Raw genomic sequence first — 288358 nt, forward strand, 5'->3', positions numbered from 1 at the left:
TCAGTCAGTCGAAGGAGGGTGTCAGTGGAAGGGTACTGGTCGGTATGGCGGGAAAGAAAGAAGCGGAGGGCTTTGAGTCCTTCGTGATGGGGGATGGAGGTGTACAGGGACTGGATGTCCATGGTGAAAATAAGGCATTGGGGACCGGGGAAGCGAAAATCATGGAGCAGGTGGAGGGCATGGGTGGTGTCCCGAACGTAGGTGGGGAGTTCTTGGACTAAGGGGGACAGGACGGTGTCAAGGTATGCGGAGATGAGTTCGGTGGGGCAGGAGCAGGCGGAGACAATGGGTCGGCGGGGACAATCCCAATGCCTCAGGAAGCTTATGCCGTCTATCCTGCATAACCTCCCCATCCACACATTCAGCTGTTCTATCCTTCTATTCCTATACTCATACTGCATGGCACAGGGAATAATCCAGAGATTACTACCTTTAAAGTTCTACTTTTCAATTTTTGACCTAACTCCCTAATTTTTCTTTAATGCTATATCAATGGTCCTCTTGGTCCTTGTGTCCTCCTCTTCCCAATATCATGCATAATATATTTTCAATTTTTCCTACTGCTTGTCCGATTCTTTTTATTGATTTCCAGAGTTTAACCTGAATCCCCATGGCTTTGAACTTCACTAATACCCTTTTTTTTGGAAGGTGATATTTACCACTTCAAAGAATATGAAGAAGATGGCCATTTGTGATCTTCTCTGTGAAAGCCTTTATGTCATAAATTACAACATGGACCACAATCTCTGGCTGTTCACTTTCCCGTTCAGTGTGCCCTGCAGCCACTCTGCGACATCCTTGACGTTGGCACCCAAAAGGCAATATATCATCCTGGAATCACATCTACAGTCGAGAAGTACCTATTTACTCGCCTCACTAACAAATTTCCTACCACTAATCCCCTTCCACAGTTTTTCCATCCTGCTCTGAGCAGCTAGACCTACCAAGGTACCATTGCCTCACCTCCAGAGGGGAATTGTCACTCTCCCCACTTTATAATGCTGAAAAATAGTTTGCAAGTAGGATCCACTCAGGAGGTTCCCTCACTATGTGCCTGATTTTCTTTTATTGTTTTTCATTATTGCTATTCTGCTTTGATTTGTGTCAAATCAACTCAGACTCATGGAAATCTGTAAATTGTTACCTGTATTGCTATTTTGACATTCCAAGTGTTCTCTGCACTAAATTTCATCAGTCAGTGTTCAAGATATCTTCTAACCAACCTGCTCAGAGATTAAAAATCACACAACACCAGGTTATAGTCCAGCAGGTTTAATTTGAAGCACACTAGCTTTTGGAGCGTCGCTCCTTCATACAAATCATGCTCAGAGATAGTATAACAAATCTCTGAAGGAAATGGATCTTGAATCCAGGCCTCCTGGCTCAGAGGTAGGTATCCTACTGCTATGTCACAATTTTGTCAGTGGTCTATCATTTACAGATTTTATACAATTCATTCTACAATTTATTAGTTTTTTTTTCAATTTAACTCCATCTCCAAAATTGGAAAGAAAATAAACACATGACCACATTCCGATGAATGTATGAATTCAGGTAATTTGTGTAAATAAGAAATAGTAGTGGCCTCTGCACTCAGTCTTGCAGCATAGAATCCTTTCAATGTGGAAGTAGGCCATTCAGCCCATCAAGCCTGCATCTATCCTCTGAAGAGCATCCCATCTAGACAAACTCCATCCCTGTAATTCTGCATTTCCCATGGCAAACCCACCTACCGAGCACATCTCCGGGCACTATGGACAATTTAGCAATAATCCACCTAACCTGCACAGCTTTGGACTGTGGGAGGAAACTGGAGCACCCAAAGGAAACCCACACAGAGGATGTGCAAACTCCACACAGTCACCTGAGGATGGAATCAGACTCAGGTTTATAGCAGTGTAAGGCAGCAGTGCTAACCATTGAGCCACTGTGCTGCCCTCTGAAACAAACATTGAGAACACTGGAGAAACTCAGCAGATCTGACAGCATCTGTAGAGAAAGAAAAACAGAGTTAACATTTCGAGTCTGATGTGACAGTCCCATTCCTCATGCAAACTATATTTTCAGTTTTTCTTTCCGTTTACCCAATTGTTTTAATTCATTCACAAAGTTTATTCCAAACCCCAGAACTCTGAGTTTAATTAAGAGCTAAATTTATTTGGACAGTGAGGAACACAGCACCAAAGAATATGAGAAAGTTGGTCAGCTCTAATCTCCCCCTGCTTAAGCCTTGTCGATGGTTACTGTCATGCAAATAATCCAAATTTAACAACTGATTCCATTATAAACCGTTCTCTGTCACACTAGTTCCTCATTACTATATCTTTATAACATTAACTTCCTGCTTTTAATCTATTTCTATCTATTTTAATCTGTAAAACATAGTGAAAGTAGCAACAAGGCTGGGAGAGATGAACTCTAATGTTCAAACACCAAATGAAATGTCTTTTTAAAACCATTAAAGATTGCATCTTTCTTGCTTTAGAATACTTCATACAATTGAAAAACTGTTTCATGGGTTTGCCTCTGTAATTCAAATATATGGCTTCACACAGTACAGTGAATATTAGCATCACTACTTATAGATCAATGACACATAATCCCTATTCAGTAGTTTATGTATATTGGCAGATTGTGGAAACAGTATTGTATCTGTTGAGAAACTAACCTTTGTAAGTAACTTTGTTTGATCTGGCAAGTTTGTAGTCAAATAGCCCCTTTAAAAAAATCCAACCCACTCTGCTGTTAATAGGTTACTAGCCTTGATGATCCTGTAAAGTTAAACCCAGAGAGATGTTCAGAGGTTGCAAACCTAAGTCACTGCAGAAATTTTACGTGTTTTGCACCAAGTTTTCTTTGATCATTTACTATAGCTTATCTGTGAATGCAAATTTACTGAGGATAATAGCTCTGTTCTGAAATTACAGAGTCAGATGTGTAAATCTCTGCAATTGCTTAGTGGATTTCTTGAAATTGTGACCAGACTTTCAGTTGCACAGTCAGCCACAGTTCCCTGTTGCAGTATCAAATCATTGAAGCCTGTCATGATGCACTTATTGCAAGTAACACAGTTATCACATGGATGCGTGGAACAGTGATGGGAAGATGCCAGGTTGCAGAACAGTGGACCTGTGGTAGGTCATGTTGACAGTGATATGTTATTTTAGTAAGCAAACACTTGAATCCCCTCTGGATCCTTCTTCCCCTCCCCTTACCTCTGTTTCCATTCCTTCATCTCATCCCACTCTTGCCAAGTATTCACTATACCCTCTGACCTTTTGATGAAGAAATAAAGAATTTACAGTTGGATATTGATAGGCTGGAAGAATGGGTCAGAATCTGGCAGATGGGGCTGAATATGGATAAGGGCGAGGTTGTCCATTTTGGCTGGAAAAATAGAAGGGCAAATTATTATTTCAAATGGGAAGCAGATACAAAATGCATTAGTGCAGAGAGAGCTGAGTATCTCTGTGCATGAATTGCAGAAAATGGATATACAGGTGCAGCATATAATAAGAAAAGCAAATGGAATCTGGTATTTATTGCAAAAAGACTGGATCATAAAAGTAAAATATTGTTACAATTATATAACAACACAAGGTGTCGGTGAGATCACATCTGGAGTATTGTGTCCAGTTTTGGTGTCCTTACTTGAGGAAGGATGTGGTGACACTGGAGGGAGTTCAGAGGAGGTTCACCGGGTTGATTTCAGGAATGAGGAAGGTTGAATAGCTTGGGCTTGTACTCGCTGGAGTCCACAAGAATGAGGGGGGAATCTGATTGAGGTCTATAAAATGCTGAAGGGGGCTGACAAGGTGGATGTTGAACAGATGTTCCCCTTTGTTGGACAGTTTCGAACAAGAGGTCATAGATATAGAGTGAGAGGAGGAGGTTCAAATCTGAGATGAGGAGTAACTACTTCTCTCAGAGGGTTGTGATTCCATGAAACTCAATGACCCAAAGTGCAGTGGAGACAGGTTCAATTAGCAGATTCAGGAAAGAAATAGACATGTTTCTGATGAAAAGCATGATAAAGGGCTATGGGGACCAGTTAGGAAAGTACTATTGAGACCAGGATAAGATCAGCCATGATCATGTTAAATGTTGGAATGTGCTGGAAGGGCTGAATTGCCTACTCCTTCTCCAATTCCTATGTTCCTATGTCCCCCTCTCTGATACCAAACGATCTATGCTCAGCAAAGGACATACCCCCCTCAATGAATTTCAGGTACAGTATGATTCTGAACTCTTCTTCTGTTGTTTTCACCTCTATGTCCATGACCTTGGACAGGAATCATCTCCCAACCACAAAGACACTTTCACCCATCTCTGATGAACCCCTCCACCTGGACCCCTTCATTTGGCCCTTTGCGAGCACTTAATTTCTTCATTGAGAACTACTGGCTTACCACTGGCCACCTTAATTTCTGTGATCCGCTCACCCACTCTAGCCTGTCTACCTGTGAACTTGCTGAACTCCATTCCTTCAAGTCTTATTATCAAACCTATCAATAAGGGTTGTGTGGTTATCATCTGGCATGCTAACCATTACCTGGCAGAGGTTGATTGCCAACTTTCAGGCCTTCTCTGCATCTAAAGAAATCACCAATCCCTGCATTGACTGTTGTTGGCATGCTTGAATTACGTTAAGCAGCCTCCTAACGTTATTGGAGGATCTGCGACCCTTTATGAAGCCCGTCTGATCCTCTTTAATAATAGAAGGTAACACAGTCTCCAGCCTTAACGCAAGAGCCTTAGAAAGGATCTTAAAGTCCACATTTAAGAGCGAGATGGGCCTGTATGAAGCACATTCTTCCGGATCCTTCCCTTTTTTAAGGATAAGTGAAATATTGGCCTCTCTCAGAGATGGTGGGAGACAAACCTGACTGTATGAATCATTAAACCTATTCAGCATCGGTCCTGACAGTATACTTATAAATTCCTTATAGAATTCAATGGGAAGTCCATCAGGACAGGGTGCCTTTCCACTCTGAAGCTGCCTCACAGCTTCCTGCATTTCTTGCTCTGATAATGGGGCATTGAGAAAGGACTGTTGTTTGGGAGTCACACTCGGGAGCTTCAGATTTCTAAAAAAAGGATTCAATTTTGGCCTGCCCCTCCTCACAATTCTCAGACTGATATAATTTAGAGTAGTATCTCTAGAACGCCACATTAATCTTTTTAGAATCACGTGTTAGGTTCCCAGACCCTTCCCTTATCACTCTAATGGTTTGTGGGGCACTTCTCTTTCTGGCAAGGTATGCTAAGTATTTTCCTGGCTTGTCACCATGCTCTTATAACCTTTGCTTTGCAAAAGCCAGCTCCTTCTTTGCCATCTGCATGAGCACGGAATTTAGTGCAGACCGCAGTGCCGTAATCCTCTGTAGTTTGACCAACAAGGGTCTGTCAAAGTAGGCCTTCTCGGCTGCCTTCAACCGTGCTTCAAGGAGACATTGCTGCTCACCCTTCTGTCGCTTCCTACTTGTGGAATATGAAATAACTAACCCTCTGGCATAAGCTTTGGCAGTTTCCCAGAGAACAGATGAGCTATCAACCGAGCCTATGTTGATGTCTAGGAATGCCCGAAATTCCCTACAGAAATACTCCACAAACTTGCTGTCCATGAGAATAAAGGGGTCCATTCACCAGTACCTTGAATCCACTGTTACATCCTTAATTTTAACCATGAGGTACACTGGAGCATGATCAGAGATGGCAATATTACCAATCGTAAAGGAGGCCACCAGATCCAGGGTTACCGCAGGTGTCAGAAAAAAAAAAATCAATCCTCGTGTGACATCTATGCGGATTGGAGAAAAACGTGAAATCCCTACCTGTAGGGTGAAGACACCTCCAGACGTCCACCAATCCTAATTCCCCACACAAACCCAATAACTGTTTAGTTTGTGCAGAGGGTATCGAGGGACCTTTAGGCAACCTGTCTACTGTGGCATCCATGAGGCAGGTAAAATATCCCCCTATAATGATGTGCCGAGACTTGAGACTTATCAGTTTAGAAAAAGCATCTACCAAGAATTTAAGAGGATGAGCTGGGGGACAATAAACATTTAAAATGCCATATTCTTCCCCATTTATCAAGGCTTTAAGAATTACAAACCTCCCGTATGTGTCTTTAACACATTCCAACAATTTAAATGAAAGATTTTTCCTAACCAATATAGCCACTCCCCTACTTCTGATATTAAATGATGAAAAATAAACTTGGTCAAAGCCATTCTGCTGTAATTTCAGATGCTCCTTGTCATCCAAATGTGTCTCCTGTAACAAAGCAATATCCACCTTCTCCTTTCTAAGACTCAAGAGTACCTTCTTCCTCTTAATTGGTGAGTGACTTCCCTTGATATTCCAGGTACACTATTTAATCAAATCAGGTCTCCCTCCCACTCCACCAAGAACATGCAGGTCCTTGGACTCCTCCATCGCAAGACCATAGCAACACCACGGCTGGAGGAAGAGTACCTCATCTTCTGCCTAGGAACCCTCCAACCACAAGGGATGAACTCAGATTTCTCCAGTTTCCTCATTTCCCCTCACCTCACTTTGTCTCAGTCCCAACCATCGAACTCAGCACCACCTTCCTAACCTGCAATCTTCTTCCTGACCTCTCCGCTCCCACCCCCACTCCAGCCTATCACCCTCACCTTATCACCCTCACCTTAACTTCCTTCCACCTATCACATTTCCAACGCCCCTCCCCCAAGTCCCTCCTCCCTACCTTTTATCTCAGCCTGCTTGGCACACATTCCTCATTCCTGAAGAAGGGCTCATGCCCGAAACGTCGATTCTCCTGCTCCTTGGCTGCTGCCTGACCTGCTGCACTTTTCCAGCAACACATTTTCAGCTCTGATCTCCAGCATCTGCAGTCCTCATTTTCTCCTTGCAGTTTTGGTTGGCAGGCACAATCATCAGCCTGATAACTAGTATAATGGTATTAACTAGATTCTATAACACCTCAAAATCAGACTAGGGACAGGTCATAATCCACCAAATTTTGTAATCTAAGAGGGTCTTCAGAGCAATAACCTAGGCTTTCATCAAGGTAAAACGCTGGCAGTTTCCTCACTGCCTCCTATCGGAGGAACTATTCATTCCCTGCATTGAATGTCAGAGTTCTAATATTGATCATTGACAATGTGAAGTTTGAATGAAGCATTATAGCAGAATTGGAGACCATTCCCACAAAAATCTATAATCAAGCACTCTCATGATCCAAAGGCAGAGTTTCTACTTAAGGCTTTCAACCGTCACATCATCCTCCACCTCTTAAACTGTCTATGACATCTTTTACTACAGTCCCTTGGAGAAATATAATATTTTCCATCTGCTCAGAATTTCCTCACTTCTTAAATATGGAGCTTTCAGTTGATAATCACTTATCCAGTGGAATGTGTCTGCACTGATACTGAAAAGAGAAAAGGCAAACAACTCTGATTCTGTTTGGTCAAAGCCTGAAGCTGGAGAAGGAAGTTCTTCACCAGGAAAGACTTGAGTAGCAATGGCAGCAGCTTTCCCACTGAGTCTTCATCTGGACACTCAATGTGGTCAAGCTGGCAAGGAAGCCAGTTATATTCATCATCTTATTACTCATGGGATATGAACATTGCTGTCAAGGCCAGTATTTATGGCCATGCTGATTGCATGGGCATCAGAGTCTGTGTTGTCAGCATACCCACAGTACCAAAGTTCTCAAATCTTGTCCCAGATACAATGAAGGTAAAGTGGCATATTTCCTGGTGTGTGACTTGAAAGAAAAATGTTAGATGGTGATGTTCTGATATGCGCCTGTTATTTGTCATAGTGGGTCACAGATAGAGGTTTTGGTGAAAGGAACTTAGCAAGATGCAGTATACAGTACACTGTTGATGTAGAGGAGTCAGTGTTGGACTGGGGCGGAAAAAGTAAAAATCACACAACACTAGGATATAGTCCAATAGGTTTATTTGGAAGCACTAGCTTTTGGAATGCCGCTCCTTCATCAGATAGCTCATCGGGTTTACTGTTGATGGTGGAGTGACTGACTGTTGCAGGCGGTCAACAGATGTGGGTGAATGCTGCTTCCAGGAAGAATGCTGAGCTCAGTTTTGGAATCCAGCAAGTGTGGACTTGGAAGACCGATTTGGTCCTGAACGCCGCAAGAAGAGATAGATCTATATGGACTTCAGTAAGATGTTCGACAAGGTTCCCCATGGGAGACTGATTAGCAAGGTTAGATCTCATGGAATAGAGGCAGAACTAGCCATTTGGATACAGAACTGGCTCAAAAGTAGAAGACAGAGGGTGGTGGTGGAGGGTTGTTTTCCAGACTGGAGGCCTGTGACCAGTGGGGTGCCACAAGGATCAGTGCTGGGCCCTCTACTTTTTGTCATTTACATAAATGATTTGGATGCGAGCATAAGAGGTACAGTTATAATGTTTACAGATGACACCAAAATTGGAGGTGTAGTGGACAGCGAAGAGGGTTACCTCAGATTACAACAGGATCTGGACCAGATAGGCCAATGGGCTGAGAAGTGGCAGATGGAGTTTAATTCAGATAAATGCAAGGTGCTGCATTTTGGGAAAGCAAATCTTAGCAGGATTTATACACTTAATGGTAAGGTCCTAGGGAGTGTTGCTGAACAAAGAGACCTTGGAGTGCAGGTTCCTAGCTCCTTGAAAGTGGAGTCACAGGTAGATAGGATAGTGAAGAAGGCATTTGGTATGCTTTCCTTTATTGGTCAGAGTATTGAGTACAGGAGTTGGGAGGTCATGTTGCGGCTGTACAGGACATTGGTTAGGCCCCTGTTGGAATATTGTGTGCAATTCTGGTCTCCTTCCTATCGGAAAGATGTTGTGAAACTTGAAAGGGTTCAGAAAAGATTTACAAGGATGTTGCCAGGGTTGCCAGGCTGAGCTACAGGGAGAGGCTGAACAGGCTGGGGCTGTTTTCCCTGGAGCTTCAGAGTCTGAGGGGTGACCTTATAGAGGTTTACAAAATTTTGAGGGGCATAGATAGGATAAATAGATAAAGTATTTTCCCTGGCGTCGGGGAGTCCAGAACGAGAGGGCATAGGTTTAGGGTGAGAGGGGAAAGATATAAAAGAGACCTAAGGGGCAACTTTTTCACGCAGAGGGTGGTACGTGTATGGAGGCTGGTACAATTGCAACATTTAAGAGGCATTTGGATGGGTATATGAATAGGAAGGGTTTGGTGGGATATGGGCCGGGTGCTGGCAGGTGGGACTCGATTGGGTTGGGATATCTGGTCGGCATGGATCGGTTGGACCGAAGAGTCTGTTTCCATGCTGTACGTTGCTATGACTCCATGACTCTAAGTCTATTTCTGTGTCCATAGCTGGCTTACAGACCAAGAGATATTCCAAACAATTTATATATTTCAGGTTTACAGCACCTCCCATACTTTTCATATATCTCCATCAATGTTTAAAATACAGTTAAAAACAGAGAGACCTAAAAAAACTAAACTGATTTATTTACATTAAGAAAAAACCTTTCAGTTAGGGACATGGTGGCTCAGTGGTTAACGCTGCTGCCTCACAGCACCAAGGGTCCCAGGTTTGATTCCAGCCTTGGGCGACTGTCTGTGTGGAGTTTGCACATTTTCCCCATGTCTGTGTGGGTTTCCTCCGGATGCTCTGGTACCCTCCCATAGTCCGAAGATGTGCAGGTCATGTGAATTAGCCATGCTAAATTGCCCATAGTGTTAGGTGCATTAGTTAGAGTGAAGTGGGTCTGGATAAGTTCCTCTTCAGAGGGTCGGTGTGGACTGGTTGGACCAAAGGCCCTGTTTCCACACTGTAGGGAATCTAATCTAAACACTATATTGTATTGTGAAACACAAAAAAATACCTTGATTAAAGATGGCGGGAGAACAGTCAAATGCTCACACAGTACTGTTGCCAGTCTGCTGGGAGGCAAAGCAGGTCTGCCAGTATCCCGGCATACTGTGAGAAATCTGTCGTGGCCTGTTCGGCAGGCGTTTGAAATTATCTTGCTTGTGTTTGCTAGCAGTTAACTGTAATTTTGTTTGTACAAGGATGGCAGGAATTTTATTTGAGGATATCTTTGATGTGAAGGATATTGACCCGGAAGGTATAAAGTTTGACAGAGGTAAGGAAAAGAGATGCGTGAGAATGGGCTCAGGTAGCTCCGCTCGAACACAGGGAAAGGAGCAGAGCAGAGCCATCCAGCCTTCGTCGTCCACTTTTAACTCAAACTCTTCACAATCTTCCAGTGCATCGTTTAATACACAGTGTCTAGTTCATTGATTTGACCAGTTCCTGTAATGTTGTACATGTGTTTTCCTGAAGTTTGTAAAAGCCCCAGTTGGACCGAACAAACCCTATTGCGGCTTCCACGGCAGTCAGCAATAATTTAGACCACATTTACAGGCCCTGTTCCTACCCTTTCATTTAAATGTTTATTTTTTAAAAAAAGCAGTATCCTATTTTTCCAGTCAACCTGTTCAAACATATTGTGACACCTACACTTGTTCTTAATTGTACATTAAGTACTCAGTCGACCCACGCGTATTCCCCCCTTCCTTCGCCACGAATACTGGAAGTGAATTCCCACAGCTTTGTAACAATACAAAAATCTCCTGTCTTCTTTTGCATTTGAGATTTCAATGACATTCCTCCAAAGAGTGACCTTAATAATTAGGTTTAATTTTACTTAATTCACCTTCTGCTGTAGAAAACAGGCACAAACACACTTTCATTAAAGTAGTTAAAACAGCTGATATAGGAGAAAGTGAGGACTGCAGATGCTGGAGATCAGAGGTGAAAATGTGTTGCTGGAAAAGCGCAGCAGGTCAGACAGCATCCATCAGGCAACATTTCTGAAGAAGTGCTCATGCCCGAAACGTCGATTCTCCTGCTCCTTGGATGCTGCCTGACCTGCTGCGCTTTTCCAGCAACACATTTTCAGCAAACAGCTTATATATACCTGTATCATTCTTCAATAATTTTAAATTAACATTATGTTGCCTCAAATTTGTGTTCTTTCAACTCTGTATCCAATTTTTAAATCTATCCCTGTTTCCTCATAGGCATTAGTGTCTTATTATAGTTTGTATATAATAGTCATCAGCACCTATTGCTTTATTCATAATATATCTTTTATGGTAAAACCTGAATTTTCATTAACTTTTGTTTTTTTACTGGTTTTAATTGGCTATAAATCCATATCCTTAAATATTTCTGCTCTTCCTCCACAACAAAACTACTTCTGTTCTGAATTTAGTAACTTTTTTAACCTAAGGGCATCACCTCACACTTTGTAAACATTTGCCTCAATTTATCTGCTTTTAAAACTCTCATTCATAACTTTAATACTGCAGAATTTGATTACTTAGAAGGCTTCCAAGTTGACTTCCCATATTCTGTAAACTTGAAGTCATTTCTGTTGCTCATGTTCTAACTTGCACAAAATCCTTTTTTTCACATCACCCCTGTCCTCGCTTACCTATTGTGTTTGCTGTTTCAGCAATGCCTTGATTTTAAAATTCACATCCTTCTTTTCCAATCCTTCCATTGGCCTACCCCTCCTGAATATTTTAATTCCATCCTACGTCCCTTTATCACGTCTGGGTTGGGGAATCCAGAACTTGAGGGCATAGATTTAGGGTAAGATGGGAAAGGTTTAAAAGGGACCTAATGGGCAACTTTTTCATAAGAAGGGTGGTCCATGTATTGAATGAACTGTCAAAGGAAGTGCTGAAGGCTGGTACAATTATAACATTTACAGTTACAACATCTGATTGGGTAAATGAATAGGAAGGGTTTAGAGGGATATGGGCCAACTGCTGGCAACTGGGACAAGATTAATTTAGGATATCTGATTGGCATGGACAAGATGGACTGAAAGGTCTTGTTTCCATGCTGTACACCTCTGTGACTGTTATGCCTGGATTCGTTTATTTCTGGTCTCTTGAGCTTCTTTGACTATTTTTGTTGTTGCAAATTATGTTACATAGTCTCTGACTCTGTTCTGGAGTTCTCTTACTAAACCTCTCTCTACCTTCTACCTCTCATTTATCCCATAAGATGCTTCCAAAACATAACTCTGAGCAACCTTTTGATTGTCCAACTTACTGTTTCCTATATTAACAATGTTATCTAAATATAAGTTGTTGAATTCCACCTGCCAATTTTTAGTCCATTCCCCAATTCAACAACATCCTGTAATATGCTGTTGCCTAAATCTGTCATTTTCTGCTTGAATTAATTTGGTGCACTTTGGGTTGCCTTGTATTTTATGTATTTTTAATGAGGAGGATGCACTATAGTGCAAAAAAAATGAACTAACAAATGTGCAATCATAACAAAAATATTACTCTGACAAAAAGATAGTGTTTGATTGTGTAGCAGATAGTTCAGATAAACTAACGACTAAAAGTAACATTTAGATACCTTTGGGCAAATAATAGAACTTTTCTGCTGTTTTTACAGTTTCTCGCTTACACTGTGAAAGTGAATCCTTTAAAATGGATCTAATACTTGATGTAAACATTCAGATTTACCCTGTTGAACTAGGTAAGAATTTCAATTAACACATTTTTGTGGTTACTGTGTTTAAAAATTCCAGTTCAGTTCCAATCCAGCTCAAGCAATGTTGCTATTATGGAAGAATTGAAAGGTCTTTTCATTTGACACCTGCAGTGCTGCAAAAGTGGCAATTTCTCCTAGTATACTAAAAGTGGCAGGGGTGGACAACTTTCAGTTGTACCCCAAGGTAATATTACTTCTGGATACCAGGCTGTCATTACCAGTAGAAGTTTTAATGTGTTTCTAATCTTTTGTAACATATTTGTAGTAATTATAGTTATTGTGAAGACTATCTTATTTGAGATTACATTGGTGTTTACACATCCAGTGCAATTTGCTGAGCTGGTATCCGATTTGATAAAATCCAAACTGGTTCCTCCAAAATTGCTTTTTGATAATTGTGTCCTTCAGTTTCATGAATTGGGCTCAGGAACTGTAAACCCTGTGCCCACACCTCCTCCCTCACCTCTATCCAAGGCCCTAAAGGAGTCTTCCACATCCATCAAAGTTTTACTTGCACATCCACTAATATCATTTATTGTATCCGTTGCTCCCGATGCGGTTCCCTCTACATTGGGGAGACTGGGCGCCTCTTAGCAGAGTGCTTTAGGGAACAACCCGCACCAATCAACCACACCGCCCCGTGGCCCAACATTTCAACTCCCCCTCCTACTCTGCCGAGGACATGGAGGTCCTGGGCCTCCTTCACCGCCGCTCCCTCACCACCAGACGCCTGGAGGAAGAACGCCTCATCTTCCGTCTCGGAATACTTCAACCCCGGGGCATCAATGTGGACTTTAACAGTTTCCTCATTTCCCCTTTCCCCCACCTCACCCCAGTTCCAAACTTCCAGCTCAGCACTGTCCCCATGACTTGTCCTACCTGCCTCTCTTCTTTTCCACCTGTCCACTCCACCCTCTCCTCCCTGACCTATCACCTTCATCCCCTCCCCCACTCACCCATTGTATTCTATGCTACTTTCTCCCCACCCCCACCCTCCTCTAGCTTATCTCTCCACGCTTCAGGCTCACTGCCTTTATTCCTGATGAAAGGCTTTTGCCTGAAACGTCGATTTCGCTGCTCCTTGGATGCTGCCTGAACTGCTGTGCACTTCCAGCACCACTAATCCAGAATCAGTGGTATAAGTTATCACTAAGAGTTGCATGCTGGAATGTAGTGCAAATTTATCATATGAAATTTGTTTTTCATTATATTGGTCTGATGAAAATGTTTAGGTTTTTCAGGAGTTGAAAATCTTCGGTGTAATGATGTAAGGACATTTAGAAATGCTTTGCTTGGTTGTGTTTTGGTTTGATAACATTTATAGTATTCCTCAGATGTAAAAAAACAGTTTGTACTTTTTTGATGTACATACACGTCTTACATAGATTTTAAGCAGAGAATATTAGTAAACTCATTTATACAATTTAGGAGCAAGTGAGGACTGCAGATGCTGGAGATCAGAGCTGAAAACTGTGTTGCTGGAAAAGCGCAGCAGGCCAGGCAGCATCCAAGGAACAGGAGAATCGACGTTTTGGGCATAAGCCCTTCTTCAGGAATGAGGAAGGTGTGCCAAGCAGGCTAAGATAAAAGGTAGGGAGGAGGGACTTGGGGGAGGGGCGTTGGGAATGCGATAGGTGGAAGGAGGTTAAGGTGGGGGTTGGGGCGGAGAGGTCGGGAAGAAGATTGCAGGTCAAGAAGGCGGTGCTGAGTCCGAGGGTTGGGACTGCGATAAGGTGGGGGGAGGGGAAATGAGGAAGCTGGAGAAATCTGCATTCATCCCTTGTTGTTGGAGGGTTCCTAGGTGGACGATGAGGCGCTCTTCCTGCAGGCGTCGTGTTGTCATGGTCTGGCGATGGAGGAGACCAAGGCCCTGCATGTGGGGTTCTGTCCTGGTGGCGATTGGAGAACCCTACTGGTCGTCACCTACCACCCCACCAACCTCCAGATACATCGTATCATCCTTCATCATTTCCGCCACCAGACCCCACCACCAAGGATATATTTCCCTCCCCTCCCCTCCCCTATCAGCGTTCCAGAAAGACCACTCCTTCTGCGACTCCCTCGTCAGGTCCACACCCCCCACCAACCCAACCTGCACTCCCGGCACCTTCCCCTGCAACCGCAAGAAATGCAAAACTTGCGCCCACACCTCCCCCCTCACTTCCCTCCAAGGCCCTAAGGGATCCTTTCATATCCGTCACAAATTCACCTGCACCTCCACACACATCATTTACTGCATCCGCTGCACCCGATGTGGCCTCCTCTCCATTGGGGAGACAGGCCGCCTACTTGCGGAACGTTTCAGAGAACAACCAACCCAACCGCCCGTGGCTGAACACTTTAACTCCCCCTCCCACTCCGCCAAGGACATGCAAGTCCTTGGCCTCCTCCATCGCCAGACCATGGCAACACGACGCCTGGAGGAAGAGCGCCTCATCTTCCGCCTAGGAACCCTCCAACCACAAGGGATGAATGCAGATTTCTCCAGCTTTCTCATTTTCCCTCCCCCCACCTTATCTCAGTCCCAACCCTCGGACTCAGCACCGCCTTCTTGACCTGCAATCTTCTTCCCGACCTCTCCGCCCCCCACCCCCTCTCCGGCCTATCACCCTCACCTTAACCTCCTTCCACCTATCGCATTCCCGACGCCCCTCCCCCAAGTCCCTCCTCCCTACCTTTTATCTTGGCCTGCTTGGCACACCTTCCTCATTCCTGAAGAAGGGCTTATGCCCGAAACGTCGACTCTCCTGCTCCTTCGATGCTTTCTGACCTGCTGCGCTTTTCCAGCAACACATTTTTCAGCTCATTTTATACAGTTACACTATTCTTGAAAGGAAGTAAAATAGACTGTCGACAAAGAAAATATATTTGAATTTATTCAAGTTTTGGATTGTATGTAGAATAATCTGAGGAGTTTTTCAAGTTGTAAAGTTGTCCCCTGTCATGTTGAAAGTTTCTTTCTCTTCATGCTTTTCTTCAGGTGACAAGTTTCGTCTTGTGATAGCAAGTACTCTTTATGAAGATGGAACGCCAGATGATGGAGAGTATAATCCCACAGATGACCGGCCATCGAGGTACACATAGAATGATAAATCTTACTGTACAGATAGAGGCCATTGAGCCCATCTTGACAGTGCAAGTCCTACGAAACAGCCACCTAATAAGTTCCACTCTACTCTTTTCTCATGGCCTTGCTGTCTTTACAAACATTTATGCTTTTTATTGAAAGTTGCCATTGAATTTTTGTCTATCATTCTTTCAGAAAATGGATTCCACATCATTGTAACTCACTGATAGAAACAGTTTTGCTATTCTCATCTTTTTGGTTTGTGATGGTTTGAAATCTGTGTATCCTGGTTGCTGAACTACCAGCTATTGTGAATGGTTTCACCTTCATGATTTTGAACACCTTGATTATACTTCCTCTTAATCCTCATTGCTGCTAGGACAACAAGCACAGACAGTTGTCTATCCAGGCAACTGAAGGTGCCTTTCTTGCAAATCTCTCCAACCTCTCCAAGACCTTGAACTTCATCCTAGAGCTTATAAATGTTTGTAATAAGCCTGTTCAGACATGCTGTTACACTCTAGAGCAGGGCAGAATTGCACCTGGGACTCCTGGCCCAAAGGGATGGGCAGTACCGTTGATATCCCTAGAGTGTGATACTCCAAATTAGATGCCTTGCTCCAGCTGAGGCCTATCCATCAATTTAGAAAGGGTCAATAGCATTTCTTTGTCTTGTGCTTCACACAGCTACCAAAAGCTTTGTGAGGTCCAGCTAACAGAGATTTTATTTATGAACATCTGGTTGTGAGATATTCTTGGAAAATTTCATCTAGGTCTCTTCCTGATGTGGTCAGCTTGGAGGTTTATAGATTCAAATCTCCCAGTGAATTACATTGCTTTACTTCTCGTCAAAGATCACTTGTAAGTGAGAAAATAATCAATGACGTTACATATCCTGAATAAAAACAGGACCATTCATTCTTTGCAGATTGTTTTGTTTTCTCTTCAAAAGTACCAGGATGTTTGTTATCACTGTGAGCCTAACATGCCTCCCTGTCTGTTTTGCTTGCTGATTCAAGTTGTGAAAGTTGTTACATGTTTTTCAAATGGAAATTCTTATCTTGATTATCACAGGACTGGCTACATATCCTATTATGCTGACAGTATTGGCTACATTATCATCATGCTTAGAGAGCATGCATGCTACATTTGTCTGCTGTGAGGTTATTACTGCATATTTAAACATATAATTTTAATTATCTCAAATAGTCTGATTTCATTTGCTTTTGTACTCTGTGACTCTATTTGTAAAGCTGAAAACCCTGAATTGTTTTGTTAACAGCACATGAAAGTGGAAACAGACCCTTTGGCCGAACCCGTCAATGCCGACCAGGGGTCCTAAACTGAGCTAGTTCCATTTACCTACATTTGGCCATAGCCCTCTAAACATTTCCTATCCATGTACCTGTCCAAATGTCCTTTAATTGTCATAATTGTATCCACCTCTACCACTTCCTGTTCCATAGCTCGTTCCATATATGAATCACCCTCTGTGTGAAAAAGTTGTTTCTCGGGTCTCTTTTTTTTGAAAAACTTTTTCTCTCCTAAACTTAAACCTGTACCCTCTAGTTTTAGACTAGAGGGAAAAAGACGTTTGCTATTTACCTTATCCATGTTCCTCATGATTTTATAAACCTCTAGAAGGTCACCACTCTGCCTCCTACTCTCCAGGGGGAAAAAGTCCCAGGCTATCCAGCCTAGCTTTAGAACTCAAATTTCCAGTCTTGGTGACATCCTTGTAAATCTTTTTTGTACCCTTTTCAGTGTAATAACATCCTTCCTATAGCAGGGCAACTATCCACAAAGATTTCTGTATGCAAACTCTGTATCTCTATATTCTTGCATCCCCTTTAAAATTGCACAACACTGAACCACATAGGTCGATGATAAGAAAGCACTGGAGAACAGATATGTAACATTATGGTTTTATACAGTACATGGATTGTATCTGGTTCATTATCGCCTAAAAATGTTGCAAAAGCAGACATGTTGTTTTGATAGGTTGATTGCTAAACCTTATAATTGCCACCTACTTCAAATTATCACTTATGATTTTTATCATAAAAATAATCGAATCTTGGGTATAGTTAACTCATGATCAACTGAGTCCAAAAAAAAAAGTATGTTCTGTTTCTGGGGATTTATTGTCTCATGTTACTTAATGTTATTTCTTTTCTATATTCTAACAGGGCTGACCAATTTGAGTATGTCATGTATGGAAAGGTTTATAGAATAGAAGGCGATGAGAGTTCAACTGAAGCAGCCACCAGACTGTAAGTATCGAATGATGTGAACCAGAATGGAAACGTAGAATACAAAAGCAGAAGTTGGCCCTCCAAACTGACTTTCTCATTCAAAATGTTCGTAGCTGATAATCTAACATCGTACCCGGTTTCTACTTTGTTCCCCTGTTCTTTGATCCCTTTAGTCCTAAGAATTATATTTACATCGTTCTTCAGTGTTTTGGCCTCAACAGTTTGCGGTGGTAGAGCATTCCACAGGCTCACCGCTCCCTAGGTGAAGCAATTCCTAAAAGACCACTTTTGGAATATTGCATGCAATTCTGGTCTCCCTACTATCTGAAGGACGCTGTGAGATCTGAAAGGATTCAGAAAAGATTTATAAGAATGTTGCCAGGTTAGAGGGTTTAAGCAATAGGGAGAGGCTGAGGCCGGGTCTGTTGTCTCTAGAGCTGAGGGGTGACCTTACAGTGGTTTATAAAATCATGAGGGGCATGGATAGGATAAACAGACAAGGTCCTTTCCCTGGGGTGGGGGAGTCCAGAACTAGAGGGCATAGGTTTAGGGTGAGATGGTAAAGATATAAAAGAGACCTAAGGGGCAACATTTCCATGTAGAGGGTGTTGCGTGTATGGAATGAGCTGCCAGGGGAAGTGGTGGAGGCTGGTACAATTACAACATTTAATCGGCATCTGGATGGGTATATGAGTGAGAAAGGTTAAGAGGGATATGGGCCAAGTGTTGGCAAATGGGACTAGATTAGATTAGGATATCTGGTCGGCATGGATGAGTTGAACTGAAGCTGAACATCTCTGTGACTCTCTGACTTTACCCCTTATCCTTAGACTGTGACCCATGGTTCTGCAGTCCCCAGTCAGAGACAACATCCTCCTTGTATCTTCCCTGTCTAATTTTGTAGAATTTCATAGGTTCCAATGAGATCCTGTCTCACTTTTCGAACCGATCAGTCTATCCCTGTGTGTGAATCTTGCCATCCCAAGAATCAGTCAGATAAGCCTTCCTTAAACTCCCTCAATAGCCAAAATCATCATCATCAGATAAGGAGGCCAAACTGAACACAATACAGGCAATTTTATGTTTTACTGAAATTTTATGTTTCTTAAATGGTGAGTTTTATTACTTAAAAAATATATGCTACACATGGTCATTGAGATAATTTGGTAAAATCCTTTGATGCAATTATCATTCAAAATCTGGGTTCTTATCAAGACAGACTGTACTTTCTGAAATTAGTCATCGTGCACTGCTATTTGGAGCAAATCTTTTCATTCCTTAATCTTTGTTCAATTCTGATTAGAAAGAAGTCTGGGGATAAGTGCTTGCAGTTTGTGATGAATAGAAAGATGTTAGAATAAACTTTGGAAATTGACCCTTCATCCGTACATTACTGGCAAACCTAGTAATTCTTATCTGTTGAAAACTATTCATATGAAGATGGTGGTCATCCCTGTGTAGTCTACTACTGTTGGATAAGGAGCTTGAGGATTTTAGGTTCAGTGATGATGCAGCCCTAGTCTATGCAAGGTAATGGTGTAGTAATATTGTTACTGGATGAGTAATCCCAAAATCCAAGTAGTATTCTGGATACTTGGGTTGAAATCCCATCACAGCAGATTGTGGAGTTTGAATTCAATAAAATCTGGAATTAAAATTTGAATAATGAACTCAAAATTATTAAATCATTAAAAAGCCATCTGGTTCACTAATGTCTTTTGTGTGCTTAGCTGTTCTGGCACACATGTGACTCCAGACCTACAGCAATATGGTTGATGCTTAACTGGTTAAGTCTTCAAATGCCATTCATAAAAGTCAATTCAATTATATCAACTATTGAAAAAAAATCCCAAAAAAGGACTAAAACTGATGGACCATCTGATAGTGATCTTGGCACTGGAAACAACAATGATAATCTCAGCACTGTCAACCCTGCACAGTCCTCCTTATTACTATCTGAAGGCTAGTGATTAATTGGGAGAACTGTGTCGAACAGCTGAATGATGCAGATGCTTAACATCGTCATATTCACGCAACCATAACTTACACACCATGACCCAGACAATACCATCACCTTCATGGGTTTCAATAGCAGGACATGCTCAGCAGAGATAGCAGTACAAAGGGATACAGTTGGGAAGTCTTTCCCTGGGAGTTGTCAAAATTGTCTCCACATTTCCACGTCCCATGAAACGTGAAGGCATCGGGTTAAACATGGGCAAGGCGGGGGGGTGAAACTGTAAGGTTCGTCTGGCTGGAGTCCTACCTCACAGAAAGGTGGTTGTGGTTATTAGAGGTTACTTGCCTTAGGTTGGGAACATTGCTTCAGAGTTCCTCAGAGTAGTGCTCTCAGCCCAACCATCTTCAGCTGCTTCATCAATGACCTTTACTCCATCATAAGATCATTTACTGATAATTGTACAATGTTCAGCGCCATTCACAACTTCTTGGATGCTGAAGCAATCCATGTTCAAAAGCAGCAAACTCTGGATAATATCCAGATTTGGGTTGACAAGTAGCAAGTAACATTCTTTTTGCCATATAAGTGCTAGACAATGACAGTCTTTAATAAGAGAATATTTAACCAGTATTCCTTAATGTTAAGTGGCATTACTATTACAGAGGAATTTTGATTATCCGAAGGACACGGATGGCAGTATTTTGTTCGGTTAATCGAATGCTGGATAACTTAGCCAAGTGTCGGGATCTTGCAATCTTGTTTGGATAATCGAAATTTGGTTAATCGAATGCCGGACAATCAAGATTCCTCTGTAGTAAACTCCCCCAGTATCCATTGGCCATAAGCTGAAGTGGACTGGCGAACATAAATCCTGTGGCTACAATAACAGGTCAGAGGTGAGAAATTTTGCAGCAAGTAACTTGCTTCCTGACTCAATAAAGCTTGTCCGCCATCTACAAGGCACAAGACTGGAGTGTGATAAAGTATTCACCACTTGAGTGATAAGTGCAACTTCAACAACATTCGAGCTTGACACCATCCAAGACGAAGGAGCTTGACTGATAAGCACTATGTCCATGAGCACTCCACCACTGAAGCCCAGTAGCAACTGTATGTACCATATACAAGATTAACTGCAACAATTCACTGAGACTCCTTACACAGCAACATCCAAACCCACAACCATTGCCATGTAGAAGGATAAGGGCAGCAGATACATGGGAACACCACCACCTGCAAATTACTTTTCAAGCAACTCACCATGCAAATTTGTAAATAAATTGCCGTTCCTTCAGTGTTGCTGCTTAAAATCCCTGCCTAACAGTATTGTAGATGTACCCACACCAAATAGACTGCAGTAGTTTACGAAGTTGGCTGAACACTACCTTCTCAAAAGCGACTCGGGACAAAAAATAAATGCTGGCCAATCTAGCAATGCCCACATCCCATGATTGTTTTATTATTAAAGATAGCAGGGAACCCAGAGGCAATGGTTTGCTATTTATCTAGATTTCCCCTTCTAGGTTTGGGTATTGCATATTTTGCGGTTGTTGCTGATGAATCCTTGATGAATTCTGTCGTGAATACTATGAACAGGACATGCTACTGTCACAGTATTCTGGTACGAAGAATGGTGGTCATTTTGGCCAATAGATACAATGCTGATCAACTGGCAGTATGTTCAATAATACGTTTGATTAAATGACTTCTGATACTAGTATCTCAGCTTGTTGGTAAATATATCCTATATGCTTAGAGACTGTGAAAGCAGAAACATTGCTTTCTTGAAATTGATGCAGAAACACTCATTGTGGATTTTCCCTCTTTTCAGATCAGCCTATGTATCATATGGAGGTCTACTGATGAGGCTTCAAGGTGATGCAAATAACTTACACGGCTTTGAAGTAGATTCCAGAGTCTACCTGTTAATGAAGAAGCTTGCTTTTTAAGTTACATGGACAATAATGATGGCAATCCGAATGTTTCTTGCTTTATCATTGAAATCAAGTTTGTTTGTTGTTATATAATCAACAAGCATTTATTGCCTTACATTTCTAGTTTCCCCTGTTTTAAAGGAGATTATGTAGAAAAGTAACTGCCTAAGGAAAAGTATTTGCCTCACTATGTGAAACAAAAGAATATTTTATAAACTGGCTATTAAGTAAAAAGAAAGAACTTTTAATAATAGGTACAAAATGGGTGTACTGGTAATTGAACTTCTCATTGCAAATAAAAATATGCTTGTGTTCAATGGTAAAGGCTTATTTACAAAGAATTAGTGTACCACAACCAATATTATAACCAGTTTTACTTTTCAACAAATTTGATCTGAAAGAAGGATCAGTTGATTTGTAATATCTGTGGGTCGACAATGGGCAAACTAGGATCTCTTGAGAATGCAAGGGGCAAACTAAAACCTCTGGTATTTGGTCATTTCAGCAGCAGAAATATAAGTGGGATTTTCAATGTGGGCTTTAGGACAGTGCTGTAGCTTCAACTGAGGACAAGAAGCCACACTGCATGAGAAACAGTCACAGGAATTGTTCACTCAATTGCTTTTCAGAGGAAAGAGGTTACATTCTGAGAAAAATTGTCTTAAAGTCAGAGAGTAAGATAGGGAGGCAGAGATTTCAGCACATGCAACTGAAAGCACAATCACTGATGCTGAAGCGATTATAATTGGGGATTCTTAAGATGTCAGAGTTAGAGGAGTGCAGATGTTGTTGAGGGTTATGAGTTCAGAGGAGATTCCATAGATTCAGAGAGGTGAGGCCATGAATGAATTTGATACAAGAATATTTTAAAAGCAAGTTTTTGTTTGACAAGAAACCAGTGTAACTCAGTGAGTGCCCAAAACAGAAATTGCTGCAGTCACTCACTAGGTCTTGCAGCATCTGTGGAGAGAAATCAGAGTTAACGTTTCATATCGAATGACTGTTCCTCACAATGATCTGATTTTGTTTCTGACTTACAGCATCTGCAGTTCTTTTGGTTTTTAACTCAGTGAGTATACTTGGCTGATAAGTGAGCCAGCCTTAATGTAAGTTACGTCTCTGAAGCAGTATTTTGATGACCTGAATTATTTGGAAGGGCGAATGTTGAAGTGCAGCCAGGAGTGGTTTGGCATAGTCAACACTGGTGCAACCAATGATTTGAACAACACATGAGCCATGAACATATGAACAAGATTAGGTCAGCCTGCTTTGACACTAACATATGGCTGACCTGATATTGGCGAGACTAAGCAGATGCTATGACATTGGATGAATGGATACCGTGCAACAATTGCCTGACAGAGATGTGCCCTCCCAGTCGGGGAACACTTCAGCAGTCAAGGACATTCGGCTTTGGATCTTTGGATGACCGTCCTCCCAGGTGGACTTCAGGATACGCAACAATGCAGAGTCGCATAGCCAAGTTTAGTACCCATGAGGATGGCCTCAACTGGGTTCTGGGGTTCATGCCACACTACAAGTGACCCCACTACACTATACATCCTCAACACACACGCGCACACCCTTGCATATAGGCATATGCTTCATCACACTTGAGGACACACTCTACCAAGCACCTCTCTATCGCAGTCACTCACTCACTCACACACGCACGATTCTATGGGGTGAATTTGCATTTGCAGATACATTCGATTTTGTTCAAAAAGCACACAATCTGTAGGGAATTAGTCCATGAGACATTTTATAAATTCCTACTTTGACAATAGAACCGCTCTGACTCAACATTGGGATACAGACTAACCTCACACATTTAATGCATTGTCTGAGCTGAGATATCACCTTTTTAAATAAAATTTTAAGTTATTGTGGGACTGTGACTTGAAAGAAATTCTAGGATTTACATATTAATCAAACCCTGCATCCACATTCTAAGTGATTAAAAACTTCCCCAACAGGAAACCCTGGATGAATCATTTAAAAATCACACAACAGCAGGTTATAGTCCAACAGATTTATTTGGAAGCACTACCTTTCAGAGCGCTGCTCCTTCATCAGGTGGTTGTAGAGTATAAGATCATAAGATGCAGAATTTATAGCACAAGTTTACAGAATTACGTAACTGAAACTATATTTTGAAAAAGAGCTGGATTGTTTAAGTCTCTCTTAGAATAAACATGTTGGTTCTGAAGGATTTGTGTGATTTTTAATTTTGTACACCCCAGTCCAACACCGGCATCTCCAAATCATTGATGAATCAGGACATACAGAACCTGCTATAAACCAGGTGTAAGGCCTTCAGATCAGGAGATCCACTCAAATATAAGGAATCCAAGTATGACCTTCACAGAGCCATTAAGACAGCCAAGAACTAATACCAATCCAAACTGGAGACCAGACAGTCTCCCAGCGACAATGGTAAGGACTGAATGACATCACAGGTTCTAAAAAGAGAAAGTGCAAGATAGCAGACGATAAAACATCCCTCCCAGATCATCTCAACGCCTTCTATGCTCGTTTTAAGCAGAGTTTCGGCGGAGAGGTAACACCTAGTCCGACAAGTCCTGAAGTACCTATCCCAACAGTCACTGCATCAGAGGTCAGATCAGTTTTCCTTCATGTGAATCCAAGGAAAGGTGGGACCAGATGGATTGCCAGGCCGTGCATTCAGAGTATGCACAGATCAACTGGCAGAGGTCTTTTCGGACATCTTCAACCTCTCTCCGCAGCAGGCCACTGTCCCTGCCTCTTTCAAGAGGGCCAACCTCAACCCTATGCCTAAAAAGGCTCATGTAGCATGTCTCAATGACTACCGCCCAGTGGTCCTAACCCCAGCGGTCATGAAGTGCTTTGAAAGGCTGGTCATGGCATTAATCAACTCCAGCCTCCCCACTACACTTGACCCACTCCAATTTGCTTATCGGACCAACAGATACACGTCAGATGCCATTTCACTTGCCCTTCACTTCTTCCTAGAACATCTTGACATCAAGAACATATACGTAAGAATCCTACTCATTGACTACAGTTCAGCTTTCAACACTGTTATCCCTGCGAGACTGATTACTAAACTTAATGATCTTGGACTAAGCCCCACCCTCTGCAACTGGATCCACAGTTTCCAGACCCACAGGCCACAATCGGTGAAGATTGAGGATAATAGTTCATCCTCATTAACACTCAACACTAGAGCTCCCCAGGGGTCCATACTCAGCCCCTGACTGGACTCACTGTATACCCATGACTGCATTGCCAAATACCAGACTAATGCCATTTATAAGTTCGCTGATGATACCGCCATAGTTAGTCGAATCTCAGATTGCGATGAAACAGACTATAGATGGGAGGTGGAAGACCTGGAAAAATGGTGCAGTGAGAACAACCTGGCTCTCAATGCCGGCAAAACCAAGGAACTCATTGATTTTCAGCAAGATGTTACTCATGCCCCCCTACACATTAACAGCGCAGAGGTGGAAAGAGTGTCAAGCTCCTAGGGGTGGTCATCAACAACAAGCTTTCTTGGACTGTTCATGTGGACACACTGGTTACAAAGGCCCAACAAAATCTCTTTCTCAGGCAGCTGAGAAGATTTGCCAACTTTTATAGGTCCGTCATCGAGAGCACTCTGTCTTGATGTATCACTACCTGGTATATCAACTGTAACATTCAAGATCGGAGACGGTTACAGAGAGTGGTGAACTTGGCTCGGACAATCACATACACCAACCTCCCATTGAAAGAATCCATCTGCCAGGCCCGCTGTCAAGGAAAGGCTGCCAGCATTCTCAAAGATCGATCCCACCCTGGCAATGGTTTTCTACAATCTGTATCATTGGGGAGAAGATACAGAAGCCTGAACACACACACCAGCTGGTTTCGAAACATTTTCTACCCTACTGTTGTTAGAATACCGAATGGACTCACAAACGCTTAGCGTTCGCCTGTACCTATGTTTTGGTTTTTGCCGCTGTTTACCTATTATTTACTATCTATGCTATTTAACTCCGTGATCTGCCTGTATTGCTCGTAAAACAAAGCTTTTCACTGTGCCTAGGTACACGTGGCAATAAATTCAATTCAATTCAATATTTAACAGCAATCTAGGTTTGTTCAATACATTGCATCAGTTGTATGACACTTTGATCTTTTACTATAAATTCTGTGTACAATGATCCTGCCCCACTGGGTACCTGATGAAGGAACAGCGCTTAGCTTGTACTTGCAAATAAACATGTTGGACTATAACCTGGTGTTGTGTGATTTTTTTAACTTTGCGACAGTGAGTATTGCAGATCAGAGTCAAGATTAGAGTGGTGCTGGAAAACCACAGCAGGTCCGGCAACATCTGAAGAACAGGAAAATCGATGTTTCAGATAAAAGCCCTTCATCAGGAATGAGGCTGGGAGCCTCGGCGGTGGGGGAGAGATAACTAGGAGTGGGGTGGTGATGGGGGGATGGTAGCTGAGAGTGCAATAGGTGGATGGAGGTGGGGGTGAAGATGATAGGTCAGAGAGGAGGGTGTAGTGGATAGGTGGGAAGGAATATTGACAGAAGGATCAGGGTTGTAAAGGGAGTGGTGATGGAGGAGGCCCAGGTCCAGCATGTGCTCAGCAGAGTGGAAGGGGCACGGTGGCTCAGTGGTTAGCACTGCTGTCTCACAGCTCCAAGGTCCCAGGTTTTTGCACATTCTCCCCGTGTCTGCATGGGTTTTCTCTGGGTGTTTCGGTTTCCTCCTATAGTCCAAAGATGTGCAGGTCAGGTGAATTGGCCATGTTAAATTGCCCATAGTGCTAGGTGCATTAGTCAGAGGGAAATGGATCTGGGTGGGTTATTGTTTGGAGGGTCGGTGTGGACTGGTTGGGCCGAAGGGCCTGTTTCCACACTGTAAGGAATCTAATCTTATCGAAGTGTTCAGCCAGATTAGGTGGTAGTCCAACCTAATCCAACACGGTGCCTCCACAACAATGATTTTAACCTCAATTCTACATTCCACAAATTCCTGAAAATCCTTCAACCCCTGGGTGATTCTGCATCCATTGCTCCCTTGAGAAAGGGAATTCCAAAGATTGGCCAGTAACAAAGTTTAAAAAAAATCATACAACACCAGGTTGCATTCCAACTGTTGAATTGTGCTTCCAATTAAACCTGTTGGACTATAACCTGGTGTTGTGTGATTTTTAACGTTGAATTATAACCTAGTGTTGTGTGATTTTTAACTTTGTCCATCCCAGTCCAACACAGGCACCTCCACATCATCAGTAATAAATTAGGAAGGTCACGTGGCAGAGTTTCAATGTTCACTCGAAAAAGGTCTTGCTGTCGTCAGGTGGGAGTGGGGGACAGGTCGGGATGGGCAGGGCATTAAGGGGCGGAGCCAGGTCGTGATGGGAGGGAACTCTGGCTCCGGGTGAGAAAGGGGTAGCAAGGGCGTGGCATAGTTAGTAATGGGCGGAGCTAAGGTGATGGGCCGAGCCAAGGCGTGATGGGCGGGCACTCAGTGGGTCCTGGTGGGAAAGGGGCAGTAAGGGCGGGGCACAGGTGGGAATGGGCGGGGCTGAGGTGATGGGCGGAGACTCTGGATCCGTGTGTTGTAGGGTGGATGCAGGGGCGGGGCACATGTAGGAATGGGCGAACCTAAGAGTGAATGGGCGGGGCTTCAGCTGGTTTCGGCCGCCTGGACGGTTGGTCGTCTGCTCGCGATCCAATCGGGGCCGGGTCGAGGGTCGGTTCAGGGGTCGAGTGGCTAACTGCAGGCCGGTCGACTCATTCGTCCAGCGTCGAGAGGGGCGGGTGGGGGAGGAGGAGCTGCCGTGTCGTCCGTCGTTGCCCGGAGTGGCTGCTTCCTCCGGCTGGCCGCAGTAGAAGCAGCAAGAGCTGGCGATGGATCCGCGGACCAAACGCAGGCTCACCAACATCACCATCGGTCTCCTCTTCCTTTTTAGCGGCATCGAGTACGGTAAGCGAAGGGCACGTTCAGTCCCTCCATTACATTGTTTCACGCGGGAGAGCTGTGATGAATGAATGGGCAGGAATGGCTGAGAGTGTTCTGAGCGGTGCCTGCTGCTGTCTTCCAGGCTGCTCCGATGTTGTTTACATTCGGTTTGTGACCTGAACGGGGTTAGAGGATAAAGTGGGATCTCACTTTACCGATGATGTTTCATCCCGCCGCTCCTTCCATTTGCAATGATATCCCATGGATTCAGTAGCTGTGGTGTGACCATAATCATGTTTTATACTCTCACCGTTTACTGAAATGGACATCTTTTGGGGTTGGGGGCCGGCGGCTGACAACAGTGAGGATTAGAGCCCCCACGTCTTTGTGGACTGGGATACCATCTGGTCCCTTGGCCACCTATTTGCCAACTTATGTTTCAAAGAAAACATTTGGATGAGCTCTAAAGCATGAATACGCAAGTAAAATATGATGGCAGATGTGTCGAAATTGAATTTGTTAATCTGTTGTAACATGGTGTTCACTATATTTAAAAAAATGCCGTAAAAGCTCAGCACACCTGATGCCATCTGTAGAGAGAGGAGCAGAATTAATATTTCAATTCCAATCTGACTTAATTGGAACATCGTGTTGGATCCTGTTGTTAAACTTTAGAGATACATTTGTATTCAGTAGTTAGGTAGTGCAGCTGTCATTTGGATTTTTTGTGGAAAGGTTGTGAACAGGAAGCATAATGGGGTGTAACTGATTACGCTTCCAGCAAGAAAAAAAATGAAACACCTATTTTAAAAACAAACATACTGGGAGACTTGTTTACTCTTAAGAATTGCCTTTTGGGGATGTGTCATGAGGGAAAAGAGCTTTTACTATTCCCAAAATGAGCTGGACCACATAATTAATTTTAAGAAACTAAACTGTGCAGGCAGATCATGCATCATCTATGATTGAGTCAGAGAAAGGCTAGGGGAGGGAGATGAATGCGATATTGTTAAAATATAAACAGAAAATGTTGGAGAAATTCAGCAGGGCTGGCAGTGTTTGTGGAGAGACAGAGTTTCAAGTCCAAGAAGAAAAGTTGTATTGGACTTGCTTTATTGACTTTTTCTCTGTCTGCACAGATGCTGCCAACTCTACTGAGTTTCTCCAAGATTTTCTGTTTTTATTTGATTTCCAGAATCTATAGTATTTTACTTTAAATTTGTGTATGATATTGTTGAAACTCACTGCAGAGTTTTGAGCACAATCGAGAGGATGGCCATGAGCAGGTGCTGCCAATGACATGTAACATACATTAAATGACATCAGTTAAATTGCATCATTGTATTAAGCAAGAACATAACCTTCTAATTCAAGACAAGAATGTAGAACTGGGGAAAAAATAGAGAATTTAATCCAGGCTAACCACAGTGGGATTAGAAATCCCAAGCATCAGTAGCTGAATACCTCACCCTCCCCTCCCACAGCTTACTGAGGGGTTGCAATTTTTTTCAAACCTTGAAATGGAGTCACAGCAGGGAAAAAAAAATTGGAAAGCATTTATTTAGATATTCTCCAGATTTCATGTCCATCCCAAATGGTAAACCCCTTATGAAATACATTAATTTCATTTAGTAAAATGTTTCAAAATTGATACTTAGTTATAAAATGTAAAGGAATGTATTGAGATTCGTATGTTATTTTGTATTAAAAATGCACTGGATGATCCAATTGGACTAACAGTTACAGGTATCTCTTCTATAATGTAGATTCTTAGTAATGGTATATCGAGTTACCTGTGAGGAAAGGTGACCTCATTGTAGAGTCATACAGCATGGAAACAGACCCTTTGATCCAACCAGAACATGATAACCATAAGCCCAAATTCATCTTGTCCCACCTGCCTGTGCTTGGCCCACGTTCCCAACGTTCTCATATCACTTCAAAAATATGCCCTCTAGTCTTGAAATCCCTAACCCCAGGGAAAAGACATCTGTCACTCACCATATCTATACCTGTCATGATTTTATAAACCTCCATAAGTCACCCCTTAATCTCCTACTCTCCAGTGAAAAAGTCCCAGCCTATAAACTCTCCTCATAACTCAAACCCTCCATTAATGGCAATATTCTCATAAATCTCTTCTGAACCTTTTACTAGCTTAAGAATATCATTCCTATATCAGGGCAGCCAGACCTGGACAAAATACTCCAGAACAGGCCTAACCAATGTCTTGTAAAACCTCAACTTAATGTCCCAACTCCTACACTCAAAAATCTGAGCAATGAAGGCAAATGTGCTAAGCTCCTTCTTCACCACTCTATCTATTTGTGATGCAAACTTCAAAGAATTATGTACCGGAGCTCCTTGATCTCTCTGTTCTGTAACACTACCCAAGGCCCGACTTCTAATTGTCTAAGTCCTGCCCTTGTTTGTTTTTACCAAACTGCAATATCTTGCATTTATCCAAATTAAACTTCGACTGACACTCTTCAGTGTATTGACCCAATTGATTAAGGTCTCGTTCTATCTTGGATAACCTTCGTTGTCCACGATAGTACCAATCTTGGTGTCGTCCACAAACTTACCAATCATGCCTTATATATTCTCATCTAAATCAGTCATTGGCTTATTGCATTTTCTTGTGCTATCATCAAACTTACCTTATTACCTATGAACGAGCCTGTATGGTGCTTTGCTTCTTGTAATTTCCTACTTGGAGGATGCACTTGACTCTATTGGGACATCCTGGGATCCCTAGCACCAGTCTACGTTTGAAAACCAGCTGTACACCTGGTCAGTTGATGATAATCTAGAGTTGCCCTTTACTGGGTACGAGATTGGAGGGCAATCTCAAACTGATGCTTCTCTGAGCATAGAAGCGGCATGGCTGACATGTTATTGCACATTAGACAAGCAGGAGGCTGGAAGAACACAGCAAGCTGGGCAGTATTAGAAAGTGGAGAAGTCAACGTTGACTTCTCTGCCTCCTGATGTAGCCTGGCTTGCTGTGTTGCTGTGCTTGGCTAATTTGGATTTCAGCCCCTGCAGCTTTTTTTTGTCTCTAACTAATGTTATTGCACATACCAGTCTAACATCTCTCACCTATCACTATTTACGATCCAAGCCACACAGCTCACCTGCCCTTAGCTTCATCTCATTTGATAACAATGTCAAAGTCAGTGCTATGTTTTTACCAAATGTCAAGTGTGGCCCAAATTCTCCTTATTGTTCAACTTGGGAGCATTGTATCCAAGTCCCTGATCTGAGATCGACTGCTGCCCATGAATTGCTGTATCTGGACCCCCTGAATTGACTGTGAACCACTCCCCTTTGACTTTGAGACATGTTAGTTTGGTTCATGCATAGGCAGTGTCTTTGCTGTACAGGCTGTTGGCATGTCCTGTAGGTGTGTGATTAACAAAACTCGGTGCTATACTATGTGACCACTTCAGACAACCATGACAAGTTGCCTGGCTTAGTGTATGAGCTAAACCCTAAGACAAAACAAAATAATTCTGCCAAGTGTGTGACTACAGTTATGACATGCAGCTTCTGTTTGTAGACCACAAGGGTCTTCAAGTTTCCCTCAACAAGTTGCCTATCTTTTACCAGGACCAGATCAATGCCTGAAACACTGTTGACTCATGCTGGGTCTTCCCACTGTCAAGAGTAGCAGCTGTCATCAGAAACTCTATGCTCAGGCATCCACACCTCCATTATCGTGGGTTCAAGAGGCTGGCAGAGAGGGCTGTGGGGGTGACCAGAGTCTTCCATTAGGGACCTGCGGTGAAGGGTGTTGTGCACAGCTAAGCCTAATAACCATAGATTGCAGCGATTCATGGACACTCAGCCCAATTGTTGGTTTTTGTGGCATTATGGAATACATAGACCATGTGCATATTGTTTGCAGGAGATTGCACCCCCATTTTTAGTTATTTGTAAAAAGTTTTGTTATTTTTGTTGCAACTACACTTCTGATCTTCGGGTGCCAACTGTCTGCCCCTTTTCCTCTTTCATGCCTTAGTGTTGTTGGCAAAGGAGCACACACTGTCAATCAGTGCGCTTGGTGCCAATAGAGAGAAGTGGAAACTGTGGGGGGCATAGTACTTCACCTCCCCCTCCAACTCCATTTTGATTTAGCCCCTTCCCTCTCTCCTTACCTCCCCATCAATTTTAATGGTTTGCTCTGTTCATAATGGCCTCTGCTTGTAAATATTTGAAATGACTACCTAGCCTAATCCCACTTAACCAGGCCTGTACTCCTTCAGTGTATATTGTGATGGTACTGTGTTTTAAAAGAGAAGTGTTCTGTGCTATTTCTCTTGCAGAAGGGAATTGCCCACAGTGGTGTTGAAACGTCTGCACTTGATAAACAGTTGGTGAGCATGGTGGCTCAGTGGCCACTGTTGCCTCACGGCGCCAGGTGATGTACTGTTTCCTTATCACTGTATCAATCGAAGCAAACACTCAGAGATACAGTATGGCTTTACCTCCTTCATCTTTATTCCGGGCCCTAGAGGGAGCGAGAACAATCGCCCATGTGCACAGAAACATGAGTTCTTAGTCTTCTCTCAAACAGCATTTTCTTAATGAATTATATGGTCATGCAGGGAGGAGCATCCAGATAAGGCAACATACATATTGATCGGGTGACCGTTACACTCAGTGAATGTCAATACTAAAGATTAAGCCATCTGCTGTTACACAATGAAAGTTCTTAACCTTGTTAACTGGATTCACATAATGAATACTTTTCACCTTAGTTAACTGATTTTGCATACTGGGGTCGAGAGTGTGTTGCTGGAAAAGCACAGCAGGTCAGGCAGCATCCGAGGAGCAGAAGAATTGACTTTTTGGGCTTAAGCCCTTCAGGAATTCCTTGACTCTGACCTTCAGCATTTGCAGTTCTCACTTTCTCCTAGTTGATTTTTGATTTTACATACTGAATGCTTCTTTATCTTGTTAAATGGCTTTACATAATAAATATCTTTTCACCTCATCAACCCACTACCCTTGCTTCCAGCACCTCATTGTCTACTGCAAGTTCTTATCTGATCTGAATCATGCTAGCTGAAGCTTTTTGTTTCACTAAACTCAAAACTTAACTCTCCCTACCTGCTCATACCCAATACACATTCTCACAGGGACCTGGGTTCGATTCCCGCTTTGGGCGACTGTCTGTGTGGAGTTTACACATTCTCCCTGTGTGTGTGGGTTTCCTCTGGGTACTCCGGTTCCTCCCACAGTCCAAAGATGTACAGGTTAGGTGAATTTGCCACCTAAATTGCCCTTCGTGTTAGGTGCATTAGTCAGAGGTAGATACAGGGTTGGGGAATGGGTCTATGTGGGTTACTCTTCGGAGGGTCGGTGTGGACTTTTTGGGCCAATGGCCTGTTTCCACACTGTAGGTAATCTAATCAAATAAAGCTTTTGAGTTTTCCCTTGGTGATTTTTTTTTTAAAAAATAAGGCTAAAGTGTCATGAGTGGCCAGGGTCAGAGCTCACACAGACCCAGGAAGACTTTTGGTTTTGTTTTTCAGTTAATGAGAACGTTTCTGCTGGCTGGCTGTTGGAGCTAACTGCTAGAACTCTGTCTCTGCTGCTGCAGTAAAAAGACAGCATGTGAGAACAATGTCTGTTTTGCTGAATTGTATTTTTACCAAGCGTATGTTTATAGGGGTGCTGTCTATATTGGAACAGTTTATAATAATTGGTTAATTAATACATTATCTTGTTAAGTATTTCAATGTAGTTAAAGTTAGACCTTTTAAAAAAAACTCTATTATATGTTTTAATGTGTTTGATTATAGCCTAGTGGCGGACCAATTGAATCATATCTGGAACACAGCACAGCCTCAGTAAATACAAAAGTTAAGGGAATTGGCTGTCTCTTAGAATACTTTGGCAGTGGAGGGGTCTGGCCTGGTCTGTATCAATATCCTGAGTATTTTTAAAAGTGCCAGGGATTTTTGTCCCCTATAACCCTTTCACACAATGAGTTTAAGACCCCTGCTACCATCTTTGGGGTATGGTGAGGGAGGAAACCTTTTCCTCTAGTCCTTCTGTCTGTAATTTTTAGATTGCTGCCACAGTGTTATTAAGCTCTCTGCTAAAGGACATTACCTAATATCCACACTGTCGAACTACCTATCAACAATACAAGCAATTATCGCTTCATTACATAACCTCATAATCATACCCCAATACCGAATCGTTGATATGTCATGAGAAGTGTGACATGTCACAGTACTTAATCCTGAAAAATGTCATCGGAAACATCGTTTTGGTCACAAAAATACTCATTTACCATTATAGTTTATTTCCTACCGTCATGCTAATTTGTATTCAGCTTGCCATTTCCTTGATTTCCCAGAACATTTCAGTTTCTGAACTATCTGTCATGGGGGACTTTATTGAAAAACTCTGCTAAAACCCATATTGACGACTTCAACTGTGCCACCCTCAAAAACCCTCCTAATTATCTCCACAATCTATTCAACTGAGTTAGTCATGGGTGAGCTTCCACTGAAAAGTTAACGTTGACTTTCCTTGATTAAGTTATGGCTTTTTAAATAAAGATTTATAACCTCCTGTAGATTTTTCTTTCCTAGTAGTTTGTCCATCACACAAGTTAGGAAGACTTGATTTATAGACTTGATCTATCTTTTTTAAAAAATAATAATATAATTTGTTCTTAAGTGAGATTAATTTAATCTTATGTTTTCCACCCATTATTATAATTATCCAATAGTGTTCCTTGAAAGATTACACAAATGTGCTCTTAAATGTTATAGGATTTTATTCAGCTCTGCTATAATGGAAAATACTTTTATCTGTTTGGTAATGCGATGATACAGGCAATAAATCCCAGAAATATTTATTCTGTTGGGAATAAATGGCTTTTCTTAGATAAACATGTAGGTCTATTGTTGAGTAAGTATCTGTTCCATAACAGGGCTTTTTATGTTGTATTTGTAAGAATTCTGAGGTGCTGATTTACAGTGATTGAATAAGCCAAATTCTTTTTTTATTAAAGGCATTTTTGGGATTTTTACTCGTTCATTGAGACGGAAGTTTATAAACTATGACCCATACTTTGTAATAACTGGGAGATTGCCTTTATACAATATATTGAGTCATAGTGTCGTACAGTATGGAAACACCCTCCAGTCCAACTTCTTCGTGCCAGTCAGACATTCCAATTGGACCTAGTTCCATTTGCCAGCACTTGACCCATATTGGCATCAATGTGGATTTCACCAGTTTCCTCATTTTCGCTCCCTTCCTACTTTATCCCAGATCCAGCCTTGCAACTCTGCACTGCCCTCATGACCTTACCTACCTGTTCCACCTTCCTCTCTGACCTATCCCAATTACCCCACCTTCATCTACCTATCGCACACTCAGGTACCTTCTCCCCCTCAGCCCCACTCCCTCCCATTTATCTCTCCACCCCCTTGGATCACAAGCCTCATTCCTGATGAGGGGCTTATGCCCGAAAAGTCGATTCTCCTGCTCATCAGATGCTGCCCTGACCTGCCATGCTTTTCCAGCACCACACTCTCAACTTTGACCCATATCCCTGTAAACCCTTCCTATTCACATACCCATTCAGATGCTTTTTAATCGTTTTGATTGTACCCGCCTACTCCACTTCCTCTGGCATCTCATTCCTTAGGTGCATGACCCTCTGCACGAAAAAGTTACCCCAAGATCCCTTTTAAAATCTTTCCTCTGTTCCCTTCTAGTTTTGGACTCCCCTGAGAAAAAGACCTTAGGCTATTCATCTTCTCTGCCCCTCATGATTTTATAAACTTTTTTCAGGTCACTACTCAGCCTCTGACGTTCCAGGGGAAAAGAATCCCAGACTGTCAGGCTTTCCCTGTAACTAAAATCCTCCAGTCCTGGCAACATCTTTGTAAGTCTTTTCTGCACTCTTTCAAGTTTAACAAATCTTTCCTTCAGGTGAGCAACCAGAATTGTTTGCAGTATTCTAAAAGTGGCCTCACCGATGTCCTGTATATCCACGACATGACATCCCAACACTTATACTCAATTTCTAACCAATGAAAGCAAGATGCCAACCACCACCTTCACCACCCTGTCTACCTGCAACTCGACTTTGGAGGTACTAGGTACTTGTATCCTTGGGTCTCTTTGTTGGTAATGCTCTCCAGGGCCCTACCATTAATTGTATAAGTCCTGTCCTGGTTTGCCTGATCAAAATGCAACACCTTGCAGCTAGCTAAATTAAACTCTATCTACCAGTTCTCAGCACACTGACCCATCTGATCAATGTCCCATGGGGATGAGTCGAGTTGGGATGCTCTTCAGAGGATGGGCTGAATGGATTCTGTAATACTATGATAATCTTCTTCACTGTCCACTACATCATCTACTGCAAACTTACTAAGCATGCTTCCAATATTCACATCCAAATCATTTGAATAAGCGATGAAAAGCAGTGGATCTAGCACAGATCTTTGAGGCACATTGCTGGTCTCAGGCCACCAGTTTGAAAAGCAACCCTCTACCACCAGCCTCTATCCCTGACCTTCAAGCCAATTTTGTATCTAGTTGGCTAGCTCTCCCTGGATTCCATGTGATCTAATCTTACCAACCATGTCATGTCACTTGATGAAGGAGCAGTGCTGCAAAGGCTTGTGATTTCAGATAAACATGTTGGCCGATAACCTGATGGTGTGTGACTTCTGAACTTGTCCACCCTGCTCCAACATTGCACCTCCACACCTTACTAACCTTGTCAAATGCTTTGTTGAAGTCTTTTTGGACAACAGGTTCTCCTTAAGCTATGCATTTTTATTATTCCTTTTGGATGAAAGCTGAGAATGCATGATCAGATGAATACGTGATAAACTAATCAGATATCAGATATTTGATATTCGTACTTGTGAAGGGAAATAAGGTCTGGCTGCAAGTGATAAGAGTGTTATGATGTGAAAAAAGTTGTGTGATCTACTGTTTTTGTTCTGTGCTCTCATATGCGTCCTAAAACATTTAGCAAGTCTTTATTAGGGAAGCTTAGTAGAGCATTAAGTTATATTATTTACAAATGGAAGAAAAGTCACAATAATTGATTGCAGGTCAGAACACTGATTCAGGGTCACTGGGCTTAAAATATTAACTTTCCTTACCTCTGTACAGATGCTGCCAGACCTGCTGAGTTTCTCCAGCACCTTCTGTTTGTGTTTCTGGTAAAAGATTGTTTGGTAAATATGTGAACAGATGACCCATGCTGGATTATAGATGGCTTTGCTGTGTCTTGCCATATTGACCATATGAATCCCATTTGTTAAGTGTTGGTAGATTATTTGACTGCTGAAGCTGAACCTATTCTCTATTCTTGTCTCTGTGTGGGCAGTGAATTGGATCAATTGAACTATCATGAATGAAACTTGCCTTATTTTGCTTTTCTGTTGATGTCAGACAATTCAATGTAAGTCAGAAGTCAGAATAATTACCTATTACTGTATCACAGTATGACACATATCTAGCAACTGTACCAATGATGGAATCTCTGAATGGTATGTTCCATGTTCACTTTTCAGAGAGGAACGAAGGCTGTGGAATAAGGTCATATAATCACGTTAATTCAATAAATCTGTGGAAGACAACACCACCAGTGTAAATACTTCTGAAAGTAATCTGTTGAATATCAAGTGAAGGGGCTGCTGAAAACATTAACTTTTTTCAGTCCAAGTGTGAATTGAGAGCAGACATAGTTTAGCCCAGTTTTAAGCATCTGATCAACAGGAGAATATGAGTGTTCTTCCAACTAGAAAAGCAGTCACACATTGATTTCAAGAAGTGTTTCATTAAATTTGGGAATTAACCTTCAATTCTGGGTGAGGAATCCATGCCATACCTGTGTTACCCCTATGAGTCAGTCAACAAATATAAGTGCTCTGATTAGCTTGGAGGTGAGCTTACTGCCCAGTTCATGACAGCAAGTGTTGCCAGGAGGTAGGAGCAGCTTGTAAAAGATAAATAGCAAAGGTAGGCAGCAGCCATGATGGGGCCTGCTACTGTCTTGCTGAATACAGAAAAATGCATTTTAGATTGCTGGCATTCACATTCTGTGCAAAAATGGCCAACCGTAATTTACCATGCCCAATCTGGAGCAAGGTCTCCTAGTTGCAAATATTTTTAGTTTTGTGGTGGGGAAAAAAAAGTCATCAATTTCTGCCCAGGTTGAACTTAGCAACTATACACTGAAGTGCGCCTGACTGGTCGGCTTCTGCAAATTTGACAAATTAAAAATGCCCACTGGTCTACCCTTACTTGTTAATAAGATACTGAAGGAGCTTAGCTGATTGTTAATTAAAGGCTTTTGGATTCCTGACAACTACCTATTCCCACCTTTTACTTTCATTTCAGCATCCAAAAGGCATCAGGACACTCCCATTCTAATGGGAAACACTATTTTCAAAGCATGCTTGTTCTTGTTCTAGCCCCCTTGGGCATTTGAAAATCCTAGCCTTCAATTTTAAAAGCTTATTTATTTGAGTAGAAATAAAATGACATTAAGGCTTGAGTAAAGTGGAATGATGGATAATGCAGCCTCCTTAAGACTCCCAGAGTCTGAGGGATTCAACAGAGTGATTGGAGTTTCTGCTTTGCTCCTAAATAAACCCTTCCATATCAATTATTTTATACAACACCATCAACTCTGATCAGGGCTGTATGAAGTTGAAATCCAATGTGAAAACATCGTTGAGTGTCGAAGATATTGCTGTAATGATGGGAGAGGATGCATGCTTTAACTGAAGAATATTATTGCATAAAGTTGTTTTGAGCCTTCCTATTTTTTCATATGTATGTTCATATTTTGTTAGAGAAGTGAGAGTATTGTGTACACTTTGATTTGAATCACTCACGTCAGAAAATTAGATTTTAGAGATGTAATCATAACTTCCATGCATTTGAGTCTGTTCATTGCTTTCTTGCTGGTGGAGTTAGAAAATATTAATCACACAATTGGCTTATAAATTCCTTCAATTACATCACTGTTTAAATGTGGTAACTTAAATTTATTAATGATAGTATTGTGCAATGTTATTGAATTATGGAAGGGCGGCATGGTGGCTCAGTGGTTAACACTGCTGCCTCACAGCGCCAGGGACCCAGGTTCGATTACCGTCTCGGGCGACTCTGTGTGGAGTTTGCACATTCTCCCGTGTCTGCGTGGGTTTCCTCTGGGTGCTCCGGTTTCCTCCCACCATTCAAAGATGTGCAGGTTAGGTGAATTGGCCATGCTAAATTGCCCATAGTGTTCAGAGATGTGTAGGTTAGGTCCATTAGTCAGGGGGAAATGTAGAGTGATAGGGGAATGGGTCTGGGAGAGTTACTCTTCAGAGAGTTGGTGTGGACTTGCTGAGCCGAAGGGCCTGTTTCCACACTATAGGACTTCTAATTTTAATTCAACTGTTACTGCTGATGTCTGTCTCATTTTCAGTCCACAATGAACCGACCATGGTTTTCATAATAAATGGGTCAATCATTTTTAGCTTCAAAATCTCTAGCCTGGCACTGATTGCAAGTAATAAATTCCATTAATGTTGAGTTTTTCTGCACTTCTGGCTTTATAAAAGATACAAGACTTCCTAACAAATTATTTTTATTTAACAAAATTTGATGTGAATTGTTTTCTTCAACTTGATTTAGGGCCAACTAAAGAAGGGCTTATGCCCGAAACGTCGATTCTCCTGTTCCTTGGATGCTGCCTGACCTGCTGCGCTTTTCCAGCAACACATTTTCAGCTCTAAATTACTGAATAACATGCTACTGTAGATATTGAGGAAAAACATTATTTTGCAATAAAACTTAATATCATCCCTACCTTGAGAGAATCGTTGATACCTTTGTTTTTACTGGATTTTTCGAGGAACCTCATTGATAACTGAAATGTTAATGCAGTAGTGGAGTGTGTTTTGGTCTGACTTTTTTCATCAGATATTCACTAATATTTTCATATGAATACTCATTGAACTTATATGGTAAGCATGATTGCAACAAGCAATGAAAACATCTTTGTTTTCAAAAGATCAGTTATGTTGGTGAGCCAAGACTAATGTTTTATGGGTCTGCATTACAATGGCTCAATCAACTTGTAGGCATGCAACTACATATCAGCTTTTTGTGATATTGAAAATTAAAATAAATTTTGCATAGTTTTAATATATTGTGAAAGTTTTTTTCCAATAAATTTGATGTTATAATATTCTGAATCACTGCTTGCTTTTTAAATATGCTTTGAATTGGAGACAAAACCAAAGTACAATAAAAGCTCCGCAAAGCTAATGTTCGATTGGCACTGTGGTGCTTTGTATGGATGGTATAGCAGCAGGCTGGTTTTAAATATTCCCCAAAGTGGATAGAGAAAAAAACAAACTATTGAAAAATAGGAATGATTACCATGCGAGCAGCACAATAGTTCAGTGGTTATGACTATTGCCTCACAGCACAAGGGACCTGGGTTTGATTCCACCCTCTGGCGACCGTGTGAACATTGCATGTTTCCTTCGGGTGCTCTCCCATAGTCCACAGGTATGGTTTGCTGGATTGACCTGGCTAAGTTTCCCATAGTGGTCAGGCTGGGTGGATTAGACATAGGAAATACAGTGTTACAGAGATAGGACCCATACTGTGGGTCTGGATGGGAGGGTCGGTGTGGACTCAATCGGCTGAATGGCTTGCTTCCGAACTGTAGGGATTCTATATGACATTGAGCTTTAAATTATGCACCTTTGCACAGTACGTATTTATAAATGCTGCAATTTTTCCAGACTGACCATTGAATTTCCCAGTTAATGGCATTTGTTTTTTTTTTAAAGCACCCTAATAAACTTGCATTAGCAACATTACTGTTACGTGATAAAAATTAAGTAATACATAGCATTTTTAGCCAGAATAATAGTCATGTATCTTCTAAAGCTTCTGATTGTCCAAAATTGTATTAATCATTAACCACAACATTGGCGTAGTAAAGTAATACATTTGTGAATGTTGAATGGTTTACTCCAGTTAGGGTAAACATTAACAGCTGATACCAAAGTTGATTAGTTAAATTTTAAATGCAGATATTTTGGAAATCAAAAAATGAATTTAGTACACTAATTTTTTCATATCCCTGTATTTGAATGGTTCAGATATAAATGCTCGTCAATGAATATTGGCAATTCCGGATTGAACAGTTAACTTAAACTCACTGATGCATGCTTGTTTTAAAATAGAATGTTGCGTGGCAGGCACAGAGGAGTCGTTGCGACCTGTATGGAACTGTAGTAACAGCAGTGAGTGAGTTGGACTGTGAAAGTGGGTGGTCTCTCATGTCTGCTCCTAAAGTTGATACCAATTAGTAATAGAGTTTGGAGAAATCTTTGATACATTATTTTGATATTTTTATTTGGGTACTTTAATCAGTGCAATATCATATGAAAGTCTTTTTATAGCTATAATTTACAAGAGGTTTTGGTATGAAACCCCGAATAAATTATTGTATATGAAACTTCAATATTTCAAAAAAACTTCTAAAATATTTTAGCTATTTGTTATAATAAAGGGGCCATAGGTAATAGCTTTGTTATTATGTCTTGCATAGCTATTATGAGCAAAACATTGCTACCTGCCTCTGCCTCACTTTTTTTTTTGTTTCCAGTATGTTTTCTTTGCCTGTAATCTTTTCTATCCCTTTTGACCTGCTTGCCTTATTTTCAGCTATATCATGCCTGTCAATGTCTCTGCTCTTGCTCATGCACGCCTTCTCCCCCCCCCCCCACCCTTCTCCACCTTCCTCCCCTATCTATCCTCTCCACTTTCACTCTTGTTCATTTTCTCTCTCTCTCTCTCTCTCTCTCACTGGCCAGCTACTTCTTACTTTTCCATAGAACCTTTTCAGAGAACCCCGACAGTTTGGAAACAGGCCCTTCAGCCTAACAAGTCCATGCTGACCCTGCGAGGAGCAACCCACCCAGACCCATTCCCCTGCCCTCTTACTTTACATTTCCCCTGACTAATACACCAAACCTACACATCCCTGAACACTGGGCAACTTAGCATGGTCAATTCACCTAACCTGCACATCTTTGGATTGTGGGAAGAAACCAGAGCACCTGGAGGAAACCCATGCAGACACAGGGAAAATGCGCCAACTCCAAACAGACTGGCGCCTGGGTCCCTCGTGTATCCAAAGGATGTTAGTAATTTTTGAAATTTGCAGACTGTTCAGATGTTGCAGTATTTGAGATGATATTAAGCACTAGGATGTGACTATCCTCCCTTGGCTAATGGATCAGTGCAACTCCATGTTGGAGGAAGCAATGAGGGTGACAAGTGCACAGAATGGACTTTGGCTGGGGGATTTCAAGCCAGAGTGGCTTGACAACAGCAACGTTGAAGGAGTTCTTGAGTGTGTGTAAAAAAAAAAAAAATTAAAAAAAAAATGCTATGCTAGGTTTATGGCAGGTGGTAAAGGAAACAAGAGGAGGGAAAAAAAACATATTTGACCTCTTCCTCACCAATCTGCCTGCTGCAGATTTATCTATCCTTGACTGTATTGATAAGAGTGGTCACAACACAGACCTTGTGGTGATGAAATCCTGCCTTCACATTGATAATACCTTGTATCATGTTGTGTGGCGTTATCACCGTATTAAAAAGATTGAACTTTGAACAGATCAAGTCTGGATATGATGAGCAAAAGAATCCTGCTCCAGTGCAACCTGCAACTTCATGGCTGAGCAATACTCTCACTGTATCATTACCATCAAACCAAGGATCAACCTTGGTTCAATGAAGAGTGCAGGAAGATATGCAGGCCCAGCACCTGACATACCTAAAAATCATGTGCCAACCTGGTGAATCAGTAAAACAGGACTATTGCAATTCAGCCAGAAGTGCTAAGAGGTGACCCAACTCTGTCGCCTCCAATGGTTTCCAACAATTCAGATGCCAGTCTTCAGCTAATTTAAATCATTCCAAGTGATATCAAGAAATAGTTGGAGGCACTGGATAATGCTAGGGCTATGGGCCCTAACAAAATTCCAGTGATAGACTGGAGACTTGTGCTTCAGAAATTGCTGCATCCATAACCAATCTGTTCTAGTACAGCAACAACACTGTAGATGTACTATCTATCAATGACTATCTGATAATGTCCTTGGATTCTACCTGACAATGTGGAAGATTGCCCAAGTGTGTCCTGTACACACAAAAACAGGACAAATCCAACCTGGCCAATTCTGCCCACCAGGTTACTCTATACCATCAGTAAAGTGACACATGCTAGAAACCTTGCAGCAAGTAACTTAACCCCTGACTCCCGAAAGCCCATCTATCATCTACAAGGTATTTACCATGATTGTAAAAGACTAATTGCCACTTAACTGAATGAGTGCAGATCTAACAGCACTTGAGAAGTTTGGCACGATCCAGGACACAGCAGCCTGCTTGTTTGGCACCTCATCCACAAATATCTACTCTCTCCACCATCAATACTCAGTGGCAACAGTGTGTATCATGTATAAGATGCATGCAGAAATTCACCAAAGATCCTTAGATAGCACTTTTGTTGCCACTAACACTATCATGTGGAAGGATAAGAGCAAGCAGATACACCACCATCTACAAGTTTCCCTCCAAGCCACTCACCATCCTGACTTGGAAATTTACTGCCTTTCCTCCAATGTCACTAGGTGAAACCCTGGAAGTGTGAATAAAGAAAAGCGACATTTTGTTTAAACAGACAACAGATTACTCTGGAAGAGATGTATTAAGTTAATTGACTGAGAGGGGCACCTATACTAAATAACATGTCTGCAAGCTAGGATACAATGGGATGTAATATCAGTAAGATATCCATCACCTTTAAGTAAAACTGTTTGGTAAATGGGCACAGACTGCCTTGTCAGTCTTTAATTGACCATGTGCTGTTCATACATCATCAAGTCAGTTAGAGTTGAGGAAGCCTCTGATCATGAATGGTAGGGCTGGCAAGATTTAATAAGCTATGACCCTTGATAAGAAGAAAGAAGAACCACGACAGAAGACAAAAAGAGAACTTCAGGTAACAGAGCAGAAACAAGAGTGATGCCTTCCATCAGCAAGAGGTCACCAACCAGTATTCCATTGTGAATTAAGTATTTTTGTTAAGTATCATTGTTCTGTACTTTTAAACTTCAATTCTATAAAACTTGTGAAAATATACTTGCAAAGGTTTTGTTACTCATAAGGGCAAGTACATTTTTAGAATGGCTCTCCCAAACCTAACTGTGTATGATCATAATTTGTGTAAGTCTTGCAAGTAAGGTAAAGTGAACTCCAAAATATCTCTGTTACTTGCCAACCCATGAAAATTCATCCCAAGCAATAAATAATAACTTATTACTAAATCCCAGTTTCTACAGTTGATTTAAAGGTATGTATAAAAGAAGAAAGGATAACATGGGAAGAAACATTTTCACTAGGATATGGTATAGAATACACTGACTGAAAAATGTGGTGAAGGCAGGTTTAATTGAGGCATTTTAGAGGATGTTGGATGAGTATATAGATGGAAATAGTATGCAGAGAATGGGAAAAAGCAGATTACCAAATGCCAATGAAAATGATTTGAAGAGTCAATGCAATTCTTGATTCTGCAATACAAGAAACCTTGGAGCAGAATTACTGCATATCTTGTGATGAAAGTCATGAACAAAATATCATTATTCAAGGCTTGCAAAGTAGTCATATGTATGATCATGACACAGATGGTTGCTATTGCATCCAAAGGTCAATTTCCCCAGAGTGAAAATATAGTTGACATGATGCACATGGTTCAGGTGAATGGAGCAATGGGACATTTGAAGAGCAGGATAGATGTTGGCAAATTTAAATATCGGATGAATGTTTAAGATCATGACATACCTGTGAACTGGCACAAAGGGATGAGTAGAAAAAGTGTAGTACCAGGCTTGACAGTGAGTCCAGAACTACAACTTGCATCAGCCAATTATCTTGTATTGGTGTCAACTTGGTAGTATTGTTGCCTCTGAAATGCAGTCTTCTGGATTTTAGTCCCATTCCAGGGCTTGAGTACAAAAATCAAGACTAACATTCTAGTGCATTATTGGGGAAGGCATTGCAGTGTTGAAGGTACAGTTTTTTTGGATGAATGTTAAACAGATGATCGTCAGTCTTTTCTGACTGATGTAAAAATCCCATGCATTATTGTGAAAAAGAGAAGTGATTGTAATCTGTGGCAACCTGGCTAATATTTGGCCTTGCATCAACATCACAAATTAAAAAGCTGTTAGATCATTATCGCAGTGATTATTTTGCAGAGTTTGCCAAGTGCACATTGTTTGCTGCAATTCCTGCATTACACTGTTCAAGTACCTATTCGAGATGGCTTAGGGAATCCCTAATGGACTCGACCTGTAAGCCTCTCTTGGTTCGTCCCAGAGATAGTACTCTGTGATAATTTGGAATATAAAACTCTTACAGTTTGGTAAATAAAGGTAATAATTTAAACTAATGTTATATTATAACATAGATACCTATAAACCAGGCTTGGACTAAGGTTTTAAAACCATTAGCAGAGTAGCGGCACCAGCTCTTACCCCTAAGAGCTCTCTCAGGCCACTCCTCTTACTGCTGCAAACAAGCTGTCTTTATACAGGAATTGGTACTGAGATTATATAAAAAAAATACATGTCCTTAATCAGATAGGCAGCAATAAAATGGCAAACATTTGTAGAAGAAGATAAACTAATTGACAGGTCTGAGTATGCTTGACTAATTAAGCTACATGCACATCAAAGTGGCAAACCCTGATCAAGCCAGGCCAAATGCCTTCGCTCGATAACCATCCCTTTTAACAGTGCGTTATAACGAGAGACTAGTCTAAACTATTTGGAAAAGGTCATGAGGTAACCTCGCTCAGCTAACATGCCCAGTACCATTGTCCTATAAAATGGCTTTCTTAAAATCATCTTAGATTCTTAGATTTGGGCGGCACGGTGGCGCAGTGGTTAGCACTGCTGCCACACAGCGCCAGAGTCCCGGGTTCAATTCCCAACTCAGGCAACTGACTGTGTGGACAATAGACAACAGGTGCAGGAGTAGGCCATTCTGCCCTTCGAACCTGCACACCATTCAATATGATCATGGCTGATCATCCTTAATCAGTATCCTGTTCCTGCCTTATCTCCATAACCCTTGATTCCACTATCCTTGAGAGCTCTATCCAACTCTTTCTTAAATGAATCCAGAGAGTGGGCCTCAACTGCCCTCTGGGGCAGAGCATTCCATACAGCCACCACTCTCTGGGTGAAGAAGTTTCTCCTCATCTCTGTCCTAAATGGTCTACCCCGTATTTTTAAGCTGTGTCCTCTGGTTCGGCACTCACCCATCAGCGGAAACATGTTTCCTGCCTCCAGAGTGTCCAATCCTTTAATAATCTTATATGCCTCAGTCAGATCCCCTCTCAGTCTTCTAAACTCAAAGGTATGCAAGCCCAGTCGCTCCAGTCCTTCAGCGTAAGGTAGTCCCGCCATTCCAGGAATTGACCTCGTGAACCTACGCTGCACTTCCTCAATAGCCAGGATGTCTTTCCTCAAATTTGGAGACCAGAACTGCACACAATACTCCAGGTGTGGTCTCACCAGGACCCTGTACAGCTGCAGAAGAACCTCTTTGCTTCTATACTCAATCCCTCTTGTTATGAAGGCCAGCATGCTATTAACCTTCTTCACTACTTGCTGTACCTGCATGCTTACCTTCATTGACTGGTGTACAAGAACACCCAGATCTCTTTGTACTGCCCCTTTACCTAAATTGATTCCATTTAGGTAGTAATCTGCCTTCCTGTTCTTTTCACCAAAGTGGATAACCATCCATTTATCCACATTAAAGTGCACCTGTCATGCATCTGACCACTCACCTAACCTGTCCAGGTCACCCTGTAATCTCCTAACATCCTCACATTTCACCCTGCCACCCAGCTTAGTATCATCAGCAAATTTGCTAATGTTATTACTAATACCATCTTCTATATCATTATCCCTGCGGTACCCCACTGGTCACTGCCTGTCATTCTGAAATGGAGCTGTTTAGGAAACAAAGAGTAGTGATATCAGCCAACCAACTTTCAATCCCAGTTAATACCTTGCCCCCAATACCATGCGCCCTAATTTTGCTCACTAACCTCCTATGTGGGACTTTATCAAAAGCTTTCTGAAAGTCCAGGTACACTACATCTACTGGATCTCCCTCGTCCATCTTCAGAGTTACATCCTCAAAAAATTCCAGAAGATTAGTCAAGCATGATTTCCCCTTCATAAATCCATGCTGACTCTGACCTATCCTGCTACTACTATTCAGATGTGTCCTAATTTCATCCTTTATAATAGACTCCAGCTTCTTTCCCACTACTGAGGTCAGACTAACTGGTCTATAATTTCCTGCTTTCTCTCTCCCACCTTTCTTAAAAAGTGGTACAACATTAGCCACCCTCCAATCCGCAGGAACTGATCCCGAATCAATCGAACTCTGGAAAATTTTCACCAACGCATCCACGATTTCTCGAGCCACCTCCTTCAGTACCCTGGGATGTAGACCATCAGGCCCCGGGGACTTATCAACCTTCAGACCTAACAGTCTCTCCAACACCCAATTCCTGGCAAATATAAATTCCCTTCAGTTCAGGTCCTTCAAGCCACTGTTACCTCAGGGAGATTGCTTGTGTCTTCCCCAGTGAACACAGATCTGAAGTACCAATTCAATTCTTCTGCCATTTCTTTGTTCCCCGTAATATATTCCCCTGTTTGTCTTCACGGGACCAATTTTAGTCTTAACCATTGTTTTGCCTTTTACATACCTAAAAAAGCTTTTATTATCCTCCTTTATATTTTTGGCCAGTTTACCTTCGTACCTCATTTTTTCTCTGCGTATTTCCTTCTTAGTAATCCTCTGTTCTTTAAAAGCTTCCCAGTCCTCCGTTTTCCCACTTATCTTTGCTATGTTATATTTTTTCTCTTTTAACTTTATATGTTTCTTAACTTCCCTCGTCAGCCACGGCCACCCATGCCTCCTCCTAGGATCTTTCTTCCTTTTTGGAATGAACTGATCCTGCATCTTCTGCATTATACACAGAAATATCTGCCATTGTTCCTCCACTGTCATCCCTGCTAAGGTATTGCACCATTGAACTTTGGCCAGCTCTTCCCTCATAGCTCCATAGTTCCCTTATTCAACAGAAATATTGTCACTTCCGATTGTACCCTCTCCCTCTCAAATTGCAGATTGAAGCTTATTGTATTATGGTCACTACTTCCCAATGGCTCCTTCACTTCGAGGTCCCTGATCAATTCTTTGCACATTCTCCCCGTGTCTGCGTGGTTTTCCTCCGGGTGCTCTGGTTTCCTCCCACATTCCAAAGGATGTGCAGGTCAGGTGAATTGGCCATGCTAAATTGCCTGTAGTGTTAGGTGAAGGGGTAAATGTAAGGGAATGGGTTTGGTTGGTTGCGCTTCGGCGGGTTGGTGTGGACTTGTTGGGCCGAAGGGCCTGTTTCCACACTAAGTAATCTAATCTAATCTAATTCCCAAGATGCATTCCTGGATCTTGAGCCCCAGGGAACAACACCAACATTCAATCCATGACAAGCAAGTGTACACTGAAATCAGACCACAAAAAGTTAATCTTTCCACCAGCTTCCATCCTGTCTCTTGCCCCTATCTCTCAACTAGTGTCCCTTGAACCCTTCGGTCAGTGAATATAATTTACAGAAGAATTCTCTTGCTCTTGCTCACATTCTTGCTCTCGCTCAAACTCTCTTGTATGAACATCTTCCAACCTTCTTGAATCTTAAATAACTTAGACAATGAAAAAAAGGTTGCAGAATAGGCTTAGAACAAAACTAGAAGCACAAGATCTCATGATAAAATTTTGGTGGTTGCTGATAGATCTCGGGCTAGACTAAAAGAAGTGAAGCACAGGAATTAAATAATTGGAGAGAGTTGATAGTTTATTTTGAAGGACTAAATCTTTATGCATTTGGATTTGTATTGTAAAGTCCTTGCAGTTGGAACTTGAAAAGCGAGTTGCCAGGTGTTTTGAAGAGTGACTATTTATGCACGTTTAAGCATGAGCTCTAATACATTTGCAACAGTAATCTTGAGTTTTTTTAAGCCCTGTTGATCATATATTCGTGGTGTTTCGATCCAAGATAGTGGCAGAGTAGGTCTCCTCAGCCAGAGCTAGTCTGTTCAATCTTTTTCTTTGCTTCTCTTTTTTGTGTTTTATTTTTCTTCCTCCTTCTTGGTGATGCACTGAACTCCCAGCCTCAGTGCAGACCAATCGTGGCAATCTCTTGGTTCGGTGTTGTGATCTCTCAGTAGCCCAGCACGGCCTTAGCTTGGACTTCTGGCCTTGAAATGATTCCAGAATTGCCTCCTGGAGATGAAGCCCTGCACGTCTGTAGTCCAGACCCGGTGCGCACTGGAGGCTAGGAGCCAGCATGAACTGGATTGGAAGGATTGTTATTCCAAACTTTTTATTTCTTTACTTTTCTTTCCCCTAAGAATTTTGGATGTGCACCTAGGAGGTATGGTTAGTATGTTTGCAGATGACACCAAAATTGATGGTGTAGTGGACAGTGAAGAAGGTTACCTCAGAATGTATCCGGCACTTGTCAGTCTATCTGATCGAGTGGCAGATGGAGTTTAATTTAGATAAATGTGAGGTGCTGCATTTTGGAAAGGCAAATCAGCGCAGGGCATGTACACTTAATGGTAAGGGCCTGGGGAGCGTTGCTGAACAAACGGACCTTGGAATGCAGGTTGATAGTTCCTTAAAAGTGGAGTTGCAGGTGGATAGGGTAGTGAAGAAGGTATTTGGTGTGTTTTCTCTTATTGGTTAGTGCATTGAGTATAGGGGTTGGGAAGTCATGTTGTGGCTGTACAGAAGATTAGTTGGGCCACTATTGGAATACTGTATTCAATTCTGGTCTCCTTGCTATAGGAAAGATACTGTGAGACCTGAAAGGGCTCTGAAGACGTTTACAAGGATGTCGCCATGGTTGGAGGATTTGGGCTATCGGGAGAAGTTGACTAAGCTGGTCCTATTTTCCCTGGAGCATCAGAGGCTGAGGGATGACATTTTATAGAAGTTTATGAAATCATGAGGGGCATCAATAGGGTGAATAACCAAGGTTTCTTCTCCAGGGTAGGAGAGTCCAAAACTAGAAGGCATAGGTTTAGGGTAAAAGGGGAAAGACTTAAAAGGGACCAGTGGGCAACCTTTTCATGCAGAGGGTGGTACATAAATGGATTGAGCTGCCAGAGGAAGTGGTGGAGGCGGTACAGTTGCAACATTTAAAAGACATCTGGATGAGTATACGACTAGGATATGGGCCAAATGCTGTCAAATGGGACTAGGTTAATTTAGAATTTCTGGTTGGCATGGACGAGTTAGACTGAAGGTTCTGTTTCCATATTGTACAGCTCTGTAACTCAAATTTGTACTTAAGAATCTGTACCTGGGTACATTTGTACCTAAGATGGTATCATCAGTGGTGACATGTAAACTTTTCACTGCACACATTTGAGTACATGTGACAATAAGGCTAATTCTAATTCAAATTCAATAGATAAAAGGTTGTCTTTCTCCAAGACAGTACTTTTTAAAGAGCAGTTCTACTTTAAGCTGCCTGAAGAGGTAATAGCTGCAGTATGAAAACTAGATGTAAAAAATTGTATTTGTAACCTCAGCAACACCTTCCAGCGTGTGATTTATTTTTAGTAAAATTAGTTCTGCTAATAACAGCTTGTATTTAAATAAAAGCAAATCCGGCAACATCGTATGAGTACCAATAGGAAAGTTTTCAGGCACTTTCATGAAGCTAGCTGATGATTTCTTCAAGGGTGGTGCTGCAGAATTTGAAAAGTATTAATTAGATTAGGATGAAATTTAAACGGAAAACAAAAAATGCTGGAAATCACAGCGGATCAGGCCGCATCCACGGAGAGAGCAAGCGAACGTTTTGAGTCTAGATGACTCTTCATCAGAGCTGACATGAGGTGACATTTAAAACTGGGAGTCAGACATTGGTGGTATAACAACAGATTGGTTCTGTTAATTGTGACTTGGAGGTGCCGGTGTTGGACTGGGGTGGACAAAGTTAAAAATCACACAACACAAGGTAATAGTCTAACAGGTTTATTTGTGGAATCGTTTAGCTCTATCACTTGCTGTTTGGCACAAGAGTCGTCTTGTGTTGAACCTTCAACAGATTGACACCTCATTTTTAGGTTTACCTAATGCTGCTGCTGCTGCCCAGCTCTTCTGCATTCTTTATTGATCCAGAATTAATCTGCTGGCCTGATGGTAGTGGTAGAATGGGGAGTACGCTGAGCCATGACATCACTGATTGTGCTAGAGTACAATTCTGTTGCTGCTGATGGTCCATTTCACTACTTGGGTGTCCAGTCTTGAGATGTACTTGACCTGAAGCCATGAGACTTCATATGATCTGGAATTGTCCTTTAGCTTGTGATCCAAGATTATATGAACATTACTTCAGCAGAGCCAAATTTAATAATCAGCAGTTAATTGAGTCAGTGGCTATGGGATTCTGTGTTTCAAAAAAATAAAGTGATTACATATTTTTGAAGAGATCTATAACATATAGTTAAGTGTTCCTCCTCTATAATGTATAATCCTTACAAAAGTTAATACCTGTTATCCTTTATTGATTTGAAACAAATGCTGGTGTTAAAGGAAATTTCTAAAATTAATCTGGTGGATGGATATCAGTAACTCTTTTACAAAAGAAATGCCTGGTTGTGGAAATTTGGTATATTCTCCTTTTTTCCTGGAAAGTGGCGTTGAGTTGAAATTTTGCTGTTTGTGATGGGGAAGTTTTTGTTTTGTCTAGTTTTTCAAGCTATAGACTGGGCTCAAAGCTCTGAGAGAATTTTCAGTCTCAGATAGGGTTTGAAGCAGTTGTCCTTCTAAAGAAATTTACAGAATATCCTGCATAGCCTTTTTGCCATTTTGTGAAAGCCAATATTGTTTTTTTATTAAATATGTTCCAACCATTAACTTCTGAAGGAACTATCTTTCACCTCAATAAGATTGGGAGCTGTCTTTATCTCCGGAGGTGTGCCGTTATTTCTATTCAAGTTTTCGGAGACTTCATTTCCATAAGTTGAATGTGGCCTCGAAGGTGTAAATAAACAGTTACTTCAAGTCGGTGTCCTTTGTCTAATACAGGTGTCATTTTCAAAAAAGTTCTCTGCACGACTAATTATAAAGTTATAATAAAATAAAAAAGGCTGGAAATGAAATATTGCAAATCTTCATGACATGAAGTATAATTTAAGATGCAACTAAACTTCTTTTTTAACTATTGTTTCAGCCGTAATACTTCCAACAATCTGGGCGTATCTCCAGACTCTTCATGCTGAACCTTATTTTCTGGGTTTGGGACTATCTGCATTCAGTTTCAGTGGGCTGATTGCAAGTCCCATCTTTGGACGTGTATCAGACAGCACACGGAAGACAAAAGCTATCATATTATTTGCTAATTTATTTGAAATTGCAGGTAAGTTAATATTACCCACTCCTTTTGTACATTGGAGATAGTCGTTGTGGAGGAGACTTCAGGGGAGGGAAAAAAATGGGGTTTGGTGGGGCTGGGGGGTGGGGCCAGTGGAGAGAGTGCAAAGTGATATTGTTTACACTGAGTTCTTTGTGCAGTATTTCACCAGCTATTTTAAAAGAAAGTTTTGGTTCTATCTCTAAGTATAATCAAGAGACATATCTGCAAAAACATATAATCAAGAATGAACCCACTCTACTCACTACTGCGGAATTTCTGTAGGCCACACTTAAAACAAAATACACATCGGATACTGTGCTGTGAACTTCGCCCAACAGTACCTCCAAGATCAGTTGTGAATTTCACTTTGTTAATTTACCCAGACGCACTCCAATGTCCAGCAATTCATGAATTCAAACAGCAAAGGCACTGTCAGTTTCTTTCTCTCTCTTGAACTGACCTCACCATGTGCTTCCTTTGTCTGTTTTTCTCCCTTTTAAAACTGCTGTTGTTTTGACTTTGGGAAAAAAAAGTTCCAAAACAATGCAGCAGCATATAAAACAGTAATTGCTCCTGGAATTCAAGGAAATTATCTCCAGCACCTAAAGATGTGGGATTCCTGGGAAATAAGTTAAGTCAGATCCAGTGTGCTAAATTTTAACGCAGAAATGGGTGGGTTGTGTTCAGGTTAGATGCTAACAAGTTTTTGGTGGGGAGGTGGTGAGGCTTCGTTTCTTCATTTTAGTCCAAAACATCTATGTTTCATTGCTATACTAACGCCTCTGGCCATACTAGTCTAAAAACACTTGATCTCATCTGATTTCGGAAGCTAAGCAGATCCACATCTGGTTCGTAATTGTTTGGGAAAACCCACAAAACATACCTCCTGTTCTCTCCGGGACCCAATCTCATTCTCTCTCTATCCCCTCTCCCCAGCTTCTGACCTCTTATGGAAACATAGAAAATATGTGCAAGAGTAGGCCATTTGGCCCATTGCGCTTGCACCACATTCAATATCATGTGGCTGATCATACAATTTCAGAATCCCGCAGGAAGTAATCCTGAGATTGAACCCTGAGAGGTCCTGCTTTTCAACTGAAATAACTCAGAGTATGACTTATGATCAACTCCATTGACGTTTTTCTTTTGAACAGATGTCAATAAGGACTGGTCTTGTGATGAGAATACTGGAAAAAATTCACTCCAAACATTTCCCTGCCCTTTTCTCTTTCTAGAGCTAACTTAAAGTACATCTCTGATATTGTCTGCCTTTTTAATGAAAGTGATTTTGATTAATTATAATTGAGGAAAAGATATTAATTGTTTTGGATTTAAAATAAATAACTTTATTTTTAGGCAACTTTATGTACTTCATGGGATACTCAAAATGGTTACTACTTGGTAGTCGGCTTGTAGCAGGTAAGTTAAATTACCAACAGCTGTATTACTGTGAAAAGAATCTTTCCTTCATCTTTCTTTTCTTTACTTGCTTGGCATTAAGTTTGGTCATTTATTGTAAGAGGGTAAAATAATTGGTTCTGAAGGTATTTCCTGAATTTTCTTCTATTTTGGAGGCATTACCAACCCTTTGCTGTTGTGGAAGTTTGGGTTTCTGTTAACAGTGATAAAAATGGTCTTTTAGCCCTAAAGCTCTGCTGCACTTGATTCACTATAAATCATATTGGAAGAATCAAACTTAAATTATTTGTTTGAACAATGAGATATAACATTTAGAAAGAAGTATTGGAATTAACTTGCTGGAATACTGGAACCTCTGCAGGATAACAGGGACGTGTGTGGTGTGGTGCATTGGATTAAATATTGGATAGGAGGAAGCCTGATGGTTCTTATTGCATGAATCATAGGCTGATTAGGAGACTTTATAAACTGACAAATCTTCAGAAACATAAGTGTTGGCAAGAGCATCGTTAGCACACAGCCATAAAGAACTAATGTTCTGGAGATAGGTGTTCTTGGGGATGATAATGGACCTGAACCTAGCTCAGAGTTGAACAAAATGTAAATATAGTTCTGTTCAGCTGGAATAAGAAAACACAAATGATGGAATCAGTACATATAATTGAGTTTCCTGAGAATGGGGAACTTAATAAGTACTTAGTATGAAATAAGTCTTTGATATATTATCACAACTGGAAGAGTGTGTCAACAATCATGCCCCATTGTACCACGAGCTGTCAAAAAATTGATAAAACCCAATTATACCACCAAGATACTCCATTTTGCCTGTTGACTGAGTGCTCTTCAGGGGAAAATCAATTCAAACATAGCTTTATAACCAATAAAAAAAATTAACTTTATTTTAACATATTTAAAGTTTAAAAAAAAACTGCAGAGAAAACAAATGATTCCTAATCCACTCCTGTGCAAATTGAATTATCCCTCTGTAAAACCCCAAATACACACACACACACACACACACACACACACACACACACACACACACACGTTCACAATGAGGAGATGTTCTGCCATATTATAGGATGGGAAAAGAATAAAGATAGGTTAAGCAAAATTCCAAAGATCAAAAGTCTGAATCTTGAGGGTGGTTAAATGATCTCTTCAGCTTTTTTATTTCAGCGGTCTTGACACTTACCTCTGAAGTGAAGGTTGCTTTTGGTTTTCACTTTGATAATTGATCTGGTGCGACATGTTCTTTTGTCAGACTCCCTTTTTTTAAGCTTTCTTAGTTTTTGTGTTTTTCTCCATGGAGAGAGAATGGGAGAGATAGATGTTCATCTGGCAGGCTCTATGTCCCTGGGCTGCCCTTACACCTCCAGCTTTGTAACAAACTGTAACTCAACCAATTGGAGATTTGTGGTCAGGTAAAATGACTCTCAGTGCCACTCTGTCTCAAAGCATCCCTGTTATTTCTTCAAGTAATATTCTCTTGCACAATTGAAAATATGCACAACCTATACCATATTGCAAGACTCTCCTGGTGTTTCAGGTGTATAGCAGTCTAACTTCATTTTGGTTTATAGTCCCAAAAAATCAATTATGCATTGACTATATTACAAGAGGGACCTCATGAGACTGAAATAGACAAAAAAGGCTACTGATCTGATAATAGACATAAGACAGCTGAATTGTAAGAATACACAATGGAAACTGAGTTTGTCAGTATATGAAAGTAGAATGAATTGAAAACATCGAAGAAACTGTTTACCACAGTTTTGTGAACAGTAATGAAGGGTCAGTGGTTCAAGCTGAAGAGGCAAAATAACAAACAGATCACATTTAATTGATTTACAAAATGGTTGACAAATACATGGGATGAACTGCTCAATGAGGCAATTTGAAATCATCAATCTCACTAATTTTAAGAGGTTGTCGGACAAACTGCAAAAAATCAACTCGTGGATTTGGTAGTGAACTGTGCATTTTAATGTTGTACTCAGGCCACCTAGGTAGATTGAAAGGAGGTCTTTACTGACCTTGCACATGATCATGTTGATGATATAAAAAGGAGCAAACTATTTTGACGCAGTAATCAAGTTTAAATGTTGTTGTTCTTTAAAAAAGAAACCATGTTTATTCCCACAATTCTGTCTGCTTCGTGCCTTTTTAACATTTTTCTTCAACTATCCAATCATCTTTTCAAACAGTCCAACGTTCCACTTTGGTAATAGATGATGAAAAATAATTTTGAATTCATAACATTAATATGAACACAAGTTCATTTTATTTCTAGCCTTTGCTCTTAAAAATAATTTTAAAAATTTAATCAGTGGAATAAATCATGTCATTGCTATTTAGTTTATCATCTAAGTAATAGTCCATCAGGTTTTTAATCCCATTGAAAGAAAGCACTAATTTTACGAGCCAACTTAAAAGTAATCTTTGTGATATGCTGTTAAAGACAACCTGTTGTGCAAGGGACTAATTGTTGCAGACTGCCACATAGTTTTTGTTCTTTACATGGCATGATTATTGACTATTGAAGGTTGATGTTGTAATAAATGGTACTTAAAGTTCAAATTAGTTCCAAGTTGATTAATGAGATAAAAATCAAGGCACTTTGTTTTAATCAATCTGCTTGAATGTGTCATGACAACTCTGTGGCCATTGTATTCTAAGGTTGGACCTGAATGTGGACTCCCCACAAGACTCTTTAAGACTCCTTTCTTTGTGAATAGAGTTTATTAGGTATTCAGTGTTGCCATTCCTCTACACAACAGTCCCTTCTGCTCCCCTTTTATATCTCCTTAGCCAATTAGCTAATGAATTCAATCACCTTAACTACTTAACTTTTATCCAATTCTCCCCTTCTTTAAAGACGTGCAAACACACTTGAATGAAAACTAATGAAAATTAAACTTTTAAAAATTTTATACAGTCCTTTCTGCTATAATGCAATAGTTGCTTTCTTGTGTGACCTTATGCTATAGAAAATTGTACAATAAAAATAGCAGGGCTTATGGAAAAAATTAGGTTTGGGGTGGACCACCAAAAATATTACTCAAAATTGAAACAAATATAGTAGTTAGCCTAACACAAAGGTTAGCACTGTTTAAATGAATGTTACATTTCTATTTAATGATGAAATAATACCATAAATTTAACACATTACCTTGGAAAAAATTTGAATATTACCACCCTCCTCGTCCATCAAGCTTTGAGGTTGCTGAGTTACTAAGACAGGGGCTGAGGGTCATCATTATTATCACCTTCAAGTGCAGTTATGGTTGCAGGATTAGGATGAAAAATTGTTAATCCAAAAGTGGATATCTGTGGTTCATTGTCTTCCGACTGTTTATTGGGGGTTGGCATAAAAAAGACATCTAGTTTTTGCTGCTTTGCCGTTTTTCTTTCTTCATTAAGAAGATGTTCATAAATTGCCAAACAAGACCTGATTCCATGAATTGCCGACTCACTGCGTTCTGTATTGTAATCATTGTCTTCGAAGACCTGCAACTGCTTCTCAATTTGCCTCCGTTGAAGATAAAAAGGTGGAAAGCTCTTGTGGTGCAGCATCCTGGACTACTTCATCTTCATTTCCAACTTCCATTTCCCCCTCAGCAACAGGTTGTTGTAGATCACGTGTCGAGAGGTCTTCACAATGCGACTCCAGAAGCTCTTCAACTTCCTTTAGTTCTTGGGAGCTCCTCTGATGGTACAAAGTGTTTAAAATCCTGAATAAAATCTGGGAGAAGCCTCTGCACAAACTCCATGCAGGAGATGATACAGAGACCCTTTTGGCATAAACATTGTGTTCTTCCATGCACCGCAACATTGAAAGTGTTGGTTTGTCTGCTAAGATTTAATGAAGCATCTCATCTATTGTCCAGTGATTTCTTTGACAGTCAGTTACTAAAAAGACACTGCTGTCATGTTCATTGTCACAATGCTTGTATTTCCTTACACATCTTTAAATTAATAATTGGCATTTATTCTCCCCTGCCACTCTGTTGTCGGTTTGGAATTTAGTTGATGCCCTCCGTCTGAAACCTGTCCATTTATCCATTCTTCTCTCCACTGTTATTCTTTTCACAATATATTACTGTAAACTGACTATAACTATCGTCATGCCTGGGGTAGCAAGCTGGAAATAGAGTCCTGCTATACTCTGGGTGATCACAATAGTTTAAGGCATCTTAAAAACTACAAAATTCTTGAATTTATCAGACTTTTAGACCCACGTTGACTGAAAGCACACAGTAAGTTTCTTAACAATAATTACTTCTAGGTTTCCAAAATAATAGATTTCAGCTACAGGTCAATAACCATGAGCTGTCGATTATAAACTTCTCCTAGTTAAAATACTTGATCCCCTTATGAAATCCCCCTGCACATGTATTCAGATGCACAAAGCCAGTTTGGTGTAATAGATGGCAGGGGAAAACTGGGCAGGTAGTTTAATGGTCCCTGTCCGCACGGCTTGCTGAGATGATCCTTTCGGCACGTCAGGAGCTGCTACTCCTTGACCGCCTTTCTCCAGGTGCTTTCACTTGCAGGAGACACTAGTTAATTCTTCTAAAGTCTTTGCATTATTGGTCTGGATTGTGTAAATTGTAAATCTGCTGACTTCCCAAGAACCGTTGCATTGTCATATTCCATATCCAGTTTAATTTGAGCCTTTTTCATAGCCTGCACAACATTCAGGGTATTCACTTTGATGAATTGTACACCAGCTATTTTATAGACAATCACCACTATTTTAGTGATTTCAGCATGTTGTCATCCCCAAATTTGAATCCAATGGGGCGCTCAAATTTGTTAAACTTGCTTTCATTTTTATTATTTGACAGATCTATATAAAATTTGCACCAATGCATTCCACACAATGTGGATGTGCATCCATTATCCAATATAATGCAATTGAATGAGTCTGACGAAAACATTCATTAATGGACTGAGGCATTATGCGAGTCATATAATTCCTTCAACCTGAGCAATATTATTATATTCTCCTTCTGAACTATATGCTTCATGCATAATTATTTTTAAAACATTGTTAGTGTTTTAGGACAGTTAATCACATTATGGTATTTTGTGTTGCACCTAAGACTCCTGTTGACCCCACACTGGCATTCATGGAGTTCATTCTTCTGTTATATTTCCACAGTTCATGTTATCTATTACAGTTACAGAGATACCTCCATTGTCACTTTTAATTATAACTCTCCTTTTTGCTTTGACCCTTTCAGCCTATTTAAGTGGTCTTGCATTCTTGCTATCTCGAATCCTCCATTCTTTGTGTTTCTGCTGAATATCCTATTTGAACCATGAAGACGGCTGGAATATACTTTTATCTAGAACCTTTTTGAAGGATTATTGCAAAAGTTGTTTCACTTTAAACATTTAACTGCAGTCAATGCGAGGAGTCAATGTTTGATACATTAGAGTCCAGAAATTCAAAGGAAGGCCCTGAATGAGCAATTTACAAATATATATATATATTTTTGAATATACTTACTGTCTGAAACATTTTCTAATCAACCTGTTCAGAGACATTATTTGACATTTCTGGACCAGACTGGACTTGAACCTGGGTTTCCTGGTCTAGATGTAGGGACGCAGCCATTACACCAAGACAGTCTCACCTATGGAGTCTTGCAGCTCCTTCCTCACATCAACCTTCCCTATTCCCTCTTTATATCTGCCCAGCCAATTAATTAATTACCTAACTTTGAACACCTGCTTATCTACACGATGTATTAATATGAAGAATTTTACTTGTCATCTGAAAAGATATATGCTTTTCACTTTACAGGTATAGGTACAGGTGCAGGTGCATGCATTTTTGGATACCTTACCCGTTCAACCACAACAGAAGAACGAGCGACAGTATTTGCTGTTGTCATGGCTGCACGACAGGCTGGGCTTCTGATTGGTAAGTCAATTTTAGTTTATTGATCGTGGTAATGCCAAGATATTGAAAACCTATTGCCTTTACAACAAAGAAGTTGAGCTGTCTTAATCAGAACTGCAAAGTAAGTTTTCTTACTACGTAACTATTCAAATCTTGGATATAGACCCTCCTCCAATGGAATTTATTTGGATTGAATTCTGGGTATGACTCTTTTAATCATAGTTGATATGCGCTGTTGTCAAAATTGCTGAAAGTGGACTTGCAACAGTTACACTCTGAGTCCAACCACTCCATTATTTGTGTTTTCATGATTCATTGTTGTTTTTGATTAAACCTTTGGCCTAATATGGCAGAAACTAGTATTATTTGAATTATCTTAGTACTGAAAAGGTTTTAAATGAAAAATAAACACCCAACACTCAATGTATGGTGGGATTCTGATGGGGTAAGTGACTATTAAATAACCAATTAAAGTTATTTATTTGCCATTTCCGTGCCACCACTAATGGTGGCTGCTGCTATTTACTGGAGCATAGTCAAAGGACAAGAGATTCTTCCTAAAGGAAAAGAAAATGAAAGAACCCCTCACTTTTTAATGAATTGGTAGCAGTAATCTTTAAACTCCCTATTTGGATTACACTCTTGACAGAATTGGATCTGCCACTTGAGCTGAGCTGAAGTGAACCACAAAACATGATGGATTTTCAAAGCTTCAACACTTTTTCAGGTTACGGTTAACAAGTGTGTGGTGAAGTTTGAAATTGACTTGAAATGAACTTAACAGAGCCATAGAAACATTCACCAGATCCACCAATCATTGTCAGTAGATCAAGGTAGTCTACTCATAACTGACCTGAGAAATTGACAATATGACCCAATATAGCAATTTAGTGAACTGCCTGGTTTGTTTTGAGTTTGCAGCTGAGGAATTTATTCAAATTTCACTCTGCCTCCCTCAATAATGCAATGAATATTCACAATATTGTTTATCTTTTACATTTTCCTCCTTTCTCCCCTAACCTCCCATTCCCCATCTCCTCCTCCTCCTCCTCCTCCCCCCCCCCCCCCCCCCCCGCCCCCCAACCCCAACCCCAACCCCAACCCCCAGATCAAAGAAAAGCCCTGCTCAGTGTAATTCTTTCTCAACATCAAAACTTATGGAGTAGTACCGTCAATTCAAAGTCAAACTGAAGTCATTGAGCATCAATAGGATGAACCTCCAGCACCTAGTGTCAAGTGACACATACAATATTGATAATACTTGTTAGCTTCCAGTAATTGTTGTAAGATTTCACTAAAGAAGCATTATTTTGCTCAATCTTAACTGATTAATTGAAGACCTTCTTTCTATCATAATGCCAGGGTTGAAATTGTTCAGATTCCACATTGTTTCTTAGCTCTAGTCACAACTCTAACAATGAAGTTGGTCATGCAGCTTTTGGTAGGAATTGGATGACAGCCATATTTAGGCTGATGGGCAGCAAGTAGTACTCTTGTCTTTAGTGCCAGATAATGATCACTTTGAACAGGAGAAAGCCAGCCAGGGAATTGGACTCTAGAAGTAAATTGTTTTTATTTTTCAGTGCTTTGAAGTAATTCTTTTTTCAAACATTGGTCAGATCTTGCGATTTAAGCTAAACCACAAGCAAGCCAACTAGTGTGATAATTGCTGAAAGGTTTACAAGTTTACGATGCATAGAAACTAATGGAGGGGGCCACAAACAGGTTCATTCAGAGTGAACCAATCTATTGAATATTGAAACAATTTAAATACTAAAAACTATTATATTTATATCTAAAATTTTTTTCTGCCATTTTCTTTAGGACCAGGATTTAATCTCTTCCTGAGGCTTTGCAACTTCAAGTTGGGACCGTTTGAAGTGAATAAATACACTTCACCTGGGGTATGAGTTGTTCTGTTCATCTTTTCAACTTTTGTTTTTAAAATGTGTATGCTGTACAGTTTTAAAGTTATGGTAACAGTAGCGTATTCATAGGTTTCAGAGCTTACACATCATAGACAAATGGCAATAATGGTACTGAGTCCCTACAATAGCTTTGCAAATTCAAGATCTTCATGTGATTTTCTTTTCAGTACTGATATGGCTTTTCCAGTTTTTTTTTAGCTTACTGTTAATTTCAGGAGTTTTATGATGGGTCCACACCAGCACCCATGATGACTGTTCTGATGAAATCTTCTGTTTATCTTTTTGATTATGCATTTGGGCTCCTTGGCACTCTTGTTCAACTACGCAGCAGCTGAGGTAGAAGTACCCACTGCTGCCAGGACATTATGCTATTCATGCTGTGGACCCATATTTAAATCCCAGCTGCTTAACTTGGATAAATAAGAGGTATTGCGTTTTGGTAAAACAAACCAGGGCAGGACTTATACAGTTAATGGCAGGGCCCTAGGCTGAGCAGTGACCTAGGGGTTCAGGTAAATAATTCTTGTGAAGTTGCATCACAGGTAGACGGGGTGGTTAAGAAAGCATTTAGCATGCTTACCTTCATTGCACTAACCATTGAGTATAGGTGTTAGGATATCCTGTTGAGATTGTTCAGGACTTTGGTGAGGCCACTTTTGGAGTACTGTGTACAGTTCTAGTTGCTCTACAGTCGGAAGAATATTTTTAAATTTAACATAGGGTAGTTAATATGTGGAATGAACTGCCAGATGAAATGGTAGATGCAGGCACAATGCAAGCAAGTGGTACTAGTTTAGTTTGGGGAAACTTGGTTGTCATGAGCAAGTTGGACTGAAGGGTCTGCTATGATTCAATGACTTCAAATGCTGCATGCCAGAAACTGACCTTCTGCTCAAGCACTTTTGTGAACGAGATGTTGCAGAAAGGGAAACTGGAACCTCCATTGAATACATCCATCCTGGGACAGGCTAAACAAAGACACCCAAGGGAATTCCTCGAGGCCTGGCATTCAAACTGGAACTCCCTTAACCAACGCTAACAACCTCTCAGAAACAGAACCAGAAATGATATAACCTACCACAACAAACCGAGACAGGTAAATACCAAGCAGAGCAGAACACCAACACTTCACCAGAGATGCACTGATGATATCTAGCATGGTGATGACATGTCTGAGAACATGGAGTGGATGCAAGGAAATAAGTTGTTTTTAATGTTGAATTAGCTAGGTTATGCACTTCTCATGCTACTTAAGATTTTGAACTCAGTTGCTAAATGAGATTTGAAATGGATGACTAGTTTGGCTTGAGGGAGCTTTGGATTATCTAGGTCTGAGTATTCAAGAGATATTAACCTTTGGTCAGAGGATGAAGCAGCAAAGCATAACTGGGTTCTGTCAATATGTACAAAAACAAAACTTGTCGGTGCAACTCAGCAGGTCTGGCAGCATTTGTGTGAGGGTAAGCAGAGTTACATTTCGAGTAAGGTAGCATGTAGATGATTGAGTGCAGTATGTACCAAGAAAGGGACATTGAGTTATGTTGGATGTGACTGTGAAAGCAAGGAATGGACAACAAAGGATTGATTTTGGGTGATCACTCTACATGAGACTAAGGACAAGCAGGGTGATATATCCTGGTGAAGTGTACAGAATCAGAAGTCCCACGACACCAGGTTATAGACCAACAGGTTTGCTTGAAATATCAAGCTTTTAGAGCGCTACTCCTTTGTCAGATGAAGTAAAATGTACAGAGGATACTATTTGTGAACTTAGTTAAGTTATGAACTACAGATGTAAAGAAGACAAAATTTAAGATTTTCTAAACTCTTAACAATAAACAGTAATGTCTATAATTCTGAACATGTTGAAGCATTAATTTTCCCTGCAAATATATTGGGATGGTGTACTAATGATAAATTGCAAGAAAGCATTTGCAAAGGTATTTTCACACATTAAAATTTCACAAAATTTCAAGATATTCAGAGTTGGAAATGCACAGAAGTTTCTTGTACACCCTAATGTTCATTTTTGTTTCATTTTGTTACAGCTGTTCATGTGTTTTATGTGGATCATTCTTCAAGTGATAATAATTTTTATGTATTCTGATCTTCCATTGGTTACCAAAAATAATTCTCAAAGAACAGTCATTTCAGCTGAGGAGGAAGAACCTTTGGTTCATGATGATGTGAACTATAAAGCTGCTGAGAACAATCAGTATGGTAGCATTATTGCACATGAAAACTTAGTTCAACCAACTAATGAAATGGATGGTGAAAATAGCAGAGTGGATGAGTATCAATATATCCCTAATGGACACATTGATGAAGAATACAAAATGAATGATAATCCTTTCCATAATTTTAGTGCCACGAAAGGTGGGTATTCACAAATTGGTTCTTATGAACTACTTGTAAGGTTCTACACATTTTTGGTATTGTTTATCCTTTTTATTCATGGAAACTGGATTTATCACTATATTTAACAAAACCTAAACATCTTTTACTAATTGCGCACAATGTATTTCAAAATGGTTTGAACAATGGTCTGTGCATTCTGCTTATGGGCTGTCATTTTTCTTAAAAAAAGAAAATACATTAGTTTGAAACCTGATGAAAATCTAAGACAAACTTCTTCCAGCTCTTGGGTGGCAGGAAAATAATGGGGAGAATGGCTCACTATACATTTGTCACCATTGGGGTTCTGAAATTCCTGTGAAAATCCAGGACTAAATGTCTGACCTCATTCTAAATATTATGTCCTAACTGAAAAGTGCATAATTTCTGCTTATATTATTTTTTTCCCTCTCCTTTTCTCCCTTCCACTTATTATTTGTCCTCAATACCATGCAAATTCTGTGGTACCCAAATGATTTATTTTTGCAGTGCTGTAATGTCTCAGTTGAGAACACATTCTCATATTACTGTATAATGAGTGTCTGCTTAAAGTGAATGGAAAAAATGATCACATTTTTTGTTCTGTTGTTCTGGATGTGTTTACACTTGCAAAAGGGGTATGGTACTTTCCCAAATCTTGGTTTGCTGAAATTTCTGTTGCAGTAGAGACGTGTTTATTGGACCTAGGTTTAGAGTTTATGTTTAGCTTCTATCTTGTCTTGTGTAGCTCAGTACTACTGTTGTGGACCAGACCAGACCACCACAAAATACTTAAAGGTGGTAGTCTAGACCCTGACTTTTTCTTATTTTAAACGCAAATGTAATGTGGAGTGTTCCAGATGCAACGTGACTGGTGAAACTACTTGACGTCAAGCAAAACTCAATTTATTCAAACACTGCAGTTAAAATACAACAAAAGAAAGGATAATTTAGAGTAACTTAACTCTATTGGAAATCTTAACAGAATAATAGACATAGTAGATTAGATTAGATTCCTACAGTATGGAAACAGGTCCTTTGGCCCAACAAGTCCACACCGACCTTCCGAAGAGTAACCTGCCCAGACCCAACTCCCTCTGACTAATGCACCGAACACTATGGACAAGTTAGCACGGCCAATTCACCTAACCTGTACATCTTTGGATTGTGGGAGGAAACCGGAGCACCTGGAGGAATCCCACACAGACACTGCGAGAATATCCAAGCTCCACACAGACAGTTGCCCGAGACTGGAATTGAACCCTGGTCCCTGGAGCTGTGAGGCAGCAGTGCCAACCACTGAGTCACCGTGCCACCCCTAAGAAAGTGGTAGGAGCGAGCACAGCAATTTCACCCGTTCCTGGGTGGTAACTATTACAAATTTTGTAATATTCCATAAACACACCCCTTGGCAAAAAGGCAAATTCAGAAAATAGATTTTTTCATATGTAACACCCACAGTAGGAAGAGAAACCCAGCTTCTAGCTGTAACCAAGGTTGGGGGGTGGCGGGGGAACATCTACTTCAAGACTCCAGCAGCTGCAGCTGAGTCTAAAAGCTTAAAATCCGAAAAGTTCTGGTCTGAAAGCTGGCCACACCCATCCAAGCTGCTTCTATTGTTAAACTTTTTAAAATAAAATACAAGGCCTCACAAGCTGCTTACATTACCACAGATTAAATGAGAATGTCATGCAATCTCGAAAGAAACCAGGGCACAATACACCTCTTAAAGCCACAGCATTGTCATATTACTCTAAACACGTAATAGAATTTCTTTTATTTTCAAATAAAAGGTAAAGTAACCACAAGATGCTTGTTTCAAAGTTATGCAATTTCGAAAATATTGGGTTTTAATTGCAGAGAAGGTAAGAAGCATTTCAACCTTTGGTGCGGACGCAATACTTAACTGTGAGTAATGAATGAATATAAACAGTTCACTGAGAAATCTGAGACTTTTCGGAAAATTACAAAACACTTTAGCATTGTATTTTGGTTGTTTTAATTCAGATTCAGTTAGCATATCAGCACAATGATTTTCTCATTTGTTCACATTTGTGTCTTGGTTTTACTGTGATATTTTTGGTCTAACTTAATAAAGTGCATTATTCTGTTAATATCATCATGCCTTTTGTAATTTTAAAGACAGGAAATATAATTGAATTCATGTGCAGATGTCAATAAGGAAATTAAATGAAAAACAAAATTATCTTTATTAGTTGAATCAAAAGTCATTTTTCCAGGCAGTCAAATGACAAGTAAACATGGTATTTAGGACTTCTTTTCTATGTCATTTTTTGAGGGGAAAAAGAATTATAGGTTGCCACTTTAGAAGTAGGATTTTCATCAGCATAACCTTTTGCTCTGAAATTTCTAGTTTCAAAGGAAATAACAAAATACTTCAATACTTCTCTGGTGTGCAGAGAAAATATAGGCACTTCTTTTGTATTATAAGATTTATCTAGTACAGCTAATAAAACAACTTGCATATCAAGGAACTTTTGCCAAAGAGAACTCTTTGAAACTAAGCAAATGAGAGACAGAAAGCTTTTGTTATAATTTGAAGGCAAGATGAGGTTTTTGCATTTTAGAAGGCTTAATTTTCAAGTAAGTTGCCACAGTACACAGTATGCTATGAATGAATAAGAATACTATTTAGTGTAGTATACGTCATTTAAAGCTTCCTTTTTCACTCTTTTGCTTTCCAGTTTATTTAGGTCTGGTCTTTATTTCTTGGTCTTTTAGTATTGAGAAAGAGTTATATTTAAATTTTTTTGGTCGCCTAACTGAGCTAGGTATATTGAAAAATAATTAATTTGGTTCTCAACATTTGTAATTTGGTTATTAGATTATTGTTTTGGGAATTCTTTGCTGAATCTGCACATATGTCTATGAAAAACTAAACTTTTGTGAAGAGATTTCGGGGCAATAAAATGATGTCAATCCAATTAGTCTTAAAGGGATATAAATCAAAAATGTATTTTTATTTCCAGATAAACTACTTTAGCTGTTTGCAAATGTTTGCCTTCACTCTGATTAATATTAAAAATGAGAAATCTATTTTTATGTATTAAGCATCTCAGCTGGCTGTAGCCAGACTTTATTAAAGATAAAGATTTTCAGTTTCCCTAACATCCATTAAGAATATGGAAAAAGTTACGTTACTATCCTAGAATGTTATTGGATAAGCTAAAGCATGTTTTGGTGCGGGAAAGAAGTCTTCAGACTTAACGATGCTTAATTGCACTTGTTTTATTCTTTGTAGTCATTTGTTATATTCTGTTGTCCTTGGGATCCTGTTGGCAGTCTGTGTGCCACCTTGTGGCAAAACTTTTCTAACTGTGGTGAGAAATCTCCCCGTTTTGAATAAATAAATGATGGACATTAATAGCAAATTTATTTCAATTTTTAAAAATTTTCTACAAAATAAAGCTGGCATATTTTGGTTATCACATACCTTTTTCCTTTTTTTAAAAAATGTTATCATTTAAAGTCAATTCTTAGGATTTTTACTTTAAGATTTTCACCTTATCAAATTAATATAAAATTACTCAGTCATCTTATGCATATAAATGAACATTGCTGTCACCAGACCAGCCAGAGAAAATAACAGATGTGATTCAGTAATTGACTTTTTAATTCTGTCCTTATAAAATCAAGTCACATGACATTGTATTATGCAGCTTCAATGTTCTGAAATACTGCCTGAATAAAATAGAATATATTTAAAAATACATTTCTTTAGGAGAAAGCATTATTGACTCTTTTCTTGGCTACAAAATCATAGAGTGAAAGCTATATTTTTTAATTCACTTGAGACTGGGTGTCGCTGGCTGACTAGCCAGCACTTGTAGTCTATCTCCTTAGTTGCGCTTGATAAGGTGGTGGTAAGCTGCCGCCTTGAACTGCAGCAATCCATGTGCTGTAAGTAGAAGTCCATGTACTGTCGGCACTGCTTTTTATACTTTATTTGTTGGATTTGATAAAACTCTGAATTCAATTATAAAATGTATTTGAAAAACTAGTTGAAGATAATTCCCATCTTCACTGCCTGAGCAGTAATTTGGCAAAGTCCATTTTGTTATGGAACTCATTGAATCTTTCACTTATTTTCACCAATAAGTTCAAATTTTAAAAAAAACTCCATTATTTCTTGTAGTATATAATTTGTTTTAAACGTAATTTATAATTAGTTTGGTGTTTCCATTTCAGAGTACCTGCGAGAGGAAGTTGTGGTTGTTCTTACTGCACAATTCATTACACTATTCAATCAAACTGCTTTAGAGGTATGTAAGCAGATTTAACTCGCGCACCTTGAATTAGATACAACCAGTTTGGTAAGTTAAATGGCAAATGTCACATTAAAAGCTCTGCTTAGCATTGATGGATTATTCTAGACATTTCTATATTGGTTGCTTTCGAAAGTAGATGTAGCTCAATGATTGATAGTAAAGATGTTGCTGAATTGAATTTAATTCTCTGCACTTGTATTTATTAGCTACATGGTCAATTTTAATTCCATAAAGCAATTTGATATGCGAGTCAATAGCTTTTATTTTGTCTATTCCTATAGAGTTTTGTTTCTACTGGTATTACATTAGAGTATTCTTGCAAAAGGCAGTGTATACTTCTATTTGAAGACACTTGCCCTGTCCTGGAAATTAATTTCAAGCATTCTGCGTGCATTGCAAAAGTAAACCTAGCTTGTTTCGATAGAAGAAAACATGCATTTAGTACAGCTGTGAGATTTTTATCACTATATTTTAGATATGGTTTTGCAAGTGCTGTTCTAACCTTGCACCATATAAAAATCCATTTATGTCAGTTAAATAATGTACTGTGCTCCTTCTGGACATCAATATGATATTTTAAGCAGGAGACCTGTCTGTCTTGGGTAACAGATGAGAGAAATCATAACTTTTGTTGCTTTGAGATTATGTGTGAATGATCCCAAATTAATAATATAAAAATAGGTTTTAATTCCGGAAACAAAATTCTTCAAGCGGTTTATCCACCTTGGTAAACTCTGAGGTTATTATCTCACCACTTCAATTGGATTGTTGTTTCTTATTTTCCCATGTTGGTGTTTTTTTTGCTATGCTTTTGAGCTTTTGTGTTATCATTGGCTCACAATATACTTAGAGACTACCATTATATGATACTGAATGGCTAATTTACTGCAATGTTGCCCAAAACATTTTTAAGTACTACATTAACAATTATAATAAAATGCTTCCAATCCCTATATTGTAACGAAGGGTGTCATTTTATGTATTTGGGTGTAGGTCTAGTTTTTATGAAGGGCTTGAAAAGAGCAGCTTTTCCAGAACTATGATTTTGAAATAGTAGGTGCCTCAAGATGGGTTAATAGAAGTTTGTTTATATCGTGGATCTGTATGATGGAGAGAAATCCATTACATTTGCAGAGTTGAAGATGAGACTTTTTTTGTAGTTAGTACACAAGTTTTCAGCAGTTTCAAGGAGATCTGACTGCAGTCAGAAGCAAATATAGTTTCTCTTGCAACAAGATTAGATTTGATTCCCCACAATGTGGAAACAGGCCCTTTGGCCCAACAAGTCCACACCGATCCTCCGAAGAGTAACCCACCCAGACCCATTTTCCTCTGACTATGGGCAATTTTAGCATGGCCAATTCACCTGACCTGCATATCTTTGGATTGTGGGAGGAAACCAGAGCGCCCGGAGGAAACCCACGCAGACACTGGGAGAATGTGCAAACTCCACACAGACAGTCACCTGAGACTGGAATCGAACCCAGGTCTCTGGTGCTATGAGGCTACAGTACTAACCACTGAGCCACCATCCAGCCCTAATGATTGTTCAGAATAGGTCAAGAAATAACATTACTTCAGTTGAAAGTGTACAGTTTGTGAAGTTTCCAGACCAGAAGTATTTGGATAGAATTTTGCATATTATTAAAAGACTGAGAAAGTCTCAGTGCTCACAATCAGGCAGCTAAAGGAAACATGAGGACTGCAGATGCTGGAGATCAGAGCTTCAAAATGTGTTGCTGGAAAAGCACAGCAGGTCAGGCAGCATCCAAGGAGCAGGAGATTTGACATTTCGGGCATAAGCCCTTCAGGAATGAGGAAGGTGTGCCAAGCAAGCCAAGATAAAAGGTAGGAGGAGGGACTTGGGGAGGGGTGTTGGGAATGCAATAGGTGGAAGGAGGTTAAGGTGAGGGTGATAGGCTGGAGAGTGGGTGGGGGCGAAGAGGTCAGGAGGAAGATTGCAGGTCAAGAAGGTGGTGCTGTCAGAGGGTTGGCACTGAGACAAGGTGGGGGGAGGGGAAATGAGGAAGCTGGAGAAATCGAGTTCATCCCTTGTGGTTGGAGTGTTCCTAGGCGGAAGATGAGGCGCTCTTCCTCTAGGCGTCGTGTTGCCATGGTCTGGCGATGGAGGAGGCCAAGGACCTGCATGTCCTTGGCGGAGTGGGAGGGGGAGTTAGTGATCAGCCACGGGGCGGTTGGGTTGGTTGGTGCGGGTGTCCCAGAGGTGTTCTCTGAAACATTCCGCAAGTAGGCGGCCTGTCTCCCCAATGTAGAGGAGGCCACTTCGGGTGCAGCGGATGCAGTAAATGATGTGTGTGGAGGTGCAGGTGAATTTGTGATAGATATGGAAGGATCCCTTGGGGCCTTGGAGGGAAGTGAGGGGGGAGGTGTGGGTGCAAGTTTTGCATTTCTTGCCGGGAGTGGAGGTTGGGTTGGTGAGGGGTGTGGACCTGATGAGGGAGTCGTGGAGGGAGTGGTCTTTCCGGAATGCTGATAGGGGAGGGGAGGGATTCAGCATTACTACATCCGCTGCACCCAATGTGGCCTCCTCTACATTGGGGAGACAGGCCGCCTACTTGCGGAACGTTTCAGAGAACACCTCTGGGACACCCGCACCAACCAACCCAACTGCACCGTGGCGGAACACTTTAACTCCCCCTCCTACTCCGCCAAGGACATGCAGGTCCTTGGCCTCCTCCATCACCAGACCATGGCAACATGATGCCTGGAGGAAGAGTGCCTCATCTTCCGCCTAGGAACCCTCCAACCACAAGGGATGAATGCAGATTTCTCCAGCTTCCTCATTTTCCCCTCCCCCCACCTTATATCAGTCCCAACCCTCCGACTCAATACCGCTTTCTTGACCTGCAATCTTCTTCCCGACCTCTCCGCCCCCACCCCCTCTCCGGCCTATCACCCTCTCCTTACCTCCTTCCACCTATCGCATTCCCAATGCCCCTTCCTACCTTTTATCTTAGCCTGCTTGGCACACCTTCCTCATTCCTGAAACGTCGATTCTCCTGCTCCTTGGATGCTGCCTGACCTGCTGCGCTTTTCCAGCAACACATTTTTCAGCTAAAGGCCTGATAACTCTCAGGGCCGGAACTGAGAAGAATTGGTTAAGTCAAACTGATAGATTTAAAAGGAAAGGAAACTCTTTGGATTTTTGAAAATATGTAATATGATAGTGTTGCAAGTAGATGAGATTTTGTCTTGAGTTTCGAAATCTTTCAAGTGATGTTCTATGTAAATAGCTTAATTTTATTTATATTTCTGTTGTGTAATAAACTTCTATCTTAAGCACATAGTTTTAAAACTAAATTGACGGTCTATGTTTCAGTGAAAGACTGCCTGGTTAAATTAAAAGAAAATATGACCTATTAGGCCAAATTTAATTCTGGAGTCTGACGTAGTATCAGTTGGGATCCTAACAATAACACAATTCTTCAGAACTTTTCGGGACAACTGTTTTGAAGTTTTATGTATCTCTGCTTACTTGTGGAGCAAAACACGTTGAAGATGTTTAACCTAACATGCTGAATTTTAATTTCAGACAATGGTTACTCCTATTACACAGAAGTATTTCCAATTTGGTGAATTGGAGAACAGCTTGATGTACTGTATATGTGGAGTAGAAGTAAGTAATAATTCATGTCATGATGAAGTATGGTGCACTTTGCCTTTATTAATCAATCATTTATAGTAATTCTGACAGTATATTTTGGGTGGTCCGACTGTATCGAAGCATAAAATAATTCCTTGGAAAAGAAGGCCTGCTAGCATCGATAACTCTATCAAACAGAACATTTGTTAAATCTACTTGGAATTGATTTAAGTATGTAAATGAGAATGTTACCTTCTTAAATTGGAATTTGCACTCAATGCAATCTTTATTGTAATTAAATTCTTCATTACTTAGAACTTTATCTGACTCTCACATTCCAAACACTGGAATTAAACACATGAATTGAAAGACTGAAATACTTGTCATGAGTAATAATAATGTAATTTTTATTTTATAATTTTAATTTTTTAAGATTAAACATTATCCAGTAATTCATCATAACAGCAAACTGGAATTTAAAAAAAAATTGGATTATGACATCTGGATTAAACAACTTTGAGTTAAGATTATAATTCTATATAGTCATTGGTGGCAGTAGTTACATTCTTTGTGGATAGTGTCTGAACTTGAGCTAATTTACATTATCATACACTCATTGTATGGAATTCTACAAGCTGCTTTACTTAAATGTTGGTAAAAGAAACAAAACTCCAATCTAAGTACAGCTATTATCTAATTATGACATTTAATGTTAGACCAGATGAGCATTGTAGAATTATTTTCTGGCATTATATTCTAACTTTTGTATTTTACAGGTGATAGTTGGATTCTTTCTTGTGAGGTGGTTAAGCACGAAGTTTGCTGATCGAGTAATCCTGGCAGTGGGTCTTCTTATATGTAATATTTCTTGTGTTTGGTGTTTAATTTTCCTGGCAAATCCAAAAGGTAAGAGTTTTGTTGCATTTACTTCTTTTTCTTACTTTCCCTTAGGTTTAAAATAAAACATTCCTCATGCAAATTTAAGTTCTGGTATAGAAAGATTTAATTTCTCGAAGATGCCCGCTACTCCTCCAAGTTGTTTGTCAGTATACTTATTGGGTGATTGATATTTAGAATCAATAGTATTTACATATCAATTAATTAATTTTGCATAGCCCTTACAATTGAAGTGAATTCAAACAAGATGAAATGTGTGCTTCTGTTCTGCATGATGTTAAACAGGTAGGTCACAGAATAAACTTCAGTGATGAATCCAATGATTTTGCATGTACTGTACAATTTTTAAAATAATAAAAAAAGTCAAAACATTTTTACTTGTTTTGATTTTAAACATCCATGATGAGTCCATATAGGTGTTAAGTGTAATGGTAAACTTAAAACACAGTTATATATTATGACTGTGTCTTTAAATTCACATGATCTTGATGTGGATGTTGAGACTCTGCTCCACATTTTGAAGGGCTTTTGCCCAAAACATCAATTCTCCTGCTCCTCGGATGCTGCCTGACCTACTGTGCTTTTCCAGCACCATACTCTCGACTTCAGATTTCCAGTGCACTGCAACTCCATTGTAGAAACAAATTCTTCCTTGGAAGATGATCAGGGTCATCAAACATTGATTCCCACTTGCTGAATCTTTGGCGGTGCAGCTCCAGGACCATTGCTTTACTTTTTAAAAAACAAAATTGGCCATGGCATGTAGCTGTCACTGGCTGGATGAGTATTTGTTTCCAGTCCCTAATTGCCCCAATCTGAGTGCCATGCTTGAACATTTTAAGAGTCACCCACATTTCTGTGGGCCTGGAATCACAAAGGCACAATACATTTATTTCTCTAAAGAACATTGATGAACGGGAGAGAATTTTATGACAATCAACACTGGTTATATGGTTGACATTAAGCTCGATTTAAACTTGTTTTCATTGAATTCACATTTCTGCCATTGTTGGATTTGAAATCTTATCCCCAGAGCATTAGCTTATCCTCTGGGTTGTTAATCCAGTGATAGTACTAGTGCACCACTTCATAAAATTTCAGGATAAATAGCCACCATTCCAGCTGCTCCTATACTATTTATATGGTACCACTAATTCAAATAAATTGCACTTTATTGGAATCCATTATGTGTAAATGTTTTTTACTTGTTTTAGAAGTATGAACCTGTTGTCTTTTGTCTCTTTGCAGGGAGTTTTGCCATGTTGCTAACAGAGTTTGTGGTAGGTGTGTTTCTCCAAATTCTGGGGTTGCCATTTGTTGCAGTTTCTCAAGTGTCTTTGTTTTCAAAAGTTACAGCAGAGAAAACACAAGGTCAGTGGGTGTGGTTTCTCTTCCCCACTCCCAGTTTTTATGATGAGTGCTTATGTTGGCATTTGGTTTTATTGTATCCTAACACCCACAAAGCATGGCACACCATTTTTAGCATAACTAATTTGTTGTAGCTTGCAGGTTCGGGAATTATGTTTTGTGTCTTTTGATGAAAGTTCACTATTATTATCACCATTTCGAATGTTGAGTTCTAACATGGACAGATCTATGTATTGCTTTAAGTTTAATTTGTATTTTGATACGGTCTGCGTAAGGGGAATTATAGTGTGACTTTCATTTTTAAATTTGTGTTAACTGGTGCAGAGGTAGTTAAAGTTTGTTGATGCTCATATTTTCAATGATGTTATTCCTCATGCGGTGAAGTGCTGGAAATGAAGTTCCACTATTCCCTGAAAGGTCATAGTAGTTCAGGATTTTAATGAAGTGTGCAAAAGTCACCCAATTTACCTGCCTTGTTAGACCCAGCTTGACAGTAAAACAAAAGACCAGGTTTCTGTACTTAAGAAGTTCTATTTGATACAAGTAATTAGATTTTAGCTGCAGGTAAAGACCTAAGAATGGTTGATATATAACTCTTAGTTAGAACCCTAACTCCTATAAGATCATAAGATTTAGGAGTTGAGTGAGGCCATTTGGTCCATCAGGTCTGCTTCACCATTTGATCATGACTGACATGTTTCTCAACCCCATTCTCCTGCCTTCTCCCTGTAACTTTTGATCGTCTTACCAATCAAGAATCTATCTGTCTCTGCCTTAAGTATACTCAATGATGTGACCTCTGCAGCAATGAACTCCACAGATTCACCATCCTCTGGTTGAAGAAATTCCTCCTCATCCCAGTTCTAAAGTGTCGTCCCTTCATTGAGGCTGTGCTGTTGGGTCTCATACTAGTGGAAACATCTTATCCACATCCACACTATCCAGGCCGATCAGTATTCTGTAAGTTTCAATCAGATCACCCCTCGTCCTAAACTCCACCAAATATAGATCCAGAGTCCTGAACCACTCCACATCCTCAGGATCATCCTTGTAAATCTTCTCTGGAGCCACACCAAAGCCAGAACATCCATCTTTAGATATGGGGCCCAAAACTGCTCACACTATTCCAAATAAAGTTCCTCTAGCAGACAAAATGAATTATTATTGTGTTTGGAGTGAAAAATTGGAAAAGCAATTCAATGGTCCCTGTTTACAGGATTTAAAAGGATGATTTGTTCTGTTTACCGAGATTTGCAGATTTTCAACCTTGCTTCAGGTACTTTCACTTCCCTTGCAGGAGGTTTGGAGCAACTAGTTCACAAATTATGAAGTTTTTGACCTATTGGTTAAAAGCCCAGCAATGTTGGAGAGAAAATAAACTGGCTTGCTTTAGGTATGTTTCTGTGCGGCGATAGAGAGAAAGCATCTTCCCTTTCATGGCTTCAAGCCAGATTGTTCACGTCCATGGAACTGTTCAGCTGCTGAGGAGTCAATCACAAGGTTATTGATAGATAAAAGGCTATTGATTAGTCTTCAATAGATGGTCAGCACTCCACAGAGCTGTTAGCCACTTGTTGCTGGCCAAGTCTCACTTTATGGAGCAAGTGAGGACTGTAGATGCTAGAGATCAGAGTTGAGAGTGGGTGTTGGAAAAGCACAGCAGGTTAGGCAGCATCGGAGGAGCAGGAGAATCGATGTTTCGGGCAAGAGCCGAATGAGGCTTGTGAGCCGAGGGGGTGGAGAGATAAATGGGAAGGGGGGTGGGCTGGGGGGGTAAGGTAGTGCACACTCCTTGATGTCAGTTTGTTTGCAATTAACCTAACTTGACGAATTGACAAGGAGCAGTGTGAACAACACCTAAAATGTGTTAGTTACCTGATTTCGAGATGTGTAGCAAACCCTTTCATAATGTTTGGTTCTTAAAGCAATCCTTTTCCCGTTCAGTACACAACCAAAAATCCAGAAAGAAATGTAGAAAAATATGGTTTTTACAGTGAAGATTTACTGTGTTGGAGTAGAGTTTGAAGTAAGCAGTTCAGTGCATTAGAAACAAAGGTAAAAGAGAAAAAAGAACTGTTGCTACCTAGTGACATGAATCCAATTTAGTCATAGAGCTGTACAGTATGGAAACAGACCCTTTGGTCTAACGCGCCCATGCCGACCAGTCATTCTAAATTAATCTAGTCCCATTTGCTAGCATTTGGCCCATACATGCACCACCCTCTGTGTGAAGAAGTTGCCACTTAGGTGCCTTTTAAATCTTTCCCCTCTCACCTTAAACATATGCCCTCTAGATTTGGGCTTCCCTACCCTGGGGGAGAGACCTTGGCTGTTCACCCTATCCATGCCCCACATGATTTTATAAACTTCTGTAAGGTCACCCCTCAATCTCTGATGCTCCAGGGAAAATAGACCCAGCCTATTCAGTCTTTCCCTATAGCTCAAATCCTCCAGCCCTGGCAACATCCTTGTAAATCTTTTCTGAACTCTTAAGCTTCATAACATCCTTCCCTTAGGAGGGAGACCAGAATTGCACACAGTATTCCCAAACTGTCCTAAACAACTGCAACATGACCCCCTAACTCCAATACTCAATGCACTGACCAATAAAGGCAAATATAGCACACACCACCTTAACTATCCTATCTACCTGTGCCTCCACTTTCAAGGAGCTATGAACCTGCACTCCAAGGTCTCAGCAACACTTTTCAGGATCTTGCCATTAAGTGTATGTGCCCTGCCCTGACTGCCGTTCCAAAATGCAGCATTTCACAATTATCTAAATTAAACTCGCTCTGCCACTCCTTGCTTCATTGGCACATCTGATCAAGGTCCTTTTTTTACTCTAAGGTAACATTCTTTGCTGTCCACGACACCACCAATTTTGGTGTCATCTGCAAACTTACTAACCATACCTCCTGTGTTCACATCCAAATTATTTATATAAATGATGAAAAGCAGTGGACCTGCATCAATCCTTGCAGCACACCGCTGGTCACAGGCCTCCAGGCTGAAAAGCAACCCTCCATCACCACCCTCTGTCTCCTACTCTTGAGCCAGTTATGTATCCAAATGGCTAGTTCTCCCTTGAGTCTGTGATCTAACCTTGTGAACCATTCTACCATGAGGACCCTATCGAATGCCTTGTTGAAATCTATATTGACCATGTCCACCTCTCTACCTTCTTTAATCCTCTTCTTTATTTCCTCAAAAAACTCAATCATGTTTGTGCATGGGCAATCATGTCTCACTATCGTCGAAAGTCAGAACCAGCCAGAATGAAAAGTTGATGTTAATATACCAGTCTTCAAAACCAGGCTGGGAAAAATGTTTTGAGTAGCTTAAAAAAACTCCAGAAGCAGTAAACTGCTGGAAGCTAGGTATGGGAAACTCGTATGTTTTCCCTACAACTGTTTAGAAGATCCAAAAGAAGGATACTTCAGAAACCATCTAAAGCCGTAACAACTAATCAAGATATTTTAAAGTGGAGACATAGCAGTAGCCATTACTGAGATTTAAGTAAGAGAAATTTAAGGTTGTTCTTGAGGGTAAAGGAATTGTAGCTTTTCTTCTGGTATTTGTATTAAGGCCATTACAGATATTTCTTCTATGATGTAATTTAATTTTATCTTTTCTGTGTAGTGAACTTTGATTTTTTTTTTTGCTAAAAGTAAATAGAGAGCCTCTTAATACGTTCAATGACTGACAACTATTTTATGCAAGGCAACTCTCACTTCACGATCTGACTTTCCCAGTATTACCATCAGCTGGGATCATGATTTTATCACCAATTATTCCAAAAGTCCTTTTAACATTATTAGCACCACATTTTAAGAATTTGTGTTTAATAATGCAATTTTGAACTTGTAAACCGTGGTGTTGTTTCACTAATTAGACGAAGGAAAGCCACTTACATCATCCATGTGCAAAGTAATGTCATCAGCAGTAGGGCTTCTTGTGGCATCATTTCATTCCCAACTCTTATCTATAAATAAAGTAGCCCATGGTAGAGGATTGTAGGACCAGACTGATCATGCTTGGCTTGTTCTGACATAGCCACTAATATTTAAAACAGCTACAACGAAACAATTAGTTACATAGCTGACAAAATAGTTTTCTATCACAGGATTCTGGATGTTAACTGTCAATAGTTTGAGGAAGGGAAGTCTTTTTTTGTATCATTCTGTCATGCAGTCCTTTGATATTGATATTGTGCTTAAGTCTTCATTATCAAGGTGAACCAGAAGCAGGAGGAAGGGAAAATGATGAGGGGAAGATGGTGTTTCAGTCTTGACAACCCTCAGAAGAGTTCTGCTTAAGGAAGCAGCAGTTTAGTCAGGAAATGTGGAAGGATCTATTTATCTAGTTTGCATCTTCACAAATGCAAACTAGATATTTCTTGACATTAAACTTCAATAAAAGTAGTTTTGTTGCATGAAACAGCATGCCAGGTTGGATAATTTGTGCAAATTTATTTATTCCCACTGAGCTTATTCCTAGTGCTTGTAAACTGTTCTTAAACGGATCCTAGTAGTTGTAACAGGGGGATACCTGAGGTCTTCTGAAATTTGAATCTGCAGGCCCAGGGTAATTAATTTGCCAGTTGGTATTTCCCTATTATTACACTCCACTTTCATGCACACTTTCAACAGACTCCTATAGCATCTTAAGGGTAATAAACTAGGGATCTTCAGGGCCCAGGGAAATACGTAGATATTCTCACTGAGGTTGTTAAACTTCCACAGTACAAGAGTTTTAAGAGCTGTCTTTTTACATGCCTGCACTAAGCAGATACCTAATTGCAGCATGCAATCCAAACATGCTCCTTTTTTGTTACAACCACGTAGCAATTCAATATCCAATATGCCACTTTCTTTTTCAAATTGAGTACTATCTTTCTGGCCCATTTATTCCAGTATCTCTGTTGTCTGTTTTAAAGAGCATTCAGTTTTATATTTGAGTCCAGGTCCCCCTTATACCTGATTTGAGGTCTGACGTTTACCTCGTGGTAAGATGTTCCCCATATCTGAGCCGATCCAAGGCTTATAGGCTAGAGAGATATTGCTCGATTGGCTTTGCTAATATAAATTTATAGCAGTGCCAGAACCTGAATTGTTTTTTTTATTCATTCATAGGATGAGGGCGTCAATGGCTAGGCCAGCATTTATTGCCCATCCCTAGTTAAGAATCAACCACATTGCTGTAGGTCTGGAGTCACATGTAGGCCAGACCACATAAGGAAGGTAGTTTCCTTCCCTAAAGGACATGAGTGAACCAGATGGGTTTTTCCCCAACAATTGACCGTGGATTCATGGTCATCATCAGAAACTTAATTCTGGAAATTTATTGAATTTAAATTCCACCATCTGCCGTGGCAGGATTTGAACCTAGGTCCCAGGACATTACCTGGGTCTCTGGATCAACAGTCCTGTGATAATTCCACTTGGCCATTATCCTCTCGTGTTCTGTAGGGCCCATTGGCTTTAAATGTTCTGTCTTTTAGCGCTAACTTTTCTGTACTTTGTGTAAAAACTGGCCCTTGTCAGTAAATTGCAACTAGACCATGTTTTCCCAAACTCTTAAAATGCAGGTTGTAATTTTTAATTATGGTATTTCTAAAATAATGCAAACTTTGTTTGAGAAGGTAGTTTACATTCTTGGCGGAAGTGAGGACTGCAGATGCTGGAGATCAGAGCTTAAAAATTTTGTTGCTGGAAAAGCGCAGCAGGTCAGGCAGCATCACAGGAACAGGAGAATCGGCGCTATCTTGTGCTCCCACGAGAAGGTTGAACAGTTCATCCACTTTACTAACATCTTCCACCCCAACCTCAAATTTACCTGAACCATCTCAGACTCCTCCCTCGCCTTCCTAGACCTCTCCGTTTCTATCTCTGACAACCGACTCAACATGGACGTTTACTATAAACCGACTGACTCCCACAGCTATCTAGAATACACCTCCTCCCACCCTGCCCCCTGTAAAACGCCATCCCATATTCCCAATTCCTTCACCTTCGCCGCATCTGCTCCCAGGAGGACCAATTCCAATACCGAACAACCCAAATGGCCTCCTTCTTCAAAACCGCAATTTCCCCTCAGATGTGGTTGACTATGCTCTCCACCACATCTCCTCCACTTCCCGCCCCTCCAATCGCCACCAGCACAGAACCCCACTGGTCCTCACCTAGCACCCCACCAACCTCCAGATACATCGTATCATCCTTCATCATTTCTGCCATCTCCAAACAGACCCCACCACCAAGGATATATTTCCCTCCCCACCCCTATCAGCGTTCCGGAAAGACCACTCCCTCCGCGACTCCCTCGTCAGATCCACATACCCACCAACCCAACCTCTACTCCCGGCACCTTCCCCTCCAACCGCAAGAAATGCAAAACGTGCGCCCACACCTTCCCCCTCACTTCCCTCCAAGGCCCCAAGGGATCCTTCCATATCCATCAGAAATTCATCTGCACCTGCACACACATCATTTACTGCATCCGCTGCACCCGATGTGGCCTCCTCTACATTTGGGAGACAGGCCACCTACTTGCGGAACATTTCAGAGAACACTTCTGGGACACACGCACCAACCAACCCAATCGTCCCGTGGCTGAACACTTTAACTCCCCCTCTCACTCCGTCAAGGACATGCAGGTCCTTGGCCTCCTCCATCGCCAGACCATGGCAACACGACACCTGGAGGAAAAGCACCTCATCTTCTGCCCAAGAACCCTCCAACCACAAGGGATGAATGCAGATTTCTCCAGCTTTCTCATTTCCCCTCCCCCCACCTTTTCTCAGTCCCAACCCTCAGACTCAGCACCGCCTTCTTGACCTGCAATCTTCTTCCTGACTTCTCCACCCCCACTCCCTCTCCAGTCTATCACCCTCACCTTAACCTCCTTCCACCTATCGTATTCCCCACGCCCCTCCCCCAAGTCCCTCCTCCCTACCTTTTATCTTGGCCTGCTTGGCACACCCTCCTCATTCCTGAAGAAGGGCTTATACCCGAAACGTCGATTCTCCTGTTACTTTGATGCTGCCTGACCTGCTGCGCTTTTCCAACAACACATTTTAAGTTTACCTTCCTGTTCTCCATGAATGACTAAATCCCATTGCATCCTTTTCCTTTGCAGGATTCAGTCAAGGATTGCGCCGTTCAATTGGAGGACTTGCCACAATATTGGGGCCCATGTGGGCAGGCGGTTTAACTAATAACCTTTACATAATGTTGGGAGTCATGATGGGTCTTCTGACACTTCTGACTGTAAGTTAAATGGAATTAGGAATAGTTACTGTTTCTTGATGTAATTTCTGGTTTGTAAATTGGAAAATCAGCTGCTAATACAAATTTTCCTTTTACTTTACCAATCTCAATAGTTATGTCAATAAATACAGACCAAAAAAAATACAGCTTTCCACAGTGAAGTCAAATGCTTTGTACATTAAGACTTCACATCCTGCCTCAAATCCATTATATTGCTTTGCACTTTGAAGTGTCAGAGACATTTCAGTTCTGCTGTTGACCACAGAAAAACTGTGCAGTGGGTAGCAGCTGGGAACTTGAAGCCTCAGCTGATGTTTTGTAATTCCCACCTTTGGACGAGGATCACAAGTACAACTTTAGAATCTGTGCTAAACTTCTAAGTTTCAACTAATGAACTTTGGACTTTGCTGCTCTATTGTAGATCAACTGTTTGCTTAGTCATCAGAGAATCCTGTGGATTCATTTCTATCTGTGATATTGCAGACTAGTTAATTTTTTGATAAATAACGTGGGTCAGAGCATAAGTAAACTTTTCTGTTTTAATAATGGATTGAAGAGTGCATAAACTAACTTATTAACATCTGAAGGTTTGTGTTAAAATTTAGAAAGCAATATAACATAGAACAAAGAACATAGAAAAGTACAGCACAGAACAGGCCCTTTGGCCCACGATGTAGTGCAGTGGTTTAATCCTAATGTAAAATATAATAACTTAACCTACGCACCCCTCAACTCACTGCAATCCATGTGCCTGTCCAGCAGTCGCTTAAATGTCCCTAATGACTCTGCTTTCATCACCACCACTGGCAATGCATTCCATGTATTCACAACTCTCTGCATAAAGAACCTACCTCTGACATCTCCTCTATACCTTTCTCCTAATATTTTAAAACTATGACCCCATGTACCAGTCAATCCAGCCCTGGAGAAAAGTCTCTGGCTATTGACTCTATCTATTCCTCTCATTATCTTGTGTACCTCGATCAGGTCTCGTCTCTTCCTCCTCCTCTCCTCTCCAGAGAGAAAAGTCCATGTTTATTCAACCTTTCTTAATAAGCCAAGTCCTCTAGTCCAGGCAGTATCCTGGTAAACCTTCTTTGCATCCTCTCCAAAGCCTCTATATCTTTCCTATAGTATGGCGACCAGAGATGGACACAATATTCTAAGTGTGGTCTCACCAGGAATTTGTAGAGCTTTAGCAAAACTTCGCGGCTCTTAAACTCGATCCCCATGTTAATGAAAGCCAAAATACCATTAGCTTTCTTATAACCCTGTCCACTTGGGTGACAACTTTGAGGGATCTATGTACTTGCACACCCAGATCCCTCTGTTCCTCCACACTGCCAAGAATCCTGCCTTTAATCCTATATTCGGCATTCGAGTTCGACCTTCCAAAATGCATCACTTCGCATTTATCCAGGCTGAACTCCATCTACCATTTCTCAGCCAAGCTCTGCATCCTACCTATATTGTGCTGTAGCCTGCAATAGCCTTCGATACTATCGACAACACCTCCAACCTTTGTGTCCTCTGCAAATTTACTAACCAATCCCTCGACCTCCTCATCCAAGTCATTTATAAAAACTACAAAGAGCAAAGGCCCAGGAACAGAGCCCTCTGGGACCCCGCTCATCACTGACCTCCAGGCAGAATACTTTCCATCTACAACTACTCTCTGCTTTCTGTCAGACTATTCAAAAATAGCCTGATATTGTCGTGCTCACAAAAATTATATTTTCCAGCATATGATCAGGACTCCTTCATCAACTATTCCTGAGTATGTTCTGTTCTTTTGGAAGAACAGACTGACTGAAGTGGTGGCACAATATTGAACATTCACTGCCCCTCACTTTACACAGTTTCGTTACCTGCACGTCTACGTCCTCATGAGGTTGACCCCAGATTTCCCTTCACAGCCCCACTGAGTCATGTGGTCCTTCCAATAGGTGGAGAATTTCTATTATAGTGCAATTCATCTTTTTTTGTTGTTCTGTGTGGAATACAAGGTACTGTTAGGAGGGAGTGATCCTGAAAAATTCAAGATTGACTCAGGGCTCCATCAAGACTGGTAACATTAGATTAGACATAGGCAAGGGAACCATCTGTACCTCTAGCCCCTTCCAAAAATACCCTGAAAGCCTTCTCTGCATTTTTCTTGAACAGAACCAGACTGGACTTTGTTCTCACATAGAACATAGAACAATACAGCACAGAACAGGCCCTTCGGCCCACAATGTTGTGCCGAACATTTGTCCTAGCTTAAGCACCCATCCATGTACCTATCCAATTGCCGCTTAAAGGTCAAAGATTCTGACTCTACCACTCCCACAGGCAGCGCATTCCATGCCCCCACCACTCTCTGGGTAAAGAACCCACCCCTGACATCTCCCCTTGTAACACACTGTTGTACCCGGGGAAAAAGTTTCTGACTGTCTACTCTATCTATTCCTCTGATCATCTAATAAACCTCTATCATGTCACCACCTCATCCTTCGCCGTTCCAATGAGAAAAGGCCTAGCACTCTCAACCTATCCTCGTACGACCTATTCTCCATTCCAGGCAACATCCTGGTAAATCTTCTCTGCACCCTCTCCAGAGCTTCCACATCTTTCCTAAAGTGAGGCGACCAGAACTGCACACAGTACTCCAAATGTGGCCTAACCAAAGTCCTGTACAGTTGCAACATCACTTCACGACTCTTGAATTCAATCCCTCTGCTAATGAACGCTAATACACCATAGGCCGCCTTACAAGCTCTATCCACCTGAGTGGCAACTTTCAAAGACCTATGAACATAGACCCCAAGATCCCTTTGTTCCTCCACCTCACTAAGAACCCTACCGTTAACCCTGTATTCCGCATTCTTATTTGTCTTTCCAAAATGGACAACCTCACACTTGACAGGGTTGAACTCCATCTGCCACTCCTCAGCCCAGCTCTGCATTATATCCAAGTCCCTTTGCAGCTGACAAGAGCCCTCCTCACTATCCACAACTCCACCAATCTTCGTATCATCTGCAAATTTACTGACCCACCCTTCAACTCCCTCATCCAAGTCATTAATAAAAATTACGAACAGCAGAGGACCCAGAACTGATCCCTGCGGAACTCCACTTGTAACTGGGCTCCAGGCTGAATATTTACCATCTACCACCACTCTCTGACTTTGACCGGTTAGCCAGTTTTCTATCCAATTGGCCAAATTTCCCTCTATCCCATGCCTCCTGACTTTCCGCATAAGCCTACCATGGGGAACCTTATCAAATGCCTTACTAAAATCCATGTATACTACCATCCACTGCTCTACTCTCATCCACGTGCTTGGTCACCTCCTCAAAGAATTCAATCAGACTTGTAAGGCAAGACCTACCCTTCACAACTCCGTGCTGGCTGTCCCTAATCAAGCAGTGCCTTTCCAGATACTCATAAATCCTATCCCTCAGTACCCTTTCCATTACTTTACCTACCACCGAAGTAAGACTAACTGGCCTGTAATTCCCGGGGTTATCCCTATTCCCTTTTTTGAACAGGGGCACAACATTCGCCACTCTCCAGTCCCCTGGTACCACCCCCGTTGACAGTGAAGATGAAAAGATCATTGCCAACGGTACTGCAATTTCCTCTCTTGCTTCCCACATAATCCTAGGATATATCCCATCAGGCCCGGGGGACTTGTCTATCCTCAAGTTGTTCAAAATGTCCAACACATCTTCCTTCCTAACATGTATCTCCTCTAGCTTACCAGTCCGTTTCACACTCTCCTCTTCAACAATACGGTTCCTCTCATTCGTAAATACTGAAGAAAAGTACTCATTCAAGACCTCTCCTATCTCTTCCGACTCAATACACAGTCTCCCACTACTGTCCTTGATCGGACCTACCCTCGTTCTCGTCATTCTCATGTTTCTCACATATGCATAAAATGCCTTTGGGTTATCCTTGATCCTATCCGCCAGAGATTTTTCATGCCCTCTCTTGGTTCTCCTAATCCCTTTCTTCAGGTCCCTTCTGGCTATCCTGTATCCCTCCACTGCTCTGTCTGAACCCTGTTTCTTCAACCTTGTGTAAGCCTCCTTCTTCCTCTTTACAAGACATTCAACCTCCCTCGTCAACCAAGGTTCCCTCACACGACCATTTCTTTCCTGCCTGACCGGTACATACATATCAAGGACACGTCGTATCTGTTCCTTGAAAAAGTTCCACATTTCCACGACATCCTTCCCCGACAGCCTATGCTCCCAACTTATGCTCCTCAGATCCTGTCTTACAGCATCGTAATTACCCTTCCCCCAATTGTAAAACCTACCCTGTTGCACGCCCCTATCTCTCTCCATAACCAAGGTGAAAGTCACAGAATTGTGGTCACCATCACCAAAATGTTCACCCACTAACAAGCCCATCACTTGTCCCGGTTCATTACCGAGTACCAAATCCAAAATGGCGTCCCCTCTGGTCGGACAATCTACATACTGTGTTAGAAAAGCTTCCTGGACACACTGCACAAACACCGCCCCATCCAATCTACTTTATCTACTCACATTGCTCTTTTTGACTCTACTCACTTCATCCAATTAAAAGGTGTGTTATAGGAGCTCATTTGGGTCCCAGCTAGACTTGAGAATTTATTTTTAAGCTGCACGTGCCATTTTGTGAGATTAATGGAAAATGTTTTGCTCTAGTCTTACACCAATCTCCTTCATTGTCCCTATATCTAGCACCTTAATGACTGTTTCCTATTCTCATGTTCAACTGGAATATTGAATCAGCATTGTCATTAATTGCAATGCTTCCCTCATCTTCGCATCCATTGACTCAGTTGATACCTATAATAAGTGTGTTCAGACCTCTCTACAGCTATCTTTCTGTAAGGCCTCTTCCATTTCCTGTTTCTTCAGGTTTTTTTTGCATCTTTTCTAATGGTACTACTTTCCATGTTAGTGCTTTTGATATGTCTCCCTTTGTCCTCAAACAAGGGTTCTCCTGTTTGACAAGACTGTTGAACATGTCTGTTCTGTTTCCCAATGCTCTCCTTTCCTCCCAGAATCTAAATTGGGCTCCCATTGTTCTCACCTTCCAACTAACCAGACACCATATTCAATAGATCATCTTCCACCACTTGCAGTGCAGCAGCAGCCACTGTTTCCTTTGCCTTCTTTCCCTTTGTTCTCCTTTCAGCATTCTAAAGGAACCATTCCTTAATCCACTCCTAAATCAACCACAGTAGCTCGTCCCTTGCCCATATCATATTCACAAGCAGGTGTAGAAGTTACAAACTAACTTGCTTTGTCTCCTCCCTTCCTATATTTCAGGACTGCATCTACTCCAGGTGGAACAATGTTTTTCTTTTGTTTGCAATTTGATGTATTGTAGGCACTTTGCATGACAGGGACTCCATTATACTTTTCAGAACATCTCTATTCAGTCTGCAAACATGACCCTTTAAGCTTCCAGTTGCCTGTCATTTTAATTCTCCACGCCAGTCTGTTTCTGACCACTTTTGCTCTTGACCTCCTACACTGCTTCAATGAAGTTCAACGTTCACTTGAGGAACAGGAATTTGACAGCCAACATTTCACTCAACAGTTACAGGTCGGATTTCTGCCCTAGGTTTTTCAGATGGCAGATGTTGATGATTCTGTTGTTCTCAAGTAAACCTTGCCAAGAAGATTCCTCTTTGTTTTTTTTTGTCCTGCTTTTAAGTTTGCGCCACCTCCCTTTGTCATTTAATCATTCTTGTGTTTCATGCTATCATAGGCTTTTTGTTTTCTTTTTATTCCTTCTCCCATCCCTTTCCATTATCTCTGTATGCTTAAAGCCTATTATACTGCTAATTTTTTCCAGTCCAAGAATATTTCCCAGAAATATTAACTCAGCTAGTCACAAAGTAAAGAGAAACGCACTTAGTATTTTCTACTTTTATTTCTGGGAATTAAAATTATTTGATTACTGCTTCCTGCGCTCCCTTAGCTGATCAGGCACCGAATGTAATGTCCATCACAACAAATCATTCAGTCACATACTCCTGACCAAAATGACTGAGTCTTAAAGCCCATAGCTAACAAAGTACATGACAGCATTGGTAGGTGTTCTTAGCCTTTGTGGAGGTAAAAGAACCTTCTTTGTATTGAGAACACTCTCCGCAGTGGTGACTCTTTGCTAAATGCCATAGACTCAGAACAGAGATATCCATCAGTTACTTTGGACAATCAGAAGCAGAATTATATTCACCATAGTATGCAATCTCAGGGGAGAAAGTGAGGTCTGCAGATGCTGGAGATCAGAGCTGAAAATGTGTTGCTGGAAAAGCGCAGGTCAGGCAGCATCCAGGAACAGGAGAATCGACGTTTCGGGCATAAGCCCTTCTTCAGGGCTTATGCCCGAATTCCTGAAGAAGGACTCATGCCCGAAATGTCGATTCTCCTGTTCCCTGGATGCTGCCTGACCTGCTGCGCTTTTCCAGCAACACATTTTCAGCTCTGCAATCTCAAGCCTCGCATGTGGAAGAGTATTCCAAAAAAAGATTCATGTTGGTCTCTGTTTCTCTCTCCACGAGTGCTGCCAGACTTGCTGATTTTCTCATGTACTTAGTTTTTATTTCAGAACATCAACATCTGCTTTTATATTAGCGCAGAATACATTTTGGCTGCAGTACTAGGTGTACTTAAGAAGTTGCCAATCTAGTGAAATTAACATGCATGTTAAAACATGGAAACAGCAAAAGAGAACAAGCAATCCCACATCAAAATTCTACAGTTCTACCACATCCTGTTGTGAATAGTGGTTGCCAGTTAGACAATTAATGGAAAGAGGAGGCAATGTGAACATCCCCCAGCTTCAATAATGTGAGAATCCAGAACATGAATTTAAAAAAAAGGCTGAAGCATTTGCAGCTATCTTCAGCCAGAAATGTAAAGTAGTAATCGATCTTGGTGTCCTTCTGAAGTTTCTACCATCGCAGCTATTGTTCTTCAGCCTATTCATACAACATGATGTCAAGACAAACCTAAATACATTGGATACAATAAAGACTCTGAGCTGCACCAATATTAAAAGAGTAGTGCCAAAGGCTTGTGCTGCATGACTAGTGTGGTTCTAGCCAAACTGTACGGCACAGCTACTTCTGAAGAAGTCATACCAGATGCAAAGCGTTAATTCTGTTTGTCTCCATAAATGTTGCCAAACCTGACTTTCTCCAACATTCTTGAGGTTTTCTTTTAAATGCCAAGTTTGACTGAATTGTTAGCCAGCTTTGTGTGTATGGCACTCTTACAATTTACGTAACTATGAACTAAGTTCATCTAACCATATTTTCTATTTTAGATAATGATGGTATTATCATACAGTTATTTGGTTGAAACTCCCCCGACACTGACCTCACCTGTGACAGGGAGAAATGTGGAAGATGATTGCTGAAAGTGCAAAATAAATCCAGAAAAACTGCAAGGTATAGTGACATGAAGCAATTATTGATGATGCAGAAGAATAAAATAAATTAGCTGCAAAGGTAACTTGAGAAATGAGAAACTATAGGAGCAGAGATTATTTTGGCCCATTTGCTATGTCTGAGTTCGAAAACAATGTACAATTATTATCTATGCCTCAGTTATTTATTTCTCTCACCATATGCCTAACTATTTTCGAAGTTAGCCTAAATCATTCTGTGCAATCTATTTGTGTGAAGGTTATGCCTGATCTATCAAAATATCTCACCTCTTCTGAGCTTCATCCCTCATTCTGATTCCTGTAGTCTTTGACTCTTCATGTTTTTCTGATTCTCTGTACCACTAGAACTATGGTAATATCTGACTGACTGAATTAAAGGTGGGAGGTCAACTTATTTCTGAGATTTCACTAGGTGAATTATATATGCTCCAGCAGAACCATTTCTTAAAATGTGCAGATATTTCACCTCACAATCAAGAAACTTTCTAATGTTTTAATAATAACCAAAGTGGAGTTCTTCAATGAGTGATACCGCAAGTGGCTCAGCAATACCATAACAGTTCCAGCTGTTAGACTGAGTTTGTTGCAGTTGGTGAGAGAAAATCTCAGTTGACCTCAGGCTCCTATGACTCCTCATACATGTCTGTCCATGATCCTTGGCAGCATCAGTAGGGGTGAATATGACAGAATTATTGTGGAGACAAATTACTGTCCTCACATTGGTCGTACCCGCCACTGAGTTGTGTGGCACTGTCACAGTGTTAATTAGGAGAGACATCAAGACAGATCTAGCAACTCAAAATTGGGCATACATCAAGTACTGTAGGTCACAAGTAACAGTAGAATTGTATTCCACTATAATCTGCAATCATATGGCCCAGTGCAACCCCTGCACTCTAATATTACCATCAAGCCAGAACACTGAAGAGTGTAGCAGGGTATCCTAGAGCAAAAATGGGGTGTCAACCTGGTGAAACGACAACACTAGAGTACTTCCATACGAATAGTGGAACCATTAGTTAGGGCTAAGTGATCCCACAACTGCGGAATTGGATCTAAGCTCCGCTGTTCTGCTGCGTCCAGCTATGAATGGTAATGGACAATTAAACAAATAACAGGAAGTGCTTGCTGTACCTATATCTGCACCCTTAATGCCGGAGCCACCCATCAGTGAAAAAGACGAGCCTGAGGTATTTGTGTCCATCCTCAGCCATAATTGCTGAATTGATCATTTATCATGGCTTCTTCCTGAGGTTAGCTTATCTTGGAAGACATCCTTTAGTCAATTTGATTCACTCCATTTGATATCAAGAAACTGCACAGGGCACTAGATACTGCAAAGATTATTGATCCTGATAATGCTACTGGAAATTTTTACTTCAAGTCAAGCTCTTCCAGTACAGCTACAACAGTGCCATCTACATGACAGTGTGGATAATTGCTGAGGTATATTCAATCCACAACAAGCTGCCAACAATGCTATCAAAGGAATAGTCTACTCACCAATACTTAGCTTGGGTTCCACTAGGGCCACGAAACCCCTGATGTCATTATAATTATGGTTCAAACACTGACAAAAGAGTTGAACTGCAGGGACAAGGTGACAGTGACTGCCCTCAGTATCAATCATTTCAGCCCCACGGCTTCACTGAAGGAGTTCTCGGGGTATGACCTCGACCCAACCATTTTCAGTTGCTTATTAATGACCTTCACTCTATTATAACATCAGAAGTAGGGGTAATCTCAATGTTAGTCCCATTCGTGTCTCCTCAGATACTGAAGTAACAACATGTAGGCTGATAAATGGCAGCTAATGTTTATGCTATGCAAGTGCTAGTCACTAATCAGCTTCATCAAGGGATATTCTAACATTGTTCCTTGACATTCAATGTCCCCACTTTCAACATCCTGGAAGTTACCATTGACCACTGGATCAGCCTTATAAAATACTGTTGTAACAAGAGCACATCAGAGGCTAGGAATTCTGCAGCAAGTGAGTCAGCCCCCTCTGTCTCACCAATGCCTTTCCACTCTCAAAGCAAATCAGGTGTTCTCTTCACTTCCCTGATGTGTGCAGCTCCAACAACACTTAGGAAGCACAATACTGTGTCAGACAAAGTGGCAATTGTGACTGGCATCTCATCCAACACCTTAGACATTCACTTTCTTCACCATCGACACAGTGTTTGCCATCTATAAGAAGTATTGTAGTAACTTACTAAAGCTGCCACAACAACAATTCCAAATCTGTGACCTCTGCTACCTAGAGGACAAGGGAACTTGCTTGGAGGAGAGAATGGTGTTAGATTAGCTGGGAAGGGATTATCAGCTTGAATCAGGGGAATCAAAGAATGAATTGAATGGAAAAAGAGAAAAGCTGCATACACGACAGTGCTTGTGCCTCTGAAAGAATTGGCTTGTGGAGTGAGATGAATGGCTGAGTTGAGCGATAGGTGTGGCAAAGTAACAATTGAAGTCATTTCCAGGGAAGTAATAGTCTGATCAATGTTAGAAATCTAAACATTACTTTTGCTTTCTTATTTATAATTAAATATCTATATTATCTGCTGTCTCAATTTATTTGAAGTTAATTGCATACATCATTTTTAGTGGAAGATTTTTGTTTAACTAGGGTTGTAGTCCTGTTTTTCCATTAACACATATTTTGTGTAGTCACGTTTAGATTTCCTCCTGTTGATTTTCTTGTGGTTTTATTGTTTTATCATAGAGTCATAGAGATATACAGCACGGAAACAGACCCTTCGGTCCAACCTGTCTATGCCGACCAGATATCCCAACCCAACCTAGTCCCACCTGCCAGCACCCAGTCCCTATCCCTCCAAACCCTTCCTATTCATATACCCATCCAAATGCCTCTTAAATGTTGCAATTGTACCAGCCTCCACCACTTCCTCTGGCAGTTCATTCCATACACATACCACCCTCTGTGTGAAAAGGTTGCCCCGCAGGTCTCTTATATCTTTCCCCTCTCACTCTAAACCTATGCCCTCTAGTCCTGGACTCCCCAACCCCAGGGAAAAGACTTTGCCTATTTACCCTATCCATGCCCCTCATAATTTTGTAAACCTGTATAAGGTCACCCCTCAGCCTTCAACACTCCAGGGAAAACAGCCCCAGCCTGTTCAGCCTCTCCCTATAGCTCAAATCCTCCAACCCAGGCAACATCCTTATAAATCTTTTCTGAACCCTTTCAAGTTTCACAACATCTTTCCGATAGGAAGGAGACCAGAGTTGCACGCAATATTCCAACAGTGGCCTAACCAATGTCCTGTACAGCCACAACATGACCTCCCAATTCCTGTACTCAATACTCTGACCAATAAAAGAAAGCATACCAAATGCCACCTTCACTATCCTATCTACCTGCGACTCCACTTTCATGGAGCTATGAACCTGCACTCCAAGGTCTCTTTGTTCAGCAACACTCCCTAGGACCTTACCATTAAGTGTATAAGTCCTGCTAAGGTTTGCTTTCCCAAAATGCAGCACCTCGCATTTATCTGAATTAAACTCCATCTGCCACTTCTCAGCCCATTGGCCCATCTGGTCAAGATCCTGTTGTAATCTGAGGTAACTCTCTTCGCTTACACTACACCTCCAATTTTGGTGTCATCTGCAAACTGACTAACTGTACCTCTTATGCTCGCATCCAAAAAGTAGAGGACCCACCACCGATCCTTGTGGCACTCCACTGGTCACAGACCTCCAGTCTGAAAAACAACCCTCCACCAATACCCTCTGTCTTCTACCTTTGAGCCAGTTCTGTATCCAAATGGCTAGTTCTCCCTGTATTCCGTGAGATCTAACCTTGCTAATCAGTCTCACATGGGGAACCTTGTCGAATGCCTTACTGAAGTCCATCTAGATCACATCTACTGCTCTGCCCTCATCAATCCTCTTTGTTACTTCCTCAAAAAACTCAATCAAGTTTTTGACACATGATTTCCCACGCACAAAGCCATGTTGACTGTCTCTAATCAGTTCTTGCCTTTCCAAACACATGTACATCCTGTTCCTCAAGATTCCCTCCAATAACTTGCCCACCACTGACGTCAGGCTCACTGATCTATAGTTCCCTAGCTTGTCCTTACCACCTTTCTTAAACAGTGGCACCACGTTAGCCAACCTCCAGTCTTCCGGCACCTCACGGTGGGCGGCACGGTGGCACAGTGGTTAGCACTGCTGCCTCGCAGCGCCAGAGACCCGGGTTCAATTCCCGCCTCAGGCGACTGACTGTGTGGAGTTTGCACATTCTCCCCGTGTCTGCGTGGGTTTCCTCCGGATGCTCCGGTTTCCTCCCACAATCCAAAGATGTGCAGGTCAGGTGAATTGGCCATGCTAAATTGCCTGTAGTGTTATATAAGGGGCAAATGTAGGGGTATGAGGGGTTGCGCTTTGGCGGGTCGGTGTGGACTTGTTGGGCCGAAGGGCCTGTTTCCACACTGTAATGTAATCTAAAATCTAAAAAAAAAATCTAATCTCACCTGTGACTATCGATGATACAAATATTTCAGCAAGGGGCCCAACAATCACTTCTCTCGCTTCCTCCAGAGTTCTAGGGTACACCTCCAATATAAATGAAGGAATGTAACATTGTAACTCAATTTACAAAGCCCATGAAATTATAATAGTGACTGTCCAATTTCCAAACACCCAATTGATAAGGTATTTGGCAACTGAAAATGATAAGGAAACCTCAGACATTTTAGATTAGATTAGATTAGATTACCTACAGTGTGGAAACAGGTCCTTCAGACCAACAAGTCCACACCGACCCGCCAAAGCGCAACCCACCCAGACCCATTCCCCTACATTTACCCCTTCACCTAACACTATGGGCAATTTAGCATGGCCAATTCACCTAACCTGCACATCTTTGGACTGTGGGAGGAAACCAGAGCACCCAGAGGAAACCCACGCAGACACAGAATGTGCAAACTCTTCACAGAGGCTGGAATCGAACCTGGGTCCCTGGTACTGTGAGGCCACAGTGCTAACCATTGAGCCACCATGCCGCCCCTTTTCTCATTCCCCATGGCTGTTGCTTCCTCTTCCTCTTCCATCCACCTCTCCAAAACATAGACCATCACAACTCCAGCAATATGCAAAACCTATAGTTGAAATTCTAAAGTATGAATACATGATGTGTACACAATTTTCACCAAGGCTGCCAAAGGTCATCCAGAATTTTGAGAGTTTCACATCGCATGTATATAATCTAGAGAAAATATTTGAAGCCAGTTTAGACTAATGCAGAATACCCCTATAATTCAGTGAACGAACAGTCAACTCTTTTGTGTGCTGATAGCTAAGGGGTGAATGTCTCCTCTTTGTGTGTTCTTTGAATACTGTTACAAAATCTTACATGTCCATGTGAACCATCAGTACATTTCAACAGCTCCATCAACAAATGTAACCTTAAACAATGCATCAGTACTGCAATAGTATTGGCCTGGATATTTTAGTTTAGAAAATGAAACCTTATGTCAGTCTATGAATAGTATTGAAGATCAGAGTTTTTCACACATTATACATGACGTTACATAGCATTAGTCATTATAAAACCATTAATCTCTCCCTTTAATTAAGGACTACCTCAAATGTACATAGGTTTCCTAAAGTTATTCCAGTAAAATATCCAGGAGCAAATAAACTTGCAACAAAGCTTACAATTTCTCCAACAAAAACAGAAGTTGCTGAAAAAGCTCAGCAGGTCTGGCAGCCTCTGTGCAGAGAAATCAGGAATGGTCACTGGACCCGAAATTTATTTGCTCCTTGATATTTTATTGGAGTAACTTTAGGAAACCTAGGCTGAGCTTTTCCATCAACTTCTGTTTTTTGTTTGAGTTACAGTAACCACAGTTCTTTTCGGTTTTTACTTAATTTCTCCCACTGAAATGATGCATTGGAAGAGGCTTGATTTATTGCAATCCAATTCAATGGCATGAACAGGAATTGATTTTCCCTACAAAGGAAAGTGCAGAGTTTAGCCCATTGGAACTTTGGAAAAGAGTTATCTGCAGTCACTTGTGATTTATCAAATGCCTTCCTAACATGGTTATATTACCTCTCAATGCCAGCACCCCTTAGCAGTGAATCTTAATGGGAAATGTTGCTGGGCTTCCTCAGATAACTGGCAGCAGTACATTTCAAATACACTGCAAAATGTATATGCGTAACTGGAAAAAAAGTCTAATATTCAGAACAATAGAGATTGCGATAGATGCAGTAATAGTATCCTGGGATTCAGTTTTCAACCATTTGGGCTTTGTTTCTGTTTCATCATCTGAAACATTTCATTAAATTACTGCTTTGTAGTTTGTCTTTATCATTGTTTGTTGCCCATTCATGTTCTATTTTCAATGCAGTGTCGATTCTTCTTTGTAATGAAATTCCTTTTTAACAATTTATTTGCACAAAAGTAATCTGTTTGTTTTGATTCCAGATCTCAAGTCAATGTTGCTGTTGTGAGACTTCAAGCATCGTCTGATATGCACATTTATTGCCATATTTAATGTGAACACTTGAGTCTATTTTTTGTACATTTTGGCAACTGTGAAAATTAAATGATATTCTTTTGCTGTAATAAGATGTTAGGAAAACAATATTGAGATAATATAAAATGTGAACAAATGAATGCAGTGTATTCTTATTTGTTCCAATTCTGTATCAATATTTAGATAAGTGTACACATTGTAAAGATTATATTTTAAATTACAAACATTGTGTCTACATTTGCTAATAAATCATTGTTAAATAAACTGAATTTTGGAGATAAAACTTTTTTTGCATTGTCAGATATTAATGTTGTAAAAGTAAAAGCTATTGTGATGGATGTCACAATGTGTATCTATTTACTTTTCATAATTGTTTGGTGTTGAAGCCTAGCATTGCTGTGTTAAAACCACCAGCATTTGAGTTAATTTACAGTATTTGTTTACAGTATTTTTGAAAAGAAAATTGCTAAAATGAGCCTTTGGTGGAGTCTCTCAACCTCGGGTCTTACATCCATTAGACCTTGAAACTCCTGCCCTTTAAGTATCTGCAATTATTTCCTGCCACCCAACTGCCTGGAATTCTTGGGGTTGAATGAGAGTTGGCTTGTGATTATGGAATGAGGCAGAAGGAGATAAAATCTCACTGCACCTCGACATTCAGGTTTGTTGCTAAAATTAAGAGTTAATTGAAAATTTCAAAATAGTGGCCTAATGATAACCATGAAACTTTTTGTCAATTGCAGTGAGAACCCATGTGGTTCACTAATACCTTTTAAGGACGGAAATTGCCATCCTTAATGGGTCTGGCCTGCATGTTACTCCCACAGTAATGTAGTTGACTAGTAAGTACCCTTTGGTGTTCCATCTGGTTTCATTTCTTCAGATTTTGTAGTGGTCGGTACAACTGAGTGACATGATCAGTCATTTCAATGTCAGTTAAGAGTCATGTAGGCCCCTCCCCACAACCTCAACCACCACTGCTGCCTGGGGATTAATTTTGGGGCTGCCTGGGACTTGCCTTGGGGACCCTGAACCCCAAACCCGTACCTGATTCTGCTCCCACTGACCCCACATCCACCCCCCCAATAGAGAAACCCCTGGGGCTTCAACACCTGCCCCTGGTGCTGTAACACCTGGCGCGGGAGTCCCCGAGCCCAGCCACACCCTGGCACTAACCTGAGGGGAACTACCGCCACCCCACCTCCTGCAGCGACCGTGTCTCTGGGCCCCGGAGATGGAACTGGGCCCCTGCCCCGCTCACCCTCACCTGATAAACCAGGGGCAGGGCAGGAAGTGACACAGCTGACCTTCCACATCCTGGCCACACCACCTGTCTTCCCCCAGCCAATCGTATTCCAGGAAAGGCTGGGGGGGGGGACCTCGGGCCCCATGACCACCAAGGTGGGCGGGGAGGGGAAGGCCCATAAATTCCCCCCTGTCTCTTTGGGGAAGAGGCACCAGCCCTTGGAGGTGAGAGACATTGCAGCAGTGTGCTGATGGTGGTGCCACTCTCCAGGGGATGAGCCAACGGTGCCTCTTTACTGTCCTGCACCACGCCCCGACCTACCCAAACCCCCAGGGGCTACAGCAGGGCCTCCTACTGCCTCAACTCCTCTGGCCCCTGGGGAGGACTTTAACAACCACGAGGGCTGTGGTGCGGGTGACGACAGAGGACCCTCTGCTGGGTCATTGAGCGGTGGAGGGGAGGAAGGTGTTATCCTCGCTCCTCCCTCCCAGAATGTTTTTCTGGGGGCCTTGGCCCTGGGGGAGGACCTTTTCCCTGAGGAGCCGGGCATCCAGGTGTCGGGAGAGGAGCGGGGCCCCGAGCCTCTGCCGCCCGACGACCTGAACTCTGGGCATTCCGGGAAGGTGTGCGCTGAGGAAGGTACCGCCGGTGACCCTGGGGGTGGGGTCTTCGGGGGTTTGAGGCCAGTTGGCAGCGCCGGACCAGCCCCATCCTCTCGGTGGGGGAGGGGTCGGTGACCAAGGGCGACCTCCCAGAGGAGGGTTCGGGATCGGTGGCGGATACTGGGGACGACGCGGACTCTGTCTGCAGTGACATTTTTGAATCCCAGGAGCCCCCCACCGATCTCCCCCTCATCCCCCTCGAGGAACTCCGGGAATTTGTCGAGGAAACTCAGAGTCGCCGGGATAGAGCCCAACTGGCACTCAACCGCTGGAGCTCCATTGAAAGAGTTTACTGGTCGGCCCACGCTGCTAGCCAGGCGCCTGGGCTCGATGTCAATGAGCGACAGCGAGTCAGAAACTTCCTGGGGGCACCCCTGGTGAGGGCGAGGGACTTCTGTGCCCCTCCCTCGTCCTCCCTGTAAATACGTATATAGGTTTTTAACTGTACTGGTGGTTGCACAACGTGTCCGACATGGAGACAACAATCAACAGCAGCAGGGAGTCACAGCGCAGATTCCAGACCCCCTCGGTCCTCCGGGACGGAGGTATGCGGTGTGCTTCCTGCAAGAAACCCACACTACCCCGGGAGACGAAGCCACCTGGCTCCTGGAGTGGCGAGGGGAGGGTCTACATGAGTCACCTCACCCGCAGATCTGGCGGGGTGGCTATCCTGTTGGCCCTGCATTTTCAGCCCGAGATCTTGGGGGTCAGGGAGCCCGTGCCAGGCCGTTTGCTTCACCTGACGGTTCGGCTGGGGGGGGCGCGGTGCTTCACTTGGTGAATGTCTACGCTCCCCTGGCCGGGCCAAGGCAAGCGAGCTTCTTTGATGAAGTGTCCACTCATCTTGCTTCCATCGACGAGAACCAGTGCGTCGTCCTCGGGGGAGATTTTAACTGTGTCCTCGAGGGCAGGAACCATGGCGGTGCCTGCACTGGCTGGGCGTCAGGGAGGAGGTTGGGGGACTTGGTCAAGTCCTTCGACCTGGTGGACGTCTGGCGGAATCTCTATCCCGACTCCATCGCCTTCACCTTAGTGAGGCCTGGGGTCGGAGCGTCTAGAATCGACTGCCTGTACGTTTCGCGGGCGTTCGCCTCCTGTTTTCCGAAGGCCTCCATGCGGCAGGTGTTGTGCACGGACCATCATCTGGTGTGGGTGGAACTCCTTGCGTTCGGCGCCAGGCTTGGCTCCGCGTACTGGCACTTTAACAACCTGCTTCTGGAGGATTAGCGGTTCCGGGACTCGTTTCATCGTTTCTGGGCCGGCTGGAGAAGGAAGCGGGGAAGCTTCCCCTCCCTGAGGCTATGGTGGGACGTGGGCAAGGCTCACGTCCGCGTCTTCTGTCAGGAGTACGACGAAGAGGCGGAAATCTACGATCGGGGAGTTGGCGAGGGAGATGCTCGACCTGGAGTCACGCCTCGGTCAGCCCGACGCGGACCCGGCCCTGCGCGGGGTGTACGAAGAGAAGAAGGCCGCGCTCCGGGACCTGCAGCTCGTCGGGGCTCGGGGCGCGTACGTGAGGTCGCGGATCCAGCTCTTCCAGGACCTGGACCGTGGCCCCCCCTTCTACTCGCTGGAAAAAAGGCGTGGCACCCGTCAGCAGCTCCTTGTGCTGCTGGCTGACGACGCGTCCCTTGTCTCGGATCCGGAGGGCATCAGGGCCCACGTCCGAAACTATTACACGGCTCTGTTCTCTCCAGATCTGTCCAGCGAGGATGCTCGCAGAGTTCTGTGGGAGGACCTGCTGCAGCTCAGCCCGGAGGACGCCGGAAGGCTCGACGCTTCTGTCACTTTAAAGGAGCTGACCGGCGCCCTCGACCGGCTCTTGAGGGGCAAGTCCCAAGGGCTGGACGGGCTGACTGTGGAGTTCTTCTGGGACGTCCTGGGGAGCGATTACGCACAGGTCCTGGGGGAGTGTCTAAATGCCGGAGAGCTGCCCCTTTCTTGGCGCAGGGCGGTCATCGTCCTGCTGCCAAAGAAAGGGGACGTTCGTTCCTTCAGGAACTGGCGTCCGGTCTCCCTCCTCAGCACTGATTACAAAATCTTCGCCAGGGTGTTGTCTTCTCGCCTGGCTTCCGTGCTGGCCCACATGATTCACCCAGACCAGTCCTACACAATCCCGGGCCGGAGGATACACGGCAACGTCCATCTGGTCCGGGTCCTGATCCATTTCTGTTGGGCTGGTCTGCCGAGCGCCTTCCTGTCTCTCGACCAGGAGAAGGCGTTCGACAGGGTCGATCACGAGTACCTGCTCGGGACTCTGCAGGCATTCGGGTTCGGGACGCAGTTCGTCGCCTGGATCCGACTTTTGTACGCCGCCGCAGAGTGCCTGGTTAAAGTTAACGGGTCCCTGACGGCGCCCCTTCACTTCGGGAGAGGAGTGTGTCAAGGCTGCCCCCTGCCCAGCCAGCTGTATTCCCTGTGCGTGGAGCCTTTCCTGCACCTCTTGCGGAGGAGGTTGTCGGGGCTGGTTCTGCGCGGCGCGGGCACGGGGGTGGTCCTCTCGGCCTACGCCAACGACGTGCTCCTCACTTTCACCGACCTGGCTGACCTGGGGAGGATGTGCGAGTGCCAGGTCGTGTACTCGGCAGCGTCTTCTGCCAGGATCAAGTGGGCCAAATGTTCCGGACTACTGGTCGGTCCGTGGCGGGTGGACTCTCTGCCGGAGTAGTTACGAGGGTTCAGCTGGAGTACCACCCATCTCCTCTACCTGGGGGTCTACCTCAGCCCGGCTGAGGAATCCTGGCCAGCCAACTGGCTGGAGCTGGAGGCCAAAGTCTCGGCTCGCCTAGGCCGCTGGACAGGACTGCTCCGAGTGCTATCTTACAGGAGTCGAGTGCTGGTCATAAACCAGCAGGAGGCCGCCATGCTGTAGTACCGGCTGGTCACTTTGGTCCCTCCTCCTGGCTTTGTCGCTGACATCCAGAGAACGTTGGTCGACTTCTTCTGGGACAAAAAGATGCACTGGGTCGCTGCACAGGTTCTGAGTCTCCCTATTGAGGAGGGCGGTCAGTCGCTGGTGTGCATCCGCACCCAGGTCGCGACGTTCCGCCTTCAGACCTTGCGGCGATACCTTTACGTCGAGCCTCCTCCTAGGTGGTGCGCCCTGGCGACGTAATTTTTCCGCCAGGTGCGTAACCTCAATTACGACACACAGCTCCTGTTCGTCGACCGTGACGGTTTGGAGGTCGCCCTCAAGACGCTGCCTGTCTTTTACCAGGACCTGATCACTGTCTGGAACATGGTCGAATCGTGTTGCGCCTACCCTCCAGCTGGAGTAGTGGCTGTCGTCAGGGAGCCGTTGCTCAGGAAACCGCACCTCCGTACTCGCAGGCTCGAGTGGCTGTCAGAGGGGAGGGCCGTGGCGGCGAGAGTGACCAGGATCAGGGCCGTGCTGGGTGCCGGGGGCCTGGGCTGGACGCTGCTGCAGGACATAGCAGGCAGGGCAGCGGTAGATGCCCGGTACGTGGCCACCGCCATCCGACACCTTAAAATGGCGGTGCTCTGACCCGACGTAGTGTATCAGTTGGAGGACGCTCAGGTGTGCGGTGGGATCCCGTCTGCGCTCACCCCAGCCCGGACGGAATTTCACATTAGCCCCAAGGTCCCGTACTTCCCGCGGGAGCCTGTGCCCCACAACCTGAGCTGCCTCCAGAATTTTAATTTTGTTCCCTTTTCAGGGGGTTAAAAGGCGGGCCCTGTATAGACTGCTGCTGCACACCGTCCGCCTCTTCTCCCTCATCCACCGTCCGGACCGCCTTGGCGTGCCCATTTGCCACCGGGCGGTGGGGATCCCCAGTGGAGGGCTCTCTACCCGGGAGTCCTCCCCCTTTCTCTCGGGGATCTGGGGTGGAGGGTGCTGCACGCAGCAGTCCCCTGCAACTGCAGATTGCGGTGGTTCACGGACTCCCAGCCCAACTGCTTGTTCTGTGGTGCTGTGGAGTCCGTGGACCATGTGTATATTGGGTGTGGGCATTTGCACTCCCTCTTTGATTTTCTTAAAAACCTCCTCCTCTGCTTTTGGTTGCACTTCAGTCCCACGCTCCTGATCTTCAGGCACCCGGTACGGAGGAAGGAGGGCAGGTCTGAAGACCTCCTCGTGGGTCTGCTCCTGGGCTTGGCCAAACTGGCCATAAACAAGTCCAGGCAGCGGACCGTGGAGGGGGGTCGTTAGGGCCGACTGCCTGCCCCTCTTCTGCGGTTATGTTAGAGCCTGGGTGTCCTTGGAGAAGGAGCACGCGGTCTCCACCAACACCCTGGAGTTGTTCAGGGAGAGGTGGGTGCCGCAGGGAGTGGAGTGCATTATTTCCCCCTCCAACTCTATTTTGATTTAGTCCCTGCCCTCCCCTTCACTGTTTGATCACACAGCATTGCCCTTTGCTGTGAAGGGCACTGCTTGTCACAGGCCACTCAGGTGTTTCCTTTCTTCCTGGTGGTGGAAATTTGAATAAAGATTCATGCACCTTGTGTCTCTCACTGTGTCCTACACCTGCACACACACAACATGGGTGCTGGGAAAAAATAAGCACTACCGCAGTTAGATTAGATTAGATTACTTACAGTGTGGAAACAGGCCCTTCGGCCCAACAAGTCCATACCGACCCGCCGAAGCGCAACCCACCCATACCCCTACATTTACCCCTTACCTAACACTACGGACAATTTAGCATGGCCAATTCACCTGACCTGCACATCTTTGGACTGTGGGAGGAAACTGGAGCACCCGGAGGAAACCCATGCAGACACGGGGAGGATGTGCAAACTCCACACAGTCAGTCGCCTGAGGCGGGAATTGAACCCGGGTCTCTGGCGCTGTGAGGCAGCAGTGCTAACCACTGTGCCACCGTTAGGCGGTAGTGTGGGGGTTAATAAAAAGAAAAAAAAACAGGAGATCTTCACACCTGCACACACAAGAGAAAAAAAAACAAGAGGGTCAGGGGTTCTGTAAGAAGAGAGGAAAAAAAACAGTAAGAGATTCTGTTCATTCTAAGTGCAAGCTCTGAGGAAGCTGGACAAGTGTCAAGTAATACACACATGTAAATAAAGGGTGACTTGATGACAGGATTCCGGCCTCTCTCAAGTTATTTCAGTGGTGACGAGAAAAAAAAACGCTCCAAAAGAAACTCACTTGCAATAGTCATCTTTGAATTGATGTAAGCATTTCTGGCATCATGTCATTTTTTGGGAAGCTTGACTGATTTGATCCTGCCATCGAAGACTGAGCCCAGTATGTGAAAAGAATGCATTATTGTTTTGGACAAATGATATTAGGGCAGATGAAAAGCAACGAGTAACTCCCTGACAGTTTGTTTTTTCGCTGTTTTCTCTGTTAGGAGCCTAACTTCTCCTGAGGCAATAGACACTAAAGCCTTTCAAGAGCTGACAGATTTAGTTACGAAATATTATGACCCCAAGCGGCCTCTCGTTCTCTTATTCAGTAGTTCGAGATCGAGGGAAATCCTCTTGATGAGGTTAAGACAACAGGCAAAGACATATGACTTTAGTGTAGTTTTCCCTTGATGAGATACTGAGAGACAGTTTGTTTGGTATATGGGATTAATGATGTAAACAAGCACAAACACCTACCAGCCAAAGCCCAACTGGACTTCAAACGGGCATCGCATGGGTTCTTGTCATTAGAAAATGCAGCAAGTGGAGTATATGAGTTGCAGGGTATATTGATGGAAGTGGATACCCTTGCCAGGCTGACTGGGTTGGGAGACACCACTTGAGTGAAGGCAGTTACATAGCCTCACTCAGCACATATCCTGAGCAGAGGGGCATGACGTCAGCCCACAGCAAAACCCCAAAACAAAGTCAAGCCTTGGCCCTCCGGTTAACATTTTCTTCAGTCTCCAAACTAGGAAGCTGTTGCAGCTGTTGCTGGTCTGCAGACTCGAGACAGCAAAAGAGTCTCACAAGGTCAGAATTAAGTAAGAGAACTCATAACCTAGTATTTAGGGAAGCCCAACTACATCTGGATTGGAACAGTTATTTAGTAACATTAAAATCAGAATCAATCAAAATAAAATCTGGGTTTTATGGTCTCCTGGTTTTAATGGAAATTGATTCTGGTGTTGCAGAACCAGTCTTTAACAAAGTTTATTCTTCACTCCAACCCTTCAGTTTGTGGACGACCTCGGCTAGACTAAACCTATACTAGGGAACCCTTACAGGTTAGGGGTACAACATCAATTCCAGTCTGTTATGAGAAGCAGTTGGTTCAGTTATCACTGTCTGTAAGCCTGATGGGGCAGAATTAGTTGAGAAAGATTCACCTGGATTGGCTGAACATTTTTTTGATTAGAAAACAGATGACTGAGTGAAGTCCTAATTAAATACCTGGAGGTTTGTCAGGAAGGCCAATGGACTATCAAAGGAGCCAAGGACACTTTGTGTGTTGACCAGGAAGCTATTCCATGATACTGCAAGGACTGCCATTGCCATTTGCCTTAAGGGCAGATGTCAGAAGACTGGACGGCAAAGGAATCATTGAACTATTGTGGATGGGCAGCAGCGGTCATACCGATTGTGAAGCCTGATGAGTCGTTTCACCTTTGTGGGATTTTAAACAAAAGGTAAACAGCTTCTTGCAGCTGGATGAATACTCTATGGCTTACATAGAGGATTTATATGCAAAGCTGGCAGGGGAGGGGCAGGTGTGGCTGTCCATTACAAAACTGGACATGAGCCACAAGTACCTGCAATTGGGGTTAAATGAGGATTCCCAGAAGTATTCTACAATTAATACCCATGAGAGTTTGTAATGATGTATGAGACTGCCATTTCAGATATTATTAGCCTGTGCCATTTTTCAGCGGACAATGGAGAACATCTTATCAGGTCTACCCCAGGTCACCATTTATGTGGATGACATGCCAATAACAGAGAAGATCAATAAAGTGCACTTAGAGAACTTGGACATAGTCCTTGGACTTTCTGAAAGATGGCTGTTTGCCTTAGAAGAGAAAACTGTGTTCCAAGCACCCCAACGTACCTCTGTGGGCTACACAGTCGGAAGACCAGGTTACACCCGTTGGAAGATAAAGTGAGGGTGATGAAAGGTGTCCCGGCTCCCATATATTTACTGGATCTTAGGTCTTTCCTTGGATTGGTGAATTATTACTGAAATTATAATTGTAATTATAATCTGTCCTCCATCCTGGCACCTTACATCTGCCATTGAAAAAGGGTCAGCCTTGGAATTGGTCTTGGAGCTGAGTTGTAGACTTTAAGGAAGTGAAGAAGCAGCGATCATCATCAAAGGTTTTGCACACTATGATCCCAAGTGAAATTTGGTGCTGATGTGCGATGCCTCACCATATGGTGTCACAAAGCTAGTCTCTTTTTTTCCTAAAAGATATTCTTTGGCTCAAGGGTACTCTGTCATTACATTTCATTACATTACATTACATTACAGTGTGGAAACAGGCCCTTCGGCCCAACAAGTCCACACCGACCCGCCGAAGCGCAACCCACCCATACATTTACCCCTTACCTAACACTACGGACAATTTAGCATGGCCAATTCACCTGACCTGCACATCTTTGGACTGTGGGAGGAAACCGGAGCACCGGGAGGAAACCCACGCAGACACGGGGAGAACGTGCAAACTCCACACAGTCAGTCGCCTGAGGCGGGAATTGAACCCGGGTCTCTGGCGCTGTGAGGCAGCAGTGCTAACCACTGTGCCACCGTGCTGTCCACAGAGGGGTAATAAACCAGGCCGGGCTCCAGTCAGTCTGGTTTGGTACAGAGATTAAAGGATATTGAGAGACCTTTTTCTTTATACATAAACAGATGAGACTTCAGGCCAAAGTGGTCATGGTTTAGAAGTGATCTGTATAAAGAAAGGGCAGTGCTCAGTTCTGTAGCTGAGCTGAGCAGTTTAGTTCAGTCCAGAGCTGGTTGGGAGTTCTCCTATTTTTCTCCTAGCCCACCAATACTGTGATTTTGTGTGACTCACTTTACTACAATTAAAACACCGGAGTGTTTTAACTTCTTTGTCCCTCTTAAGGGTTTCTTTCCTTAACCTGTGCTAAATTATCCTTATGATCTTCACTGAGATCTACCTTTCCCCTTCTACATAAGGATTTCTCTTTGCCTCCAATTTCTATCCCTCATGGACTGCAATTGATTGTGGATGCCAAACCGTGTTTTATGGATCAGCTCATACTCTTCAGCTGCTAAACTTGCTGTTTTAACTCTCTGCTCTTCCACATGAGTTTGCACCACTTCAGTCAGTGAATTTTTGAATTCCTCCAAAATAATTACCTCTCTTAGGGCATCAGAGGTTTGCTCGATTTTTAAAGTTCTTATCCATCTATCGAAATTTCTCTGTTTGATCCTTTCAAACTCAATATCGATTTGATGAAGGTCCCTCCTTAGATTCCTTAAATGTTGTTTATAGGCTTCTGGTACAAGCTCATATGCACTTAAAATGGCTTAGTTTTACCTCCTCATATTCCCCAGATACCTCCTCTGATTCGGATGTGAATACCTCGCTCGCCCTACCTACAAGTTTTGTTTGGATCAACAAAGCCCACATTACCAATGGCCCCTGCATTTGTTCAGCCAACCTTTCAAATGAGATGAAAAAGGCATCCACATCCTTCTCATCAAATTTAGGCAATGTTTAAACATACTTAAACAGCTTCTGACTACCAAGGGCTTGGTCATCTTCTCTAAGCCGACACTCAGCCTTTATCTCCAGCCTTTTAAGCTGACTTTTCTTTGGTGTAGACTGAGTTCTGTAGAGGTTCTTTATTCTGTTCTTTGTGTTTCATTGAAGGTCAGAGCTCTCTCTTTTTCTTTCTCTGCTCTCTCTTTTTCCCTCTCTTCTTCTGCTCTCTCCTTTTCTCTCTGTTCTGCCACTTTCTCTTTTTCCCTCTCTTCTGCTTTTAATCGTAACTCAAACTGTTTCATTCTGCTGCCCTTTCCTTATCTCTCGCCTCTAACTCAAGCTGCTTCATTTGCAATTGAATTCTTGCCATCTCTATAGATTCTGATGGTTTCTCCAGCAGGTTTAAATGCTGAGCTGCTATAATTATCTCTCCTTTCCTCACAGAAGCAGGTAGCTCCAATTCTAGCTTCTCTGCTAATTCCTGCAGCTTGGTCTTATTCACCTTTTGTAAAATTTCCAAAGTCACCACATCCATTTCCAGAAAATGTTTGATGACTGAAAGAGCCATTCCTAGCCCAAGCTTTGTCTAAGCAACCAAACCAACACCAAAAACAAAGACACTAGCACCTACCACTCACTGTTTAAAAATCCCACAAAGAGCCCCCAATCTGTTATGGACGAGGCCAGACCACTCAAAACATTCTTAAGCAGGCAGCCCAGATCATAACTTTGTAATTTGTTTTGGTAAGTGTACAATGGAAGTCACCCGGAGTAAGTTAGATAGGTTGACTACCAGGTTTAAAACAAACAAAAAATTTATTCACAAAATTATGCTATGAAACATGAAGAACAGAATAAAGAACCTCTACAGAACTCAGTATATCCAAACTAGACTTACATATGCTGTTCCGAATATACGTAACAGTCCCAACAAGCAAATCCCCTTGAAACACTTAAAAAATGAAACATATGCTTATTGAAGTTGGAAGGGGAGAGAGAGAGAGAGAGAGAGAGGGTCCAGCATTTGAGGAACCTTTCACGAGAATCTTGATTGATTGTGTAGGTTCCCTACCTCAAACAAAAGGTGATAAGTATTTATTAACAATAATGGATGAGTCAACTAGATTTCCAGAGGCAATCCCATTATGCAACATCACAGCTAAAAGGGTTGTAGAAGAATAATTAATTTTTTTACTAGATATGGACTGCCAATAGAGATTCAGTGAGACAAAGGATCAAACTTCACATCCAAACTATTCAGGGAGGTTATGGATAACTTGGGAATAAAGCAATTCAGATCTACTGTGTACCATCCAGAATCGCAGGGAGCACGAGAGAGATGGCATCAAACACTAAAGACCGTGTTAAGGGCTTATGGTCAGGATTATCCAGATGATTGGGATAAGGGAGTTCCGTTTGTATTTTTTGCAATCAGAGATGGATCCAAATGAATTAACCTATTCAGTCCATTTTAATTAATTTTTGGGCATGAAGTAAGAGGACCATTAAAATTGATTAAGGAGAAATTAATCAGTCAGAATTTAGAGACCACCCATTTGGACTAGGCATCAAATTTTAGAGAACGATTAAATAGAGCTGGATAGCATTTAAAAGTATCACAGCATACAATGTAATGGGAAAAGAAATCACAAATTCACAATTTTGCAACTGGGGATAAGGTATTGGTGTTACTTCCAGTAACAGGTGAGCCTTTAAAAGCAAGGTTTAGTGAATCATATCAAATTGAGAAGAAATTGAGTGAGGTGAACTACTTGATAAGGACTCCAGACAGGAAGAAATCTCACAGAGTGTGTCATATGAATATGCTCAAAAGGTATTTTGATCGGGAAGGAAAGCAAGAGGAGAATGTGTTATTGATTACAGCACAGAAGGAAGAACCAAGTTCAGAGGATTCTGAACTGGACATTGTCCAATTTAATTTGAGTAATGAGGAAGTTGTCAAAAATTGGGATAAATTATTGAGTTACTTTCTACAAGAAAATCGAAATGACCTGAAACACTAATTCCTAACACATGAGGAGATATGCAGAAATAAATTGGGAAGTACTAACCTAATTGTGCATGATGTAGATATAGGAGATGCTATTCCAATTAAGCATCATCCTTATAGGCATAACCCTGCAATGTTGGCACAGGTTCAGAAGGAGATAGAGCGCATCCTCCAAGATGGCATAATGGAAGTGAGTTACAGTGACTGGAGCTCACCCATAGTCATGGTGCCAAAGCCAGTTGGTACCCAATGGTTACGTGTGGACTATCGTAAAGTCAATGCTGTTTCAAAGCCGTATCCAATTTCATAGTTGGAGCACTATGTCGAAAAAGCGGGACAAGCAACTTACATTTCTAAGTTGGATTTTCTCAGAGGCTACTGGCAAGTACCTCTGTCAGAGAGAGCAAAGGCAATTTCAGCTTTCATAACACCAAATGGACTATATCAGTTCAAAGTCATGCCGCTTGGTATGAAAAACGCTCCAGTCACAATTCAGGGACTGACTAATAAGGATTACCCAACTGTGTGGTGTACATCAATGACCTGGCGATTTTTAGTCACTCATGGAAGGAACATTTACAATATTTATCGGACTTAGTCAATCGACTTTGGAAGGCAGGCTTGGTGGTAAACCTAGCTAAAAGGGAATTTGCCAAAGCCCATGTCACCCTCCTGTGCCATATTATTGGATATGGACAAATGGTCCCACGGGATGCAAAAACGAAAGTTATTGGGGAATTTCCCAGACCATTGATGAAAAAAGCAGTACTACAGTTCCTGGGATTGAATGGATTTTACCGAACGTTTGTGCCGAACTTTAGCAGTGTGGCTGCTCAACTCACCCAATTGTTAAAAAAGGGCAAGAAGTTTCAGTGGACAGCGGACTGTCAACAGGCATTTCAAAGCCTAAAAACTGTGTTAACCACTGCCCCAGTGTTAGCCACACCAGATTACATAAAGCCTTTCAAGGTGGCTATCGGTGCCAGTGATGTGGGTGTTGGTGCGGTATTCCTGCAGGAGGATGACGAAGGGATAGGAAGACCCATCGGGTATTTTTCCAGGAAGTTGAATGTTCATCAACAGAAATATTCAATGGTGGAGAAAGAGGCTTTAAGCTTGGTGTTGGTATTACAACATTTCAGTGTTTATATTACCAGCAATGCATCTGAGACATTCGTATACTCTGATCATAAGTCATTGACATTTGTGGAAAGGTTTAAGGACAAAAATGCTCAAGGATACTAAGTCCTTGAATTTTTTCAGAAGGGTAATAACCCAGGCCAGGCTCCAATCAATCTGGTTTGGTACAGAGATTAAAGGGTATTGAGAGGCCTTTTGTTTTTATGTAAACAGATGAGACTTCAGGCCACAGTGGTCATGTTTTAGAAGTGACCTGTATAAAGAGAGTGGAGTGATCAGCGCTCTAGCTGACCTGAGCAGTTTGATTCAGTCCAGAACTGGTTAGGAGTTCAACAGTGAGCTATGTGGAAACAAACTCTCTCTGCCCCTCCAACTTCAACCTGTAAGCATATGTTCCATTTTTTAACTGTGTTTCAAGGGAGTTTGCTTGTTGGGAGTGTTGTGTATATTCAGAACAGCATATTTATGTCTAGTTTGGATAGACTGAGTTCTGTAGGGGTTCTTTATTCTGTTTTTCAAGTTTCATTGTGTAATTTTGTAAATAAATTTTTTGCCTGTTTTAAACCTGGTAGTCAACCTCGCTAACTTAATCCGGATAATTTTCACTGTACACTTAACAAAACAAATTACAAAGTTATGGTCTGGGCTAGTTTTGAGTGGTCTGGCCTCGTCCATAACAATAGTATTGAAGTAATATTGGCTTACAGATGACCTAATGGAGAGGAACACCCAATAACATATTCTTCCTGGAGTTTGGGTGATTAATGCAAATATGCCCAGATAAAGAAGAAAGGCTGAACTCCAGGGTCATTCAGGCGTGTCGAAAATGAAGATGTTGGCAAGGATTCTGGATAATCTAATATGGAGGTCAGGAAAAATCGAGGCTGTGAGCACTGCTCCTTTTTTTTTAGATATTTTCAGTGTTGGAGCTGATTTCCTCGAATTATAGAGCAGTAATTACTGTTACATTGTTTTGGAAGTTTGACGGGGATAATAATCAATGGCATTTTAAAAAGGAGGAAGACAACCAAAAGGCAGTGACCATGCAGGAAGTGAATCAAATGGAGAAATAATCCCATGCTGCTATCTGACCAAGCATTGAATCTGCGCAGCTGACTGTTCTGCGGTTTAGTTACAAGTATCTCTGGACATTGGAGTTCATCTAAGAAAAATCAACAAACAGTGAAATTCACAGCCTACCTTGGAGAAACCTACATATGAGAGCTCACAGCAGGGGAGCATCTTAGTGGCTTTTTAAAGTATAACCATACAGAAATTTTTTGTAAATCTACAATGAGTCAAGTGTTTTGTTTTATTGAGATCTGTCTCTTGATTAAACTTTAAAAGTATAAAACATTGATAATAAATTCGCCTAATGCAGCATTTTTTAGCTATTTTCTGCATCTGTAGATTGTTAAGGTGCAAAGATGGCTTTTAGTATAGTCAGGTCCTCTTCCTGTCGGATGTGGGAGATTGGGGAGAGTTTCCATGTTCTGATGATTATGACTACAGGAAGCAGCAGTTAGAGACAATGAGGAATTTATAGGAGCTAGAGGGTGTGATAGATGGCAGTTGCACAGAGGGTGATCAACTGAAGATATAGCCAGGTAAAATGGGTTGCCACTAGAAAAGGAAGGAGAATGAGGCAGGTTGTGCACGAGTCTCCTGTGGCTATCCCGATCTCAAACAAGTACGTTAGGGAAATGTAGTACTGACAGCCAGGTTTCTGGTACCAAGGCTGACTCTAATGTAACAAGGGGTGCGTCAGGTTCCAAGTGATCAATTGTAATAGAGGGTCTCTAGCCAGAGGGACAGACAGATGTTTATGCAGCTGATGGAAAGAAATCAGAATGGCTTGTTGCCTCCCTGGAGCCAGGATCAAGGGCATCTAGGAGAGGGTGCACATTGTACACATCAGAACTAAATACATAGGAAGGGAAAAGGATGAGATTATGAGGACAGAATAAAGAAAGTTAGGCAGGAATTTAAAAAGGAGGTCCTCGAGGGTAAAAATAGCTGGATTATTCTACATGTCATGAGGTAGTGAGGGTAGGAATAGGAGGATATGTCAGATGAATGTATGGCTGAGGAGCTAGCGCAGGAGAGAAGGATTCACATTTTGGATAATTGGAATCTGTTCTGGGGTAGAAGTGGCATGTATAAGAAGGACAGATTACACCTGAATTGGAAGGGGACTAATATACTGGCAGGGAAATTTGCTACAGTGCTACAATAGTGAGAAAAATTATCAGTCTGAAACTGGTACCATTAGATAAAGGAGTAAATCAAACAGTCAGGGCAGACAGGAACAAAGCAGAGAATGAGGTAGGATTGATAAGCTCATTTATTTCAAGGCATGTGGCCTAACAAGTAAGGCAGATGGACTCAGGACATAGTTGGAACATGTGGCCCAGGGATGGAAAGGACTGGCAGCTTAATGTTCCAATGTACTGATGCTATAGGAAGAATAGGAAGGGAGTTAAGAGAGGGTTGGGGGTGGGGAGTGGCGTTTTTGATTTGGCTGTACTTAAGAATATTTCTGGGAATACACCAGGTGAGTATTTGTGTGGAATTGAGCAATAAGAAAAGAATGATCATCTTATTGGAATTGTACTATAGACATCCCTCCCCCCCCCGCAACCACCACCATCACCAATAGTAAATGAGAAATTGAAAAACAAATTTGTAAGGAGATCTCAGTTATCTGTAACATTAATAGGGTGTTTATGGTAAGGGATTTTAATTTTCCAAACATAGACTGGGATTGCCATAGTGTTAAGGGCTTGGATGGAGAGGAATTTGTTAAGTGTGTACAAGAAAACGTTTTGCTTCAGTATGTGAATGTACCTACTAGAGAAGGTGCAAAACTTGACCTACTCTCGGGGAAATAAGGTAGGACTGGCGACAGAGGTGTCGGGGGTGGGGGAGCACTTTGGGGCCAATGACCATAATTCTATAAGTTGTAAAATAGTGATGGAAAAGGATAGACTGGCTCTAATAGTTAAAGTTTTGAATTGGTGGAAGGCTAATTTTGATGGTATTAGACAAAATATTTTAAAAATTGATTGAGGGTGGATGTTTGCAGGTAAAGGGATGGATGGAAAATGGGATGCCTTCAGAAATGAGATAATGCAAGTCCAGATACAGTATGTTCCTGTTAGGGTGAAGGGCAAGGCTGGTAGGTGTAGGGAATGCTGAATGACTAGAGGTTTTGATCAAACAAAAAAGACAGATATGTCAGAAATAGACAGAGATTGAGTGAATCCCCAGAAGATTATAAAGGCAGTAGGAGTATATTTAAGAGGGAGATCAGAAGGGCAAAAAGGGGACATGAGTTAGCTTTGGCAAATGGCTTAAGGAGAATCCAAAGGGATTCTACAAATACATTCAGGACAAAAGGGTAACTAGGAAGACATTATTCCCCATTAAAGATCAGTGCAAGGCCACCTTTGTGTGGGACCGCAGGAGATGGGGGAGATTCTAAATGAATATTTTGCATCAGCATTTACAGTGAAGAAGTATGTGAAGATAGACAATGAGGGGAAATAAATAGTGACATCTTGAACAGTGTCCATATGACAGAGGAGGAGGTGCTAGATGTTTTAAAAGACAAAGATGAATAAATCCCCAGGACCTGGTCAGGTGTAACCTTGAACTCCATGGGAAGCTAGAGAAGAGATTGCTGGGCCCCTTGCTGAAATACTTGTATCATCAAAAGCCATAGGCAAGGTGCCAGAAGAGTGGAGGTTGGCAAATGTAGTGCCACTATTTAAGAAAGGTGCTAAGGAAAAGCCAGGGAACTGTAGATTGGTGAGTTTGACATAGCTGGTGGACAAGTTGATGGTGGGAATCCTGAGGGACAGGATTTACATGTATTTGAAAAGGCAAGGACTGATTAGGGATAGTCAACATGGCTTTGTGCATAGAAAATTATGTCTCACAAACTTGATTGAGTTTTTTGAAGAAGCAATGAAGAGGATTGTTGAGGGTAGATGTGATCTATATGGACTTCAGTAAGGTGCTTTCAATAAGGTTTTTCATGGTAGATTTTTAGCAAGGCTAGATCACATGAAATAGAGAGAGAACTAGCCGTTTGGATATAGAACTGACTCAAAGGTGGAAGACAGAGAATGGTAGCGAGTTTTGAGAAGATATGTAACTCAGATTGAGGTTTTGGATGTAGGTTTGCTCACTGAACTGGCAGGTTCATTTTCAGACGTTTCATCACCAAAGTAGGTAATATCATAGTGAGCCTCTGGATGAAGCACTGGTGGTATGGCCTGCTTTATATTTGTGTTTATGTTTCATTGGGTTGGTGATATTATTTCCTGTGGTGATGTCATTTCCTGTTCTTTTTCTCAGGGGTGGTCAATGGGATCCAAGTCAATGTGTTTGTTACTAGAGTTCCGGTTGGAATGCCATGCTTCTAGGAATTTTTGCGCGTGTCTCTGTTTAGTTTTTCCTAGGATGGGTGCATTGTCCCAGTTGAAGTTGTGTCCTTCTTCATCTGTATGTAAATACAGTAAATACAACTGGGAAATTTTGCGCCAAAAACTTTACTTGCTAATGCCACAGACCATGAATGGACAGACACAGTACAACAAGCCATAGACATCAGACAGCGACAAACACAGAAAAGGAGAAAAACTAGACCTGAAGAAAAAACTAGACTAAACTTACATAAAATAACAACACAAACAACACAGAAGCATGGATACAAAACTTATCTGACCAACTCTTAACGGACACTGAAAAAGCCGTCTTAGTAAGAGGATTAAATTACAACTTCCAGGATGCAGACAAGAAAGATTTCTTAGCAGCATTAGAAACAACACTGAAAGACAACCAACTCACAGAAGAAACTCAGCAAATCATCAGACAGACAGTCACACCAGCATTAAGCAGGAAAAAGGAAGGAAACACACTTAGTACACAGCAAAGGAAAGCATCAGAAGCACTAAAAAAAGATAAAGGCATTGTTATCCCACCTACAGACAAAGGACGCTTGACAGTCATTTTAAATCAAAGAGACTACATTGAGAAAGCGAACACACTATTTGCAGATACCAACACTTACCAACAAGTAGCGATAGACCTGACCCCACAACTAGGAGATGGGGGAGATACTAAACGAGTACTTTGCATGTGTTTTCTGTGGAAAAGGACATAGAAGATATAGAATGTAGGAAAATAGATGGTGACAACTTGAAAAGAGTCCATATTACAGAGGAGGAATTGCTGGATGTCATGAAACACATAAAAGTGGATAAATCCCCAGGACCTGATCAGGTGTACCCTAGAATTCTGTGGGAAACTAGGGAAGTGATTGCTGGGCCCCTTGCTGAGATAATTGTATCATCGATAGTCACAGATGAGGTGCTGGAAAACTGGAGGTTGGCTAACGTGGTGCCACTGTTTAAGAAGGGTGGTAAGGACAAGCCAGGGGACTATAGACCAGTGAACCTGACATCGGTTATGGGAAATTGTTGGAGGGAATCCTAAGGGACAGGATGCACATGCATTTGGAAAGGCAAGGATAACATGGGTTTGTGTGTGGGAAATCATATCTCGCAAACTTGATTGAGTTTTTTGAAGAAGTAACAAAGAGGATTGATGAGGGCAGAGTGGTGGACGTGATCTACATGGACCTCAGTAAGGGGTTTGACAAGGTTCCCCAGGGGAGACTGATTAGCAAGGTTAGATCTCATGGAATACAGGGAGAACTAGTCATTTGGATACAGAACTGGCTCGAAGGTAGAAGACAGAGGATGTTGGTGGAGGGTTGTTTTTCAGACTGGAGGCCTGTGACCAGTGGAGTACCACAAGGATTGGTCTTGGATCCACTATTTTTTATCATTTATATAAATTATTTGGGTGCGAGTATCAGAGGTATAGTTAGTAAGTTTGCAGATGACACCAATATTGGAGATGTAGTGGATAGCGAAGAAGGTTACCTCAGATTACAACAGGATCTTGATCAAATTGGTCAGTGGGCTGAGAATTCGCAGATGGAGTTTAATTCAGATAAATGCAAGGTGCTGCATTTTGGGAAATCAAATCTTAGCAGGACTTATACACTTAATGGTAAGGTCCTATGGAGTGTTGCTGAACAAAGAGACCTTGGAGTGCAGGTTCATAGCTCCTTGAAAGTGGAGTTGCAAGTAGATAGGATAGTGAAGAAGGCATTTGGTATGCTTTCCTTTTTTGGTCAGTGTATTAAGTACAGGAATTGGGAGGTCATGTTGGGGCTGTAAAGGACATTGTTTAGGCCACTGTTGAAATTTTGCATGCAATTTCTGGTCTCCTATCGGAAGAGTATTGTGAACTTGAAAGGATTTAGAAATGATTTACAAGGATGTTGTCAGGGTTGGAGGATTTGAGCTATAAGCAGAGGTTAAACAGGCTAGGGCTGTTTTCCCTGGAGTGCTGCAGGCTGAGGGGTGACCTTATTGAGATTTATAAAATCATGAGGGGCATGGATAGGATAAATAGAAAAAGTATTTTCCCTGGAGTCGGAGAGTCCAGAACTAGAGGGCATAGGTTTAGGGTGAGAGGGGAAAGATATAAAAGAGACCTAAGGGGCAACATTTTCACACAGAGGGTGGTACGTGTGTATGGAGTGAGCTGTCAGAGGAAATGGTGGAGGCTAGTACAATTGCAATATTTAAAAAGCATCTGGATGGGTATATGAATAGGAAGGGTTTAGAGGGATATGGGCCGGGTGCTGGCAAGTGGGACTAGATTGGGTTGGGATATCTCGTCTGTATGGACATGTTAGACTGAAGGGTCTGTTTCCGTGCTGTACATCTCTATGACTCAATGACCTCATAAAATATGAGTTCCTTGAATGGGGCTTTTATCTCGTCCAATCAGGGAGCCCTGGTTGACAGAGATAAACAGGAGTGCCAGAGCTTCTGTTACTCTGAGAGCTGGCTCTGAGAAAGCTAAGCTGAACCACTGTGAAGTAATATGCACATGTAAATAAAGGGTGACTTGGTGACTTGGTGATGGGCTGCCACCCTCTGTGGAATTATTTCAATGATAGTTTTAGTGAAGATCAGCTTGAGCTTTAAATTACATTTCCATTTCATTCCAGGTGCTAACCAAAGACATGTTGTGTCTCTCAAGCATTGCATAAATGTCATGATTATCTTTAGCCAATCTTTATATTGCTGAGACAAAACGCCAGCTTGCAGACACCTCCTCCTACTGCCCCCTTGACCATGAACCCCACCTCCCACCACCAAACCATCATCTCCCAGACCATCCATAACCTCATCACCTCAGGGGATCTCCCATCCACCACCTCCAACCTCACAGTCCCGCAACCCAGCACTGCCCGTTTTTACCTCCTGCCCAAATTCCACAAACCTCCATCCCCCATCATGAAGGCCTCAAAGCCCTCCGCTTCTTCCTTTCCCGCCGAACCAACCAGTACCCTTCCACTGACACCCTCCTTTGACTGACTGAACAACTTCTCTTTCCAATCCTCTCACTTCCTCCAAACCAAAGGAGTAGTCATGGGCACCCGCATAGGCCCCAGCTATGCCTGCCTCTTCATTGGATATGTGGAACAGTCCATCTTCCGCAGCTACACTGGCACCACCCCCCACCTTTTTCTCCGCTACATCGATGACTGTATCGGCGCTACCTCGTGCTCCCACGAGGAGGTTGAACAGTTCATCCACTTTACTAACACTTTCCACCCCAACCTCAAATTTACCTGGACTGTCTCAGACTCCTCCCTCCCCCTCCTAGACCTCTCCATTTCTATCTCGGACGACCGACTCAACACAGACGTTTACTATAAACTGACTGACTGCCACAGCTACCTAGATTACACCTCCTCCCACCCTGCCCCCTGTAAAAACGCCATCCCATATACGCATCTGCTCCCAGGAGGACCAATTCCAATACCGAACAACCCAGATGGCCTCCTTCTTCAAAGAACGTAATTTCCCCTCAGACGTAGCTGACGATGCTCTCCACCGCATCTCCTCCACTTCCCACTCCTCCACCCTTGAACCCTGCCCCTCCAATCACCACCAGGACAGAACCCCACTGGTCCTCACCTACCACCCCACCAACCTCCAGATACATCGTATCATCCTTCATCATTTCTGCCACCTCCAAACAGACCCCACCACCAAGGATATATTTCCCTCCCCACCCCTATCAGCATTCTGGAAAGACCACTCCCTCTGCGTCTCCCTCGTCAGATCCACACCCCCCAACAACCTAACCTCCACTCCTGGCACCTTCCCCTGCAACCGCAAGAAATGCAAAACTTGCGCCCATACCTCCCGCCTCACTTCCCTCCAGCACCCCAAGGGATCCTTCCATATCCATCACAAATTCACCTGCACCTGCACACACATCATTTATTGCATCCGTTGCACCCGATGTGGCCTCCTCTACATTGGGGAGACAGGCCGCCTACTTGCGGAACATTTCAGAGAACACCTCTAGGACACCCGCACCAACCAACTCAACTGCCCCTTGGCTGAACACTTTAACTCCCCCTCCCACTCGGCCAAGGACATGTAGGTCCTTGGCCTCCTCCATCGCCAGACCATGGCAACATGACGCTTGGAGGAAGAGTGCCTCATCTTCCGCCTAGGAACCCTCCAACCACACGGGATGTATGCAGATTTCTCCAGCTTTCTCATTTCCACTCCCCCCACCTTTTCTCAGTCCCAACCCTCAGACTCAGCACCGCCTTCTTGACCTGCAATCTTCTTCCCGACCTCTCCACCCTCACCCCCACCCCCACCCTCTCGCCGGTCTATCACCCTCACCTTAACCTCCTTCCACCTATCGTATTCCCAGCATCCCTCCCCCAAGTCCCTCCTCACGACCTTTTATCTTAGCCTGTTTAGCACACCTTCCACATTCCTGAAGAAGGGCTTATGCCAGAAACGTCGATTCTCCTGCTCCTTGGATGCTGCCTGACCTGCTGCGCTTTTCCAGCAACACATTTTTAAGCTCTGATCGCCAGCATCTGCAGTCCTCACTTTCTTTTAGCAGGGCCAGCCAATCAAGTCAGCCAATCTGACATCCATCAACTTTGGAAGAACTGTTAGAATCCCCCAAAGTTATCGGCTGCACACTGACCATCAGGCTCTATCAGTCATTGAATGCCTTTCCTTCATTAATAGGAAGGAATGCCACTCTATTAATATATGTAACAGGTTGGCGCCCACCACCAATGGACCTTCTAAGAGAATGCTCAGTATGTTGGAAGCAATCACACCACCCACTTTTTGAGGCACTTCCAGGTTCCTCAGTTTTTCACTCCTACCATTTTAACTCCAACCTTCAGGTTAGATTCTTGGTATTTAGGACTGCCCAACAAAGAGGTGGCTCCTGACTCCAGTGAGGAACCTGATGATGAGAGTAAAGCAGAGATACAATACCAGTCACATGACAACTTGAGCCACCATTGAGCTGACCATAAGGTTCCTGAAAATTAAATTCTGCACCTGGATCATTCCATTGGGGCATTTTAATGTGCCCCAGCAAGGATTTCCTGGATTCAGTGGTCTACAGTGTACTGTGTAACTAGTTATGTCCAGAGGAGGGAGGCTTTAACTAATGAAGCTCTCACGGAGCATGGGAAGGAGAATAGAAGGAAGATGATGCTGAAACTAATGACAGTACCTTGGAAGATATGAGGGCAATGTGGAAGATGCAATGATATGGGTACTGCCCATATACACAGGTTCGGATGACTCTTCCCACATCATCCTTCCAGTCCACTCTCACTCTCCAGTCTTGGTTTTAATTGTTTGAGATCCGGATTCCTGTGCGCAGGGTCATCCAGGTTCCTTTCCAGCAAGCTGTGGTATTCCTGCACTTCCAGGGGGCTTCCAACAGTTGGTGGAAATGTTGACAAAATGAATAACACCTTTAGTATGGATATTGACACGCACAAGGCGGAAGTGGATACTGCAGATGCTGGAAGTTAGAGTCAAGATTAGAGTGGTGCTGGAAAAGCGCAGCAGGTCAGGTTGCATCTGAGGAGCAGGAAAATCAACGTTTCGGGCAAAAGCCCTTCTCATTGCTCATGCTGACTGACCGACTGCGCTTTCCCAGCACCACACTCTGGACTTTAATCTCTAGCGTCTGCAGTCGTCACTTTCGCCGAGTCCGGTTGTGAAGCTGACCCCATCGCTGCTGGCTGTCTCTGCATTCACCATCCGCATTTACTTGGTTGGGAAGAGGTGTCCTTGCAGATAAGGACCTCCCTCCTTTATTGAGTAGCTTTAAATTAAGCTATCTCCCTTTCCACTAGTGCTGCCTGATTGCAAGTCTCATTTTACTTATCCTTGAGGAGAGACAATGATTTACTGATCTTTGGCCTTCCCAGCAGAGTAGTAGTTGGTTAAATATTTGTGATTAATTACATGATTTGTCCAGTATCAGGTTTCAATGGCCCTTTTATTGTTCCAAAGTAGTTCTTCTCACTGTTATGAATAAGCCCCTCCTTTCAATGCATTCACAGTAAAATGCTTTCGTAAGTGTGCAATTAAAATAATTTAAAAGGTATTTCTGAATGTATAGAGGAAGTGGTATATTTCTTTTGCATAAGTTAATAGTATTAACACGTGCATACACTCTCAAACAGGTTGTGCGCCAGCCGATACCAGATCTAAACAAATCAACATTGCCCACAACTAACCATCCCAAATCAGGGAAATATAAGGCCCCTTTAATTTACAAAGCAATCCTAGATAATTTAAAACCCAGCAGAGGTCTCTCCAACGTCCACAGAGGCGCACCACAACTTTCACAAGTCTGACGGTTAGATGTAATGGTGCTGGGTGGAGTCTCAGTCGTACTGAGAGATACTGAGACCGCAATATTGATCGCATTCAGCCGCTCCATCTCCAAGGCCTCTAGGGGCAATGTCAGAAAATCTTGTAACCTGCTTTCTAACGTGTTGTGCCATTCCCAAAGTCAGTATCTGTTGCAGTTATTTTTGATTAATCTGTTCGAAGATGTTGTGATACACCCGGGTCTTGAACTCACCTCTTCTGTCTCAGTGAGGATACTATCTCTGCAGCCAAGACCCTAAAGACGTTCCTGTCCCGTTTACAATCACGTAACAGGTTGCAGTTACTTTAATCAACCTGTTTATGACATCCCGCTCGATCAGGTGGGACTCAAACCCAGGTGTCCTGGACTCAGAGGTATGGGCACTACCAGTGAGTCACAAGACCCCAGAATCAGTTGGAGAATGACTTTCAGCACCTGGTTCAGCGAGCGTAGCGTCCCATTTAAAAGATACAGGGCGATTCCTACAGTCACTTGGCTGCACGCTGCAGTCATTGAAATCGGCAGAATGCACATACACAGTGTGTATGTATAGCCCGCAGCTGAGAGAGAACCTGTACAGTGCGATCCCACATCGGCATTGCCGCTCCCGTTTCCAGCCAGCCGTGTGCAATGTTACAGCTCAAACCGTAACCACAGAGTTACAGCAGTGTTTAGCGATAACAACATCTTAATTTTTTTTTCAGGGGAGTGCTGGTTTGGGGTTGGTGGGGGGGGGGGGGTGGGAATGCTTTTCACAAAACCTCACAAGAATCGAGTTTCAAAACAACACACTTGGGACAAAACACATTTCAGCAGTTTTCCAGGTGCCCCGTGTCAAAAGTGTGTGTGGGGGTGGGGAGTTTTTATACAACGCTGTCACTTTGTTTATTGCACTGAGCTCGGTTAAAAGTCATTCACTTTCCACTTCACGGCGGCGGGGGGTTGACCTTTTTAAAAGTTGACAGCTCTCGAAACAGGTGCTTCGAGAAGGGAAGCTGGAAAGGCGTTCCCAGGAAATTGCTTAAACAAAAAAAAAAGCAGCCTGCCTCTCCGTTTGTGGTTTGACAGGTTCACCGCAGCAGGATCTCTTCATTCAGGCAAGAAAGCACCTCAGCTCTAAGATGGGCACCTTCATTGGCCACATCTCGCCGGGCCTGGCTTTCCTTTCCTTCGGGGTTCTCTACGCCTTCAAGTACTCTCTGATGGTGCTCCGGGGTGAGGAGATCCAACTTGTCTCCCGCTCCCGGCCACGTGGATTCCGGGGTTGTTTGAAGCGGATTCCAGCTGAAGGGGTGATGAAGATCGTATACGGTACCCTGGCAGTCATGGCAGAGTTTTTTTATCCACCCGGAGTGTACAAACTGGTTATTTATAACAAGGAGAAGCCTGACTACCCCTTTATCCACCCCAATGAGTGGCAGCATGTCACCATGTATTCCTATTTCGCCCTGAGTGGCTGGATGGACATTATTAGCCAGGCCTGTCTGCCCAGACGCCTGTTCCTGTTGGAAAGCATAGCCATCACCTTGGCGTTTTACATCGAAGCGCTACTGCTTTACTCTCACATGCACGGCAAGGAGAGGGTAGAGAACTCCGTGCACACCTTGCTGCTGCTCGCCTGCTTTCTGGTCTGTCTGATCCTGACTGCTGAGATCTGGAGACCGAATGACCACATCCTGTGGTTCACCAAGACCTGCCTGGTGATGACCCAGGGCACCTGGCTGCTGCACGCCGCCTTCATCCTCTACAGACCCTTCATGGGCAAAGCCTGGAAGAGCGACGACATGGCCAACCTCATGTTTGTTACCAACTTTTTCTGTTGGCACATCGCACTGAACATTATCCTGCTGGTGGTCATCTTCTCACTCACCGCCCTGTGGTACCGCCGCTGTGACCATGTTTTCCAGGAAGCCAAGAGGAAGGTCAGTCTCCACCTGAAGAGTGCGGATGGCACAGGCCTCCCATTGGAATATACCAAACTCCAGCCCGACGAGGAGGAGACGCAATTACTGCAAGAATGTGATTTTTAATGCCCCAGGTTCGGCGGGAGGGAAATGTGTCTGATCCACAGTGCGCCTCTCACTTCAATTTCATCAATACCTTGAGCCAAGACTCAGAAAAGGTTAATTAATCTCTGTATTTCTTTAAACTATGCAGGCCAGGCAGGTAAGAAAGCCACCAATATTGTGTCCCTTACAGCTCTTATGGACTGTATTTTTGAGTCAAGATTAGAGTGGCGCTGGCAAAGCTGCCCTGATATCATCGATTTTCCAGCTCCTCGGATGCTGCCTGACCTGCTGTGCTTTGCCAGCACCACTCTAATCTAGACTCTAATCTCCAGCATCTGCAGTATCCACTTTCACCTGGTATTTTTGAGTCGTTTGTCTTTGTTATAAATGTTTAGAGGTGTTTCTCAGCTGCTCTGGAAAAAAAAGTATTTGAGTATTTATACAGCGACCTGGTTTGCATTATGATGCTTTTCAGACTGAATGTTTAACAGCTACTATGGTGGCTAACTTCATTATTCATTAGCACATAATTCCCATTATTTGTGTTGACTATCCCTTCTCTATAAATAATTCAAATTTAGTAATTTATTTTTTCTCTCTTGGATAATTTTCCCCATACCCACTTGTCCCTTAAAGATACTGGCTATGTATTTTTGTGGATATTTAAACAGGTACCAGTGAAATAGCAGCCCGTTTTAATATCTACCTGATTTATTTCTTCATTCAAATCAATACAGCCAAAACAAGCTGCCAATTTTTATTTATTCATTCATAGAATCAGAGCATTGCTTGCAAGGCTAGCATTTGTGGCCCATCCCTAAATGCCCAGACATTCAATCACATAGGCCAGACCAGGTAAAAACAGCAAATGCCCTTCCCTCAAGGGCATTAGTGAACCAACTGGGTTTTTCCTGACAATTGGCAGCAATTTCATCGTCTTCATCAGTCTCCTCACTGAGGTATTTTTTTTAAATTGAATTCAAATTCCACCATCTGACATGATGAAACTTAAACCCTGGTCCCTGGAAATAAACCTGATTTTCTGGATTAACAGTCAAGCAATATTAGCAATAAACCATCACCTCCCCTGCTAATGCCTATTTTGCACAGTTATCCAGGATGAATTTGCAGTGCACAGCCTCTTTCCACAGGTAGCATTTACATCCTTTGCTCATAAGTAAGGTATCTGTCCATGCTGGTCTGGTCTGAGCTTTTCTAATTCACTTGGAGACAGAGTGGAATTCACAGTATTGACATTGCCAACATCATAAGATCACAACTGGGATGTTAAGAAATGGATACATCATGCAGCATTCACAAAGTTCCTTAAACGCTGAAGCAGTTTATGCCTGCATGTGGCAAGAGTACTTTTCAAGTATGTACTGAAAGGGGTGAGTAATTCAATCTTCATCAAGACAGAAAGTAAGCAATTTCTTTTGACATTTGAAAGCATTACCATCTCTGAATCCCCTACCACTCACATTCTCAACTTTATCGTTGATCAGAAATTTAACTGAGCCAATCATATGAATAAGGTGGCACTATACGAGCAGGTCACATACGAGGAATCCTGTGGCAGGTAACTCATTTCTTGTTTCCTGACTGCCTGTTACAAAGGCACAAGCTAAGAATGTGATGGAATACTCTCCAGTTGGTTGGATAGCAAGGCAATTGAAACCCCATCCACCACCTTCTAGCATTCACCCCCATCAACTCCCTATTTCACTACAGTGATAACAGTGTGTACCAATTTCATGATGCACTGCAGCAACCTTCCATGGCTCCTTTGATGGCATCTTCCAAACTTGTGACCTCTACCAGATGGAAGGACAAGGGCAGCTGAAACATGACAATACCACCACCACCAACAAGTTACCTCTAAGCTATATCACCATTCCTTCATTGTCACAAAGTCAAAATTATAAACTCTCCTCCACTAGCCCTATAGGTGCATCTATCCTTCCCCCATGGACTGCAACAGTTCAAGAATGTATCTCACTGCCACGTTCTTAAGAACACTCATGCAGATTGTCAATGATGCCCACATCCCAAGAACAATTTATTTAAAAAGGTTAAATATTCCCCTTCTAACACAGAGGAACACGCCTATCATTTTTTTGAAATCAGCAAGCTCAACAAAGATTAAGAATAGTACATGGGATTCCATTAGTCCTCATGGTTTATATTCTCATTGAAAAAAGTTTGTTGAACCATTTAGGGAAGTATGAATGCAATGTTAACTGTGTGATACCCAACACCTTTGTATCAGCAACAAGATATTGAATTGGGTTTATTATCACAAGCCAGGAGTCTGACAGATAACAACGCAGTTGCCTGGATGGTCCAACAACACTCAAGAATCTTTATACAATTTGGGTCAATACAAATTATTGATTTAATACCTCATCCACTGTCATAAACATCTGCTCCCTCTGCCATTATAGGGCCACAGCTGCACTGCTTACCATCTGTGCTGCAAACCCTCACCAAGGCACATTGGTAGTAATTCATAAACTGCACTACTTAAAAGGATGGGGCAATAGGCATGTTTGAATTGGGTCACCTTCAAGCTTCCTTCCAAGTCACAGACCATTCTGACATGAACAGATATCACCACTGTTTCATTATTGCTCTGTCAAAATCCTGGAATGTCCTACTAGGCAACCCCCTTTGACATTGCAAGGCATTACCATCACTGAATTCTTTACCATCAACATACTGGACATTGCCATTGGTAAGAAATGTTGCTGGATCAGCCACATAAATAAGGTATCTACAAGAACAAATCAGAGACTGGGAATTCTGTGGCAGGTAACTCACTTCCTATCTCACCACTGTTGATCCACTATCTACAAGGCATGACTCAGGAATACTCTAGGAACATTTTCACCATCCAGAGTGCAATGGCTTAAGAAGAAGGCCCATCATCACCTTCTCAAACATAACTTGGGATCAACAATAAATGCTGAATTTACCAATAATGCCTGCATATTGATGATTAGTTACACAAAATTTAAAAATGTATAACATACTCTGTTGTTGAAATTAATGTATAGTTTAGAGGAATTGAATAAAGAGATACGGAAAATTGGTCATTTCATTTTCTATCCTGAGCTTTTAAAATTGAATGGTTTACAATGTTGGCAAAGTCTTTTTTTACCTAAATTGAGCTGAAGTATGAATGAAAATCATTAATTGATAACATCAAATTGTTAAAATGACTTGAATGAAGATATAAATGTTTATATGTTTCAAATATGTGCAATGACTGTAATCCAGTTCTAACAATGCTTGTGTAATTGTTGCTATAATATTCATTTGAAAGTTAACATTATTGCTGTGAGAGATTTAAAACTCCAAGTCACATTAAAATGACAAGATTTTGTTTAGTTTTGCTTGCTTGAAGTCTTCGAATAAAAAATTTCCAGTATAAAATCAATGAATTGAAAGTGTAACCATCTGCATCAAATCCACTAAAGCCTGTCAGTGGTAATGCTGAAAAACATTGTTTCAATTCAAGACAAGCACATAAAGCAAAAATAATTACCTTAGTTTAAAATGTGCCTCACCTGCATATGTTAGTTTTCTCAAGTCAGTAGATTTTGTTTGGAATCAAATTTTATTCAAAATTCTTTGTTTATCTAAAATTTAATGCACTAATGTGCAGCTTTACTTCAGTGTGTGAATTATACTTCAGCAGATATGAACCCATTGTTCCAGAGAGAGGCAAATTACTCAATTACACCATTAGCTAAATATTAGAGCCTGTATCCAAAAGGCACCATTATACAGTGCAATGCACCCATACAATCAAGTTGTTAAGTACGTTAGGTACAAAGTGCTCTCCAAATCCGACAAATGAGATAGCCTTATGTGTTGAATGTTTTGATGGCTTACTCACCTGTACAAATAAAATGTAATCACATAACTGCTTCTTGGCCTTTAGAAAACATTGGACTTTCGTCAAAATATGTTCAGTGACCATGCACATGAATATATAATTTTAAAATTGACTGACATGGGAATTTAACTAGCTAATTTTCCTTTCCGAGTGTAGAAGCTTGATGATCTATCATGCTGGTGCATTGTGGAAATAGACAGATACATAAGTATGACATATTTGACCTTGTAATATTCTACATTTATGAATGGAAATAAGTGCAACACAAATAAAATAGTCTCTGCAATGAAGTAACATCATAGTGCAAACCTTTATTACTTGAATATTATAGTGTACAATCAGGAAGGCAGGAACTTAGAAAATATATATTTGTGGTTCCATATGTTTTATTTTCATGGCCTTCCATGTTTTCACATATCTTCTTTCATCTGACAAAATAGTACAGGTAAGACAATCTGATTGTGGAGAGATCATCATTGTATGGTGACGGCATGTCCCTTTGTCCCATCATCATAATATCCAAAAGCAGGCACAGGAGAGCTATCTTTTCCCTAGGAATCAACTTTATAATGAAAAGTCACAAGTTAATAAAGTCCTTGAGCTCCAATGGCATTTTAAGATATGTGAGAGGAAGGATTTCATATTGCCAATCCCAACAATGACTGAGATCTACGGACCTGCCACCGCCTGGCCCCCATTTTATTCCTGCTGAATTTGAATGGGCCAGTTGTGTGAAATGCTAATGAAACTCAGCAGTCAATACTCTAATGCCTTAAGCTCCATGAGGTTCAATGGATCATCAACCATTTTGATCACTCCTCTGAAAATTTCTGGCCAGAGTAATATATCAACTCCATTAACTTTATTTCTGCAGGGATTAAACATTAGAACACCAAAATCATGCATGAACATAAAGGCACTGTGTAAGCATGTTGAGAATTCTGAGGCTATAGCAGGATATGGTATTACATTTGTGGTTCTGCAATGGTTGATACATGTAACAGCAGCAATATAGGAAATTTTAAAAATGTAGGACTTTCTTTGAATTAAATATGCATTTCATTTTGTTTCATTTTTGAGTGAAACCATCTTTGCACCTCAGAAAAGTTTAATTTTTTTGTTCATTGTAAGTATTTCTTAAAAAGATTAATTGTACGAGTGTACTGTGTGATAAAACAATAGCAGTTTCATAAATCACTTGATACAAATATGATTTAAAGAATATTTGACATTACAATAAAATACTATAAGTTCAAAGTTTGTGAGAAGATTTGTAGCTCGGGTATTCGTTGTTGTGGTTCTGTTCGCCGAGCTGGGAATTTGTGTTGCAGACGTTTTGTCCCTTGTCTAGGTGACATCCTCAGTGCTTGAGAGCCTCCTGTGAAGCGCTTCTGTGATGTTTCCTCCAGCATTTATAGTATACCACTATAAATTCCGGAGGAAACATCACAGAAGCGCTTCACAAAGAGGCTCCCAAGCACTGAGGATGTCACCTAGACAGGGACGAAATGTCTGCAACACAAATTCCCAGCTCGGCGAACAGAACCACAACATACTATAAGTTATGATTTCAAAAATAAAATATTTGACAACCTTGAATCGTGTATGCTTGACGTTTATAAATACCTCAAGTTCTTAATGGCCAGCCATGGACAAAAGGATCAAGTCAATACTTTCATCAATCTGTTCAGATATGTTATGACACTCCTCTGGGGCAGGTGGGACTTGAATCCTGACCTTCTGGCCCAGAGGTAGAGATACTATCACTGTGTCATAAGACCCCACTTACAAGCAAACAGCATAATGGGGATAATTTTAATTTGATGATGGAAAACTAAGGAGATAATCACAATTTAACTGTAATAATATGCTCATTTTAGTTTGGGTTCCACCAAGGCCACTCAGTGCCTGTTATCATTATAGCTTTGCTTCCAACATAGACAAAAGAGCTGAATTCCAGTGGTGAGGTAAATATGGCATCAAGGATCCTGAACAAAACTGGAAACAATGGGAACCAGAAGAACACTCCTTTGGTTGGAGCCATACCTACCATAAAGTTAGGTGGGTATGGTTATTGAACACCAGTCATTTCAGTCCCAGGACATTATGCAGAGGTTCCACAGGATAGTGTTCATTGCCCAAACGGTTTTCAATTGGTTCATCACTGACCATTTCTGCATCCTCAGGTCAGAAGGGTGATATTAACTTATGACTGCACAATATTTCGTACCATTTGCAGCTCTTCAGATCCTGAATCCATGCCCAAATGCAACAAGACCTGGATGATATCTCAGGCTTGGATTGACATGTGGACAGTTACACTTGTGCCATACAAGTTTCAGGCAGTGGCCATTTCAAACAAGACAGAATCTAACCATTTCCCCTTGACATTCAATGGCAATGCTGTCACTGAATCCCTCACTAACATAATCCTGAGTGTCAACATTAAGCAGAAACTGAACTAGATCACCCTTATAAGTTCTGTGTCTACAACAGCAGGTCAGAGGTTTAGAATTCTATGACTTGTAACTCATCTCCTAACTCCTCAAAGACTGTCCATTGCCTATAATGCACAATTCAGAAGTGTTATGGAATACTCTTCGGGTCAACACAGCTCCAATAAAAGCAAAATATTGCAGGTGCTGGAAATCTGAAACAAGCACAGAGAATCTTGAGCACACTCAGCAGGACAGTCTGCATCTAAGGGCACAGGAACATTGAAATAGGAGCAACCCCTCAAGCTTGTTCCATCATTCAATGAAATAATGGCAAATCTGTTGCCTAAACTTTGGCTCATATCCCTTAATATGTTTCCTTAACAAAAAATTGTCAATCTCAGATTTAAAATTAACAACTGATCCTGTATCCACTGCCATTTATAGAACAGATTTCCAAACATCTCCCATCCTTTGTGTGTCAAAGTGCTTTCTAACATCTCTCTTGAACTGTATAGCATTAATTCACAGACTATGCCCCCTGGATAGCACAGATCCTTGATGCCATATTTACCTTACCACTGGAATTCAGCCCTTTTGTCAATGTTGGAAGCAAAGCTATAATGATATCAGGCACTGAGTGGCCTTGGTAGAAGACAAGCTAAAATGAGCATATTATTAGAGTTTACTTGCAATTATGACTAAGATAGGTTCTTGAGTATCAAGGATATCAAGCGTTGCGGGGAGAAAGCGGGAGAAGGGTGGTTGAGCAACTTATCGGCCATGATTGAATGGCAGAGCAGTTTCGATGGGCTGAATGGCCTGATTTCTACTCCTATTTCTTATGGTCTTGTGGTCTTATAGATCTTGAATCTCCACCCAGTGGTAATGTTTATCTTTATCTAACCTGTTTTCCGCTTTAATATTTTGAAGACTTCAGTCAGATCACCCTTTAACATGCTAAATTCTAGAGAAAAGAGGCTTAATTTGTATTACCTGTGGAAAGAGAAGCAAAGTTAATATTTCAAGTCCAGTATGTCTTCTTCAGAGCTAGGTACAGCTCCAACAACATTCAAGAATCTTTACACCTTCCAGGACAAAGCAACCCACTTAATTGACATCCCATCCACCAAATTCCACATTCATCTCTTCACCACCGATCTACAAGATGCACTGACAGCAACTTCCCAAACTCACAACCTCTATTACTGAGAACGTCAAGCAGGCACAAGGGAACACAAGGCAGCACAAGCTCCCTCTAAGAGGAACCTTGTAACACACCATCCTAAATTGGAATTATATTACCATTCCTTCACTGTTGTTGGGTCAAATTTCACTAACTCCTTTCCTAACAGTACTGTGAATGTACTGACACCTCAAGGACTGCAATAGTTCAAGAAGTTAACTCATCACTAACTTCTCGAGGACCCACATCACATAAATGAATTAAAACAATCTATATCTATCATTCAATGTAGAGTAAAATATAGTTCTGTAAATTCTGCTTGGTCTGGAATGAACTGTGCATCTTTAAGTTGATTTTAGTTTAAACTCTACTGGACAAACAGATCTTTTCAAGTAAAGACTGGAGTATGTTGAGCAGTAAAAATATATTTAATGTTTTGTTGGTTAATATGTCATTTTATTTTCTAGATATGTCTTACTATACTTCTTTCCAATGTGCACAGGTGAAAGAAAATCATTTCTTAACAGATTTTAAACACAGTTTTAATCCAGTAGGATGGTTGTTAGATGCAGGTGATCAGTTGACAGTGTGCAAGCATGATATAAAGGATTGGTTTCTGCGCTATTTGAGTTTTTTTATTTTGTACTACATTGCTGAGAATTAGTATCTGGCTTCCATTCATAATAACTATATTTATTTGTAAATTTTTATTCATATATAACCTATTAGTATCACAGCACAAGCTAGCATTTATTGTCCATCCCTAATTGCCCTATGAGAAGGTGGTGTTGAGCTGTCTTCTTTAATTACTAGAGTTCTTGTGGTGAGGAAATACTCACTGTGTAGATAGGAAGGGAATCCTAAGATTTTGACCAGCAACAGGCAACAAATGGCTCTATATTTTCAAGTCAGGATGGTGTGACTCTAATGGTTGGTGTTCTCATGAGCATGCTGCTCTAGTTCATTTAGACAGTAGGATTCACTGGTTTGGAAAGTGCTCTTGAAGGAGCCTTGGTGAATTGCACTTGTACTTCTTGTAACTCATACTGTATAATGATGGAGGGGATTAATGTTTAATGTGGAGGATGTGGTGTCAAAGAAATGTGCTGCTTTGTCCTGAATGGTATCATTTTCCTCCTGAGTGTTGTTGCAGCTGCACTCATTGATACCAGTGGGAAATATTCTATCACTTTCTTGTCTTACACCTTGGAGATAGAGGAGAAGCTTTGGGAATTTAGGAAGTAATTTACTCACTGCAGAATTCCCAGCTGCTCATGTAGAATCAGTGCTAAAGTATAGATCAATTAAGGAAAGCCAATATGGATTTGTTAAAGGCAAATTATGTTTAAGTAACTTGAGTGTAAGATGAATTTGACGATTGGATGCTACTAAAACCGCTGGTACTTTGATATATAATAGGTTTATCAAAAAAGTTCAAACTGATTGACAGAAAGGACAGTACTAGTAAGAGAATGAAATTTACAAAGTGTTAAGAAATAGAGAGAAATATAGAAGCATAGGAAATAGTTGCAGGAGTAGGCCATTCGGTCCTTCATGCCTACTCTGCCATTCAAAATGATCATGGCCGATCATCCAACTCAATGTCCTGTTCCCACTTTCTCCCATTTCTTTTGATCCTTTAGCCCTAAGAACTATATGTTATGCCTTGTTGAAAATATTCAATATTGGCCCCCACTGTTTTTGATTAGATTAGATTACTTACAGTGTGGAAACAGGCCCTTCGGCCCAACAAGTCCACACCGACCTGCCGAAGTGCAACCGACCCAGACCCAAAAAGGCCCAGATAGATAGATGGAATCGGCAAGCATATGAACTTTAGAATAGAGAAGGGTGAAGTGATACATTTTCATAAGAAGAATGAGAACATGCAGTGTTAAATAAGGGAAATAACTTGAAGAACAGTTGAGCACAAATTGTTGAAATTTGTGGCTAGATGAATAAGTGGTTAAAAATGGACATGGGATTCTTGTCTTTACAAATATTAAATATATATAGTAAGGTCAAGATTTTACTGATAGCAGCCAAATACTGATGCTGAGCTTGGAGGCAGGCAATAGAGCTGGAAGTGCAGACAGTGGTGTTATGGTTGTGATATTATCAGAGCCGGTCAATTAATGATCTGCAGATAAGGGAGACAGCCTGTTAGGTGATGCAAGTTGAAAGCTGTTTTGGCTTAGAGCATACTGACGTTATCTGTAGAAGGCAGCTAGCAGTACCTGTCCATGCAGTGAACAAGATGTGGCAAAAACAAAATTCACTGTAATGTCTGAAGGCAGATCAAGGTCCACTTCACAATTCATTGATCACTCCCGAGTGGTACTTCAGGTGTAGATTTTTGGGAGTTTAAGTGACTGAGAAGCAATCTCATTGAAACATGTGAAAGGCCATCTAATTGAAACACACAAGGTTCTGAATGTGCTTGACAGGGTAGGTTGTAAGAGTTTATTTATGTTGGCTGGGGAACAGGGCACATTCTCAGTATGACAATCAATTCTTTTCCGACTGGGATGAGGAGTAATTTATTCACTTGAAGGATTGTGAAACTTCAGAATTTTCTACTCCTGATGGTTGATGGACAGTTTTTTACCATTGGCATTCATGTTACATGACTGTGTGTGTTCAATTGGTGAGTCACAATGGGAATTTATGTACTTAGAACAGAAGAGTGGACACAATGGAACGAAATGACCAAGAATCAGAGACAATATACACTGCATAGTACAGAGAAATAGAGGCAGACAAGGCAATATGATATGAAGCCCTGAGGGAATGAGATGAAGAATAACGGATGCGACAGTTACAAAACCTAGTACCCATGTTTCCATCATTGGCCACATACATCCTCAGATGGTGAGTAGTCAGAAGGAAATGTTGGAAAGTACATTGCTCTCTCATTATTCTTCTCTCTCTTACAGACCATTAGCAAGATCAGCCAGCTGCTGAGCCTATGTGACAGCACTCCACCTCTGAGCAGGAGGACAAGGAGACTTCAAAGGCTGCCCCGTCACATAATTCCCCTATACTTCCCATTAGCAAGGATTCTATTATGCCACTGGGTAGTCATGCCTGCTTAGCAATGAGGTCGCAATCTGTTGAACACAGCACAGATGCAGCTGGTGGAGGCAGTGACAGATGAGGCCATCATACTTTGGTGATTGTGGGAGAGCCCAATGATACTCAGCTTCAGGCTGAGGACCAACCTCTGGAGTCATTAGGTGGCACATCTGGATTGCAGTGTGACGTGTTTAAACATTTGGTAGAAGTTTTGTAATGGAGGAGTCAATCCAAATCATATGTGTATCCACAACTCTGGTGTGCACACATTTGGTACCCTCCACTGAAAGAATGACAACCCTTAAGGCAAGATAGCCCAGTGGATGCCAGAGGTGCGCACAATTGCCACCTCTGTGGAACAATAACTGAATTACTTAACAATAATAGATGGGGGCAAGGTTCCTTGAGTCATTGCCTGGTTTTTGAAGACAGTTAAGCAGGAACACTACATAGTACAGAGGAGAAGCTAATTCCCAGGTCCATCAGCTCCTGCACCTCTCTAATGTTCTCTAATGTCTCTCCAAAAGTGAATCTCTTCCCACTTCTTTGCATTCAATTTAGTCCATGTCTTATCCACTTATACCACCAACCTATCTACGACCTCTTGAAGTTTATCCTGTCCTGCTGACAGTTAAGAACACTTCAAAGTTTTATGATCATCTGCAAATTTTCAAATTGAGCACAGCACTTCCAAGTCTAGGTAATTGAAATCTGGAAAAGCAAAGCTCCTAACACTGACCCAAGGGCAATCTATGTCTTCCTCCAGCCTGAATCACAAAAAATCTCTAAATGATCTCCTCAGATATAAAAAAAATCAATGCTATTATCTTCTTCAACATCTGAGGCAGTGGCTCTCTACTGTTTCCTATGCATTCAGATCCTCTGCCATCACAGCTCAATGAGATTGCCTCTGCTGCTCAACAAAGTAGCCAAAGTCTATACAGTATCATCTACTTGACCAAGCCACACAATTTACCACAATGGCTGTCACCTGCAACCGACACAAACCTCCCACAAAGCCTCCACACTGTTATAGCTGGTAAAGTCTCACTGTTCCCCTGCATCCCTTAAAACAACATTAAAAAGACTGGTGAAGTCACAATTAATTGGACCATTTAACAGGTGCAATTTCCTCTTGCCTTGTTCTAGCAAGAAGTCCACCCGCCAATCCAGCTGCGAGTCATACAGCATGAAAACAGACCCTTTAGCCCATCTCGTCAGCGCTGACCAGACATCCCAATCTGACCTATTCCCAGTTACCAGTATTTGGCCCATATCCCTCTAACCCTTTCTGTTCAAATACCCATCCAGATGGCTTTTAAATGTTATGATGCAGAGGGGCCACTGTTGGACTGGGATAGACTAAGTTAAAAAAATCACACAACAGTAGATTATAGTCCAACAAGTTTATTTGGAAGCACTTGCTTTCGGAGTGAGCAGCGCTCCGAAAGCTAATGCTTCCAAATAAACCTGTTGGAATATAACCTGGTATTTGTGTGATTTTTAACTTCTAAATGTTGTAATTGTACCTGCCTCACCAGTTTCTTTGGCAGCTCATGCATGCACCATGTGAAAATGTTACCCCTCAAATCCTTTTTAAATCTTTCCCCTCTCAATTTAAACCTACACCCTCGGTTTTAGACTCCACCAAACTATGTAAAAGTCCGTGGCTACTCACCCTATCCATGCCCGTCATGATTTTATAAACCTCTACGTGGTCACCTCTCATCCTCTGATGCTCCAGGGAAGATAACCCCAGCCTATTCAGCCTCTCCCAATAGCTCCAACCCTCCAATCCTGGCAACAACCTTATAAATCTTTCCTGTGCCCTCTCATGTTTAACAATATCCTTCCTATAGAAGGGCAATCAGAATTGTACGCGGTGTTCTAAATGTAGCCTCACCAATGAGCTATACAACTGCTATATAATGTTGTAACTCCTATACTCAATGTTCTGACCAATGAAAGCAGGTGTGCTAAACACCTTCTTCACTACGCTATCTACTTGTGACTCCACCTTCAAGGAATTATGCACCTGAACGCCTGGGTCTCTTTGTTCAGCAACACGTCCCAGGGCCCTATCATTAACTGTATAAATCCTGCCCTGATTTGCCTTACCAAAATACCAAAATGCAATGGCTCACAATTTAAAAATTAAACTCCATCTGCCAGTCATCGGCCCATTGGTCTATCTGATCAAATTTCTGTTGTACTCTCAGATACCTTTCTTCACTGTTCACTACACTACCAATGTTAGTGTTAGCTGCAAACTTACTAACCATGCCTCCTATATTCACCTCCAAATCGTTTGTATAAATGACAAAAAGCATTGGATCCATCACTGATCCTTGTGAGTGGCAGAATAACCAAATGCAACATGAAGGAAACTTCTTGACTCAGAGAATGGTTGCATTCTGGAATGTGCTCCCTTTAATTTAGGTGGGGGCAGTTTCAGTTATGGTTTTCCAAAGGGAATTTCCTTCAATGGCACAAAAAATAGTGTTCCATGGAAAGGGTGGGATAATAGAACTAACTAGATTGTTCTTGCTCAATGGACCAAATGATTTGCTTCTACGCAATAAAGATAAAGGTAAAGTCACTTTTATCCCGGAGGACCATAGGGTCATTACTGAGAGAGAGAGATGACTGGAGTAAGGTTAGCCTGAAGGTCACTACACCTCAGGCTAGGGCAGGGGTTGAGAAGGAGGGACCTTCATGGTAACCTCAGCCCCTGCATCAGGTGGATTTGTAAGGATGAAGTGAAGTCAGCTTTTCACTCTTGTTGGTTCTTCCACTACCTGCTGCAGTTAGGCAGCTGTACCCTTTAGGTCTTTGTCAAGCTCAGTCAATAACAAGATCACTGTGCCAGTCTTAGGGATAGGCTTTGAAATCCCCTCGCAAAGTGCATTCTGTGTCTGTTTAATAGAAATATTGGAAACATGTTCTAATTATCTTCAACTCTGAAGAATAAAATGATTTAAACTTGCAATATTCTTTTGAAGTGTAGGTTCAATTTTAACTTGCAATGAGAGCAGCGTATAGATGGGACAGAAATGGATGATACAACTGGAGGATCAGTATAGAGGGAGGCCAGCTACTTTTAATAAATACTATCTAATTATCGGGTCATAAATGTTATGACACAGAAGGAGCAACTTCTCTTATTGAGCTTGAGCTATCCAATTAGTCACATGTTCCTTTTTTTTCGCCATAACCCAGTAATTATTTTCTTTAAGAATGAATTCAATTTCCATTTGAGAGTAATTTTTGAATCAGCTTCGATCTCTCAATCAGGAAGTACATGCCAGATCAAAGCAGCATTTCATATTATGTAATGCCTCTGATGCAATAAAATGTCTCAAATAACTTCACAAGAGCTTTAGAAAATAACATATGAGATTGAGTCGTGTCAATAGACTTTGCAGCAGATGGTCAAAAGCTTGATTAAAGTGCAACGTTTTACAGAGTGTCTTAAAGGAAGAAACATTTGTCCAGGGCTTAATTACTTCAAGCCACAACTATTTCAATGACAGGAGAAGGAGGATCTACAAGTATCCCTTGCTCAATGCTGAGCAAGCTCAACACATCAGTACGAAAGAGATGGCTGAAGATTTGCTAACAACCTTCAGCTGGAAAAGTGCAGAGTGGATGAAACATCTCAGCCTCCTCCAGAAGTCTCCAAATTTCAGGAGCTAGCCGTCAGCTAATTTGATTCATTTCACATTATAGCATGAAATGGATGGCGGCAGGGGGTACTGCAAATGTTACAGGCTCCAATAATAATGTAGCAATAGTGTTGACTTGGGCGGCACAGTGGCACAGTGGTTAGCACTGCTGCCTCACAGCGTCAGAGATCCGAGTTCAATTCCTGCCTCGGGCAACTGTCCGTGTGGATTTTGCACATTCTTCCTGTGTCTGTATGGGTTTCCTCCGGTTTGCTCCCACAGTCCAAAGATGTGCAGGTTAGGTGAATTGACCATGCTAAATTGCCCACAGTGTTAGGTGTAGGGGAATGGGTCGAGGTGGGTTGCTCTTCGGAGGGTTGGTGTAGAATTGTTGGGCCGTAGGGCCTGTTTCCACACTGTAAGTAATAAATCATAAAGACTTGTGCTTCAGAACCTGCTGGCCCACCTGGCCAATTACTACCCTATTTATTTACTCTTGATCATCAGTAAAATGATGGAAGGTGTCATCAACAGTGCTATTAAGTCACACTTTCTTAGCAATAACCTGCTTACTGGCACTTTGATTTGGATTCCATTTTGGCACTCAACCCCTTACCTCATTACAGCCTTGGTTCAAATATGGACTAAAGACCTGAAATCTCGACGTGAGGTGAGAGTGACATCAAAGCTGCATTTGGACAAACATGGCATTAAGGTGGGAGAAAGTAGATGCTGGAGATCATAGTCAAAAGAATGGCATTGGGAAAACACAGCAGATTAGGCAGCATCTGAGGTGCAGGAGAGTCAATGTTTTGAGCATAATCTCTTCATCAGGAATGATGATGGCATTAAGGTCTCCTAGCAAAACTAGAACTAATGGGAATCAAGGGAACTGTCTTTGCTGGTTGGAGTAAGGTCAGCATAAAGGGAAATGGTTGTGGTGAATGGAGGTTATCACATTAGTTCCAGGACTTCCTGAAGTTCCTCATGCCCAATCATCTTTGATCTTCCATTGCTTTACCATAAAATTTGAAGTAGGGATCTTCGCTGATGATTGCACAATGTTCAGCACCATTTACATATCCTCAGCTACTGAAGCATTTCATCAACAAATATAACAAGACCCAGACAATATTCAAGCTTAGGCTGACAAATCACAAGTTATATTTAAATCACACAAGTGTAAGGCATTGGTCATCTCCACGAAATGAATCCAACGTTAATGACATTTACATTACCTAATCGTCACTCTCAATAGCCTGGGATTACCACTGACTGAAAACTGAACTGGACTAGCCTCTTTAATATTGTGGTGGCAAGAGCAAAAGCCTGTTAAACACCTATAAGGCACAGGAAGACTCACTATTTGTCTAGATAGGTTCAGGTCCAACAATACCCAGGAACCTTGATGCTATCAAGTACAAAGCAGTTCTCTTGATTGGGCACCACACTGAAAGTTGCACTCCTTCACAGCAACGTGTACCAAAACGCAATTCAGAAATTCACCAAGGCACTTTAGACATTACCTTCCAAACCCACTACAACTATTGGCACTACCCTGCATAGACCTATGTCTCCCTGTTAGTTGTAAAAACAGAAGGTGATGGTGTGCTGAATCCAAACTGCCAAACAAAAGTCATACTGACCTCAAAACATTAACTCCTTTTCTCTTTTCACAGATGCTGCCAGACCTTTCCAGCCCTTTCCAGTTTCTTGCCTCATATTTCCTTTATCTGCATTATTTTGCTTTTATTTTATGACAACTTCTGCAATTCAGAAGTACAGTGGAAACATCACCCTCCGCACATTCCTCTCCACGGTACTCACCATTTGACGTTCCTTCATTGCTAAAAAATTTTGAGATTTACACTCCTGCGTATATATCCAACTGAATCATGGGTGATGTTGAAGGTTAGGAACATAAGGTGTTGGATTGAGTCAATGCCATGTACATGCTTTGAAACCTTCTTCCCTTACAAAGTAACTGATGGCCATCCAAGACCACCAACTACTTTGTTCCTGCCCAGAGTGATGTCATAGGGCACAATATAGCATCTGGACACAACACAGACACAACCTCAGGAATAGTGAAAAACAAATGTTTATTATCAGAACATAACTGTCAGCTGTGGGCCCCATGTGCATTAGTGTGTCTACCCCTTCCACTCCCACCAGCTGCCCCTCACTGCTCTTCCCTGTTTTGTAGATGTTCGGGGGGAGGTGGGGGGAGGGGGGGGGTGTTGATGGTGTTGATGGTGATAACCTGTCCCCTATTGGACACCATTGACCCTGGAGGGAGGTTTGGTCAAGGGGACTAAGAGTCATTTGTGTCTGGCTGAGACAGACATGCCGGTGGCAATGTTACCCCTTATAGCCCAAAACTCCAAGATTTGGAAAAGAACAAGCAGCAAGGAGTTGGAAGGCCAAGCTATATCTGAATGGGCCTGCGTATGATTCCTCTTCGGGCCAGATCCTTTTGGCACTGCTCTATCTCCCAGGCCCACTCTCACCTTGCCTTCGGTCCTGTTGACCATAGCCTGTGGCAATGGAGTGCAGGTCTGCTTGACTCGCCATCTTCACCTGATGGTTCTGGGACTGTCTCTCCATGGCAGCCACCAAGGTCAGAAATTCACAGGACTGGCTACATTGCTGCACCTCCTGAGCAAAGATGGCCAGTGAGTCACAGGACTGGATGCATCACTCCATCTTTTCAGTCATGACAGCCATTATGACCTGTACCCATCTGCCACTCCTGGTCCTCCTTTTGCATTTCTATGATGTTCCTGATTGCCATGATTATGGGTATTCTCCTGTCTTGTGGTGAACCTGTTCTTGGTTTCCAACAGCCTTTTATCCTTTTCCTTTCTAAGCAGCAGGCAGTGTGAGGTCCCCAGCAGCCTCCTGTTCTACACTCACTTTGCGTCGACCTTATCACCATTTTGGGATCAGAGCTTCCAGCCTTGCTGATGCTTCCTCTGGGATCTGGAAACTATTGTTTGCAGAGGTCAATGACATGCCCGCTGGGGGGATGGCCAGCTCTCTACTAATGTACTCAGGACACTGACTGCACCTTTAAGGCACAAGAGGCAAGCTTGCAGTGCCTGATGAATGACACTGACTGCCTGATTAATGTGCAATGACAAGGGGTCCTCACTCACATTCCTGCAGGAATGGTGCCTCTCCTCTCCGGAGAGCGCAAGGGCCCTCTCCTCATACTAGGTGAGGACACTGATCTTGGGCACCACTCCACCGATACAACATAATTCTGCCCTGTTAGGGATGTTTTCTCCATAAAGGGGACGAATGAGTAAGGTGTAAATGGGTGACACGATGTGTAGTGTATGTGGAGGACAGGTATTGGGGTGTTCTGAGTGAGCAGGAAGGCAGTTCAGGGGGAGTGTGTAGTTAATGTTGTGGGAGGATGGGGCTAACAGGAGTGAGTGAAGCACGGTATTGTATGCAACATAGGGGATATCAGAGCATGAGCTCTGGTGAGAAGTGAGTGCTATGGCACAGACTAAGTGAGTTGATGTTGCAGAGAACAAATATGGCAATTAGCTTTGTGGAACTTAGAAGGTCATTCACCTTCTTGTGGCACTGCAGCCTGGACCTTCCTATCCTCAAGACAGCACTGGTCTGGGAGCGGAGCAGGCTGGCGAGGTGTGCTGATGCAGTTTCCACTGCCAGTCCTCCAGGAAGAGTACAATCCTCCTACACACCATTCCTTCATCCAGAGATTCTATATCCCTGTTGGAGAACCACAGTGCTAGCTTCCCCTTCTCAGCATCTGTCCAAAGTCCCTGATGGTGAACAGGGCAAATATAATGCTCCTCCAGGTGTTCAGTGGGCTTTTAGAGAAGGTGTAGAGAAGGGATGTTGATCTTAGAGCAGATGTCCAATGGGTGGAGGGTTAGTATGGACACAGTGCTTGGCAAGATGGGGCAGAAATTGGACATGATACTTGCCATTAGGCAGCAATGAACAATTAATGCAGCAAATTTGATGAGATACAGCAAGATAACTAGCTAAGCCTTACAGTGAGTATCACTCCACCAAATACGACATGACTTGCATGGAGTCAAAACCTATAAGATTCAGCCCAAAGTGAGTTCCACGGCTCACAGTCTAGCCAGATGAAAGCATAACCACCAAAGCAGAAACAATAAATATTAGGGTTGCTCAAGAATTCAGAATTATATCAATGTAAATGTTGGACATTTGAGGAACTGGAAGATATTACAAAGGTAATGAGGAGTGAAGGCTTGGAATGATTTTAAGGCAAACATGGGATTTCAAAACATTTTTTTTCTCTTGTCAATTTTACTTTATTTTAACCAATTACCATAAGCCCGAGTCCTTTTGTTAATTCTTTTGAGACTAGATATAGTTTTAATTCCTGATGAAGGGCTTTTGCCCGAAACGTCGATTTTGCGGCTCGTCGGATGCTGCCTGAATTGCTGTGCTCTTCCAGCACCACTGATCCAGAATCTGGTTTCCAGCATCTGCAGTCATTGTTTTTACCCCATAGTTTTATCATATTTATTCTATCATAATTCTTTATGAGTTTCAACATCGCTATCAAATTTTCCTATAAACTTTTCGTGTATAAAGACCAGTTTGCCTATCTGTTTCCCACCAGATGGTTGTTGGAGAGATGTTAATGCAGGGGATGGGGCTGGAATGGGTGGCCCAAGGGGCCCTATATAAGACATGCTACCATCAGAAAGCAAGTGAAGCTGAAAGATTCCTAAAGGGCTTGGACCTCTTGGTTCCCAAGAAAGTATTCCAAAAGTTAAGAAACTAACTGAACATTTTTCCACTGCTCTCTTGCCTTCCTCTGGGTATCTGGTAGATATTCAAATAGGCCTCAACTTGAGTTGTACTAAAGATTGCATGGTTGGAACCAATTACATAATTACTTCCTTTAAGCCCCACCCAGCTGCAGTGGAAGTCACTGTGTCTTCAAAGAAAAGGAAGATAAATTGTTGATGAGAAGAAATGGAAACAGCTTAAATCAGTTTTTGAAGTCAACTTACATAATTTTATCAACTCCCACACTATTCCCACCAACTGGGATGGGTTAAAATTGACCCATATCATTGTGTATTATAAACAATTGTACACTAGTCAAGACTATATAACAAATAACATTCAAACCTTCATGACTTATAAAACCAGTTTTACAACTTTGGGATGGGCAGGCCCGCATTCTCTGATTTAAAGCAGTACATCCATGCTTGTTTATTCTGTAGCTTTACTTGTTTCTCCTTCAAAAATGATTTGCCTCTGATTAAAAAAGAAAAATAAATGCTGGAAATACTCAAAAAAAAATACTCAGCAGTCTGACATAATTTACAGAGAAGGTAACAATTAACAACCACTTAATGGCATCCTGCTGCTGCTGGTACTACCTGTGTCACAGGCAGGGCTCTAACCATGCAGGCAATATGACAGCAAATGCTGGTGTGCTTGCTGACTGTTGCAGTGTCATTCAGTCAAAGGCACTCAGGGGCACCCTGCATGGGAAAGGGGTGGGATGGTCTCATTGAATGCCACCCGACAGAACGCCCCTGGTGCTCACCTTCCACCCTACAAACCTCCGCATAAACCAAATCATCCGCCGACATTTCCGCCACCTCCAAAAAGACCCCACCACCAGGGATATATTTCTCTCCCCACCCCTTTCCGCCTTCCGCAAAGACCGTTCCCTCCGTGACTACCTGGTCAGGTCCACGCCCCCCTACGACCCACCCTCCCATCCTGGCACTTTCCCCTGCCACCGCAGGAACTGTAAAACCTGTGCCCACACCTCCACCCTCACCTCTATCCAAGGCCCTAAAGGAGCCTTCCATATCCATCAAAATTTTACCTGCACATCCACTAATATCATTTATTGTATCCGTTGCTCCCGATGCGGTCTCCTCTACATTGGGGAGACTGGGCACCTCCTAGCAGAGCGCTTTAGGGAACATCTCCGAGACACCCGCACCAATCAACCAAACCGCCCCGTGGCCCAACATTTCAACCCCCCTTCCCACTCTGCCGAGGACATGGAGGTCCTGGGCCTCCTTCACCGCCGCTCCCTCACCACCAGACGCCTGGAGGAAGAACGCCTCATCTTCCGCCTCGGAACACTTCAACCCCAGGGCATCAATGTGGACTTCAACAGCTTCCTCATTTCCCCTTCCCCCACCTCATCCTAGTTTCAAACTTCCAGCTCAGCACTGTCCCCTTGACTTGTCCGGACTTGTCCGACCTGCCTCGCTCCTTTTCCACCTATCCACTCCACCCTCTCCTCCCTGACCTGTCACCTTCATCTCCTCCCCCACTCACCCATTGTACTCTATGCTACTCTCTCCCCACCCCCACCCTCCCCTAGCTTATCTCTCCACGCTTCAGGCCTTTATTCCTGATGAAGGGCTTTTGCCCGAAACGTCGATTTTGCTGAAGCTCCTCGGATACTGCCTGAACTGCTGTGCTCTTCCAGCACCATTGATCCAGAATCTGGTTTCCAGCATCTGCAGTCATTGTTTTTACCTTGTTGATTTTAACCCTACTGCGAATCCTCTTGTAAGGATGCCTGCCTTGAAGAAGTTTTCCTCCTCTCTCTACAAGAATCTCAGGGAGTTCCTCTCCCACTGCAACTCCCAGGTCATTTCCTCTGCCCTGAAGCTCTTCAACCATGTCGTGAAACAAACTCGCTACCACAGCCACATCTGCTTCCTCAGTGCCTGCCTCCGTAACCAACTCATCCCACACGGACTCCGGACCGCCTTTAAACCGGCAGCATTCGGACCCGAACAGGACAAACAGTACAGACTTCAGATTCAAAAACACCAGCAACAGTTCTCCTTCAACATCCTCCGCTCCACGCTTGCAGCAATGCACCGGCACCTAACCTCTCTACAGTCTGCCCTGCCTCAGCTGAGGGCCACACTCTCTCAGAATTGCAAAGGACCCACTCTGTACTACATCCTCAGGAGAATCCATACTCTTAACAAACAGTATTTCAATTCCATCTCAAACATCAAAAACTGTAAGTACAACAAACTTTTATCCACCCACCTCCATAACCAGCGCTCCTCAAACATTCCAGAAGATTCCCCTGGCCTCGGAAACGCCATTAGCCATGTAGCTGATGCAGCTACCACCCCCACGCTGATTGATGATGTCACTTCCGCCCCCAAAATGGCCACTCCCACAGCCACTTCCGGCCCTCACATCATTGCCGATGCCACATGCTCAGTGACTTCCGCCACCCCTACTGCCGTGTCTGCCCCCACTTCCGCCCCCACCAACGCCACTCACCTGCATTCTGCTGACACGCCCCCCATAGACCCCACTGTCACTATCCCCACCCCCCAGAACCCCGAGGGGAGCACTACCCCTGCTCATGCCTCCACCCCCATTCCCCCCACCATCACACCCACTCCAGGTACTGGCTCCGACCCCACTCCCAGCTCCACACCCACACCAGATCCCAGCTCCCAGCCCTGCCGAGTTTTCACCATCCCCCCGGACCTCCCACTCACTGAGGACGAACGATCAGTCCTCAGCAAAGGACTCACATTCATCCCCCTCCGTCCACACATCAATGAATTTAATACACGGCGTGACATCGAACACTTCTTCCATCACCTCCGCCTCCGAGCTTACTTTCACAATCAGGACCCCCACCCACCTTCCGAGGACCCCTTCGCCCACCTCCAACACACTGCATCCACCTGGACACCCCGCGCTGGCCTATTACCTGCCCTTGACCTCTTCATTTCCAACTGCCGCCGGGACATTAACCGCCTCAACCTGTCTACCCCCCTCCCCCACTCCAACCTCTCACCCTCACAACCCTCTAATCCCTCTGCTCTAATCCCAACCTCACCATCAAGCCAGCGGATAAAGGGGGCGCAGTGGTAGTCTGGCGCACTGACCTCTACACCGCTGAAGCCAAACGCCAACTCGAGGACACCTCTTCCTACTGCCCACTCGACCATGACCCCACCCCCCATCACCAAACCATCATCTCCCAGACCATACAGAACCTCATCACCTCAGGAGGTCTCCCACCCACAGCTTCCAACCTTATAGTCCGGGAACCCCGCACTGCCCGGTTCTACCTCCTTCCCAAGATCCACAAGCCTGACCACCCTGGCCGACCCATTGTCTCAGCATGCTCCTGCCCCACTGAACATATCTCTACCTACCTCGACACTGTCCTATCCCCCCTAGTCCAGGAACACCCCACATATGTTCGAGACACCACCCACACCCTCCACCTCCTCCAAGACTTCGGTTTCCCCGGCCCCCAACGCCTCATCTTCACCATGGATATCCAATCCCTCTACACCTCCATCCGCCATGACCAGGGCCTCCAAGCCCTCCGTTCTTTTCCTCTCCAGACCTCCCCAACAGTACCCTTCCACTGACACTCTCATTCGTTTGGCCGAACTGGTCCTCACCCTTAACAATTTCTCCTTTGAATCCTCCCACTTCCTCCAGACCAAAGGGGTAGCCATGGGCATACGTATGGGCCCCAGCTATGCCTGTCTCTTTGTTGGCTACGTAGAACAGTTGATCTTCCATAATTACACCGGCACCACTCCCCACCTCTTCCTCCGCTACATTGATGACTGCATTGACGCCACCTCGTGCTCCCGCGAGGAGGTTGAGCAATTCATCAACTTCACCAACACATTCCACCCTGACCTTAAATTTACCTGGACCATCTCTGACACCTCCCTCCCCTTCCTAGACCTCTCCATCTCCATTAGTGACGACCGACTTGACACTGACATTTTTTACAAACCCACCGACTCCCACAGCTACCTGGATTACACCTCTTCCCACCCTATCTCTTGCAAAAATGCCATCCCGTATTCCCAATTCCTCCGCCTCCACCTTATCTGCTCCCAGAAGGACCAGTTCCACCACAGAACACACCAGATGGCCTCCATCTTTAGAGACCGCAATTTCCCTTCCCACGTGGTTAAAGATGCCCTCCAACGCATCTCGTCCACATCCCGCACCTCCGCCCTCAGACCCCACCCCTCCAACCGTAACAAGGACAGAACGCCCCTGGTGCTCACCTTCCACCCTACAAACCTCCGCATAAACCAAATCATCCGCTGACATTTCCGCCACCTCCAAAAAGACCCCACCACCAGGGATATATTTCCCTCCCCACCCCTTTCCACCTTCCGCAAAGACCGTTCCCTCCATGACTACCTGGTCAGGTCCACGCCCCCCTACGACCCACCCTCCCATCCTGGCACTTTCCCCTGCCACCGCAGGAACTGTAAAACCTGTGCCCACACCTCCTCCCTCACCTCTATCCAAGGCCCTAAAGGAGCCTTCCATATCCATCAAAATTTTACCTGCACATCCACTAATATCATTTATTGTATCCGTTGCTCCCGATGCGGTCTCCTCTACATTGGGGAGACTGGGCGCCTCCTAGCAGAGCGCTTTAGGGAACATCTCCGAGACACCCGCACCAATCAACCAAACCGCCCCGTGGCCCAACATTTCAACTCCCCTTCCCTCTCTGCCGAGAACGTGGAGGTCCTGGGCGTCCTTCACCACCGGTCCCTCACCACCAGACGCCTGGAGGAAGAACGCCTCATTTTCCGCCTCGGAACACTTCAACCCCAGGGCATCAATGTGGACTTCAACAGCTTCCTCATTTCCCCTTCCCCCACCTCATCCTAGTTTCAAACTTCCAGTCCCCTTGACTTGTCCGGACTTGTCTGACCTGCCTCGCTCCTTTTCCACCTATCCACTCCACCCTCTCCTCCCTGACCTATCACCTTCATCTCCTCCCCCACTCACTCATTGTACTCTATGCTACTTTCTCCCCACCCCCACCCTCCTCTAGCTTATCTCTCCACGCTTCAGGCTCTCTGCCTACATTCCTGATGAAGGGTTTTTGCCCGAAACGTCGATTTTGCTGAAGCTCCTCGGATGCTGCCTGAACTGCTGTGCTCTTCCAGCACCATTGATCCAGCATCTGCAGTCATTGTTTTTACCCTCCCACCCTTGCTGACGACTCCCATGCCCTCCCCAGCCTCGGAGCCCCTCGGCTCCATCAATCATCTGTACCTAGGCTTCAGTCTTGTTCTAAGAATTCAGGTGTGTGTCGTACTGGCAGTAGCCACAACCCCTCTCATGCTGCTAGGTACAGAATAGTTGTCAGCCTTTGATTTCTCAGCAGCTCTCCGCATGTGAGATGCCCACATTCCAGTCTGTAAACATGGGAGAAAGCCTGTCACTGATCTGAAATCTACAAGTCGGGGGTGGGCTATCTCTAAAAGAGGCAGTATCCGCTTCTCTCTGGTTCTCTAACCAATGGCTGATATCGCAATGCCTCAGCAAACTCCCAATGCCACATTACCTCTGACCTGCACTTATTTATCAGCATCTGCTTTTACTTCAGATTTCCAGTATTTGCTGTATTTTGGTTTTTGCATCACTTCAGATGATTTATGATGAGATTACTTTAAATTATAAAATTTTTTCTCGAGCATGCCTGATTTTAGTTGTTCCAACATTTGGGGGGGGGCAGGGTCATGCCTAACAGGAATCAAAATTTTGCCTCGTAACATTTTAATATTTATTTCTTTTTCTATGATGCTCCTAAAAATATACTTCTTTGATTACACTGTTGGCTATTTAACCTAATCTTATTTTGTGGAGGTCACATCACATTTTATTTCCTAGACATTTGCAAGAAGAACATTGGAGAGACTTTTTCATTCATACATGGAATGTAGGCATCACTGGCTGAGCCAGTGTTTATTGCCTATCACTAGATACCCTTGATAAGATGGCGGTGAGCTACCTTCTTGAACCACTGCAGTCCTGGTTGTACAGGTACTCCCGTGGTGCTATAACGAAGGGAGTTACAGCATTTTGTAACAATTGTGAAGAAATGGTGATTTGATACAAAATCAATATGGTGCGTATCCTCACTTAGCAAGGAACATGAAAGTAGTGGTGTTTCCATTCATCTGCTGCCCTTGACCTTTTAGGTGGTAGTGTTGGTTGGTTTGAGAAGGTGTTGTCAGAAGAAGCTACTCTGGTGCATCTTGCAGATAATATATACTGTTCTCACTGTGCATTGTGGATGTTGAACATGCCAATCAAGTGGACTGCTTTCTCCTGGATGGTATCTTCTTGACTGTGTTAGAGCTGTATCCAGTTGGACAAATGGAGATTATTCTTTTGCAAATGGTGTTAATGCCATACAATCATCATGGAACATCCCCACTTCTGACTTTATGATAGAGGGATGACGCTTGAGGAACAGTTATAGTGATATCCTGGGGCTGACGTGATTAGCGCTTACAATCACAACATTTTTACTCAGTGCTAGGTATGATTCTCACCAGCAGAATATTTTCTCCCAGATTTCCATTGACTGTGAGTTTTCTAGGGATCCTTGATGCCATAATCAGTCAATGTGTCACTTTCATCTTACCTCTGCAATTTAGGTCTTTTATCCATGTTTGAATCATGGCTGTAATGAGGTCAGGAACTGAGTGGTCCTGGTGGAACACAAACTGGGCATCACTGAGCAGGTTATTGCAGAGCAGGTGCCCCTTGAACATAACTCTTTCATGACTCTTTCATTCCCTTTGCCAACAATCGAGAATAAACTGATGCAAATGTAATTGGCTCAGTTGGATTTGTCCTAGTTTTTGTGGACCACAGAAGGCTGGCAGTTTTCCACGTTGATGGGTAGATGCCAGTATTCTAGCTGCACTGAAACAGATTGGCTAAGGGCACAGCTGGGTCAGGTGCAGATGTACACAGGCCACAATGGTTTTATGGCCTATATCCTTTTACAGGGTTCCGTGCATTCAGCCATTTCTTGGTATAAGGAGCAGTGAATAAAATTGATTGAAGATAGGCGTTCATGATGCTGGGGACCTCAGGAGGAGTTGAAATGAATCATCTACCTGGCATAGACAAGATCTTTTCCTTGAGTTTGGGGTGTCCAGAACTAGACGGCATAGGTTTAGGGTGAGGGGGGCAAGATTTAAAAGGGATCTAAGGGGCAATCTTTTCACGCAGACGGTGATGCATGTATGGAACGAGCTGCCAGAGGAAATGGTGGAGGCTGATATGATTACAATATTTAAAAGGCATCTGGATGAATACTTGAATAGGAAGACTTTAGAGGGATATGGGTGAAGTGCTGGTAAATGGGACTAGATTAGGATATCTGGTCGGCATGGATGAGTTGGACCGAAGGGTCTGTTTCCATGCTATATACCTCTATGACACTATGACTCTAATTCTGACAAACTCATCAATCTTGACTTTTGCACAAATGTTCTGGGCTTCTCCATCATCTCAGGTGGGGATGTTAATGGAGCCTCCTCTTCATGCTTACTGTTTCATTGTTCATCCCCATTCACAACTAGATATGGCAGGGATGCAGACCTTAGCTCTGTTCATTTTTAATGTGATTAATAAGGCTGTATATAAATTTAAGTTGTTGCAAATACCAAAATTAAAATCCGGATTTATTTGTATAGATTATATTCTCATACCAATAAATCACATTACATGTTTCAATGGTCTTTGACAACACTCAACTAGTTATGCAGAAATTCACAAAAGTTCCTTTGACAGCACCTTCTGAACCCACAACCACTTCCATTTAGAAGGACAAGAGCAGCAGATACATGGGGATCCATAACCTGCAAGTTTCCCTCCAAACTATCCACTGTACTGACTTGGAAATATATCGCCATTCTTGTAAATCCCTCACTAAGGGCATTGTGGGTCTACCTACAGCACATGGATGGTAGCAGTTCAAGAAGGCAGCTCACCACCACTTTCCCAAGGGGAACTAAAATCGGGCAATAAATGCTGGCTAGCCAGTTACACCCATGTCTTCTGAGTGAATAAGCAATGGAGCATGCATTGATGAGTGCTCTTAGAAGGAGTTTTTACTAGGTGTGATTACAATAAACAAAATATATTAGATATAGCTCATAAGATTGATACAATATGCATTTGTTAATGTAGAAGAGTCCAATCAGGCCAAGTGAAGCAGCAGGCATGACAAGAGTTCAGGTCATCCCTCTTTTTCTGATGATGGCACAATTTTCAAGGTGTTCTTTGATGAGGGCCACCTGAAGCCAGCAATAATCAAAACAATATTTACATCTGGATCTTATGATATGGTTAGGAGCCTGAGGAACAGCCTCAGAAAGATGGAACTTAGAAAACTGGCAAACCACATCTGCCATCCCATTCATGTGTAAGGCCATGGAATAAGATTTATTTGAGCTAATTTTTTAAATGAGATATATTTAGTGATTAAATGTATAATAATAAATTGTAGTTTGTGAATTGTTACAAGGTACAAAAAATGTGAACGATGAAGACCTGCGATTCTTTCATAATGCCAAGTTGAAGAGGTATTTCCTCTTCTTAAGAAATCAATGTGAAATTAACAGGAATAGTAATGTCACTCCAAGGTGTTGAAAAAAATTATAATGCATTAATTTACCAACAAATCTGTTTTATTGATTTTTTTTGCCAATAATTTGTTCTAAGGCTAGAACTTTATCTGTCTAAGTGCTGAGGACATTTGAACGGTAAATTACTGAGTAGCATTAGAAACACATTTAGAAAAGCAACCTTCAAAAACAAACTCTATATCCTTTTTTTGCTTCACTGTACAACTCTAGTAGTCGCAGGGGAATATTTGTGATTAATAAGTAACTGAAATCTGGGAGCAGCACAAACACTTTCTATTGTCTGCAAAAGATCAATGAACTAAAGTAATAAATTTAACAATGGCTGACTGCTGTTCCAAAAAGAAAAGAGGGAAACTACATACCTCTGCAAGTGTTAAATAGGAGCACAAAATATTTTTAAAATCAAAATATTATGGGAAGCAGGAAAACCAGGGTGTAAACTGGTGCAGAAAGAAATTATTGGATGTGGCAGAATCTTCCTTTATAAATTAAATTAAGGCAGTAAGCTCGTTGGATAGTATCATATCCAGCGTCCAGGATGGGTTATCTGACTCAGCAGGCAAGGCTCAATCCTTATTCCAATATTTCAAAACAACATTGAAGTTATGTCTGCTATTCAGACATTCAGTTAGGAGCAATGACAAGAAGGATATCTGCATTATCAGTCAATGTGATGGAGCAGTTGGAGAGATGAATTTAAGTGAATGCAACTTTTTGTATTGATAGATACAAACAATTCTGCTCGTGGCAGAATTTATTTGAATTGTTTAATAATTCATTTAAAGTTTTTAAGGAAGAACTCAACTTTTTTGACTCTGAAATCCATAACCAGAGCAGTTGATATGTATAATAAGGTCAAGAATTATTCAAAAACAAAGAATGTGCTATTGGAGAAGCTAGTGACGATAAGAAACAATGACACACCAACAGGTATCTGATATCATTTCAATTCCATTGCAATGTGCAAAGCAGACCCCAATTTCCCTCCTTTGTTGAACTACTGCTGTATCATTCAGCAGGCAATTTGTGCCAAAATAAGGGGACTTGACCACATTATGACTCATGCTATTAATCCAATTCTTGCAAAGGACAATCAACACTGAAGTTTCAAGTAATTTCATCTGTCATCTTAGTATGGTTTTTTTTGCTGTACACTGAAACCAATTGATTTAGAAGAGGAAAAAATGCAATTTATTTTACTTTTATAAGAAATCAAAACTTTTGTGGAATCAAGAAATAAAACACACCCAACTATCAAACATTGAGTGGCTGCTTGATTTGTCACTTTTAGCAAATACGACAGAAATTGAATGTCCTTTACTGTGAATAGCAAGGGAAGCAAAACAATTGCTGAAATGATTTGTGCAGTAAGTTTTGAATTCAACATTTTACTTTTGTGTGCAAAGCTGGTAGAAAATGAAGTGGCTGGACATTGACAAATTCAATGGTTTCTTGACCAGACTTGCCCAAGAGTTCAGTGACAGATTTAATGATTTTGAGTAGCTGCAGTCCTGCGTGATGTTTACTTCGAACCCCTTCAGGGAAGTGGTTGTCAGACAACTTTCTCAACAAATTAGTGTCCTGGTTAACCTTCATAATGTCACTTTGGAAATGGAGATTGTCAGCCTTCAAATGCCCTTCAGTTGTAATCAAGAAAATCTGCTACAAATTTCTGGAGTCTCACTGAGATTGCAAATTATAATAACATCCGCAAAGCAGCAATGAAAGTGGTTTCCCTATTTGTTCTACTTGCCTTTGTAAATATAGCTTCTCCGAAATAAGCCTCCTCAAATTCAAATTTTGGGCCTGCCTGACTGATAATTTGATAAACCCAATGAAAGTTACACTCACGAGATGTACACCAAATTGTGCAGCTGGTGGGCAGCTTGCAGTGTCAACTTACACATTGAAATAAAGGTAATAATCAATTATCTCTCATTTTTAAAATATATTCTTGTAATTCAATTGTGATGACTGAATATGTGTCCATATCAATTCATATATTTCCCATATTTGTTTTAGCAGCTTCTGATGTTTTACATTAATCAGAAGTAGCTCTCATTCGATAAAATTGGCATAGTAGCATTGGGACTGGACAAGTAATCTGGAGATCCTTGTAGTTCTCTGATGACCCAAGTTGAATTCTATCACTTCAGAAGCTGAATCTGAATTGTTAAAAATCTAGAACTGGACAGGTTAAAACTCACTATAGTCTGTTACATAACACCTTCATGTTTTATACAGGTTACAGTATGCATGTTACAAGTTCCAAAGTTTAACATCCCTGTGTCCCATACTATCTTTGCTTCCCATGGTATTTCATAGGCATTGTTTATTCTTTCACCCAAGGGCTCTGATGGTATGGCTTCTATGCTACTTGCCTTGACTGTCTGAATGCTTTGTTTGTTATTCATTTCTCTGTATATTTGAAGTTCCCATATGTTTTTCTAGCTTTATTATTACTGACTGTTTGCTGAAAACTTTAATACATAACTATCAACCCATTCAATGACCATGAAATCATTGTCCATTGTTATTTAAAAAATCATCTCTTACTAATGTCCTTTAAGGAAGGTAATTTGTCATCCTTATTTGGTCTGGATCTACAGCAATGTAGCTTGATCTCAGCTCAACTTTAAAGAAGGCTAGCAAGCCACTCAGTTGTATCAAGCTGCTAGAGTTTAAAAAGAAAGTACTGAAACCCGATGGATCACGAGGTCCTGAGAGCCATAGTACTCCACTACAGACTGAGTTGGTTGAGTCCTAAAGTACGGAATTGGTAGACTGAGTCTGGGTCAGGTCAAGGAACCCAAAAAAAAGGGAAGAACCACTCGCCCTTATCCTCAACAATTTGTCGCCTGTATATTCATCAGTCTATGATAGTATTGGTAGGATTGACCATTGTGCAGAGTGGTGAAGATATAACAAGGATTACTTGTGTACTAAACAGCAGAAGCAGCAAGTGATAGGCAGGTTTCAGCAATTCCACAGCCAACTGATCAGTTCTAAACTTTGCAGTCCTGCCACATTGAGATTTACGTGGTGGTTGACAATAAAATAGTGCACTGGAAGAACATGCTCCATATATATCCTCATTGTCATTGATGGGATGCTTTACTGACTGAGCAATCTGGGCTCTAAAATATTTTCTAATCAGCCTGTACAGAGAAGTTATTACATGCCTTTGGAGCAATGGGACTTGAACTCAGACCTTCTGGTTCAGAGATAGGGGCATTACCATTGCACCTAAAACTGTGAACAGATATTTTCAAATCAACCCATACAGAGGTATTATTACACACCTCTGGAGAAGGTGGCTTGAACTTAGGATTCTTGGATCAGATCACCCATGGTGCTTTGCATCTATTACCCACCACTACTAAAATCACCCATGTTTCCAATTACTCAAACTACGACCAGTGTCTGGAAATAATAAAAATCTATTTTTTTAATCAGCCTTCCCCCCCCCACCCCCCCCGCCCCAGGAAAGTTACGACACACATTTGGAGGAGGTGTGTCTTGAACTCAAGCTCCAGGCTCAAGGTTGGGTCACTACCACTGTACCACAATAGCCCATGAATAAAGCAATGTGAAAACCATTACAGTATGGAAGTGGAACTCTGGATTTTTAAAAAATATATATTTTTATTGGAAAAATATATTTTTAAATATTACATCAAGTACAAAACAATACAATTCAAAACAATACAAAAAACAAATACTAGTTAAAAAAAACCCAACCCACCCTCATGTACAAATGTATAAACATATATAGAAAAGTACAGAATAAACAAAAACCTAAACTGGCTATTTAACTAAATAAATAAATAATAACCAACAACAAACTAAATAGTAATAACTCAGTCCAGCCAAACAAAATGCTTATACATTCACAGTTCCTCCTCTCTGGATATTGGACTCATAAAACACAATCGTTATGCCTATATTAAAGCCTTTGTTAGTGTGGCAGGTAAATCTGTGTCTAGGTATTGCAAAAAGGGCTGCCATGTCTTATAAAAATTCTCAGTTTTGTGGTGTACCATATTTGTGAGAAAATCCAGGGAAATATGTTCCATAACAATCTTCCGCCAACCTGACAGGATTTTCAGATAGCCAACCTGGCAAGTTATTCTTTCTTGCACAAAATGTGAGAATATTAATAAGTTTTTTCTTATACGCATATAGTGGGCGGGCCTAGAAGAAGAGAAATGGGGTCTTTCTCCACCCTTACACCCAAAATCCTCTCCATTGCACCTGCCACAGCACTCCAATATGTTTGAAGCCTATCGCAAGACCAGAGACAATGGGTAAGAGTGCCCGTACAGACCTACCACTTGGGACATGCTGAAGATACCCCTGGTTTAAATTTTGATAAACAGTCCGGAGCCAAGTGGACCCTGTGGAGAATCTTCAACTGTAAAGTATGGGTGCTATTGCAAATTGAAATCTTCCTTGCATTCTCCCAAATATCCTCCCATGCCTCCGAGGAGACTTCAACACCTAGCTCTCTCTCTCACACCCTCCAGAGTCTATGTAACTTATCAGTTGGCACCCCCCAACTGATGGTATAAAGTTCTGACAGAAAGTCAGAACTTAGCACCCCCTGTCTATGTCGGTTTTGTAAGGATCAGTCAAAAATGTAGCCTTTTTTTGAATAAAATCCCTAACTTGAAAAAATGAAAGAGGTCTCTATTAGATAACTCGTACTTCCGTACTAACTGATAGAAGGACATCATTACATCCCCCTCAAATATATCACCCATGCAAGACACACCCCTAGCTGCCCAACATTTAAATCCTGAATCTATCATCCCCAGTTAAAAACCCAGCATACCCAGTAAAGGTGTAAACGAAGATGTTTTGCCAATATTGCCTTCCCTCTGCCGAATTGCCCTCCATGCTTTAACAGTATTGGTAACTATTGGGTTATGGCAATATTCCCTTACTGTCCTCATTTTGTTCAAAACAGCAAAGTGGTAAGGGGAACTTTGCCCGGGAGGCTTTGATATCTAGCCATATTGAAATAAGGTCCCCCCAAGCCCAATCACTCATGTTGGACAAAAGTGAGCTTAGTTGGTAAATTTCAATGACACAACGTCCACTCTCCCCAATCTGTGAGGCAGTTATAGTTTAGCTAATTTAATGAGGGGCTGCTTAAGATGTCAAATAAAGGAGCTGAACTGGCCCTTCAGCCTCCTGAGTGTTTGCTTATTGAAAATCAGGGGGAGCATCCGTATAGGGTATAGCAAATGGGGGAGACTATTCATCTTAATAAGCGTTATCCGACCCAACCACGAGACAGGAAGCACCTCCCATCTTTGAAGGTCTTGTTTAATTTTATCAAATAATTAAACTTGGCTTTGAAACAGTAAAATTGGCTTTGAACAGCCGATCCAGAACTGGATAAATGAATATGCCCAAATAAACAAAAACCCCATGACCACCTAAATGGGAATCTATAATCACCCTCAAGACCTAGCGCCTTTGTAAGACCACCCATAGGCATAGCCTCTGATTTCGCAAAAATTAATCTTGTACCCTGAAAAAGCGCCAAATGCGGGAATGCATTGTGTGAGGCGAGCACTGAAACTGCTGGATTTGTCAAAAAAATTAGGACACTGTCTGCATACAATGAAATCTTATGTAATTTTGACCCCACTTCTGAAGCCGATATATTGGGATCCCCACGAATGGCCTCCGCCGGTAGTTCAATCACCAATGTAAAATGCAATGGTGAAAGGGGACAGCCCTGCTGGCTGCCCCTAAAAATATTAAAATTACTTGATCATACCCTATTGGTGGTGAATGTCATGAGATGGCCACTGTAGAGAACCTTTACCCATCTTATAAAGACTTTGCCAAAACCAAACTGCTCCAGAGTATAGAAAATGTACGGCCACTCGACTTGGTCAAATGCCTTCGCTGCATCTAGAGAAATCACCAATCCCTGTGTTGACTGATGTTGACACAATTGAATTACATTAAACAGCCTCCTAACACTATTGGAGGAACTGCGACCCTTTATGAAGCCCGTCTGATCCTCTTTAATAATAGAAGATAACACAGTCTCCAGCCTTAACCCGAGAGACTGAGAGAGGATTTAATGTCCACATTTAAGAGAGAAATGGGCCTGTACGAAGCACAGTCTTCCAGGTCCTTCCCTTTTTTAAGAATAAGTGAAAAATTGGCCTCTCTCAGAGATAGTGGGAGACAATCATGACTGTATGAATCATTAAACATCTTGAGCATCGGGCCTGACAATATACTTACAAATTCCTGATAGAATTCACTGGGAAGTCCATCAGGACCGGGCACCTTTCTACTCTGAAGCTGCCTCACAGTTTCCTGCACTTCTTGCTTTGATAAGGGGGCATTGATAAAGGACTCTTGCTCAGGAGTCATGCCCGGGAGCTTCAGATCCTTAAAAAAAGATTCCATTTTGGTCTGCCCCTCCTTACAATCCTCGGATTGGTATAACTTCGAGTAAAATCTCTGTAACGCCACATTAACCTTTTTGAGAATCACATATTAGGTTCCTAGACCCTTCTCTAATCGCCTTAATGGCTTGAGGGGCACTCCTTTTCCTTGAGAGGTATGCTAAGTATTTGCCTGACCTGTCACCATGCTCATATAAACTTTGCTTTGCAAAAGCCAGATCTTTCTTTGTTGTCTGCGTGAGCACAGAATTTAATGCATGCCGCAGTGCCGTAATCCTCTGTAGCTTGACCAACGAGGGTCTGTCAAAGTAGGCCTTCTCGGCTGCCTTCAACCGTGCTTCAAGGAGACATTGCTGGTCACCCTTCTGCCGCTTCCTACTGGTGGAATAGGAAATAACTAACCCCCTGGCATAGGCTTTCGCAGTTTCCCAGAGGATGGATGAACTACCAACTGAGCCTAAGTTGATGACTAGGAATGCCCGAAATTCCCTAGAGAAATACTCCACAAACTTATTATCCTTGAGGATAAAGGGATCCATTCGCCACTGCCTCAAACCCACTGGAACGTCCTTAATCTTAACCATAAGGTACATTGGAGCATGATCAGAGATGGTAATATTACCAATCGTACAAGATGTCACCAAATCCAGGGTTGCTGCAAGGGTCAGAAAAAAATCAATCCAAGTTTGACATCTTTGTGGATGGGAGAAAAACGTAAAATCCCAACCTGTAGGGTGGAGACGCCTCCAGACATCCACCAATCCCAACTCCCCACACAGATCCACTAACTGTTTAGTTTGTACAGAGGGTATCAAGGGACATTTGGGCAACCTGTCTACTGTGGGATCCATGAGGCAGTTAAAATCTCCCCCCATAATGATATACAGGGACTCGAGACTTATCAGTTGAGACAAAGTATCTACCAAAATTTAAGGGGATGACCTGTCGGGCAATAAACATGTAGAACATGATATTCTTCTCCATTTATTAAGGCTTCAAGAATTACAAACCTCCTGTGTGTCTGGAACACACTCTAACAGCTCAAGTAGAAGATTTTTCCTAACCAATATAGCCACCCCCTATTTCTGGTATTAAATAATGAAAAATAAACTCACTTAAAGCCATTCTGCTGTAATTTCAGATGGTCCTTGTCATCCAAGCATGTCTTCTGTAACAAAGCAATATCCACCTTCTCCTTTCTAAGGCTCAAGAGTACCTTTGGGCATAAGCCCTTCTTCAGGAATTGCAGATGCTGGAGATCAGAGCTGAAAATGTGTTGCTGGAAAAGCGCAGCAGGTCAGGCAGCATCCAGGGAACAGGAGAATCGACGTTTCGGGCATAAGCCCTTCTTCGGGCTTATGCCCAAAACGTTGATTCTCCTGTTCCCTGGATGCTGCCTGACCTGCTGCGCTTTTCCAGCAACACATTTTCAGCTCTGATCTCCAGCATCTGCAGACCTCACTTTCTCCTCAAGAGTACCTTCTTCCTCTTAATTGGTGAGTGACTTCCCTTGATATTTCAGCTACACCATTTAATCAAGACATTAGCCATAACCTTCTGCAATAACATTTAAATTCCAGAGAGGAGGTACACGAACCACAAATCGCTGAGCATTGGTATCACATGATCCACCAAATATAAAAGCTATATAAAGTAAAACTATTACATGTAACAAAGCTACAATAGAATCATAGAGTCATAGAGATGTACAGCATGGAAACAGACCCTTCGGTCCAACCTGTTCACACCAACCAGATATCCCAACCCAATCTAGTCCCACCTGCCAGCACCCGGCCCATATCCCTCCAAATCCTTCCTATTCATATATCCATCCAAATGCTTCTTAAGTGTTGCAATTATACCAGCCTCCACCATATCCTCTGGCAGCTCATTCCATACACATACCACCCTCTATGTGAAAATGTTGCCCCTTAGGTCTCTTTTACATCTTTCCACTCTCACCCTAAACCTATGCCCTCTAGTTCTGGATTCCCTGATCCCAGGGAAAAGACTTTGTCTATTTATTCTATCCATGCCCCTCATAATTTTGTAAACATCTATAAGGTCACCCCTCAGCCTCTGCGCCCCAGGGAAAACAGCCCCAGCCTGTTCAGCCTTTCGCTATAGTTCAAATCCTCCAACCCTGGCAACATCCTTGTAAATCTTTTCTGATCCCTTTCAAGTTTCACAACATCTTTCCGATAGGAAGGAGACCAGAATTGCATGCAATATTCCAACAGTGGCTGAACCAATGTCCTGTACAGCTGCAACATGACCTCCCAACTCTTGTACTCAATACTCTGACCAATAAAGGAAAGCATACCAAATGCCTTCTTCACTATCCTATCTACCTGCGACTCCACTTTCAAGGAGCTATGAACTTGCAGTCCAAGGTCTCTTTGTTCAGCAACACTCCCTAGGACCTTACCATTAAGTGTATAAGTCCTGCTAAGATTTGCTTTCCCAAAATGCAGCACCTCGCATTTATCTGAATTAAACACCATCTGCCACTTCTCAGCCCATTGGCCCATCTGGTCCAGATCCTGTTATAATCTGAGGTAACCCTCTTCGCTGTCCATTACACCTCCAATTTTGGTGTCATCTGCAAACTTAATAACTGTACCTCTTATGCTCGTATCCAAATCATTTATGTAAATTACAAAAAGTAGAGGACCCAGCACCGATCCTTGTGGTACTCCACTGTCACAGGCCTCCAGTCTGAAAAACAACCCTCCACCAACACCCTCTGTCTTCTACCTTTGAGCCAGTTCTGTATCCAAATGGCTAGTTCTCCCTGTATTCCATGAGATCTAACCTTGCTAATTAGTCTCCCATGGGGAACCTTGTCGAATGCCTTACTGAAGTCCATATAGATTATATCTACTGCTCTGCCCTCATCAATCTTCTTTGTTACCTCTTCAAAAAACTCAATCAATTTTGTGAGACATGATTTCACACGCACAAAGCCATGTTGACTATCCCTAATTGGTCCTTGCCTTTCCAAATACATGTACATCCTGTCCCTCAGGATTCCCTCCAACAACTTGCCCACCACTGAGGTCAGGCTCACCGGTCTGTAGTTCCCTGGCTTGTCTTTACCACCCTTCTTAAACAGTGGCACCATGTTTACCAACCTCCAATCTTCCGGCACCTCACCTGTGACTATCGATGGTACAAATATCTCAGCAAGAGGCCCAGCAATCACTTCTCTAGCTATCAAAAATTAAAAACAACAAAATCAAAAAACAAACCGACAGCGCTGAATGGGGAAACTCACCCCCTGCCCAGAGATGGCAACTACCCATCCCAAACTGCCCAGAAGTAGGCATCTAACCATCCCAGCCACCTTCACTTTTCCCATTAGAGCCACACTGCAAACACAAGCAGAAAAGAGTAAACACACCATAGAATACCAATATGAATTAAAAAAAAATTAAAAAGGAATAAAAACCCCACCCATCCTTTGGTATACCATAACATTGAAATTGAAAATGTGCACCACAACCACCGCCAAACATAGGTTAAACCAAATTATTATCAATAGAAAAAAAAAGAAAAATAAAGTTCCAATCGGACTAGCTCCGTTTCTTTTACAAAACAATAAAGACGTACCCAAACAACACTATTTATACATAATAAAATTATTCAAATTAGGGTAATTTGTCCACAAAGTCTCTTGCCTTCTCCGACATGTCAAAAAGATGTATGGATCTATTGAAGGTGAACCGAAGCACCGCCGGATATATTCCTTACAGTGCGGAAACAGATCCTTCAGCCCAAGTCCACACCGACCCTCAGGGAGTACTGAATCCCAAGCTCTCTTAGTCTTCTCTTGACACCATCATAAGGTTTTCATTTCTGGATCACTGCCGCTGAGAAGTCCTGAAAGAACCATCATCTTAGAGTCTTCATAAATTAGGGCCTTTGGATCCTTCCTTGGGACTCTGGAAGCCTCCATGACTCTCTCCTTATCCCTATAGTGATGGAACCGCACCAGGAGAGAACGAGGACATTGACCCAGACCTGATCTCTGCTCTGTGACTCGGTGAGCTTGGATTCTATCCTTGGATGAACTGGCATCAGTTTCAACCACTGACTCTGTGCTCTACCTCACCCATCCTCTTCTTCAGGTCTCCCAGCTGCTGCTCATGTTTCTGCAGCGTGAGAGAGATTGGAGCCAACTTCTCTTCAATCTGTTTCCCCAGCATCTCATAAGATTTTGTGAGCTCATTCACCAGGGCCTGGAAAGTAATTGACTCCGAGGATCCTGCAGGCCGGGCTGCAGGCCCAGCTTCGGACGCTCCTCCTACCTTCTTTGGCATTTATGGACAGCATGACCCCAGGTAAGTTAACTTTTAGAAGTTTCTTGGGCCTCCACTATCTTTCCGGAGTCCCAAGATATTGCGATGGTCCAAGTTTGGCAGGTTGAAGGTTCGTCCTGCTTGTACTGCAATGCAGAGCTCTGCAGAGCAATCTTCGTAGATCGCTGCCATCTTGGATCCCCCGGATATTTTTTTAATCAAGCTGTTTAGATGTGTTATGACACACCTCTGCAGCATATGGGACTTGAAACTGGCCCTCCTGGCACTATTCACTGCACCACAAGAAGGGCGGTATTGTGGCTCAGTGGTTAGCACTGCTGCCTCACAGCGCCGGGGACCTGGGTTCAATTCCAGTCTTGGGCAACTGTCTGTGTGGAGTTTGCATGTTCTCCCCATGTCTGTGTGGGTTTCCTCTGGGTGCTCTGGTTTCCTCCCACAATCCAAAGATGTGCAGGTCAGGCGAATTGGCCATGCTAAATTGCCTGTAGTGTTAGGTGCATTAGTCAGAGGTAAATGTAGGGGAATGGATCTGGGTAGGTTGCTCTTCGGAGGGTCGGTGTGCACTTGTTGGGCTGAAGGGCCTGTTTCCACACTGTAGGGAATCTAATCTAAAACTCCTGAGAAAAACTTGAATTGTCTTTTTAATTTTCTTATATCTGGAAGTATTCTCACATGCAACTGAATGGTTTTCTTCCCACTGCCAAATCATTCATCATACTTGCAATCTATTATCCACCACCATGTACATTCACTATGCACTACCACATTTCCAGTTACTCAGACTCAAAGCAACACCCGACAAGGGCAGCAATCTTAAAGCAAACTAAGTAATAAATTTGCAACATCTGCTTGCCTCGTTACCTTTAACTCCCAGGTATTTAATTCCCAAGTATTTAGCATCCTATTGATAGAATTATGTGCAACCATTGTTGGAAGAAGTGTACTGTGCACGCTGTTACCATCTCCTGCAGCATTTTGTGCTCCACCGCATGGCTTCATATCTTCCTCCCCATTCCTGCTATATAAATCAGGGGGCCTTCCTGGTAAGCCTTTTTCCTGCTGGCTCTGAAATGGCTTCATATAAGATAAAATAGCAGAACACACATTCCTTTTTGGTGATGTCTTTTGATCCTGAGTACATTTTGATCAAATACTGGTGAAAACTCTGACAAAGTATTTGAGAAAACCTCCAACTATTTTTCAAACTGAGTGAGAAGGAATTTTTAAATAATTGTCAAAATTCTCAGCAATGGATAGTTGACAATTTGTCCAGTCAATTGGACAGTGTTGGATTAAACTCCAGATTTCTGATTTGTAAATGGTGGATAGGCTTTGGAGAGCCAAGGAATCAGTTACTCGCTCCAGAACTTTCAGCCTCTGTAAGCCACAATATTTATTTTCAATTCCTGTTCAAAATATTAATAGTGATTGCAATGTTGTTGAATTTCAAGGATGAAATGTTCTTGTGTACTTGTGTGGTGCAAATTTCACTTGCACCTATCAGATCAAGTCTGAAAGTTGTCCATGCCTTGCTGCCTGTGGACATGATTGCATTAGTATCTCAGGAGCCATGAATGGTGCTATCTCATTGCTCAGTGATGGCTTTAATGTTACTCCAGGGAGATAGGGGAAATGGGAGAAATCTATGCCTTCCTGTTAGAATTGACATTTTGTCTTTGCTGCTCAGAAATGGCTCACAAAACAGCAACATGCTCCTTCTTAGTAAGATTAGATCATAAATAGACTTACTACACTAAACAATAGTTGATCATTATTTCTGCCTCTGTTATCTCAGGAAGGAACACATGCTCAAATGATTTTTTATGTTGATATGTTCTCCTTGTAACATTTTTCAATAAAAGTGGTTTTGATTCTAATTAGAGCTCGAGAGAATATTTCTAACTCTGTATTTTTGCATTTGCTTAACAATGGATTCAAGTCACAAAGTGTCACAGACACTGTTAGTGACAAATGAAACAATCTTATACAATTGGTCAAACAACTTGGGTAACTTGTCAGATTTTCTGGAGGAACATGGTACTAAGTATTTCCATTTCAAAAGACCAAATTGGTTTTACAATAAATTATTAAAAGTTTAAAGCAGGATAGATGTTTTGAGCTTAGTCCTCTTTTCCACATAATACATTTAAGTTTTCAATAACTGCAATGTCTGTACCTATGACCCAATCTCATCTGCAATATCACTGAGTGGAATTTAATCATGTTGATCAAGCAGTGAAGTGGAATTCCATGCAAAATTTTTCATCTTACTTTTTGACAAGATCTGATTGCAGCAAAATTAACTGAGCCATCAATAAATAAGTAGCTATCTTCCATACATAACATGTTGTACATGATCTTTTGATGAATACATTGACATTTGAAATGGAAGATTAGACTGTTTAGTTGATCAATAGTCTGGCAAGTACATATATTGATACATCCCAGTCAATCTGTTTATGCTATTGTACTCCAAATTAGACTCTGTTTTCATTATTTTGAAGTAACATGAAAGATGGCACTATATGACAAGCTAATTTTTTCTTTCCTCATGTCACTGGATTGGAATTAAATGTCACACAAAGTGTGTCTTACTCTCCAGATTTGGTCTACTTCAAAACTAGAATATCAAAGGATAACTGAGGTAGACTTTAAATGTTATGCGATGATACAATTTACTATATTGCCAACAGCCATCATGATTGATGTAGTTTGTGGTTTTCTATATTTTAATCTACATAACTTATACTACAGAGAGATGGGCTATTGTTATGCCTGAAGCCTTGAAGCTTATTAATAAAACTAACCACTAATTTAGCTACAATATTATACTTACACGTGTAGTCATGTGTACTGAATATTATATCCGATTGATGAGACTACACTGACTCCACGTCACAAAGTAAATAACTGAAGACAAAGTAGGAATTTTTTGTGTTGTGATTTCATCTGTTTTAAAGGCACGGGCCTGTCTTGTCTATAGTGTATACCATAATACAACAAGAATAACAGAGTACTTGTATGCAGAAATGATGGACTTTCTTCCTTTACATATGTCAAACATGACTGCTATTTGCAAATGTTCCTTTGAAACATGACAATTCTGCATGCCTTCTGCATTGCCAGGATTCTGGGTGAAGGCATCACCATTCATGGAGTCACTTCTTAACTGCACCCCTGACCCAGTCCCATCCTGTTACTAGATGCCCTTGGGGAAGTGAATGTCCTCCCAGCAGAGTAAATTTCACGATGAAATGAAAATGCTTAACAGTAGTCTAATTGTGGAATCTCAGTCACACTGAAAGATCAACCTCATCATTTGTGGGAGCAGAGTGGTGCAGTGGGAGTGTGCTGGGCCCATAACCCAGAGGTCGATGGATCAAAATCATCCTCTGCTATTGCTCCATGTCTCCTTGAGCAGCTTTCCTTTGTAACGGTGCTCTGTTGTGTATCTTGCCTTTGCATCTACTTCCTGAGTGTCTGAATGCCATGTATCATACTAATACACTCGCCAAACTCAGAGTTCAAGTAACACGCTTTATAAAGGGCAGCACAGTGGCTCAGCGGTTAGCACTGCTGCCTCACAGCACCATGGTCCCAGGTTCAATTCCAGCCTCAGGCGACTGTCTGTGTGGAGTTTGCACATTGTCCCCATGTCTGCGTGGGTTTCCTCTGGGTGCTCAGGTTTTCTCCCACAGTCCAAAGGTGTGCAGGTTAGGTGAATTGGCCATGCTAAATTGCCCATAGTGCTAGGTGCATTATTCAGAGGGAATTGGGTCTGGGTGGGTTACTCTTTGGAGGCTCAGTGTGGACTGGTTGGGCCGAAGGACCTGTTTCCACACTGTAGGGAGTCTAATCATTGAGCAAACCTCCATTGAGCAAAGTTTGTGGCAATCAGGCGTATTCCCTGAATCTTACAATTTCATATTGAGGGCCTATCAACCCTCGAACCTCGTTAGAGTGTTGGTGAGAAGACATCCACCAACATTATTTGTCTACAAGAGACCTGAATTAGAATTGAAGAAGCAGGTCACTATTACATCAAAGGCTTTGACCTACTAAGCTAATTTCCACATACTAAACACCGCCATGCTACTCATGTGCAATACAACATTGCTGATTTATTGATAATAGGGAAGCAAATGGATTGTTTGCCTTTATTTAAAAGGGAATGCAGTATAAAAAGGAAAGTCTTGCTAAAACCATGCAATGCACTAGTTTCATCATCCCCCAAATACTGTGAACAGTTTTGTTCCCTTTATCTAAGGAATGAAAGACTGGCATTGGAAACAGTTTCGAGAAGGTTCTCTGGATTGATTCCTGACATAGAGGCATTATCTTATGAGGGAAGGTTGAATTGGTTGGGCATGAGTTTAGAAGAAGATGTAACCTTATTGAAACATACAGGATTCTTAGCAGGTCTGACGCAGTAGATGCTGAGAGGTTGTTTCCACTTGTGGGAGAGTCTAGACATAGAAGGCGTAATCTCAGAGTAAAAAGGTCACCCATTTAAGATAGAAATGATAAGGAACCTATTCTCATTGAATAGTCAATTTATGGACTTCTTTACTGCAGAGGGCTACAGCAGTTAGGTTATTAAGAATATCAAAGTCTGAGATAAACAGATTTGTAATCAGTAAGAGAATCAATGGTTCTGAGGAAAAGGCAGAAAAGTGGAGGTTAAGATTTTCAGGTCAGCTATGGTTGAATGGTAGGGCAGTTTGGATGGACTGAATGGCCTACTTCTCCTCCCCTGTCTTTGGTCTACAGTTGGGTTTGGAAATACTCCTCTAACCTGTGTTGAGCAAGTTCACGTACAGAAGAATGTCTATTTAGGACAACACCCCAGACCGTCATTCATTCACATTGGGTTTTACATTCCAGTCATCAATAGTGAATGAAATATGTGTTGGAATGCTGGTAAAGGAGGTAGGTGAAAGCATTATTGTAATTATACCCATTCATAATATGCCTGTGGAAAAAATTATATGTGCTTTTATGGTGTCATCCACAAAGCTGCTTGGAGAGCCTTCCCCATGGCTACCAGCCCACCTCTAACCCATGTTTCCACACAAAGTGCAGAAATATGAATCATCTAGTGATCCTGAAAAAGAAACCACCTCTCCATTCTTTAGACATTGCAAGCAAAGGCAGATGGGAGGAAACAACAGCAAGAATTCAATTCTGCTAATTCTAGTCAGAAGTACTGGAGCCTGATTTGCAACATTGAAGTAGACTGAAAAGCACCTGCACCAAATTTTCCATCAGTCACCCTGACCCAAGTTGTAAGCAATAATGCACCTCAAATACCATTCCATGATGACCTGTTTAATCGATCTACTGCTTGCCGCCATTTCAGCACAATGTATGGAGTCATGCCAAAGATGTAGTGAGGACACTATTTGGGAAAAATATAAAATAAAGCATTAATAATGAATTGAGAAAAGAGCACCATCAATATTCAGAAGGTGGTATTTCATATTACTTTGTAAATTAGATCCACAGAGATGTTCAACATGAGCAGAAATGACTCTCCAGTTCATCTATGTGGATGATATCTATTGTGCCATAGATGTTGCACCTTTCTAGAGCTTGGACCAGATCCTTAATGACAATGTAACAAGTTTGACGGACTACTGTAAAAATGACATCACAAGCTGAATGCCTTTTAATCCGTACCCAGTGTACTCCACCTCCACAATGTCAATGCCAGCTGACTACTGATCAAGTTACTGAGGCTAATTACCTAGATCAGGGAATGGGAAACATAAGAAGTTACCATCAAGTTTCTTGGGTACTGACCTCCGTTGATGGTAGTCTGAAACAAATCAGATCTCAAAGTGAAACCTGGCATGAAATACCGTGAGTTTTACTTTTAGCATTTTTACCATGGTGATCAGTCACTGGAAATATGCAGCGGAGGCTGACAATATGGTCTTAACAAAATACATCATAGTTTGTTACATGCACAAAGAAAAGAAACACAAAGCATTTTACAGCATAGAAGAACTATTTCTCAACAGTACTGATGCAAATATCAGAAATAAAGATTCAACCTAATCTTTTATCCTCAACAATAACCTTACAAATACTCAAACCTCAGTGAAGGGTCACCTTGTTCCACTTCAAATTTTCTTGTTCCATTGACATGGCTATACTTTTTTCTGGAACTTTCTGGAACTTCAAAGGCATATGTTTCCCAGATACTCTGCTTCCAGCAAGATTCTGGTTTAAACTTTTCTTCTTAGTATCTCTGGAATCTTTCCCTATGTCTTTTAGATTAAGTAAGATGAATTGTCAGTCAAGTCTATAAATTCAAGGATGTCCCACATGGTCAGTAGTGAATGCCAAAACAACACTGTTCTTCCTCAAAAGGAAAATGTCCCTAATTCCCTGTAAGTGTCACTGTGTGCCATAAGGTTTGACAGTCTAATGAATGAAACCAGGTGGACCTCATTGACAATGAGATCCTAGATTGGGGTTGTTAACCTGTACCAATCAGGGAACCCTAGATGATTGATATAAACAGGAGATTCTGAATCTCCTCACTTTAGGGACTGATTCTGATCTGGCTGATTAGATTAGATTAGATTACTTACAGTGTGGAAAACAGGCCCTTCGGCCCAACAAGTCCACACCGACCCGCCGAAGCGCAACCCACCCATTCCCCTACATTTACCCCTTTTACCTAACGCTACGGGCAATTTAGCATGGCCAATGCACCTGACCTGCACATCTTTGGACTGTGGGAGGAAACCGGAGCACCCGGAGGAAACCCACGCAGACACGGGGAGAATGTGCAAACTCCACACAGTCAGTCGCCTGAGTCGGGAATTGAACCCGGGTCTCTGGCGCTGTGAGGCAGCAGTGCTAACCACTGTGCCACCGTGCCGCCCACCATGTACTGTGCACATCAGGTTTCCTGATAAAGGGCTTATGTCTAAAACATCGATTCTCCCGCTTTTTGGATGCTGCCTGACCTGCTGTGCATTTCCAGTGCCACAGTTTTCGACACATGTAAACAACAGGTGACTTGGTGACGGGATACCAGCCTCTGTGCAGTTATTTCAGCCAGTACATTTGAATCTTTAAATAATCAATTGTAACATGAAAACATAGGAACAGGTATAGGCTATTCAGCCCCTCGAGCCTCTTCTGCCATTCAATGAGAACATGCCTGATCTGTGGCCTAACTCGATGTACCTGCCTTTGCTCCATATCCCTAATACCTTTGCTTAACACACAAAAAAATCTATTCATATTTAAAATTAACAACTGATCTAGCATCAACTGCAGTTTGTGGAAGAGATTTTCAAACTTCTACTATCCTGGTGTATGGAAGAGGTCCATAACAGCCCTGTTGAAACATCTCTAACTTTTAAGACATGCCTCCTAGTTCGACAATGTCCAAAACCATGGAAATAATTTCACTTTATCTGATGTATTTTTTCTGTGTAATATCTTGAAGACTTCAATGAGGCCATCCCTTAACCTTCCAAAGAAAATAGGTCTAATTGTATAATTTCTGCTCATAACCTAATCCTTGAAGTCTCATTACAATTCTTATAAACCTACATTGTACTCCCTCCAAAGCCAATATACCCTGGTTAAGGTGTGGTGCCTAGATCTGCTCACAGTACTCCAACTGAGTTCTAACCAGAGTTTTGGATAGATGCAGCAAAACTTATGCATTCTTATCTTTCAGTCTTCTAGATATAAAGACCTGCATTCCATTACCTTTCTTGATCTTTTCTGCATGTGTTCGTGGCATTTTAAAGATCTATGCATATTAATGCACAAGTGTCTTCAGATATCTACTGTATTTAACTTGCTAATATCTAGTTACTTACATCAATCCTTTTTCAGACCAAAATGAATAACCTCATACTCGTTTACATTGAAATCCATCTGTCGCATTTTTGCTCATCCACTGAGTCTGTCAATATCCCTTTACAGTTTTATGCTAAGATCCACACTGTCTAACAAATTAGCAAATAACGATGATGCACACATAAATAAAGTGGAAGGCATATGTGTTTTCTATTAGTTTGAGGGGTCTCCATTTCATGTTTATGCCTCATTCATTCGCGGGGCATGGACATCGTTGGCTGATCAGTATTTATTGCCCTTCCATAGTTGCCCTTGAGAGTGTAGTGGTGAGCTGCCTTCTTGAACCACTGCAGTCTACATGCTGTACATTGGCCCACAATGCCGTTATGAAGGGAATTCCAACATGCTTGAATTCACAAAGATCTTGCTTCATCTCTGGAATTCAGCTCTTTTGTCGGCCATTTTCACGAATGGTCGGGGCCATCACATAAGCAACAATCTACTCACTGCCCCTGGATGTTCTATCCATTTTTCCAGAAACTCAATTGAATTAGTCACATTAAGGTAGTGGTTACAAGAGCAGGACAGAGGCTAGGACTACTTCAGCAAGTAGCTCAGTTCCTGACTCCCCAAAACCTATCCACTATCTGTAAAGCACAAGTCAGGAGTGTGATGGAATACTCCCCAATTGCCTGGTTGAGTGCAGCTCCAATAATACCGAAGAAACTTCAGACCATCCAGGGCAATGCAGCCCATTTGATTAACAATACTTCCACAAACTTTCAGTCACTCCACCAGGTAAAGGTAAAGTTGCCATAGTCCCAGAAAGCCATAGAACTGCACTGTCTTGGAGAAAAATGACTGGTTGTGGTTTAACTTGGGGGTCACCACACTGGGCAAAGGACAGAATTGAAAACGTGGGACCTTACAATAACCTCCGTTGATGTGGGAGTTGAATCTGCACAACAGATGTCACTCTGCATTGTGAATCATCCTGCTAGCTGAGGTAACTGACTCCCATGTGTGTAACATCTACAAGATGTGGTAGGATTAGGCAAAATCTCACCAATGCTCTTTAGTCAGCACCTTCCAAACCCAGGACCTATTGCATCTAAAGGGCAAAGGCAGCAGATATATAGAAATACCATCATGTACAAGTTCCCCTCCAACATGTGGATTGCAATGGTTCAAGAAGGCAGCTCACCACCACCTTCTCAAGGGCAACTTGAACTGGGCAATTAATGGCCCAGCTAGTGATGCCCATATTCCATGAATGAATTTAAAAAAACCCTGTTGAAGTTGAAAGTCCATTCGCCAAATACCAGACTAATGCCATTTACAAGTTCGCTGATGACACACCATAGTCGGTCGAATCTCAGATGGCGACTAAACAGAGTACAGATGGAAGGTGGAAGACCTGGAAAAATGGTGCACCGAGAACTACCTAGCTTTCAATGCTGGCAAAACCAAGGAACTCATTATTGACTTTCAGCGGGATGTTATTCATGCCCCCCCTACACATTAACAGCACAGAAGTGGAACGAGTGGAGAGTGTCAACCTCTCGGGAATGGTCATCAACAACAAGCTTTCTTGGACTCTTCATGTGGACACACTGATTACAAAGGCCCAACAACGTCTCTTCTTCTTCAGGCAGCTTTTATAGGTGTGCCATTGAGAGCATCCTGTCTGGATGTATCACTACCTGTTATGCCAACTGTACCATTCAAGATCGGAGACAGTTACAGATAGTGGTGAACCTGGCCCGGACAATCACAAAGGTCAACCCCCCATCTATAGTATCTATCTACCAGGCCTGCTGTCAAGGAAAGGCCACCAACATTCTGAAAGAAACATCCCACCCTGGCAATGTTTTTCTACAATTGGGGAGAAGGGACAGAAAACGAACACATGCACCAGCCAATTTCGAAACAGATTCTACCCTATTGTCATTAGAATACTGAATGGACTCACAAACTCTTAACATTCGTCTACCTGTATTTTTGCTTTTGCTGCTGTTTACCTATTATTTACTTAACTATGCTAGTTAACTCTATGATCTGCCTGTATTGCTCGCAAGATAAAACTTTTCACTGTGCCTCTGTACAAGGGCAATAAATTCAATTCAATTCACTTCAATTAATCAGTAAAGTTGCAAAAAGCAATTGTGGAAGATGATGGCCCCAAAGATTTGTATATGGCACTTCAATACATCTGGTATTTACAGGGTTACTTGGATTTCTTTAGCACAGAGTCTTAGTTTATTGAATGATTTATGCAAGCAACATATTTGATTAATCAGTTAATCAGGAAAAGCTCTTAACAGGAGCAAGTGATTGATGTGGAGAATGAACTTAATACAGACAATCTGTTCTTTGAGCAATGAATCATTATGGGATTTGTCCATCACCATTTAGATGGATTGGATCATGCAGCTAGCATAAGTCTATAGATCTATTGTGTTCCAATTCTGGCCGGCAGAACATTTTATTCTATAGATTTGTTGCAAATGTTGTTGTATTTCTTTGATACGGTAATTAGAGACTATTATCATTTGTATGGTTCTGCCCACTGGGTAACCAATTCCAAATGTTTGTTTTTTGTTGTAATTTGTACAGGAAATTTACCTTGTGATCTACTCAAAATCAAAGCTCAACTTTTAATGTCAAGCTTCATATCTCCATTGCTCCCCCCCACCATTTCCAATCAACTTGGTGCAAAGTTGCTGTGTTTGACTTTATTTGGAAATAAAGCTAAAGGGTATTAAGACACCAGTCATTCATGCCTGGAATTTATATGGTGCTCCTCATGATCTACTGTTATATCTTTATTGGGAGATTGTACAAGACCCCAGAGAAATGATACTGAGAAAAACAACCTTGTTTTTTCCGGATTTCTATCAAAGTTGCAAGAAGAAATTCTATTATTTTAAACAAACTAAATTTGGCTACAGAGCCCCTGATGGACGACAACAAATCCTATCCTGAATCTTCACCAGAGACAAAGATATGAGCTGCAAGTCAATACAGATGTTTATTATGAAAAAGTCGAAAAGCTCAATTCAATTAATAGAAATAAAATATGCTAACATTTTTATATTTTTAAAAACATGGCACCATTATTAATGCATTCTATTTATTAACAGAATGTTAAATGAAGCTGAGGTTTATGGAATTGAAGAGAAATTTTTTATTAGGAAATTGGTGAAACAACTGGAGGCAGATTAGGGATAATGGGCAAGTCCTCATTGGCTGGATGTACCTAGTGATGTCCCTCAATGACTGTATTTGGTCTATTTATTGGTCGCTTGGATAATGGAATGAAAACCACATATCCAGGTTTGCTAATCACACAAAACATTGGAGATGAAAATATAAAATCATATTGTCAAATCAAGTGAATTTTCAAAATATGACAAATGGATATCGAGATAGGCAAACAGAAGGTCGTCCATTTTGAATCTAAGAGATAAACACAGGATACTTTCTAAATGGTGAAAACTTGGAAATAAAGCAGTTCCATATGGACTTCGTATTCCAGGTACTAAAATGTCTTGAAAAATCATCATAAATAAGGATAAACAAGGATTATCAAATGCTGTTCTGTATATCTAGAAGATTTGAGTATAAGGGGGTAAAAGTAATATTTCAGGTATACTAAAGCCCTTCCTGAAGAAGGGCTTGTGCCCAAAATGTTGATTCTCTTGCTCCTCAGATGCTGCCTGGCCTGCTGTGTTTTTCCAGCACCACATTTTTCAACCCTGACAAGACCATGTCAGCAGTACTCTGAACATTTTGGAGCACAATTGGGAGGATATATCTGCTTTAGAGCGGTGTACTGTCGGTTTACCGCAATGATACAGGAATTCAAATGTTAAATTACAAGGAGAGGTTACACAAACCAGGTTGCATTCTTTGGAATTTAGAAGGTTATGGGTGATTTGATTGAAGCTTTTAAGATATTAAGGGGAACAGATGGGCTAGATGGAGAAAAATTATTTCCACTGGTTTGGGAGCCTGGAATTAGGGACAGGGCCCAAAAATCAATACCAGACTTTTCAGGAGTGAAATTAGGAAATAAGTTTTGACAAAAGGTGATTGAGCTTTGGAAATCCCTTCCACAAATGACAATTAAAGCTAAACAATTGATTTTTAAATCTGCTATTTGATAGTTTTTATTGACCAAATGTATTAAAGGGCACTGGCAAGATGTTAGGTGGGAGATTAGCCATGGCAGGACATGCTTGAATGGATAACTGGCCTCTTCCTGTTCCTAAAGGCTCTGTAACAGTTGCTAGTTTTAAGAAAATTGGGAAGTGGGCAATGCTGGTAAGGCCAGTATTTATTATCTATCCCTAATTGCCCTTGAGAAAGATGGTGTGAGTTGCCTTCTGTGGTATTGTTAAAAGTTTACAATTGGGAGCACAATAATGATGTTTAATTGCTGAAATGGGATGATGCTTCAGTTGGCCTTTCCCCACACCTCCCCCCTCACTTCTCTCCAAGGCCCCAAAGGAAACTTCCATATCCGCCACAGATTCACCTGCACCTACACCCACATCATCTACTGCATCCGCTGCAGCCGGAGTGGCCTCCTCTATATTGGGGAGACAGGCCGCCTACTTGCGGAGCGATTCAGAGAGCACCTCTGGGCCACCCGGACGAACCAACCCAACCACCCTGTAGCACAGCATTTCAACTCCCCCTCCCACTCCACCGAGGATATGCAGGTCATTGGACTCATCCACCGCCAAACCACAACAACGCGATGGTCGGAGGAGGAGTGTCTTATCTTCCGACTGGGAACCCTCCAAACACAGGGGATGAACTTGGACTTCACCAGTTTCTTCATCCAACCTCCCCCCACCTTGTCTCAGCCGAATCCCTCCAGCCCGGCACCGCCTTCCTGACCTGCAGTCTTCTTCTTGACCTCTCCGCCTCCATCCTACTCCGACCTATCACCCTCACCTTGACCTCTTTCCACCTATCACATTTCCAACGCCCCTCCTCCAAGTCCCTCCTCCCTACCTTTTATCTTCTCCTGCTGAACACTCTCTGCTCATTCCTGAAGAAGGGCCTGTGCCCGAAACGTCGAATCTCCTGTTCCCTGGATGCTGCCTGACCTGCTGTGCTGTTCCAGCAATAAAGTTTCAACTTTCCGTCAAAACAACCAATCAACCATCCGCCTCCAAGGAAACGGATTGAACAGGAGAGTCCAAGTAGTTCCACATACATGCATTGTCTCACAATAAAAAGATTTAGATTGAAATGAACATCTTTTATTTACAATTATTTCAGGAAAATGCAAGACAGTAATGTGTGACATTTCTGAATTTGACATTTGGAATGTGCTGAACATTTGCCTGATGGATTTCACATGGTGGTGCTTACACCGATAGGGTCAATATTCTGGGTTTGTAATGAAGTTATACATAGAACATCGAACATAGGACAGTACAGCACAGAACAGTCCCTTCAGCCCACGATGTTGTGCCAACCACTGATCCTCATGTATGCACCCTCAAATTTCTGTGACCATATGCATGTCCAGGCGTCTCTTAAATGTCCCCAATGACCTGCCTCCACAACTGCTGCTGGCAATGCATTCCATGCTCTCACAACTCTCTGTGTAAAGAACCCACCTCTGACATCCCCTCTATACTTTCCTCCAACCAGCTTAAAACTATGACCCCTCGTGTTAGTCATTTCTGCCCTGGGAAATAGTCTCTGGCTATCGACTCTATCTATGCCTCTCATTATCTTATATACCTCAATTAGGTCCCCTCTTCTCCTCCTTTTCTCCAATGAAAAAGGTCCGAGCTCAGTCAACCTCTCCTCATAAGATAAGCCCTCCAGTCCAGGCAGCATCCTGGTAAACCTCCTCTGAACCCTCTCCAAAGCATCCACATCTTTCTTATAATAGGGCAACCAGAACTGGACGCAGTATTCCAAGTGCGGTCTAACCAAAGTTTTATAGAGCTGCAACAAGATCTCACGACTCTGAAACTCAATCTCCCTGTTAATGAAAGCCAAAACACCATATGCTTTCTTAACAACCCTGTCCACTTGGGTGGCCATTTTAAGGGATCTATGTACCTGCATGCCAAGATCCCTCTGCTCCTCCACACTGCCAAGAATCCTATCCTTAATCCTGTACTCAGCTTTCAAATTCGACCTTCCAAAATGCATCACCTCACATTTATCCAGGTTGAACTCCATCTGCAACCTCTCAGCCCATGTCTGCATCCTGTCAATGTCTCGCTGCAGCCTACAACAGCCCTCTATACTGTCAATGACACCTCCAACCTTTGTGTCATCTGCAAACTTGCTGACCCATCCTTCAATCCCCTCATCCAAGTCATTAATAAAAATTACAAACAATAGAGGCCCAAGGTCAGGGCCCTGTGGAACACCACTCACCACAGACTTCCAGGCAGAATGTTTTCCTTCTACTACCACTCGCTGTCTTCTGTTGGCCAGCTAATTCTGTTATCCAGACAGCTATGTTCCCCTGAATCCCATTCCTCCTGACCTTCTGAATAAGCCTACCATGTGGAACCTTATCAAATGCCTTGCTGAAGTCCATATACACCACATCCACAGCTCGACCCTCATCAACTTTTCTAGTCACATCCTCAAAGAACTCGATAAGGTTTGTGAGGCATGACCTGCCCCTCTCAAAGCCGTGTTGACTGCATTTAATCAAGCCATGCTCTTCCAGATGGTCATAAATCCTATCCCTCAGAATCCTTTCTAACACCTTGCAGATGACAGACGTGAGACTTACTGGTCTGTAATTGCTGGGGATTTCCCTATTTCCTTTCTTGAAGAGAGGAATTACATTTGCCTCTGTCCAGTCCTCAGGTACGACTCCAGTGGAGATGAAAAGATCTTTGCAAGTGGCGAAGCAATTGCATTTCTCGTTTCCCAAAGCAGCCGAGGACAAATCTGGTCCGGGCCTGGCAACTTGTCAATCTTAATGTTTGACAAAATTTTCAGCACATCAGCTTCCTTTATCTCTATCCATTCCAGCATGCACACCTGCTCTTCAAAGATTTCATTCACTACAAAGTTCGTTTCTTTCATAAAGACAGAAGCAAAAAACTCATTTACGGCTTCCCCTAACTCCTCAGACTCCACACAAATTCCCTATGCTATCCCTGAACGGCCCTACTCTTTCTTTGACCATTCTCTTATTCCTCACATAAGTGTAAAATGCCTTTGTGTTCTCCCTAATCCGTTCTGCCAAGCCTTTCTCGTGCCCCCTCCTGGCTCTCTTCAGACCATTTTTAAGCTCCTTCCTCGCCTGCCTGTAATCCTTTAGAGCTGAGCTTGACCCTAGCTTCCTCCACCTTATGTAAGCTACCTTCTTCCTTTTGACGAGAAGCTCCACCGCTCTCATCATCCAAGGTTCCTTTATCTTACCACTTCTTGCCTGTCTCAGAGGGACATATTTATTCATCACTTGCAACAACTGTTCCTTAAACAGTCTCCACATGTCTATAGTGCCTTTACCATGGAACAATTGCTCCCAATCCATGCTTCCTAACTCATGTCTAATCGCATCATAGTTTCCTCTTCCCCAATTAAATATCCTCCCATTTTGCCTAATCCTCTCCTTCTCCATAGCTATGTAGAATGTGAGGCAGTTGTGGTCACTATCACCAAAATGCTCTCCCACCACAAGATCTGATACCTGCCCCGGCTCGTTTCCGAGCACTAAGTCTAGAATGGCCTCTCCCTTCATCGGCCTGTCAACGTACTGAGTTAGGAAACCCTCCTGAACACACCTTACAAAAACAGCTCCATTCAAATCTTTTGCTCGAAGGAGGTTCCAATCAATATTGGGAAAGTTAAAGTCATCCATTACAACAACCCTACTACGTCCACACTTTTCCAAAATCTGCCGACCTATGCTTTCTTCCATCTCCCTGCTGCTACTGGGGGCCTGTAGTAAGCCCCTAAAGAGGTGACTGCTCCCTTGTTGTTCCTAATTTCCACCCATACTGAGTCGGTATGCAGATCTTCCTCGACAATGGAAGCTTCTGTAGCTGTGATACCCTCTCTGATTAGTAGTGCTACATCCCCTCCTCTTTTTCCCCCCTCCCTATTCTTTTTAAATGCTCTTAATCCTGGAACATCCAGCACCCATTCCTGCCCCTGAGAAACCCATGTCTCTGTTATGGCTACAACATTATAGCACTAGGTACTGATCCATGCTCTAAGTTCGTCATTTTTATTCCTGATACTCCTTGTGTTAAAGCAAACACACTTTAACTGATACCTTGGTTCCTTGCCAGGAAAATCCTTCCCACTAGCTGGTCTACTCTTGCTATTGCCTCATCTGCATCAACTCTCACCTCCGGTATACAGCTCAGGTTCCCACCTGAGCTCAGGTTATACCTGAGAAGGCACAATAATGTTAACATTAACAGAGTGAGATGTATTTAAAGTAGCTTGTGCTTTAAGCCCCAAAGAGCAATTAATAAAAATAATCATAACTGAAGTTAAATGTCTGACAGTGATTGATGTTTGCATTTTGTCAGGTGCTATAAACTTGTGTCAAAAGTCCCACCCCACAAAATCAGCCTGTCGTGACCGGCTTTCTCTTTATACATTTCAATTTGACATGTGACATCTGAAGTCTGAAGGATGATTGCATATTAAACAGCAGTGTGATTTATTGACCAAGAAATATGTTTTTTACAAGTAAAACTGGTTTCAGAATTTGTCTCCTCATTTCTTTGCTTAGTCCTTTTCTGGTGTTGTAACATATGCCTAATTACAAAACATGGGCTGATGCTTCCAATATTTTGGTTGTGTCAACTTGGGGAATGTCATGAATACCATGTGCACTACTCCATTGCTCACCTTATTAATCATGCAACCCCTCTCCACATATTGCAATCTTATGCTCAGCAGAGCTTGGAAGAGCTTGGCAGTACTGGCTCCATTTGATTTTCAAACTACAGATGTTATATTTAAGTCCTAGCTGTGCACTGGTTCAAACATTATAGCCAGGAATTGTCCCTAGCATTTGCTGTACCTTTGATATTTAGCAACCTGCATGGGATTACCAGAGGAGAGCAGAACACCACACCCTGCCAGCCTGGTCTGAAGTTGCCATCTCGGTCAGGGTGGAATCCATGATCTGAAGGATCATGCAACAATCCCACAAGAATGTCAATGACCTTCTGTGCACTGAAGGCTATGCGCCACTATTTTCCTTCTGCTACCTCACACTTACTCTGACAGTACTACTGCACCCATATACCACTAAGGTTCTTGGTTTCCAACTCTCACTACTACTGTATACAGCATCTTTTCCACCTCATCCTGTTAAACTGGTGAGTCTGCACACCCTATGTGTTTCTTACTCGCACACTCAGGGCATCTCACTCCCTTTCCTGCACTGGCACCAACACTAACAGCTGGACCTATCACAGTCATGTCCCTCCCTCCCTCTCTCCCTTTGTCTCATTGGAGGGAATTGTAGCCCAAATCATGGCACCGGGTGCAAAGACAGGTTGGAATTGTTGGCAGGTGGATAGGGAGGGGATTTGTTTTTGACTCCTATGAGGAGAGAAAATCCTTCCTTCAGCAAGAGAGGATTGTGACCATTTGTGGGGTTTCTGGGATCTCCATTTGAAGAACAAACACAGGTTTACCTGAGTGCTCAAGATAGTCGGATATTGAAACATCCAGTAAGGAAGGCTAAGGGCTGCACTTACATGGGCCTCCGAGATATTGTTCAGATGTAAACAACACAAGCCATGTCACACAGGCACACCAAGAGATTATGTATTGTAGAGTTACTGAAACCCTGTCCTCCCACCTTCATGCCCACATTGCTTGGGTAATGCAGCATGACAAGCTGCCTGGCATTTTGTTTGTGCTAAAAAGCAAGGCAAGAAATATGTATTGTGAGCTTGAAAGTTTGGAATGAAGTGTCAATGTGCTAAAAGGCAAGATGGAGCTGTTTTGAGTATCCAAGTAGGTGCAAAGTGAGAGAGCATTGAGAAACAAGCTCAGAGCATAGTGGTGCACCCTGTTCTGATTTATGAAATGGGTGGCAAGAGAGCAGCACTGCAATGCAATGTGTCAATGAGCTCAAGTACAGTAAAGAAGAGCTGAAGTGTATTATATATTAGGAAGGAAAAAACATCTGACTGCAGATGCTGGAAACCAGATTCTGGATTAGTGGTGCTGGAAGAGCACAGCAGTTCATGCAGCATCCAAGGAGCAGCGAAATTGACATTTCGGGCAAAAGCCTGATGAAGGGCTTTTGCCCGAAACGTCAATTTCACTGCTCCTTGGATGCTGCCTGAAGTGCTGTGCTCTTCCAGCACCACTAATCCAGAATGTATTATATATTAGTTAGAAATCAGCCATGATAATGTGGTGAAGCTGGTGCTTTGCTGATGCTGACTTCTGTGGGTAAAGACTTCTGCTGCCTATGGAGTGTGCTCTGGGATGTTGGGGAATGCTGGCCAAGATGGGTGCCCAGTGAAGAGGCTGATGACCTGCAGGAACTGGGTAACTGCCCTGACTTTCAAACTGGGAATTGGTGTCAACTAGTTTATCACAGGTACCTGAAACAATAGCAACTTTTACATACATGAGACAAGATTAGTTAATAGTCAAGGGTTAATGCATTCAAAAAAGGCCTTCACCATTTACTCATGAGATTCGCATCTAGCCACTGATACTAAGAGAAAATCAGACATCTTTTCCCAACATAGAGAATCTCATTTTTCCGTTCTAAAATATTGTGCTAATTTTCTCATTATTACCAACGTCATTTAGACTCTGGGAAAATTCCAGCCATGCAATTCACATACTCTTTGAGTACATAGCCGATTTCAATTGTGGGAATAGTTGGTGAAATTATGGAAACCTCACACAGTGAATTCATATATTGTACTAAAAGAACCTGTTGAATAATATTATGGTTGATATTTTGGATTAAACATATTTTGCAATATACAGGTTTAAGAAAGCTGAGACAGCCCATTAAATGAATTGTTTTAATGTAGACCATTTAAAATCTATCCTACAGACTGTAACTTTATCGATGAATTATAATTTGCCCTTTTGGAGTTTAAACAAGTATTGTAATTACAGCAACGTATTATAGAAGATAAACATTGCACTAAAAATAATGATCCAAACCTTACTGGAGTCTTACAGAATTTGAGTTTGTTGCACTTAGTTTGTTGGAATCTCTGCTTCACACTTCAATCTGAAAATTGATAAGATTTAATCCTCTGATAGATGTGTGAGCAAAAAACAGCACCATGATCTTTGGGGTGACTGGGACCTTGCTGAAGAATGGCACTAAAGTTGTATGCAATGAAACCAATGAAACACTAACCAATGAAACGTAAACATAGTGAAACAGAAGAATGACTGAAAGGGAAACTGGGTGAATTTGAGCATATCAAATCAGAAAATCAGGTCAAATCAGAAAATCAGGTCAAATCAGAAGATCCAAGTGGGAAAGAAAGATTGGCATAAATGAGAGAAAAGCAAAATAGAAAGCAGATGTAAGATTTCATTTATTATTTCAATAACTGTTTCTGAACAAAGAGACCCTGGAATACAGGTTCACAGTTCCTTGAAAGTGCGGACTCAGGCAGATAGGATAGTGAAGAAGGCATTTAGTATGCTTTCCTTTATTGGTCATGTTGCGGCTGTACAGGACATTGATCAGGCCACTTTGGAATGTTTTGTGGAATTCTGGTCTCCCTCCTAAAGGAAGAATGTTGTGAAACTTGAAAGGTTTCAGAAAAGATTTACAAGGATGTTGCCAGAGTTGGAGGGTTTGAGCTACAGGGAAAGGCTGAATAGGCTGTTTTCCCTAGAGTGTCAGAGGCTGAGGAGTGGCTTATAGAGGCTTATAAAATCATGAGGGGCATGGATAGGATAAGTAGGCAAGGTCTTTTCCCTGGAGTGAGGGGTCCAGAACTAAAGGGTTTAGGTTGAGAGGGAAAAGATTTAAAAGGGAACTAAGGGGCAACGTTTTCACGCAAAGGATGCTGCGTATTTGGAATGAGTTACCAGAGGAAATGGTGGAGGCTGGTACAACTATCCACATTTAAAAGTTAACTGGGCGGGTACATGAATAGGAAGGGTTTAGAGGGAAGTGGCCCAAATGATGGCAAATGGGACTAGATTTGGTTGGGATATCTGGTTGTCATGGTCATGTTGGACTGAACGGTCTGTTTCCATGCTGTATGTCTCTATGATTCTATGACTCTAATTGAAGGAAATGTCATAGCAAATTCATTACTTGCAAAAATGAGGCTCTGCTGAATCAGTTGTTCTACTTTAAGCAGGAATGGTTGAGAAGCATTAGAGAGGAACGAATCTTATCATTAAAGGATCTGTATATTATTCCATATCAGCCTTAGCTTTCTGTATGATGTTTACATTGTTTTCACCACAAAATACAACAATTTCTTGAAACTAATGTTTCCCGGGAGGACAACAACCACTCATCAACAGCAGAGTGACACAAATTATCCAACAATTTGTGCTCATTTGCTCCTACAGGACAGCTCTAACTTGACACAGGTTACTGAGAGCTCAATCTAACCATATTTTGTCAAAGTGCCTTTTTTATTGCTTGGGGGGGGGGGTTTCTCCATGAGGCCTAGTGAGTTCTCTTACACATTTGTCGTAAAATTTATTTTTTAACTAATTACCATGTTCCTACGGTGGCCCTCTTGTTAAGTGTTCACTTAATTCTCCCACTCAGTGTAGCCAAAAGCTAGAAATCCTGAGATCCTGGCATTGATGTCATTTTTTTTAGATTAGATTAGATTCCCTACAGTGTGGAAACAGGCCCTTCAGCTCAACAAGTCCACACCGACCCTCCGAAGAATAACCCACCCAAACCCATTCCCCTACCCTACATAGTTTGTGATATTTGCACCAGTAATGTCAGAGAAGAACAAAGTGGCACACCATGGACAGTGGCCTGGAGGTTCTGGAGGTGTAGTGGAAGGCTGCCCCGTTCCCTTAGGAATGGCAGAAAAGGTCATAACAACTGATCCTGCACAATCTGTTCGAGGTTGCCAACTGAGTCAATGCAGTTTCAGTCAACTAAAGGAACTCCCAGCAGTGTAAGAAGATCAATGATGTTTTTCAATCTGCCCAGGTAGGCGTTACTGTCTTATCTCTGCAACCCCATACTCACTCCATTTTTGCTACTTCACCCAGATTATACCCAGGCTCATGCCCACCACTGTCATCATTGCATACAACATACTCCATCACTATTAACCCTGCATGGCCTCTGTCCTGTTTACCTGCTCACGTATGCCACCTCACCACTTTTCCCCTGCCTGCAGCAGCTCTAACTATATGACCCACTTTCATATCAGTCAGTCTCTCCCTTTCTCTCATTCCAGTATGACCCAACCCACAGTAGAGCAGAAGGAGCTGAAATGGCTGATAGGATGTGAGGAGCCGAATGCCAGGCACCCTATGAAGTGAAGACCCTGATCCTGATCATGCTGAATGTCTGCCTGACCTTGCCCAAGTTCCTGGGTTGATATTGGAGGCTGTTCTTACCTTACTATGCTGGGATCCCTTGACTGAAATGTATCTCCCTTGACCTGACTGAGTACTTCTGCCTTTGAATTTGAGACTGAGCCATATGTAGTGTGTTTGCTGTGTAAGGTACTGGCACATGCTCCAGATGTAAGATAAATGTAGCACGGTGCCATACAGCAACATGGCCACCCCCTTGACTAACGACTGCTGACAAACATGACAAGCTGCCTGGCTTTTTGTCTGTGCTAAAAGATATGGCAAGGCAGAAGTACTGTGTGTCTGGTTGTTCTGGCTGAGGGGGAGAAAGCAGGTCAAAGAATGCTGTGAGCATCTAGAGAGGCTGAAATTGAGTGAGTACTTAAGAGGGTTTTGGCAGCCCTGGGATGCAACCAGTTCCATTCGATAAGATAGGTGCCTGCTTATTTGTAACATGTCCTTGCTGCAGGATTCTAATGATAGGTGCTACTGCAAGCTGAGGTGCAGTACTAAACTGCAGGACTGTACTGTAAATGGATTGAAGAAGTGCTGTGAGTGTGTGGAGAGGCTGTTATGTGTCAGATACCAGCATCCATGGATGTGGGGCATGTGCAATCTCTGCCTACAGAGTATGCCCTGAGATGCTGTTGCCGAGTGTCCAAACTGAAGATCTGGAGGAGGACGCAGTGAGTGGGAGTCTCCAGATACCTGTTCTGACTAGTGTCTGGTTTATATCTGGAAACTGTTAGAATAGGAGACTGTGTATTAATGAGGTGGGATTGCATCAGAGTGAGAGAGATAATGAGCGACACACCCCGTAAATAGACTTTTCGCGGCTCACCAGTGAATATTGCATCTCAATGTCAACTTAAGAGGAAAATGTGAATAAATGCTTTCAATGCCAAGAAAGGCTTCACTTGATTTCTCATGTAACTCTCCAAATTTCCCGCCATTACTCACATTGAGATTCTGCCCTGAATTATTTACATAAGAACCATAGTATGGAGATTGTTTCTCTAACAAACTTTGATTTTTTATTACATGCAGTATTTGAGAGATCTAAAAATAGAAATTACATTAATTTCTCCAATGCTGACTTTGATGGGGTAGCACACAGGTAAATGAGCCTGCAGACCAGGGATGCTCAGTGCATTTGACATGCCAGACAAGTTGTTGTCTTTGTCTAGGAACATGGATAAGTCTATCTTCAGATTGTCACAGGGCGTCACCTAGACTTTAGAGCCCATTTTATCTAGAACAGAGATGGTGGCCAAATTAATGGCAGCATTTGAGATCTGGCTATTTGGTGGCTTCCATTGCAGCACAGATGGAAGCTACACATTGCATAGTATTGATTGTCCACTCACACCTTAGCCTGATGGAAGGGGAGATAGTGCTGAGAGGTGGGTTGCATGTAATTGGACAGGAAGGCACAGAATGCAGAGCTTGTTTCTTTCCTCACTGCTCCAAATGAGTCAGTGGTGGGAAGGTTGAGTTCAGACTTCCCAGTTGGATAGATCATATATCACCTGAGCAATGCAGGCTGGGGAGGCTTCCTTCCTGAGCACTTTCAAACCCACAAGGGTCCTGCCAGTAGCAAGAACTGTCCACACCATCCACACTGATTGCCTTTTCATCCAAGCCAGATGCTTCCTGTCCAAAAGGCCATTAGATATAGGAGCATAATTAATCCATTCAGCCCATCCAGTCTACTTTGATAGTTGTTCGTGGCTGATATGTTTCTCAACTTCATTCTTTTGCCTTCTCCACATAACCTTTGATTCTCTTACCAATCAAGAACCTATCTAACTCTATCTAAATGCACTCAATGACTTGCATTCCACAAGCTTCTGCAGCAATGAATTCCACTGATTCACCACCCTCTGGCTGCTGAAATTCCACCTCATCTTAGTTCTAACGGGTTGCCCCTTCATTCTGAGTCTCAGGTCCTAGTCTTTCCTCCGAGTGGAAACTTCTTTTCCACATCCACCAAGTCCAGACTTCTCAGTATTCTCTAAGTTTCAATCAGTTTCCCTCCTCACCCTAAACTCCATCAAGTACAGACCCAGAGTCTTCAACCGCTCCTCTTCCAACAAGCCTTTCATCCCTGGGATCATTCTTGTAAATTTTCTTTGGACCCCCCCAGTACATGTTATCTTAGATATGGGGCCAAAGCCACTCACAATATTCCAAATATGGTCTAACAAGAGCCTTACATAGCCTCAGCAGTACATCTCTGTTATATTTTAGCTCTCTTGAAATGAGTGCTAACGTTGCATTTGTCTTCCTAACTGGCAACTGAACCTACATGTTAACTTTAAGAGAATCCTGAATAGGACTCCCAAGTTCATTTGTGCTTCAGATTTCTGAAACCTTTCTCCATTTAGAAGATAGTCTTGACCTTTATTCTTCCTAGCAAAGTGCAAAACCTCACACTTATATTCTATCTGCCACTTCTTTGCCCACTGTCCTAGCCTGTCCAAGCTGTTCTGCAGCCTCTCTGCTTCTTTAATACTACCTGTCCCTCTACCTATCTTTGCATTATCTGTAGAGGTCCATGACCTTTGGCAATCCCAGCTGGGGCACATTGATCTCATTCCTGAAGAAGGGCTTATGCCCGAAACATCGATTCTCCTGTTCCCTGGATGTTGCCTGACCTGCTGCGCTTTTCCAGCAACACATTTTCAGCTCTGATCTCCAGCATCTGCAGACCTCACTTTCTCCACATTGACCTCATTGCTGGGCTCGAACAGCTGTTGGATCTCTGAATGACCAGCATTATTTGGAGGTGAGATCCTCATTCTGTAAGTTCCTGGGCACACCAAAAACAAACTGAGAGGTGGCTGATCGTCATTGAATCCTACTCCAGAAACAGGCGCAGCTAGATTACAGCCAGCCAGGTCTTTGGTTGGTGGATGGAACTCCCACTGTAGCTGTTAAACCCAGCTCTCATAGCTGGGTCCTGTAGTGAGCTTAGGTGCTGCCATAATGACTAGGACTCCCTGACTTGGAGTGGCACAGTGGCTCAATGGTTAGCATTGCTACCTCACAATGCCAGTGACCCGGGTTTGATTCTACCCTTGGATGCGAGTGGATAATGTTTTTCCAGGTAGGTGCTTTGGTGTGGTGCCTTTTATTTCAGGATTCTGGCCAAGAGAATGATTTGATGGTCTAAAGGCAGTGAATGTATCGGTGAGGAATTGAGGAGATAAGAAGATGATCTTTTGGAGGAAGTAGATTCTGATTAGTTGCTCAAAGACATGCCAACCAGAAGAAAAAGATCCTGAATGCCTTCTTCCTTCCTCATTCTCCTCCTCATCAAGAGGCTCACACAACAAGTCTCATCCTGCATTCACATAAGGGTTAGATTGTGGAGGATGCAGCACACCACCAAAAAGGGGTTGAACTTAAAAACAGAAAAGGGGCAGTCACACCCGTAGCAATTTATTGTAGACCCACATGTAGTCACTGGATGACAGAAGAGCTAATCTGTAGAGAAATTCCCGAGAAGTGCAGAAGTAGTAGAGGATTTCAATTAACCCTTTATTAATTAGTGTAAGATCAATGCGGAATTTTAAAATACATTCAGGAGAACTCTTCTAGGCTGTATAAAGCAAACTCAACAAAAGATGGGCAATTGTGAATTTAGCACCAAGCTCTGAAGCTGGGAATATAGAAGGTATATCAAGGAAAGTATGTTGGTGGTAGTGATTATGATGTTGGTATGGATATGGACAAAAGTCACGTAATGGTACAAGTTTTAATAAAGGCCAATGTTCATAAGCCAAGGTGTGATTTCATAAAAGTGGAATGGAAACATCTACCTGAAGGTAAATCACTTATATTCCAGTGAGAGGCATGAAAAGAGATAAAAATCACACAACACCAGGTTATAGTCCAACAGGTTTAATTGGAAGCACTAGCTTTCGGAATGCGGTTCCTTCATCAGGTACAACCACCTGATGAAGGAGCGTCGCTCTGAAAGCTAGTGCTTCCAATTAAACCTGTTGGACTATAACCTGGTGTTGTGTGATTTTTAACTTTGTACACCCCAGTCCAACACCAGCATCTCCAAATCATGAAAAGAGATGACAGAGAAAGTTCACAGCAATATGTTCTCATGAAGAAAAAGGATAGAATTCACAAATATAGACTCGCTGAATATTAGAGAGTGTACAAAATAGAAAATAATTAAAATAAGGAAACTTATGTCAGATACTGAGCTCAATAATATAAAAATCTAGATGTATATAAAATATAGGGGTGAAATTAAAAAATCAAAACAAAGAAAGAGCAAGGAAACATTAACAGCAAATAAAATCAAGAGAAATCCTTTTTGTAAATGTCTGAAAATATAGAGTGCAAATAGATAATTAAGCAAAGAGTAGGAGCAATTAGAGACCAAATAGTAATGGAGACAGAAGAATAGGTTTAAGGTAAGGGACAGAGATTTCGAGGGGAGATGAGGAAAAACATTTTCACCCAGAGGATGGTGGGAATCTGGAATGCACTGTCTGTAAGCATAGCAGAGACAGAACCCTCAGAATGGTTAAGAATAACTTAGATTGCACTTGCAATGCCAAGCTATGCAAAGTTTTGGGCCAAGTGCTGGAAAATGGGTTTAGAATAATTATGTGGCTGTTTGTGACTGCTGCACAGATGCAACAGATCAAAGGGCCTTTTTCTGTACCAAAGACCTCTTTGACTCCATGACACAGGTATATTCTTAATGAATATTTTGGGTCTGTTTTCAATCTGTGGCTTGGATGGGAATTTGCAGATGATGGGACTCCCATGCATCTCCTGCACTTGTTCTTCTAGCTGGTACAGGCCACAAGTTTGGAAGGTACTATTAAAAGAGCCTTGTCCATCTTGATGGAATTTTATTCAGAAGCAAATGAGGACGGCTGATGATGGCATAATGTAGTCTATATGAATTTTAGCAAGACTCTTCTACATGCCAAACTAGTCAGAAAACTAAAAGCCATGGAATTCAAGGGCAAGTGACATGTTTAATCCAAAATTGGCTCACAGGCATATGGGTGGCATGGTGGCTTAGTGGTTACCACTGCTGCCTCACAGCACCAGGGATGCAGGTTCAATTCCAGCCTCAGTTGACCGTCTGTGTGGAGTTTTCACATTCTCCCTGTGTCTGTGTGGGATTCTTTGGGTGCTATGGTTTTCCTCCTACAGTTCAAAGTTGTGCCGGCTAGGTGGATTGGAATTGCTAAATTGTCTGTAGTGAGCAGAGATGTGCAGGCTACGTAGATTAGCCATGGGAAATGCAAGGTTTTATGGGTTTGGTGTTGTCACAATGGGCCGAATGGCTTGCCTCCACACCAAAGTGATTCTATGATTTATAGACAGGGAATAAACCTGTGATTCTATAATTCATAGACAAGGAATAAAGGGAGTGGTTTTGAGCGGAAGCCTGTGCTTTCAGTGTGATTCTACAGCTAGATTATAATTCTGCAGTTTAAAACACTGCAACTGTGTACTCAAGCAGTTTTTAAAAAATGTAATGAGATTTCTGCCTCTGCCACCTGACTAGATAGTGGATTTTAGGCCCCTATAACTCCCCTGTGGTCCTTCTTTAGTCCCCTCAAGTCCCTATCTTCTGGTTATTAACCTGTCTCTGAAGAGAGGTAGAACTTTTCTGCTCTATGTAGACCCCTCACAATTCTATATGGCGGTGAGAATAGTGGTGGAAGGGATTACACAAAAGCCGCCGTGGGCTGAGGCTTTTAAATGCCCAGTTAAGGGCCTCAATTGTTTGTGGGGTGGGAAAGCTCTTAGTGTGCAGACTGATCAGCCTCCTCCTAGATTAAATGCCTCCCAGACTCATCATAGTTGAGTGGCAGTAAACCTTTTCAAAGTTTCAGTCCTGCCTCCAATGGATTGCTGCAGTATTGCCATTACAGCTCTAAGGAGTGGAGGTTCAATGAAATATCTGACAAACCATCACTGCACACTATGAAACTCACAATTAAGGCAAATGATTGAAGTGGAGTTATATATCTGTAGACCAATTCTATGTGAGTTTGATAATTCACTTATTGTAATTGTAAACAAATTGTGTGCAAGTAATACACCATAAGGAAAAGATTGATCCAGTGCAGAAATATTAGACAAATCAGAGCTGACCCTACTGTGTAGGTGTTTTGAAATTGTGACTCATTTTGATGCACTTTGCTCATGAAAGTAATCACAGCTCTATTTGTTGCAATCTATGTCACTCTGGGCAATTACAAATGCCATTCTAACATTTAAGTAGTAAGAGAGTAAACTAATGGGGATTTCTATGGTTACTGTTCTCTGATGTGGCTTTAAAATGATTTGAGATCTCACATTATGTACTTCTCACATCCAAAATAATCCTGCACTTTATGTTTCACAATGTTTCATCTGTAATTGATGGCAAAGATAGTAACACCAATCATTTTAGGCGTATACATTAAAATTGAATCTCTAAATCCCTGTACCTCTCCATCTTCCTCTTGTCCTTTAAGCACCTTCTTATATTTCTTGGCTTATTCCTTTTTTTTAAGCTTCTTGAACATATTTCAATTGTCAGTTTTAAAAGACTGGACATAAAATGTGCATTATTTGCACTTTTAGGGCTTTATATGAGTATTGTTGGAAGTTCAACCTGATGTCTATGACACGTTACCCTTTTGTGTATAAATTATTTTGGGCACCACATTGTTGAGTGCATTAACTAAATGCTTATGGGAAGAACAGAGACCTGTTGAATCATGATGTAAATTATTGCACAGGGCCTGTTTGATACCAATGGTCCCATTTTGGAGCTCAAAACTGCAGATAACACCCTTTTTTGAAAATCTCTGCACAGCTAATTATGCATTCTGTAGCAAAAATGACCTCACACCAGGTCTTTTTAAAGGAATTATCAACTACCTATGGGTTAGTTGTTGAGTGATTTCTTCTGGAAGGTTTACTCCTGTAAATGCCTGGCATTTTTTTTATCATTTTGAAAGTTGCAATAGACCACAGGTGGCTGCGAAAATAGTGCCTGCTGACTTCAAAATTTATGCACAAAGCATTTGATCTTTGACCTGGACGCCCTAATAGATAGTCCTGTTAGAACACAGCATGACTTGCTAGAGGCCACATAGAGCAAGATAAGTTGCAGCAAGTATGAGGATGGGAAGGATGAGAAGGAATCCAAGCCCAGAGACCATATCTGCTGAGAGTGTTCAGGGTGTAACTGTCTAATCTGACTTTCAAAAACATGTACTTCAGGAAAGGAGGCCAGAAATCTCCTGCAGCCTGAAGTGCAGTTTTAGAGGAGGGAAATAGTACCTGGCTGGAAAGGTGACTGCAGTAATGAACGTTTTGTGCATCTGACTCCTTCCAGTTTGGAGATATTTGCAACATCTCTGTTTGTTGTCCACCGTTGCAAAAGAGAGGTCACAAAAGCTTTCTAGTCAAGAACAGCTAACTGCATTGCTTTCCTCTGGCAAGAGAAAGAAGCTAGAGCAAGCATATGTCTTCACCAGTATTGTAGGCTTTCCTGTGGGTCAGGGTACCTTCGATCTTGTATGTGTGTGTTTTGTTCTATACCAGAGCACAGAGATTTGAGTTATAAGTTATTTATTGTCATATATATTGGGAAATATACAGCAAAAAGTGTTTTGTCACCAAATCCAGCACCAATTTGCACTACAAAACATTAAAAAAAATTACATAAGTACCAAAACTTCCAGCTGCTGTTTAACCATAGGTAGTGCATCATGCAGATTAATGCCCATTGACTTGGTAGCAGTCAGGAAACCCTTACTATGTAACAGTCTGTTGTGCTACTTGCAACTGATCCGTGATATGGCAAACTAAAGTGCGATTACTGTGCAAAGAGGACTATCTGATGACAAGATGGCTGACTCCAGTGCATAATCCGTGCACAAATAATGCATATATAATATGGCTGATCATTGGCTTGCTGGAACAATTGCTCCATGTCCCAGACTGCTCTAGGAGAGTCCTGCATTATGAGCTAGTGTTGAAAGTCATGGTGATCTGCTGCATGTTGCACAATCTCTGCATCTTGGACGGGCAACTCTCTGTACCATTTGCACAGTGAGCAGTTAAGGAATAAGAGCAGGAAGAGAATGAGGAAGGGAGCAGGAAACCTGGAGATCTCGTATTTGGCCAGGTTATTCTTGAAGAATTCGTCTGAGTGAAATGCCATTAACTAAACCACAATTTCCATTCACCAAAAGTCCCACACATTATCACAATAAACATTACATCATTTAGCCACAATGCAGAAAATGCAAGCCACAACAAAATAAACATTCCAAATCAAAAGTACTGGCACTTTCATATATTTTAAGTTCTTAAAGTATTATGCACTGTACTATATAAAGGTCTTCACTTTTTGTTGCACAAGGTTAAAAATCACACAACACCAGGTTATAGTCCAACAGGCTTATATGGAAGCTTTAGCTTTTGGAGCACTGCTCCTTCATTAGTGGTTGTAATTTTTAACTTTGTACACCTCAATCCAACATCGGCACCTCCAAATCATTGTTGCACAAGGTTACACTATTCAACCAGCAGGTGGAGACAAAGAATTAGAATTGGCAGAAATCACAGTGAAATATTTGTCAGACATGGTGCTATTGGGAACCTCATGTGATCTGATCCCTTCTACAGTCTAGTATTGATTTCTCATACCTGATGTAGCACAGAGGCAATGTCAGAGGCAGTTTCTGTTACTGTTGGCTACACAGAATCAAAAGCACAGATGCCTGCTGTTAAATGATCTATCAAGGAAAGAAACACTTCATTCTTTAGTGTTCTTAATCCTTACACTCTGAAGTGTCAAAATTAGCATGCACCACACTAAATCCAAGTTAGACCATGGCATTAAATTTCAAAATTCTTGGAGTAATGCAATAGCTTCACTGTTGGATGCAAGTTACATCACTTATAATGAGCACTCAAAAGCTAACTAGCAAGTTGATTTTAAGATAATCAAAAATTGTAGAGATTGGTATCTACCTATAAACTATTGTGGTAATTAATTTCATTAATTAATTTGTGCCCATTATGGTGTGTCACAGTAAATATTCATTAGTCTTCCACCTTTTTTTCTTTTTGGCAGTGAACTACGCCCTTGTGTATGCAGTGGGAATCCTGTTTTAGAAATGGATTTATTTGTTTTTGGAGTGTCACTAACTAATACCACACTTTGACCTCAGTTCGGAATATCCACAAATGTCTTGGATGTTGCTTCAAAGTGAGCCACTAGCAGTTGTAGGTAACCTAATTTTTCACTATCTCTGAGGAAAATAACCAGACTTATTTACTCCCCTGTCAATGGTATCATTAAAATTTGGAACTCACAGTAAAGATGATCATTGTTGAAAGCCACTGACATTCAGTATTTAACATCAGAGCTAGAACAATACTGTATCATTGTTCTGACCTCTACAGGTTAAACGACAAGACATTTTTGCTAACTTTTTCTCATAAATCCTTAGCCTATCCCATTCTAATTTCCCCCAAATAAACTGAAGTGATCAAATGTGATAGCCCACTTATTGTGACATCTCTGTCAAAAACATTTTCTGAGGAAATAGAGTTTGGCCACAGTTAGGTCAGAATTTACAATTACAGACTATTGATTCTGTTTCTACAAACATGGATGGGCTTTAATTTGATAAATGTTTCATTTTTTAAGGGTAATTTTGTTATCAGGATGATAGTTTTAGAGAATAAATCGCACATGACATGATTTACAGCATGCTGCTGCTTCTATTGCAGTATGAGTGATTTAAATAGAAGTTTAGCATTCAAAGTGTTAATAAACATCCCTGACTGAGGCACTGATGTCCTTTGTATCTCGTTGCCTCAGGTGAAATAGCAATAAATGAAACATGATCATGCAGAATAGCCTTCCTAGTTTAGCCAAGCATGTGTTCTGCATTATGGAATAATGGAACTAGGGCATTTTTTGACTGAGTGTGTAAAATACAGAGAATGTTCATAATTAATAAACTTGTAATTTTATCACTGGGAGTAGAAACTAATGGGGATTTTTTCTGTTACTAATTTTTTTTAACTTGGCATAAAAATATTCCAAGAACTCCCACCGTGGTATTTTGCATATCCTGCCCCAAAAATCCCACCTTTGCTTTATCTTTCACACATTGAATTTTAAACTAATTAAGTTGCAAGCAATCTCATGCCTCAGTATCTTAGCATACCAGAGGAAACTCTGAAAATGGATTAAATTTAGCTTCATTTATAGTTATGAATTGTTTCAAGCATCTGCAAGAGTGGGAGAAGAGTTCAATGTGTGGATTTGTGTTGCATGTAACAGTGATTCTCATTCTTTTTCTAGTTATGTGCCAAATGCTGAGATGACAGACATTTACCAAAGTCTTCACACATCTACATTATGGATTAGCAACTAACTGGAAGTCTGCAAATGCCAAGCCACTTCACATGAATTCTGTGTAATGTCTTTTATCCAGAGCTGATCCATACCAGCTGTCAGTAAATATGGATAAGAACTTGAATGTGAAGACATTCTTTTAGGTTAAAAGGCTGCCTTTGTTGGCAATATAATAGTAAAATATTTTCATCCTAAGTAAATCTGACAAATGTTAAAATCAAATGTGAAATATGTGAAGTTTACCCCACAACTCTGAAATACCCTGATGTGTATAAAGAAAATAAAATTGATAAAACAATTTTTTTGAACTTATTTTATTTCCAAAGCAAAGGGAAAATGTGTTTATCATGTCAAAGGAAACAGGACATTGGATTCCAAGGGAACTCTACTCATCTCCTGCTAAGAGGCCAGCAGAGCAACATCAGACCCTTATCAGAACTCCTGGGCAACAGCAGAAATGTATGGCAATAACAGAATCCCTGTGTTCTGTCTGTGACAAGACTAATGATGGCCAGAAGTTAATGTCAAAACCGGAAACCCCTCAAGTTGGGAGCATTATTTCTCAGACCAACATGGAACATGGTGTTTGCCAGCTTCACTAATGGGTTCCAATGGCCTTTAAATGATATTTTTCGTAAGTGTCACCATGGAAATGCTGCCCAAAAATGGGGCAGGCTGGTGCAGAAATGTATCCACTTAAACCTATTCATCCATAGTTTTGAGTTTAGTGAATTCACAGACATTTATTAAAAGTTGTTTGTAAGTCAAGGTACACAAAACACCTACAGAAATCGCTGGAGTTGATTTCTCTCCAGAAAATGCTGCCAGGCCTGCTACACTTTTCATGTATGATTTCCAGCATCTGCAGTTCTTTCGGTTTTTACACACAACACTTAGAAGTTAGATTCACAACAATACCGTCCAATGTTGATTCCATTGGATTGTGGATCATTGGAAGCACAACCCATTAGCAAAGTGAAGGCTCTGGAGAATAGCCAAATCAAAAACTGTGAAATAATTTTACAAACTGTTGGAAACAACATTGGATACTGCTGGTTGGATGAATTAACAAGAACCGGTTGTCTTTTTCACTTGTAATTATTCTGTGAACTTAATATATTTTTTATTTTGATATGATGAAAAACCATAAGAACATCAGAGTTCAGAAACAGTTAATGAGGCAAGCGTAAGGATTAGATGTTGACCTTTCTCTGGCTGATGCCACATGTGTTTTTGCTGGAAACTTTAAACTGAAAGCTATTAGGCAAGACATGCATAAGATAACTGGTCAACTGTGGAAAGGACCAATTAGTCAGATTCTGTGTCTAGCACAGTGTTGAAAGGAATTCTGATATTCAGTGCTGAGAGGTGGAAATTTTAAATTAGTTTATATTGTTGGAGTTAGGTCATGTTTGATGAGTCCACTACCGCAATATATTCCTGTCCATTGCCATCAATTTGAAAATAGGAGAAGTAAACTCTATTTCTAAATGATCCACAATAGATAAAATGTGGTTGTTGATAAATGACCTATAAATACCCACATTTCCAACTTAGAATCTAGTTCAGTGTAGCACTGATGCCTTTTGAAGAATGAGACAACTTTTCACTTTATTGCAATCTTTTATGCATCTTTGCATTGTTTTGTTAGCATATTATCTAAGTGCGACAATAGATTTCCAGTACAGTTATAGGATCAAAGAATCTTACAGCATGGAAACAGACCGTTCAGTCTAACCAATCCATGCTGACCATGTTCCCAAATTAAAATAGCTTCACCGGCCTTCAAACATTTGTTATTCATATATGCAACAAAAGATCTATTAAACATTGTAACTGTACTCACTTCCTTTGGAGTTCATTTCACACACACAAACCACTCTCTGTGTTAAAAAAAAATGTTGCTCATGTCTTTTTAAAGTTTCTTTCCTCTCATCTTAAAAGTATGCCCCTTAATCTTGAAATCCCTGACTCTAGGGAAAAGACACTTGCCATTCACCTTTTCTATATCCATCATTATAGTACAAACCTCTGTCAGGTCATGTCTCAACCTTCTACAATCCAGTGAAAAAGGTCCCAGCTTACCTAGCCTCTCCTTTTAACTCAAACCCTCCACTCCCAGCAACATCCTGGTAAATGCCTTCTGAAAGCTCTCCCTCTTAATAATAACCTTCTTCTAGCAGGGTGACCAGAACTGGATGCCCTAGTTCATCTCAAAACCTGATTGGTGATTATAACTTTTATCATAACAATGGGGTTAAGAGATTTGGGCTTTGACTGCTACCAAGTGTTTTTTTCTTGCATTTGTCTAAGTTACTGATATCATATGAAGAAGGATGACCATGTGAAGTCTTCAGCAGAAGATATGCTCAATCTTGATGAACAATAAATAGGTTTAAGTAGTTAGCAGCAAGTTACCTTACATCTGAAATACATGTGAAATATTAGGCTCAGCTTAAGAGTAAGTTGACATTGCTGCTACTGAAACATTCTCCCACACCTTTAATAATGAATACAGGACTTTTTAAATTCCACCCACGAACATTCCTTTATATCCTGATAGGCAGAACCTATCAAGTTAAAAAGAAACAGAAATTGCTGGAGAAACTCAGCAGGTCTGGAAGCATCTGTGGGAAGAAAGCAGACTTAATGTTTCAAATCCAGTGATTCTTCATCAGAACTGTTCGCAGCGAGGAAAACGTATTATTTATGCTGAAGTCAAAGTTGGGGAAGGGAGAGGTGAGGAAGTAGGCAGAGATGGAGTCCAGAGAGAGCAAGATAAAAGGAATAGGTAAATAAGAAGATTATGGATAGCAAAACATGACAGAGGAAAATATGAATAATTGATCATGAGATTTAAGAGAGCAGGAAAACATAGCTGTGCTCATGCAAACCCATATAATGTGAGAATGGATCTAGGAGTATGTGAGAACAGATTATTGTGCTTAAAGCAACTCATGTCATAACAGGACTGTGTGTGGGCTTCTCTAGCCTCAAAAGGAATGCTTTTATCACCTGAGTTCCCTATCAGTTCTTACAGTTTGGGATGGGAACCTGACTAGATGTATCAAGACAAGGCAAGCCATTAAAATCTCCGTGGCCTCATGCTACCAGTCAGAAAGGTTAGAAATTGACACAGCTGCCAGCTTTTTATTCCCTGCCCTGAAGAACAAGCCGACAGACTCAGAGGATTTGGTTTTCTTCCATTATTTTGTCTCACTTTGTACTTTTCAACGTCAAATCGTTCTTACTGGATTAGACTTCCCAATCCATTTTGGTTCCAGACTGGATACTCAAAACTGTTAAGCTCCCAGGTGAGGAGAGATCTGCTGGTGCCCCTTCCTTATTTGCACACCTCCTCAGTTCTTTACAATGAATATTAATTTAGTAAGGATCTTTGTGAATATCTTTGTCCTTGACCAAATGAACTTAGGCATTAAAAAGGAATCAATGTCATCTGGCATCCGAATAAACAAAAAGTTTGGGTTTATGAATTATTACACATGAGAAGAAAATACTAATGCAACACATATACACACACAGATTAAAAATAAGTGATCAGTTCAAGAAGAAGATAAAAGAACAATTATGTGGATCAGTCTTTGAATTGTTTACAAAGCGTGGAAAGTTGACAGCTCTGGCTGTTGCAGTAGGGTTTGCTGGTAGCATTGACACTGGTTGTTGAACACGACCTTTAGTTTTGTAGATTAGCTGCAACCCTGTAGCTCTGATTCATTTTGACAATGATTGAATTCTAATATTCAGGGTGAGAAAGAGTCATTTTGTTTTCCTGTTTCCCTTTTGTCTGGCTGCTAGCTAGCTGACTTCAATCACTCAGGATAAGAGAGAATCTTAATCAGCAACACAGGAGTGCCAAGGGAATAGCATTCAACCGTGACCTTCACTGTGAGCTAACATTCAAATCCAGAACAGCACATGTGAGAACATTCAGTCCCACCAGCACATTCCAGTAGAGCTGATACTGGGTTTTAACACTCTGTCCTTGTGTATTGTTTAAAGGGAAAAACACAAACATGTGTGACTTTCGGATATAATCCATTGGGGGGTGGGGGGGGGGGGGGGGGGGGGGCTTCTTGTTGAGCAGGCAGTCATCTGTCCCTTTTTAATCTTTGTAGCCATAAGAGGTTGCAGTCCAATCTGATTGAAGTTTCTTTGGTACTTTTAGGGCTTCCATCCCATTGGTTCCACATACAGTCTTTGCCAGCCAGCCACTGAATTTATACTTGCAGTTCTTAGTCTCTGTGGTGGTCCTCTTTTGTTCAAAAAACGTTTTGGAACTTTGAGATAAAGGAGTGAAAAACCCTTAGTATTTTTGTCATCACAACAAACCTTAGAAAATATCTATGTCTGCCATCTTGAATCATTCAGTAATTAATTTTCCTGTCTATTAACTTCTTTTTCCATGTATCCTTACTTTAGTATGAAAATATTCATGCAATATTTTTATATCCCCATAGTTCTGAACTTTTTCTTCATAATCTATATTGATTGTACATATTTTATGATAATTTTCTGACTTTTTGAAACAGTTGTTTACCATTGGGCAATTTCATCACATGGTTGTTCATGTTCGAGGTCTCTGAAAGAATGCAAACTGGATCTTACAGCACTGTAAAAAATTACTCTTGCAGACTCTTACTTCATTCTTTGCCTTTTCTTTATATACGCTATTATTATTTGTCAGACTATTCATCTCAAACAATATATATAATATTGAATTCAATCTAATCTGTTCATTAAATTAACTTAGATTCCCTTCCCTGAACCTTTATCTCGCCAAAATAAATAAAACTGATTCTTGAGTCTTTTAGAATAAGCACTTTTAGAATAGACATCGTTCTGATTACTTACTTTCAGGTCTTCGCCAGAGCCTAGATATTCTTTACTCTAAACAATGACCAAGACTGAATACGACACTCTTAAGTGCAGTATCTTCAGCATTCTTTGAACTCAGTGTTTCCAAAATGGAAATCTAAGGTCTTGTTTGTTTTCCAGACCAACTTCATAAATTACATTCTGTTTTTGAAGGACAAATAATTATACCCAAATCTTCTAGGTCTTTTACCGCTGCATAGTAGAAACATACTTGAAGTTACTAATGTCCAAATGCAGAGTTTTGTTCACTTTAAAAGACATTTCATAGAGTCCATTTCCTAACTCAGTTAATTCAGTCTGCAGTCTAATAATGCTTTGAACTATTAACTGCTGTGATCATTTTTGTGCTATTAGTGAGCTTAGTATTTCAGCTAATTCATTTATCTGAATTATTAATGAAAATGTTGAACAGCAATTTTAAAATGCATTTCTTAAAAAATAATTACCCATCAACATAATTGAGCTAGTAATCTGAATGATTATCATTGCTGCCAGGGCTATTTAGGTGTTCATGCATTTGTAAAGGAATAAGCTGATGTTGCCAGACAATGAGCGGTCAGCTCATTTGAAGATTTTTCTGATGTTTCTGCATTGTTCCTTATGATGTGCCAGGGGCTGAAAGACTGCTGTTTGTGCCAAGGAATTTTCCAGCACAGGGGGAAGGGATAGCCAGGGGTGGCATGGACCATGTTGATGGCTTTTATTTACAACTGGCACTTTTCCAAACAGGTGTGTTGCAGCTGGAATGCTGTTCTATTGCTTCATAAGGGCAGACCACTAATTATAATGGGGCATAATTTACTCTGGCAGGGACTTGCCCTTACACATTTTGGTTTTTAAAATGTCTGCATGGCAAATTGTGCAATGTGTGAGCTGATAATAGGGCCATGAGGAAAACAGGACACTTGGGACCTGAGTGAATAGGGCAAGAAACTGTGCAGCCCCTTAACTAAGCAGATTATGTTATTGTGCTGGGACTGCAAAGGAAACGTAAGTTAAAATGGGTGAATTGAATGTCAAATTGGGTATGGACATAAAGCAAGGATTTGATTAAAAGAAAAAATGAGACACAAAGGAAAGTTGAACCATTGCATAGCAAATAAAGTAGATAAAATATAATAAAATATAGAATATATTTTAAATTTTAAATTCTCCAACATAAATTAAAACCTGAAGAAATAAGATTCCAGAATTGATTTTTGGGTGCTGAAGAAAAAGAATACATATTTTATCTTGTACTCAAATTTTACATGAGTACAAATTCAAGGGGAAACATATATATTGCATGAGAGGGAAGTGCTGATTGGATAGCAAGTGAACTTGATTTGTCGAGGCATTACCAAGGAGAATGCACTCATTAATGCCCATTGGCAGTTAACATCTAGGCTTGGTTTAAACCCTGCAGACAAAAAGGTACAGACAAATACACTGCACCTGTTTTAACTCAAAATAGGCAAAAGCCTTTGGCCAATCATTTCACAGGGTAACACCCTGACCAATCAGAGTCAATCTGCCTGATTTAAAATTGAAGTAAATTATGGTTGTACTGGTTTTCAGGACCTCATATGAACCAGATAAGGAATATATAGGGTAACTTGACAAGATGGATACAAAATTTGCATTGTGGCAAGATACAGAGGGTGGCAGTAGTGAGCTTTTTGTGTGACTGGAGGCTGGTTTCTAGTGGGCCCTATATTGTTTGTAAAATGTGTATGTGATATGGATGAGAATGTCAGGGGATGATAAATAATTTTGTGGATGACATGAAGATTTTTGATGGTTAATAGGGAAGAGGAATGTCATAAGTTACAGGGAGATAATTATGGGTTGGTCAGATGGGTAGATGAGAGGCAGATGGAATTTAAGTATGAGGTGATGCACTTTGGATGAAATAACAAGACAAGGGTGTACTCAATGAATGGCAGCAAACTAAGAAGCTCAGAAGAACAGGGATCTCTTGAGTTGCATGTTGAAGACCCTTGACAGTGACAGGATAGGTTAATACGTTAGTTGAGAATGCGTACAAAACATTTGCTTTTATCAGGAGAAAGCGAGGACTGCAGATGCTGGTGGATTCCTGACCAGGGATCTCCCATCCACAGCTTCCAACCTCATAGTCTGGGCACCCTGCACCAATTGGTTCTACCTCCGACCCAAGATTCACAGACCTGACTACCCTGGTTGACCCCTTGTCTTGGCCTGCTCCTGTCCCACTGAACTCATCTCCACATACCTTGATGCTGTCCTATCTCCCCAATCCAGGAACTCCCCACCTACGTTCGGGAACCACCCATGCTCTCCACGTCCTCCATGACCTTTGTTTCCCTGGCCCTCATTTTCACCATGGATATCCAGTCCCTATACACCTCTATTCCCATGACAAAGGCCTCCAAACCCTCCGTTTCTTCATCTCCAGGCGTCCCCACTAGTATCCTTCCATTGACACACTCATTCATTTGACTGAACTGGTCCTCACCCTCAAATTCTCCATTGAACCCTTCCACTTGCTTTTATCAGTCATGACATAGATTATAAGAGTAGAGAGGTTAAGTTGGAACTAAACAGGACATTGGTTATGCCACAGCTGAGTACTGTATGCAGTTTTGGTTGCCGCACTATAGCAAGGATGTTATTGTATTAGACGAGATGCAGACAAGATTAACAAGTATGTTGCTTGTGTTGGAGCTTTCTAGCTGCATGAGAGGCTTGTGTACTTTTCTGTGGAGTAGAAAATGCTGATGGGGAACCTGATTGAGGTATGGAGAGTACAAAGGACAGGGTGGATAGAAAGCAACAGTTTACCTTTACTGAAGGGTTGATAGTATGGGAGCAAGATTTTATATAAAGGTTAGAAGATTGAGAGGACTTGAAGAAAACACTTGTTACCCAAAGGATGATGGAAATCTGAAATGCACTGGCTAGAAGGGTAGTAGAGGTGGGAAACCTCAAACCTTTAGGAAGAATGTTGGTGAGCACTTGATATGTCACAACATTCAAGACATGGGCCAACTGCTGGAGAGCAGGATTATTGTGGATAGATTGGTGCAGACCTATTGGGCAGAGGGACCTCTTCAGTGCTGTATGACACTATGACCCTATGACCTGACATACTACTGCAGTACACCAGAACTGCAAAAAGAGGAAGAAGAACACCTATACAATGTATTTGCCAAAAACTGAAACCTCCGCAATTTCATCAACAAATGCCGATGGGAAAGACAATGGAATGAGGACATGCCACAACCCAAAGGACTAGCCACACTACCATACATCAAAAACATTTCTGAACTGACAGCCAGACTACTGCAATCACTAGGACTCATAACAGCACACAAACCAACAGCCACTCTCAGACAACAACTCACCAGGACGAAGGACCCGATACCCAGCATGAGCAAAACCAATGTAGTGTACAAAATCCCATGCAAGGACTGCACAAAACACTACATAGGACAAACAGGAAGACAGCTAACGGTCCACATCCATGAACACCAACTAGCCATGAAACGACATGACCAGCTATCCTTAGTAGCCACACACTCAGATGACAAGCAACATGAGTTCGACTGGGACAACACCACTATTATAGGACAAGCCAAACAGAGAACAGCCAGGGAATTCCTAGAGGCATGGCACTCATCCACAGATACTATCAACAAACACATCGACCTGGACACAATATATCGGCCTCTGCAGCGGACAGCTGGAACTGACAACTGGAAGCGGCAGGTACAAATTGCTATATATGCCGGAGGAAACATCACAGAAGCGCTTCACAGGAGGCTCCCAAGCACTAGGATGTCCCTAGACAGGGGACGAAACATCTGTAACACAAATTCCCAGCTCGGCGAACAGAACCACAACATATTTATCTAGTACATCTTGGTTACTGTTGTGCAACATCCTGTTATGATTCCTCCATGGGTAAGCTATTTGCCAGTGGCAAGCCCATAAAATTCTATGGGTCTCTTTTCTATCATCTGCCTGTCCACTCCTGACAGTGGTGGGTGAGGTCTCAGCTGGTCTGCAGCCTGGGTGCAATTCTTTGACAAGCAGGGGAACGGTGGTGATGGGAGTGAAGCCTGGCAGCTTTATATGCTCTAGCCTCTGATGGGAATTGAAAGGGGTCAATGTTTGCTTCCCTCACTGTCTGCTCCTCTCCTTCAGACCAGCCATTACACAACTCCTGATGGCGCTGTAGGTCAGCAACTGGTCCCCATGAAACGGCCAGCAGCTCTCTTCCTTCCTGGCTGAGGAACATCTCCAACCAAGGTGGGGTGAGGTCCCCATTGACATGTTCAGTGTGGAGTGGAAAACTATACATCCATTTCATTTTGCCCAATCAAATAGCAAGTGCTGTGTTTTATATTAAATTAAGGAGAAAATCCTTAACAAGTATGTATTAATTTATAGACCCATAATACATAACCAAGGATTACAAAATACCAAGGTGTACAAAATAGTGAGAGGAATAGGTAGAGTCAATAGCCAGAGACTTTTCCCCAGGGCAGAATTGTCTGGTATGAGAGACCATAGTTTGAAGATATTAGGAGGAAGGTATAAAGGAGACGTCCGAGGTAGATGTTTTACACAGAGTCGTGAATGCATGGAATGCGTTACCAGCGGTGGTGGTGGAAGCAGAGTCATTGGGGACATTTAAGTGACTGCTGGACATGCACATGGATAGCAGTGAGTTGAGGGGTGTGTAGGTTGTTACTATATTTTACATTAGGATTAAATCTCAGCACAACATCGTGGGCCAAAGGGCCTGTTCTGTGCTGTACTTTTTAATGTTCTATCTCTGTTCTATGTTCTATTAAATTTGGATCAACTCCAGTGTCCAGCTGCACCTAACCTATTCCTATTGACAAGTATCATGCCACACTGTTCATTGCAACTATATGCTCTTTAATAAATGAAGCTGAATTTCTCTTTCTGTGATGTAAACTATCATTCATTACCAATGACCCTGTGTTGCGTACTGCGGCCAAGTCATTCCAGACCCCTCTTCTCTGTCTCCCTATGGTTTAGGGTTAAGTGGATTGGCCATGCTAAATTACCCATAGTGTCTGGGAATGTCCAGACCAGGTGGACTAGCCATGGGAAATGCAAGGTTGTGGGTATAGGTTAGGGGGGTTAGGTCTGGGTGCAATATACTTCAGAGGGTTAGTGTGGACTTGATGGGCTGAATGGCCTGCTTCCACACTGTATTGAATCTATGATTTGATCAAATTATCCTCTTGGAATTTGTTGTGCCTTTTTAACTCTACTTCAATCCTTTGCATCAAACTAGGCAAGTTTCAAAAGATGCTTATTATTACTAACTAGGAAGTTTTCAATATTTAATTTCTAGCATTAGCATTAAAACCACATTAAGGAGTTTCAAACATGCCTATCTGAAAGCAAAACATGAATTTTTCTGCTGCCTTCATGACCAGTTTTGAGGTGTAGTTACTGTTGTCAGGAATGTAGTAGTCAATTTGAGCATAGCAAGCTCAAAACGACAACAACTTTATAATGACTGTCCCTTTTTTTTGTGGTGTTGGTTGAGTGTTATATTTGTCAGCACTCCAGTGTTATTCCCTCTTTCCTGTCTATGAAGTAGTTCTCTGGGATCTCTTCTATCCAACTGGGAGGGCCTCTGTTTAACATGTTTTCACAAATTTTTAAAATGTTCAAGGTCTGCGACACCTCACAATGCAGAATGCTTTTATGGAACTGTGTGCTTTTAAGAAAGCAAAGCCTAACTGATAAATAAGAGAACCACAGGACATTACAGTTGCGTTATTCTTGGTTATCCACAAACCCTTAGCAATCATGTCTCATATGCTTCAGTGTTTCATTGCCTTTTGCCCATGAGTTTGCAGATTGCAGTGTGTTTTGCTCATTTCTGGCTTCACCTGAGAGGTGTCTAGTATTTTAAGGTTGCACTGTAGTTGCAATAAGACAACATCTACAGTTAGGTAGTTGTTCTATCCATTACTGTCTGTGGGGTGGTATGGCAGAATCAGTTGCCACCACTTTACCCTGGCTGATGCTCATCTCTTTGATTTTCAAGGAAGGAAACATAATTCTCCACAGAATGAGAAATACTTCAAATCTTTTTGCCCTGGCAGCAGATATGCATTTTATTTTTAATGGCAGTTGCTGTGCTTGGTCCTCAGCACTTACACATCTTGTTGTGATCCAGATGTCTTTCTCCAGAGTTTTGTTGGTAGTTTGAGGATCTGTTAGCCTGGAGCGTGGAAGTATTTATGGATTCATTATCCTAGTAATGGATGTACTTCCGTATTTTTGCAATTTGAGGTCAGCTTTACTAAGTGATTTACTTTCAGCTAACATACAACTTTAACCACATTTCAAGTTGAAACACTCAAAAACTCCAAATGCTTATGAGAAAATAATATAAAAATGAAAACAATGGAGTGTTTCCACATGGAGGTAACCGCGATTAGGAGCTTCAGGACTTTGGAGAAACCTAACGACAATCCCATGGAGCTGTACACTACTGAGCCGAAGTAACAGGTGGGCAGATTTAGAATTCTCTAGAGGACTAAACCATACTACCATACTAGACTGGAACTTAAGAGAATCCTTAACCTTAAGATCACGTAGGTGGGTGTTAGCGGAATGATAATATCATTGGATTAGTACTCCAGAGACCCACCACAACATAGGCTTGAATCCCACCATAGCATTTGGTAAAATTTGAATCAATAAAAATCTGGATTTAAAAGCTAGACTCACGGTGACCATTGTCATAATTATCCATTTGGTTCATTAATGCCCACATGTATGAATGTGTGGAAATCTGCCATGCTTACCTAGTCTGGCCTACATGTCACTCCAGACCCTCAGAAATGTGGTTGACACTTAACTGCCCCCTAGTGATTAGAGATGGGCAGTAAGTGCTGGTCTAGTCAGAGGTGCTCGCATTCCATGAGTGAATAAAAAAATGCATAATAAATTGTGTTACTTTGAAATCTAAACCTGAATATAGTTCTTGAGCAGTCTGCCTTAAACCCAAACTTGCTGAGTTCCCTGAATAATTAGCAAAATTATTCTGGGTAGGAGTGAAAGGAACAGGGTGGTCATTATGGGAGACTTTAACTTCCCCAACATTGACTGGAAATACTATCACTCTAGTACGATGGATGGATCAGTTTTTGTCCAATATGTACAGGAGGGTTTCCTGACACAGTATGTCGAAGGGCCGAAGAGCCAACAAGAGGAGAGGCCACACTGGATCTGGTGCTTGCTAATGAACCAGGCCAGGTGTTTGATTTAGTTGTAGGTGAGCACTTTCGAGAGAGTGACCATAATTCAGTTATGTTTAGTTTAGCAATAGAAAGTGATAGGTACATGCCACAGGTCAAGAGTTATCGATGGGGCAAGAGCAATTATAATGCGATTAGGCAGGAATTAGGATGCATAGAGTGGGGTAGCAAAATGCAGGGGATGCAGACAATGGAAATGTGGAGCTGGTTTAAGCTACAGATATTGCGTGTTCTTGATAGGTATGCCCCTGTCAGGCAGGGAGGAAGTGATAAGGTAAGGGAACCATGGTTTACTACAGAAATTGCATCTCTTGTTACGAAGAAGAAGGAGGCTTATGTGTTGATGAGGCAAGATGGTACAGATGAGGTGATGGAGAGTTACAGATCAGCTAGGAAGGTTTTAAAGAGAGAGTTAAGAAGAGCAAAGAGAGGACACGAGCAGTCGTTAGCAAATAGAATAAAGAAGAACCTTAAAGCTTTCTATAGGTATGTGAAGAATAAAAGGATGATTAGGGTAGGAATAGTGCCAATCAAAGTCAGAAGTGGGAAGTTGACTGTGGACCCTGTGGAGATCAGAGAGGTGCTAAACGAACATTTCTCCTTGGTTTTCACTCAGGAAAAGGAGACTATTGTAGAGGAGAGAAATGAGGTGCGAGATATTAGACTAGAAAGGATCGAGGTTAATTATGAACAGGTATTATCAATTCTAGAAGGAGTGAAAGTAGACAGGTCCCCTGGGCTGGATGGGATTTATCCGAGGATTCTCTGGGAAGCTAGGGAGGAGATAGCAGAGCCTTTGTCTTTGATATTTGAGTCATCATTGTTTACAGGTTTGGTACCAGAGGACTGGAGGATTGCAAATGTTGTGCCCTTGTTCAAGAAGGGCAGTAGAGTTGGCCCAGGTAATTATAGTGAGCCTTAGGTCTGTTGTAGAAAAGGTTTTGGAAAGGATTATAAGAGATAAGATTTATAATAATCTAGCAAGCAACAATTTGATTTCAGATAGTCAACATGGTTTTGCCAAGGGCAGGTCGTGTCTCACAAATCTCATTGAGTTTTTGAGAAGGTGACCAAGCATGCAGATGAAGGTAGGGCAATTGACATTGTATACATGGACTTCAGTAAAGCCTTTGATAAGGTTCCACATGGTAGGCTGTTGGAGAAAATGCAGAGGCATGGAATTAAGGGTGATTTAGCAGTTTGGATTAGAAACTGGCTTTCTGAAAGAAGATAGCAAGTGGTGGTTGATATGAAATATTCAGCCTGGAGTCCGGTTACTAGTGATGTGCTACAAGGATCTGTTTTGGGACCACTGCTGTTTGTCATTTCTATAAATGACTTAGACGCAGGCATAGGTGGATGGATTAGTAAAATTGCAGGCGACACTAAAGTCGGTGGAGTAGTGGACAGTGTGGAAGAATGTTATAGGTTGCAGGGGGACTTGGATAAACTGCAGAATTGGGCTGAGAGATGGAAAATGGAGTTCAATGCAGCTAGATGTGAGGTGATGCACTTTGGGAAGAATAACAGAAAGGCAGAGTACTGGGTCAATGGAAAGATTCTTGGTAGTGTGGATGTGCAGAGGGAGTCCATGTACATAGATCCCTGAAAGTTGCCACCCAGGTGGATAGTGCTGTTAAGAAGGTGATAGTGCTGTTAAGAAGGTATACGGTGTGTCAGGTTTCACTCATAGGGGGATTGAGCTCCAGAGCTGCAATATCATGCTGCAACTATACAAAACGCAGGTGCAGCCACACTTGGAATATCGTGTACAGTTCTGGTCCCCATATTTCGCAAAGGCTGTGAAAGCATTGGAAAAGGTGCAGAGGAGATTTACCAAGATGTTGCCTGGTCTGGAGGAAAGGTCTTATAAGGAAAGGCTGAGAGATTTGAACTTGTTCTCATTGGCAAGAAGAAGGCTAAAAGGGGATTTGATAGAGACATACAAGATGATTAGAGGATTAGATAGGGAAGACAGTGAAATTCTTTTTCCTAGGATGATGACATCAGCATGTATGAGGGGGCATAACTACAAACTGAGGGGTGATAGATTTAAGACAGATGTCAGAGACAGGTTCTTTACGCAGAGAGTGGGAAGGGCATAGAATGCCCTACCTGCTAATGTAGTCAACTCAGCCACATTAGGGAGATTTAAACAATCCTTAGATAAGCACATGGGTGATTTTGGGATAGTGCAGGGGGACAAGCTGAGAATAGTTCATAGGTCAGCACAACATTGAGGGCCAACGGTCCTGTTCTGTTCTATGAAAAGATTTGGCAAATTGTCAATTTTGGGGTATTTCACAGGATTTCTCTCCATGTGTGTGAGTGAGTTTTTGTGAATGTGCTCACCTTATTATGTGTGCACTATGGCCCCTGATGCTGCTCTCCTGTTATTCTTGTGCTCACCAGTGGCAGAAGTATTCATTGTTTCCAGAGCTTTCTGGCTTTTCTGTTGACAGAGCCATATTTAAAACCCATCTGTGTAACCAGCCAAATGCTGCAAGCCAGAGGGTAGAATTGGCTGATAAAGGAAGGTAACACCTTGCTTTGCTGACAGGAGCTGGGAGTTCCCAGCAGAGGAGATGGTGGACAAAAAGCCATCTTCTATCCTCAGGACATTTTCACAGCATTGCTAGCCATAATTCTAGACCATGGAGATAACTCTGACCCAGGCAGTGATCATCTGACCAGACTGACAGGGTGCATTAGCTTGGTCTAGCAGCAAGAAGGCTCCACTTTATTGCAGCTGCTGCATGGCCAGGTCAAGGCATTGCAGTGTTATCTTCCACTTCTCCATGTTCAGATTCCATTTCTGAGTGAACAGGGATGCTAGGTGTTTGGCAGCCTTTTACAAAGGCATGGGTGCCAGGTATGCTAATTCTTTAGCAAATATGTGGTGAGTTGTTCTGGGTACAGTATGCAGTAAGGTGAGGCTTGAAGTGGACATGAGGTATGAAATATGGGTAAAGTAGATAATGATGAGGCAGACTTGCTAAGATATGCCGAGAAATCTCAATGGGCCTCGTGGTGAGAATTCTTCCAAAAAAATTGATGCTAATTGCAAATAGCCAAAAATCATATGATTAAGTCTGCTAACTTTTACTGAACATCAAGAAAGACAAAAAATTCATATTGGTAAGCTACATTAAAGGTTAAGATTAAGCAGGGAGAGATTGCCTATCCAGCATTTACAGTTAAGGAAAGACTTCATCAAACTCAATTTCATTGAAAGATTATTGCCAGAGAAATCCTGTCCGGTTTGTTGAGGTTAATGTTCCTGCTCTGGAGCTCCCTCCCTCATGTCACTGTGAGTCTACAACATGTGTATGTTGAACACATGGACTGCAGTGGTTCAAGAAGGCAGCTCGTTACCACTTTCTCATGGACAACCAGGAATGGGCAATAAATATTGGCCCAGCCAGTGACACCACATCCCAAGAATGCAAACGAAGAAACTTTAGCAGCTTACAATTTTTCGATTTTTTTTAGTGCGACAGCATTAATCACAATAACAAAGATTCATCAACAACTTTAATCAATACAACAACAGATCAGGTTTTACATAGACCTCTAATCACTGAAAAGTAAATTACATTTGACAACCTCATAACAGCTTTTGGTCAATATTCAAGAACAGATGATATCAGTGGGAACATATGTTAATAGTGGATTCTATCTCTCAGGAGGGTTGGCAGATCACAAATGATCTGTATGCACTATCTGAACTGCACAACAGTGCAAACCTATAAGAGATAATTTGTGTTTTTGGTCTCTTACATAGATCAGTTCTTGAACTAAAATCAAAAGAGGATCTATCTCTAGAATGAGCAGTCCAAATAATGGGAGATGCAAGTGTAGAAAACTGTTCAATAAAGATTATGCAGCAACAATTCTACAGAGCATGTTAACGACAGGATACAGATCTCTCTTCAGAATATTACACAGTATATGACAACATCAATATAAAATCCTAAACAATCCAATGCTACAGTATTTTGTCACAGTTGCCATTCAAAAAACTTAATTTGCCAAAACAAAATTGTTCAGCCTCCACCAACAAATATTGGAGCAAAAGAGGTAATTTCTTGAAAATGAGCTACAATCTGAAGAATTTACCACGCAACAAATCAAATCATTTGTAACCCAACATGTACATTCATATTTGAAACAGAACTTTGAAGAACATATAGTTACTGGAAGAAAATAAGCTTCCATATATGAAAAACAATAATGCACAGATGGAGTACTCCATTTCTTCCTAATGGACCTAACAGCTGTGTCTGATGCTATGCGTGGAGCAGAAATATAAACACCTCGTAACTCTCATACGGTCCTGCAGATGCATACCCACAATTCCTTCAGCTAGTTCAATTGAATCTCTGACATAATGAAAGCCAGCAGTGAAAATGCAAGGTACTAGCTTTGTCTCCATTTTTTTTCCATTCCTGGTCACAGACTTTCTGATCTACCTATTGAATCAGATTAATCAAGTCAAAGATTTGAAATAGATTAGGAAAGATAAGTTAAAAAAATGTACAGTAAATGTTATAGAAAGAAGTATACCAGGTAATTTATGTGCGAATGTATAAAACTGTTGATTATAATGTGGGAAGAAAAGGCTTGGAGAGTGGTATTGTATCATTGTTGCAGGTCCCTGGATCAACAGTGTGATGATGTCATGAAGCTGAACACAACTGAGCACAAATAGGTGTAATATGGGTGGGGTCAGAACTATCTTGAAGAAGAAACTATACTGCTATATTCAGCTAGAGCCATTAAAGAGGCTTGAGAGTATGATTATGAATATAGAAAGATAATAGATTCATTCTTAATTAATGTAACTGTAAGTTCAGAGTCTGGTATATTGACGATTGTCTTGCATAGTAGTAATTATTGATCTTTCATAAATAGTATTGCTTTGAAGTGAAAGCTAGATAGAGTTCTTGACTTGGCCTTTTTCTTGATCGATCTGTCTTGAACCCAACCTCATTGGATGGAATCTTATAGGGCCTGGAACGATATTTGCAATCCTGAGAAATAAGGGACAATCACATAAGAAGTCGAGTGAAGCATTGGGAGCAACAATTAATGTTTCCCAACACTGAGATATTGAGCATTGAGGTCATTGAGACAAGATTCTCACTAGAAGGTGGTGAGATACCTTTTACCAGGGATTATTGCTTACTGTCAGCCTAATTAACTGCACATCTCACTTTATTAATACACAGCCTTAGAACTGAGCAATGCCACAAGGAAATTAGACACTGAAAATTCTTGACCTGAAAGTTTGAGTGGTTAACTGCCAACTCCAGCTCGCTGCTTGGTTCATCTTGAACACCCAATACTAACATCTCCAGGCACACCCTATGAGCAGTAGTTGAGTACATACCATGGCCACAGACCTTGGCACCGAACACTTAGCTAACTCTCCGCGTCATCAACACACATTTGCGATTCATGTACAGTGTGCTTCTAAACTTTAAAGCTGCACCTTAGGGTGCACTAGCAGGTATCATTGCAATCCTGCTGTAAGAGTTGGAAAAGATACAAGGTTAATTGATGATGGCAGTTAATGATTATTATCAGACACTTTATTGATTTTTCATTATTTTTACTTTATTGTTTTGTCAATTTTGGTTTGGAATTGTGAAATAGGAACTGTGAGCTAAAGATGACTTTTGGACTGTAGTAAAAGGGAAACAGACCAAACAAGCTTTTGTTTATTTGTGAGCCCAGGCCTGGAAATTAATTGCAGTTTTGTTCCTGATCAAAAGATACTGCAGACCCTTCATCAGTGAGGAAGGGCATTATGTTTAAATGGATAGCAGAAGCTGGAAATTAATGAGGTCACTCACTCCAGAAAGTCTGGAAAAGACCTTATGTTCAAGTAGGTGGCAGATGTTAAATGGTAACTGGGATGTTGTGGAGGAGATGGTCAGTTTGTCAGAGAGTGGTCAGAGTTTGAATTTGTTTTTGAAAAGTGTTTTCTGTGAAAAAAGGAATCTGGCATTTGATGCTATAGCATGAAGATTTGAAAGCTCCCTGCCTACCCTCCCTTACCAGCCCTAGTAAACTAAGTTGTAAATATTATTGCCTTTATCTGAATCAACTGTAAATGTGACCCTGATTGATATTTTCAGAAAATTAACCAAGAAATCATTATTTATATCTGTGGAACTACACATTGTGAAAATGAGTTAAGTATTTTGCTTTAATTTGATTTATTGTCACATGTGTCAAGATACAGTAAAAAGTTTTGTTTTGCATGCAAAACAGCCAGATTGTACTATACAAAATGCATCAGGCTAGCAGAACATTGTGCAGAATATTGTGTTACAGCCACAGAGAAGGTGCAGAGATGGAGATCAGAATTAATATTTGAGAGGTCCATTCAAAAGTCTGATAACAGTGGGCAAGAAGCTGTTCTTGAATCTGTAAGGATGGCTTGTTTTGTTATTTGCTTTTATTTATACCTTCACTGTATTTGTCTGTCTGTCTTTTGTGTGAATGGGTCTGAAAATAAAGGGTTTTGTATTTAAAGCATAGACCAATTAGATCACTTTATTGTTTGATCTTGCTCTGCCAGATTTAGATTAGATTCCCTCCAGTGTGGAAACAGGCCCTTCAGCCCAACAAGTCCACACCGACCGTCTGAAGAGCAACCCACCCAGACCCATTCCTCTACATTCACCCCTGACTAATGCATCTAACACTACGGGCAATTTTGCATGGCCAATTCACCTGACCTGCACATCTTTGAACTGTGGGAGGAAACCGGAGCACCTGGAGGAAACCCACGCAGACACGGGGAGAATGTGCAAACTCCACACAGACAGTTGCCCAAGAGGGGAATTGAATTCGGGTTGCTGGCGCTGTGAGGCAGCAATGCTAACCACTGAGCCACCGTGTTAATACTGAGCCACATTGTTAATAAATTGCTAAGTCTTTTATTTAAAATACACACTGGTGACTGTAATTGATTATTCAAAAGGCTGGCTATGATCCATTGGGGTTAATTTTGAAGGTCTTTGAAAGTCTTAATTTTACTGTTTTGTGAAGGCAGAGGTAGAACAGCTGATTTGGTTCAGTTGCCTGCCTCTGTCCCATAACGATTCGAAGGAGCATTCACAATGAGAAATGAAAAAGGCATAATATAAAAAAAAATTGGTTGTACAAGTGAGACAATGTTTAAGTGTAATGCAAGTATGGAATTTAGAAAAATTGAGAGTGAAGGAGAGTGAAGGAGAATTGTTTAATGTGTCCTAGTGTTGATAGGTGAAAGGTGTAGTGGAGGGTACGGAATGGTAAAAGTGTTGCAGGATGCTGCTGAAAAGAGCGATGAAGGTGGGTTCTCAATTTTGCTGTTTCTGTTAGCTTATTTAGTTTGTTCTTGGACTGAATCCAATTTTGGGGTGATGCTCAAGACCTATTTAATTCTGTCACTGGAGATACTTGGTTACATATCTCCTTGTGAGATGAAGATAACTATAGTCGCTCAAAAGGTTGAGAATCTTTTGAATTCTCTACTTCTGAGGCTTATCGATGCTCCATCACTGAATATATTTAAGGCAGGGGGTAGGTTGACTTTTGATCTCTCAGGGAATCAAAAGAAATGGAAACAGAGCAGACAAGTAGGATTAGGATTATTGATCAAGTGGAAAATAAACAACAAGAATGATTGATTTCATAATATTGTCTATTAATGCAATATTACTCTATTAATGCAATACAATTACATTTCCATGTAATTATATGTAAATTCATGTTTTTCCCACATTTGGGGATTATATTTCATAATTTGAACATGAAAAAGTACATAATTTTTCATGATTTGCAAAGCAATTGTTCTACTGAGCATGCACATAAATACAATGCAGTATCAGATGCAGGAATATCCAATTTTTAGATATGTTTACTATAGGAACAAATGAAAGGAAGCAAAATGTGTCTTTTCCTGATGCCATAATGACTCAGAAAATGAGGTTTGTTTATCAGATGGGGCATACTAGTCTGGGAAAATAAGTAAAGGAAAATATTGTTATATTCTGAGGTGCTTTTCCAAAAAAATTAAAGCTGAAAAACCCTGTTAATTGTGGTCAGAAAATGTTGAAGTCGTGATGTGATAGTGGAAACACTGATAATTAGCATGAAATGCTGCTGGTTGTTTTATATTTATATGGGTGAGAGAGGTGTGTGCTGAATGAAGCTCTGAATTGAAAGAATTATCATGGGACATGGATTATACAATTATCCAATTTATACTGAGTCTGCTAGAGTTACAGGTATTATCTACTAATATTTCCCCATATATATAGTTTATAATCTAAAAACAGAACTTGGATGTCACATGGATGCAGTTTTGTTGTTATGGTCTTATGTGTTTATGGAAATAATGACTGAAAATAGAGGACAATAATATAAACATTTCAGAATATTTTCTTTTCCTTTCAACAACTAAGTGTCTGGAAGTATTCAGAACAGTGAATTGCCTGAGACATCAGGTTAACATTTTTACTGAAATATAATCCACTAATAATTGTACTGAGCCATATTTCGAGTGAGTTGCCTAGTCAAGTAAAATATTGAAAATGACATACTTGATATTGTAAAATTTATCTTCATTAATGCAAGGACTGCAGTGAACTGCCGACTGAGGCTGCTGCAGGATGAGAGTTTTATATGAATTAGAGCAAAAGAGTCATAGAATTATACAGCACAGGAACAGACTCTCCAGTTCAACTCATTTGCGCTAATCAGATATCCACAAATGATCTAGTCCTATTTGCTAGCATTTGGCCCATATGCCTCTAAATGTTTCCTATTCATCTGCCCATCCAGATGCCTTTTAAATGTTGTAATTGTACTCACCTCTACCACTTCCTCTGTTCCATACATGCATCACCCTCTGTGTGTCAAAGTTGCCCTTCAGGTCTCTTTTTGTTCTTTCCCCTCTCACCTTAATCGTATGCCATCTAGTTTTTGACCCCCCTACCCTGGGAAAAAATGCAAAACCACATTGCTTTCTAGCCAGAAACATACATGCTATGCGTATATTTTATGCTAATAAAAATTGACATCTGACTAACAAGATCAACTAATTTGTAATGATGTTTTTGTGAACAATACATGCATTTCCAACAGTTTCAAACATTTGCACTTTCTAATTATGCAGGAGAATTTCAAAAATGAGCATAAAACTGTACATGTTAAAAAAATTTGCAGAGGCTGGAGGGACACTTGCTATGAATCTATGACATATTTTGTATTTGATGAGTTTTGATTAGCCTGTGGTTAATCACCCCATCCAGATCCCCATGATTTTGCAAACTTCTATAAGATTACCTTTAGCCAGCACTGCTCCTGGGAAAAAGCCCCAGTCTATTCAGCCTCTCCCTATAATTCGTACCATTCAATCGCAGTAAGAAGCTTGTGAATCTTTACTGAGCCCTTTCAAATTTAACAACATTTTTCCTATAGCAGAGAATCAGACACAGTATTCTAAAAGTGGCACATCCAATGTCCTGTACAGCCACAATATGACATCCCAACTTCTCCACTGAATGCATTGACCAATGAAGGCAAGCATGCTAAATGCCTTCTATATCATCCTGTCTACCTCCAATTCCACTTTCAAGGAGTTGTGCACCGGCACCCATAAGACTGTTTTACTTTTCCATTTCTCCTTCATTTGAAGAATGAGGTTACTCATGAGAGAATGACACCAGGCAAATAGATTGTTCATACAGTGAAATAGCATCCTCTAGTAAAATCTCAGACGTGGGGAAAATATAAATCTTTATTTTCATTCAGAAAATGATGAACAAATACTTGATGAACCATTGTATCCTTTTCTTTATCACAGTACTTGTTGGAGAATACACTTTACAGTTCTGATTTCAAGCATGTTTGCACAAGTGATGAATGCAGCATGCTTCTCAGTGGCCAGGCATCATCCTATATGATTAATATGTGTCCTGAAGGTATATGCAAAACTTATCAAATGCAAAATGTGTCATAGATCCATAGCAAGTATCCCTCCAGCCTCTACAATTTTTTTTAACATATAGTTTTATGCTCATTTTTGAAATTCTACTGCATAATTAGAAAATGCAAATGTTTGAAACTGTTGGAAATGCATGTATTGTTCACAAAGACATCATTACAAATTAGTTGATCTTGTTAGTCAGATGTCAATTTTTATACGCACAAAATATACTTTGAAGATAGATCCTTACATCGTGTGTTAATTTATCGTGAGATTACGGATAGCATATATGTTTCTGGCTAGAAAGCAATGTGGTTTTGGAAAAATAAAATTTTGTCTTTCAAAGAGTTTAGATTAGATTACATTACAGTGTGGAAACAGGCCCTTCGGCCCAACAAGTCCACACCGTCCCGCCGAATCGTAACCCACCCATACCCCTACATTTACTCCTTACCTAACACTACGGGCAATTTAGCATGGCCAATTCACCTGACCTGCACATCTTTGGACTGTGGGAGGAAACCGGAGCACCTGGAGGAAACCCATGCAGACACGGAGAGAACGTGCAAACTCCACACAGTCGCCTGAGGCAGGAATTGAACCTGGGTCTCAGACGCTGTGAGGCAGCAGTGCTAACCACTATGCCACCGTGCCGCCCATGGTTGTAGCAGATGAGTAAGTTTAACAAAGTAAAGGAATAAATCTGACTTACCTTTCAGTACTGTCTCAATACATGTGTTTTCTGATGTAAATAAGAACCTCAATTACATCATATTTTCATAAATCATTCACATAGATTTTGAACATAATAGAATCATTGAATCCCTACAATGTGGAAGCAGACTATTAGGCCCATTGAGTCCATATTAACCCTCTGAAGAACATTCCACCCAGACCCATCCCCCCACCCTATACCCTGTAACCCCACATTTCCCATCGCTAATCCACCTTGCCTGCACATCCATGGATGCTAAGGGCAAATTTAGCATGGCCAGTCCACCTAACCTGCACATCTTTGGACTGTGAGAGGAAACTGGGGACCCATGGAAACCCCACACAGACACAGAGAGAAGGTACAAATTCTACAAAGGCAGTCACCTGAGGGTGGAATCAAACATGTGTTCCTTGCGCTGTGAAGCAGCAGAGCTAACCAGTGAAATTTTATCAGATAATACAGATCATTAAGGATTTTCTAAACCATTGGCTCCATAGGCTATTTACATAAAAATGGCCTCAGTGCAGGTGACATGGTTTTGACAAACTGTTGATGTTGTGGTTGGACATTTTAGCTATACATGAATGCCACATAAACATTATCCATTGATGTTGATAAAGGGATTGATCTCATTCCTTGTTAGAGTGATGCAACTCCCTGCAAGTAATGGGATCAAAACCTAAATATAAAAAAAAACTTGTTATTTTCAAAAGTTTGTTGAGTTAGAATTTCTGTACATTTTCAGCTGGCCTTGTATTTTACCAGAATTGGTTGGCCTTGACATAGATGATCTACCTAATCAAATGCACACAAGTGAAATGTTTCAAATGGTATAGGTAGTAAAATCACAATGCTGAGCAAGCCTTCCCACTGTCAATAAAAACAACATGGAGAGGGTTTTGGAAATAAACCCTTTTTATTACTGTAAGTTTCTAAACGTAAGTGGTGAAATATAGACAGGAAACTAAGTTTTAAAGCTTGTAAATAAAGGTTCTTTTCTTGGAATTGTAGTTTAATTGTAATTTGCTCCATAATGTTAAAACAATCTTTATTATGAAAACATATTTTTCTTAGATCCAGCATCTCAGGCCATTTCCTTTGCTGAACTTCACTACCTATAAATGGGAATGTGTCTTAACCAACTTTGTGTGTAAGTTATTTGTAACTAACCAGGAAACGCATGGTGAGGAATTTGAACTGCTGTTCTGTCATGAGTCCTCCTGTAATTTCCATTCATTTTGGATGATTGCAGAATAAATACTTCAGTCGACCATGGCTTAGCTTACAAGTCATCAAACAGATTGACTAAGCAATAAATAGATAACTGAAGAAAAGAAATGACAGACTGTATTCTATATGCATTTATATTGGTTAGACATTTAACAGTCCTTTCTCAGAAGATAGAAAAATAAAAGTCACTTCTGCAGTGCTCAACCACCACGTAAAGGTTAATCTTCAGGTGACTTTGTCCCTTCTTCTGATTACAATGCAGTAATATGCAACTGTTGAGGTAGAATAAGGTCAGATGGAATATTATGCAGAGATGAACAGACTAATCAAATTGTTTAAATTTAATCTAAACTGACCAGCCGAAAATAGTAATATCATCGTTTAAAAATATTTGCAGGATCTCAAAGATGTAGTTATACAATTAGAATTAACCTAATTAGTTGCCGAACCCAAATCAAAGCAACTTGGCAGATATTAAAAATGCAGAAGGTCAGATAATAGTGGAACAATAAGAAATTGTTACAGAGGAACAGGGCGATCGAGGTACAGTTAGTAAGCTTGCAGATGACTCCAAAATTGGAGGTGTAGTGGACAGGGAAGAGGGCTACCTCAGATTACAACAGGATCTTGACCAGATGGGCCAATGGGCTGAGAAGTGGCAGATGGAGTTTAATTCAGATAAATGCGAGGTGCTACATTTTGGGAAAGCAAATCTTAGCAGGACTTATACACTTAATGGTAAAGTCCTATGGAGTGTTGCTGAACAAAGAGACCTTGGAGTGCAGGTTCATAGCTCCATGAAAGTGGAGTCACAAGTATATAAGATAGTGAAGAAGGCTTTTGGTATACTTGCCTTTATTGGTCACAGTATTGAGTACAAGAGTTGGGAGGTCATGTTGCGGTTGGACAGGACATTGGTTAGGCCACTGTTGGAATATTGCGTGCAATTCTAGTCTCCTACCTATCGGAAAGATGTTGTGAAACTTGAAAGGATTTACAAGGATGTTGCCAGGGTTGGAGGATTTGAGCTACAGGGAGAGGCTGAACAGACTGGGGCTGTTTTCCCTGGAGCGTTGGAGGCTGAAGGGTGACCTTATAGAGGTTTACAAAATTCTGAGGGGCATGGATAGGATAAATAGACAATGTCTTTTCCCTGGGGTCGGGGAGTCCAGAACGAGAGGGCATAGGTTTAGGGTGAGAGAGGAAAGATATAAAAGAGACCTAAAGGGCAACTTTTTCAGGCAGAGGGTGGTATGGAATGAGCTGCCAGAGGATGTGGTGGAGGCTGGTACAATTGCAACATTTAAGAGGCATTTGGATGGGTACATGAATAGGAAGGGTTTGGAGGGATATGGGCTGGGTGCTGGCAGGTGGGACTAGATTGAGTTGGGATACCTTGTCGGCATGGGCGGGTTGGACCAAAGGATCTCTTTCCAAGCTGTACATCTCTATGACTCTATAGAAGCTCTTGGTAAGTAGAAAGCAGCTAACAGAAAGGATATCATTCCACTGTGTTTTCAACTTTGAGACAAAATGTACAAACATTTCCAAGTTAATCAAGTGAGGTAGCAATTGACTTCATGAGTTAATGCAGTTGCTTTATTCATATTGGTACTAGTTTTTGAAGTGGATCAGGATTAATAGATTCCTCAGTGCATTAAAATTATTAGTCATACTAGTGCGAATGGAACACTCATTATGTGGAAACAATGAAGCCAAATTGCCATCTTCCCATTTTATAACCCAAATGTTAAAACACTGTCACTAGTTAACAGATGCACATTTTTGGATAAAATTTTGTTCAGTTTGCATTATATTAGGCATCAACTGTATACATATAATTTACTGTGGTTGAAAGATTTAACTTCATGCTTTATACATACATATTTTGCAATAAATCTACTTGCAACAATTTGACTATATGCCATTTCTACATGAAAATATACCTATATATAAATGGATCCAATTCAGACTTAATTAGGTGATAAGGACATAAAGAATGTTTTAAGCTGTTTCAGTATTTTGAACTTCCTTGCACACACTAACAGAATTTCTGGATTCTATATGAAATGTTAAAACATTGGTTGTCAGGTCTCCAAAGTAGTCATTCACTTCCAAACTAATAAACTATTGGAAAGCAACCCAAAGGTCTGATTCTGTCCTGTTCATTTCCTCTTATGACAGGACACTTAATAACTTATGATAGGATTGACTTTACATTACTTGTAGCAATATGGCCTTGACCATAGAGTTACTACACCATTGGAACTGCACTGATTCTCTTAAAATCTTTTAGCCTGTAATTCTATATAGCTGTGGCTTTTATGTTGATTAATTTCAAACCACCTGGAGAACATTAAAATGAATTATCCTAATTCTAGTAAATGGTATTGTTTTACTTCAGTATTTTCTTACTGCTTTCTTCTTTCTTTAAGTTGTATTTAAAATGTATTTTGCACGCATCTCTTTGCCAATAATATGTCGTAATGCATTACTTTATTAGGATTTGCATTTTGGCCAGGGATCTTATCGAGTTTATTCATCCCATGGGATCATTCTTTAAAGGAAGTTCAATAGTACTAGTTTAAAGATTTGCAGCAACTAAAATAAAAAGGTACAATTCAATGGCTGAAGTGACAGCTGTATGGAAATTCAATTAATAAAACCAATCTAGACGTCAGAGGTTCAGCCTGTGTACTGTGCCTTAACTCTCATTTATTAAGCATGACTCGAACCGATGTTTTGCTTAGGTGACAATCTTGTGGTTTCAATAAAGAAGCTATTGGCAGGGTGAACCAGTTCAGCTGCCAAAGAAATATTCTTTGCTTTCTTGCATGTTGAGCATGGTTATTGAATTATGAAACATTTTCCTAACAGTCCAATGCTTCTAAATTGAAATTAAACCAAAACCTCCCAGATTAGATTTGATTTTTTTGAAAAGTTTAAATTTATATATGGTTATAAGTTATATATTTTTGAATGATTTGATTAATGTGCTACCTGTAATAGTGTGTAAAACACAAGCCAGTTAATACCTGGGGCAAAAAGGATTATGTACATTATTTATCTGAATTTATTGATACTGGTGATAGTTGTTTCAATTAAATTAATACTAAAATTTAGTAGCTCCTAACCGAACTTACTTCCGATACATTAATTCAGAACAATTCAAGCGCAGTTATTTAATGCTATCGTTAATATGAATGGGTTGTAAACAATAGAACTTTGCTCTTTAATAATACAGACTTTCAGAGAATGTTTTGTTGAACAAAAGAATATTGTTGTACAATCCAAATAGTGTCCTTTAATTACTGCATCAAGATCCTCTGAGGAAGTAGCTATAAGTGCTCTTTTGTCACTCCCACTGCACCCTACCATCATTTTGGGGATTTGTGCTGCAGGATCCTACCCTTTCTTGATTGTCTGACCAGGGTACCTTTCATAGGGCCAGCAGTAAGCATAATGCATGGTGTGCAGGTTTGTACATGGGTTTCACAATGCTTTACAGTATGCAAATACCAGCCCCCATATTAACAGATATTAACTGCCTTTTGAATATGACTTAACCTGCATAGGCACATGGGCACATCAGAAAAAAAGCCAGTGGATTTCTGAATACAATTGATCATACTGCCCTCTGATTCATGGTCCTTGATAATCTGAATGATTATCAGAAGTTAGCACTCCAAACTCCAGCCTGATCCATCTTGGGCAAACCTCAGTAGTGCCTGCACTGGTCTGTGTAGTGGTGTGAGACCTACACTGTCATCACTTAGCTTGGTGGTTTGAACTTGTGATTCACTCCATGAAGCAGTACCCATATTGCCTTCTATCTTCATCTAAATCACAAGCGCACAACTGAAATGAAAAATGGCTGCCACCACGCCTGGTATAGGCTGAGTCAGTCGCTTTTTTTAATCTGAGAGAGGAGCTCCACATTTTTATGATGTGAGATTCTTCAAAGGGCAATAGCTATAAGTAGACTCTCACAGTGCAGCTGAAATGCATTTATTATCAGATAATTTTGTATGTGATCCTTATGCATTCACCTACTTACTGTCTTGAGTAAATGACTTGGCCACAAGCACTTTTGACTACATTAAGCCTACTAATGGCTGTAAAATTCAAAGTCAACTGAGCTGTGAAGATTCACTTTATTTGCCAAACTTTCAGTTATCTTTCAAGATTCCATAGGGTTTATAAAAGATGTAGGTACTGGCCATGTGGAATCTTAGACTCTGAAATATCCACATCATTGTCCTATATCTTAGATAATCTCGGAGTTTTAGATTAGATTAGATTACATTACAGCGTGGAAACAGGCCCTTCGGCCCAACAAGTCCACACCGACCCGCTGAAGCGCATCCCACCCATACCCCTACATCTACCCCTTACCTAACACTACGGGCAATTTAGCATGGCCAATTCACCTGACCTGCACATCTTTGGACTGTGGGAGGAAACCGGAGCACCCGGAGGAAACCCACGCAGACACGGGGAGAACATGCAAACTCCACACAGTCAGTCGCCTGAGGTGGGAATTGAACCCGGGTCTCAGGCGCTGTGAGGCAACAGTAGCAGATATCTGCATCATAACAGCAATGTTGTAGTAGTAGTAGCTTTTTATATGTGATTTCTATCATATACAACCGATACAGTAAAAACGAGACAGTGTTCCTCCAGGACTGAGGGTGCTACATGGACAGCACAAACTACACAATCATACACGGCATAACGTGCAGAAGAAGTGTAAAACACGTTCAATAAAAGAATGATAAATAATAGATTTTTTTTCTAGCAGCATTTCGAAGTCGTACAAAGAATTTCAGATGGGAAAGATTCCAATCATTCTGTGTTAAGGAGCCTGATGGCTTGGGGGAAGAAACTGTTGCACATTCTGGCTGTGAGAGACTGAATGCTCTAGTACCTTCTGCCAGATGGCAGGAGGGAGAAGTTGAGTGAGGGGTCTTCCAAAATGCTCTTAGCCTTTCGGATGCAGTGTGTGGTGTAAATGTCTGTAATGGAAGGAAGAGAGACCTCGATCTTCTCAGCTGTCCTCACTATCCGTTGTAGGGTCTTACAATCTGATTTGGTGCAATTTCAGAACCAGGCAGAGATGCAGCAGCTCAGGGTACTCTCAATGAACGCTCTGTAGAATTTGGTGAGGAAGATGGGGTGGGAAGTGGGCTTTCCTCAGCCTGCACAGAAACTATAGAGGCTGCTGGGCTTTCTTGGCTATGGAGCTGGTGTTGAGGGTCCAGGTGAGATTGTTCACTGGGTGTACACCAAAAAACTTGGTACTCTTCATGATTTCCATGGGGAGCTGTTGATGTCCAGCCGAGAGTGGTCGTTCCGTGCCCTCCTGAAGTCAACAAACATCTCTTTCAACTTGTCCATGTTCAGAGACAGGTTGTTGGCTCTGCACCAGTCCATTAGCCATTGCACCTCCTTTCTATATGCTGACTTGTCATTTGTGTTGATGAGACCCACTACAATCATAACATCAACAAACTTGATGATGTGACTCGACCTGTGCATCTCTGCACAGTCGTATGTCAGCAGGGTGAACAGCAGTGGACTGAGCACACAGCCCTGGGGGGGGGCTCCTGTGCTCAGAATGATGATGTTGGTGATGCTGTTCCCAATCCAGACTGACTGTGGTCTCGCAGTCAGGAAGTCCAGGTTCCAGTTACAAAGTGAGGTATTTAGCCCCAGCAGACTCAGCTTTTCAATCAGGTGCTGAGGAATGATGGTGGTATATGCAGAACTGAAGTCTATAAACAGTAGTCTGGCGTAGGTGTCCTTCTTCTCCAGGTGGGTGAGGGCCAGATGGAGGGTGGTGGAAAGGGCAACATCTGCTGAGTGTTTGGGTCAATACGCAAACTGCAGGATGTTCAGGGAGGGGGGCAGGAGGGTCTAAATGTGTCTCATCATGAGCCTTTCGAAACCCTTCATGATGATGGGTGTTAGCGCAACAGGGCAGTAGTGGTTGAGACAGGGTGCTGAAGACCTTTTCGGCACGGGCACAATGGTAGCAGCCTAGAAGCGCATTGGAACTACAGTGCAGCTCAACAAGATGTTGAAGACGTCCTTGACAACATCCACCAGTACGTCAGAGCATTCTCTGAGCGTTCTGCCAGGGATGTTATCTGCTCCAGCAGCTTTCCTTGGGTTGACTCTGCATACTGCTTTCCTCATGTCGGCACTGGTAAGACACAGCATCTGGTCATTTGGGAGGGGGGAGATGTGGACTTCCTTGCCACTATCTCATTTCATGCCTCAAACTGCGCATAGAAGTCGTTCAACTCATCCAGGAGGTAGGCGTAATCAGCACAAGCAGGCGATGGTGTTCTGTGGTTGGTGATGGCCTCGATGCCCTTCTACATGCTCCGCGTACCACCGCTGTCCTGAAAGTGCCTGTGTATTCTCTGTGCATGTGCATGCTTTGCTTCTTTAATGGCCCAGATCAGGTTGGCCTCGCTGTTGTTAGGGCCGCCTCATCATCTGCTCCGAAAGTGGAATCGTGGATCCTCAGCAGTGCATGCACCTTTGCGTCATTCATAGTTTCTGGTTGGGGCAAGAAGTGATGGTCTTGGAGACAGTGACGTCGTCAATACGCTTGCTAATGTAGCAAATCACTGACGCCATGTACTCCTCTAAGTTGATGGAATTGCCATCAGGCGCTGCCTCCCTGACCATGCACCAGTCTGTGCATTCAAAACAGTCTTGAAGAGCAGAATAGGCTCCTGCCAGCTGCTTCAGAACCGGTTTGACACGTCTGAAGAACGTTCTGTACACTGGGTTTAGCATAACAGGGATGTGGTCTGAGGAGCTGAGATGGGGCAGGGGCCCTGTGTGCGTTGGGGATGTTTGTATAATCCAGTATGTTCTCCCCTCTCATTGCAAAGTCCACACGCTGATGGAATTTAGGGAGCAAAGTCTTGAGATTTGTATGGTTGAAATCTCCAGCAGCAATGAACAGGCCATCAGGGTGTGTGTTCTGCAGGCCGCTAATAGCTCCACACAGTTACAGAGCGCTTCCTTAGCATTAGCACTGGGAGGAATATACACCCCAACTATAAGGATGGCGGTGAACTCCCATAGTAAATAAAATGGTCTGCATCTAACAATCACAAACTCCACCAGTGATGAGCAGTAACTGAAGCCTAGTACAGAGTCCAAAAATGTGCAGGTTAGGTGAATTGACCACGCTAAGTTGCCCATGGTGTTAGGTGAAGGGGTAAATGTAAGGGAATGGGTCTGGTGGGTTGTGCTTCAGTGGGTTGGTGTGGACTTGTTGGGCCAAATGGCCTTTTTCCACGCTGTAAGTAATCTAATCTTTGCACCATTGCATGTTGATGTAGACACACAGACCCCCTCCTTGAGCCTTACTGTTGGTGCGAAACAAGGCGAGCCAGTCTGGCTGGATGGCGGTGTCTGGAACTCTGTCACTGAGCCATGATTCCATGAAAACAAGGACGCAGCAGATCTCTGAATTCATGCTGAGGCGCCTGTTGCATCAGATGCAGTCCAACTTATTGTCCAAGGAGCAGACATTAGAGAGCAGAATGGACGGTAGAGCTGGCCAGCTAGGATTTGTTTTAAACCTAGCATGAACTCCTGCACACTTACCACGCTTCTGCCTCCTCTCACATCACTGCCGATGGCTCAACACCTGGTTTTTGGCATCAGGCAAGGCTGAGGACTAGAGGCCTGGTCTCTGCAGCAAGCCGAGAACTCCTCCATGCTTACCACACTCCCACTTCCTTGCACAATGTTTCTAACACCTCGAGACCCAGCCTACGGCATCAGGCGAGGTGGAGGATTCGAGGCCAGGTTTCCGAAGCAAGCCAAGATCGCGTAGCTCCTGTTGCAGCTCTCCATCCAGGTATGTTTTCAGCTGGTTCCTGTACTGTTAGCCGAGTTTTCAGACTGTAACAGTGTCTGCAAACACTGGGTTTCCTATTTTCTCCTGGAACTTAGTCACTCTCGGTCCAGAGAGGCCGCTGCAAGCTGCTGCCATGCTGCCATTTTGGAATCTTCATTAGAAAATCCCATGTAAAGACATCGCCACTGGCTTCATTGTCTGGGGCTTCCAAGTCACAATGTTGAAGAACACTGTTCAAATATTATTTCTGTGTGCTACTTCTGCTAAATGATCACATTACTGAGGAGCTGCTTTGATTCTGATATTGCTCATATATGCTCTTTGAAACTATCCCAATGGATCCAAATGCAGGTGCTATGGTTGTCCTTCAAGCTACTGCAGCAAGAGTTGCTGCATAAATGATGTACAAATGTTTCTTGAAGCCTCCAGCAGAAATGAAGCTACCTCCTAAAGCAAAGTTCCAGCTGGATGTAGCCCTTCATGTGGTGAAGATACAGGAGTCTACAGTTGCTCATCTTCCATGGAATCCTAAACAATTATGAGAGGGACACTGTCACCATACTTTGTCCAGAGATCACAGAATCAGAGAATCCCTACACTGTGGAAAGGGGTCATTTGGCCCATCGAGTCTGCACTGACCCTCTGTAGAGCATCCCACCCTCACAGTCACGAAAGGCTGGAATTGAACCCAGGTCCCTGGTGCTCTCCACCCTGGAGGCTCCCTGCCTCCATTCCTGATGAAGGGCTTTTGCCCGAAACATCGATTTTCCTGCTCCTCGGATGCTGTCTGACCTGCTGTGCTTTTCCAGCACCATTCTAATCTAAACAGCAGTTTTAACAACTGAGTGACCAAGCTGCCCTAAGAGGTGAATGTCAGAATTCCATGTCATAGTATCCAGAGTATCTGCAATGTTACACCATCTTCCACAGGGGCGAACAAGGCCATAAGATGTCTCCTTCATGTCAGTTTTCAAGCAGGATATGTCTGAGGGCATGTTCCAATAGCATGCAGAAAGATGGTGCTATTTCATCCTTGGAATCTCTGCTCTGGACAATTGGGCATTGCACCAAGATATTGTATTGGATGAGGAGGATTAATGAGAGTTTTGCAGAGTAAGAACATGAGGTGGTTCTTCAGAAGGAAAAGCAGCTTTGGCATCTTACAGCAGAGAGTTCTGGGCCAGAACCACCAAGGCATGATTTCATGTGGACTTTGTTCAATGGAATTGAGTTGCATTGAGTCATCTTTCACTGACTGTAAACGTTTTGATGGATGCCTTCATAGCATCCAATGGTCACTCATTCAGTTATAACAAAGTTGCATGCAAGGATGGCTGCTTTGGAAAGAGTAGCTATCACTCAGACAGGATTGAAACATTGTGCCATGATTTGGATGGCTATACTTTCACTCTTGTAATTGCAGTTAAAATGACAGTTGCTCACACAGCTGAGGATGATAAGTGAACATATCTTTGTAACTGTGGTAATATATTTACAGTGAAGTGTTTACACATGCCACCTATGTGGCTTCAAGAGCTTCTCTTGATCCTTACCCTCTCAGTACATCGAGGTGTCGAAGCCTCTTGTCTGCAGCAAGGTGGAGGGAGCTTGCTGTATAGTGGATCCTGTTGACCTTGAGTTTATGATCAGTCAGATCCGGGTGCATTTGTAGCTAGAAGGCCTAAACATTGCTGAATACAGCCTCCCCAGATGCAGGTTAACCCTCCTTGCCTTGAATTCCCAAAGGGTTGGGGATTACAGGCAGGGTGGAGATGGTGACCCAGCATTTTTGAAGTGTGCTGAGAGGAGACATCTTGGGCTGGTGATGGGAGTGGTGCTACTTTTAGGTCTTTCGCTGGCTGGGTGCCTACGAGCATCGCCCTGTCTCATTATGAGGAATGGACACTCAGACTGAGCTCAATGTCCCTTGTCACACTGTTTCCTTTGTGTTGGTGCACCAGTGGCTGGATCAATTAGTCATAGAGATGTACAGCATGAAAGCAGGTTCTTCGGTCCAACTCGTCCATGCCGACCAGATATCTTAAATTAATCTAGTCCCATTTGCCAGCACATGACTCATAATCCCTCTATGCCGTTCCTATTCATATATCCATTCAGATGCCTTTTAAATATTGTAGTTGTACCAGCCTCCACAACTTCTCTGGCAGCTCATTCCATATACACAGCACTCTCTGCATGAAAAGGTTGCCCCTAAGGTCCCTTTTAAATCTTTCCCCTCCCACTCTAAACCTATGCCCTCTAGTTCTGGACTCCCCACCCCAGGGAAAAGACTTTGTCTATTCACCCTATTCATGCCCTTCATGATTTTATAACCTTCTATAAGGTCACCCTTCAGCCTCCGATGCTCCAGGTAAAACAGTCCCAGCCTGTTCAGCCTCTCCCTGTAGCTCAAACTCTCCAATCCTGGCAACATGTCTGTAAATCTTTTCTGAGTTGAGGGAGACCAGAATTGCACACAATATTCCAAAAATTGCCTAACCAAAGTTCTGTACAGCTGCAACATGACCTCCCAACTCCTGTACTCAATGCTCTGACCAATAAAGGAAAGCCTACCAACCACCTTCTTCACTATCCTATCTACCTGCGACTCCACTTTCAAGGAACTATGAACCTGCGCTGCAAGGTCTCTTTGTTCAGCGACACTCCCCAGGCCCTTGCCATTAAGTGTATATGTCCTGCTCTGATTTGCCTTTCCTAAATACAGCATCTCACACTTACCTAAATTAAACTCCCTCTGCCAGTCTTCTGCCCATTGGCTCATCTGATCAAGATCCCGTTTTACTTTGAGATAATCTTCTTCACCGTCCACTGCACCTCCAATTTTGGTGTCATCTGTAAACTTACTTCCTGTACCTCTTGTGTTCATGTCCAAATCACTTACATAAATGATGATAAACAGTGGACCCAGCACCAATCCTTGTGGCACACTGCTGGTCGCAGGTCTTCAATTTGAAAAACAACCCTCCACCACCTTCAAGCTAGTTCTGTAATCAAATGGCTCATTCTCCCTGTATTCCATGCGGTCTAACCTTGATAAGCAGTCTACCATGAGGAATCTTGTCAAATGCCTTACTGAAGTCCATATAGATCTCGTCCACCACTCTGCCCTCATCAATTGTCTTCATTACTTCTTCAAAAAACTCAATCAACTTAGTGAGACATGATTTCCGCCACATAAAGAGTGCTGGGATATGATGAAATGGCGAAGGCATTGAACAGGCACTTTATATTGGTCTTCACAGTGGACGATACTAATAACATGCCAATAAGTGATGAAGAGACGAAGGTGGACGAAGAGACGAGGACCCGGAAACAATTATTATTATGGAAGAGTTAGTGTTGGGTAAGCTAATGGAGCTAAGGATAGATAAGTCTCTATCCCTGGCCCTGATAGAATGTACCCCAGGGTACTAAAAGAAATGGCAGGAGAAATAACAGGTGGGCTGGCAGTAATTTTCCAAAATTCGCTGGACTCTGGGGCAGTCCCAACAGATTGGAAAATAGCAAATGTGAGTCACTGTTTAAAAAGGGAAGTAGAAAAAAGATGGGGAATTATAGACCAGTGAGCTTAACTTCTGTAGTGTGGAAGATGTTTGACTCTATCTTCAAGGTAGAAAAAGCAGGACAACTCAAAAGAAGTTGTCCCATTGTACAGACGCAGCATGGGTTCATGAAGGGCAGGTCATGGTTCACAAATCTTTTGGAATTCTATGAAGACAGTTCAAGCAATGTGGACAATGGGGAGCCAGTGGATGTGGCGTACCTTTGACAAGGTGCCACACATGAGGCTGCTGCATAAGGATGCATTGCGTTAGGAGTAGAATATTAGCATGGGCAGAGGATTGGTTGACTGACCAGGAAGCAAAGAGTAGGGATAAATGAGTGCTACTCTAGCTGGCAATCAGTGACTAGTGGTGTGTCTCAGGGATTGGTGTTGAGATCACGATTGCTTACGATTTATATAGATGATTTGTAGTTGGGAACCATGTGTACAGTGTCAAAATTTGCCGAAGACACAAAGATGAGTGGCAGAGGAAAGTGTGTAGAGGACTGTGAAACTTTGCAGAGGAACATAGACACATTGAGTGAGTGGGAAAAGGTCTGTCAGATGGAATACAATGTTAGTAATGTGAAGTCACGCATTTTGGTAGGAGTAACAGCAAAATAGATTATTTGAATGGTAAAAGGTTGCAACATGCTGATTTGTAGAGGGATCTGGGTGTCCTTGTGCATGAATCACAGAAGGTTAGTCTGCAGGTAAAACTGAAGATTTGAACGTCAAGTGGTGTCTCTCCGTTTTGTGACTGGTGAATAAACACTCACAATTGGTCTGGTTCTTTCAAACTTCACACTTTGTTTCTTCATACGACCGGGCACAGTTTGTCCAGAAACACAAAGGTTATACACTTCCGTGTTCCTCAGAGGAGCTGCGCACATGGCTTAAAACAAAGACAGGTTTGTATTTTTCTTAAAGAAAGGTACAGTCCATGATTCCATATTACATTCAGACAATTACCAGTCAATATACAATATTGCTTTATTTGACAGTAACTTGGTCCAATGATATTTCCTGGGAACCAACTTTGTTTTCCAACTCTCAGGCCACCCTTATCTCACTAACTGAGCCATTGCACCTGCATTTGAAGGTCAGTTAGGATGGCCAGTAATGTCTTATCTAGTCTAGTTATTTCTAAGCTGTAAAGGGAACATTGTTTGCTAATCTCTATTAAAGCAGACTATGGTTAGTCAATTATGCAGCTTTCAGCAAAATTGTCAATTTGCAGCCTAGAAGCCATTGTGTCATGTTATTTGCATAGAGAAGCCATTTTGTTGCCACCTAAATTATTAAGAACATCTGTTAAGCGGCTGTTCCTGACAACAACTAGTTACCTCAGCCTGTATTCAGGTTTCAGATCCTCATCTCCCCCTTTTGGTCATTCCATGACCACACCATAGGATGAGAGGGCATAGATTAGATCAGTCCGATTGCTTGGACGCTAGAGACTGCCAAACTTCCTTCTCGTCTGTGGAGGAAGTAGGGGTAGGCAACCACTCCTCTTCACCATCATTTGGATGAAGAAGAAGCATTTTCTGGGGGAACCGATGTTGTCAATGGAAGTTATTAGCTTGGCAATAATACATTTAACAATAGCAATGCCAGCAAGGAGACAAACTAAAATAATACCAATATACATGGCCAGATTTATTAACCAGTTGTACCATTTACTACGGCGCACAGCACTCCCTCTTTGGTGAGTAGGTAGTCAAGGGCATACCGGTTTTGCTGGGAAAATAAACTTTATTCTGAGAGCCTGCCCTTAACTCCTGATAAGGCCAAGGCTGTCTCATTGCCCAAGAGGGTAAGGCCGCAAATAAGATAGTTTTGGTTTTGATGGCTAATAATTCCCAGATCCTCCTCAGGAAAACATACTAAGAAATGCGTAGCCCACAGATTGAGCTTTACTGCTGTCCAAAGCATTGGCACCTCTCTAATGTGCGCAAAATTCAGATGAAACTGAATATTTGGTAGGGAAACCCCAACGTCATTCTCAGGTAGTTGGACAGGGAACAGTAGTCAGGAAAAGTGTCCTTACAGCTACAGCAAAGGTGGGGGGGGCGTACCTATTTCATCAAGAACAAGAAAGTTTGTTGCTCTGCCTTGATTGAAAAAATAATAACCAGGTTTGGTATAGATAATGGACGGGGCTTCCCAATAAGAACCAGGCCTGTCTTTGTGATTACCCTGGACATATGGGTAGTCCATGGCCACAAAGTATGGTTGTCCTGAATGGTTAGGGTGATACTAATCAATAAAAAAAGGTGGGTCGTTCGGTAAGAGATGCGGTGATTGTCCCAGACTGGTTACTTCCATCTCACTTTTGGGAAGAGGGAGGTGCCATTAGGGGTCTCATAATGAAGGTGGGTGCCATTACCCATACCACAAAGAGCCTGAATACCACCAATAACAGAGACACACTCCTCCAATAAGCATGTGCATGAGATGCGAGGCCCCACAGGAGAGCAGCAGCGGTTGGTACATTTGACCAAGGCGCATGGAATAATCTTAGTCACATTCATGTAAGTGCACCCCCATCCTGTACCAGTTGGGATAGGCTACCCCGGACTTATTAGAGAAAGTCCACAACAAACTAGCAGGTGGGGATAAGTAATAGTCAAAAGAAACATCATGTCTGGTAAAGGCCTTGGAAGTATTCCATACTCCGTTGTTGGGATTGGGGAGGTGGGGGGAAGGGGTCAAAGAGTCCTTTGCTGATGTGAGGGCATATCAGACCACTTCACCCCAACTGAATATTTTATTGTGACTTTGAAGAAACAAATTGTCAGTCAAAGAAAACATTTCCCCCTTTTCTCTTTTGCGACATGCCAATTTAGACCTCTTTGAATAGAGGCAGGGCTTACCAGAGCCACCCCTAGCACAACTGAAGACAAACTGACACAAAACACCTTGATGGGGTAAAGACTATTGCGACTAGTTCTGTAAATGAACTGTCTGATCTTCTTGATGCCATTGACCATTGTGACGATCTTTCTTGGTAACATTCCATGCATCGAAGGAATCAGTCTTTCAGCACACAAGACATCTTTTCAGCATAAATGGTACACAGTCTCTGATTGCTCAGGTCACACAGGTAAACAGTCCCTTCTTGAGCACCAATGCTGGCAATGATGAGTCCATATCACAGGGTAAGTTTGATCTTCATCATAATGGTCATTTCTGGATTAAGGATTAGGATATCTAAAACAGAAGAATAATTATTATTCGAAACGTGCAGTATATCTTAGTAGTCTGGTTTGATTCTGGTTCCTCTCTTAGTTCCCCATCGTCTCCATCTCCATCACCTCCCCCCTTGCAAGGAGCTCATGCGATGATCTTGCAATGATGGAGATGAACCCAGGTGGAGCGCCTGGTGACCTTAACAGCAGTCGGGTTGGTGAGGAGGACCTGGAAGGGTCCTTCCCATCGAGGTTGGAGCCACAGCGTGTCCAATTCTTCATGAGAATGAAGGAGCCCGGTTTAACAGTCAGAACACTGTTGAGGGAGGGTAGTTTCTCGTGAGCAGCATGGACTTGGGAGTGAAGACCTTGCAAAATTTTAGTCAAGGAAAGAACATTGGAGGACATGTCCTCCGTCTTGTGGTGGGAGTGAATGGGGGAGGAGGCATCATCCCAAGGTGTGCAGAAAGCTCGACCGTAGACGATTTTGGCTGGGGACAAGTGAGTTTTAGCCACAGGAATGCATCATAGGTGGAACAATAGCAGAGGCATTAACCTTATGCAGGAAAGGCCTGTCTCAGAGGTCAACTTGGCAAGTTTAGTTTTCAGAGTCTGGTTACAAAACTCCATGAGCCCTGCAGCCTGTGGACGATCTCAATGAAGTTGGCATCAGATCTCAAAATGAGAGCATAATTCCTCATTAATATCACTAATAAAATGAGGGCCATTGTCAGAAGATAGGCAAATGGGAATACCAAAGCGGGGAATAATCCTCTTGAGCAATATATTTACAACAGTTTTGGCAGTAACATTGGAAATTGGGTAAGCTTCAACCCATCTGGAAAAAAATGTCAACAATGACCAGAGCATACCAATAGTGCTGACACTTCTGCAAATCAATGAAATCAAGCTGAACAATTTGGAAGGGTCCTTCAGGGAGGGGTGTCTGCCCAACTGGGCAAGGCACACCCTTGCCTGGGTTGTGGTCTTGGCAGGTGAGGCATTGTGCACTGACACTTTGGGCCATCTGCTGGAGGCGAGGGTGCCACCAAGTGGTCAAGAGGTGGTCAGACGTCGAGTGAGCACCACAATGAGTAGCATTGTGGAGATTGTCAACGACCCATAAGACAAAAGCATCAGACATACAAATTTGATCATCTGTATTGGTCCAGAGTTTAGTAACAGGATTACAATAACAGCCGGCCTTGGACCACAACAGCCTTTCAGAGTTAGAGGCGTCCCCCTGTAAGGTAACAACATCATTAATGGTTGGCATTAGTTTGTCTGAAGTCGACTCACTCTTGTCAGAGCTTTCAGTCTGGCTCATCATTTTAGGCACAATCAGAAGATGGCTGCAAAAGTAGCCTCATCAGCAGTACGGTTACTAATGTCGACAGGGGATTGGCCAATGGTATGGGCAATACATTTAATAACAGAAACCTGTTTTGGGAGCAGGAGCACCGTTAAAATGTTCAAGATGAGCTGGCGGTGAGAAATGGGAGCACATGAAGATGTTAAAAACCCTCTATTTTCCAGAGCTGACCAAAATCATGCACAGCCCTGAAAGCATAGCGGGAGTCAGTGTAAATGTTAATACGAAAACTTGTCCTGAGGATACAGACATAGATCAGGGCAAAAAGTTCAGCTTGTTGGGCAGAAAAGGGAGTCTCAAAAGTGGCTGATTCCAGGATGGAGCCATGGTCATGAACTATCGCGTAGCCTGAGAGGTGAACACCTGTATGGTCAGCAGAAGAATATTATGATATCAGGGTCTGAGACAGGGGCATCAGAAAAATCTGGAAGAATTTGGATGTCCTCATTGAAAAGCAGAAAGCAATCATGATCTGGAGTGGGTAAGGGTGATGAAGGACGTGAAAGGAAATCAGCAGGATTAATGGGGGTGCAGTACCTAAAGGGCAGTCAGGGGTTTTTGAGGATGTAAGCCTCATAACCGTTTTGGTGAGCAGCAGTCAAATGTTGAGTTTACAATTGTCCCAACAGGGCAATCACCACATGAGAACTGTAGGCAACAATGTCCTGCCAAAGTGTGAGGTTCTCAGCGGACTGTAAGCTAAGATAAATAGCAGTAAGGATCTGAGTACAACGGGGATGTCCTAAGGCAACAGAGTCAAGTTTAGTAGAGAAATAAGCAACGATGTAGTTGAGTGAGGACTGAGGAAGCACAGTCATCCAGAATAATGCAGTAAAGTTGGAAAGATTTGTCATAGGGGGGGCTTTCCAGAGCTGGAGCTTGTGACAAAGCATGTTTAGGTTTGCTGAAGGCTTGCTTTGCGTCTGAGGAGAGCTGGAAGCTATCTTCGTAAGAAGTAAAAGGGGTCAACATCTTGACGGGGAGGGCAGCATTAGGGATCCATTGTCGGCAGAAGTTGACAATGCCCAGCCATTGGAGTACCTGTTTTGCAGTTTTTGGGACCAGAAAGGTGACAATAGGAGTGATATGGCTCTGTTCAAGAGAGCATGAGTCAGCTGCCAGGATAAAACCTAGAAACTTTACCTGGCATTGTGTAATTGAGACCTTTCTTTGGAGAGACAAAATAACCCAGGCATTTTAGATAGTTGAGGAGGACAACGACATCAGAGCGGTTAGATTTTTCATCTAGGCTGGCAACAAGGAGGTTGTCTACACATTGGATCAGTGCAGACCCACCTGTGAGGGTGAGAGACCGCACTTGTTTCTGTACGGCCTGAGAGAAAAGGGTCGGAGAATGTCTGAAGCCTTGAGGAAGTCGAATCCACATCAACTGGTGGCCCTTAAAAGTAAAGTTGAATAGGTACTGACTGTCTTCATGAACAGGCAGAGAGAAAAAGGCACGTTGCAGGTCAACAACAGTGAAAACTTTAGCATCTGATGGTATTGAGGCTAAAATATGAGCTGGACCAGGGCATGAAGAGGCTGTACAATAGCTTTGATAGCTCTTAGGTCTTGAACCAGTCTATACTTGTTTGGCTGGCCAGGTTTTGGGACACTATAACTGGAGTGTTACAGGGTGATTGGCAAGGGACCAGGATGCCTTGGTTGAGAAAGTCATCAATTAGAGCAGTGAGGCTTGTATCGCCTGTTGTTTCAGCGGGTACTGGCGGATGGATGGTAGAGTAACATTTGGTTTGAGAGCGATCTGAAAGGGTTTACATTCTGTAAGTCCAAATGGGAGGATGTTTGAGCCCATACATCAGGGTGGATTAAATCAAAGACATCACGACTTTCATGGTGTTGGAGTATGGCTCTGTGAGAGGTAGGGATTTGGATAGTAGAGGACAGTCATCCCTCCTTGGAGTGTTTGCAGATGATAGCAGTGTGGGTCAGTGATTGCATAGTGGACCAAAGGGCCTAGGTCTTTAGCACGATGAGGTGGATTGACCTTCCAGGTGATGTGAAGGGCTGAGGTATCTGCTTGTTTCCATAGGTGAGTGGGTATTTGTACATAATCTGCATCACCCTCTGGTCTGGTGAGCTGGGGGTGGTCCATTCAGTACCAATTAAATCCCTAAAAAAATCTTCAAGAGATTGATCTTGGCCTGTCCGATCATAAGAAAGGGTGACATGACTTCCAGAACTTTGGGGGCCAAGGTCAAGTGACCATTATTGGGGTTTAGTGGACACATACAACTGAGTCAGAATCAAGTTGGACACCATCAGGGGAACACGTGAGTTTGACTTGAAAGGCACACAGCAGATCTCGTCTCATTAGTTTGCAAGATAATGTGGTAGTTACCACAAAGCAGTGGTCCAGGGAATAGCCTTGGAAATAGACAGGAACTGGATCAGATACTGGACAATGGTGAGTTTCTTCATGAAAGCCAGATAATGTTTGGGTCTTCTTAGAGATTGGAGGTTCATATCAGATTTCACTGAGAACATTGAGGGTCCCGTGTCAATCAGAAGGGGATACCATCTGTTTTCAACTTTAAGACTGTAGGTTCCTGCTTGTAAGATACAGTATTCAAAGGGAAGTTATGCAGTCATTTGGAAAATGGGTTATTTTGTGAAAAATTAGTGAGTTGCCCTCTGCCTCTTACTTGTGTCAGAGGGTGGTTATTATTAGGGAGTTTCCCCCAGTTGTCATAGGGGTCCTGGGGGTAATTCCCATATCTGCCTCCTTGGCTCCCCCCGTTGATACTTTTGGGCAATTAGAAGCCCAGTGAAAGGATGGTCACAATTAAAGCAGCCTTGGGTCGGGCAGTCACGAGACCAGTGGTATGGGTCGCCACAATTGAAACAGCTCTGAGTTGTTGTCTGGGAGGGACCCTTCGGCCATATGCATTACCGCGGCCTCAAATGGGTGAAGGACTGCTACTGCAATGTATAAGTAATTGTTGAGAAGCCTCTTGCTGGACAACAAATCCTGACTTTACATGGGTCTGCGCCTTGTCTTCACTCTGATGTTGATTAGGATTAGCGTCGACCCAGTCCAGGTTATTTGTCCTGACTGTAGTGGTGACAGAGGGTGGCAGACAGTTTAATGACAGTTATATTTAGCATTGGCAACATGGAAGTTCAAACTTGATCCCCAGAATAGGACTCATAACATTCGCGGAAGCATTCAAGAAAATCTTCAGCAGACTCCTTACTTTTAGGCAAACTTTGAGGATATGAGTAAGGTCAATAGGTTTTGTCAATATGGCGGATGCAGCAGCAAGGATATCATCCTGTCACTGCTGATCCTGAGCCACAGTGTTGGCGAGGGCAGCAAAATCATTTATAACCTACACATTCAGTGAAACAGGCATATTCAGTGGGTAAGAATCTGTTGGATAAGGGCCCAAAGGTCCTGGATAGTGCCATCATAAATTTTAATGATGGTGCTTAGGAAATCAACAAACTGTTGAGGAGCCTTGTGGCGGTGTAGAGCATTACTGAGAATAGACATAATTTCATAGGGTTTCCAGAGACAGTGAACATGGATAGTGGCGTTTTGACCAGCAGCGCCAGCCTGTGGATTCAGCAGTTCTTCCATGAAACATGCCTGGAGTGGGTATTTCATCTCCCGAGTCCTCAGAAGAGGAACTCAGCGTGGTTTCTGATCGTTGAACGAGTTGTGGCAAGGTACGGTAAGAGCTTTTCGAAGATTGGCGAGAATTCGATTTTAGTTAACTGCAAGTGTTCCAAGCAACAGGGTCGGTAAACTGAGGAGGGAGGGTGTGGGGGGAACAGGCATGGCTACGGCAGCAACGTATGTCTGAGGATGAGCTGTAGCAGCCGGACTAACAGGAATCAGAGGAATATGAGAAGAAGCGGCGATAGCAGGGGTGAATCCAGGTGGGAGAAAGACAGGGGCCAGCGGCAGGGGAACAACAGGAATTTAAGAATGCGGTGCAACAACAGTTTGATAAGCAGAAGGTTGAATAATCTGTGGGGAAAGGGTTAGCGCAGGGGGCGCTTGCTTGACTTATCGATGCTGCAGGGATTGAAATAACCGGGGATACATTAAGATTCGCTTGTGGGTATGGGGGAGGTGGTGGCAGTGCAAGGTGCAGATAGGAACACAAATCATCTAAATCCCAATTTTCATTGTCTCCCGCACCCAAACCAAGGCCAACCATCGAACTGCACAGTTCTTTTTGTTTATCACCGATGACTTTTTTTTGTTTCTGTTGACGTTTAATTCGAGCACATTCATTTTTCAGGACCACAGTTTCATGGTACCATCATTAATTAATTCAATTTGGTGGCAGTATCCTGCCATGAACACAAAACCAATTCTTTGTGGCATTCACAACAGAATTGTTGCCGCAGTCCCATCAATTCTTTTGTTTGTGAGCCCAAGTTTCGTCGCCAAATCAATTGCTGGGCTGATTTAACCAATTGAGTACTTTTAAGACTGCCCAGTGGCACTGCTCATCATCCAATGTCTTATTTAAGGTGCCAGAAAGTTTTCGCAGGCTTTCAGACTTCTCCTTATACTTTCACATAGTTTCACCAATGAAGTAGACGGATCTTCCGTCTTGTCTATATTATTACCCATCTTAAAACAACCTTCCATTTATAATCCTGACTTAAGACCTTCACTATTTAACAACCCAACAACAAACAACAGAACTAATGACTTCCGTAAATCCTTCATAACATTCCAAAACCCTCGACAGTCTCATTATAATGTATCACGATACTCCTTTATTTCGTCTTTCAGAGAACAATTTTAGACAACACCAATTCGATCAAATCTGAGTCCCTGGCTCATTTTGAGTACTTCCTTATTCAGGTCCCTGACCTGTTAGTGGAGCCCCCGACTCTATTCGGATCACTGATCCGCAGGTCCCTGACCTGTTAGTGGGAGTTCCTGACTCCTTTTTAAATTTTTTTTTACCAGGACTGATCCTTTTCAGGCTGGACTTAGAAGAAGATAGACAGCAAGGGATTGAGTCAACCATGACTTGAATGAGAGGAAAACCAAACAGAGAAAATATTCACATCTGGCTGGCTGATTCCTTTACACTCAATAGTGGAGGACTCAAGGCTCTTACACCACTGTTCACAATCCATCTGTACCAAATTTGAATGCTGGTACCAGATGAAGATCTGGACCATTGGCGGGGTCTCTCGGTTCCGTGATTGGTCAATAAACACTCGCAAACGGTCTGGTCTTTAAGACTTCACTCTTTATTTCTTCATATGGCCGGGCACAGTTCGTCCAGAAACACAGAGGCTATGTTCCTCAGCCATGTTCCTCAGAGGAGCTGCGCACATGGCTTAAAACAAAGACATTTTTATACTTTTCTTAAAGAAAGGTACAGGCCATGATTGCATAGTACATTCAGACAATTAACAATCAATATGCGATGTTGCTTTATTTGACAATTACTTAGTGCAATGATATTTCCTGGGAGCCAACTTTGTTTTTCAACACTCAGGCCACCCTTATCTCACTAACCGTGCCATTGCACCTGAATCTGAAGGTCAGTTAGGATGGCCAGTAATATCTTATCTAGTCTAGTTATTTCTAAAAGGAGCATTGTTTACTAATCTCTATTGAAGCAGACAGTGGTAAGTTAATTATGCAGCTATAACAGAATTAAAAGCCTTTCTGATTAGATTAGATTACATTACAATGTGGAAACAGGCCCTTCGGCCCAACAAGTCCACACCGACCCGCCGAAGCGAAACCCACCCATACCCCTACCGTTACCTAACACTACGGGCAATTTAGCATGGCCAATTCACCTGACCCTGCACATCTTTGGACTGTGGGAGGAAACCGGAGCACCCGGAGGAAATCCACGCAGGCACGGGGAGAACGTGCAAACTCCACACAGTCAGTCGCCTGAGGCGGGAAGTGAACCCGTGTCTCAGGCGCTGTGAGGCAGCAGTGCTAACCACTGTGCCACCGTGCCGCCCGTATGCTGCTTTATATGCTGCTTTTAGCAGAATTGTCAATTTGCAGCCTAGAAGCCATTTTGTCATATTATTTGCATTGAGAAGCCATTTTGTTGCCACCTAAGTTATTAGGAACATCTGTTAAGCGGCTGCTCCTGACAACAACTAATTACCTCAGCCTGTATTCAGGTTTCAGATCCTCACAACAAGTAATAAGGAAGGCAAATGGAATTTTGTCCTTCATTGTTAAAAGGGTTGAGTTTAAAAGCAGAGAGGTAATGTTACAGCTGTACAGGGTGCTGGTGAGGCCACACCTGGAGTACTGTGAGCAGATTTGGTCTCCTTACTTAAGAAAGGATGTACTGGCACTGGAGGGGGTGGAGAGGATGTTCACTGGGCTGATTCCGGAGTTGAGGGGATTGGCTTATGAGGAGAGACTGAGTAGACTGGGATTATATTCATTGGAATTCAGAAGAATGTGGGGGGCTCTTACAGAAATTTATTAAATTCTGAAGGGAATCAATAAAATAGAAATAGATAGGATGTTTCCACTGGTGGGTGAAACTAGGACAACAGGGCATGACCTCAAGATTAGAGGAAGCAGGGTTACAACTGAATTGAGAAGAAACTTCTTCACCCAGGGGTTGGTAATCTATGGAATTCCTTGCCCAGGGGAGTAGTTGACACAATTTCAGTAATTGCTTTTAAAGATAAGGTGATATTTCCTTGAAAAATAAATGAATTAAGGGATTCAGTGAAAACATGAGTAAATGGAGTTGAGTCCACGAAAAGATTAGCCATGATCTTATTGCGTGGTGGAGGAGGCTCGAAGGGCTGGATGGCCTACTCATGCTCTTAGTTCTTATGTTCTTATGTTCTAATGTTCTTGCCTTTCCAACTACATGTAAATCCTGTTCCTCAGGATTCTCACCTTGCCCACCATTGATATCAGACTCACTGGCCTATAGTTCCCTGGCTTTTCCTGAACTCCTGTATATGAGCATATATCCAGTGGATACTGCATGTGCTGGACCTAGGTCTCAGTGGCAGCTGCCAATCTGTCTAGACATAGCTAGATGCTCACAAGAGTGAAACAACATAGTACAGATAGCGTTGCTGGACTCTCTCAACCTTCAAGTCAGGTTCCCACATGACTCCAATACTCCTGCTTCCTGCTCCTGTGTCTGCCTGTGCTACTGAATGAAGTGATTAACAACTGAATCTATGGGGTCCTCACTTGCCTTGGGGCCAAGCAGGCATCTGCCTCGATGGTTCTCTGATTGCCAGCAACATGGACGAGCTGTGGAGGTGTGGTGGTAATGTGGCCACCAGAATGTATTTCTGACTCTAATCTAGCTAACATAGCCACTAAGGTGTCAATATCTGCACTGGTGGGGCACGCAGGCAGTAGCATTATTAATGTTTTCCCAGAGGAATCAATGGATCCTTCCTCATTTATGAAAGAGGAAGTAATGTCTTTAAGAGTTGGTCTCTCACAACAATGACTGTACAGATGCCACAGGTGTCTGCAAGAGGCAAAAGTAACCCACAGCGCTATTAGGAAGGGAGTTCCAGAGCTTTAACCAAGTGACACTGAAAGAATCGTGATATATTTCCAAGTTGGGATGGTGAGTGGCTTGGAAGGGAACTTTCAGGTATTGGTGTTCCCATGTATCTGAAACTAACGTCCTTCTATGTGGTAGTCATTGTAGGTTTGGAAGGAGTCTTGGTGAATTTCTGCAGTTCATCTTGTACATGATATACATTGCTGCTACTGAGGGTCAGTAATGAAAGGAGTGAATGTTTATGAATGTGCTGCTTTGTTCTGAATGATGGTAAGCTTATTGGGTATTGTTGAAACTGCAATCATGCAGGCAAGTGAAGGTAGTTCCATCACCCTCCTGACTTGTGCCTTTTCGATAGTGGACTTTTGGGAAGTCAGAGGGTGAGTTACTCACTGCTGGATTCTTGGCCTCTTACTTGCTCTTAAAGCCACAGTATCTATATCGCTAGTCCTGTTCAGTTTTTAGTGATCCCAGGATGTTAATCATGGGGATTCAGTGATGGTAATGTCATCAAATGTCAAATGGCAATGGTTAGATTTTTGTTGAAGAAAGTCATTTCATTTGTGTGAGTGAATGTTACTTGCTACTTGTCAGCCCCAGACTGGATATTGTCCAGGTCTTGCTGCATCCATGGATGGCTTTAGCATCTGAGGAGTTACAAATTTTGATGAACATTGGGTAATCATCAGTGAATATCCAACTTCTGACCTTATGATGGATGGGAAGTCTTTGATGAAGCAGATGATTGTGATTGGGCCAAAGAGGCTCCCTCTTTGTAGCAGACCCAATATTTTTTACAAGCTGAAAAATTTTCTGTCTCAGTAGTGAAAATCCAGGCCTAAGTGCGATTATTCATGTCTGAAAATGCATATCTGCTCCCAGATGAAAATTCAGCCTGATGAGCTTTTGAAAATAACAAAACAAATAGTTTCTGCAACACTGTATCGTAAATAACATACTTCTTGATTTATATTGACAGAAATTCTGATTACTACTAAAAATGGACTAAATTTGGAATTTCTATTTGAGATATTTGGTTGATTATCTTACGTTTGTATAACCAAAATCATATTGGTAAGTTGTTGCTTAGAATTGTATTTTTCATTCTTATTTTTCATGTTCATTTTTATTTTTTTATTTTTTTCCTATTTATTATTCATTTTTATTATTAAAATGTACCTTTTTGTTTTTAAGAATAATATGTATTATTCTTTCTATACTGAAACTTAAAACTACTGAGTGATCAACACATCAGGACGAGGCAATTTGGTTCCTAGAAATGCTTCCATCATACAGTTAATTCACTGTTACTATATATTCAGTCGCATCTACCTGCCTTTATTTTTAGCCCATGGTACTCGTGCATTATACAAATTCAGTTTCATTTTCTATTTGTAAACCTTCACTTTCTGAATGGTGTTTATTTTGCATTAGTATTGGTTATTTATCTTCAAGAGGTTAATGTGAAAATTTAACAAGTCAGAAAATCTAGGCTTCTCTTTGCAATTTTTATCCCAATTTCCAATTTCTGCTGCAAATGATGATAGTTTCAAATATGCTCACTCAAATAATGTGTTTCCAGATTGTTTTTGGAAATCCAAATTGTTTTAGTTAAATGTGCACTGAGCTGTTAACAAGTTTTCTAAATTGTGCTACTGTGTGATTGCTATCATTGTGTATTCTCATCATAGTTGAACTATTCACCTTTCATCTTAAGAACAGCTGTAATTTGGTTTGAAGACTGTTAACTAATATTGCTTTTAGCAGTTTTTGTTTTCAGTGAAAGAAAGGCTGCATGTGTCTCCCTCTCATTTTTACTCATCCCAGCCAAGCTGTGCAGTTTATAGCTACTTGAGTAGATTTTTTATGCCTTTAGTGCAATGACAGCCACCAATTAATACAATCTATATGAAAAAAAACTAAAGTTGAAGCATAAAGGTATAGAAATTTATGTCTATATTTCTTTTGGGATCATGAACCAGATGGATATCAGTTGTTGGACTGGAGTGGTGAAGCCGAGGCTGCACATGATCTTGAGGCCTGGGCCACATTTTCATCAAGTTGTGACTGTGGACAGCACTAGCTAGTTTAATGCTAAACCAGGAATCAAGCCCAAACAACTGCAATGCCAAGCAGCACTTATATTAGTGACAAATGAAATACCCAGCGGAAGAATTTTTTTCTGACATTCTCTCAAGGAATGTGGCCAGAGGACATTCAGAGATCAACCACATTGCTGTGGGGCTGGAGTCATATGTAGACCAGATCAGGAAAAGATGGCAGACTTCCTTACCTTACAGGCATTAACGAACCAGATTTATTTCCAATGACAATCAACAATGGTTCCATGATCACCATTTGGCTAGCTTTTCCCTTCCAGATATTACTTTTATTAAATGCAATATATATGCAATAGTGGGATTTTTTTGGGATTTTAAAAACACTATGTCCTCAGAATATTAGCCTACCATTCTGGATTGAATTGAATTGAGTTGAATTTATTGTCATGTGTACTGAGGTACAGTGAAAAGCTTTGTCTTGCGAACAAAACAGACAGATCACAGAGTTAAGTAGCCTAGATAGTAGAACGATTGTAGGAAATAGGAAACTTAAATCTGCACACAGGAGCTCGCAAGGAGTTGACCATATCCAGCGCCATCTTGCTGCAGAACTCTAGTGCAGTGACTTTAACACTACGGCATTACGTTACAATGTGTGTGCTGCCAGCGTGGGGGTGGGACGAGGGTGGCGGGGAATACTTTTATCTGGAGGTAGCTTCCACCATTACAATGGAATAGAGAAATTGTTCATGGTACATTCACATTTGGATATGAAGGTCTTATACTTCACCTTGCCTCAGATAACTTGAAACAAGAGTCGGAACTAGGAACATGTTCCTCTATTGTAAACTAATTGCTTAATATTAACCCAGACGTTTACATGCTTGAGGAATATAATGTCTGTACATAACAGTTATTTGTAACAAACATATCATCATGCTCAGTTTCTTATTTTATGGAAAATGACATTGCTGCAGTCATTAAAACCAAATCCACACCAGAGATGTTTATCTGTTGCATCATCAGTTATGAGAAGGGTAATCATTAGCAATGGAGGTTAATTATCAGACATTGGTAATAAGACTAAATAAAAACCAAAAGAACTGCAGACGGTGTAAATCAGAAACAGAATCAGTCACCGGACCTCAAATGTTAACTTTGATGTCTCTTCCCAGATGCTGCCAGACCTGCTCAGCTATTCCAGCAATTTCTGTTTTTGTTATTGGTCATAATATGGTGGCTTATAAAAGGAAACAAAAGTACACTTGCTGGCAGTATTCTTTTGAATGAGAGAATGTGGAATAGCCTGAGAAAGAAATCAATTTTGTAAAGGGGTGCCCTGAACAGGCAACAAAATGTTATTTTAAAGCCTTGGATATTGCACATAGCTTTTTGGCTTCCACCAATTGGTGTGATTCTAATTTGTAATGCGGTAATGAGAGTAGACTTCCAGTCTGCAAATTAGAGATTTTGAGGCTTCTTCTTGCCCAAAAATAATGATGTATTGGTGAATTTATTCATGATATTGCTAGAAAAGACCAAGAAAATGATTAATTATTGCATTCTAGTATGTAATAAAGCACGACATGTAAATTGCATTTTTGGGCTATATTATCAAACCCAAAAATTATCGTTTACATTCAGTGAATTTCATGCAGATTATCTCTCTCTGCTCCTTTTTTTTAATGTAACTAAAGAGTCCCACATTTTTGACAGGAGATTCTGATCAGGGGTTCCTTCAGAAATGCTGAGCCATACTTCCATTCTGATAGATTGCACATTGCACAGAACAGTGAGGGAAGGCAAATGAAGTTCCTGTTTTACTGCAATCAGCTGACATATTCTATCGTTTAAAGGGCTACCATTACAGATAGCAACTTTGACAGCTCCAGTAAAAGTGAAGAGGCATTGTGAAGTTATATTACTCGATGTCAGTTGGATAGGGAGATAAAGGTTCAGGTAAGTGATGGAGTGCTTTGGCTGATCAGGGAAGTGGGTGGGACATGTGGGTCCTTGTGGGATCATTGGAGGTTTGTGTCCGATGGCGAGGAAAATGCTTTTGGATCTGGTTGTGAGTTAAAGGGACTCTGGTCCTAGAGGGGACGACAGTTAGGTCCTGGAAAGAGGTCAGCAATGTGGGAGGTGTCAGGTCTGACGTGGGGGGAGGTGCAATGGGTATCAGGCCCCAAACTGGGTGAAGGATGTCAGATCAAGCAGCTAGGATATTTGGGGTGGGGGTTTGTTGATCGGTAACAGAGGAGGTGGCGAATTGTGTTGTGCATAGAGGTGGATGTCAGATCCTGGGGGTAGAGGAGGATGTATCAGGTTGAGTCTGGGGATTCTGGGTGTGTGTGGTGAGTTGGGCATCAATGGAATAGTTAGTCAGAGCTTAAACCATGTGTTTAATCGTTTAACTTTATCTGAGTAACTATATACTTGCAGCAGAATCCTCCAATTTAAACTGATACTTCCAGAGGGTTCCAAGCATAGAGGAACTGCTTAGCAGAATTATCAATTTTCCAGGCAATTAGATTAGATTCCCCTACAGTGTGGAAACAGGCCCTTCAGCCCAACAGGTCCACACTGACCCTCTGAAGAGTAACCCACCCAGATCCATTTCCTTCTGACTAATGCCACTAACACTATGGGCAATTTAGCATGGCCAATTCACCTGACCTGCACATCTTTGGACTGTGGGAAGAAACCCATGCAGGCACGGGCAGAATGTGCAAACTTCACACAGTCACCCAAAGGTGGAAGCGAATCTGGTTCCATGGCGCTGTGAGGCAACAGTGCTAACTACTGAACCATCTTCCTATGGAGTGTGCAACAGTGGAAATTCTGCTGGGTTCCCAGGCACAACTTCCATTTATGCTTCAGAAAGAAATATCTGGCCATCTGATAATCCAGGACATTCTTTTTAATTGTGCAAATATTACCATCAAAGTCCCTGAAAGAGTGTAACATGACACACAAAATGAAAATAAAATTGTACCTTGGAATCTCCAAAATGATCTGAGTCCTCCACATTCACATCCACTTCCAAAGTTCCCACAAAAATTTCAGGGCTTATAATTACATATGTAAATAAATTTTTAATTAATCTGTTCAGTGATGTTACAACACATGTTCAGAGCAGGTGGGACTTGAATGTAGATCTTCTGACCCAGAGGCAGATGAAAGGGTTTAAAAATGATAATAATGATACAATAATAAAATAGCTTACTGAGCAATATTTAATGGCACACAATGTGAGCTGCTAGCTATGAATAAACTCAAGGACAAAACTGTTAGTTAAACAATACATGCGACCATTTGTTCTAGGAGTCAAATTCTCTGTAAGATAGCAAAGTAATGATAATGATAATGCTTACAGCTACAGAGGTTACTTACTCATTGAATCTTTGAGATTTGAAAGAAATCATTTAAACATCAGGGACATTAGACAGGAGAAGATGATTGATATACAGAGATTAGACATTTTAAGGACAAGTTGTAGCTTTTAATCCAACCAGACCTGATAGTGTATATTTGCCTTCACACTAGTGCATTACAATTAGATAGGTGCACCCATGCAGTGATAAGCTAACTTTACTCATATTCTATACACGATGTAAACCTAATCAATAGTAATGATTGGATTTAGAAATTGTGCACCTCTTAATTGTTCTATGTTAATTTTTTGTGACTGAATCTGGGATTGTAATTGCTTTGTAATCCTTTGCTTGAGGTCTTCAGTATCTTTAAGTACTCTGGAGTCCCTTGCTATAAGTAGTCATAAAGACCCTTTTAATACTCCATTGATTTCTGTCTGGTCATTCTCTGTGGATAAGAGTCAAGGGATAGGATGACCATCGGATCCCAGAAATTCTTGCAACAGTGGGGATCCTACAACTAATCCACATTAACCCATTACAGATATCAATGTGTTTAGCAGTGATGTTTGTAAAATGATGTGTCTGGTCAAAATTGTGGCAAGGCATGTTAGAATAGAAAGAATACTTTGCAAGAAAGGTATAGTGATTGGAATGAGAGCAGCCAGATGGACCTCATAGAATATGAGTTCCCTGATTTGGGGCTGTTAATCTGGTCCAGTCAGGACCCCTGGCTGATAGATAAGAACAGGAATGTCAGACATCCTGTTCACTCTAACAGCTGCCTCTGGGAGAGCCTGATCAGTGTCAAGGGCTCTCGAGGTGTGAATAAGGGGTGACTTGATGACGGGATACCAGTCTCTGTGGAGTTATTTCAAAAGGAACATTCAATGAGGCAGCCAAAAGGAATTCAAAAGGCAATGCAATGTCTAATTCATTAAGATGTTGAAAAGATAAATAAAAGGTGTACAAGTTTAACAGTGAGGAAATGAGAAAGATTGAAGAAAAGACATAAACAGTTACCAAAGCCTGAGTGCCCATCGCAATGTGGCTCTTTTCTCTTTTCAGAGCAAGCAAGCTCACTGTGCACTTTCAAAATGATCTTCTTTCACTTCAGATTTCCTGCATTCTTTTACAATTCTCCCTTTGTTGTGGTCTCTGATTTGTGTAAGTGTCTTTTATGCATTTTACATTTTTTTTAATGGCTTTATATTCTTTTCTTTCTCTTGCCATCTTTCCAATGATTTACCGAAATGATCTTCTACACTATGTGATAGTTTCTGCTCTTCTTCATTTTCTTTCTAAGCCTATAAAGACACTTATCTTTTCACTTCTGATGAAGGTTTACAACCAAGATGTTAAGTTCTTTTTTAAACTGTTTATTAAGGGGAATTAAATCAATAATACATATGAAGGTAGGCATTCAAATACTAATATATTCAGAAAATGGTGAATAAACTTTATTTGTTCATATTAAGATAATTAAAAGCCAATGGTATCCTTTTGTGACAGTTTTGATTTTTAACTGCATTTCATTTGTGAAATGATTAATCTAACGTGATCAAACAGAGCTTTGGCAACATTGTTAGTGGGTTATTACAGAGTGAAGTTACTTAGCATGTGGTTAGAACATTGTGCACATTTAATCTGAACTCTGTCAACCTTCAGTCAAGAGGTAGTGGAGGAATAAAGCAAGTTTAACAATCTATTGAATCAAAAGATGAGGAGGGATTAGGATAAAATTTATTAAAACTGTGATTATACAAAAACAGCCTTGGAAAAATAAATAACAAAATCCTACATCAAATAGATTTTAAATGTTGCACAAATAAGCAAAATATTACACTGTTTTCCAAATTTCATGGTATAGTGGAGCTGGTTTCAAATCTTATGAAATAAATCAGATCAGTCACTCCCTTAGAACTAAAATGAAAGTCTTACACATTAAGAAGTATAATTCTTTTTAACTAACATAACCGTGTAATTGAATGACATATAAGGCAGCTAAACAATTCAACATACTCAATTTGACCTCATTCATGATAGATTAATTTTTTGTAGCTAAATCCAGAACTCATTCTTAGTGTTTCAGTTGACACATGAGTATTTTGATATGCATTACAATAGCGTTATTGCTGACTTCTACTTTAGACTTGAATAGTATCTATAGTTGATGAGCAGTTTTGGTTAGCTATTCAATATCTCAAACATGAATGAAATATTCTATCATTAGGCAGTTATATCCTATTAACAGTCTGTGGAAATATTAACAAACATATGAGTACAATGAGGATGCTTTGCATGAATTCTTTATCAGAATGAATACCGTGTTATTAGATGCTGCACATATAGTAGGATAACATAATGGAATTCAAAATGACTTTTGAATTGCTGGAGGCATTTTCAAGAAATCAGCAATAAGTTCTACCACATGTTAATAGTGCATCAATAAAGTTATTTTCTAATTTTATGGGTGTGACATTCTAAATATTGCATTTTTTCTTTGGAACTTCATTTTAACAGAGTTTCCATAGCTGAAACAAGATGTACCCACATCATTATACAATGGGTTAATGAAAATATATACGCTGCTTCCAACTTCACTGGAATCAAACTTCATAGAATAATGTGCACTGTCCTGTCCACCATTTTTTTTATAACCTCTTTATCTAACTAACTTTTATCATTGATATAAACAATTTATGCAGTGAAGCTTAATGGAGTACAAACAATGCATCACTTATAGCACTGATCGTAATTAACTCTTGGTTTCTTTGGTTATCAGGTCAGCTGCTGGTAAGATGTATATTGTATCAAACAATCTTCACATTACCACCCTATTCTCAGTCCTTAAATTGGTGACTCTTAATCCTTTGAACAATATTTTAGATTAAGAAGATTATAAATATTCATTTTAATCCTTTGGTGACTGTACATTCATGTAGTCGATGTCCTATAATGACTTCAATCACATTTTCCTTGTACAATTTGAGAGATTAAAACAAATCTTTTTCACAGATGTTGCATGATAGATGTCATCAATGTTTTTAAAGAACAGAGTAAATTAATCACATTTGTTTCCGCCACTAGTAGTTTTGCCCTGTATTTCATAATTTACAGCCTGTTGTCAACAAATGTAAACATTGTTCTCACAAAGAGACCTGAGATGATTGAAGAAACAGTAGCTTCAAGTAAAAATATTTAGGTTATTTTTACGAACATTATGATTTTCTAATATACCAGGAAGTTGCAAGGTTCAGTTCCCTAGTCTAAGCTAAGTTACCTTACCCTAGCTGGGGTGGAATAAGTGTTCTGAATAATCTTGGTGACCCTGAGCTAGACAGGAATAAATCGAAAGTGTACCAATCTTAAGTACAATGTAATAATGCCTTACGGATTAGTCACATATTAATGTTAGGTGATAGCTGAGTTATGCTCATCTGATCTGCATTAGGCTGTCAGTGTCTGTGCATCACTTGGTACAATTGAGACAGATGGATATAAAAGTGGTTGAATCGTCTTGCTGTAGATGTGGTTGTGAATAAATTCTATCATAAATCATCATATAAGATTGCAATATGTATTTGTTTTTTTCCTTATTTGCAATACTAGTTTGCATTGAGATCATCAGTTGTTGTTCAATCCAATCATTTAAAAATAATTCTGTAATTCTATAGTAAGAAGTGCCTTGTTCAATTCTGCTACTTGTCTTAGCATGCTCCCTTGTACAATATTAACTTATTTACTTTTAGAATCTAAGTCATTCTAGCAAGTTAGAAAGAGTAGTAATCCAAATACTGAGCCTTCAGGCACCTTGTTCAAAATTTGCTCTCAACCTGAACTTATATCTCTATCCAGTGCCCATTGTTTTCTACCCTGTAGCCAGCATTTTTATCCAAAATATCAATCTAAATTTTGCCCTGAATCTCCTCAGCTTTGATCTTAAGTAGCACTGACTATTCATAGTTAAATCATTTCCTTTTGTGCCATTTCTAAGCATTCTATACCCCCTTCAGTATTGAATTAATTAATAGCATCTCGACAGAAGAAGGAAGATGGATGACATGTGTGATGAACTCGCTATGAAAGAAGCTAAAGTTCCTTTTGGATACAAAGCTATATATGTTCTTGCTGTAGGAGTATGTGAATTATCATTGCCATCCAGTTACAAAACATGATGTCTGGGTGCTGACCACTGATGGCTTGTGGTTGCAGTACAGCGCTGCTATCAATACTCCATCCTGTGCTATTCTAGGTGGCTGTTTGGTGGTCTGTGGTGAGGATGGACCACAAATAAATCTCAGCAGAAAAAGCTAATGTCTTTGATATCAGGATGTCGTTTATTACATCTCAGTAAATATATACAGGTTACATTAACTCTTAGGTATATTAACTGTATCCAACAGGAGGTAAGTAAGACATGTTTGTGTCCATCAGGAAACCATGTCAAGGTACTGTTTGTCTGAACTGCCCTAAACCATCCCATGCTGCAGCCTGTGGCTATGCTATACAGCAGAGTGGACAGCATTTCTGTTTAGCTCAGATGATCTCTTTCATATCCATTAACTTATTCAACAGTAGTCTGTAGTTGTCTGGTTTTCTTTATAAGAAAACTTTAATATTTTTAAGATTCCCTTATTTCAGATTTCTCTGGTCTTTCTTTGTAATTCAATTCTTGAGAACCTTAGTACAACATTCAGTTGGCTTCATTTATTTTTGTTCCACAGTGAGTTGACAGGCTAAACATTGGAATGAATATCAGCTCCAGATTTCTTTCTACGTTATTTTCCGTTATTTTCCACATCATGCATAGATTCCCATGGCACAAGTTATGTCGGTCTACACAGTTCTTTGTGATGAAGTTTTAGTATTCCATGCTGTGTTTAACAGGGAAAACTGTGGCACTCTGCACCTGTGCTATTAAGCATAAAGTTGGAATTATAGTCCTTAATGAACCAGATGTCCTCAACTGATAGACATGGCCTCAATGCTAATGGAACACAATAACGTTTTGACAACAATCTTGTGCCAGGATAGATCTATTGTTAAATGGACAAATACAGTACATAGACTGTTTGTGGTTTTTACTTAACGCATGACTTAGAAAATCAACATAATACATTTTTCTTAACTAATATGTTCAACTGATTATAACAACACTTACCTAATTTTATTAAGATAATTTGAATATATTTTTGCGCCAACTGTACAAACTATTCCAACTTTAAATGTGGTCATCACATTTATTTTTTCAAGCATACAGTCTTGGAAAAATAGGTCATCTTGTCACGTGTGATGCTCAAAATCAACAGTGATGTGTGGTGTGTTATGGTGCAGCTGCATGAATACTTCAAATATTAAAACCTGTTTAATTGAAAGTGGCATATAGACAGGAAGGGTGTGAATATAATGTGAAAAATATAACCTACTGACCTCGTAGTGAACCATAAATGTTACTTCTGGCATGTATTACAGATAAACCTCAAGTTATTCTGGGTTTAATGAAAATTAGGCCTACAGCCTTCTGTGACATGATGGTGTTTTATCAGGACCTTGAGAACTAGGTTCAAAAGTTCAGCTGCTTATTTTTGTACTGTGTCAAAGCTTGTCCTTCCTAAGGGCAGTGGGAAAGAGCATATGGTTGGGAGGCAAGTGGCAAGCTGTATTCTACAATTATCTATCCAGACAATATCCTTCCAGGGTTAAACTGCATGTTTCAGACATTCTGCGATTGTCAATTTGAATATAGTTGCAAAAAATGAATCATTTAATAAATAGATACTGCTAAAGAAATGTAGTTTTGACATTGACATGGCAATTCTAGTAATCATTGCTACTTTGCTTTCTGGTTAAGTCTAACAAAGAGAAGCAGTTGTATTCCCAATTGACCTTTTGGATGCTGGAGCTTTCTCTTGCTTTTAGTATTTTGATTTTTGAGACCATACAGCATAGATGTGTGTCGCTATTTTTCTAAGTAGGATTGGGTAAATGAAATGAACAGTTCCTAATTTTCAGTGGGGATTATGGTGCAATGAATAAGATCCCGAAAGGTTAGTGACTGGATTTATCCAATAGCCATAATATTCTGAAAATTCAGGACCAGGCTTAAATATTTTAAATAACACGTTATTGATGTAATTAAAATGAGCAGGCCAGTACTGCAACATAGCAATTCTATCTGTGTGGTCCATGTTTTATGAAGTGCAGCCAACTCATTTATGTTGATTAGTTTGGAAAAAGTCAAGATCATTGACCATTTCAGGTATTTTCATAAATTGTGACAATGAAAATGATATACTTAATGAAAAATTACAAAGTCACTGCTAATTTACTAGCCTTCATGCTACTTTGTGGATTTATGCCTGTGGCTATATATTGCAAATGTATGTGATGGAAAGGTGCCCATTGTTGTTGCATCATGTGGTTGATGAAAAGATGTTAAGAAAATGCTTCTTCACTATAGCATCAGGCCTTATTATATATAATTAATGGAGGAGTACAGAAAAGACACTGGAAAAAAAAACTACTCTTTGCACAAAAGAAAATTCATAGCATAAAGTTTTCCTTGATCCTCAACTGCTGTGTGAGTTGGGCTTTTGCTCAATGTGAACCCACTGGTATTTCTGAGTTTGTTGATTAGCATATTGTGGTGAAATACTGAATGGGTTTAGCATCTGATGTTGGGAACCCACTCAATGGAAATGGATAGCAGCAGCTTAAAAAAGAGGAACAGACATATCTGACATATCTAAAGTGGTGCAAACATAGAAGACGCCTGGATTCAGAAGGGTCACTTGAACTCCATGCTGAGTTCAAACAGGCCCCAAATTTGTTGGATGGTGGGTTCTATCTTGCAGCAAACACCTGATGAATTTTTAAGGTAGTTTTAAATGCTCGTACATGGAAAATAAGGTCAGTGGCACTGTCAAGCTGGCAGGTTAATCAAATTCTCGGGCCTTTAAATTTTGGAAATTAACAGCCTGGCTGTGTTTCTGAGTTGAAATAAAATTGGTACATGGAATTTCAAAAGTGTTTTATTAATGTATCCCTAAAATTTGTCTTTATAACAAAACTACTGCTTAGATGCTTCTATGACCTGTCTTTATTACAGCAGAAGGTGTGTAAATTCATAGTTTAAATGCCAACTGCAAGGGATTAGTCACAGATTAGTAATCTTTTGTGGGTTCATACAAATACTTGTTTTTATAAGGAATACTTGAAGGTATTCAAATCTATTGATTGGCCTTTTTGAATCAGATTACTTTTCTGTCTAGTGAGGTCCTATATTAAACACTTAGAGATTTATTTTATTGCATCTCAGGATGGATTCTGAGGCCTTCGCATTAATATCCAGAATGGGATGGTATGGAGTGTGTAAGGAGTAAAGTGTGGATAATTGAGTGGAGGGATTAGTGATTGGCATGTGTCAGTACTACATTTGCATAGGGCCAGTGAGGGGTCATGAAATTAATGAAGTCACAAAGGCCAAAATGGATTTGATGAGGGACATTAAGGGTGGGTGAAAGATTATGAATTCACATGGAGGGCATCAGCGGCCATTGGGGTTGGCATAGAAGGTATAAGCACCATTGCGGGGTGAGTGAATATTGGTCAGCATGGGGATATGGCTTGGCATGGGTAAAGTGTGGCTTGGGGAGAGGACATGTGAGGAGTGATGGCTTGAAGGCCATCAATCCAACAACCGGAATAAAATCCTACAATGTAGAGATTGGCCTCTTAAGCAACCTGTTTCTGCACTTGGCTGTGCACAAACTATTTCCAGAGATGGCTGGTCCAACTCCAGAAATCACCTACACCATATACCCTTTCCATTTTCTGGAACAAAAATCCTGTTATTTTATACACTTTTTTTTCTGAATCCAGGAAATTTATTGACTCTGTGTCACTCTGTGTCACTACGTCAGAAGTGAAAATGTGTTGCCTTGATTAGGATTCAAGTTTCCAGGCAACTCTATAACATTTCCAAAATAGAAATCACTGGAAAAACTCAAGAGATCAGCTGAATTTTTCCAGCAACCTGTATGTTCATTCCTGATTTACAGCATCTGCAGTACTTTAGAGTTTTATTATAACAGTTCCTCCCTTGCATATAATTTTGTGTGATGGCATGCTGATTGTTATGTTACATCTTGCAGTTAATGTGTAAATATACCTTTAGATCCTGCTCATGATATCATCATTGTATCATTATGTAGGGTTATAATAATCTCAGATTCTATCTTAACTGAATCTGGCATGACAAGTTGGCAATAGTGTACCATTCTTTCAATACCACACTATCTATGTCTAGTTCTTATGTTAGAAGAGCTAACGTTAGCATTCCTAACTCAGGTACAACTATCTGGCTGGAGACAAAATCCACATTACATTTGGAATTCGATTGTGTATACTGTCTGGATTGTTATCATCTTCACCTACAGAATCAATACCACTGCCTTCTTTTAATTCACTTAGCAGCTTTCTAACACTAATTATTCCTCATTTTTGCTATGTAGGATACCTACAGAAGTCTAAATTATACCAATGGACTTTCTTTGCCTTTGCCAGAGTCCTAATTCTATCATTACATCACCCCTTCCATACCATCCTAATTTTCATACCATCCCTCTCATGCCATCTCCACCGTTTCTTAAATTCTATTCCCTCTCTGCTCTTGCCATTATGTTCCTTGCGGAAACAGTTTCTTCTGCCGGGATAACTTTTGTTGAGCTCTTCTTAGTGTCTGCTGTTTTTGTTCTCCTCCAACATTCCTCCCTATCCTGCCTGTGCCACTACCATTTGTTGCCAGCTGTGTGGGTGCGAACCAATACCACTCCTTAATTCAATCAGTCAAGATAGCCAAAAAATGTATGAGAGATTGTTTAACTTGCTGTCAGTTATTAGGGCATTGATGGAATTTATTCCATTACATGAGGAGAAAATTGTAGGAAGCCTGGGAGAATTGTAGAAACCCTAGTGTCTATCAGTGGTGCTCTGAAACTACTGAAGAAAAGGAAGATGAAAAACAGTCTAAAGTAATCTTTCTCTTCGGTACTACATTCTCCTGGTTTGCAAATTGCGGAATAATCACATAAAATAATAATAAGAACATGAAGGTTATTCACTCCATCCAGCTCACATTTCATGAATAGCTCTGAAAAGGGGTCAGTATAAAATCAGACGCAAAGACTGAAGAGAATAGTGTAGAATAGTACATTAATTTATTCTCACTTGTATTTAGGAAAACACAGTGAAAAGTGTTTAAGTCTCCATACCTTCGTGCCATTTTAATTATTGAGAATATAAAAAACAAATAACTAACAAAATGTTAATCTTTTGTTCCCTTCACATTTTCTGGGCTTCTGACGGGGCTCCAGGACACCACTGCCAATGCCACTGCTGAGGCCACCATAGCAATGGACCGGATCCACAATGGCACTGCTGCTGCAAGGATTCCTGGGCCTGACCCTCCACGCTGCTGCTGTCAAAGCCCCCACCAAGGGCACCGCACACAGCCATGGACTGGACCCACCAAGTCACTGACACTAAATCATAGCCACCATAACCATGAGGAATAGACCGGATCCACCACACTGTGGGCGGCATGGTGGCACAGTGGTTAGCACTGTTGCCTCACAGCGCCAGAGACCCGGGTTCAATTCCCGCCTCAGACGACTGACTGTGTGGAGTTTGCACGTTCTCCCCCTGTCTGCGTGGGTTTCCTCCGGGTGCTCCGGTTTCCTCCCACAGTCCAACGATGTGCAGTTCAGGTGAATTGTCAATGCTAAATTGCCCGTAGTGTTAGGTAAGGGGTAAATGTAGGGGTATGGGTGGGTTGCGGTTGGGTGGGTCGGTGTGGATTTGTTGGGCTGAAGGGCCTGTTTCCACACTGTAATGTAATCTAAAATCTAATTAAAACCCCTCGCAACCTTGTTCATCCACTATAGCTGCACAAAGAAGACGAGATGTAGTTCGATATGAAAGATAAATGAAGACTTTTTTTTAGAAAGGATGCAACTGGCCTGGTGATCAGGAGTGGATGCGCTCAGAAGCCCAATACTCCTTACTTGCCGCTGCCGCCATTTTGAGACTGTTATTTAATTTTTAATGTACTCATGTTGGTGAGGGGATGTGGATTCTATCTTCTTCTGTATTTTGTGCTGAGATTTTCTGCAAAGCTACTACCTTGATAATGATGTCAAATCACAGAAAATAATGTCAATTCTAGGCCATGAGAAAATCTTCCATATTGGTTTACATAGAGTTGATTATCTCACAGTAAATTTTCATTCCTTTAATCAGTGCATTGAAAACAAAACCATGTGAAAAAGAAAAACATTTTCCAAAGGTTTGCAGAAGAGATTGATGAATTGCACTTTGTTTTGATTCAATGAGATTAAAGCAAATTTTCTTTGAAAAATCTACCAATAACAAAATTCCTCACATTCAAACTAAAGAGCTATTCTGTCAGCTGGCATTAAGTCAACCACGACTCAGGAACTAACATAAATAATGAAGATTATTTCAAACTTAGAACACCAATTGAGGGGGAAAAAAAGCTTCAGGCTTCCGCTGTTATACAAAATTTATGATCAGTTGAAAATTCCAGAATACGAAATACTTTCTCATACTTTGTCTAACAATATATCTTATATTATGTTAGTGATGTAAAATAAAAGACAAGGTCAGTCACACTAGTAGCAATGCATGGTAATAATTTATATCCAATATTGCATTCAAATTACTCTTATTAATGACAGCATGAAGTTATTTTCAAGGGACTCTTTAAATACTGAATAATCACATTTATTTGAGCATTGTTATGAAGATAAACATAAGGAACAACCTGTCTCTGCCATCCAGGCCTTTTGCAGGCACTGGTCTGGTATCAATAAAGAGAAGAAAAGTGAGGAGGAACTATGGTCTGGATCTTCTTAGGAATGACAATCCAATTTGGATAGTCCCTTTGCTCCTTTTTATTTATACTTCCCCGGAGCTTCATATTTCTGACTCAAACCTCCAATAGTAACTGCTGTACTCTGAGGCATAAAGATCAAAAGGCTCTTTGATAACAGACAATGAAAATGCATAAGATAAATGGGTGAAGGATAAGATAGAAGAAGGACAAGGGGCAATGGGCCAGGTTGTTAAGGAAGTAGGTTGCTAAGTGGGGAAGAAGTTAGGGTGGTACTTGGGTGAGGAGATGGTTAGTCGGGTGAGTGGTGAAGGGATAAAGTAGTCATGCTGGATAAAGTGATGAGGTAGGATGCTGGATCGATAAAAATGTTTGATGGATAAAGGTATAGGGCACCACGTGGCTGGGTGAGTGAGGAAGTAGGGTGCCAGGTCAGTGGATGAGGAGTTAAGAAGCCAACAGATGGGTGATGGCATACAATGGGAAGTAGGTGAGAGCGTCGGGTGAATCAGATCGGTGGGTGGAGGGTAAGGGGCTGGAGTCAGATTTTGTGGGGAGCATTGGTCAACATGGGTGGGGTGACAAGGACATATGGCTGGTTGTCAATCGAAGATTTGGGATGTTGAGTGTTATCTGTGGTTTCAGGTGGGGTGGTCAGTGTGTGAGTGATTCTGGTGTCAATATTACAGTCAACCAAATGTCATTGTATGTTTTAATCTCCTTAATTTTTCCTGACTAACTATCCAGGTAACTAAGTCACAGTTTTCCATCATCTCTGACTCTAACTCAGTATCGGGAAATTTCTCGGAGAGTTCCAGATGCTGGTTAATTTCTCTTCGGAAAGTTATGGGTCTCATCAGTTAGCAACTATCTGGAGATTGGAAAACCTGGGAATTAGTTAAATTTCCATATTGATATATTTACTTTTCATCTGCACATCTCTATGGTTGATCAGTGTTTTCACCAGGAGGTTGTTGTAAAAATCTACTCACCACATTTGAGTTCTGTTGTAGATATAGTTTAAAACACTATTCCTATTACTATGCTTTGCTAATGAGGAATTTAAATTCTGTTCTTTATGTGCATTAGACCATTTTGAAAATTTACTGAAAATAATTAATTTGTAGCATTTTCTAGCTTTGTAGAATTTTCATCAAAAGCAACATTTCTTCAAGAACTGTAGAATGTTATTTATGCATAGAAGTGGATTTTTGACTTTGAGAGTTTAGAAGTGTATACTTCTGATCTTTTTTTTTCTTATTCAGGCTGATTTGTTGGTTGGTATTGCATTACAATCCTTTCTCTTCTCTTCTTGTCTGTGGAAATTGTAAAAACCGAACCTGTGAGTTCAGACAGCATTTTACCCTTTTGTTCTCTGCTTGCGAGATTCACTGCTCATGACATGAGCAGCTGGATGCAATCACTTAAATGGCAGCCACTGAGGGACATTTGTCATCATTACAAACTAGACAACATAAAAGATTCCTGAAATATTTCTATTGTAGGATAACGGTTGGAAAATCAGAGATGAAAACTCTGCAGCTGCTCAGTTTTGCTTTTGTTTCTACAGCTTTTGCAAAACAAGTGTTGCCAGAGTTACAATGCTGAACTTGGAAGTGCATTTTATTTTATCCTTTATTCAATTTTTTTTATCAGATATAGAGACCATTACAGTGCAAGCTCAGACTCATGGCATACACCCTCAGCTTGCTACTATATACATTCAGACTGCTGTCCTCATCGCTGTGAATGCCAAGGCTCAAAGCAGCTTGTAGGCTGTCATAGCAGTCCAACAATCTGTGCTCCAGCAAACAACCAGGATTACTGAAACATTGTTCCAGGAAAATTGGCTGTGGATCTGTGGAACATTAACCTACTGTCCTCTTACAGTCTTAGACCAATCATTCATTCTCTCACTAGTACCACTTCACCAGTGTCTTTGTCATTGGCTGTCAGCCAGCCAGCACAGATTGGTGCCACACATGCCAAGAAGGGCAGTCCAAAATGGAACATCATCTGCAGTCTCATTCACTGAATGTCAGCAGCCTCCCAGCAGCCATGCTTCAGCTATCCATGTTTCATTGTGTAGAAATGCTAAGACAGGCAAAGGTATTCTGAAGACCGACATTTAAGGATTGGACAGGAAAATAAACTGACCTCTGGATGGAATCTTGGTTTGTTTACTTGATAAAATTGGTTTAGAATATTTGTTTTTTTTTGTCACTCTGAGCAATAAATACTATGATTGTTAGCAACAAAGGGAAGTTGATGTTGTATTGTGGAATGAGGAATTGCATTGTGTTGACTGGTACCATAGTTGGATCATCCAATCACATAGATATAAGACAGAAAAGGTGATTGGATCCTGCTCTTCCTCAACCCTATACTTGCCCTATTTCTAGTGACGTGGACTTTGTCCACATGACAATGATAATGAGCAGAATGCAGCAGACCACACTAAATTGTTATCACACTTTGGAAAAGCCTTCCTTCAGAGAGAGTGTGTGTGTATCTGTGTGTGTGAGAGAGAGTGTGTGTGTGTATCTGTGTATGTGTGAGAGAGTGTGTGTGAGAGAGAGTGTGCGAATGTGTGTGTGTGTGATGAGTGTGATGAGTTATCTATACAATAAAAGCATTCCTTAAAAATTCCAATGATCTGCTGATGACATTTTGTGTGGTAGAATTGCTACCACTAGATGTATGCTGCCCATACGTGGGTAGGTGTGTTGCACATCTACACACAAAGTGACCGGGGATAACCCTTGTTGTCCATTAGCCACCCTCTGAACTCTCACCATGTTTAAAATGCTGACTGCATAGTGGACTGATACAGAATAAAGACACACATTCACCTGCAAAGATGATTGCCATTGATCTGTATAATACACTGAGTATGGCCATAATTCTCAAAAGGAATTGGATCCCTTTACAGTTCTGACATGTTTCTGAATTTTGATGTACTTCCCACAGGGTATTATTAATGCTTTCACCATGCGCCATGCCACTACTTCGATTCACGGTGCAGACCACCAAACCTTTCCAACTAACTCAGCTGAAGTTAGTTAGAATAAATTAACAACTAATCTGAGAATTGATCTCTTTGAATAGGTTGGGTTAGACTTAAGGGACAGAGTCCTACCAACTGTTGAATATACATGTGAAGTCAAGAATACAGCATTAACTGGAATGTTGATCTCAAAATGGCATCAGTGTTACATGATGTTTGCTGTCACTATCTATCTAATCTGGATACTTCTGGTGTACAGTATTGAAGCTACTGACCTACCCAAAGTGGAGTCTGATATAGTACATACCATTTGGGTGTAAAATCATACACTCAGTGCCAAAACTAGAGGCACTATGAAGACAAGTTTTATTGTCATATATTTTTCTTAACCATATGAACCAATCCTATAATAGGTTCATTAGATTTCCTGTTATTTGTACAGTAATATAGTTGGTAATATAAATGCTGCAATGGCAGATTTGTTGTGTTTTTGTCATCTTTGTATTAACTGCCACTAGTCAATTAGAGCCATATACTCAGAAAATTATTCTGTTATGCATGAAAAGAGTTCTCAAAATATTATATAAGAGTACAATTCAAGATATTTACTCAATTCTCTTTGTATCATTCTGTTGCTGCGACAATACCTCCAAATGATAATATTGCTTTATCATGTAGAAGATACAACATGTCGCAAAGTGATAGATACAAGTTGTTAAAGGATCATATTGAAGTTCTTATTGTGTGAATCACTGAACTGTACTGTCTTGTGACCATAGTGGTCACTGTCAAGCACTATTGTTACAAAAGGAATTTAGAAAACCTGGGGAAAAGGATTGTTCTTTTTGCTATTGGTAACAGGGCACATCAAACAAAAAAGATGTTGTCATAGTTTGTTACAGATAACTGATGCAGCTGTTCTTTTCCTCTGGTGATGTTAAGGTTTTCTCAGTCCTGCTAAGTGATACTACTACTGAGAATTAAGCTATTCTCACACATTAACAATTCAAATATCCATATATGGTTCAGTTATTTGATATTGACCAATACTGTATTCTAATTAAATTAAAATACTTATCCAGATTATGCTAATTAACATAATGAATTCAGTACATTATTGTAATTAATGTTCACAAAAAAGTTCTTTAAAACTTGTGGAAGGTCCTGATTCTGGGATTCACAATCCCAGTATCAGGGTTTCTGAATTTTCAGAATGCTTTTTAAGGGAACAGGCAAGTTTGAGTTGAGTCCACGTCCTGCAGTTCCCACCTTTGGCGGCATTATTACAGTATTGGGGCATGTCATAGCTTTCTTCAATTTTCGTGGGGTTCAGCCGTCCTTTTAAGGATTCATGGACCACACCTCATATATATCTGGAAACAACTTCAGGATTCCCTCCTCATGACTTTGTCATACTAAAGCATTTTTGGGCACTGACTCAAAAATGTTTCATGATGTTTGCCAAAGCACCTCGAAATACAATATTCTTTTGAAACACCTGAGTCCCAGAGAAATCATTGCTCTGGCACTGTGATCTATGCTATCAGTGTATTTACATATGGATAACAGATTTGAAGTGCTTGTAGTTTCTACTATTAATATTTTAAAGGGATGATTGACATATTTATTGGCTTGCAGTTTGCGGGAATTAATGAATGAATGGATTTGTTTTAAACCTTTTTACAACTCAGCCTATGCCACTATAGATATCATTCCTTTTTTGGAGTATACAGTGGCCATCGTTTGGCTTGGAGCTTTAGGATCTATTCGGGGTTGACGGGGGGCTTGAGGTGTCTTGGTATGTGAAGTGCCATTACTTAGCAGGTCAGGGGTCCATAGGGGATTACTGGTCGCTTGAGCTGCCAGGGATAGGAAATGTAGAGTATGTGGGGTGATAGAGTCATACAACATGGAAACAGACCCTTCAGTCTAACCAGCCCATGGCAACCACAATCCCAAAAGGGTGATGACTAAAGGTTCTTATTTTTTCATTTGAACTGGAAAGAAATCCCAAAATATTGAGGTGGGCCTTTTAACCAGTCTGTTTGCCTCCTGTTCATGTGTCTATCAAGATGCACCTTAAATGTTGCTAATGTGCCTGCGTCCACCACCCCCACTGGCAGTGTTTAGCAGGTATGTGGAAAGTGTTCCCTGCACTTCGCCCCAAAACCTGCTCCCCTCGTCTTTAACTTGTGCCCTCTTGTAGTTGACCTTTCCACCCTGGGAAAAAGCATATCATTATCCACCCTATCTGTGCCTCGCATAATCTTGTAGACTTCCATCAGGTTACCTCTCAGCCTCCATCTTTCCAGTGAAAACTATCTGAGTGTATCCAATCTTTCCTCATAACTAACATTCTCCAGACCAGGCAATGTCCTGGTAACCTTCTCTGCAACCTCACAAAAGCATCCATGCCTCAGCAAAGATTATTTACAATGCTTGACTAAGAAGAAGCATACATTCTTACCGTGTTCACAATGGCCCCAGAGCTCCTGTGGGTAAATGTAATAGCTAACACCGTCCTTTCACAGATGACTGCAAAATCAAGGTTATTGTGTGATCATTTTATTTTATTTGTATTATCCCAACTGTAGGGTCTTGCTGCTTTGCTGACTTTTGCTGGGCCCAACTATGCTTCGTTGAGTGTTGGTTAGGTAGCCACATTTATTTATACTAAAGACAATCTTAGATATGTTTTTGTCATTACAATTTTTTTTTAATCAAAAAGAAATTAAGTCAGTTTTCTTGGTGGTTAATGTGCTATCTACAAATCTAGTCACCTTACTGTATTCACAGAAACTTATCCCTTTATCTAAATTCTCTGTTGTGAAAAAGCTTTTGTCTGGTTGGTCTTCAATTAGCTTTCAAATTTGTCTTTGAAATATTGCTTTTTAAATTGATTTGCAGATGTCACAAAAAGGTGGAAAGGCAAGTTGTGAGAATGATATCGATAGGTAAAGTAACTAGGCAAAATATTGGCAAATGGAGTATAATGTGGGAAATGCAAAGTTGTTCATTTGGAGGGGGAACCAAAAGAACATGGTACTAGTTACAGGAGAAAAACTGTGGAAAGCTACAGCATAAAAGGAGTTGGGGGTACTTGTGCATGAAACACAGAAAGCTAACACGCAGATGCGGCAGGTAATCAGAAACGTTAAGGGAATGTTGGCCCTTATTTCAAGGAGTTTGGAGTCTAAGTGTAGGGAAGCCTTACTGCAATTGTACAAGGTATTGCTGAGACCGTATCTGGGAAACAGTAAGCAACTTTGGTCCCTTTATTTATTATTTCATTGGGGCAGTTCACTGGGATGATCTGGTATGGAGGGATTGTCTTATGAGCAAATGTTAAACAGGTTGGGTCTGTACTCATTGGAATTTAGGAAAGCAAGAGGTGAAGTAATGATACAATAGCTTGAAGAAGTCTATTTTATCCTTTTTTTATGATGAGAGTTTAAAACAAAGGTGACGAGCACTCTCTTTCTGACCAATAAAGCAAACAGATTTTGAGGCCTTTGGTTTTTCTAAAATTGAAATAATAGAAGCAGCCTGAAGGGGTGCCGTCAAGCTCCCATAGAACCAGGATTTTAACTTTCAGTAGTTGCTGGCATCTTGAACTTGGATGTGTAAGTTCTTACTTCTTTCTCTGTCACAGCTAAAAGCTTGGGTTCTCTTCCTGCTGCTAGAATTGTATGTGAGACAATCTAGTGACTTAATTTGCCTTTGCCAAGGATGTGTTTATGGGATGTCACTACATTGGAACAGTTGCAGTTTAGTTGTTAAATAAACTATAATTCTGTGAAGTTTTCCCATAGAGTTAATTCTTTCTACTCTTCTTTCTTTCGTCTGTACTTAAACTGTAGTGTGAGAATGTTTTGTTTCAAACCTGATAGCTTGATCAATCAAATTGTATCTGGAACACACCACCTTACACTTCCCTCTAAAATAAAGTGGGATCTTAATATATTTTGAGGTGTTTGGTCTGGTCTATAACAGTGATCTCATTGAAAGATATGGGATTCTTAAGAAGCTTGACACAGTAAATGCTGAGAGAATGTTTTCCCTTCATGGAAGAGTCTAAGGTCAGAGTGCTTAATCTCAGAATAAAGGGACACCAATTTAAAACTGTGATGAGGAAGAATTTCTTCTCTTGGAGGGTTGTGATTCTTTGGAACTACTGGCCACAGAGAGATATGAGGGCAGAATCCTTGTGTGTACTTGAGGCTGAAATAAATTCCTGTTCAGGAGGGGAATCAAGTATTATGAGGAAAGGATGGGAAGTGGACCTGATGATCAACAGATCAGTTATGGTCCTATTGAATGGTGGAGCAGGTTGGAAAGGCTGAATAGTCTAATCTTGTACCTGTTTCTTATGGCCATTACTTGAACAATGCTGTGTTTAGCTCTAAAGGGTGTCTTTAGCTTATGTTATCTCCTGCAAATAAGAATCTGAGTGTGGACATTACATCATCCAGATATCTATTACAATTATTATGTACGAATTTTATGTTCCTTAGACATCCACATGCGTGAGCTATTATTAAGCTAATAGTTTACAACAGAGGAACATGTTTCCAGTTGATGCCATTCTACAAGTGATCTGAGGTAAGATGAGATATATGATCTTTATACCCTTAGGTCAATTGCTATGATGTATTGATGATATCTTGAACATGTCCCTTAAGGTTATTAACACACTGACTGCAAGACATATTATAACACAAATAGAATGTTATCATTTATTGTAAAGGGAATTCAATATAAAGGTATGGAGATTTTAATTCAGTTGTGCAGGGATCTGATGTGACCACACATGGAGTCCTGTATTGGACACCTTATTTAAAGAAGAATATAAATGCATTGAATGCAGTTCAGAGAATGTTTACCACACTAATACCAGACTTAATAGCTTGCCTTATGAGGAACATTTAGACAGACTAGACTTGTATCCTTTGGCCTCTGGAAAAATAAGATGTGATTTAATTGAAACATATGAGATCCCTGAGGGACCTTGACAGGGTAGATGTGGAGAGAATGTTTCCTCTTATGGGAGAATGTAGAATTAATGGGTCACTGTTTTAAAATTAGGGGTTGTCCATTTAAAGTAGAGATAAGGCCAAATTGTTCTCAAAGGGGTTGTGAGTCTTTGGAACTGATTGTGTGAATGGAGAAGTGAATAGATTCTTGAAGGAAGGATATCAATTTAGAGTTACTATCAGATCTGACAGGATCATAGTAAATGGTGGAGTGGGTTTCAGGGACTGACTGACTTGCTTCTGCTCCTTGCTCATTCAGTTGTAGACCTTACGCATTCGATGTGCAGCTTTACACCATTTCTGCATATCTGTATGAACATATATGTACATATTGAAGTTGAGTAAGGCAAACTAATGGTTTGTAAACAGTTTAACTGTATGTATAACTTTCACAAACAAGGTGATTGCTTTGTCTAAAGCCATTTGTGTCAACATCTGGAAAATCCATGTCGTAGCAATGGCTTGTGTATTTGTGTTGTCTGGTTAGGGGAACCGTTTAAGAACACTAATCGATTCATTTATCTTCGATAAATGCCTGCAAAAGAGATATCTGGCATTTTCTAATCAGTCATGGCTAAGAATCTAAATTTGTGACATTTAATAAATAGTTACTGGAAATTTTTTCAATATCATCAGTTTATTCACACGAAAATAGTTAATATTTCAGTGTAATTTGTTCCTAATATATACTGATGTTTTATATATTTATGAATTATTTTTACAATTCTGAGTGTGCTTCTGAAAATGTAACCTCATGCTTTTACTAAGATAGAACACAATGCGAAAACAAGTCTTGCTGCTGCTTAAAATATAGAGCTCCAGAACAGGCAACCGAAACAAGGGGCAAGATTAATTTCTGTTACAGTTCCCACAGTTATATCATTTAAAATCAGAGCTGTGCATGCAATTAACTTTGCATAATGTCATATTTTATCCAAGTGGTAAGGTCAGTTTTATTTTGTTTTGATTTATTGTGTAAGTAGCTAATGTAATTTGATATATATCGATAATTCAAACTATTTCATCTGGTTGGGGAGTCAAATGTATATAATCTTAAAATAATTGTTAGGCTGCTTAGGAGCAAACTCAGAGTGTATGATTCCACATCTATTTGCAGGCAATTTGAAACTTTCCCCCAAAACTTGATATTAGTAACTTTAAACAATCATTGGTCTTTGTTCAGTGAAGCTATCAACGGATATGGAGCAGAGACAGGAAACTGGACATATCAGTCATAATCTATCTGAATTGTACAGCAGGTTAAGGATTGACTGGCCTTCTCTACTTCTGATGCTATTGTATAGGACATTGTCCTAAGACATTCTAAGAGTTCCATAGATGCTCAATTATGTTTGAAAACAATTCTTCTTGAAGTCTCCACCTGCTCCAATTCTGTAAATGGTGCAAATTCCTGTTGTAACAACTCAATGTGTCCTTGTCATCTTCATAATTTTTTATACATCTGTCAGCCTTGATAAATGAATTCCTTGCAGGATAATGACTGCAGGAATCATCATAGCTGAGCCTGAACTTGCACCAATTCTGTCCCAAATAGTGACTATGATTGGGAATCCTTGCTGATTTCCCCCATCTAACTACATCACCCAAACTAATTCGGATACTGAAACTTTATGCTAATCTGTGAAAGTTGCACCATCATTACAAACAAGAGTGAAATCAGATAATTTTCATAAAAAACAAGGATTAAACTTAGATATTACTGATCCGCATCATTTGATCACTCACTGGAAAACAAGTTCTGGACTGGAATTCGATGAAGCAATTACATGGCCCGTCCTGGATTTTAACAGTCAGGCCCTTCTATACCATTGGTAAATAGCCATCTCAAAAAATCTGGAGTTGGCGGGAAGCAGCTTTCTAGCTGCTAATATCGAATGGAGAGACGCTGTCATTAGGGATCAGGGGAAATTACCGTAGTATTAAGGTAAGTGAAGTGAACTGTTCCTCCCAGCCCGAAGAGTTACTTCTCCTTTCATCACAGGCTGGATGCAGTCTTTCATCTCCAACACCTTTGGTCTGCTGAGGAGACCATTACTACCTTTGCTGCACAGTCCTCAGGTTAATACTACAGTCGGGGTCCTGGTGCTGTCATTGGAATCTATTCCGTATGTTTTCAGCAGGAATTGTCTCAGCTTTGAGAGGGCTTTCCCTTTTCGCAATTCAAACTGGTAGAGTGTTTGGACTGGAATGCAAAATGGCTTTGTTGCACCAAAAAAGGGAATATTTAGATTCATGTACAAATGTCCTTCCTGACAGTCATGTGACTTCTATCCTGAGGTACGTACACTGTTAGGTAGACATCGCAGGATTGCTTTTCCCTTTATTTTGTCAGCTTCATTGAGTTTCATGGATGGTTTCTCTCCATAAAGCTTAGCAAACCCTCTCACTGCATCTTACCAAACTTGCTTCAGTGACTACTTTCCCTATCCTTACATACCCTTTTGAATGATTCTAGCCCCACTCTATATTCTCCTTCCCCAAAACAACTTGCCAGTGACAAATCATCCTTGAATGAACCAGTATCCCTGCAACCAGTGTCATCTTTAAAGGATCATTGTGCACCCAGACAAGCTCAGTTTCTGTGGAATAGGCTGCACTGTTCCTGGCATTTGTCTGATGCAAGGCAGTTAATGGAAAATAGACCCCTCAGTTTGTGGGCAAGAACCTAGAGATCAGGGCAGTGCCAAGGCAGGAGGTCCTCTTCCCCCAGACCAGCTAAGGAAGCCACCACCTCAGATCCAACCCAACTAGCCTGAGGTCATTACAAGCTCAGCCATCTGGAGCAATGTAGGAAGTAGGTCGATGACCTTCACCTGCATATTTTCCATCAACTTCTCTCTGATGCCTTGCATTCACTCCATCTCTGTTCTTGTACCCAGTTCTCACCAAGGTTTGAGGTTTACCACTTTCAGTAATGCCTTCAACATCTTTCTTCATTCACTCTTACCCACCACAATCCTGGGAATAAATTCTACAAAATCAGGGAAACCTATCAGTAGTTTTCATTGACCAAAATGTTTTGAAGTATTAAAATCGTTGAGGTATTTGTGGCTGCTTTAGCTCAATTTTACTATTGCATACACTTTATAGCACAGAACCGGGCCATTTGGTTTTATTACTTCACATTCGTAAATGCTCCTCTCAAATTATGAAAACAATGATGCAAAAAAACTGCGTAAGAATAATTGTTATCAGACATTCATACTACAATGTTTACATTATTATTACTGACCATTTCATAAATAGTTTAGTCAATTCATCCAGCAATGTTATCTTCACAAGGGTTAGTTTAGCTCATTTGGTGGATGGTCGGTTTGTGAAGCAGCACAATGCTAACAGCGTGGTCTTAGTTTCCATCATCGGCTGAGATTACCAGGAAGGATTCTCCTTCTGAACCTCTGCCCCCAGCCTGAGGTATAGTTAAGTCACCACAATTGTTTGTCTAGTGAAAGAGGAGCCCTTTGATCTGATAAGATTATGGCAACTTGACGTTTTACTAACACACTTGTTTCATTGATCAGGCACCTGCCTGATGGCACTCCACAATTGCAATTCCAACCCCTACCTCTAACTCCATCTGATCACGACTTCCAATATCTTTCATTCTTCCAATTTTGACACCTTGATCTAGTTCTACTACATGGCTGTGCTGCCCACCCCTCTTATTATCTGTTCTCTCCATCCAGGTTCAGAGCTTCCTCAGTTCAAAAGCTCCCAATCTACATCCCTAGCCAATCATGTTGTCATGTCCATCCTTCCACCTGCAGGACAGGTCTGTAAAAAGTCCACATCAAATTGCTTGATGCGGTAGCCAAATTGCTCACAGGAGTTCCCAAGGAAGTGTGTCTTGGTGATGCTGGTTGAAGAGAAATATTGGTCAAGCTCCTGGAGAAAGTTCCTCTGTTCTTCTTCGAAATTGTGCTGTGAAAGCTCGAGCAACTGAGAGGGCAAATAGGGATTTAGTTTGGTGATTTGTCCGATACATAGCACCTCTGACAGTGCAGTAATCCCTCATAAGAGTGTCAACTTAGACTTTTTGCTGTGGAAGTTAAAAGAAAACATTTCACAGACCCTAATATTCATGATAAATCTGTTTATAATATTAATTATTCTGGCTTCAAGACAAAGATCAGTTCTGCTCTTCCTTTCTCCAAATGGTGGAATCTATTTTTTAATTAAATTAGATATAGAATTAATTAAATTAGATATAATTAATTAATTAATTAACTCGATATTCATTAAATTATATATAAAATTAATTAAATTTGACATAAAACGATACAATGAAAAATTTGCCTTACACAATATTGTATGTTACAAGTGTTCTAGATAGTTTGGCGTTGTTTCAATGTCCTGAATTCCACTAGCATGCTTATATAAAAGCATTGCAAGATATGAATAGGAAACTAACTATATCTTTTTAAACTGAATATTAAAGCTCAGCACTAGAATATACTGCATTTTAGTGACATAAAAAGTAAATAGTCCTCTAATGTCAACATCCAGATGGCTTCAAATCTTATTTGTAGTTGTAACGTTTTTTGAAATGATAGTTATTAGTCACATACTAAATTTGGTTTCATTGATCATTATTTTCTGCAGTATAAACAGTTCTGTATTTTTCACATTTTATGTTTAATGATTTACACTCCACATGGCAAGCATATGGTCTGACAATTACTTGCAATGAGTTCTGCTCCAGATGCTTCAGCACAGTTATGTACAGTTCAGATTTTTAAAATACCACTTTCTCTTTCACTATAATTCCCTAAGTAGATATTGTCCTCTGTGATCCATAAGTTGTATTTTTTTTGTGTGATCTTCCTTTACGGAAGTTGCTTGATCTAGGGATAAATACCATTCTAATTGTAATGCTCCGTACTTGGATGCTTGAAGTCAAGTAGACACATAATAGATTTTGTCACCTTGCTAGACAGAATGTCATGACAGAAAAAAATAGATTTACTGAGCTAAACTAAATAAATACAATGCTTATTGCAATTTAAAGGGCACATAGGGTTATGATTGGGTAATAACAACCAATTATATATGTCATTTAGACAGTGTACAAAGGGTGATTTTGAATCCTTAAACAAAGTAGTAAAAATAAACAACTGTAATCTGCAATGTTGTGGACATGTCAAGGAAATGTGGAATAATTACCCTTCTGAAAAGATGTGGAGTTGCCTTTCAATAGCCAGTCAAAGTCATTACTACATTCAGATCTACCAATGTCAACAATGCAATTGTTTCATGATGCACATCTGTGGGAGTAGAAACAAGCTTTTGTATCACCAGCTAGGATGTTAGGGGTATGTAATTCAATGTTCAGATTATAGATTTAAAGTGTACACAAATATAAAGCTAAAAACTCAACTTCAATAGTAAGCTTAAGGCTTGTTCTCAAAGAAAAAGAAAATGCAAATATTCTGTCTGTGTATTAAGGTTGCTATTCTATGCACACAACCTTACACCTGTGGCAACATGATCACAATTATGAAGGAATGGACTTTGGGAAGAAAATAAAGAACATGAGTACAAACACAGTGGAATGATCCTAACATATGTAGATGAACAGAGAGATCTCAGGATACCTAGCTTCAGGACTGCCCAACACCAGGGCAATGCAGGTCAGAATATTATGTTCTGAATAGAAGACCTACTTCAACCGTTCCTTCAGATGCTTCATCATAATTGTCACAAACTGGATGTGTCAATCACAACTCTAAAACAGCTAGGTGGTTAGGACTTGAATACATTTTGTCATCTATTATAGTACCAATTCATTATGTTTATGTTTGGGGTACAGAGCAGTCACAAATCCTCCTTTTAAAAAAAAAATGTTTTTCTATCAACCTGTTCAAATACACCTCTGGACAGGTGGAACTTGAACCTAGACATGGAGATGCTACTGTTGTGCCTCAAGAGTCCCATCCTCTTTTTTATGCTGGGATTGAAGGGCCCTTCTCTGTAACAGTGGTAGAGCATAAGCCCATTATTGAGTCTTAATGTAAGAAGGCACTTGTTCTAATAACCAGTTGTAGTTCAGTATGACAACAATATGTACAAGTGACATTGACTGACTAGTTAGACACAAATAAAAAGGCTGTCTGCCACAGGTGACACTTCAATCTCCATTGGGACATTGTTTTAACTGTCCTATTCTACACCTGCAACTGTGAGAGATCATCAGATTGGGAGGAAGCTAATGTAAACACCAACCTTAACTCTTTGATAGCCCCATTATCTCCATTATCTTTATTCAATGTTTCACCCCAAGCCCTTTCTCCACAGTTAACATTTACATGTCAAAATATGTTTTATTTTTACCTTACAAATTCAGGCTTCTGGAGGTTTCAAAATTCTTTCTAGATACAATCTCTTTGCAGTTGGTACATTGGTAGATCTTTATCTTGAGGATTACTTTGATCTGAGCTTGACCATCATTAGCCTGTGAACTATTTCCATTATGGCATTCTTCATTGGGATCCTCCTAATCAAACAATAGTGGGCAATTTTGCAATGAGATAAAGTACCTATGGTCCCTCCATAAAACGTCCTGAGCTGTGTGAACAACATACACTTATTGTTGGTCTGTTGACTCTTGGTCAACCATACATTCCTGTTGATGTCCCTAATCCACACCCAATGCCTTTGGTTTAAGTGTTGCAACTGTCATGCACAACATCAATTATTGTGAATAGCCGGCTGCTCCTGATAAAACCACTCCTTGTTACAAACATTTTTTATAGTTCCCATGGATTCAACTTTGGGTCAACCTGTTTGCTAGAATAGAAAACTGAGTCTTCATCTTTCTCTCTGCCCACACCGTGGGCGGCACGGTGGCACAGTGGTTAGCACTGCTGCCTCGCAGCGCCAGAGACCCGGGTTCAATTCCCGCCTCAGGTGACTGACTGTGTGGAGTTTGCACGTTCTCCCCATGTCTGCGTGGGTTTCCTCCCACAGTCCAAAGGTGTGCAGGTCAGGTGAATTGGCCATGCTAAATTGCCCGTAGTGTTAGGTAAGGGGTAAACGTAGGGGTATGGGTGGGTTACGCTTCGGCGGGTCGGTGTGGACTTGTTGGGCCGAAGGGCCTGTTTCCACACTGTAATGTAGTCTAATCTAATTTAATTCTGATAACAGCAAGCTACCCTGGAGTGGGGTGGACCAGTAATTTTACCTTGTGAAAAAATAGCTCCTTTGGCCTGGCTGGGCAAATTAATATTCCTCTTGGTTTTCCTTTCTATTGAGCTCCACTTCCCCTAGTTTTGCAAACTAGGATAGCACTGATTCCATTCAGCCTTCAGTACATTTACTCTTTCCAATACCAGTTACCCATTCTTCCAGGAGGAGATTTTGAAAAGAGATTTAACATGAACCATAAAGGGGGCTGTAGATAGCTTGCTGGTGTTTGATGAAAGGTTGGTCATTATAGCTTTGCTGTTAAATGAAATCCAAGGCAAGGAGCATCAGGGTTGCATGATGATTACCAACCGCAGAGGCAGGGCTTGGGCAACATTGTGGTGCCAAAAGGAGATCAAAGATCTCATAGCTGACTGTGAAACTTTTGCTATTCACATGCCTGAGTAAGGAGAGGCATTAATCCTCACTACTTTGCCCAGCAAACCATTGGATCAAGAGGGAATCAATCTGTTTATGTTTGGAAGACATTCATACCTTATTGCTATTGAGTATTATTTATTGTTGATCGAGTTTAAAGGGTTACATACATTACCAGAGACTCAGTTGTCAGTTTTTTTTGTATGAAATGTTCACTATACATGACATCCCTGATGTGATCATGTTTGACTATCGCCCACAGTTTATAAACATGTCATGTAGCCAATTTGCAGCCACCTCTGGATTTGAATGTCACCAGCTGCCAAAATACCCAAAGTCAATGGAAAACTAAATTTGGGGTCCAGATGGTCAAATTCGTTTTGAAGAAAAGCCCTGACTTTTACAAAGTCATTGTGTTGCTGTTATTGATGTTTATGTCGTAATTGTTTACCTCCCTTGCCTCCAGACCATATGAGCAAGAGCAGCAAAAGGTCTTGATGCAGAACAGCATTCTTCCCTTTTAGCAGCTAACTGGAATAGTTACTGAGGAATATTAATTAAGCCCAGCCAAGCCAAAGGAGCTATTCTTTCACTTGGTAAAATCCTAGTGTTGTTGATGTAGGTGTTTCGCCTGCTCCTCCTCTCCTTAAAAGAGGTTCAGTTTATCCTCCTTTACTGTAATAAAACAACTTTTCCTTTCTCCTCTTCCTCTCTCAATCAGTAACTACAGTTGTGGTAGCTTACTTATGCCAGGCCAAAGCTACTTTCCTCCAAACAGAGCCAAAATAAATTGAAGTCCAGGGGCTGCTTCTTCATTCTAGTTAGTTGCTTAGTCAGCCATCCTTTTGGAAGCAGTTATCTTGCAGTTGATCCAGTACAACAGTGGATACACCCTGTTCAGCAGGGCACAATAGATTCTCACTACACTTAGGGTATTTCATGATATCTCCTGGAATACTATGTTGAATTGGCCTCAGGGTACCTACACTGGTGGATTGCAGTTGGACTAAATTTCTGCCACCAATCCTCCTTATTATAATGAGTAGATGGGCTTCTCTAATTAACAATGGTAGAGAGTATAAGACTATTGAGTCTTAATGAGAAGAGGCACCTGTCTTGCACAAGATGCAATATAGTTTACTGCTTGATAGCAATGGGTACATACTACATTAATTAAAAACAGGAAACTGGGAAAAGGTAGAGAGGTGGCTCTGTTAATAAATTATTGTGCAAAAGAGAAGGATGACCAAGTTCAGGAAACCAGTGATGTAGAAGCAGTTTGAGTAAAGATCAGACAGAGAGAAGGCAGAATGTTGCTTGTGGAGTGACTTCCCGGCTCCCTGACTGTAATCAAATAGTATGATGCAGTGCAACAAAAGAAATAATGAGAGCTTGTCCGAAAACACGCTGTAAATCTGGAGGATTTTAACCTACATGTAACTTGGAACGAACAGATCGGCAAAATGGTACGATGTTTTGAGTGTTGTGAAGCTGATTGGAGAGTATGCTACAGTAGATCTTACATTGTGAAACAGCTTAAGATTAATTACTGATCTTATAGGGTAAGTGTCCCTTGGCAGAAGCGGAGATAATATGTTAGAACTTCACGTTAAGTTTGAGGAACAACAACTGAAAACTCATATTGTAAGCTTACATTATGAAGGTATGATGGTAAAGCTGTCTAAGATAAACCCACAAATTAGGTTAAAGGATAGGTAAATAGAAATGTAATGACAGACATTGAAGGGGGTATTTCAGAACGCACAGAAAAAAAATTGCTTCTTATGAGAAAGAAGCATTCTATGGAATGGACCTACCTTCCATATTTGCCAAAATAATCAGACTTAAACAAAAAAAATAAATCATTGCACAAAAATGGGTAGCAGGTCAGGAGTTTGGACAGAATATTAAAAAAAATCTATAAAGAATGACTGAAAGTTTAAGAAGGAGAGAAAAATTAGAGTGCAAGAGAACACCAGTTACAAATATGAAAACAGATGGTAAGCTTTTCTGTAGATATTTAAGAAGAGTTAACAACTGTGTCTAGGGAATTAATAATGGAAAGTAATTAGATGACAGTTGAATTGAACAGGAATTTAGATCAGACTTCACTACAGAGGATACAAATAGCTGTAAACCAGAAAATGGAAGAAGCTCAAGAAAATTACAAGCACCAGGTGGTACTGAGAAAACTTGGAGTTGTGGACTGACAAGTTCTGAGCTCATGCTGAATTTCATTTGCAGGTTTTGAAACAAGTCGCTAGTGAGATAATTGATAAATTGGCTTAATTTTTCACAAATATCCCTGGTCCAGAGAAGGTTCCATTAGATGGGGAAATAGCGAATGTAACTCCTTTATTCTAAAAGGGAGGGATACAGAAAGAAGGAAACTTATGAAATATGGCTTAACATTTGTCATAGGGAAATGCTAGGTGCTTCTTACAAAATATTTTTATTAGGACATTTACATACAACATAAAACTTAGGACGAGAAATAGGCTTTTTGGCCCTCAAGCCTGCTCTGCCACTACAAAGATCATGGCTGATCTGTTTGTATTTTGAATTTCATATTACTATCTCTCTAACTTTTGATCCAGTTGCCTATCAAGAATCTATCTACCTCCCCTTAAAAATATTCAATAACTCTACTTTCACTGCAGAAAGTGGAGGAGACTTCCACTTTTGCACAAACGTTTGAGAGAAAAAGAATCGCCTCTCTCTCCTAAAAGAGCAACACTCAGTTTTTTTAATTTGTGCTCCCAATTTTGGATTCATCTACAAGAGGAAACATTTATTCTACTTCTATCTTGTCAATTCTGTTCAGGAGCTAAAATATTTGAATAAAATGACCCCATACTCATTCAGTCTCCAGTGGAAATAAATACAGTCTGTCCAACATTTCCTCATGAGGTAATCTGCTCGTTGCAGCTATCAATCCAGTAAACCACCACTGAACTACTTCTGAAGTCTTTACATCTTTCCTTGAATAAGAAGACCAAAATTATACCTCCATATTAACTTTTTAAGATGCCTGCACTAGAACATCGAGATCCATCTGCAGGTTTGAATACACATACTGTCTTCTATTAAATAGTACTTTGCTTGTTATTCTTCTTACCAAAGTGAACAACACATTTTTCCACATTATATACCATGTACCAGATATTTGTCCATTCACTTAAGCTGTCTATATCAATCTGCATTCTCCCTTATTGATACAACATAATTTCCTGCCTATTTGTGTGTCATTTGCAAAGCTAACTACCACGCCTTCATTCACTTTGTCTAAGTCATTGATGTAAATTATAAAAAAAAGCTGAGGCACCATCACAGACCCACTCATCGCATCCAGCTAATCAGAAAAAGTCATATTTATACGTATTCTCCATTTTCTGTCAGCCAATCGATCTACTGCCCATGCTAATACCTTATCTTCTGCAATTTGAGCTCATACATTACACAATAATCCTGAATGTGGAATCTTGTCAAATGCCTTCTGGAAATTCAAGCAGAATAGTCTACATGCTCTCCTTTATTCTCTGTGTATGTTACTACTTCAAAGAACACCAAAATGTTGGTTAAACATTGTATCTTCACAAAACCATGTTGATACTTCCCTCGCACTTTGAAGCTTTAATGCCCTTGATAATTGATTCTAAACCTTTTCCATGACAGATATCAAACTAACTGGAAGGGCTTTTGCTTGAAACGTTGACTCGCCTGCTCTAGGATCCTGCCTGACCTGCTGTGCTTTTCCAGCACTACACTCTCGATTCTAATCTCTAGCATCTGCGGTCCTCACTTTCACCTAGCCTGCAGTTTCCTCCCTCCCTCCATTTTTGAATGAAAAAATTACATTTGGTACTTTACAATCTGAAGGAACTTTTCCAGAATCTAGCAAGTCTGGGAATTTTGCATAACACATCAACTAGCTCATTACCTGTATCAGAACCTTCACATGGAAAACACAGGTAGCATATTAGGACTTTACAAGTGTAAAGGGGCAGATATGAGTGTAGTGGCCATCACTAAAGAGAAAGTGCTAAGGAAGCTGAAAGATCTGAAGGTGGATAAATCACCCAACCAGATGAACTATATTCCAGAGTTCTGAAGGGGATAGCTGAGGAGATTGTAGTAGCATTGGCAGTGATCTTTCAGAAATCACTGAAGTTTGGTAGAGTCTCAGAGGACTGGAAATAGCTAATTAAAGAAGTGAGGGAGGCAGAAGGTGGTAAATTATGGGCTAGTTAGTTTGACCTTGGTCTGTTGTAAGATTGTAAAGTTCATTAAGCATGATATTTCAGACTACTTGGAAGTGCATGGTAAAATAAGGCTGAGTCAGCATGGCTTCATCTAGGGAAAGTCATGTCAGAATTCATTAAGTAAGTAATGAGCAAGTTAGACAAAGGAGACCTAGCAGACATGATTTATTTGGATTTTGACAAGATGCTGCACAGGAGGCTGCTAAATAACATATGAGCCCATGATGTTAGTGGAAGGTACTGGCATAGATAGAGGAATGGCTGTCTGGCAGAAGGCAGAGAGCGTTAATAAAGGGGTTCTTTTCAGGAAGGCTGCCAGTGACTAGTGCAGTTCCACAGGGCTCAATGTTGGGACCACAACTATTCACATAACATATTAATGATCTGGATGAAGGAACTGAGGGCATTGTTGCTAATTTGCAGATGACACAAAACTAGGTGGAGGGAGGTAACATTGAGGAAGCAGTGAAGCTTGCATAAGGGATGAAAGAGAAGGAGAGTGGGCAAAGAAGTGGCAGGTGGAATATAATGTTGGAAAGTGTGAGATTATACTTAGTTGGAAGAATAGTGTCATAGACTATTTTCTAAATGGGGAAAGGCTTTGGGAATTTGAAGCACAAAGGGACTTTGAAGTTTTGATTCCAGGTTCTCTTAAGGTTAACATGCAGATTCAGTTCACAGTTAGGAAGGCAAATACAACATTAGCATTCATTTCAAGACGGCTAGAATACAAGAGCAGAGATGTACTGCTGAGGCTGTATGAGGCTATGGCCAGACTGCATTTGAAATATCGTGAGCAGTCTTGGACCCCATTTTTAAGGAAGGCTGTGCTGGTGTTGGAGGGAGTCCAGAGGTTTACAAAACTGATGCTGGCTATGAAAAGCTTGTCATATGTGGATTCTGGGTCTGTACTCACTGAAGTTTAGAAGGGTGAGGTGGTATCTCATTTAATTGTACAGAACATTGACACGCCTGGATTCAGTGGACATGAATAAGGAGTTTCCACTGGTAGGGGAGATGAGGACCTGAGGACACAGCCTCAGAGTAAAAGTATGAACTTTTAGAACTGAGATGAGGAGGAATTTCTTCAGCTAGGGGTGTGGAGGCCAAATCACTGAATGTATTTAAGACAGAGATAAATAGGTTCTTAATTAGCAAAGAGATCAAAGGCTGTGGGGAGAAGGTAGGAAAATGGGGTTGAGGAACATTTCAGACATGATTGAATGTGGAGCAGGCTCAATGGGCCAAATGGCCTAATTCTGCTCCTAAGTCTATGGCTTTATGTAGACATGTCAGATAGCAGTTCCAGCAATTTGCTCAGCACTGCCTCCCTAGAGAATGTAATTTTACTCAGTTCCTCTCTCTCTTCCACTTCCTGATTAATAGCTATTACTGAAATATTTGTGTACCCTCTATAATGAACAGAGAAGCAAAACATTTATTCTTTTCATGTCAGTTTCTTAATATTTATTATTAATTTCCCATTCCCACTTTCTGGGGATTAACACTCACTTTAACTCAATCTTTATCTTTTAGGTACCTGTAGAAATTCTTGCTATCTGTTTTTACATTTCTAACTATCTTGCTCTCATACATTAATTTCTTTCTCCAGATCAACCTTTTAGTCATTCTCCATTATTCTTTATATTCTGTCCAACTACTTGATTTGCCACATTTTTCTGTAATTATATGCTATTTCCTGAAGTTTGATGCTTGGGTTAATCACAGATGACGTGATCTCCATTTAGAATTTTTCTTCATAGAACGAATGTACATATTCTGAGTAATTTGATATAGCCTCTAAATGTTTGCTTGAATTTATTATTGTTACATGTACCCAGATACAATGATAAGTATCATTTTGGATGCTATCCATATCCCTGAATAAGTCTCCCAGTTCAGTTCATGCTGTTAAAATTTTAGTTTAAGACCCACTCCCATCTCTTCCAAACCGGATATAAAATTCAATCATATTACGTTCACTCTTACCTACCAGTGCCCTTACTCTAAATTTATTTAATAATCTATGCATTACACAATATGAAATCTGGAGTAATCTGCTCTATGGTCATTTCTCGAACACACTGTCCTAAGAAACTGTCTTAAAAGCATCTGCAACCTCCTCATTAAAGCTACCATTGTTAAGCTGACTTTTCCAGTTTGTATTTAGATTAAAATCACCCAAGGTGACAGTCATCTCTTTATCACGATATCGTTGCTAAATTTGCTGATGATAAAAAAAAGTTGGAAAGTAAGTTGTGATAAGGAGGTTTCAAAAGGATATTCAGCAAACCTTGTTTTAATTTAGCACCTATGAACTGGCGTTGGCAATAACCAGCAAAAAGTATTTACCTGAAATACTGGAAGTTCACTGTGTTATTGTAATCTCTGCGATGTCCCTGTCATCAGTTGAGGGTGTGAGTGAGAAGGCTCTCTGCTAGTATGTTTATTTAAAGTAAAGTTGCATTATTATTTAAGTGATCTGTGTTGAAAATAAAGTATAACAATGATATGTACCCCCTGCATCATATTAGTACATGTTTTTACATTAATTATGTGGACCTCTTAATCAATCAGTATATTTGATCAGCCAGCACACTCCTGCTCCCATAGGTGCTGGTTAATAAAAGATTGCGTGAGTGGAAAAAGATTGGGCAGTTAAAGCATAATGTAGAACTATAAATTTTGGCAGGAAGGAAAAGAGGAAACATATTCTCTAAATGGCGAGAGATTGTAGAAATCTAAGATGCAGAGTGATCTAGGTGCCTTAGTACATGAATGAACCTCAGCCTGTTAGTATGCAGGTACAGCAAGTAGTTAGGAAATTTATAAGAGGAAATTTACTAGAACAATATATAGAATGGATGGATGAGTTCTGAGGAAAGGTTGGACAGACTAGGCTTGCATCCTCTTCAGAAGACGAAGATGCAACCTGATTGAAACATATAAGATCCTGAGGGGCGTTGACAGGGTGTTGACAAGGACTTTTCCTTTTGTGGGAGATTATTGAAATAGGGGTTACTGATTAAATATAAGGGCTACCTGTTTAAGATTGGGATGAGATGAGGATCTTTGGAGTTCCCTTCCTTGAAATATGGTGGACACTGAGTCTTTGATTATATTTTAAGGCAGAGGTAGAGAGATTTTGGTTAAGCAAGGGGTTGAAAGGTTATAATGGGCATGCCGATCTGTGGAGTATTCAGATCGGCCCTGATCTCAGTTAATGGCAGATCAGGCTCGAGGGGCAAAATGGTCTGTTCCTGCTCCTAATTCATATCTTAGTATTGATTAGTTGGATATAATGACAAAGGCTATCAAAAGCAATGGTGACGTGTGTTTCTCCATCAGTCTCGTGCTAGACAGCCTTATTCTCTACCAAAGATGGTGTGATATCAACACATTGGATAGAGCCTAATGCAGTCTCCAAAATTAACCCTTTCAGAATTACAGGAGTAAGGAAAGGAAGTAATTGAACACAGGCTGCAGTTTTACCTTTGATGTAGATAGAGTCCCAGTACTTCATCTAGTTTTACATTAATGTAAGATTAAAGAAACCCGCATTCTGCATTCTTCCCATGACACTAGAACATTGGATGCAGGTTTGGTGTTCCGTTATGGAAAGAACATCAAAACAGTCTAGATTTAACAGAGTCAGAAAACGACAATTACAAGGAGGGATTTGAAATAATGAAACAATTTTTGTTGGAGCAGGTAGGTCAAAACACAAATTTAATAGAGGTGATTAAAATTGTGAAGATCTGGTTGGGGAGACAATGATCACGGTTTTTCAATTTAAAGTTATCACAAACAGATTGAGAGAAGTCAGGAGACGTGTTCTTATGCAGAGATTTATTGGAGTTTGGAATACTTTGCCACAGACAAAAGTTAAAGCAAGAACATTTTTTTAAGTGAAAGGTAGACCAACACTTGAAATAAAGTTACAGATTGGAAAAAAAGAAGAACAGGAAAATGTTGGCTTTCCTGGCAATACGCAGCACACTCTGAGCTGAATGGCTACCTTGTGTAATTCTGTGGGTTAAGAAAAGCTTGAAAATCTTTAAACCTTGCCAAGAACACAGATGAAATATTTCATCACTGCTGTAACAGTTCAACTAGCACTCTCTCCCACGTAACATACATTGGTTTCGCTAGTAGTACTTTTTTTATTGTGCAGAAGAAGCTTACATAAAATATCTGCAAAGAAGATGACAATCTCTTTGGAATATATTTATATTGCAAAACATTTATTACTTGTAAAAATCTAAATGATGGAAATCTTATTTATTGCTATGTTGCCAAACCTCCAAGGGAATATAATTCACACTATGATAGAGTCCCAGCTGATATGAGCTATTGATCCTTTCATTAAAGTTTTTTTATTGATTTGATGGAAATGGCATCCATCTTTCCGGACCACTCCAAAACAATCAATTCTGAAAAGAAATAATGTTGAGTATCCTGTGTGACAATATCGATTCTTTCATATTATTTTGCTTTCATAATAAAATGTGTTATTTTTGTCTCTGTAAACCTTCTTTGAATGTGGTAATGTGACTTCAGATATGCAGCCTATAATAACAGAAGAGTGTAGTTACTTTTCACGAATCACATCATGAAATTTCTTATAGTTGATGAAGATTAAAGCATTTTCCCAGATGTCTGCTTTCTCTTTAACAGACAGTTACAGCAAAGGCACAATAACATTCATAAGTTCAAACGATTGCTGACTTCAGTGTCAAATAAAATAAATTTAACTGATTTATATAAGCAGTGCTTGCTCTATGTACACTCTTCCAATAAATTCTCTGTACAGCATTCCATCAGTTACCATATGTGTTTTACAAGTAAAAAATGATTGCACAGAACCACACAGACAAAATGGGAACTAAGTACATTGCACTTCTCTGACAGACAGCTTCGTTAAAAATCTACTTAGCCCTCTCCTTGTTAAGTCAAAATTAAAAGTACATTTCTGCTGTATCTCCGTTTAATTTTTATAGAACGTGAAAATGTGGTGTAATAAATGGCACAGATTCTCTTGAATCAGATGTACCATGTCATATATCCAATTAGCCAGATTTGAATGTGACTTTGTTACAAAGCAAAAAACATTCCCTAACACATTTGCACAAAAACTTCAGGGGCTTGATGAAATGACATTTTTAAAAAATCTTTTGCTTTATGAAGTTCCTGAACATTTTTCACAACTCGTGTCCTCAAACATTCCATTCATCATTAAGTACTTTCTAAATTACTTGCAATATTTGTCCCACAGAATTTAAAAATTGCATTCAGATGATATGTGCTGCAGCAATTCACATATGATTGATTTGATTTGTTTTATCCTTCTCAATTGCTTTCTGTGAAAGGTAGGGAAGAGGTAAAAACATGCATGTTGACCTAATATTGATAGATAAAATATAAACTAACCTGAGCCCATTCAATATTTACAGCAGCCTTGAACAACTGAAGTGACTAAATTTGTATATGTTGGTATTGCTGTTGTAAGCTGTTATTCTCTTTTTCTGACTTTGGACAGACTATTAAATATTAGGCACTAATTAGCAGCTTTGTATCATATTACATGTGCGTTCTTACATGCCTTGATGAAGAATAGTAGAAAATGAATTTTATCAAATGATACTTTGTAAAAAGGTGAGGCATCTTCCTTTAAAAATGCCATAATGAATCCCATCCCACATTTTCTCAGTTACCTCTGATATAATCAGCCATGTGCACACTTTAGTGGTGCCTCACTAATGCAGAACCTACTTAACATTTCACTTAAATTACACAGAACTACTTGTGTACTTCCAAAGATAGTTTTGTGAAGAAACCTCTGTGGTAATGGAACTGGAACACAAGTGGATGGAAAAGTTAAATATAGCTGAAGTACTCGCTGACAGCATTGGCAATGTGTCAGGTTAAATTTATTAGATTCTGACAGAGTATTTAGATTATGATAAAACTGTTAGGTGAATAATGCTGATTTATTACTCCTGTAGAGGGATGCTCGTCAGCTTTTACAGCCAGATTCTTTCCTGTCAATTAAATAATAATCAATCCATGTTGGGACAAAGCCTAAAATTGAAAAAAATCCTGGGGAGAATGTATGTCTGATAAAGGGATTGGCTTAGAAATTTGATTGAGTACAGTCTACTTTTCATGTGAAAAATGAGATCTGCAGAACTTGATGAGATGTATAGAGTGGGTGACTCACTCATTGCTAAAAGTGCACCAACACAGGATTTTGGTTAGTGCGCCCTCTGGTCATGCAGGGCACATGCCTGAAACTGAACAGCATATCCTGTATATACTTGGAAGAGGTTTTCTCAAACACACAGCAGCCAACAAATTTATTCATTAAAGGATTGCTGGATGCTGCCACCTAAAATGAATGCGGAGCTGGGAGGAATAGGAGACGTCTTTTTTTTGGTAAGGTAAAATTCAGAGACACTTCCAACAATTGCTTATTCTTTTCCCAGTACCTTTCCTGTCTAGGGCTCAGCTGAGAAGTTTGAAGAGCATCCTAATCAGAAATAATCACACTTATTTGTGAACCAACTGCTGCCTGCAGATCATTGGTATTAACCTGGTGAAACCAGCAACCAATTTGCCTTGGTCCTGTTGTGGGCCTCAATAGTTGTGCACAGAATCTGTGCTGCAATCACACGTGACATAATTCTGAAGTCCTAATGTCATGCAGAAATCCCAAGTCAGTATAAATGCAACACTATATATTTTCAAGTGATTTTCAAGTGGTGTGAAAAATAATGCAGGTATCAGCAAACAAAATGAAAAGCTAGAAAACGTGCATAACATGTTCAATCTTGTAACCAAATGTGTTAGTTCATGTGGAAACTGAAATGTAAAACCTAGAAACTACAATGTAAAACAATATAGTGGAAGAATTGCAGTCCATCATAGAGAACAATGTAAAAGCTAGAAAATAAATTGAATTGACTGGCCCAAGTCAAACATGTTACAATTAGGAATTCAACACTTGATTGTAAACACCCTTAAGAGGATTACCTTTCCAATGCAAATGTGTACATGCCCAAAATTGACAATCCTCTAGACACTGGAGATGACAGTTTTATGGAAGGAAAATGAATTATTAAAGTCAGACAAATGACTCACTGACATTGTCTGCACTCAGTCTAAGTGTTCCTGATAGCTGCAGTATCTGGAATATGCATACTGTTCCTTGGTTGTAAAACGTAAAAGAAATCCAAAGGGTATTTTTGTCACAGGTCTTGTTACAATTCTTTTGGGACGGTGTTTCCACCTGAGTAATTGCATATGGTTGAAATGTGTACGGATGCAGTACAATTGTCTCAAACACACTGACCTGTGGGCACAGAATGAGCAGAATATCCATGCCTCTCTAACTGTCTTTGCACATTTTAAAGGATACATTGCATTTGCACAGATAATACAATATTTCAATCCTATGCATTATATAAGCTGGGCCTATTTCTCAAAATCTTGTGTGTCTAAATATGTTTATGACCCTGTGGCCACAAAATGCAGCCTTGAATAGTGTGAGACAGTTGAGGTCCATTACTCTTTTTGTCTTTGCAGTTCCACTTTATCAAACTGAGAATGGAAGATTTAGTAATTTTTAATCACATTGAAAAAAAACCCAGCAGAAAATATATACACACATGCATGTCAGGTAAAAACCCTAATGGTATATTTGTAGTGCCCATCAGTAGATGGCAATATTGGTTTAGCAATATGAAAAATCATGTACATGTTTGCACATGGATACATCCAAGTGATTTAAAATGTTTGCTTGTGTTCTCAAGGAGGTCTTTATCTCCGGACTAACATTTTTTAACACAGTGCTGCAGAATTGGAATGACCCAAGAAATACTTTATATGGAATCATCTGTAATGGAGGAAAGAATTATACAACATTTGATTTTTAAAATATTGTTAAAAACATATTTTTAGAAAAAATAATTAAACAGAAACTGGAGCAAAACACAAGTATTATAATGTTACATGTATCCCATCTATGTAAAGCTTTGTGTTAAAATGAATATTAAGTTTGTGATGTTTGTATATTTTGGCGTCAGATTGTCATATCTGTACAATATCATTGCTTAAATCTGTGGTAAACATGCATCTTTGATTTTGTGCTTACAGGTCTCTAGAGGAGACCTGTTTTAGCAAACTGTTCTATTTAAGATTTTTTTAAAAACTTGCTGCTGTTCTTTGGGGACAGAAATGTACTAGGTTTTGGGTTCTCTGGCCTCAGTAATGCCATAAGATCAAATTATTACTGCATTCATGGTTGTTTGTTCCCATTTTCCCAATGTTAATTTAGCAATTAATCTGTAGTAAAATAAAACAAAGGACTAAATTTTATGTATTTTTGCCAAAGTGTGAATTGCAACGAGAATTGTGGGAGGCATTTTGTCTTGAAGTGTAGTGAGGTTTCTCATCATATCCAGTTTTCTTAATTAACTATCTACTCCAACCCTAAGGAATTCCTCACATCCGATTCCATCCTCTTACCATGCACTATTCTTCAGGAACTCACTACTCAGCAGATGTCCGCTGAGAGACCAGCATCCCTGACACCTGTACCATATTTAAGAAGCTGCTGTGCATCTGGATTAATGCGGCCATCCAAAGTTGCCCTGCTCCGTGACAGACTCTGTGTGAAGATGTTGCCAAAAGGCAAGATGGTGCCATGAGTCTTTGTGATTCTGATAGATTGTATGGTGAAAAGGAGGACAGTCCTCCCTCCGGAGGACTGGTAGAGAAGGTCATGTCACCCAGACCCCAGAAGACATGGTCTGAAGTTGTCACATGGGTCAGCACCATCGCTGTGGTGTGGAGTAACAGCCAGCATTGGTAAGGTCATTGACCTTCTCTGTAACAATATTACACCCTTCTCTCAGCTACCTCATACTCATTCTATCTCTGACACAGTATTCAGCTCCCAGCAAGGCTTATGCACTTTCACTCTGACAATTGCCTTCAACATCTTTCTTCATTAACACACTCAAACTCTCTAACTTCCCACATTACGAACCCTGTTTGGCCTATGCACTGCCTACTCCATCGCCCAGGATGCCTTCCCATTTGTCCCTCACCTGAACCAGCACTAACAGCAGTGCTACCTGTTTTCCATTCACCCAATCCCTTTCTTGCTTTCATTCCAGAAGACAACAGTCCAAAAAGAAGCAGAAAGGGCCCAGATGATTGAAGAGAATACTGACATCAGACTGCTCAGTCACTACTTGGAGAAAATCCTGGCACTTACAGAAAAAAGATTGAGGTCATTCCCATGGGGATACAGAAATATCCATTCCCTGCTAATCGAGCAAGTTTTCATTCCACTGCAACTCTCACATTAATCCCACTGTTAGTTCATCCATTGCAAATCACTTCTAACAATTGGCTTCTACCCCATTTCGCCTTAGATTTGCAAATAACAGTGGGCTGTCCACCAACACCGTGGAGAAACAGCCAGGATCCACTTCATCAGTCTCTGAGAATGAGAGGAGTACTGAAACCTCTGATGAAGCATCGAGGCCGACTCCTCCAGGTCATTGTCTTTCTAATACGTTTTTGATGTGATGTTCTGTGTAGCACTGATTGTAACTGTAAATGTGTTGAACTCTATGTCCACTCAGGATGTACCATGGATCAATGTCTTTGTTGAGAGCATTCAGTGAGATGAAAAAGGCTGTGGTTTCAGCTGACTTTATTGCCCCTCATCCTGAAACACACATGTATTTTTCCTGGCCTCTGTGAACATACATGCAGGCATGAGTGATGTGGTCAGTAATGTCTGGGGCAGGGAGATACAAGGCAGATAGGAAAGCAATGCATTAGGCTCACCTGGGGTAAGGGATTTCCTAGGTTAGTGTCCTGACTGTGCATGGGTCTGTGTGCGTAGCAAATGTGGAGCCCATTGACTGAAGACTGCCTGATTGTGTTATTGTGCTAATAGGCATGGCAAGACAAGGCAAGGCAAAGTGTTGATGATGTGAGTATGCAGTCAGGCACAAAATGAGTAAGTGCTAAGAGAACAAGCTAGACGTTGCCAAATCCAGTCTGCAACCCGATGTCTGTCCTCTGCACAAAAGCATCTTTGTAGCAGCCTTTCAATTCTAATCAGCCCTGCAATGCAGGTCTGTTCTTCCCAAGCTACTAGCAAGTGGATTGGAGCAGTACCACAATAGTTATGAGAGGTTGGCAAAATTTCAGACACCAACATTAGTGGTTGTGACTGGTAGCCATGGATCTTACCCTGAGTGCTGTTTGGTGCTGAGCAACATGGCTGCTCCTTGCAGCCAGCAGTGAGAGGAAATTACCAAGTACCCACTCTGACTTCCACATGGAGAATTCTTGACAGCTAACTTGTTCAGTTCCTTTGGTATCACAGGAAGCTGAATATTAATGAGGTGAATTGAGTCATTAATAAAATGTTTAACATGCTATGATCCAATTTAATTGGCAACTTGCCACTGCTTAGCAGGAACTTGCCTCACCATTCAGCAAATACATAAAAGATGCAGCGAGTTGTTCTCAACATTAAAATAGGCCTCACTGTACTCCTCACTTCATTCTGCCTGAAAACTTGCCACAGTCCACATTGCGCAGAATCCTACAAGGTTCTGCCCAGTAAAATCACTACACTTCATTCATATTATCAGTAATAGTGGCAGGTACATTATGCTATCTACTTCAATGACAGGAGATACTTTCAGTGGTCGTTACTGATGTAAAGGTCAAGTTTGTAAACCTCTTGTCTAACTGATAGTCAAGGATTGTCACTCTCAATATTGTAGTATGAATATTAGTGGGAATATGATGCACTTCATAATTTTTGGTGTTATTTGAGGCCAAGGTGTTTAGATTAATGGTGATTAGTGAGTAAGAGAATGTCCATGTTTATTTTGACAGAAACTTGACTGTGTTTTCATATCTCAAAATACAAAAACACTACTCACTCCTTCAATTTTGTTTAAAAAGGCATCAAAGATCAGTTATATATATCTGCACAAATAATATTTATCAAAAGTACCATATTTCTAAAACAAAATTGAAATTACATTTTATCATTAAAATTTATACTGTTGTATGAGATGAAATGCATTTCAAAATTTATCTGTTTATACATCTCGTACTAAATTCTATGTTAATTATATGCAATTTTATATATATTATTTTGAAGTATAGATCGTTTAATATAACTTTTAAAAAGTTTTTAAAATGAGTGATTTCTTATTTGTGACAATTTCAAAACTTGTCTCATCATTCCTAACTATGTGCAATTCTCATTGTGCAGTGCTCTGAAAGCAAGTTGGATTCTAAATGAATGATCAAACATGCTGTTGATGTACATTAACCTCTCAGATTGCTATTTCAATAATTCCAGATATGGCAGAGGCCCTCCCACTCTGGCAAAACGTGGGGTGGAAACTCAGTTTGGAAGGCAACTGATTTGTGTTGTGTTTTACGAAGTTCTGTGAATGCTCAATTGATTGATATTTTCGAGACTGACGTTTTAAAAATATACTTGCCTGTAGGATGCAGGAGTTCTTGGCTAAGCCAACATTTTTTGCCTCTCCATGATTGCCCTGGAGAAAGTGATGATGAGCTGCCTGTTTGAAGTGCTGCTGTTCTTGAGATGTAGGGGCATCCACAGTGCTGTTAGAAATGGAATTCCAGGATTTTGACCCAATGACAATGATGGATAGAAGCTGGGTATGAAGGGAATCAAAGGAAATGATTAAAAGGAAGTGGAGTTGATGTAGGAGTTCCACCGTGATTTAATGGAATACGTTTAATGGACCACATGAATATTTCCACAGAGTATTTCATATATATTTGAATATCACTGTCCATTTTCAAAACATATTCTCTTCAAGTCTGGCTTCAGTTAACTCCCTTAAATCTTTCTTCAATTCCTGCTGGGTAGTTGTTGTCCCCTTTTGTGAAATGCCTTGTCATGTTTCTCTCATCGTTGCTTCAGCTAATCATTGAGTTAATGGGTGGGTTAGTTGCAAGAGCTTCCATTTAACTGGGGTTCATATAATAACTGCCTTACATTGCATCTGATTTCATTTAAAAAAATATTGAACAGGAAGATGAATGCATGCATCATGCAACCTATCTTAACACTGCAACAGTTTCACAGAGGCCTATAGGATAAAGAAACTTGGTATAATTTCCCAGCTAAATTTTAAAATATTTAACACAATTATAAACATGACCTGGTGGCTTTTGTTGTATTATTGCTTTTAAAGTTGATATATGAATCAGTCAAGGACTAGAATGG

The 288358-nt window shown here is 41.3% G+C and overlaps 3 protein-coding genes across 4 annotated transcripts; all 3 read left to right on the forward strand.

Moving 5' to 3' along the window:
- The first annotated feature begins 9984 nt into the window (after positions 1-9984).
- On the forward strand, positions 9985-22105 carry polr2h (RNA polymerase II, I and III subunit H). Its single transcript, XM_043702255.2, has 5 exons — positions 9985-10131; positions 12474-12557; positions 15553-15646; positions 17829-17912; positions 21686-22105. Exons 1-5 carry the CDS (start codon positions 10059-10061, stop codon positions 21801-21803), a joined length of 453 nt encoding a protein of 150 aa, XP_043558190.1. The 5' UTR covers positions 9985-10058; the 3' UTR covers positions 21804-22105.
- Positions 22106-27499: 5394 nt separating this feature from the next.
- Positions 27500-95707, forward strand: mfsd8l1 (major facilitator superfamily domain containing 8-like 1). 2 transcript variants are annotated; one of them, XM_043702254.2, is made up of 13 exons: positions 27504-27762; positions 52160-52345; positions 53699-53761; positions 59577-59696; positions 61500-61579; positions 63652-63979; positions 68186-68259; positions 71819-71902; positions 72646-72775; positions 74015-74137; positions 81275-81405; positions 88727-88850; positions 95316-95707. In XM_043702254.2, exons 1-12 carry the CDS (start codon positions 27687-27689, stop codon positions 88817-88819), a joined length of 1488 nt encoding a protein of 495 aa, XP_043558189.1. In that variant the 5' UTR covers positions 27504-27686; the 3' UTR covers positions 88820-88850; positions 95316-95707. The 2 variants fall into 2 exon arrangements, 1 of the variants encoding a protein (XP_043558189.1); XR_006313401.2 differs by lacking the exon at positions 95316-95707 and having other exon boundaries at positions 27500-27762; positions 74015-74046.
- Positions 95708-120974: 25267 nt separating this feature from the next.
- LOC122555952 (transmembrane epididymal protein 1A-like) lies at positions 120975-127138 on the forward strand. Its single transcript, XM_087993564.1, has one exon. The coding sequence runs from the start codon at positions 120987-120989 to the stop codon at positions 121893-121895; it is 909 nt and encodes a 302-aa protein (XP_087849690.1). The 5' UTR covers positions 120975-120986; the 3' UTR covers positions 121896-127138.
- The last annotated feature ends 161220 nt before the right edge of the window (positions 127139-288358 follow it).

The sequence above is a fragment of the Chiloscyllium plagiosum genome, unplaced genomic scaffold (genome assembly GCF_037043375.1).
Source record: "Chiloscyllium plagiosum isolate Xiang-an unplaced genomic scaffold, Cpla_swu_hap1 HiC_scaffold_13, whole genome shotgun sequence".
Taxonomy (NCBI): domain Eukaryota; kingdom Metazoa; phylum Chordata; class Chondrichthyes; order Orectolobiformes; family Hemiscylliidae; genus Chiloscyllium; species Chiloscyllium plagiosum.

Excerpts from the sequence above, each read along its gene's own strand:
- LOC122555952 (XM_087993564.1), top strand. The coding sequence starts at position 120,987 with ATGGGCACCTTCATTGGCCACATCTCGCCGGGCCTGGCTTTCCTTTCC.
- mfsd8l1 (XM_043702254.2), top strand. The coding sequence starts at position 27,687 with ATGGATCCGCGGACCAAACGCAGGCTCACCAACATCACCATCGGTCTC. Across the intron at positions 68,260-71,818 it reads TCAATCAAACTGCTTTAGAG|ACAATGGTTACTCCTATTAC; the intron begins GTATGTAAGCAG and ends TTTTAATTTCAG. Across the intron at positions 72,776-74,014 it reads TTTCCTGGCAAATCCAAAAG|GGAGTTTTGCCATGTTGCTA; the intron begins GTAAGAGTTTTG and ends GTCTCTTTGCAG.
- polr2h (XM_043702255.2), top strand. The coding sequence starts at position 10,059 with ATGGCAGGAATTTTATTTGAGGATATCTTTGATGTGAAGGATATTGAC. Across the intron at positions 10,132-12,473 it reads AGGTATAAAGTTTGACAGAG|TTTCTCGCTTACACTGTGAA; the intron begins GTAAGGAAAAGA and ends CTGTTTTTACAG. Across the intron at positions 12,558-15,552 it reads GATTTACCCTGTTGAACTAG|GTGACAAGTTTCGTCTTGTG; the intron begins GTAAGAATTTCA and ends GCTTTTCTTCAG.